Source organism: Thermobia domestica, chromosome 10, assembly GCF_964235325.1.
Source record: "Thermobia domestica chromosome 10, izTheDome1.hap1.1, whole genome shotgun sequence".
Taxonomy (NCBI): Eukaryota; Metazoa; Arthropoda; class Insecta; order Zygentoma; family Lepismatidae; genus Thermobia; species Thermobia domestica.
Genome location: NC_137463.1, coordinates 196,564,450 through 196,850,168, shown reverse-complemented (window position 1 = coordinate 196,850,168; position 285,719 = coordinate 196,564,450). Strand labels below are relative to the sequence as shown.

Sequence of the window (285,719 nt, the reverse complement as noted above, 5' to 3'; positions counted from 1 at the left end):
AAATAAAGTTGGTACAAAAGTCAAACCAATTCATGCTTATAAAATTAATATCGAAATTGTATATTTTATATGAGATAATTGTTGATTTGGGTTTGTACCGACTTGTATTTTTTCAAAGATTCCAGTTCGTTCCAATTCAGGAGAAACTCTCTTAATTCGTTCCTTTCAATAGCAGCTAGTAAGCTTGTGATACTGCTTTTAACATCCATATTCCTCAATTGAGGACCTTGCCGGACAAAGGGCACATAGAGTAAAAGTGTACTTTCGGGAATGAGCTCTCAAAGTTAAGAGTTGTAATTTATATTTAGTTATAATTAAAGAAACACCTGTGATGAATATTTTTTGGTGGGACATTTCATTCTTTATATGTTAGTGATATTACTATGGTGATTACTGAAAAGTACTTTTAGTAAAAAATAAAAGTTGTAAGACATGTTATGTGCCCTTTTTCCAGCAACCAGTTATCATGTTTGGAAACAAAACACAAGTTTTAAAAGAACAAACTTTATTACAAAATTACATACCTAAATCATAGAAAGGATGTTTTGTTAGGTCTAGTTAGGCCTCAGCGTTCTCTTCAAGCAAACTTTCCAGCCAGTTTTGGTCCTCAGCGGTCAAGTACTTCATCAGACTTCTAACATCAACCATTTTAGCTTGTGACACTTGAGGAAATAGCACTGTTGTTGGTTGAACTTGTGCTAATGTTGCTTTATTAACATTTTTCATGAACTTGAAAGGCGAGTAGGTAGGGATGAAATTGGGAGAACACAATACAGTTCCATCACATTTGTATTTGATCATTACATATTTCATGATAGTGAACTTCAGATGTTTTGAAGTCTTTTGAATGTTTAAAAAAAAAGGTTCAAGGCTCTCGTCCCAACTTTTGATCAGATTTCGATCCATTATTACAGTAAAGGGGCTGGGTTTCTGCCGAGCTTGAACCATAGCTTGAAGCCATGGTTTTGCAGTTCCAATGACCTCTTTCTTTTTTATATGAGACCGAACGAGCCCAAAGTTCCGATCACACTGTGTGAAAGAATGTCCCCTAACTGGAAACAACTGAATTAGTTCAACATTAAACACTTTGCTGAACCAAGAGCAAAACTTAATCATTGTAGCATTGCGGTTCTGTCCTCCCGCAGAGTCTGATAACAAAACAATAGTTTTTACTTGTGATGTTTCTACATATTTTTTAAGGCAATCATACAAAAATGAAGCCACACTGTTCGAGTTCTTACATGCTTGTGATTCCATGAAACAGTAAAAGTAAGACTCGTCATCATTAAAAACATGTACATTGAATGCATATAGCCATAAAAGCCTTTTATAGAATTGGCTGTTAACATTCAGCCTTGGCACCGCGTAGTTTTGTGCATAATCAAATTCACATACCAAAAAAGATGGATCATTTTTTGCTTTTTCAATGTACTCATTTCTTAAAGCTTGTCTTCTCTTATACTTCCTCTGATGAACCTGATACGGTACTTTGATTGGGTCATTAGGATTTCTTGCCAGTTTTTCTTTGCACTCTGTGCAATAATCACATACATCACTTTTAGGTGCTCTTATACCAAATTCATTACTAAACTTAGACTTAAAACACTTAAAATAGTGGGGGTAGCCCATTTTCAAGTTTTCATTAGTTTCAGCCCTATAAAACTCTTGAAACATAGTGTACAACGTTTTAATGTTGAGCTCTGGGTTGTCAAAGTATTTGAGAGAGGTTTTATTACCACTATAATGGCTTAGGCTGTGTGGAATTGATTCAAGGTGCGTCTTCATCAAATGCAAAACGTTCGGTTTCAATTTGTGGGGCCGGTTGGTGTGATGACCTCTCCGTTCTGTAAAGTCTTGTGAATTCAACATTTTTTGTTGGATTACCCTTATTCTTTTAGGACTAACTTGTAGTAGTTTCCTTAAGAAACCCTGACAAACTGATACATTCAAACCACCAACGTTTAGGCTATAGGTCCATGTATTGATTCGGGCCTTTTTGGGATGAATGGCGTGAGTTTTAAGTTCTGTTTTTGTTATACAATTAGAAATAAATGAGTCTTGGAGCTCTTTACCTTGATTATAAAAGAACGAAAATAATTCTTCCTGATGTTCTTTAGTAAAACGAATACAACACTTCTCACTACAACAATCAGGAACATAACCAAACTGTTTGCCACTTACAGTCTTCCCACATCTGTTTACATACATTTCACCTTTAAGTCGATTCACTTTAGCATTTTCACGTTTAAGATTTATATTGTTACTGTATGATTTACGTTTACGTTTAGCTTTTGACTGCTCCATTGCTTTAAATATCTGTTATTTAATAATAAACTTCCTTTATAAATGTAACCTCAAAACAACAGGCAAAATACGTAAACACCACTGTTGTCTGCTGCCGACTATTTCTTTGTTCTTTCCAGCTGCACAGATTCAAAAAAAGTTTTGCCACAGACTAACGAATAGAGATTTTTGTTTGAAACTTTCTGGGCACAATCACAACAACATGGCGGATCGTTTAAAACGATTGCCGGAAAAAGGGCACATAGACCTATGTTCCCTTTGTCCGGCAAGGCCCACAATTCTTATTTACTAGTAATGGATTTATTAGTAAGTTAAATAATTTATGGTTTATGGTAATATGTTGCCTCTTCTAAAGCTTCTCAAAAATGTCAGTTCCATTGTATCCTCCTGAGATCGGAACGTGTTAAGTCTTACCGCCTGGGACAAGATCAGATAACATCAGAGATGCTGCTCGGGAAAGGGGTGTGGAGCTGACTCGAGCTTTAAGAAACACTTGCTTGACAGGTATGAAGAAACAGAGAAACGATGTCACCCTGAGATCGGATTGAACCAAAATAGTGTTAGTGGGTGCAAGGAGAAGAGTTTACGTGTTTCAGGAAACAAGGACACTGCCAGCATAGTGGAAGAGGTGCCATTTGCCTCTTCATCACGCGTAACGAAGCTTAAAAAAACACGAAAATTGTTCGTGAAAGGTAAACCTAGTAGGTCACCTGATGAAGCTCTCTCCCTGATGATAGATTTACACCTGATCTCTAAGTAGTATAAGAAGTTACGAAATAATGCAAAGGCGTAGAAACGTAACCTGTAGCCACCATATTGTGTCAAACTAAAGAGAACTGCTATCCAGCTAACATTACTGCTTCAGACATATCCCCAGTAGTACTTCTACAAGATCGACTTGATCATACAGTTAAACGGTTATTTAAAATTCAAGAAGAGATTTTGATCAATTTGCCCACATCAACCTATTAACAAAGTGGGATTGTGATGGTAGTTTCCATTAAAGCTGCTATGAACAAAAATTCGTGGTGGGTGAATTAGCGAGCGATGAATCTTTGGTTAGCATTTCTCTTGTGCCACTCAAGAAACTCAAAATTGATGTTGAACATGAGCTGTACTTAACAATGGTGGACGAGAAGGTTTGCAGAATCTTGTCTTCCCATTCATCTCACAGATGTTAGATACGGGGTAACTTCGAAAGAAATGAATAATATTAGTAAAGTGACTCATAAAGAATATGAGCCTTCTACTTTGAAATTTGCGATATCAGTATTGCTTGCGTGGATTCGATGTTCTGAAGCAAGGAAGTGGAAAATCCAATGATGGAATTTAGCTAATAGATTTTACAGGGAGGCTTCCCTACCGTCCAATATAATAGGCATAGATATTGATCTCATATAACATGTATGGATATCATTAAAAACAATGGCTATACCATTAATGTTAAGAAGTGTTTGACCTGTAAGCTACAGAAACACGCAACTTATATATCAAACAGTATGAGTGGTTTTATATTCCAGCAACTTTACACAAGTTGTTGATTCATGGAGATCAAATAAATAAACGCTGCATTTGACCAATCATTCACGTATCTGAGGAAGCACAAGAAGCAAGAAGCAAAGACAATAGTCGCTATAGAGAAATGTTCACACAAAAAACTTCAAGACAGGATACAATGAGAGATCTTTTCCACAGACTTTTAATTTCTTCAGATCCTTATGTTGCTTAAATTAAGGACAAGACAATCCAAAGTAATTCATCGAGATGTTTTACAACGGTTGTCCGACCCTCATGTAGCTGTTACGGATGCATGTGACAGTGACTGCAAGGACTGAGGCACCACTTCTACAGTCTGACTATAACTAAAAAAAGAAATATATATATATATATATATATATATATATATATATATATATATATATATATATATATATATATATATACTATCAGACCCATTGTATCTACAGAATTTTTGCCACGAACAATATTTCAACAGTTATTAACCCATTGTACCTCTATTATGATTTTATTCATATTATCACAGGCTCTCTTTGTAGAATTTCAATTTAAAATTACTGATAACACTCTATAATTAATATACAGTATATAATGATTATACTTACTTTTATTACTATTATTAAGCTTTACGTATTGTATCAATCAAAATGTCTCCTGAAATACGAGCTTTCGTGGAAATTGGACTATTCGTTGTCGAGATATGCTTTTTAGCCACTTATATTCGTGAAATTACACACTGTGTGGCGTTGAAAGACGAAGAGTAATGTGCTAAAACCAAACTACTCTTAACAATAAAAATCGGAGGAACAGTTAGAAAGGAGATATCTTGCCGTGCCGTGAGGGGGCGAGCGGGCCAACGATCCCGGGCGCCAAAGTAACGGGGACAATATGCGGAAGGAAAAAGAAAAGATACATATAAAATGGATGGAAAAATAATAAAAAGTGCTCAAAATCAAAGTAAAGCAGGGTTTAATTTTGGAAATTTTCTTACGCTTCGCGCTAACTATGGTGGCGCTTCGCGGTCAGTCTGTCGACATCACTCATATCTACGGGGATGCAGTCAAATACTCTCGCACCTGGCGCTGATTTTCTACGGCACGGCACTGAAGGAGATAAAACACAACCTGTTACTTTTTCCCTTTGAATATAATTAGCCATTTACTAAGCCTCTCTACACTCATCCGAGCTTTGCCCGTCCGAGTGTCGTCGGACGAGTTGGCAGCACATAGCAAGCGAATGGCCCCTACACATCTATGCCGGCGTTCGTCCATCGAGACAGACACACGAAACTCTCTGCTACAACCATCCTAAACTCGTCTAGGCGTTTCTCTGAATGAAACTCAAACAGAACAATATAGACAATGGAAGTACTTACCTATTCAGGCTTTGCCCGTCCGACTGTTGAAGTGTTGCAAATTGTACCCGGTATAAACAGTTTACAAATTTGAAAACTAAACAGAAAGATATAGAAAATATTACTACGTTTGTATAAAATGTATTAATGGTTAAATCCGTTATATACCATCAAATATTGTATCAAATGTTTCAGAAAAAAAATAAAATGAAATTTCTGAGTTTTACGTCCCACGGTTATGCCGGTTAGGCTAAAGGAGACGGTGATAATGAGAGATGAATGGAATGGTGGAATCAATAAAGTGGGAGGAAACGGGAGAACCCCGAGAAAACCCACGCACACGGTGTTTGTCCACCACAAAGTTTACTTGGCGGGAGCAGGGTTTGAACCCAGGACCCCAAGCACTAGAGGTGAACGCTCTACCACTGAGCCACCGCGGCCCCAATGTTTCAGAAAAGTGGAACTAGAACTTGTATAACACCAAGTTCCACAATTTGATGGAAAACTTTGACCATGCAAAATAGGCTTAAGAAATGTGATTAAAAAGTTGGATTAGTACATCAATTTCAGGATTATCGTGAAGTTTTACTAGTGTCTACTATTAATCCAATGTTCTCGGGATTGCTGACAGAGCGAATGTTGCTGTGCTGAGCTTTCGTTACCATACAGCAGTAACATCTTCAGAACTATGGATTGGAGTGTGCGGGTCGTACAATTTGTATTGTAGTCTTAAGGAATTGCTGTATTTCTATTGGTTGTTGTTATTGGCCAATAGCGTGCTATGATGTTGCGGATAGAAACTATTCTCTGATTGGCTGATGGTTCTTTTCGTACTGAGAAGCTGGAGCCAGATATCATTGAGATGGGTAACCTTTGTCTCTGTTGATGAAGGGCTTGTGTGTACAAATGAAAAGAGTTACATGCATTTTCCTTTCCCAGAACTGTGCTTTTCTTTAGAACTTCAATATGACGACGGAAAAGTTCTCACAGATACAGATAGCATCTTAAATAGATAAAAAGATTTCTTTGACAATTTACTTAACACGCAGCCAAAATCTAATGTGCGTGGAGAAAGGGAGATACACACCGCAGAATCTTATTTTCCAGAACGAAACCGAATAGAAGTAGAAACCGCTATATAAAAAATAAAGAAACACAAATCTCCGTCTGTATACGAAGTTCCGGCTGAATTAATTTTAGCTGGAGGCGAAAAATTGTGGAACAAGATACACAAACTCATTCTCCTCATCTGGAACAAGGAAGAATTGCCACAAGAGTGGAAAGAATCAATCATTGTTCCAATTCACAACAAAGGCGACAAAACTGACTGTAATAATTATCGAGGCATTTCTCTTCTGTCAACATCCTATAAAATCCTTTAAAACGTTCTATTAGCAAGATTGATCCCATATACAGATGAAATTATTGGAGATTATCAGTGCGGATTTAGACGAAATCAATCAACCATCGACCAAATATTTACCATTCGCCAAATACTCGAAAAGAATAGGAATACAATACCCTGGTATATCAGTTATTTATTGATTTTAGAAAGGCTTACGACTCGGTTAGGAGAGAAAAATTGTTCAACGTCCTTGCAGAATTTGGAATACCGAAAAAGCTAATTAGATTAATTAAAATATGTTTAAATGATTCCCAACGCACAATCCGGATAGGAAAATTTTTGTCCACGAGTTTTCACGTCGAGAATGGCCTGAAACAAGGAGATGTATTGTCGCCACTACTATTCAACTTTGTACTGGAATACGCTATAAGAAAAATCAAAGATAGCAACCAGGGCCTACAGTTGAACGGTGTTCACCAGGTTATGGCGTATGCTGATAATGTAAACTTAATAGGGGACGATAGGAGAACAATAGAAATAAATTCAGAGGTCCTATTAAACGCTAGCAGTGACTTGGGTTTAGAAGTAAATGCAGGGAAAACTAAAGGTGAGGGGATTAGTTTAGCGTCCCGTTCAGCAGCGAGGCTATATGAGACGTGGACCTACTGATTAACGTGGAATCCGAACCACATGAGCTCCCACAAGGAATCGAATCCGGGTGTCCCACGCCAAAGGCGCGCACGCTAACCGCTAAGCCACGAGGGAGCTCAGGGAAAACTAAATACATGGAAGTGCGTCGGGATCGTAATACGACAAATTATGGATGCGTTAAAATATTAAATAATACTTTTGATAAAGTTTATACTTTCAAATATCTAGGATCAATATTAACAGACGAAAATCATATTCACGAAGAAATTAAATGCCGACTAAAAGAAGGGAAATCATGTTATTATTCAGTTCAAAATCTCTTGTCGTCGCGAATTCTGTCGAGGAATTTGAAGCTTAAAATTTATATAAAACGATAATGCCTGTTGTTCTGTATGGTTGCGAAACATGGTCGCTTACTCTGAGGGAAGAACATAATGAGGAACTACATAATTTATACGGTTTTCCAAACATTGTTAGGGTCATCAAGTCTAGGAGGCTCAGGTGGGCAGGTCATGTAACTAGGATGAAAGAAAGGAGAAACGCTTTTCAAATCTTGACTGGAAGACCAACCGGAAAGCGATCATTAGGAAGACCTAGACGCAGATGGGAGGACAGTATTAAGATGGATTTTGCAGAAATAGGAATACAAACTAAAAACTGGATCCAGTTAGCTAAGGATAGAAGTCAGTGGAGAGGTTTTGTGAACGCGGCATTGAACCTCCGGGTTCCATAGGCCATAAAGAGAGTTTATGGCCGTATGATTGTATTGTATACAGTGAACGGCTTACGCAGATTTTTCAGGTTGTTTCTGTCTGGTGTGTCGCTGGTGTTCTTTCATTCTGTCTTCAATATTCATTCCCGTTTCACCTATGTAAGTGGCGTTACATTCACATGTAATGTTATAGATGCCCAGTGTCTTTAATCCCAGTGGATCTTTTGCGGTTGGTAATAAATTCTTGATCTTCGGTGGGGGGCAGGGTACCGTCTTGATGTTGAGTTTGTTCAGTAGTGTTGCTAGTTGATTGGAGGTTTTTCCAATGTATGGAATAACTGCAATAATTTCCTTGTCTGCCGTATTATCCTCTTTTGTGGTGCAATTTCTGTTGCTGTTTTTCTCATGGTTGTCTTGATCTGTTTCAACGAATATCCGTTGAATTTAAATACCGTTTCCAGGTGAGATAGTTCTATGCTGATATTATCTGCATCTGATATTTGGTATGCTATATGTATTAGAGTATTTAACACCCTCATGTTCTGTGAGTGATGTTGAAAACTGGTACCATCGAGTTAGAAATCAGTGTGCGTGGGTTTCCTGTAGATTGAGTGGCCTATCTGGTTTCTTCTATACGAGTACGTCCAGGAACCGGAGTCTTCCTTCTGTTTCTGTTTCCATTGTGAACTGAATGTTGTGATGTATAGAATTCATATGTTGCGAGAAATTCGTCGAGTTTCTGTCTGCCATGGGAACATATAACGAATGTGTCGTCTACATATCAGTAAAATACCTTAGGTTTATATGTTTCCGCTTCTAGTGCTTGGTGTTCAAAATGCTCCATATAGAAGTTTGCTATTACTAGAGAGAGAGGAGAACTTTGTTCATAGAAATTGCAGTGGTAACTGAAATAGGTAGACGTTAGAGTGTGTCTGAAGAGATGTACTATATACTTGTTGAAGTGCGATTCCGGGAGTTTAATATAATCTTCTAGTGGTACCCTTGTAAAAGAGAAACCACATCAAAGCTTCACAAGAGGTTTTCTTTTCGATGGTCTACAGAAAAATTAGAAGAGCTCCAACCAAGGCCATTAATTTAGCCTCAATTTAGAGCCTACTTACTTTCATTTTATCGGTTTTGAAAGTCTGCATTGAAGGGTGAACTTTTCTAACAGGTGGACGAAAAAAATGAAATGAAATCTTTAAGTTTTACGTCCCACGCATATGACGGTTAGGCTAAAGGAGACGGTGATGATGAGAGATGAGTGAAATGGTGGAATGAAGAAAGTGGGAGGAAACGGGAGAACCCCGAGAAAACCCACTAGCACGGTGTTTGTCCACCACAAAGTCATACGGCGCGAGCTGGGATCGAACCAGGGACCCCAAGCACCGGAGGTGAACGTTCTACCACTGAGCCAACGCACCCCCAAAATAGGTGGAGTAATGAAGCGGAATTTAAGGAGAGTGTTAAATAGTCAGAGCCCCGATATTTTGCAAAAGGTCTGCAGAAATTGGTGCAACGGTCAGACAAATATCTGAATCTTAATGGGAATTATATAGGAAGGTGAGGAAGGACCCACACCTACACTTGTATATATAGTTTACAAATGTATATTAAATATTTTGTAGCTAAGAGAAACTTATATTTGAACAACCTACGTAGTAAGTGCACCCGCCAACTGCACGAGAGTGAAATTCCAATTGAAGTATGCATCCCACGTTAATAGTAAGTACTCTTCTTCATAACCTTGGTATTGTATAAGGACGTAAAACACAAAGACGAATTTAAAATAAGCATCAGAACTTAAGCATTGTTCTACATAAGCCACCGAGAACCCAGCCATTGAGTTTTGAAACTTGTTACAAAAATCCTTTTCAATAATGTTACTTTTATCGCTAATTCTGCAGTTCTCAAAGAATAGCCGAGTTTCCAAGTGATTACACAATAAATTTCAGTCTAACCAATTTAAAACAAAAAGAAAGAAAATGAACATGAAATGAAATGTATGGCCACTGAATCTATGCGAACACCTAATTCTATCTTCTTCAACTTGATGTAAGAAAATGAAATCGTAATCTTAATTTAACATTTAACCATTATGTCCTTTAAATTAAAGGAGACAGATAATTAATGGAAGTTAATGATTATGAAAGAGAAATTATAATGTCAGAGAAACTGGAAGGAATTAACCATATTCAATTGTTGCTGAAATGTACAATTATAATACTGGAGTAGTCCCTAGCGCTCTCACATTTGGAATGACTGCTCTCGGATTCGATTTCCGGTTAAGACACTTGGTCGAAAAGGTGTAACGGCTTTTTCAGGTTGGCCACCCTGAGTGAGTTTTTGCTCAGTTTTCCTTATTTGCGCCAGGCAATTAATACAAGAATTGTATCTAGTATACAGGTTCAATGTCTCATCCTTCCTTTCTTCCTAACGCGGATAGAGTGCACGCCAAAGGATATACATCATACATCACCGGCTTAAGGTCATAAATATCGGTAATATTAGAAATATGTATAAATAAAGAAATAAAATTATAATACAACTCCTACATTAGTGCAACTCTAATGATAAAGCTGTTTAGCTATAAAACCTACACAGTTAAAATTCTACAGTTTTACTAGTGTTTAACGTGAAACATGAGAAAGATGTTGAAAGATGACAAATGTATCAATCAATAAGTCTTAATGAACTGAACAAAATTATATGTTTGAGTGTAAAACCTCATGCGTAGATTTCGAGAAAATTGAGGAAAGCAATTAATCTGTAAAATTAAAAATTGATGCTGTAGGAGAACAATGCCATTTATTAAGATAAAACTGACATTTAAATATGGTCTCATGAGGCTCTTCATTATAATATAGACTACAGGATATTTTCCGTGTCTGAACATATATTTCTTAATTTTATTGTTGCATAGTGAATAGAGGAAAGACCCAAAAGCATCGCAAGCTATCACTGTCCTGATGAAAACATTAACCTTAAGGAGCTTTGGTATATACAGTATATAATGTAAACGGCATATATATGATTCGCTAGATCACAACTTAGCAAAATGGCAGCGTTCAAGATAAACTGTCACGCGTAGGTTTTGATAAAATCGTAGGAAAAAATATGTAAATATAGAGTTCCTTCCCAATCTGACCAAGTTGGTTGTTTTTATTCCGGTGGAGTAGATGATTTATTTATCTGTGTAGGAAGGACAAAGCCTAGCTGCACACCTATCCAGCTTTCCCCCATCCGAGTGGAACACATCTACTCGAGCGAAACTCATCTGGGCATTCGCCCAAGTTCGAAAGAAACTTGTCCGAGAATTTACTCGAATGATTTTCGAGCGGAACATTATGGGCAAATAGACGGGGGATCCCACTGATTTCCTCCTGCGGAAAGTATATCCCCTGGAGAAGAAAAGGTTCAACCCTGACTGAGTTTACTGTTTCCCCTCTAGAATTTTTTTTCGAATAATTATGAAGATAGAACCAAGAAACAACTTTTATTTTGTATATCCAAACTAACAAGGGAACATCTTATATTGATAGTAGCGTAGCGAAATCAAATGTGCAATTGATAGAGGAGTGAAGATAAGTGAGAAATCCAAAGTTTTACGGGCCAACACGCAGAAACACAGGAGATATAGAGGAAACAAGGATCTACTATAGAATCATGTGAAGATAGCAATGCAAAAGATACACTGACACAGAAAGAACTTCAAAATGATTAAAGTAATGAAAATTGTATTTACAGAACAGTAGAGTAAACAAACATTGTACCCATACGCATGCTCACTAACATCATATGTAATGCAGTGTTGCCAACTAAGCACAAAATGAACTTTTGTTCCGAAATTCATGTAGGAATTCATATACGCCTATCTTCAAATGTTGGCAACACGGAACATCATGACATCACAGGTATGGATCTAATCATAATTAGATTTTCTACATGCTATAATTTGTTCCTTGCTGTGCTCAGTTGGAAACACTGCATTACATATGATGTTATTGAGCATATCTGTGGGTACAATGTTTGCTTACTATACTATTGTGTAAATACCATTTTGATTACTTTAATCGTTTTGAACATCTTTCTTCGTCAGTGTATCTTTTGCATTGCTATCTTCATATGATTCTAGATCCTTCTTTCCTCTGTATCTCCTGTGTTTTTGGGTGTCGGCCCGTAAAACTTTGGATTTCTCACTTTTCTTCACTCCTATATCAATTGCATATTGTTTGATTGAGCAATACTACTATCAATATAAGATGTTCCCTTGTAAGTGTAAGGTATGGGCCACCGCACTAAATTTTCTCCCTCCAATTCATTGAACTAAATCATCTTATGCAGCAGTTATTGATGAAACATCTTCTTTTAAAAATAGAAGCGAAGTGTTAAGGCGTTTCTAGAAAACTTTACCGAAAGAAAACTCACCCCCAAAAGTAAATTATCCGTTCTAGATTTTTCAATAACAAATTAGGTCTACTTAAGTCATATGTTACAGTAATTAATGAAATATTTTTTTATAAAACATGTCTAAATCCCATGGGTCATATTTTAAAAAACTCATTCCCAAGAGTAAATTACCTCTTGTAGCTTTTCTCATTGAAAGTGATTTGAGCAACATTGCAGAAATAATATGTAGTATGAACAAAAATTGTTCCAGTCTTTTTTAAAATGTCGTCTGGAAAAAAAACTCGTCCCCAAGAATAATCTACTCCTCGTAGATCCTTCGGGACCGTTGAGTTATGCCAAATTACCAGGTTATTGTGAACAAATGAACAAATTCGCCTGAGCCATTTGAAAGATAATTGTACGAAAAGAAAATAGCCCTAAGAACACACTACCCTTCAGAAATGTTTTCAAACAAAGGAATTATGATATATTGTAAGGTTACAATGAAATATGGATTTATGAAATATGAACTAAATAATCTGACGAGGACACCGAGTCAAGTTTGACTCGAAATTTGGACGAATTCATGCGTTTTTGTGTACAATTTAACCCGTTAGAGGGGAAAACCCTCGATCTCAACCATTCCGGAGATATAGAGGAATAAGGGAAATGCTGGTGCTCGATAGTTTGCGAATTTTTAAATACATAACGTTAGTACAAGTAAAAGAGTCTTTTAAAAATGAATAATTCCTTCAACCAGGAAAGTGTAGTAATACGTCGCCTTAGACACTGTACTAATGTGTCGTCTTCGGGTTACAAAACCGAAGAGTCCATAAAAAAATTCTAGGGGAAGAATGTTTTGGACTGGGAAGGTGAAAATACCGAAGTTCCATTGTTGTCTGAAATAGGCGTCTCAGGTATCTATGTTCAGGTTTCTTGGTACGCTGAATCAAATAAAAGTATCATTACTCAAATACAATGAAAAATGTAAAAAAATGGTGGCCGTCCGAACTTTCCAAACATATATATTTTCCAATTGTTAACCGATAGGAACTGTATGTGATATACAGTGTATAAGGCGTACCGGTTTTCGTTTCTTAAGCTGAAGATACTATTTTTCCTTGTTGATCCATACGTTGCGTTCTACGAACTAATGACATGATGTGTTAGCATGTAATATCATACAATTTTGTTCTTCGCTTCAATGACGTTTGTTATTCCTTAAACTCCTTTATCCAGCCCCGGATAAAAGTTACGCCACTCACCTCAACATTCAACACCATTTTTATTCCACCCTGGTGCTTATTTCTTAACGTTTCAATGTAATTTCCAAACATATTCACTCGCAACATAACCGAAAATACGCTAAATATTGGAGCACCAACCTACCCCTTATTCCTTTAAATCTCCGGAACGGTTGATATCGAGGGTTTTTCCCCCCTAATACGTTTAATTGTACACGAAAACACTTCGTTTGCCCATAAACTCGTCCACAATTTCGTGTCACACTTGAATCGATTTCCTCGTGAGTCTTTTCTGAGAAAATAGTTTGATTAAAAGTCGTCTTAAGAATAACCACCTTATGGAAAACCACTTTATGTATTCGAAGAACTGCTTAATTATACTTCCTTGCTTTTTTGGCCATAAAAAATTATTCTACAGCATTAAATGTATTTGCAGCAGGTTATAGCGTAATATTATTTGTTTTATAGCCGATGTCTGTTTGTTAATCAGGCAATAGATGATCATTTGAGCGAATTAAACAACCTGCATCACAGAATAAAAATAGCTGGCATGACACTAGATATTGCAAATGTTCATTTTATGAGTCTGAGCTTAGATTTTTTAGTTCCAGTAGATACTGGAAAGACCTGGAAGCAGCGCCAGGTATCAGTGCCCTTCATGAGCCCACTAACGTTAAGAGCTTAACGATTACACTGGACACTGGACATATTTACACTGGACAACAAATTTTAACTTTTTTTATTCTTCGGAAATGAAAAGTACATTTTCTTATGTAAATAAGGATGTTAAATACGAAAATGATAATTAAAAGACTAAGTTCGTTCGAGTTTAAATACAATTGATAGAAATACGTGTTATGTAGTGTTAACACTTTTAGATTCTCGCATTTTCTATGTTGACTGTCACTTAAGTAGCTATTGCTTCAGTGTTGTTTATCCGAGTATCGTGGCTCATATGACATTCCCTTTCGAATAAATCAAGCTTTCAAATGATACCATGATAATATGTGTATAATGTATAAGAGAAGGAAAATTTGATGTAAAATTGGGAATTTTCCGTTCAAAGAAATCCCTTTTTTTAAATGTAGCGCTCCCTGGTTTGGCTCCGGCTACAGATACCCAAATATAATATACCTTGAAAACTACTGTGGTTTATATGTAATGCGTGTGCTAAGTTTCATTGTAATATCTACAATAGTTATGAGGGAAAAATATTTCTCATTCCTGCTTGACAATACCAAATTACACATAGGGAAAACTGAAGCATAAAATAAAAAAAAACTCAAACCGTACTATTCATCTGAATCTACTGATCTATTACGTCATTCTCTTCAGAATAAAACAGACTTTCAAATGGTATTATAATAACCCGTGTGTAATGTACGAGAAAAGGGAAATTTGGGGTAAAATTAGGAATTTTTCGTCCAAAAAATCCTTGTTTAAACTGTAACGCCCCCTGGTGGGACCCCGGCTACAGGTGCCCAAATATAACTTGAAAACTACTATCGTTTATATGTAATAGATGTCCTAAGTTTCATTGTAATATCTACAATAATCATGAGGGAAAATTTTTCTCATTCCTGCTTGACAATATCAAATTTCATATGCAAAAACGGGAGATACAAAATAAAAATACAGTGACTTTCGTATGTAAAGAGCTGAAAATGTATTTTGTTACAACGTTAGACCCTCTAAACATGGCACAAAAAACATTTCAAGCAAGTATATAGGTTCTATATTATGATAATTGATTATTTGTGTGCGTGGCACAGCGTTTGTCCCAAACAATGTAAAAGCTTTAGTAAGAAATTAAAACTATATAAAATAGAAGTGATGAAACATAACTTGCATGGATATTATAAACGGTGCCTCTTTGACTGTCGCTTGTATTGTGGTTTTAGAACATCACTAGCGCTTGTCCAACAATAATCAGCAAACACAGACTTGCTCCAGTGGTCGTGATATCGTTTCTCCATCATAGATATAACTTGATGAAAAGATCCCCATGTTCATCGCTAACAGCTCCGCAATTTTCTGGGAAAAGATCTATGTGGGAGTGAAACATGTGCAGTTTTAGTGCCATATTACACCCCATTGCTTGTTGGGAAGATATTAGGTGCTCTACTGATTCCTTATAGCTCTGAGAACGCTCGTTTCCCAAAACATTCGTCACCACGCTTCGGAAAGATTGCTATGCAATTTTTTCCTTATCTCCTAACTGCACCAAATTCAGAATTATTGAAGAGTTGTCTAATTTGAGGGCCAATAAATATTCCCTCCCTGATTTATGTTTCAGTAATTTGTAGAAATTTAGGCAGACTATATTTGAAGGTTTGGGTCATAGTTTTAACGAACTGCTTGATTAAACTCAATTTAACATGTAAAGGAGAAAATAAAACTCTGCTGGAATGTATCAAAGGAACATGAACGTTCTTTGCCCTAGCTCCAAAGACTTACGGAGTGGTCAGTTCTTCTTATATGTAGTAGAAAGCCTTATTACGGGTATGCCATTCGCAATATTTCGTGTAACTAAGCTGCAGACCAACAAGGATGGCTAGAATTTTGAACTCGCCACAAATATTCTAATTATATTCGTTATAATTTATGGCTTCCAGCAATTTTTCCATATTAGCGTACCTCCCCTTCCAGTAGATTGCAAAACCGATTGGAATTGATGGCAACACATTTCCGTTGTTCACTAGCACACTTTCAGACTTAGTTTAGATATGCCTATGAAGAGCTGCCATTCATTGAGATTATGTTCCATGTTAAGTTACTCATAAGATCAGTTACATTTTTACAACACACTATGTCACTTTTTATTGAAAAATACTCTTCCAGGGGCTTATGACGTGTCCTATACACGGGTACTTCAACATCCTCAGAAAGAGCTCCCCACTGCTTGAGGCTGGTAGTCAACAGTTCTGCGCTACTTTTTGACAACCCCAGAACCCTTTCAAGATCATTTAATTCATGTTGAGTGATCATATACGGAATGCATTATGATATGTTGGTTGTGAAGTCAGGATCGGTGAACGACGAGGAATCTGCAACAGGATTTGACATACTTGGGTCGACTTTGTCCGTCTCTTGCTTTTCGTCGGATGAAATAATGGAGTAAGATACGGGAAATTGTGGAACCTTTAGTTCTTCAGAATATGGCACACGAAGAATAGCTGAAGAAATATTAGGATAAATAATAGTCCACTTTTTCTATTTCGATGGACCTTTAATTGGAGTAACCAAGCAAGAATAACAGTTTGAAGTATGATTTGGCAGATCTCTTCATATCATTGGAACTGCAAACGGCATGCTTGGCTTTCTTCCATATAATCAATCCCGCACTTTGAAGAACAAGTACTACAACAGATATATAGTGCTCATTTCTTGTTCATACCTCCCACTTACAACCAAAGTAGAAATGATAGGCTTTCTTTCTGATATATGCGAAATTCCGTTTTTAGTTGGCAAATGTTACTTCGCCGGAACCGTAGAAAAATTTCCTCAGTGTTAACACATTTACGCGTCCGAGATGGCAAATTGTAACTATAAAAGAACCCACAACTATAACACAACAAGTTTTCTCTGGCAAATTTCTTCAATACAAACTAGACCGAGATGAGAGCAAGCAATAAAGCTAATCATCAAACAATGGAAGTTTATTGAAATAAAAAGACTGCTCCTGTTGTCACGAAAATTAATTTGCGCGCGGAGCGCGGACCACATCTGGTGATAACGTATTCCTTTGAAACCCGAACCAATCTTCACAAATTAATTTCATACTCGTTATCAGCACCCTAAAATTAGTAAGAATTTGTTACTTTTATCTCCGAAGCATTTTCACTGTTGACCAGTGTTATTTAGGCAAGGTCCGATGGCACAGTCCTTTTTATAGAGGGATTTGCAGTTACTGCTAATCTCTTGTATGATTTGCTCGAAGCAAAGAAAAATGGCAATGGACTAATTAGTATCCACGTAGAAGCTTTCCCTCAGTTTAAAGATGCCGTCGTTATCAGATTTTAAGAAACGTTTGTATTTACAAAGTGATGTAAATTTAAAGGCAATCGTTGCAGCGTTGTAGCAATACGAAAAAGAAGAAAAGAGAGTGATTACTTATTTCAGCAGACTTTTAACTTGTTGTGAATCGCGTTATACTATTTCTGAATTGGGATGCCTTAGTATCATATACGCAGTAAGAAAGAAGGAATCTTACCTAGATGGGCACATATTCAATATTCGTTGTTATCACAAGAGATTGCTGTATTCACAGAAAACCAAAACATGAAACAATCGCTTAATGCATTTGTTCCTGCAATTACAAAAATTTCATTTTCAGGTAGAATTCATACCTAAAAGGCCTAACGATAATCTATATGTCCTCACGCGTGTGTTGCCAACTCCTGAGATGAAAATGATTCGTTCATGTGTACTATAGGTATTAAAAGAAGACGTCATCAATGTGTCAGCGAAACAGTTAATTGAAATGCAGCATGAGGATATAGCAGTAACAATATTGAATGTTTGAATGATGATAGATTCAGTGAAACAAAGACGAGTGAAATAAAGGATGATTTATGAGAAGAACTCTTTTTTTCAACTAAATAACTGATTTTTTCCATTATTTTCCTTAATAACTCTGAATTATATATTTTTCAACCACTTCCGGTTTGAATATAGGGCTAAGGGAGGAGATTAAACTTATGTTTGCGGCGCTGAATCGGTTGCAGAAAACCGTATCTTGATAGAATTTAGCGTTCTTGCTCTACGGGAATAAGTATTGAAACTGAAATAGTAAATTTGAACCACTTCTAGTTTTAGAAAAAGTATTGCGGATTGTCACTATATATTGTGTTGAAAAGCTGAATCATTTACGGAAAAACAACTTCTCGTTATCTGTCACTGTTTCCTCCCAGAAGCAATACTTAATTTGAACCACTTTCGGTTTTGGTAGAGTGTTTTGGATAATCATGATATATATTGTCTTGAGACGCTCAATCGTTTGCAGAAAACTGCTCCTTGCTATATACAGGGTGCGGCACGTAAAACCGGCCCGTCATAATATTCTGGTATATTGTGTTTTTGGCAACACTTAAATAATCTACCTTCCTACCAAGAGATGGCGTGTCGAGGTCGGGTCGACTTACGTGACCTGCAGCAGTCACGTGCAGGCGCAGCCAGTGAAACTTGTCGAAACCAGTTGAGTAAAAGGCCTCGTTGTGTTAAACCGGGTGAGTGTCTGTGTGTGATAATGCCGTATTCGATACCCGAGCGTGTTACCATTGTTGAAGGGTTCATTCTCACTGGATCTTTTGTGAAAACAAAGAATTTGTTTCGGGAGAAATTTCCAGGACGTTCTGTGCCAGCAAAAAGCACCATTCAGGAATTGATTGAAAAATGGCGGCGTACAGGATCGGTTCAAAATGCTCCCAGGAACAGACGACCATCTGTCTGCACACCTGAATTAAAGATGCAGGTGGAGAAGATAATGACAAGAAGTCATCGAAAGTCAACCAGGAGATTGAGTCAACAGGTTCATGCGAGTGAGAGAAGTTGCAGACGTGTTTTAAGGGGACTGAAGTTAAAACCGTACCGGATAAGTGTTGTGCAAGAACTGAAGGAGCCTGACCTGCAGTAGAGGGTGCATTTCTGCTCATGGCTGTTGAGCAATGTTGCCCAGTGGTTTCTTGGATCCACTAATGCTCATCATGAGTGATGAGCAGGCCCGTGCTGGCCCACCGGGACACCGGGACGTGTCCCGGTGCGCCCTCCGAAATATCACAGTATAAATAAATTTACAAGTTTTTAGTAATAAATTCTTAGTTATATTGGTAAAGAACCCATGAAAGGTGCAGTGCGCCCTTTACACTAGGCGCCCTTCCGAGACCACATCAAAGATGAACGATTTTATTTACTCTTCTGGTATTGCACAGTTCTGTACAATAAATACACACAGTTACTATTGGCGAAGAACCCGTGAAAGGCACAGTGCGCCCTTTACATAAGGTGCCCTACGAAACATCACATTATAGATAAGTGGTTTTAGTTATCCTGTATACTAGCTTTGTTTAATAAATTCAAATACTGACTGGTAGTACAGAACCTGTGAAGAATACAAGGCGCCCTTTAGATAAGATCCCCTGCGAAATATAACATTTTTTTTTTATTTCATTCTTCTGTATTTCAGTTTTGTACTATAAATTCATACAGTTGCTATTGGCAGAGAACAGGTAAACAGTATAATCACTTACAAAAATATTATAAAGTTATATAACTATAAAACGCAACAACGTGATACATCAAGAATAGTTCGGATAGTCAAACGTACGATGCATTTATGTAATACTACACTGACACTAGTCTCTAATTTACGATTTTTACAGCATCGAAGCTTTCACAGTCTTAATATGCATCCATATATCGAGCATATTCATTGTTTCTGTGTGTTTTAAACCAGTGTTCGGATAATCAGCACGTGTTGTATTTCTGAAATCTAGCTGTATTAATTTCCGCAAAATGTGGTCTTCCTGTCACCACAGCACGGCGCGTCCTCAGGTTGTGGATCGAGGAGAAGGCCTCTGGGATATAGAGGTTAGCTGCGAATATACTGAGAATATACAGACAAGGGGTGATAAACCAGCTTGAGAATTTGGTGTGAGGCCAACAACCTCATCCTATATTTTAAAAAAATGCTCAGATAAGTTCGCAGAATCCTCGGATCAGAACTGATTGATAACTTGGCACGAACTTCGCAAAGTAAAATCGACATGAGATTTGGAACATGAAATATAAGAAGTCTCTATAGGGTAGGCGCATTAAAATTTGTAAAAAATGAGTTTAGAAATAGAGGTTGGACCTATTGGGATATCAGGAAGTTGCATGAGAAGGAAATGAAGGAGTCAAGTCGGTAAATTTTACGTTCTTTTACGGGGAACAAATTAAAAATTACCAACTAGAAACAGGGCTTTCCGTTCACAAACGAATACGTAATATCAGCAATTACATAGGTTGAATTTGTAAATGATAGATTTTCTTTTACTTCTCTTAAGGGCCGGTTGTGTAATATTATTGTTTTAAATGCACATGCCCCAACAGAAAATAAGGATGGCGATTAAAAAAATACAGTTTTTATGAAAGAATAGAACGGGTATTTGGTCATCTGCAATACCATATGAAAATTCTGTTAGGCGGTTTCAATGCGAAGGTAGGACCAGAGGGTATTTTCAAACCGATTATAGGGAATAAATGTTTGCATAAGGAAGGTTATGACAACGGCGTTACACTCGTGAACTGAGCAATATCCAGAAACCTTATCGTGAAGATTACAAAATTCCAACATCGCGACATTCATAAATATACTTGGACTTCATCAGATGGAAAAACACATATTCAAACTGATCATGTTTTAGTAGACAGAAAAGAACAGTCTAGCACACTGATGTTCGGTCGTTCAGAAAAGTTGATTGAAATAATAAGAGAGAGACTATCGTTGAATAAAGGAAATATTCAATATCTGAAAACTGAGCGTTTTTTTTTTCTTTATTTTATTTATTTTTTTTAAAATAGAGGAGAGGCATGTGAGAGGGGAGCCAGATTGAAGTGTCGAATAGATTCTCGGGTTTTGAAGGTTCGGAGTGCACTAGTGTTCAAAATACTTGGTTGAAAATAGAGATAACATTAAAATTTCAGCAGTAGAAATATTGGAGCACGCAGAAATACGTAGGAACAAACCATGGTTCAACCAGGAATGTACTAAAGTAGCAGAGAAGAGAAAACAGAAGAAACTGCGTTGGCTACAAAATCCGAACGAAATAACTACATAAAATTTCATTGTCATCTGGCAGAAAACTTCTAAAACTTTTAGAACAAAGAAACGCGACTTTTGAAAGTTAAAATTAATTAACTTGAAGATAATAGTGAAAAAAAAATATTCGGGACATGTATAAATGCATCAACGAACTTAAGAAAGGCTATCAACTTCGTGCTTATATATTAAAGAAACCTAAAGGAACAGTTCTCACTGATACAGATAGCATCTTAAATAGATGGAAAGATTTCTTTGACGATTTGCTTAACACATAGCCAAAAACTAATGCGCGTGGAGAAAGTAAAATGCATGCAGCATAACCGTATATTCCAGAACCTAACCAGACAGAAATAGAAATCGCAATTTAAAAAGTTAAACACACATCTCCAGATGTAGACGAAATTCTGGTTGACTTAATTTTAGCTGGAGGGGAAAATTGTAGAGCAAGGTACACAAACTCATTTTCATTATCTGGAACAAGGAGGAATTACCAAAAGCGTTAAGGGAATCAATTATTGTTCCAGTTCAGAAGATAAGCAACAAAACAGATTTAATAATTATCGAGGTATTTCTCTTCTGTCAACATCCAATAAATCCTCTTAAACATTGTATTAGCAAGTTTGACTCCATACGCAGATGAAATTATTGGAGATTATCAGAACGGATTTAGGTAAAATGGATCAACTATTGACCAGATATTTACCATTCGACTAATACTTGAAAAGAAATGAGAGAATACAACATCCTGGCATATCAATTATTGACTTTAGACTCTTGTAGGAGGGAAACATTGCACAACATGCTTACAGAATTTGCAATACCGAAAAAGGTAGATTAATTAAGATATGTTTAAATGAATCCCAAACTAAGGTTCGAGTAGAGAAATTCTTGTTCTCGAGCTTTCACGTTGACAATGACCTGAAAGAAGGAGATGCGTTGTCGTCATTATTATTTACTTTGTTCTGGAGAACACGATAAGGAAAATCAAAGACAGCAATCAGGTCCTAGTGCTGAATTGTATTTGCCAGGTTATGGCGTATGCTGATGATGTAAATTTAATAAGTAATGATAGAATAATAGAAAGGAAAGCAAAAATCTTAATTAACGCTTGCAGGGATATAGGCTTAAAAGGAACGGGAATGGGGAAAGGTGGAAACTTCATAAGGAGGAACTGCATAATTTTATACCGTTTACCAAACATTGTTAGGGTCATCAAGTCTAGGAGGCTCAAATGATCAGTTTATGTAGGCAGAATGAAAGAAATTAGAAACGCTTTCGAAGTTGTAACTGGAAATCCAAATAGGAGAATGACCGTTAGGAAGAACAAGGCGCAGATGGGAGGACAATATTAAAATGGTTCTCGCAGAGATTAAAATATAAAGTAGAAACTGGGTTCAGTTTTCTAAGGACAGAAATCAAAGGAGAGCTTTTGTAAGCGCGGCAATGAGCCTTCTGCGTCCATAGGCGTGCTATATTAAGTTGTTGATACATTTAGCTTCCTTTTACTTGACAGGAATGTTATTACAGGAACTAAAAAGTTTTTCTGTAGTAAAGAGGATTTCGATTGGAGGTTAAAATGGCACCCATACTTTCTTTCAAAGTCTCTCTCTTTCTTTCTCTCTTCTCTCTCTCTCTCTCTCTCTCTCTCTCTATATATATATATATATATATATATATATATATATATATATATATATATATATATATATATATATATATATATATATATTCCCGTTTGTATGGGCGCCCTTTTAGTAAACGTGTCCACCGCCCTCATTAGTATCCCAGCACGGCCCTGGTGATGAGGCGTGGTTCCACCTGTCTGGGTACGTAAATTCCCAAAACAACCGGTATTGGTCGACAGAAAATCCACACGCAATCCACCAGGTACCCTTGCATGATGAGAAGATTGGTGTTTGGTGTGTCATTTCCGCCACACGCGTTATTGGGCCCATATTCTTTGAGACGACAGTGAACAGTGACGTGTATATGGGAATCCTGGAGGAGTTTTATACACACTTGACCGAAGAGGAGCGTCAGTCATGTTACTTTCAGCAGGACGGTGCAACATGCCACACATCAGCTGCATCATTGTCCCTTGTGCATGAGATGTTTACACCAGAGAGGACAATCAGCAAAGGCGTGTGGCCTCCTCGGTCACCAGACTTGTCCACGTGTGACTTTTACTTATGGGGACTGTTAAAGGGAAGAGTATACGAAACAAATCCACACACAATTGAAGAACTCAAGACCAGGATCCAGGATGTCACCAACAGCATTACAACACAAGAACTGACAAGGGTATATATGAATCTCTTCAATCGTGCTCACATGTGTGTTGAAGTGGGCGGAGGACACTTTCAGCACCTGTTGTGAAGGCTGCTGTGAAGGTGAGTAGTCATATTCAATACATTACATTTCATTTATGTGTTGTAGTTAATCATATTCAATACATTACATTTCATTTTATGTGTTCACTTTACGGGCCGGATTTACGTGCCGCACCCTGTATTATCGCTTTATTTCTATGGCAATAAATGTTGAACTCGGAAAAGATTAATTTTAATCTCTTCCGGTTTGATAGAGCTTAAACAGAAGAGATAAAAACCTATTCTTGGAACACTAAAACGATAGCAGAAAACAGCATCTTTACAGCATTTACCGTATTTGCTCCAAGTAAATCAGTATTGAAACCGGAAGTTATGGTAAATATGAACCACTTTCGGTTTTAGTAGAGTATTGTGGATAGTCATGATATGTAGTGTCGAGACCCTGAATCGTTTCCAAAAGCCACTTGTTGCTATCTGTTGAAGTTTTAGTTCTATGGTGATTAATACTGTAACCAGATATGGCTAATTTTAAACACTTCGACTTTGAATAGAAGGTTAACAAAGTAGATAGAACCTACCCTTGGAACTCTGAATCGATTACAGAAAGCTGTATCTTAATAACATATGTGGTTTTACCTCTACAAAAATCAGCATTGAAACAAGAATTAATAGTAAGTTTAAACCATTAGATTGTACATATATATTGTCTTGAGACGTTGAATTGTTTGCTTAAAAAACGCTTTTTGTTATATGTTACCGTTTTTCGTTCCATTGTGATAAACGTTGAAACCAGAAAAGTCTACTTTCAAGAACTTTCGTTTAAAATAGAGGGTTAATGGAGCAGATGAGCCGTTTATGGGAACCTTGAATCGATCAAAAAATCTTATCTTGATAGCACTTATCGTTCTTGCTCTTCAGAAGTCGCTACTGACACCGAAAGTCACAGTGAATTTGAATCATTTCCGGTCTCGTTAGAGTGTTGTGCATAGTCATGATATGTTGTCTTGTGATGGTGAATCGTTTGTGAAAAACCGCTTCTCGTTATCTGTTCTCATTTTCGTTCTATGACAGTAAACGTTGAAACCGGAAATACCAATGGCCATTACCAAAAAATGCAGCATCCATACCTCGGAACCTTTGTCCTACCTCATTAATATGTCCTTTCAGACAGACACATTTCCTGAGAAGTTAAAATACGCCAAAGTCAAACCGTTATATAAAAAAGGGGCCAAAACAAAAATCGTAAATTACAGATCTATTTCCTTGTTGTCCTCCTCTTCAAAAATCATAGAGAAAGCTATTCTCAATCAAATTATACCATTCTTATCTAAGCACAACGTAATTTCACCTACACAGTTTGGTTTTCAAAAACACAAATCAACTGAAATTGCTATATATAATTACATCAATGAGGTCACGGAAGCTCTGGACAAAAGCAAAAAATGCTTGGGAATGTTTCTAGATTTATCTAAAGCGTTTGACTCTGTCCCTCATAACATTCTTATCCATAAACTTAACAGTTACGGTTTAAGAAGAGTTGTTAAATCGTGGATTAAATCTTATTTGGAAAATCGTGCTCAAGCTGTTGAACTATCATTTATGTCCGATACAGCTGAATCAGCAACTCAGAAAACTAAATTTAAAACCATTTCTACCGGTGTTCCTCAGGGATCGATATTACGACCCATATTATTTCTACTATATGTAAATGATATGCCAAATGACGTAACATTAGCAGATACAACTATGTACGCTGATGACACGAGTGTAACTATAACAGGTACAAGTCATGATATTATCTGTGATAAAATTGACAAGACAACCCGTAGTTTAGAAAACAACTGGTTTGCCCAAAACAAACTAAAATTAAACACAGACAAATCTATAGCACTAAATTTTCATCACATTCAATTTAAGCATTGCCTAGAAATTGATATAATCTTAAATAATCAAAAAATAAAGTATTCAAACTCAACTAAATTTCTGGGACTTTGGCTAAACCATAATCCTTCTCGGGAAGCAGGTTTGTAAATGAATTTGATTATTGGTAGTATTTAAAATGTCTATTTTTTGTGTTTCTTTTATATAGTAGACGTAGCGTAGTATTTTAATTACTTCGTATGTATATGTTAGAACTATGTATGTTTATGTATTTTTATATCCTGACAAGTCTTATTCATACGCACGAATTCTTGCAATATGTATGATCATAAAGACGAAATAAAATGAATATGAATATGAACAACTTCTGGTTTTGGTAGAATGTGTGGATAGTCATGATATATTTATTATCTTGAGACACTGAATCGTTTGCGAAAGAAAAAGGAACATTTCTTATTATATGTTACCGTTTGGGTCTATGGCGATAAACGTTGAAACGGAAAATGACTTATTTGAACCATTTCCGGTTGCAAAAGAGAGTTAACGGAGGAGATGAAACATACCCTGAAGACGCTTAGTCGTTACAAAAAAAAAACACATCTCAATATCTCTTATCGTTTCTGCTCTAATATCTGTCGACAAACGGACGAACAACGCCGTTGTGTAAGACTTCCGATACTTATCAATTTGAAAGTCTGAAACTCATTTAGAATAAGCATCAAAACTTATCACTACTCTACGTGTCTACGTATTGGACGATAAACTTTAGTGGAATGAATCTGAAAAAAATGGGAAGTATGTACACTGAGTCATTATGAGCCATCTGAAATAAATTTAGAAGACCATTTTTAATTCATGTAAGAATAAAATTAAGTAAAATAGTATATTTATTTTAAGATTCCACCAATATGCTCTTTAGATTAAAAGAGACGGAAGATTAATGCAGGTTTATAATAATGAAATTGGGTTGAGAATGTAGAAGGTAATGGGAGAAATTAAATACACTTGATCATCACTTATCTTTACAAATACTAATGAAATAATGTGTGTTCATGTTTGTGTGGGTGTCTGTCTATCTATCTTCAGCTTTTCACAAAGAAAGCAGTAGCTTAGAGCTACCAAATTTTGTGCACAGTAAGATCTTCACCAGGTTTTCTCTCCTACGAAGTCCGTTTTTCGGATTTCAACTCGGGAGGTGGGAACTACAGAAGATGGAAATTAACATATAAAAGACAATGATAAATATCCGGAACCCCAATATTTGTGCCAAATTCATAGTTTTTGGAGTCGCTGAGATTATAGTGACACTCAATGTCAAGTTTATCTCCCCATGGTCATAGACGGGATAGCGCGAATAACATACTCGAATTGACTGATATTAGTGTCGAATACATACCCTGTAAATAATCGTTGTGTTATTTCAACGGCATGTCTATGCGTTAACACAATTCTGTTAAAATCGTTAAAATCGCGGTGACAAACAGGTGGTTAGAACAACTCACTCTCCATTTGGAGTTGTGTGTCAAATGCCGGTAGTTGAAATGACACACAGCCTGTGTGTCAAATTAACACAAGTGTAGAATCTTCGTTGTCGATTGCTGCGTGATTGTCAAAAATGCTGGCCATCTAATTATAAAGGCTTATGTACTGAAGCTACAGTCAAACACAGTAAAAATAGATACTTAAACAAATCCAGGTATACGCAAAATTTCAACGTGCAAACCGCGCGATATGTTCTCAATTGTTTTACATAATGTTTCTGAAGAAATATGTCACCAGCGAGAAACAATACCGTATTACTATGTCACTTCTACACTGCACTAGATCTCACTGGCCAACACTTGAAATTACGTTTCAAAAATGGCGGAAAACCAGTAGAAACACGATTAAGAGGCAATCATACTATAAGAATATAGGTAAGAGTTTCCTATCACTCTTGAACAAGTTGTTGGAGAAGGTTGTGTTTCGAACCATCAAGAAATACTTCACAGCAAGTGTCGGGGAGGACGACAAAAAGGTTTATGAAGATTTTCTAAACGAAGTGTTCTGTAGTTACTATTCTTATTTCAAAAGTAGAATCTTTGCTAATCGTAAGCATGCACACCACAAGCTTTTCCAACACAGAAAAATAGTTACATCAATACCGCACATGGAGTTTTTTCAACACCGAAATAGGTATCGTAGTAACACAGAAGTGGAGTCGAACTAACACCAAAAACGGTGTTAATCTGGTAGTCTGACCTTGAATTTTAACACAGTGAGTGTTGAATTAACACCAAAACGGTGTTACTTTACGGCTTTGACCTTGAATTATGACAGATTGTGTGTCGAAATAATAAGAAAATGATGTTGAGATAACACAGGGACTGTGTTATGTTAATACTTGACATGGTGTAATATTAACACAAAATAATTAACAAACTACACACTGTGTTAATTTCTTCGTGTTGGTGCAACACCACCACAAGTAAAACTCAACACTTTTTCCCACACTACCGACCCTGACATGGTGTCGAATCAACACCGAAAATACTAACACAGATCTAACAACGGTTGTGTTAAAAACGGTTAAAAAAGTATTCATACAGTTACAAAATGATTGCGCTTGATTCAATACTTGGTCGAGTACCCTTTGTCCCTAATTATAGCTAGAAGTCGCTTCGGCATCGAGTACACCAAATGTTGAATATCTTCGAATGTTATAGAAGTCTATTTCTCTTCAAGTGCAGATTGCAAAGAACGTTTCTGCGCTTGCGTTGTTTCTTTTCGAGTAAGTACCATAAAATCTCAACTGGATTCAGGTGAGGCGATTGAAGAGGAGTGCTCAGTTGCTTTGGCACATTGTATAATAACCAGTGCCTTGTATAGTGTGCCAGATGTTTGGGATCATTATCCTGTTGAAATATAAAGTGGTCTTGTACTTGAAAATTTGACCAGTACTAGGACGTAGATTTTTCTTCAAGATGTCAGTGTATACAGGGTCAGTCAAAATAAGTGTTACAAGCCAAAATCTCGCGAACTGTACATCATATAAGAAAAATATTAAGAGACAATGTACAATACAGAGGGGCCTAAGAAATGAGTCAAACATTAGGTTTCCCCCGCCCCCATTTTGGGTGAAGGGGGGTGAACGTGAAATTTTCAAATGGGAACATAGGTCGACTGATACCTCGTTCGAAAGAGCTTGAAAAATTGAACAATTTTGTAGGAAACATTTTTTTTATATGGGGCACCGTTATCAAGATAGACCCCAAAATTGGTCCTGTATCAGATAAAATTTCCACTACTTATAAATCGGAAACGTATGAGTAGGAAACGATTAAACAAAAAATGAAAAACGAAAACATCATAGGCAATGTGGAATGATGTTGTCGTGGTGTCTCCAGGGCCCTAATCATGGGGCCCCGGGACCAATTTCAAAATTTCAAATGGGAATATAGGTTGAGTGATACCTTGTTTGATAGATCGTGGAAAGCCAAGCAGCTTCGTACAACATTTGTTTTCATTTTGGGCAAGCCTGTTTCAAAATGGCCGCCAAAAATGGTTCCACATTCAGATAGAAAGTGTAGTGTTCAAATTGAGTATTGCATGCCAATATCAAGCGAACTACGCATCAAATAAGAAAAGTGTTAAGAGTCAATGTACAATACAGAAAGCCTGAAATTTGTGTTAAAGAAGTTCCCTCGCCCCGCTTTTGTATGGAGGGATGTACATGGAATTTTCAAATCGCAACATAGGGCGAGTGATACCTCTTTGATAGATCGTGAAATACCAAACAGCTTACTACAAAAGTTGTTTTGATTTCAGGCAAGTCTGTCACAACAGCATTACCACAACCTAATATCCTGTAAAGTAGTAGAATAACGATTAATAATTCTACGGGTATGTGCGATGTTAAAAATTGTAATTTCTATCACTGTAAAGCAAATAATTTCAACACTTACCATGTTACAAATGATGCTCGATATGTCCTCCATCCTGCTTCACACACCTCCGTAAGCGGCGGCATAGGGATGTTCGTACATCATGTAGCATCTCTGGAGTGATAGATGCACACACACCTTGGATACGCGCCTTCATATCATCAGTAGTTGTTGGTACGTTGGACATTACCCGATCCTTAACATAACTCCAGAGGAAAAAAATCAAGTGGGGTTAGGTCAGGAGATCGTGGAGGCCAGTGAATAGGACCTCGACGCCCAATCCATTTATTCGCCATACGGTGGTCCAATAAAGCTCTGATCTGGCGTGCGTTGTGTGCTGGAGCACCATCATGTTGATACCACATTCTTATACGTTCAGCGAAAGGAATATTCTCTAACAACTCCGGGTATAGTACATCAGTGATAAATGCGGCATAGGTATCACCAGTAAGACGTCCATCAAAAAAATATGGTCCAATGATATGGTTACCAAGGATGCCACACCATACATTAGGAGACCACCGATGCTGATGAGCAACTTGTCTCTGCCATAGTGGATTTTCCCAGCCCAATAATGCATATTATGTCGGTTTACGTGTCCTGTGTTTGTAAATGTAGCTTCATCGCTAAACAAGATGGTGGATATGAAGTTGCGCTGTCTGTTTTCCATACCTTCCAACCATAGACAAAATTGCAATCTGGCATGAAAATCATTGCCAGATAGTTCCTGATGTAAGATGATATGATACGGATGAAACATGTACTCGTGCAAAATACGCACTACTCATCTTTGGCTAACTCCACTGGCCTGAGAGAGGTGTCTTATGGTAACATGTGGGTCTACATGCACTGCTGCCAATATTCCTGTTGCACGTTCTTTCATTGGTTGCAGAGCGGCAACGACCCATACCTCGTCCCCGGACAAGACTACCATGTTGCCGCAAACGTCTCTCCAATCGCAGAAATGCCATGTGAGATGTTTGATGGCGTTGGGGACAGCGCATTGCATACATTCGTGCCGCGTTACGATAGTTTCTTCTACATTAGCCCAACACCAGCAACATATCTACACAATGATCAAACACCGCCATTGCTCTATTCAAACGCTATCCAAACTAATAATATTAATGCGATAGTGTTCGTTTCCTCGTACGGAAAACTTATCACTAAAGTTGATAACCCGTTCTTTCTACGCTTTTGAACCGTTCAACACACAACTACAGCCCCTGCCTACAATATCCACACTGCCACTTCCCTTTAAGTCACTAACACTCTCACTAACAGCTAGGCAATGTAACATCAATGATGATTTGAAGTTGAACACTACTACTCAATAAGAAAAAAATAATACCATACTATTCACACTGCATGAACAAACAACACACAGGTACATTCAAATGTTCTCAGTAGAACAATGAAAATCACATTCCCCGTCCCCTGTGTGAATGCAATACACAACGTGATCGTTGTACTATGTTCCGAAAGCCATCGGTTCCATTCCCCAGGCAATTATGTTGACGGTCTTTCCTTACTCTAACTGGGCACATGTTGAGATATTGCCTACAAGTAGGGCCTAATAGGTACCTTCCTATCCCTTTCTCATAGGATTGTAGTCAATGAGAAACGACGTCTCTTTGTATTAGTACGTATTAGTACTATTCATTGTCTTATTATTTTCATTCATATTATTATTATTATTATTATTATTATTATTATTATTATTATTATTATTATTATTATTATTATTATTATTATTATTATTATTATTATTACTAGTTTTATTATTATTTTTCGTAGTAGTGTCCTTATTATTATTATTATTATTATTATTATTATTATTATTATTATTATTATTATTATTATTATTATTATTATTATTATTATTATTATTATTATTATTATTATTATTACGTTAACCCTTATAGGTCGATTTTGCCCCCGAATATTTTACTTGTTATTCACTTACAGTATGATGATGGAACCTCGTGTTCGACATATTTTTAGGCCTGTCCGTATTGTACATTGACTCTTAACACTTTTTATTTGATGCAATAATTCGCGGGATATTGGCTTGTAACACTCAGTTTGAACACTGCACTTTCTATCTCAATGTGGAACCATTTTCGGCGGCCATTTTGCAACAGGCTTTCCCGAAATCAAAACATTTTTTTTACTAAGCTGTTTGGGTTCCCATAATCTATCCAACAAGATATCACTCGACCTATATTCAGATTTGAAATTTTAAAATTGGTCCCGGGGCCCCATGATGGGGCCCTGGGGCACCACGACAACACCATTCCACGTTGCCTATGGCGTTTACCTTTTTCATTTTTTGTTTCATGTTTTTCTACTTAACCATTTCCGATTTATAAGTACTGGAAATTTTATCTGCTACAGGACCAATTTTGGGATCTATCTTGAAAACGGTGCCCCATATAAAAAATTGTTTCCTACAAAAATTGTTCAATTTTTCAAGCTCTTTCGAACGAGGTATCACTCGACCTATGTTCCCATTTGAAAATTTCACGTTCAACCCCCTCCCTCCAAAATGGAGGCGGGGGAAACCTAATGTTTGACTCATTTCTTAGGCCCCTCTGTATTGTACATTGTCTCTTAATATTTTTCTTATATGATGTATAGTTCGCGAGATTTTGGCTTGTAACACTTATTTTGACTCACCCTGTATATGCTGGTCCTTAATACCGTTGCCCGAAGCACGTATGCACCCTCAAACTAGCGCTACCCTGTATATGCTGGTCCTTAATACCGTTGCCCGAAGCACGTATGCACCCTCAAACTAGCGCTCCTTAATCTCAATGCTTGACGGTTTGCTGCAGATTTTTCGGGTCAATCTTTGTATTTCACTTCCGCCGCTCTATTTTTCTAGCGTCGGAAACAAACACATTAAATTTACTAACATCTGAGAATATTACCTTTTTTTATTGAATGCTACATCTTTGTTCATGTAACCTTTTTCAAACCAGAGTCTCTTCTCCTATTCATTTCGGAAACAAAAAAATCTTTCGAGCATCATGCCCATTATAACCTTGTTTATTGCACTCACGACGCACAGTGCTTTCCGAAAGAAACATACCTGATTTGGCTGCTTCTGCCACCATCTGCGGAGCATTGATTTCTAGGTTCGTCTTAATTTCATGTTCATTATTGTTTATTTTGCCATGTTTTCGCATTCACGGAACATTTGCTTTGTAAATAATAAAGAACTTAATGGAGAATGCAGTGCCGTTTGTTCCAATACTCTATCTCCAACGAAGTCGGAGCTACAGGCATTTAATCATACCTTGCAGCCAATGTAGGAGTACTTATGGCTTTTACTGTAGTTGATTTGAAACACTTGTACAGTGCCGGCAAAAAAATCTTTACATTGTGTGGCAAAAAAAAATCGTTACATGTAAAATCCACGTAACGGGGTCAAGCGCTGTTCCCGCCATAAAAATGTGAGAGGAGCCTGATGATGACGTCAATCATTAGTGCGCCACTTGCAATGTTCCCTCCCCCAGCAGAAGCTCAGTGTGCCTCGTGCCTCGTGTACGGCGAGATAGTTCTTTCTTTGCTCTGTGCAGCTAAATTTTTGTTTTAGTTCTTAAAAGTTAGTAGTTTTATTTCTTTGTTCTGATTACACACAATGGATCGTAAAAAACTGACAATGGCAGAGAAATCCCGGGCCTTAACTCTTCTGGGGAAAGGTGATTCGGTAATTGCTGTATCCAGAGATCTTGGAGTGTCAAGAGAGACTATTTATCAGCTAAAGCGTTCAGCGGCGTCATTGGCTCCTGGAACTGAACCACGTAGGAAGTCCGGCTCCGGTGCACCTAGGAAGACTTCACCACGGACTGATAAACTTCTGAAGCGTGAAGAAATGTCAAATCATTCCATAACCGCTGTAGAATTGAAAAACAAGTACCCTGAGCTTCTCCAGAATGTCGCAACTAGGACAGTTCGTCACCGTTTGCAAAAGGATCTGGGCTTGTCAAGTCGTCGTGCTACGAAGAAACCCCTGCTCAGAGCAGTAATGAAGAGAAAAAAGCTCGACTTCTGTAAAAAATATCAAGATTGGACATCTGAAGAGTGGAAGAAAGTGATGTTTAGTGATGAGACCACTTTTAGGTTGATTCGGGATGAATCCAAGATGGTGCACCGTTCGAGTGCTGCTTCACGATATGACCCAAAATTTACACTTAAGACCGTTAAATACCCTGATAATGTGATGGTGTGGGGTGCATTCAGTGGTAACAAGGGCAGGGGTGGTTTGTACTTTCTTCCCGAAAATGAAACCATGAAAGCAAGCAATTATATTAACGTTTTGGAAGAACATTTACTTCCTTTTTGGGACATTCATGATTGTGATTATTTTATGCATGATGGGGCCCCGGCACATATGTCCAAGGCCGTGCAAAAGTTTCTCAGTGACCATAATATTACTCTGTTAGAGTAGCCAGGTAATTCTCCTGACCTTAATCCAATCGAAAACGCCTGGAACGTCATGGAAAACATGGTTCAAGAGACACGACCGACCAACACCAAGGATCTAAAGGAAATGATCAAAACACTATTTGTATCCATGGACTCTACATACTTCGCCAGCCTGCCTGAATCAATGCATAAACGATTGCAGATAGTGATAAAATGTAAAGGCGATATAACAAAATACTAATTGTAATGTATTAGCCACAATAAAATACTCCAATATTATGAATTTGTAATGATTTCTTATTTGTTTCACAATGTAAAGATTTTTGCCGGCACTGTATATTATGCTGTGCTGCTTGTTCATCTCATACCGCATCAATCAGCAAACTCAAATGGTCCAGAATTTAACATGTTTTTTTTTTTTCCTTATTAATCAATCTACATGATGACCTACATTAACTTTTTGTTACGCTAATGATGTTATTTCGTCTGATTCTCTTCACTTCTCCGTAAATTTTGCATTTCAGGGCTGTTACGTGTGACAATTTCAGGGCAGTTAATCCAAAATGACAATAATTATATTATGAAAATAATTTTTAATAGGCCCCAAAAAGAAGCTTCCCCAAAAAACTTATCTTGGCTACGGATCTTATCTGAGGGGTAGTCAGGGGAGTAAACGATTAAATCAGTCGCGGATCCAGGGGGCGATCGGGCCAATCCCCCCCAGAAGAGGAAACTTTCTTATTTTATATATAAATAAAACCCATCCAAGAGTTTGAAACTCTTAAAAGTAGCTCTAAGTAGCAGTATTACAAGACACCGCCCCCTTAGAAGTTCGTCCTAGATCCGCTCAAGGATTAAATTGGGGGCGCCCACCACCTTGTTCCTCTCTAGTGTCATCGTTACTAATAGCCTATGCAGTAAAACCTTTAAAGTAACTTGATAGATTGATATTTGCCATAAACATGTTAAATACATTTAAAAATGTAAGTATTAAAATTACACTAACAATATAATTGTAGTTCTCTTAGACCTAAGTAAGAATAGGAATAAATGCTTTAAATAGTTCGATATTTTCTTGTTTTTATCTGCCAACAATGTAATAAACAATTCTATAGAAACCGTTGAATAGAAACTGTAAGCTAGAACTGAATTTTGTTTGGGGAGGGTATCCGTGTTGGGTATTCGTAAACTTTCTTCATAGTTTTTAAAGTTTATTTATCAACCAGATTTTCAATTCTACAGGAAAAATGGTAAGATACTAATTTTCTAATTTTATATTTGTCTAGATTTAGTTGTATACTCAAACTCATACTTGTATGAATAGCATATCATTTTAGGCCTAACAAAAAATATTGTGTTTACTGGCAATAAAAGTTATTACGCTTTTACATCAACGGTTTCAATTTTATAATTATGCGGAAAGTTATAAGTATTTTAACTTAGGAAACCAATTTATTATATTGCTCTTATTTTGGTTCGTATTTCCGGTTGGGGTGAAGCGTTGTGATATTACTGTTTTTCACAATATTATAGATCTCGGTGAGAGAAACACAATGGTATAAAATTTTTCTCGATCCAACTTAAGCAACTTCAGATAATCTCTACTCAAGTGTCAGTAAAATCACCATAAAATTGTGATTATTTTAAGTTCCGAAAATCAGATCGAATTTCTTGTTATAATTGTGTTTCACTGATCAAGATCTATAATAAATATGAGGGTAACATGAGAACGTCGTGATCTGCGTTTCTTCTGTGTTCTTTTACCACTTCTACATGAAATACCATAAATTTTCTACGTAGTACAATAGTAAGAAGTATCCATGTGCACAAGACATGCGACATGCGTTAAATCCCCCCCCCCTTACACACACATAGTCATAGATAAAGTACAAGGGCACTACACATGCAGATATGAAGTACAGGTAGGCCTACGTTCTGTTTTATTTTCGTATCAGTCGATAAGTAAATCAAAGTCGCTTTGTTACCCCCTTGGTAAGTTCGTAGATACTCAATGAATAATCCCTGAAAGTATGAGCGTCCAGCTCCTTCGGGAATTGACGCGGCTTTATGTATACTATATCCAATATGAGAAACATTTTTGATGTCACAGTGCTTCGCAGGTGAAAGTATAAGTGAAGGCAAAAGCGCACTTTGAGCAAAACATTCATAGGAACCGATAACTAATCTAATCTAACATAACTTATTGAGTACAAATAACAAATACGATCTGATTCTCATCTCCAATGCCACGTCCTATTAAAAATATAAATGATCTGCTCAAAATGCACTCGTACCGAAGTGAAAGTACTCAAAAATTGCAAGTACCTCCAGTTCCGCAAGACGATTGGATATTTTTAATTTTGTGTAAGTTGTGTGTCATTGTGTTCCTCTCATCGAGAAACTATATGTACTTTTTTCATGTTTACAATTCATGTTTGTCATGTTTACATGTCTCAACTAGTCAGAGAGCATTACAAGTGCTATAGGAACTTGCAGCGGCGTATTTAGGGGGTGGCTATCGGGCTCAAAATTTGTTATACACACCACTAAAATTTGTTGGCACCCAAAAACAAAAATATAAGTGCTTATTCACGTGTTGCGCATAGGTCCGCCTTAATCCTAAATATGCCACTGGGAACTCATATTCGCCTACACGTATGCCTATTTTCGCTGACTCACCTGCTTCCTTCGGACGCAACCCCTTTCTACAACGCGGGACCACCAGCTCCACCTTGTCATGACTTGTTAGATAGCTTTCTTGCAATTTTGTGACCACTTAGCACAGGTTGTTGTTTCGAAAAGTGATTTTATCACATATGTTTGGACGTTGTATGTATACTCTAATCATATTTTTTCATCAATTACTTATAATGGCGTCCTTGAACTTCATCTATCCTGAGTCAAATGTTGTCAAGTCGCCCAGTACAAATATTTTGGGGAGCAATAAGAAGGAAATCAGTGAAAAAAATTGATTTTTCAGCAGTTATTTTGAGTAGATGTGATAAAACTTGACCTGCATGGTGAAAAATATTTTTGATATAAAGCTTCTCAAATGAAAGTCGAAGTGAAAGTTCCAAAGAACTGCGATTATCTGCAGTTTCGAAAGTCTAATCGCAAAATTTTGTATACTATCGTGTTCCTCTCATCGAGATCTTTAATAATCGTGAAATATATTTATAATACCACAACGCTTCACCCCAACTCAACTTTCTTATCTAATATTTGGTTATCTTCGGTTTTACTGAACAGAAAACATTAAATACCAGTATTTCGTAGAAGTAATTCTAATAGATGTGGTTATTTATATTCTTGATTCTTTGCTATCATAATGAACAAATTACCTACATAATACATATTACAAATTACAGTATGTATAAAAGTATTGTTGACTGAATGGCAAGTGATATTCAAATCACTAAGAAAAATATAAATAGGCCTACTAGTTAAATTGCTTTAAAATGATTTATTTTACTTACAATTATTTTAAGGTATAGTTTTGAATATGGTTGTTCATTGTCATGTGAAAATGAAATTATTTTTTTCATTTTTATGATTCTGTAAGGTAGCTCTCTTGAGAGTGGAGGGAACAAGGTAGCTCAGTGGTGGAGCACTTACCTCCGGATGGAATCCTTACTCGCGTGAGTTCGTGCTAAACACCATGATGCCCGTGAATTTTGTCGGGAGTTCTCCCGTTCCCTCCCACATTATTATTCCACTAATCATAACATAATCATTCACTTCCATTTATCATCCGTCTGAGTGATAGGAAGGAAGAGCTCTCTGATCATGTGCGTTACTCGTGACACTGTATAAATCAGACAACTTTGCATTTTTGCTAGTCCCGGATTTGTTCGTAATGTGAACAATAGATCCTTTCGCTGGTTCATAACGACAAGAAGCAAATGTAACCGATAAAACTAAAATTGCCGTATTTACTTATTGCTGATATAACTAAAAGCAACTACGAACAGATTTCAATCACAGAATGATTATAAATTAAGTATTATCATTCTTATACAGATACTTAGCAATTTAATGAAAACACGTGAGATGAGAACAATCAGGCGGCAATAGCAGGCTGTTGATTGTTGTGTGTTAGGGCTAACTCCGTATTACGAGAAGGGAATTAGAATAGCAGTTTGCAGTACACTGAGCAAATTGTGATAGTGTAAAATGAGCAACCTCTCTGATTTCCGAGGAGCAAAAAATGTTGTCATCTGATTATCTGGTGCAAGCGTACGAAAGTGACAAGTGTGTTGCGAGAGACAATGTCTAAAGCCTGTTTATTTCAATTGTGCTATGCTGGTGCTGCTGCTGTTGTGTGTTTTCTTGTACGTCCCTCGAAAAAGGATGGACAAGTTGCTTTGTCCGTGGTCCTTCTATAGTGGGATGCGGACAGAGTTCTCACATTGAAATATTCCGGATTATTTCATAGGCTTCGCTGTGCACTGTCTTGTTAGTCATTCTAAGTAACTTGCGAGCTTCACTCGCCAAGATCGACTGAATGACAAATTGGCAGCTCAGCCGAGGTCATTCAGTTCTTTCCTGATAGCAAAGGGAAGGTTTCCTTCGTAACAGAGCAGCAGGGGTGGGACCGAAATATGTTTCACACATTTTCCGAGGCACACTTGAAATTGGAAGACATTAAGGTGATTGTGAGTTATAAAGTTCAGAATGAAAGCACTTCGACAGAGATTAACAGTCATCCAAAGAACCTTCAGTAACATATCTGCTGAGCATTAAAGCTAATTCTCATTTAGAAAAACGCTGTAGCACGACGTCAATGGTGCGGTGAACATGAAACATGAACCGCAGATGACTGGAAACTTTTGATCGGATGAGGCATCGCTCACCTCATTTCAATTCAAGGGTCGTATTTATGTGTGGCAGACACCCAAACAAGAACATAGTCCGCACTGTCTTGGTTTTCCGTGGATCCTGTGCTGTTGCTTATCGGTCACATCACTGCCCGTAATCCTGTCGACATTTTAGGGGACCACGTCCATCCTATGCTGTGGCAGCCTGGTTTGGGAAACATCGGGATAAAGTTACGTGCTTAACCATAACCCACCAAACCCTCAAATCTCAACATGATTTAAAATCTGTTGTCCATTGTGGAGAAACAGTTCCGGCGCAGATTTTTGGTTCCATGCTTTCTCACGGAATTGTGTGATGTACTGCATGCGAAATGGTGTAATATTCAACTTTCCATCGTCACAATTTCTATAACTCAATTTTACGTTGCATCTGAGCTGTACTCAGGACGAAATCTGATCCGACGCCATATAAATTTGTTAAATTGCACTTTTATTAGGTGTTAGCATTATATCGGCAACTATCTGTATTTCGAGCTTAGAGTGAATTACTGAATACTAATGTCAGTAGACATGGTTTCTATTTTTAAAATATCGCATAAATCTACCACTTTCTGTATGAAAAAAGGGATCTTGTAACTTATCAAGTTTGAGTGCCCAAGGTTACGGGAAAAAGTTCAGTAAATTAGAACTACAAAATTAAGTATAATTATAAAGGCAACCAAGAAAGTTTTGTCGCTTTTCACCCACCACTTCGAACATCGATATGTCACCCAAGACGTACCTGGAAGATCAAAAATAGTACCCATCATCATCGACAACCTTTTGCCAATGTTCTGGAAGGCCATGGAATCAATCGCAATAGAACTTGGTGCCTCGTGAAACGAAGAAGGTGCCAAGTGCATTTTGCACCTCTACTAGAGATTTCAACTGGCATCCTCTAAGGTGACTGTTCAACAAATAGAACAGGTGATAATCGGACGGTGCAATGTTCAGGTAGTATGGCCAATCCAATAGTGTTTCTCATCCAGGGAGTAGAATGGTGAACTGAATCATCCAAGCCACGTGGAGCAGTTAAATTGCCCTGTAACCGGAGGACCCCTTTGCGATTCAGAAGCTCCAGATTGCGATGGCTCCAGAATTTTGAGTTTTTTTTTTTTTTTTTTTTTTTTTTTTTTTTGAACACGACTCAAGTGCTAACAGTACACAGTTGCACTGATGCTCTGACCAGCTGGTAACAGTTCCCGATGACGAGAGCAGTCCACCAAACACACAGAAGAACCTTCGTCTGGTGCAGGCTTAGGCTGTTTTGGAACCGATGCATGAGATGCTAACCCATGATGATGGTGCTGTGGAGCTTCGTAAAGGACCCGCTTCTCATCACATGTCAACATCTTGTCCGGAAATGGCCCCTCCCTACACGAGACAGCAAAGAAACTCAGGCATCTGCTCGCGTTGCCTTCTGGTCCGGAGTCAAATCATGTGGGACCCATCCACCCAACTTGTAGTGCTTCCAAAGTTAATGGATGTGCTGATGAATGATTTCTCCACTCACACTGAATTGTAGTCCGAGTTCCTCACACGTCTGGCCACTGTTCGCCTCAATTGCTGCCTGAAAATCTTCATTTTGTTCATGTCTTTTTCTTCCGGCACGTGGTGCGTCTTCGATTGTTTCATCACCGTCCTTAAACTTGTTAACCAGTGCTGCAACTGTCCGCGTAGTCACGGCACCCTTACCAAATTCCTGGCATATCTTCCGCCTCACTGCAGCGGCATTTGACCTCAGTTTGACTTCGTACTGCATACACGCCCATATGATACTCTGTGGATGTCCCTTGTTCTCTCTGTCCTTACTCAAGTATACGTTGTAACTAAAGTGGCACAACCAGGTAGTATGCTGAATATACCCACACCAACAATTGACCTTTGCCTTATCTCCATTCGCATTAAACTCACGGTGTGAGGGCCAATTGAACACAGATCTCGACAAAAAGAGACAGAACTTTCTTGGTTACCTTTATATAATGACTTATTAAACACGAAACAAATGTTTAAGTAAAGTGAAAACATGAATTGGAGTGAAGAGGAAACTTATATATATATATAGTTGGCCTGAGTTGATTTTGAGTTTGTCCCTTTCAGCAGCGAGGGTATATGAGACGGATCTACTGATTAACGTAGAATCTGAACCACATGAGCTCCCGCTGGGTATCGAAGCAGGGTGCCCCACGCCAATGACTCCTACTTTAACCGTTTAGCCACGAAGGAGTTATGTATACAGTTAAATCGAAGCTGGGATACAAGAGAAACTATTTGTATCCGAAATTTAACTATCGTTATTTGTTTCTTGATTGAAAATCCAGAAGCTTGAATATATCTCAGAAGTTTCTATTGAGCTAAGAATGGACAATAGCTACTGTATTGATTAAGAATATGTAATTTAGTACAAGATCTTAAAAAGTGGTGCCATTAAAATCATTTAACAAACGGTTCTATGATTAGTATAGTAATAATATAATAGTAGTATAGTAATATAGGCTTAGTATTAATATTGTTATTATATCATTCAATACTAAATGAAATATCAGTTATTCTCACAGGGCGGATAAGTTTAGTGCAATATATCGTGTTTGAAAATGAAAGAAATGAGTAGGGATGTGCACGAAACGAGACGAGACAGAATATTCCTGACAAAATTCGAGTCAAGACACAGCTCTTCCAATAGAGAAATATATATTTTTCTAGTCGAGATATCACTTTTACAGTACATTTTCGAAACAAGACAGCCTCAAATCATGTCTCGTGGTCATCCCTAGAAATGAGTGAAATAAATAAATGAGGAACAGCAACGAATTCAGCGTTGCCACTGTCAATTTGAAATAAATAAATAACGACTGGACCAGCAGACATGCTTCCTCTTCCTTGAACTTGGACTTAAATATCATCAGGACTGTCACCAATCAGCTTAGCGATTCTAAAAACTACGGATTCGACAGTAATATCGATCATTTTTGACATGTTATTTTTCATCCCTCATAACGATGGGCACTAAACCTAGATTTGAACGTAGTCGGCAGTGTCGCTGTTTATCTGAGCAACACCGACAATTTTGGATTTGACATTAATATCCATCGGAAGCTCCGTCGTGGCTGTATAGTAAGTTTACGCTTCTTCAGCCCAGGAGACCTGGTTCGATTTCCAACAGAAGCTCATGTGGTTTGGATCTCCCGTTAAGTAGTATATCCACGTGTCTCGCTGCTGAAAGGGGAAGTAAACTGCAATGAATTACCATCCTTAGATTTTAACATACACCCACACACACACCAAATTCGACCTCAACCGCAAGAATCGAATAAATTGTTTCGTAGAAGATCCACGACTCATAGTTGAAACCAAATTGATCAGCGTTAAACACGACTAAGTGTAATATGTTTATACATCATCAGTTGTCTCATTCTCAATGTGAACGCAGTTGTCTGATTTGTATTGTGTCTTTGTCGTCGGAGGTGAGCTTTGATACATAGGGTGTTACGTATTATGCGACTTATTATTCTGTATTCATTTTTGATCCTTTCTGCTCAACGCTCGGAGATACTGAAGTTGTGTGTGATTTTGTGTGCAGGTATAGTGTGTTATGTGCTGCACAGTTTTCAGTGTTACGTTTCTCTGAAAATTGAAATAATATCAAGTTTTGAGCGAGAAGGTGTTTAAACTTTGCTAACGTTAAACTGATGTCTTCCCGATCGAATGGGATGTTCGTTCAAAATCTTATAACGATTTTTCTTTTTATTGGAATTATCAAACTAACCCCATTCTTACCCACAACTCTGTCTGATCTCGGGTTAGTCGAATTGATAGCATACGTGACAACAGGGGCGGATGCAGAACGGAGCGATCGGAGCAATCGCCTCCCCTCTGAAGAGGAAACTTTCTTATTATATATATATATATATATATATATATATATATATATATATATATATATATATATATATATATATATATATATATAACAGGGTGTCTATCGGTCACGAATGTCACGAAATCAGAAAATGGTCATGAAAGTCACGAAATTTAGCTTTTGGGTCACGACTTTTTTAAACTGTACAGATGTAAGTACAGATTGGAAATTGGTTCTATAAAACGTCAAAATTCACCACCAAAAATGTCTATGGTCGGCTTTAGACGATACCAAATCGCAAGCAAAGTACGTTTCTATCGCATGGATGAAAATTCGGCCTAATTCGCACGCAAATTCACTCTTGAAAATGTTAGGAAATTTTATGATTTGGTAAAGGAAAGGTCACGAAAAAGTCACGAAATTTCATTTTGGAATTTTAGTAGACACCCTCTATAAATAAAACCCATCCCAAAGTTTGGAGCCCTTAAAAGTAACAGTATAACCCCCCCCCCAAAAAAAAAAGTCTCTCCTAGATCCGCCCCTGCTTCATAATATGTATTCTCTGGTTGTACTTCCAAATTTGATTACTAAAGTCTTTCGGTGTTGATCCATCATCATGAAGGACCGCAGTTGCTCAGTGGTAGAGAGTTCACCTCTGGTGTATGAGATCCCTGATTCGATTCCAGCTCGCGCCAAGTAGGCCTTGTGATGAACAACTAACATTGCGTTTGTTTTGTTGCGTTCTGTAGTTTCCTTTCGCATTCTCATTCTACAATTTCGTTCATTATCACCATTGTCTCCATTAGTCTGCCAAGCATAAATGTGGGATATAAAACTTTAAAAGTTTATGTCATTTTCATCATCATAACGCAATTGGAGAACTACGTGAATTAAGAAGTAGTGAACCAAGATCCAGAAAGTCAGAAATAATGACACCTGATAGCTAATGCGCTGATTGTGCATCACCCAGTTGAATGTGCTACATTTGGCTATCCATAACCTTTCATATATTGTAGTGGTAGTGAGTTTAGTACTTCTCTCTACCTATTAACTAATTTCATCAGTATTTTGTCAGTTTGATTGAAGGAAACTGAAATAAATTTTGCGTGTTTGTTATCTATCTGTCCTGCAATTCGCTTTATCTCTGGGTAATGAAATAAAGTACTTAATATGATGTTTCAAGAGTACATGAAAGTTTGCCCGGTCCTGAGGCGAACATTTCAGCCAATCAGTGCATGTGTTGCCGGTATATGCTTATCTACGTTGCTTTGAGAAACTTGCTACGACAAGTTTATTAGCCCCATGATAATGTATCTGGTTACGCCATTGCTATATACGTATTAAATTAACACTTTAAAAATATTTTTTGTATTCTTTAAGTTCTATTTTCATATGAAAAATTAAGTTAGGCAGTCATCTACATGGTTTAGCATTTGATCCCACGTTAAATACTTTTACGTAGCCTATTCAACGCACTACTGCTTAAAGTATTGTACACGACTGATTCCATTAAATTTCATTCGGTTCAGAATATCCAGTTTCATGATAGGATCAGGAGGATTAGGTTTCCTTAAAAATCAAATACGAAAGAAATCACAAGCAAAACCAACACTTCTGGCAACTCTGTCTATGACTGGCATCACGCGTAAACAAGAAAATTGGTATGCAGCTTTGTCATATGCACAGATAAATCAAACGAGTGATACAGCCTGTCTCAAAATTTATTAAACTAATTATTAAAATCACACCGGTAGGGAACTACACAAAATTAGGAAGTAGACGGAGATGAAACACAGACGGTTATACCGCAAGTAGCTGGTTGGTTGATTGACTACAGTTACTGTTCATTCAGCAGTGATTTCACATGTGACGTGGACCTACAGTTTATCGTGGAATCGGGAAACCATGAACTATCGTTGGGAATCGAACATATGAATCCTGTTCCAACGCTAATCACAAGTAATCCAAAGTATTTCTAAACAAAGTATAGGTTAGTATAAGCTGAAGATATGTGTCAAGTACTAGCCAGTGTTTCCAAATTTTCCATTCAACACAACCGGATGTTTCTAAAACAATCATCCGATTTCATAAGGTTATATCGCCTACATGAATGAGGATAGAACCTCATTTAGATTTAGATTTAGATAGATTTAGGTTTTTGCCACCTGTAGAATAGGGTCTATTTGGAACCTCAAGTGGGGATTTCCCCCTCCCGATAAATGTTGACACTATGGTACGGTACTTCACTATGACACTATGGTGGCATTTAAACCTTCAAAAGCATATTAGAAAACCTAAAGGTTTAGGAGGAGATGGATTTTTTTTAAATGATAAATACTTAAATCTTATAGTAAGGTGATTTTATATAGGCGATTTAAGGACATAAAGCAGATGGCAAAACAATCACCTGGTTTATTTTTCCCATATAAACAACATAGAGATCAAATAGTCTATAAAGTATCTGCCTTTTTGTTTAATAATATTTTGATATTCAATAAAAGAAATACACTAACATTTTGTTATCTTTGCATCTCCAAATGTTATTAGTTTACTAATACTTTTCAGTTTTAAGAGGATAAATAAGCTTACGAAGGTTTTAGTTTACGAAATTTGCCGCTCTAAAAAAATTGTCGCCACTTTAAAATCTTCCGTACTAGGCTGCAGCCTACTCAGCCTACTTAGAAATCTGTCTGAATACACAAAGTTAAAATTTGTTTTCATTTTGAGTGTTGAGTTTAGCCATTATTAGCTGTATTTCCAGCGTTGTTTAGCTACTTTCTGAAGTCATCTGATGCCAACACTGCATATACAGTATATGCGGGAGTATTTAGCATACTCATTGTCGCTTGTGCAGTGTGTATATACAGATGGAGACACATCTGTAGAGTATTGGTATGAAAATGAAGTATCCTAAAGTTATGTTCTATAGTAGAAGAAATGTGCATGGATAAAGATTAAGATGCCCTGTGACAGACCCATCTTATTACAGAGGTTCAAAAATAGAAACGTTACACTATTTCAAATGATCATTTAACACATTTCAACCTGAAGAAACGTTCGTTTCTAGAGCGAATTAACGTCACAGACAAAACCTAAGAATGATTATATGAACCAGAATTGAAACGAAAATGTAATGAATAGAGCGACCCTCGTCTTTCCGGCCTAAATGACTACGCAAGAGTCAGTAAACAAAATATAGTAACGTGTTCTGGCACCTGATTTTAATCAATACCCAAGGGTAGAGGGAAAAATCTGGGAACACATTCATAGAGTACAAACTCTTTATTTTAAAACTTATGTTTATGTCTTCAGTTGAGGGCAAGATACCAAAGTAGCATGTGCTCATATCTCACTTTCAGATGCTATTCTACTGTACGTACGATGTAAAGCGTAAATCTCCATCCTAAGTTCCTCCAGACCAGACAGTGAATGTCTCGTTCTACCGTTGTTTCTTAAAACATCACCTTCGTCCTGTTTTCTGATGAAAATAGTAGCAGTTCTAAGCATATCATCCCATTGTGTTGCATGTAAATACCTGCAATCACATTGCTGCGTTTGAGGTTGACTTATTCCAAAGGATAAATGCCAGGTCTTTGAACATCCCCAACACCTCGCAGATATGAATGCCAGTAACTTTGATCCCTGGCCTCAACTTGTATAAACGACATTCCACAGTAAAATGTCTGTATTCAGTGGCTGTATTTTCATTACTTACCCAAGTACATGTATACACACTGGTGTGCAAAATCTAAAGACGAGATACTGTAGGTAAAGTAACAAAATATTGCGTAGTATGTTGAAGTGAATAAAAGTTTAGTAGCACTTTGGTAGAGGTCCCCTACACGTTCACAAGGAGCAAGACGTTAGATAGCATATCAGAATGACGGTAAATAGGTCCCAATCTGGCAAGAAGTGGGAACGTGTAATGAACTTAGAAACATTGTCGAACATGATTGCTTTGGTAGTCCAGGTGTTCTTTTGTAGGTAGGCACAAAGCTGCATGTACAAATCAACTTCCAAATTCTTGAACTCATTACACTTACCAGTCAACTTTATTGTGACACCGTATTCTTTTTCCATGTCCATATTTTTCAAAGGTATATATCTTCCCGACCTCATCTTTGTGGGTGATAGTGTGCAACCGCATCGAAAAGGACATGTGACAGAGATCTTGGAACAAGATAATATTCAGCAAATGGACTAAGCTGCCTGTTTCCTCAAGTTGGATGCCGTGAAGCACGTGTAGGATTTGGGAAAACGTCTTGCAGCACATTTAAAGGCACCAAGAACCACCTAGTTGCGGTCAAGAGAGCTGGTCCAGGAATGGAACTCTATAGTCAATAAGTCGTTACAAACCTTGTGGGCAGCATAGGAGGACGTTGCACGGCATTTATCACTGTCCGTGATGATTACAGACCTTTCTAAGGACCATTTCACATGTTCTGCAATAAATCACAATGTCTTCAGTGCAAATTCTTATCTCTTAAAAAAATGCCATTTTTTATTCCTTTAACTACGAGTTTCTTCCTATGGTTTTCTTTATCACCACTTTCTATTAGGCTATGCCTCAAGTTTCACCATCTACTTGTATGCCATTTGGGAGCAAGACGTGTACAAAACTTTTCATCGTTAAGTGTCTAATAGAATGCCATTAGCATCTTAATGATTCTTTTATATAAATTTGCTTTTACTTCAAATGTAAATTATTGGTTACTGTATATGTAGACTAACATTTGAGATGCCTAATATCAAAAGCCTCCAAATCCTTTTTTTTTTTTTTTTTTTACCGAAATTGAGTTATATATCGCTTGTTATATGTTTGATCTTAAGGAATTCCATGGGAACAGCATTTTGTTTAAAAGCTTAATATTTCATGCTAAAAAACTAGTTCAAATATGGGACTTTGCACGTGTCTATATGCAGCTTCACTGCACGTTGTACGAGATTACTCGAAACTAAGTGAAATGGACGTGGAGGATTTTGATACTAGGCGCCTTATTTATAAGTCAACGCATTATTTTTTACTTCGTAAATACAGGTTTTTATCAACATTTTCTGTAGGCATGTAGTTAGAATTCAATTGACTTAAACGATATATTCAAGATTCATAATGCAATATATACTATTGATATTTAGGAAACAACTGAAATTAACTCAGAAACAATTAAGAGCCCAGTTAGCTATGTAAGGAAAACAGCTGAGAGCCAATATAGGCAGTCTACGTGACTCGGCTATCATCTACCGACTTTTGTAGATTTCTGTACTCAGCAGATTACACTGCTCTACAATGATTTTGCTGTTTGGAAACTATTAAGGTTTTCTGAATGTTTTTGACCTGTGAAATCCAAAAATGTAGTTAGTTTTGCTGTATCACGTACAGTTTTCTTAAAATAGAGTGTTGGGGGAGAGGAAAATAACCTTATAAATGTATATTTCGGTAGAAGTACTGATTACAGTTACAAATATAAAAATATACTTTCGATGCCATGGCCTTCTATTTATCTTTGAATTTGTAATAAAAGACGTGTAGTTACTTATTCTGCTAACATTGAAACAATATGTACTGTATCTGGTAGCACTGAATGACATCACAACGCGTTACACGTTGGGAACGCAATAACAGTGCTGTGTAAGCTGTGATTACGAGAACTATAATGCAGAGGAATGGAGGCTATTCATTGATTCCAACAAAAAAGTTTGAACGGTCTGCTTCTTCACAACAGCAACCAACAACCCTCTGTATACCCATTATTCATTCTGTACATTTAAAGGAGATGTACAAAAATATGGAAATGTTTTTTTTTTTTTTTTAATAAAATAGGAGGATCATCATTGGTTATTGTGCTGCGATCTGAAGGTGATATGTATGCCTCTTGGACAGCAGTAAAGATACACCAAATATCCATGCCACATTTTGCGAATGGAACAGAAGAGAACGCAATAAACACTGGGCTCAAATTGATTGTCAGCGAAAGCCTCAATATAGGAAGTAAAAAGTTGAAAAACATCTGCGTCGTAGACCAATCACAAGTCATATTACCACATTTGCATATTAAACTGGGCCTAATGAAACAATTTGTCAAAGCTCTGAATAAAGATGGTCAATGCTTCCTGTATCTAGTGACAAAATTCCCACAACTTTCAAGTGCTAAGTTAAAAGATTCATTGGTCCTCAGATCAGAAAGTTGTTTAAGAACTCAGACTTTGAACATTGTATGACAAGTTGAAAAGTAAGCATGGAATGCATTCGGGAACGTGTGTCATAATTATCTCGGGAACAACAGAGACGAAAATTACAAGTACATTGTGTCTAATATGCTCCAGAAGTTTAAAAGCTAGGGTACAAATGAGTCTTAAGATTTATTTTTTGTATTCGCATTTAGACAGCTTTCCTTCTAACTTTGGTGATTAAAGTGAAAACATTATGAAAAATTTCACCAGGACATCAAAGCAATTGAATTTCATTATCAGGGACGTTGGAGAACAACAATGTTGGCGGATTACTGTTGGAACGTTGGTACGTGAAGATTCACAAAATAGATTCACAAAGGAAGCCTAGTTTTAGGAGCTTCCAATTGAAAAAACATACAAAAAAATTAGGTAAATTGTTTATAAATGACCTTCAGCGACGTAAATACGCTAGGTGCCGCCTGGAGCAAAAACGCGCCTTAGCGGCCCCCAGACCAACCAAACCAAAACGCTCCCCCAAATATTTGCCTAATTTTGGCCCTTCCAATCCGGCGCCCGGGGCACAAGCCCCGTTTTCCCCCCTAGTTACGCCACTGATGACCTTAATTATTTAGAATATCGATGTTCAGATTATTTCTGACGCAAAATAATGTTCCTTTGTTAGAAATATATAGTCATAATGTTACTGTATATTAGCAGCGTTGATGTGTAAATAGGACAATTTACGCAATCATGTTTTCCGATTTGTGAAGAAACCTGACGTGATGGGGGAAAACTAATTTCATTTTCGTAATTATCAACCTCAAATTATATAAAATCAGGTGTCAAATCAAAAACAGCTTTCAAAAAGTTTCATTTTGTAGAGCAGTGTTATCTATATAATAAAAAGTATCAAGTTATTGCTTAAAGTTTGGCATTGTTCTAACCTCTATTACCTATTAATTCGACAATGACATTATTTCTTCACAGGCTGGTCAAGAATTTCCACCTCTAAACTTGGATAATCTTCATAATCCCCCGTAAGTATTTTTACTATATTTTTCTTTTTGATTGCAAAGTAAGTTTAAGTTAATTATTGTAACTATTGACTTCAATAAACTATGAAATTTCTTTACTCTCAGGGAGAAAGTTAGAGAAGAAATGGTGAGTTATCACTTTTATTTTGGCGGAAACATGTGAGGTTGATTACGTGTTGTTTGCCACAACTCGATTTTGGTGTTGTTTACTACTGTATTGTTATTGCGGAATTATCTTACCTCGTAATCGTAAAAATTAATGAAATATTTCAGTTTAACGTTAAACGATTATGTTCTCTTAGGCTAAGAGAGACGATGATTACGGCAAGTGAATGATGACGGAAGAATTGGTGGAATGAGAATCTAGAGTAAGAGGAAACGGGAGTACTTCAATAAAACCCATGGACAAGATGTTGTCCACCACAAACTTACTTATATTTAATAATCGTAAATATTGACACAAAATCGACGGAAGACCGGGGTCCCATTCCCCGCCGGGGAGCCATATCACGATATAGTGATAATAAATTAGGGTAAAAAGGTGTTAAAAATGTATTATTAATTGTTATTTTGGTAGTATAGTAATGAATATTTATAATTATATTAATTGTTATTTAACCTATTGTAGGAGATTAGGGTTTAAAGATTAATTTATGAGCAAACAATAATTGTATGGTAATTAATTTAGGTTATTTTATTTTATTGTATTGAGTATGACTAAAAGCAGGGAATTCGTGTTACTATTCGGTTCAAAATCTCTTGTCGTCGCGAATTCTGTCGAGGAATTTGAAGCTTAAAATATATAAAACGATAATGATGCCTGTTGTTCTGTATGGTTGCGAAACATGGTCGCTTACTCTGAGGGAAGAACATAGACTGAAAGTATTTGAGAACAGGATCCTGAGAAGAATATTCGGACCCAAGAGGAACGAGAATGGGGAATGGCGGAAGCTTCATAACGAGGAACTACATAGTTTATACGGTTTACCCAACATTGTTAGGGTCGTCAAGTCTAGGAGGCTTAGGTGGGCAGGTCATGCAGCTAGAATGGAAGAAAGTAGAAACGCTTTTAAAGTCTGGACTGGTAGACCCATAGGAAAACGACCATTAGGAAGACCTAGGCGCAGATGGGAGGATAATATTAAGATGGATCTCGCAGAGATAGGAATACAAAGTAGAAACTGGATCCAATTAGCTAAGAATAGAAGTCAGTGGAGAGCTTTTGTGAACGCGGCACTGAACCTCCGGGTTCCATAGGCCATAGAGTTAGTTAGTTAGTTAGTTAGTATTGAGTATGAATAACATAAAGTAGATGAGCACCTTATAGGGCTATTTTAATTTAGACATAATTATTAATAAGTACCGGTATGTGGGTCATTTACAGCAAGAATATACTACGTGAGATTTATGTATAACACAATGCCATTACAGGCATTATGCTTGTAAATAGACATTTTAATGATTTATGAGAATAGCTTCTCTTTCAAGCAATTTACAAAATTAAATGAAATAATTATTATAATTGCAACAATTGCAATAATTATAATAATGGTAATAATGTAAAATAGTTTCGGGTTTATTATAACAAGCGGATATGAGGATTTAAATGATGTGTACTGCCCTACCATAATTATGCACAAGAGTATAAAAAAAAACATGTAATATACAATTTACTGTTCTGATCCATCAATGTTAGCAACGACAACAATTTCCTTGCGTTACTACGGAGATGAATTACAATTGCACCACCTGCTCGATCAGTGTTGCCAACAAGTTGATATAGAAAGTCGCTAAATGAGAGATGAAATAACTCCAATTTTGAGTGAAAAGTCGCTAAAAATATTATTCCTGGAATTTCGTCTTTTTCTCTATTTTTCAATATATATATATATATATATATATATATATATATATATATATATATATATATATATATATATATATAAACAACTCAAGCCATAATGCCACCTATGCCAAAAAAATGTAGACGTAAAAACGTAAATGAAAGAAACACATGTCATTAACAATAATATCACTGATTTTTTTTAACTTTATGATCAATTTCACAATAAAATCGAAAATGAGCTTAGAAAACAAACAAAAGTAAAAGTCTACAAGAAAATCTTACGTCCACTTCATTTTTACTCACGCTTCTACAGATAATCAGATTATCAGCAATGTATAATTTGTGCCTCTAAACAGAAGTTCTGCAAAATAAAAGGCATTAAAAGTTGGAGTTGGTACCCGTTAGAGGCAAAAAGATAACAATAATCGAAGCGAGAATATGAAGATAAGGTAAACGCGCCGGATTTCGACAGGTTAAGGACCTTTTTCAAAATCAATTGCCTATTGTGGCCATAATATTGGTCGGTGTTGGCCCATTTTTTTCCTTGAAATGTACAGTCTCTACTAATACTAAAAGTCACTTCAAGGCTCAAATGCTAATGTTAATTTTTTTTATGAAACTGGAACTCGCCAGTGGAACCCGAATTCGACACACTTCACCTGGTTTCGACAGTTGCGGTATCTGAATTCGACACCTTCAATTATATCCATGTAAAACATTAAGTCGGCATTATTATTAGTAGTAATCTCTTCTCAGCTTCAAATAGTGTTTTATTATTATGCAGAAATTATCAGACGGACAAAAGAACACAACTTAAATTTTCTGAACTGAGTAGTTACTTCGATGATCCTCAATTCGACATGCAGGAACCTGATTTCGACATTCCATATCGAACTGAGGTTACAACTATCGGAGAATTATACAACAAATAGCTTTATGAAAGACTTTGAACATACTTGTACGTTTAGATATTTAGTTAAAATTATATTTGCACTATTAGCATGAATTCGACAACCTTGTCGAAATCCGGTTCACGTTACAAATAAAGGCTTGTGTTTTCGACAACCCCCCGTTCATGTTACATCACAACCTTTGTCCTCACAGAAGAAAGCAAAACGCACTAATTGAAACTCCTTTACAACATTAAAGTACCACTATTTGGTTGAAGCAAACCTAACTTTAATAAAAGTCTTACGAAAATAACCTGCCGTCTTATGATTTTCTTAAGATTATGTGTTTTTTCTCGAAGAGTGTATCACACACACAACAATGTCTTTCTTTTCTGCATGCGTATGACTCATCTACTGTAAGCGCACTTTTGACACGAGAAAAGACACTCCCATAATGTTGTCACTTCTATTCACGATCGCAGGGATGACATCTTACGCTTATTTCACAATATTTAAGCACAGGTATGTCGAATTCGGGTGCCTGTCGAATTCAGGCGCGTTTACCTTAAATGCTATGTACTTTTCCAGCTTGTCAACACTTGCACTGATTCAAGTAAGAAAAAGGAAAATAAAGATAGTATATATCTGAACTGAATCGAGCTAATAATACTTGATTACAGGACAATTTGTTCGCAGCAAAGAAGTCGCCCAATTCTCCTTCAAAAATCACCAAAAAAAAGTCGCTAATCGGAATTTTGGAAATCGAATCCCCTAGATTTAGCGACTTTCCACCCAAATTGGCAACACTGTGCTCGATAGTCTCCGACTTAACAATACGAGGTGAGATTTCCGCCAACCGAGTACGACCGAGTCTCAATTACTGAAACTTTAAATACTAAACACCCTGGGTTAGAAACCAGAAGTTTTTATACACGCCTCATTTTTTTATGTCCTTTAAAATCAGTACATTTTAAACTATAAAATAATAGTTTTTGTAACGTAAGCGGAAAATCACTTGCTTTTATATTTTCCACAAAACAAAATGTTTTTGTTATAGAATTGCTTGTTTTTTGGTATCCTTCTTTGAGTATGTTACTCTACCAATAATAACTTATTTGTATTACTTAATTTTTAAAGGTAACATTATCATACAGTAAAATAATATTAAAATTTCATTTTCAAATTTAAAAAAATTTTAATCAAGTCCTTTACGTTCTCGTAATAATAGCATCAAATCCATTATACAGCGTGTCTACAAAAACACTCCGTGTTTTCGGTTGATTATAAAATGAAAACGTTTTGCAATATCTTTGTAAATAAGATGTCAAGAAATGCATTAATGTAAAACATTTTTTGTTTCTTCCCTAAACTATCAAATAATCACTCCTTGTTCTGCTAGAGAGCAGTAAATTCAATATTTCGCTCACCCAAAGAGTATTGTGTCTGCGTTCAGGCGCAAATTTCATCTGAAAGCACTTTCGGAGAAATCAATTTTGAAGAGGTAAAACGATTTCATAGAAGAAGGGTGCATCTGTGACAAGCGAAAAGGGCATTCCGGCCGATCGCCAATGCCGCAGCAAATTGTTGATCGCGTGGCAGAAACATTTGTGTGGGAGCTCCTAGAAATCTGTGCGTAGAGCTACTGTAAATTTCAGCGTTATAGACAACTGTGTTTAAAGTCTTCTTTTGCTAAAATGGCTGTCAACTATTCTATATATTATAACTTGTTTTAATCGTTGAAGCATTTGCTACAAATTAGCGTATATTTAAGAGCTTTACGTGCAACTAGGAAGAAATTATGAGTAGAAATATACTCAAACTTTAATTTTTAGCCATTTTCATAAACTAACCAGTTTCACATTAGGCTATATATTTCAGAAACAACAGGTCTCTTAAAAACAAAATTCACACAGTTCAATATATGATTGTTACTGATTGCAATCAATGTTTCTCCCAGACATGTCTTTTGGGGGGCACTGCCCCCGGAGCTCTGAGAGTGTTCCCCGGAGGAGACCCAAAAAATACGTCTATATATAATAATAAATAGAATAGTACCAGCAGTGCCCCCAGAATAGTAAGAGTGCCCCCCCCCTTGCACATTTTTTCTGAAAGAACGGCTGATTGCAATGAACAAGTTTAGTCATCTTTATTCCTTTCATCTTCATGCAAATACCGATATTGTAATACCATGCGATTTCCGAATCTTACAAAGCTACAGGCATATTAAAGTGGTCTAGATAAAATATGTTACATCTATAAAACAGAAGTTAGTTTAATGTTGTAATATCGCAAGTAATAAGTTATACATTTAGTCAGAAAGTTCTGAATTCTTTCACGAAAAAAAAAAATTCCACCGCCAGCTGATTCTTTTTTGTGATGTTACAGAATTCGCCTACGCAGAAGGCTAACGCGTCAGAAGTATGGGAGAGGAACTCTCTCAGAGTTCCCTGTCGCAACGTTGCAGTCTCTCTCAGGCCTGTAGCCAGCTTAAAAATGTAGGTGGGGCCCGGCTGAAGTTAGGAGGGGCCCGATTCAACATTATTATTGTTCATCACCATATTATAGTTCATTTGCCAGTCCACCGTGCAAAGTTTAGGGGGGGCAGCTAAAATTTAGGAGGGGCCCGGCCCCCCGTAGACCCCCCTAGATACGGGCCTGGTCCCTGTGTTGCCGGACATTCTAACTCTTGAGAGAAGAAGCTGAAGGGGATTTAACAGGATAAATATATATAGACCTTATATATATATATATATATATATATATATATATATATATATATATATATATATATATATAGGTCTATATATATATATATATATATATATATATATATATATATATATATATATATATATATAAGTTCTACTTTAAAAATACTGTGCATAATTCTATAAACATGCTTTTCTTTCAAGAGAATTATACACATTTAATCAAGCATACATTTTAAATAATTGTTTTAAATGCTTACTGTTTATTGTCAAATTTGGAGAACGAAAATTGTGAAGTGTTGTCTCGTTTCTTCAAATCAAAAATGATCTTATATTTATTATAAACTGTTTTTCATCACTTCGAAAATGATGCATTTTTATTTTTTATATTACGACCTAACCAAGAACACACACAAAGTTAAATAACAAAACACATGTAAAAAGCAATAACACGAGAACAAGCTAGCCACAATTTATGTTTCCCGCGCGGCGCGCAACGCTGTCATACAGTTGCCATGACACAACGTCGCAACAGCTGAGTGATAACTGATCGTAAAAAAAATATGGCTATTTTCATATTGTAATTTCGGAAATAATGCCTGTATCTTAAGTAAAACTGTATCCGTTGTTGATATTGGCATTCAAAGTAGCGTACTTCAGTGCTTTCCGTTCTTCGCTAATTGAGTTACGGATGGAGATAGGAACATGTAACAAAATAATTTATTGTGAATTAACTATAAAATTAATTTTAAAAATACTATTGCACTTTTGGTTAGTATACTTTGGTTCATATTCAGTAAAAATTTCATTCTTATATTGGAAGAAAATAACTGTTATTTCTCTTTAAACTCCAAGCAAATCAAGTGCTGAAGGCAAAATAACTTGTTAAAGCAAACACTTCACTAAGTAAAATTATGCGTATCTCATGACTCTACCTCAGATGGGCTCGAACATACAGGGTGGCCCAAAAGTAGGTATACAACTCTTCATTGATCAAGTATAACATTCTAGTTTATGGGTTTATTGGCTTCTACTATTCCGGGCTTAAGTTATAAGTAAAAAGACGTTAAGAGCAAGTAATAAAGAAACTAGGTCTACACGTTTGATAACAATAAGAAATGATATAAAATACAGTGAGCTGATAAATTCGGAACTGTATACCTATTTTTGGGCCACCCTATATAGTTGCTGGGCCCAGGGGTCTATAACGCTGAAGTGGAGAACTAAGAAATACAAATCCCACGGTTTAGCAAGGTGATACGCTTACACTTGCACTTTCACTGCAATTGGTGAAGAAGTTGAAACCTGACGACCATCCTAAACGACTGCAGTTCGCAAATGATTATAACCTAATGTCCAAGATCATTTTCAATGATGAAGCAAGGTTTTGCATGTGTGGAAAGGTCAACAGACATAATGTGCGAATATGGGAATCGAAAAATCCCCACACCGCAATGGAGGTGGAATGTGATCCACCTAAGTGTAATGTTCTATGTATCATATCAGAACGGAGAGTTTATGGACTATTTCTTGAAGGTCTAACTGTGTCTGGTGGAAGTCATCTGGATATGTTATGGAATTGGTTGATGCAACAACTTGCGGAGGTAGGTGAGTATCTTTTTCAACAAGATGGAGCACCACCGCACTAGTATCGCAATGTCCGTAAGTTTCTCAATGAGCTTCAGCCAAGCAGATGGATTGGTGGTACTGGACACAATGACTAAGTGTTTGTCAGGTGATTTTCTAGATCATCAGATCTTGTTATATGTGATTTCTTCCTGTGGAAGCATGTCAGAGACATAGTATACGTACCTCCACTACCTCCAACTATGGAAATTCTGAAGGAACGAACCACAGAAGCTATGAACAGAATTACGCCGGATACGCTTCGAAAAGTATGTGGGTATGGAGTAAGGTTGATTATTAAATAGATGTGTGCTACGTAACACGTGGGGCCCACATCCAGTGCCTGTAGTAAACATATACCACATGAAACTTTATGTATTGATATACCATTACACAAAAAACTGAAACTCAAAATTCCAAAATGTTTTCATTTTATAACCAACTAACATTGATTACCCGCTTCGCTGAATTAAAATGAAAATTTAAATGCACAATCCCGTATCTCATGTGTTTGGTACCTGTCAAATGTACTGTTTTTATTTTTAGTGGCATTGATTTAGACGGCATCGGAAAGATCACTGTTCATCTCAGAGACACCAAAAACTATGGATTAGACACTAATATTGATCATTTCGATCATTTTTATGTATCTTCCCCTTTCCCAAGTTGTGGGGCTGAATTTGGTTTTAAACTACATCCGAAATGTCACGGTTCATCTCAGGGACCCTAAAAACTATGAATTAGACACTAATATCGACCATTTTCAATCATTTTTATATATCTCCCCTCCTCCTCTTCCATGTTGAGGGCCACGGCATCGGAATTATCACCAGTCATCTCAGCTACCCCGGAAACTATGGATTCGACACAAACATCGGTTATTTTTGATCAGTTTTATGAATTTCCCTTTCCCCTCCCCTCCCACTATGCGGAGATAAATTTGGAGGTAAACGGGGTCGGAAGTGTCACTATGCATCTCAGTAACCTCGAAAACTATAGATTCCACGTTTATATCGGTCGTTTTAGATCATTTATAAGTGTTTCTTCCCTCCTTCTTCCAATAATTTGCACCGTGAAAGTGATATGACAAAACTATCTCAGGTCTGAACCTCATCTATGATGAAAATTTCATCGAGATTGGTCGGGTGGTTGAAGAGTGATTAACTCAAAATTGTTTAATTGCTGCTAAATGTACTCGTTTTCATCTGTGTTTGTCTTCTCCAGTCCCAGTCTGCTCCAGACATATGTTGCAACTGCAGCATTTTTTGGTTGTTAGGGTTCTTTCCTCACACCAAATATCAAACCGCTTTCTCCGGGATATAGATATCGTAACTGAAATGATTAAACACGTCATCAGGTTTCAGTTTTCTGCAGCTAATGTCACTATTATTGCACAGGAGAACGTTCATTTATTGCACATAAACAAATTTCGAGGTGGGTACAGGTGGATATCTTTATTGTTGTCCCTTAAAATGCAATATCACATACCATTTGGTACAAACAGCAACTTCCGATGTTGTATGTATGCTACTTGTTGTAAACGCATTTAATTTTTCAGTCAATTTGTATTTCAATCATAGTACATCCCTGCAGCAGCAAATGCAGTACTTCTCGATTTCTAATAGTCCAGCAAACGTTCAGCGCGATGGGTTAACTTTGACTCTCTAAATCTGACCACCATTAGTAATACTTGCTGCTGTATCACAACCCGTCTTTTATACGCCCAAACCCATTTCCCTGCAGAACGTCATATTTTTCTACTGTTGTTCCTGTCATCCGTGATTTCTTTGTGACTCATTACGGGTACAATGGGTGCAATTCCAAGCAACTTGATTTTGGACTTTTGAACAGCTAGATTGTGCATTTCGTCCACTGTGCGCCGGCAGCTAAAAAGAAGTGTCCCAACATCAGGATCAGAAATGGAACATACTGCACGTAAGCAGCATCCACTTTCAACATCACAACACTAATGGGGGGGGGGGACTTGCGCTGGATGAGCCCTCCTGGCTACATCACTGCCTTGGAAGAACATTTGGCTGGTGAATTCTCATTGTAAACAATGAAAAGTAGAATTTTTATATTAGAAATTGGGAGTAGTTCATTTCGTTTCATTCTGCGAACATAATTTGTCCAAGAGAAGCTTCTCTTTACTTAGGCGTTCGTTTGTCTGAATACTCTTCCGAGGTACCTGGACTGTTATTAACCAAATGTAACATGGTGACTACTCGACTTAGGCGTTCGTTTGTCTGAATACTCCTCCGAGATGCCTGAACTGTTATTAACCAAATGTAACATGGTGACTACTCGACTTAGGCGTTCGTTTGTCTGAATACTCCTCCGAGATGCCTGAACTGTTATTAACCAAATGTAACATGGTGACTACTCGACTTTGGCGTTCGTTTGTCTGAATACTCTGGACTGTTCTTTTCAAAATGTAACATGGTGACTTCAGAGCTCTCGCTGAGTGTCGTAAGGGGTCGTATGTCCCAATCAGACATTATCATTGAGGAATAATCACTGTGAAACGGAATGCCCATAGACTTAATATTGGAAAAGCATTTAGTGGGCTATTTCTCATTGTAAACAATGGAAAATAGAATTTTCAGCATTAGAAATAGACCGAAGTCGTTTTCGTTTTCCTCTAGAAACACAATGTTTCAAAGCCTTTACACTTTTCACTGATTGACAAATTCAACTATTTGCATGTTCGTTGTGTTCGTTCACGAAAACAATTGATGCCCTAAAAAAATTATGAATAACCACAAAGGCCGACCACTTCGCCCCAAATTTGCAATTATTGCATGCCTAGTCTGCATATTTCTTTTGTATATAAAACTGGTTCCTTAGTCGCATAGCTTAACGAAAAAATAGAACAGGGATTAATAGTAAAAATTTCATTAAAAGAAAAACCGCAATTATGTCAATTAATAAAGCTGTCGTGAAATTATAGATGTTTTGTTTTCATTTTTTGGGAAGTTAATGTTCTTTTCCTGCAGTGAGATTATATGAGACATCTCTCGTCCCGAATGCGAGAACAATTACTACTTACCAACAAGAAATCCAAAATAGAGGTGCATGGCAATCTTTAACTGTTGCGTGAGGTATGTGTCGATCTTTACTTTACTTTAATAAATTCACCATGAAGTACAGTGGCAAACAAGAAAATCGAATTGTGGCAAACAACACCATGGTAAACTACACGCCAGCGTAGAAGTAGCCAGACTTCCGTTATCTTGTTGATCAACTGATTGTAAACTCAAGAAACATTAAAATTAAAGAATAAATCTTTACTGATAGTGTGGAGCAAAACAAACAAAGGCTATGGTAAAAACTATTTAAATTTTGTAAAATTCTGGCGACAATGTGAAATAACGTATATAGACCAACGTAGTGTTCTAGTCTATCAGTTTTTTGTTTGTTCGTCTGCAAGGTAGAGCGTATAAACTATTCACAAAGATACCGGAGGCTTTACCGGCTATTTTCACTCTTCGGCACCGTGTGTCCACAGAAGACAGACAACACTTAGAACATTTCCATATTCACTGAAATTGCAACATTAATATCTGTTACGGGATGTTTCAACATGTAGGTAACTTGCACTGGTTAGATTAGGTTAGGTCACTGGTTTCCAATCGGTGTGCCGCGATATTTTAAATTTCAAATTTATTAAACATTTTATGATAAGTTAAAATCAATTTTGACAGGCTACAGAGTGGTCCAAAAGTGTGGAAACATCCCGATAAGTGGTAAATGTTGCAAAATGCAAGCAAAGTAAAAAATGTAGGCTGAGAATAGGGATAGAAGAAAATGTTCGAGAATACATCACAATGACGTCCACCGTCTTGAAGTTTACGCAATTATCTTAAATGGAAACCACAGCATGTGATAATGCTATTTTAATGCCAATCACTCGTGCAAATTCATTGGCACTATTATTGTTGCTCTAACGCTAACCATTACGAAGTTATGACTTTCTTTTGTTGCGTTCCTGTTGCAACTGCACTGCATGACACGATTCGTGAACTATTTACTTGTAATAGGGATTTCGGGATGAACGCAAGCCGTATCACAAGGTAAAAGTATTCCAATGCTGCATTAATAAGGTAAAAGTTGATTTTGTTGTTTCTGTCGCTTTAATAACTATCTGTATTCATATATGAAACTGATTTATGTTTGTGAACTATTTCATAGTTAAATTACCAAGTGATTTTTCTCTTCTCTTGTATATACAGAACAGTTCAAATGCTCGCCAGGAGAGTGATAGACCTCGACTCGACACTTCGAGACAAGCGAATCCATCTGCGTTTGATTAAGACCAAGTACAGGAACCAACTGCGTAGTCTGCTGCGCTTGTGCAAAAGAAGACAAGTATGTATTGAGTAAATTTTATTCCAATTTATGAAATAATTTTGTTATAAAATTGTTTCCTACATATACAGAGTGTCTCAAGAGTACCCTGACATAGGGTTACTCTGTTATTATAACAGTTACAACAAAATGCAAGAGTGGAAACAATCTCCAAATATGTTTTCTATTTAAAGTGAAGGATTTTTTTTTTAAATCGGACGAGCCGTTTGAGCTGTACACTCTTTATGTGCCCAGTGTTAAATGAAAATGCAACGTTGCAATTTACTTGGACCCACAAGATAAGGGAATGAAGTTACTGTTTAAAATGGGGGTTGATCATCGACCAGCGTAAAAGACAAAGGCTCGTCCAATTAAAAAAAATCCTTCACTTTAGATTGAAAACAACATATTTGGAGACGGTTTCCCCCTTACAATTTGTTGTAACTCTGATAATATCAGAGTTACCCTATTTCAGGGGACTTTTGAGACACCCTGTATATAAATATGCCTATGTATGTTTTATATCTGCATTATATTACCTATACTTACTAGCAAGCAAAGTATGTAATAAATGAAAGGATTTAGATACAGCTACCCACGTTAATTCGGGCTCCACTAAGCTGGACTTCACTTAAATTCTGAAATTTCATGACACACCAGTTGGGAACTATTGCCTTAATAGAAGATATAACAAAAATCTGCGTTTCTAATCTTCTTATTTAACTTACATATGTAAATTTATGTGAACAATTATATCTAACCAGAGTATTTTACAGTTTACTTTATTTTAATTTTTTTTAAATAAAAAACGAAAAACTTGCAAATTAAAAAGGTAAAAGTAAAGGCCTAATAATCAATTTTGGTGAATGTGAAATTTATCAATTTCGAAAACTGTGATAATAAACTACATTATTCACTTTAGTTGCGTTGGATCTTCTTCGATGAGTGCCTTCAGATTACGTTTTCGTGTCATCCTAAAGAGGGAATTATAGAGTTGACTCAGGGCCAGACTGAAGCAAATTGGACTGATTACTTAGAATCGAACACCGTGGTAGAGTGTAATGTACTCGGTTGTTGAACACATACAAAAATATATTGCAATGTGTGCTTTTCCTGACAATCCCAATGACTATGGTATCTGGACAAAAGATTTTTTTCAAGTTGAAACTAGTCAAATCTTAGCTGAAAACATCAATTTAACAAAAACGCATGAACACTTCTGCAATTTTGTCGATCGAATTTCAAAGTAGCAGGAGTTTGAACTTAGACAAAATTCTTAAATACTTGGCGAAGAAAAAAATAAGAAATTAAAAATATTAAAAATAAATAATAACGATTCATTTATAGTGTGTAAATATTAAGTGATTTTTAGAAGTTCAAACAGTATAATTAGTTTCCTACATTACACTTAAATTGTCATTTTTCTGAAGATTTTTTTCAATAAATCATTTCACAGTCACTACAAAAATGTGACTATGTACTTTCTTGAGGTGATACACTTTCATTGTTTTCCGTTCTACTATAAGAAATAAAGAAATAAAGCCTATAATATACATATATATGTAATCTTATAGACCTTGGAGCAAGTCGGCTGGAAATATAAGGGACCGCAAATTAGTTCCCAATCGGGAATCACGCCTCCTAAGACGCAACTGTATGTGATGCCCGAACGGCTCAGCATTTACTCTTACGAAGGGTGAAATGATATTTAAATGAACAGCTTGTGCAGTTCTTGTTAAGTAACAATGACACTAAATGAACTTGGAAATTGAGTTTTTGTTGTTCAAACGTAAAGAAAGGAATACAGAAAAAGGTTTTGAAATAAATAGTTTAGATTTAGAATTGAGAAGAAAGAGACGAGGACAAATCTTCTGGAGATATTGTAAACGCCAAAAATATTCATGTTGAGTTTTAAATATGCATTCATCTTGTATTAATTATTCGAAGCAGGAACTGTTACTTCGCCTCTCCTTGAGACTATTGTATTGTCTCAAAACCTTATATTACGAGGGTGGATTTAAAAGTTCGTGGCCTAGCCTCCAAAATTGGAAAATATTTGGATAAGCTTATGTTTTATTTCCCCACGTAATCCCCTAGATCGAGATACATTTACGCCACCTCTCCGGTAAAGCGTCTATACCACTTTTAAAAAATGACTCCTCGAGCCCTGCAAAATATTCCAGTACGGCATTTTTTACCTCTGCGTCCGAAGAAAATCGCTGACCCCCCTCAAAAAAAGACTTTCGGGTTTCTAAACAAGTGAAAGTCCGAGGGGGCCAAATCAAGTTAATAGTGCGGGTGCGGCAACAGTTCGAACCAATAGGAATGAATTTCTCCCATGGATACAATGGACGTGTGAACGTGCACATTGTCCTAGTAAAACAACACTTTTCTTCGCTGCATTCCTGTCCTTTTAATTCTGATTTCCTCACGCAAATGTCTCAGAAGTATGCAGTAGTATTCAGAATTGACAAATTTTCACTTTTCCAAGAAATCAATCAGGACAATGCCTCTAGCATCCCCCAAAAATGATACCATAACCGACATTGTTTGCCGACAAAACTTGTTTGGGTTTCTTTGGGACAGGAGATCCAAGTCCTTTCCATTGCTTCAACTGTTGTTTTGATTTCAGTGTGTGATGGTGTATTCATGTCTCGTCCATAGTAACAAATCTGCTAATAAACTCGAAAGGTGAGGCAATTGCGTTTGAAAGTAACTTGAGTCCCCATCTAGATCCAATCCTATATCAACATCTATTCTGATTCTTTGGCCATCTCGAAGTTTACATTTTAATTCTTACACCTCAGGAAACCTTAATTTCTTTACGATAATATTTTGAGCTAGCTCATAGGAAATACCCATAGTCTCAGCTGGTTTTGATTCTACAGACATTCAAAATCATGTGAAATTTTGTTGACATTTTCTGGAGTGGTCGACGTTGAAGGACTACTACTGCAGGGATCATCTTCAATGCTGTTTCTGCGACGCTTAAATTCAGTCACCCACATGCTTGTTTACCTTGAAATACGAAAAGCGAAGTCTCCTAGTGTCTCTGCTATGTCCATATGAATATCCTGTGGGGTTAATCCGTTTTTTATTTAGGTACTTAGTAACAGCTCAATGCTCGATTTTCTCCATGTCACAAATTTCCGTCACATTTGCCGACTTAGCACCTTATAAACTCCTCACCTAAAACAATGGAGAAATGGAATTTTTGACAGTGACCACCAACGGATATAGCTATAAAATATTGCTTCCTTCCTAGTCAGGCCAGGAACTTTCTAATGACTATTGCTGAATTACACACTTCTAAACGTGTCTATTCTAGGCTCCCAAGCATCCCGGTTTATTCGAGACAGTACCCAAGAATCGTCTAAAACTTCAAATGTCTCGGTTTTCCTCCAAAACATAAGTTAATTGAATTTGTGCGATGTCTAAAAAATCTTACTTTTACGTATTGCTATTGATATGAATAATATACTCTCTGTCACGTAATTTTGCTTAGCGTTGGCCTATTATATAATTAATTATGTTATTACAGCATAAAGCACTTGTATATGCTGTAAATTTTTAGAAAATGTCCTGGGTTTTCTAGTCTAAAAATTTCGAACCTCTAGTCTAGTTTCTCACATGTATATTTTTTCAGGAATCATTTTTTGCCAGAGAACCATTGTAAATCCATCCCTCTCATACATAGTTGTGAATTCTTTTCAACAAACACACGAGAATGCTTCTGTATCCTTGAAAATCATTTATATAAACCTAAAGCGATTCTTAAAACAATACCTTCCCACCTGTCTATTTTTATTAGACAAAGGGATGAACATTTCACTAGAAGAGATGACAGGACAAATCAGCGATATGTTTTGATAAAGTGTGTGAATTACATGAGATTCTTTCAGTACCATCAAACCCCAAGTCTTGAATTCAGGATCCAAGTAGATAGTCACTGGTCCTTGAATAGACGAATGTATAAGTATCACTATAGTAAAAGTACGTTGGCTAATCAATAAAGACAAGTGAATACAACTGCAAGACACAGAAAACGAAACATATCTTTGTAGTGGAAGAATGACGAATAGATAGAGCAAGTTTGAAGGCCATACAAGAATGTGATCTTGGCAGCTATTCCAGGACACATAGTTTCAGTTTCGCATAAGGCTACATGGAAGTGACAGATGAAGAACGGAACAGTAATTCTGTTGAGTATCTTGCGAAGATCAACGTTCCATGTGTACCCTATGCTCCATATAGCCCTGATTTAGTCCTTTGTGATTTCTTTCACGTTCCAATTTTGAAAAAAACACCTCCGAGGACGGCGTTTCGCATCTTCAGGGATAGTGGTGGAAGCTGCGGAGGCGATTTTGAAAGAGCTGTCCAAAAATGGCTTCTAGCATGTTTTTGATGACTGGCAAAAACGTTGGGACAAGTGCATTGCATGTAATGGGAACTATTTTGAAAAAGACTATCAACGTTTGGAGGATTAGTACAGGTAATTATGTTTTATTCAATTATGATTATTCTTTATTAATCAGCCCTCGTATTGTAGCTACAGTATGTTCACTGAGCTACTTGTCATAGATCTATCAAAAATATATTATTATACTTTTTCATTTCACATAGTACTTCCCTTCCGCAAGTAACAAAGCATTAAGTTTATGTCAACCTACTCGGATATGTTTAGTGTGACACAATTTACCTTTGATATGAATCATTGAAATTGATCTTATCAGAATACGGAAGCAATGTTTCTGCTATCTTCTCCAATGTGTGAAAGATGTCTAAATAGCAATCGTAAAAATTAAACAAAAAATGTTCTTTCTAGAAGATACAAATTTTTAATTATTTCATACCATTATCTATTTGTTATTAAATTTGCAATTATATGATTATCAGTAATTTGAATATCTTTGTTCATGAATATTAGGTAGAGCTGAACAACTTGAAGAATAACCCTCCACTTCCTCATGGCAACCAGGCTCCACAAGTTCTAATCTGTCCCAACTGCAACAACGAGTTTGAGGAAGCGCCGATTCTTCACAACTGAAGTAAGTAAGTCGTCTTATACAGTGAGCTCTTGTGCTATAACTACATGGTGCCCTGTACTCCTAGGTTTGAGTATCACAAAGAACAATGTTAGTGCATTATTTTATTTAGTACATACGAGGTATGTTCAAAGAAGGAAAACTTTTTAAATAGCGAGTCAACGGTAGAAGGTGGTCTTCTCCGCCTACTGTGCTTATATAGCGGAATATATCGCCTTTTATTGGGTTACGAGCTATGGCATTACTTGTCCGAGTAACAACAATATAAGTAACGACGTACATACGCAACTCGTTGGATTAGTGAAAAAGCAACAATGACGGAGTTGGGAGAACAACGTATTTGTGAGACATTTTGCTTAAAACTGACAGAAACACACCAAATGCTTAAACAAGCATTGAAGGATGACTGCGTAATCCGAATGCAGCGCTATGATTTATTGGTTTAAACGTTTAAGCGTCTTACGAAGGGCAGAAGTTCGGTGGCCGAAAGTCCAAGGACAAGACAACCTTCCTCTTAAGAGATGACAAACTTGTTGAGCTTGGGCGCGCTGTAATTAGTGAAAATTGTCGCTTAACTACGTACTTGTGAAGACGTAAAGGTAAGAGGATAACTTTCCATGTAGTCACAAATGAAAAAAAAAAAAACTTGCAAATTAACTGGCAAAACATTGCTCTTCCCTTGTCTTCCACCCACCCTATTCTCCGGACTTGGCCCTGGCTGTGCTTCTTCTACAGTATTTCCCAAACGTGAAGGCACTTTGGAATGGCGTCACACTCAGTATACAGAGAAAATTCAGGAAAATGCGACGACAGTAGTACACGCCACCGAAAAGAGTAATACAATGGCAACGACGTATTAACAATAGAGGGGAATATTTTGATGGAGATAGTGGTTACAAGTTTGTGTGATGAGCAATATAGTAAGCGCAAGAAATGTTCGGAGTTTTTCTTGAACACACCTCATGTTTTAGTTGAGTACTTTTATATATGAACCATATGTATCCGTGAACTATATGTGCTTCATCGTGGTTTACACATCTCCATTGTTCTCATTGGCATGCTGGGGAATATCTGAGGAGTTATCATTCGAAAAGCTTCCTCCACACTTGCGATTAATTCTTTCTCTCTCCTGTACAGACGATGAAAGACATATGATTTGATTGTTCCCCACAATGAGTTGTCTGGTATGTAGAGCCCGGACTTTGTGGGGCTATTTGAATGGGAATTGACTGTTGGAGAACCACTCCCAAAATATCAGCCTGCAAATTGTTCATTAAGAAAATCACTCACCGGGAAAGAAATGGGCTGGAGCTCTACTCTATTCACACACGATTCTTGTTCCCTTCTCTTGCAACTGAGTTATTAACCACGTGCATAGCATATGTAAATAAGAATGCCCATTTTCATATTCGTCAAACCAAATGGTGCGAAAGTATCGCCACATTGTCTCAACTCATATCATAATATGAGGCTGGTTTTGTTACCTTATATATAATGAGGATTCTCTGTAGACCAGAAGACCCTATTTTTCCTATGATCTGCGATATATTCCACATTTATCTGAAAATAACACTAAATTCGCGAGACTCATTTGGAAGTTGTGTCAAGAAATTACAAGAGGCAGCAACACGCCGTCCATCTCATTGTCAGGTAATTAATCTACAAATATTGGTCAAAATCAGGGGCGTCATTGAGGGGGCAAGAGCACCACCGACATAAGACTTTTACGTTTTGTACTAGTATATTAGTAGACAATCCATTAAAGTATATGTACTCCTCAAACTCTTGGAGGGGGCAATTGACCCCTCCTGCCCCCTAAATGACGCCCCTGGTTCAAATGCTTTCACTGGAGTTTTTTTTTTTTTTAAATCATACTCGTATACGGAAAAAAGTATATTACCACATAAAAACACCAAACTTTTTGAAAATAACTGGATAGAAGTTTGTCTTTAAAAAACTAGAGCTTTTCTATTTCAACTGTGCCCCTTCTGGTGCTACCGTCGATGTGTGTTTTCACGTACCTTCCTCGAAAGAGGAGGAACAAGTTAGCTGTGGCCAAGATCTTTCAATTGTTGGATGCGAAAGCGTTGCCACAATTAATTATTTCACGGACTCCGCTGTGCTCTGTCTTGTTAGCCATTTTAAATAGCTTACGATCCTCACTCGTCAAGACCAAACGACTGAATGACAAATTGGCAACTCAGCTGAGGTCATTCACATCTTTTCCCTAAGCAAAGGAAGAGTTCCTCCGTCAGAAATTGGCAGGGGTGAGGCCCAAGTATGTTTCGCATATTTTCCGAGGGCACCCCTGAGATAGGCTGTAACTAACTAACTCTATGGCCTATGGAACCCGGAAGTTCAATGCCGCGTTCACAAAAGCTCTCCACTGACTTCTATCCTTAGCCAATTGGGTCCAGTTTCTACTTTGCATTCCGGATAGAATTTCGTGTGGTTTCATTAAGTTTAAATTTATGGCACAAAAGCGTGATGAAGATACCGAATTCTGACAACAAAATATGCTGCTATTCGTCAATAATTTTAATATTCTCTTTTAATTAAAGAAAGTACTTATTAGGATTTTAGAAGATCGGAATTTACGAATAATTCACTCAAATATCAAAAAAGTAAGTATAGTAATTTCAATTTTCATATTTTATAAATTTTGAAAAATTTTTAATTAGTATAGGCTTGGGAAATCTAAGAGCAAAATAGGAATCTCTGCCTTTCAATATAGGATTTTATAAGGTTCCAGGTTGGCATCATTGCAACTACTAGTAATGAAGCACTCGGTTGTCTTAAAAAGTTGGTCACGTGTTACATAAAACGCATTGATAACAGCAGTACTGATAAAACGTTTTGTAATAATTGTTATATTAGGTTGAAATGAAATAAAGAAAAAAAATTAATTAGCAAATTAAAGGAACCCGACTCCGGTGAAATAGTTCGTTCGTTACCTTTCTTTCCGAACTAGAAACTAATAACAAAATCGTTTTCAGTTATTAATATTAAATTAGATATTAAATACCCATAGGTCAGAGATCTTACTCTGGTTATTAGTAGCTACATCCCAAATCGTATATATATCTCAATGCCTTCGATATACGGGAAAGTTAATATCTAATATAATATTAATAACTGAAACTTGTTTCTTAGTTTCGAGTTCGGGAAAAAGGGTATGGATTTTGTACCGTAGTCAGGGATTCATGTTTCTACTTTTCACTATGGTAGTATGCATTATGAAATGACTAGCAAAAAAAAAAAAATTAATCATTGCTTATATATATAGGGTGTTTCAAAACAACACCGACAACGTTTGGGAGGTGATTCCTGACACCAAAATAAGACAAAAAGTATAGACCATTCTGGGTGCACAAATGCTTCCTTTCGAAGTTATAGTTTGAAACACCCTATATATATATATATATATATATATATATATATATATATATATGTGTGTGTGTGTGTGTGTGTGTGTGTGTGTGTGTGTATGTGTGTATTATAAAATTGAAAATGACTATGTTTGTGACTCAATTTCTCGAACCGACAGACCGATCTCGATCAAATATTCAACATAGATCCGGTTCTGGCCTGGGAGTGTTTTTACTTTGACGGTACAACTTAGGGGAGGGGGAGGAGGGGGACAGAAAAATAAATAAAACTTTAATACCTCTTGAACCACCAAACCGATCTTGGTCAAATTTTCATGTAGATGAGGTTCGGGACTGGGATGATTTTTATCATTTCACTTTGACGGAGCAACGTAGGGAAGGGGATGGAGCAGGAGATATACAAAAGTCAATAAATATAAAACTAAAAGTGACTATGTTTGTCAGTTAATTACTTTTGAACCACCATATCGATCTCGATCAAATTTTCAACCTAGATTAAGTTCTAACATAAGATGATTTATGTCATATCACTTTGACGATGTAACTTAAAGGAGGGGAAAGACATTTACAAATGAACGAAAATGACCGATATTAGTGTCGAATCTATAGTTTTCGGGGTCGCTGAGATGAACAATGACACTTCCGATGCCGTGGCCCGCAACATGGGAAGGAGAGGGGATATGTAAATATCATCGAAAAGACCAATATCAAGGAGTGCTTTAGTAATACTAAAAAGTGACTGACTAACGAAACATATTACTATTTTTCCTTAATTTAACTCAGCGAAGCGGGTAATTGATGCTAGGATATATATATATATATATATATATATATATATATATATATATATATATATATATATATATACCGGTACATGGTGGTAAGAAACTATTTGAAAAAACTTCGTGAGCTGATTCCTGACATCGAAACAAGGGAAAACAAAAGTCCTCTGAAACTTTGGTCAGTGAGGGATAGTTTCGGCGATATAAGGTGCCAAAAGTGTGGGGAAAATTATAATTGAAAAATAATGCAACATAGAGAGTGCGGTTTAAAACATGACACTCGAAGTCATACATGCTCGATTGGAAAATGTATGCTTCAAACCTCCGCACGATGTGTGTGAGGGATTCTCCAAAGGAGAGATTACTTGCCATGTTATAGGAGATCCCTATGTTCCTTTGGGGATTCCCTCACACACATCTTACGGAATCCTCGTTATGAGATCTTTTATTTGATACTCATATTGTAGAAAAAAGAAAAATAGCCTAACCATTATTTTCTGCTGATTATGTTATCTGAGCTCCCAGCATGATTCCACACTCATGAATACATACCCACATATGGACGAATCAAACCTTCTTTTTGGCTTCGCCGTTGTCGGGTAACAACACAGCTGAGATCGTAAAGGCTGTAGCCAACCTTGATTTATGTCAGAAATTTCAGATACTGGAAGAAAGCAATGAAAGTCATAATTGTGGGGTCTTGACTGACTTAATGCAAGAACAATTAAAAATATGCTTCCTTGAGAGGACGATAATGAACGAAATTGTGGAATGAAGAAAATGAGCGGAAGAACCCCGAGAAAACCCACCACGCAGTATTTTTCCAGCACAAAACTCATTTGGGTCGGGCTGAGATCGAACCAGGAACCCCACAAATCAGAAGTAAACCCTCTACCACTGAGCCACTGCAGTGCAGACTATTGCAAAATGTTCTTCAAGGTATTACATTCTGAATGCAGAGTTCCTTCGTGGCTAAGTGGTTAATGTACACGCCTTTGGCATGGGAGATCCGGGTTCGATTCCCGGTGGCAGCTCATGTGGTTAGGATACCACGTTAATCAGTAGGTCCATGTCTCATATAGCCTTGCTGCTGAAAGGGACTTTAAACTCAAAACTAACTCAACTCAATTCTCAATGCTACTTAAATTCTACGCTCATTATAGTTCTCAATAGTCATATATGGTAGTATCTTTTCTTCCGTTAAATTTGCTTACTACAAGGTTGCCAGATGTTCTTTGTCCTTTGAATTACATATTTTTTTTTAATTTTTTATGAAATTTGTACAGGTCGTTCATTTGTTCTATACTTGCTTACCAATTCTAACATTAATAAAACTGATTAGGTAATTAAATGTACAGTTAAAGAATTTAACTTCATATATTTGTAGATGCTAAAATAAGGTATACTCTGCATGCAAGTTTGGAAATTCCTTTGTTTCTACATTTTCACTTGGCAACACGTGTCCTGTAATTACAGAAGTTGAACATGGTAACCCGTGTGTACACCTTCACGTAAGAAACCACAATAAATGTATAACCATGCTAGCATAGTTCTTATTTCTGAAACTATTCAGAAATAATTTTTAAATCATTCAACATCTTTGACTTTATAATTTTTATTTCTCCTTTCAGCACACTACCAAATTTACCAAGCGTAGCTTGAAACCAAATATCTTGAAATGTTGCACCTGATGTTATAAAGTGTATTTGAAGTGTTGGCAAAAAAGCTTTTGTCTGTAAATACTTAAACAGGGATGTAATGAAAATTGGAATATGTAACTTCACAATTTCCGAAGATACAGAAACAGACTGATAAATTATATTACATAAGTTATTTAGGAATTTACCAGTGTTCAGTATGTGTGGACATGAATAAATCATTTTACATAAACTTATAGTGTTTTCATTCTTGAGCAGTTAAGTGATACGACTACCGTTGATTTATAACAGCAACATAACCAAAATGATCCATTTTCTTGTTTGTGATCTCAAGCCTAAGTTTCTTATCAAAATTACACAGTATTGCGAAGCATACTTTCTTTTTCTTAATCTATGATAATTTATGAAATCTTTACAATGTAGAAAAGGATGATTTTCTGTTTCTCAAATACATGCAATGAAAGAAATATGACTTGAAAATGCACGCGTGAGAGGACAATTTAGAAAACCCTCGTAATAATTAGGGAATTGCTAATTATTCAAGAAGGATGGAGGTTGTTAGCTCTTTTCCTGATGCATATTTTACCTCAGAAGAGCTAGAAAAGTAATAATGCAGTTATAGTAATGCTGAGCACATAGACAGGAATCTGGTTGTTTCTCATCTCTATTAGGAAACAATCTTTGTAAGCCCATAGCAACTAATATGAAAAATAGTGTTAAAAAAAGAGTATTGACTTTAACAAAAGACATAAGGTCGGAACTCTTTATATTTACTCATCTTGTAGACAACGAGTTAGTGTTTTGATTGTTTATATCATATACTGTAAGACGGGGTTACTTTGCACATCATGGGTAACTTTGCACAAAATATGAAAAGAGTTACACAGTCCTCTGTCGGTAAAACTATGAACTTAAAGAGAAAGTTTAAACTGCCACCGTAAGATAGAATATCTAACTGTGTTGTGGCTATAATGTTGGCGGACACCATTACTAATTACTAGAGCTCGGAAGCTGAAGACCTAAACATTGCCTAAAAAGGACCTATAGAAAGACATAAAAATATCCAAAAAAGGACCTAAAAACTTAAAAAAGGACCTAAAAATAAGACCCGATGTAATGAGAAGTACATTTTTGATTAAAATAATGCTCAAGAAATACAAGCCTCTGGTAGTGTACAATATACGGTTGAAAGAAACTTTATCAATGAAATGCTTTGCTTATGTGGTATACAGGCCAGGACATCACATAGACCCGTAACACTCTGAAATTATAATTGATCTGTTTATCAATTGACAGGTAACAAAAAAATTTGAAGTCCAAACTAAAATAAGAAAACTTTCCCCCTTCACCCCTCCTCCCTGCTGAAGGACATCGTTACGCCTCCTTATCTGACTTGTGATTGTTGCAGATCTGGTCTTATCAGTCCAGTCGTTGAAGAATGTCTTATCTTTTGAATTTTCTTTACTAAAGAAAAGATGTTCAAGAAGTGGTGGTGATTCGAGTTAATAGCCAGTAAATTTATTGTCGAAAAATGAAGTGCAAAAAAGGACGTTAAAACCTAAAAAAAAAAAAAAAAAAAAAAAACTTTTTAAAAAGACCAATAAACAAAAAAACAAACGTCGAAAAAGGCAAAAAGAACAAATAAAATCCACCATTTTCTGGCATACAATGACCCAAAATGAACATATGTTAAGCCTTGTCTTCGGGCACTCGTATAAAAGAGGATTGTTCCTCAACTTCCGAGCCCTACTAATTACCCAAAAAGTTTGTTCTTGTAGAGGTATGGAAAGCAATCACTATAAAGGCACACAAAATTTGAAAGATATCACCTACAAGAATTTCCGTCGAAGTTAAGTCAGTTTCGTAGAATACTAGTGTGTATAGTGGGACTTCGAACCAATAGTGGAAATTGAAGTGTGAAACATTTTAAGATCATAAAAGAATATAAAATTCGGAGAAGGCAGTTTCAGCTTCTAATCGGGGTTACTTTGCACCGGTCCAAAGTAACTCCTTTGATAGGTAATTACTACTGCTGGTACCTCCTGTCTTCTAATTTTAGGTAAATTACCTATTAAGGTAGATGCTAGAATGGATTTCTTGTTGGAAAATAAATTACGAACATTGGCGGTTCCAGCAAATGGTTTAAGAGAGGCTTCACTCAGAAAAGCTTTTAAAAAAAAAAGAAGAAGAAGAAGAAGAAGAAGAAAGAAATCACTAGACTTTGGGAGGCTTGAAGCTTATACGCATAGGAATGACTAACATTAGATTTAAAAAAAGAAATAATGAAATTTGGGTCTGCTTCAACCTGAAAGCCCCAAACCACTTAAATTCCACTGATTACGTTTGGGATGATATTCTTGGACATAAAGACCAATCAAGGCAAATCAGTTCACGGGGATGATTTTTTTTTTTTTTTTTTTTTTTTGCTGAACCTGAGTTGACATTTTGGTGGGGCATTTGCTAAACTATCAGAATGTGGTTCCTGTGCCGGTACCAGAAAATACATAATTTTCTGTACATATATCGGTTATTCATATTAAGTACCGATACCGGTACCATCATTCTAATATCAATATTTGTAGACTGTATCAGGCACGTAGCCAGGATTTCGTGAATGGGGAGGTCCGTGACATGAAATACTGTGGTCATCACAACAGAGGCTCGATCATTCTAAACTATTTTACTGGAACATATATTGGTTCGTTCAGCCAGGATTTCGCAACGGGGGAGGAAGCGTGACATGAAATTCTGAATGCCCAGGAGCTCGATCAATCTAAACTACTTTACTATCAACATTGGTTTGTTAGAACAATAAAATGAGGATATGCTGGTAAGTATTTCAATAAACTATGAGAAATCTCGAGTAAAATAATAATTTAAAAAAACGTGCTGAAAAAGATTTTACAATATTTACATCCTTCCCATGTTCATTCAAATATAACAATTTTCCTTTCACTATGACCCCAACTACTATAAGAAGTACATATTCACTATTATAAAAAGTACACACTCAATAATGTCTTGTAAAATATTTTACAATATCTGCGTTCCTTTCTCTGTTGAATCAAATGTTAACAGAACTTTATTTCCATATAAATTTTTGTTTTTATTATTCCGTCAACTACTATCTCTTCCAATGACAGGTTAAAGGAGCAGTAGAAAATTGTTTTTGAAATAACATGTTTCATACTGCAAGGATGCGATGACGAAAATATATGTTAGAAAAATGTCCACGTTGTTACACAACGATACTATACTTTCGGAAGCTTCAAATCTCCCTTGAAATCCCCCTGACTAGTAGCAGAATTTCTGAGAATTCCGTAATTCTTCTAGAAATTCTGAGAATTCCGTAACTTTTTCTAGAAATTTCAAATTCCCTGACTCTTTCAGGATATCTCGCTCACCTCGCCACCATGTATTTCAAGTAATACAAATCTCCTCATAAGAAAAAGTAACCCAAAGCTTCCTGATTTTTTAAAATTTTTTAACGCGATCCTTCTTTTTCTCATTTCATTTTTTTTCTCCTTCCTTATTTTTTCTCATTTCTGGTCTCGAAGGGGGGGTCCGGACCTCCCCTTGGCTACGTGACTGCTTGCAGTTTTGTGTAAAAAGTGAAATATATAAATATTGAAGGAAAAACATTGCACAGAAACATTAGGCTATATTCGTATGCTGAACATACTTTTTTGTAGGTTGTGCTAAGTATCTCCACTTATGGAGTAACTTTGAACCAAGGTTTATATTTTAATAACTATAGTTCTACTGAATGTTTACTAATGCACTTACAGAATGTTTAGGGGCCGGTGTGGCTCAGTGGTAGAGCATTCACCTCTGGTGCGCGGGGTTCTTGGTTCGATCCCCGCTTAAACCAAGTGAACTTTGTGGTGGACAATCACAATGTGCGTGGATTTTCTCGAGGTCCTCCCACTTTCTTCATTCCACCATTTCATTTCTCATCATCACCGTCTCCTTTAGCCTAATTGGCATAACTGTGGGACGCAAAACTCAAATATTTCATTTCATTTTTTTACAGAATATTTTCCTTGTATATCTAGGTATTATATGTCTAAAATAGGTTATAAATCATTACATTTGTAAGTTATATCCGATTTTCTTTTAAATTCTTTAAATTTGGTGGAAAGATAATCCCGTCTTCCAGTATACGTTGTGTGTGCGTGTATCGGATGTCTAAAACTTGCGTATGTGTTCAGCGAGGGGTGGTGCCAGATGTAGAAAGAAGACGAAAAGATAATACTACTAATATTACCTTTAACTTTCGGGGTTTTGTATTGGCTTTAGGTAGCGATGAAGATATGACGATATGGCAACACCGTATGGCCAGTGGCATATTTACGATTTTGTTTCGGGAGGGTTTTTGCTAACTTTCGGGGGGCTTTGCCTGGAAATGTGAAAATTCTGCAAGATATTTCATTTACTTTACTATACTAAGTAAAGTATAGTAAAGGCCGGGCTTGGGTGGGCCGGCTCTGTTATTTATCTAGGCCGGGCCGGGCTTGGGCGGGCCGACACTGATTTCTATTCAGGTCGGGCCGGGCTGGGGCCGATTAATTGCAATAATTATTGGCTTTCATTAAACGATAATTAGAATAAAGGCAAACGTTGAAGAAGTGTGCCCTTGAAAAATGTTACGAAATGAAACTTTTAAAATTTATCGGGCCCGGGTCGGGCCGGGCCTAGGCACATTCGGGTTGGATTGGGCTCGGGCCGAAAAATTCGGCCCGTGCAGGTCTCTAGTATGTACACTGAGGTGCCATATATTTGTCTGAACGTGCCAACATTGGAATTTGAATCAGACTCACGCGCTCTTAATTAGTTGTTTGATTTTGACTTTAATGTTTCGTTCAGCATCAAGGGTTTACGAGACTTAGACCTACACTTTAACATGGGATCCGAACCATATGAGTTCTCATCAGAAACTGAACCCAGGTCTTCCACACCACTCTAGCCATTTAGCCACAGGAAGTTGACACGTGCATTGAACGTTCGCCTTCTAGCCGCCTTCTAGACACGCAAAGGATTCACATATCATGAATATCTATTTGCTTATTTCTTTGTCAGAAAATCTACAACCGTATGACGTATGTCCACTTGTAGCACAAATTTAACACGTCCACACAATTATATGGTACGTCCGTGTTCTTATTTCTATTTCATAACAGTATTCCCACTTTGATTCATTGTTTCCATTTCACATTTAGCTTGTATTGTTTTGCACTGTTAAATAATGTGTTAAAAAGCTGGAATAAATTACGGGATTTAAATAAGAGTTTCCTGATTGTATTCAATCACGTTATTACTACCCCACACAATAAAACAATGACTTCTCCCTGTTAAGAGATTTTTTTTTTTTTTCGAATATGCCATCGGTTGCCACATCGTCATATACCGCGTGTATCAAAAGTCCGGAGGCATAGATCAACTCTGTTATAAGTAAGGATACGAAAAGAACAAAGTTCTTGTAAATAGGCAGTTTTCAATCTTAAGTAGTGGAATTTTTCCAATCCCACTTGGACTCCACAGAGGTAAAGCGCCCAATGTTAAATAAGAACTAACGTTTCCAGTTTTGCAGGCTGTTCGAATGGAACGTAATAGCACGCAAAAATAGCACGATGAATGTGCACATTGTTGTGTGAGGGAACCTACACCTCAAACTCGCTTCCCAATTCTTTATTGTTGGTATCGTACAAGGGTCCAAGAGAACAGTCTGCTGAACTGGCAATGTTGTTTTTCATTTAACATAGCACGCCTTACCAGTGTGGAGCCCAAACAGCTGGGACAATTGGAACGATTCCATCACTAGATAAAAAACCATCTATATTTCCAACAACTTGACTCCCGTTCCATTTTTTCGTATCTTTACTTATAACAAGGTTGGCTATAACTCAGGATTTTTAATACATAACGGGATCTACCACCGAAACGAAGCCCCAAAGTTTATAGTAATATTATGTTTTCGTATTTTTCTTACATCTTGCTTCACTCTTGCTCTCAGCACAGGCGAGATTTAGACTCCCGAGGTATTTTATGCAGCAGTAATGGGTTCGTATTTGTGTGCATCTTTTAGACATTCCATTGAGATGAAATGAGAGTAACAAGATAAAAGATTAATTTTAATTATTTAAATTATTTCAATGTTGTTTATATTGGGCGTTTGGAACACAAAGCAGTTACAGTTGTGAGAGAAAGAGATTAAGTTGGTACGGTACTTTTAAATACATGGAAAAGTTAATATTGTTTTATTACATTGCAAGCGTTGTTAACAAAGGAATTCCAGATAGAGATATTAAACATGAAATACGTCGAAAACGACACAAGCAACTTGATTCCCTTGTGCACTGAACGCGCCATGTTTATATATATATATATATATATATATATATATATATATATATATATATATATATATATATATATATATATATATTTCATATGCTATTATAAATATTCTTCATTTGCTGTAAGTATCAGAAAAGTTAAACAACCACGCAACAGACGAACTCCTGTTGGGAGAACAGGGAAATCGTTTGAGGGTGTTGGTCCCCGTGGCTAAAACCCACATTAAATTATAGAAAATGTATGAAACATTTTCTGTATATAATTGATTATATTTTCGGTAGAAATTTGTACAGGATTAGGTAAGAGATTACTTTAGGATCGCTAAATAGCTAACTTAACGTCAACCTCTTTAGAGATTGAAAACGCATCTTTCGCTATGCATATATTATATAACCGTATGTAGACCTATGTAGGTTATGATTTCACACTCAATTCTTCTTAAAGCAAGTATGTAGTAACGACCCCCGAACTAATACAAAGTAACTCAAGCGTTATGAAAAGCAACATGTTTACTTATACATTTGTATCGTTATCTGGTTTGTCACAGGCTGTTCAACTCTTGAAGATTGTTTATTGATATTAACACATGTTGCATGTATAACTCAAGTGCACTAATATTCCTACAATAATAATTCTCATATTCTGAATAAAAATTACCTTTTTTGCCAGAACGGTTCTGCAAAAGAAATAAATTGTAAACGCATACATTGACAAGGTCGTACATGGTATTTCGCAATTGTTTCAGAACTTGTACTCACATTTTTCCACCCTTCTGTATAGCGAAAATGTTTGTAATGCCTATCCATCCTTAAGATAAACAAGCATTACAAATATTCTTAAGTGATTCCTTTCTCAAGATTACTTCAAGCAGAACAAAAATATAAGTACAACTACGTACAAGAGATTTCAGTAATAGTCTGCATAGGCTAAAGGAGATGGTGATAGAATTAATAAAGTTGGAACAAACGGGACAGTGCCGACAAAATCCACCACAAACGTCACTTCGCCTGAGAGGCCCCGTTAATGATAACGCGTTTGAATCTAATGAAAGGTACGGTAAGTATGATACACAGGATCATAATCAACCATCAATAATGAGGATAGAGCAATTCCCGTATCTTTACCTATTATGGAAGTTACATTATTGTTAATAGATGTCAGCACTATTCGTCTTGAAAGAATGAGAGATAATTTGATGTAAATATTACATATAAAACATACAGTCTCCCACAGCTTAATGACACTCTTTCCAGTTTATCAAATGCATTATTCATATCTTATTACTTGAACTTTCTTTTTAGATACACAATAATAAGTGGAAGTACTCAGAAAATAATTTAATATTTTCCTAAAAATATTTCGCCCAGTTTTCTTTTTTTAGACATACTGAACCAAGGAGCCTAACCTCTCTTGTGTCTGTTAATGTGCTAGCTAGGACCAAGTGTTGAATACGCATTTGTGAGCACAGCACACATACAACACTTAGAGGGTTGACGGAAGTACTCACTTTCGGAGGGCAAACTTGCTTTTTGAATCTCATTCATCATCTTTTCATTACTTTTCACATTCATTTGGGCTTCGGCCCTAGGACACTTCATTGCGATGGCGGACTCTGGCAATACTAATGGACAATCGGTTCTCGGTCGACATACAGGACTACCAGCTTTTCTTTCTACAAATTCAAACACTTCGCGTGTTCAATCTACATCCACTGGAATTACCAGTCGCACTCGACACTTTTCCTGGGGGAGTCAATCAGTCGCAAGCACGTCTAAAGAGAGACATCCATCCAGTGAGTCAGTCCAGTCTGCAAAGAGATTTCGCGGGGGATCACAATCTTCAAACGTCCAACCTATGGACACTGGATCGCCACAGTCAGAATCGTTATCCGAACCTCTCAATATGACTCCAGATCCCGTTTACAATTTTCTGCTAACTGACTTTGACGCGAAGTACACACATCCAAAGATGATCTTTCTTCAGATCATTAAATACGTTCCACGTGCGAATGTAGAACAAATAGTCCAAACTAGAAATGGATACATCATAAAATCAAAAGATCCAAATTTTGGAACCTATTTACGCAACAAGGCATCTTATGAAATCTTCGGGAAAAACGCAAAATTAACAAAAAAGTCTGATTCTAGGACTAAACAACCACCACCACCCAAGAAATTGCCAATGTTGTCTGTTGTTATCCGTGGTGTTCTACCAGAGTTTACGGACGACGAAGTACGCGAAGAGCTTCTTCAAGAGGGCATTAACATTGAAAAATGCATACGCATTAAAAACAATAATGGGCCAACATATATGATTCGTGTTTTGTCCCAAAACCAGCAGGCCATCGATCATCTTTTGGCACACGGTGCACCTATTTATAAGAAAATTCATAGGGTAGAGCCTTCAAAAACTCCTGGGCCAGTGCCTCTTCGGTGCGAGAGATGTCAGACCTACAACTCTCATTTCACAAACAGCTGTCCAAATCAACCGCGATGCGGATATTGTGGAAACCAACATGAAACCAGGTTGTGCCAAAATCAACAACAACCTCCAAAATGTTCCACATGTGGTGAAATGCACCCCACATACAGCTATCGCTGCAAGGCAAAGCCCCCGGCAGAACCCACTCGTCCGGAGTTTACTGCACCCATTCGAAGTTCTGATAAAACTACACCTCCAGCTCAATCTATTCTGCATCCACTTAGTATCGAAGATTTTCTACGTTACTTCACTATAGTGCTTCAGAACGTGCTGCCATTTCAACGCGATCATATACTTCGTACCATAACTAACACTGCAAAATCTTTCTTTAACATCAATATGCATGGTACATATTCAAGACAGTATGCTCACTTTCAAATTGCGCCTCTTGAAACCGTCGTTTAAAGCCATGTCTCTTCTGATTCTAATTATGAATTTGTTGTTTATTAATATTCGATCTTTCCAGCAACACAAACTTCTGTTAGAACATCTTTTACTGGAAGAACAAATTGATATTTTTGCTCTGAATGAAACTGCACTCAAACCTAATGTCACAGCTCGCATCAAGGGTTATCACCTTCACCGACATGATTATATGAGACCAGCCGCCAGAGCTCAAGGTGGAGTTGCAGTAGGTTTTTCACCAAAATTACCATTCCGACAATATCATCCACAGGCTTTTGGCAATCATCCAGAACATCTTCTGTTGTCCGTTTACTATCCATCCATTGTTATCAACGTTGCTACAATCTATATCCGGCCGAGACACCAAATACCATTTGATTTTTTCAATTACATTGCCCAGAATTTTCGGAATATTGTCATTATGGCTGATATCAATATTCACAGTCGCAACGACCGAGAAAAACAGCAATTTATCGTCTACGTAACGCAACAACTACATTTACATATCCATGACTTACCTAGTCATACCAGACCAAGCAGTCAAACAACGCCAGATGTTGTAATTACGTCACTTAATCTGGTCGGCGACTGTAATATCCAGGTACTTGACACCATAGGCAGTGACCACTGCCCAGTAAAACTAACGATCAATAAAGGCCGTTACTGCAACAACACTCCGGTGTTCCGTACCGTCAAACGTTACGATAAAGCAGATTGGAATACGTATAGGACAACCATTGAAAAAGATATTACTGATCTTACAGCACCAACTACTGAATCTGAATTGTATAACACTATCTCACGACTCACAGATACCTTAACCTCTAATGCTGAAGCATCTATTCCTACGGACAAAATCTGTCCCTCTAAACCAAAGTTACCGCCTCACTATCTGGCCATTGTAAAACGTGCACGGCAGCACATTCGTGAATACTATCGTACTGGAAACGAGGCACATCTTCATTGCTATAGACAATGGCAACGAGCAGTGAAAAACTATCTCATTGCATATAAACGGAGACATTGGATTAGTGCTTGCAATAAGTTGAGAGACGAAGCACATCCTACCCGCTACTGGAAGAAATTCCATCAATTAACGGGAAAGAATACTGTTACATCATATCCGCTCCATCTCAATAGTGTTCCACTACTTTCAGACACAGACAAAGCAAATGCTTTTGCAGATCAACTACAAGCAGTATTCACTCCAACTGAGTCTCCATGCCAGAGCGAACGTGTTGATATTTCCAGTGTACCTGCTCTACAACCCTCTGTAACACATCAAATCGACTTAAATCATCCTCTTACCAGACCAATTACTACTCCCGAATTACATTGCGCTCTCCGAGGAAAACGAAACACAGCTCCAGGAATAGATGGCATCTCTTATAGGATGCTAAAAGAATCCCCGCCTCTCTTTATTTCTTTATTAATTTCTATTTATAATTTCATTCTCAGCACTGGATATTATCCGTTACATTGGAAAGTCTCAAAAGTCTGCATGTTTCATAAACCGCACAAGTCCGTTCATGATGTTAGTTCTTACAGGCCCATTCAGTTAACTTCTGTCTTCAGTAAGCTATTTGAAAAGATTCTTGTCAACAGACTACATATTCATCTTAAAGAATACGATCTGTTACCAATACATCAAGCAGGTTTTAGGCCTGCCTTTTCTATTAGCGATCAACTGCTACGTCTCACGACTGTTCTCACCAATCAATACAACAAAGCCTTTCCATCATGTTTAGTCCTTATGGACCTAGAAAAAGCTTTTGATAAAGTATGGCACTATGGCTTGCTGCGGAAACTACAATCACTCCGTTTACCAACTTGCTACATTCGTCTCATTTACTCTTTTTTAAGTAATCGAATAGCGTATGTTTCAATAGGAAATGTCCTATCTAGACCTATTTTTCCGCACTCAGGCGTACCTCAGGGATCTGCACTTAGTCCATTATTATATATCTTATATGCCTCAGATATGCCTCGACCACCGCCTAATGTCTATGTTTTCCAATATGCTGACGACACAGCATTTTTATCGCTTGGGAAAACTATATATCAGATCAGTAGAAGCCTACAACTAACACTCGATAATTTTCTCATCTGGTGCAGGAAATGGAAATTAACTGTCAATTCAGAGAAAACACAAGCTCTTGTATTTCTTCCACCTAAGCGTAGAACTAAAGTACGCCGAAATCCTGCTAATCTTACTATATCAGTTGACGGGCATTTTCTTCGACCAAGCGCCTCTGCTACGTATCTGGGTGTGGTATTCGATACCAAACTCACCTGGAAACCTCACTTTCAAAAACTGGCGCAAAAAGCATCTACTAGATTAAATCTTCTACGCCGCCTTACGGGCACAACTTGGGGACTAAGTGCGGATGTCTTACTAAAGACATACAAAGTTTTTCTCCGACCTCTTCTCACTTTTGGTCACATTGCCTGGTGTCACGCTTCACCTAAACTCTACGAGAAGTTAGCAGTTATGGAACGCCATGTTATTCGCCTGGCATATAGAATTCGCTTGCCATATCCAAATTACATGACCTACGAACACATCGACTTTCCACCCATTTTCGACCATCTTGCTACACTCCGGACAAGATACATTCAGTCACGCATTACAAATGCTCATCCACTCTATCTGGACACTTTAAGACTTGATGCTCTTACGGATGCTCCGTATCGATACCAGCACTCACCGCTCAACATACTCACCACACTATATGTTAAGACAAATTTGGACGCCGCAGAGAGAGCAATATTTGATATTTACGTCATCAGAGATCATATACCTCATATTTTTCCATTTTAGCACATGTTTCTCACTCATCACTAACATTGGGCTATCATCACGTCTTACATCAGTCTCGAGTCGCCCCGAGACAGAAGATCTAACGCTCATGTGTCTCAACTAATGTTCCCCAATGTGTTTGTGACGTCAATTGCACTTCATATCATTATCATTATCATACCTGCTTATATATATTTATCATATACCTAGTTACATTTATCCTTTAACTATATTTGTATATTTGCACCATTAGTATGATATCTTGCACTACATTATATTGTTTTGTTTTTCAAGACTAATTTTACGTCGTTTTTTTCTTTTCTCAATCTATTGTTTTTTTTGCATTGCACTTAGACCATCTATTGTACCTGTTCTAGCACCATCAACATGTATGGAAACCTATGCCAAAGAGAGGGCGTAACCCTCTAATGGCTGGGGTTAGTTTGTTTGATATGAAACAAAGTATACTGAAATAAACAAAATAGATGATTAAAGAAATCTCCCAAACCTAATCCCTTACCTAAAAAAAAAAAAAAAAAAAAATTTAGGTACAAGATTGTTGATAGAATAAACAGTAATTCTTATTTTTGCAAGGTGAAGGCTGTATTATAGCTAAGCCTTTAGATATTAAGGGTAACTAAAGCTCGGCCTTATATTCTAAACTAGGAATGCAATGGATATACCCGATTGCAATGAAATGAGCTGAGCGAGCTTAAACTACGTAATCAGGAAGCGTTTTTCGGTGATTATTCCTCGATGGTACATCGGATTTTTGATTTCGACCTATGTTGTCACTCAGCACGACATACTCTATCAGCGTGCTAAGTTTGGTTGAGATCGGCCAAACGGTCTAGGAGGAAGCGTTTTTCGGTGATTATTCCTCGATGGTACATCAGATGTTTTATTTCGACCTATGTTGTCACTCAGCACGACATACTCTATCAGCGTGCTAAGTTTGGTTGAGATCGGCCAAACGGTCTAGGAGGAAGCGTTTTTCGGTGATTATTCCTTGATGGTACATCAGATTTTTTATTTCGACCTATGTTGTCACTCAGCACGACATACTCTATCAGCGTGCTAAGTTTGGTTGAGATCGGCCAAACGGTCTAGGAGGAAGCGTTTTTCGGTGATTATTCCTCGATGGTACATCAGATGTTTTATTTCGACCTATGTTGTCACTCAGCACGACATACTCTATCAGCGTGCTAAGTTTGGTTGAGATCGGCCAAACGGTCTAGGAGGAAGCGTTTTTCGGTGATTATTCCTCGATGGTACATCGGATTTTTTATTTCGACCTATGTTGTCACTCAGAACGACATACTCTATCAGCGTGCTAAGTTTGGTTGAGATCGGCCAAACGGTCTAGAAGGAGTTCGCGGACAACCAAACAGCTAACCCCAGTATAAGAGCTTCGCTTCGCTCAGCTCAATAACTTGGTAAGAGTGTAGAATACCTGCTCTATCTGTGTGTGTGTGTTTTTTTTTTTTTTTTTAGCTCATTCGCTTCTGTAGAAAACTATTATTCTTTTTTCTTTGAAATGAAAAAAGATTCTGATGCTTTGATTTTATAGTATTATAGTGGCCTACACTGTGCATAACTTTAATACTTTAGGATTGTGCAACTGGGACTTACAATATTGTAAAGTTAGTACACCGTACGTATGCACGTTCTTTACTTCTCTCGATAACTCTTGAACGGAAGTGAATTTTTTAATTCTTTTCTTTGAAAATAAATAGAAAGAGCAACTATCTTGGCCAAGTTTAATGGAATCAATCCACCACCATCTTAGCTGGTAAAGGCAACTAACGTTTGTCTCCTAGTGGACACGATAACTTTTGAATGAAAGCGATTTTTTTTTCTTTTGCAATAGATAGCTAGAACAAGTATCTCGACCAAGTTCATTAACGAAGTGAATCCGTTAACACCTTTACAGATAACGATGACTTACGTCCGTCCGTTATTCCACACGAAAAATTTTGAACGAGAATGAATAGTTGAATTACGATTCTTCTAAAGGTAGTAGAAGTTACACATCTGGTCGTTAGATGACAGCAAACGTCCTCCAGCGGTGGACATCTACTAGACGAAATCGAAACTCCCAGTGCGTGATTCATTTTACTGTCTACCAGACATTATTTAAATTAAATTTGATATATAATTATTTAAATTACATATAACAGAATTTAATTCTAACCAAGCAAGGAGTAGAATATATAATTAGATTTCAAGAAGAATTTAGCTAAAAAAAGAAAAAAAACACGATAGAAGTATATTCTCATTTCAAAGAGAAGCGAATAATATTTCTCCACACAATTCAATGGGCTAATAATAAACAAAGATGGCATGCGTACTGATCACAATAAATAATTCGGATTATACATAAGGTAAGTTTCAGCAAGTGGAACACCATCAGAAACGTACGATTATCCCCTTCCTTCAGACTAATTTTGTTAAAACTTAATTTTTAAAAAAAAGTATATTAACAGATTTGAAAGAAGAACGTTAAACAATTAGACAAACATTAGTTCACACAATCATTGTTTTAACACTGACAACAGCAGAAACATTCAATAATCCAGGTCCAAAAATTAACTTGAGACCACCATGAAAATATATTCCTACAAGCGAAAAAGAATCTTTAAAATGTTATTCAAACGTCTAATACGTAAGCAAGGGCGCCGATCCTGGGGGGGCCGGGGCCAGAGATGGAGTGGGTCAGTGGGTCGGTGAGTCAAGTGGGTCAAGTTTTCTAAGTGGGTCGTGAATCAACAGCATGTGACCCACTGCGACCCACCGACTCAATATGATCTACCGACCCCCTCTGCTCACTGCATTGTAGACAGTATCTTCTGAACAGTGGTAAGTTTGTCTTCGTTGTACTTTCAAGACCTTATTTCCCTTCCTTTTCCATTTGTTTCTGTCTACTTATACCTGAGGTGAGTATATCTAACCAAGTAAAAAAAAATAATAATAATAAAATAAAATAAAAATAAAAAAAAGAACTTCAGGAACTTTTGGATATTGATATTTTTAATTGTAACAATAGCAATAGGACTTATACAACTACTTGGCTTTCGAGACCTGTGAATTTTTAGAGGAGCTAACTACTGGAAAAAATACATTTTTGAATCACTGTAATATATAAATTATTATATAAAAAATTGAATGTAACTATGTGTGCCTGATCATCACGGTCAAATTGCAAAGTCAAATGAAATTACTTTCGGTATATGTTAGGCCTCAATCCAAATTGGGATGTTATATTGCTTTCATTATAATGCATACTATCTTAAGGAGGTAGTGAGGATCCGAATTTTTGCGAAAAAAATTAGTAACTCGCACGCCGTTAAACTTACGGAGCTGAAATTCAGTGTATTAACTCTTTATTGAAAATAAACAGAATGTGTCCTAGCATTTTTTTTTAATTCTCCTTTATGGGGGAGGCACTTTCTATATATGGGCATTTTTTAGTGAATTGGTTTGTAAAAATGATCGAAAACGATCAATGTTATTTAGAAAAAAATCAGAAACAAAAAATACAGTGCTTGGCTTCATATATCCATTACTTTCTACTACAATAATTGCTGAAGCTCATGTTTATTCTATGAAGCGCTTACAGCACAGGGCAATCAACCCATAAAGTTGTGAGAAAAATAGGTATAAAATTTGTACTGTAAGCTTAATTACATGGAAATTTTAAGTTTGGATTGTACGCATAATTATATGGAAAATTTTACACTTTTTCCCCCCTTACGTTGGTCTCCTTACCTTGATTTGGAACTTTCAAATTTCATCCTTTTTTCCACTGAAAAGTATCGATAATTCAACAAGGAAATAATTATACTATGATAATTTAATTGAAATTCATCGTAATTTGGAACATGGCAAACATCAGTGTTTTAATTGAAGGGAAAGAAGAGAGAAATTCCCATTCACCACTGAACACTTTCCAGGAACCTCGTTCCCTTTCGCTTTCTAGGCGGGGAAGGGAATTTGGTAATGGCATCAAACCATCATGTGTAATTACAAAGATTAAATTTATAAACAAATAAGAAATCCAGGGGTGTCGCCAGCAGGTTTGTGTAGGGGGGGGCGTCGTTTTTGAGGGGGGCAGCTACAATGTACAAAGCCAAAAAAATGTGTTGCTGCTAGTGTTTTTGAGGCCTGAAAGAAAGGAAAATTTTGGTTTCCTTCTGAAAAACTAAAAAAACTATTTTAGCTTCTTTTTCTTTGTCTTCTTCTTCTTCTTCTTCTTCTTCTTCTTATTATTATTATTATTATTATTATTATTATTATTATTATTATTATTATTATTATTATTATTATTATCCATAAATTATATTCCAGATAGTTTTTATTATGCTTAATCAAGAACTACTGCCCGGGACCAAACGCTATACTTTTGTGCATAACTATAAAGGTAACCAAGAAAGTTTTGTCCCTTTTCGTGGTGGTCTGTGTTCAATTGGACCTCACACCGTGAGTTGAATGCGAGTGGAGATAAGGCGAACGTCAGTTGTTGGTGTGGGTATATCCAACATACTACCTGGTTGTGGCATTTCAGACACACCGTGAACTTGCGTAAAGACAGAGGGAACATGGGACATCCACAGAGCGTCATAAGAGCATGTATGCTGAACGAGTTCAAATGGAGGTCAAACGCCGCTGTAGCGGGACAAAAGAAATGCCAGGCCTTTGGTGAGGGTGTCGTAACGACGCGGACATTGCAGCGATGGTTTAATAAGTTTAAGGACGATGACGAAACACCCGAAAACACCACGTGCCAGAAGACCAACACATGTACAAAGAGGAACTGGGACTACAATTCAGTGTGTGGAGAAACCATTCGGCAGCACATCCATCAACTTGTGAAGCACTACAAGTTGGGTCGATGGGTCTCTCATATTTTGACTCCGGGCCAGAAGGCAACGCGGCAGTCGCCTGTGTTTATTTACTGTTTCGGAGCCATTTCTGGACAGGGAGTTGACATGTGATAAAAAGTGTGTCCTATACGAAGCTTCACGGCGCTGTCATCATTGGTTAGCATCCCATGAACCGTTTTCAAAACAGCAGAAACCAGCACTGTACCAGAAGAAGGTCCTTCTGTGTGTTTGGTGCATCGTGCATCGGGAACTGCTACCAGCTGGTCAGAGTATCAATGCAACTGTGTAGTGTCAGCAGTTGAGCTGTGCTCAAGAAAAAACTCAAAACTCTGGAGCCATCACTTCTGAATTGCAAATGGGTTCTTGTTTACGGGACAACGCTAAGTCCCACGTGGTTAGGATGAATGAGGACACCATTTTTCGCCTTGGATGGGAAACAATATTGCAACCACTATATTCGCCGGGTATTGCACCGTCCGATTATCACCTGTTCCATTCTTTAGACAATCACCTTAGAGGACGCCAGTTCAAATCCCTAGTAAAAGTCCAAAATGCACCTGATACTTTCTTCGTTTCACGGCCCTCCAAGTTCTCCTGTGATGGATTCCATGGCCTTCCAGATCGTTTTCAGAAGGTCGTCGATGCTGATGGGGACTATTTTTGATCTTCCAGGTTAGGTGACATATCGATATTCGAAGGTGGTGGGTGGAAAAGCAACAAAACTTTTCTTGGTTACCTTTATATTTAAATTTAAGATCTTGTGTACAGCACCTATCTACACAAGATTGATTTTCTTTGAAATTTCACTTAATTTCTTTAAATATTTATTTATTATTCGTGACTAAAAAAACATAATTATTTTATTACACTGAGTAGAAATAAAAGAGAGAGCGAATGAAATCCAAATTCAATAAAAGCATTGTTTCTCACCAAATTTTCCATCCTCTATGTCTTTTAAAACACTTGTTAAAGCATATAAAAATAAACTGTACTTACAAATCAGTTTAGTACCTTTGTTTTATGGCTGTATTTGTAGTACCTTGTTAAAACGTTTGTCTTCAAACTGTCAAATATAAATCGCAGTAAATTGTGTAATCTGCTGTCACAAAAAAGTATCCTATTTTTCGATCGGTATAAGGAAGAGATACTATTCTATTTTTCGATCGGTATAAGGAAGAGATGCTATACTATTTTTCGATAGGTATGGAAAAACAATATTTCTCCATACGATTTTACAATAAATTATTAATTGTTAATAAACTTTGTTACTTTTAAATGAATGAAGCGAGATAATTTTACTATGATGTTTTAAAAGCTGGTCATTTGGGGGGCCAGGAAACCATTTGGGGGGGTCTGGCCCCGATGCCCCCCCCTTGGCTACACCCCTGAAGAAATCATCAATTTATCAGGCTTTAATTGATAATTTATTCACAAGATTCCCTATCGAAGGCGTGGTAGATGAAGTTTCTGTTCTCCATGAGTCGACATTGCTAACTGGCATGGTCGATATGGAAAAGATGTTGTATGGTGATAGAGAGGTGATACTTCTTGCTGAGTACTTCAAAACTAACCAAGAAAAATCGTTATCAGACTTAAGTCTAACAAGCAGATTGTCGATGAGTTGTTGCAGAAATCGGGTAGAAGTATTATAAATTTCCACGACAGAGTGCAAACGGGGATTTCCCCTTATGAATTTACAGATGACTGATATTAGAAATAGACCAAGTGCTCAAACATTGTCTAACTTATTGTTCATCAATGTTAATGGCCCACCGCTAGACAAGCTCAAAGTAGACGAGCTAGTTATTTCTTGGCTGAAGGATGGACAGAATTCCGCTACGGATGATTTACCACGAAAAAGTTATCAACAGGAAATAAACGCGATTTCAAGTTTGTTTTAAGGTGGAAAATTACGAGTTATGGAAAATGTATACTTGTATTACTAATGACTTATTTGAAGGGTAAGGGGGAAAAACAAGGAATGTCCATGTGTGTGCTTTATCGGGTACTTTGTCCTATCTGTTGGTGACTCTTGGTACTATTTGACTGTATATGTAAGCATCTGTAGATGTAAAAGTACCTTGTATAAAGGGGCAAAAGTTTTGACTAATCCTATTCTCTTTTACCCGGCTTTCTATATGAAAACGCCGTTTTCTCGAAAATACAGTTTTGTGACATTCCTTCTTTTTTTTCCTTATCCTTCATTTGTGTTATTCAACTTTGTACCTAATTTTTAATAAGTCTCTTCTTTGCTTTAGGTAAACTACTTTAAATAAATATGCATAATAATTGCAATTATGCATATTTGTAACTTAAATTTAACGTGGTGTTTTTAGTGATTACACAAATTACAATTATGAGCATACTTTATGGAGATGCTCTCACATAGGGTACCCGAGCACCTTTATACACTATGAAAAACTGATTTTTCAAGTCATTTGTGAGAAAAATACTGTGAACTGAGAAACCATAAATTTTTCCATATTGTACAGGGGTATTTTCCTGCGAAAGAAGTTTCTTTTGGAATGCGTTCAGAAATTAACACTTGCAAGAATACTCTCTTAGTACAAGTATATTTTAGGCACACACTAATTTCCCACCACCTCGGAGTGTTTCAATTTCCTCACTGACAAACACTTTACCATATTATACCGTAAAGGTCAGAACCACCGTTATTGTAACAGAATGGTGCTTGAGCGATTGACTAGAAATTCAAACTCCGATTAGTGACAATTTCACAGTCTTGTTTTATTACAAGTGTAAACTCTTTAGTCAGTACAGAAGAGGCCGTGGATCGTGTTCAGATTTGATGACGATGGATTTTGGTGAGTCAGAGTAGGTCACAATGGATGACAGTGGTTCATGGTGGGTGGTGGTCAGTGGGTGGTGGGTCACGGTGGGTCAGTGGGTCGTGGGTCAAGATTTCATTGACCCACGCCAACTCTGGCCGGGGCCCCCCCAAAGCTCATGTGAAACCCCATGTATTTTTATGAGTATGTATTTTTATATGTATTTTTCATTGCTATATGTATTGTTATAATAGACCTATATATTTTTATGAATTCTCCGTATTGACAATACAATCTTCCTTTATTGCTTATTTATCTGAACATCCCTTGTTTCCTAGACACACTCCGCGGGAGAAATCACACTCTAGCCTTTTCTTGGGAGACACCATAGGGTATTCCACATGATGGCTAATATTATTAATAACAATATACCTTCAGAGCTATTTTAACAAAAACTTGGTTACTGATATAAAAATTAAACAAAGTATTCCATTTTGAGCTCACTTCAGTGCATTCTTTGCTAGAAGTATTGTATTCTAATTGGTAAAATAATATAGTAATACTGAGCAAATAAATCTTACCATATAAAATCCAATGTGGAGCATACATAAATTTCAAGTATATATTATTTATTCTATCATCCTATATTTTTCGAAAGATTGGTAGATACAAAGTATTTCTAAGAATAAAATGTACAAAACTAAAACTACAAAGATATATTTTTTTTTTCGAAAATTCTGAAAAATTTTGCCATCCATACGATCAACAGAAATATTTGTTCTTTAAAGATAGATACATACATCGGTTCTTAATCAGCTTAAAAATAAGGGATATCAAAGAATATTGATAAAATAATATTTATCTGCGACAAAACATGTTGAATTGCATTGCTTTATAATAGGAAATGTCTCTTCAAATAAAGATACTAATAAAGCAACTATACTGTGCTAAAATAACAAAGATATACATTTGTTAGCTATACAAGGGAAGAGGTAAAGAGTACATAGTTGATGACCAATTCATCAAATCAGCTTCATGCCAATCCAAAGGATCTTGGTCACAACGTTCCTTCCAGTAATCTCTTCGAACAGAAGATATCTTCCCGCACCATACCTATAAAGAAATTAATATGACTGAATTACACTACTGCTAAAAATCAATTGTATGCAGTGATATATCATATGCGATATTGTTAAGTGCCACAACTGCGTGTATGCACTAAACTAAACAAATTTTTAATTAGTGCCACTTTCTCAGAACTTTTTATAGATTTGTTAGAAATTCTTAGAGGAGCGGCGTAATATTTGAGAAGGAAAGGTGAAACACTTGGTAGAGCAAAATAAATTAACAAAATAAAAGTAGATAATAATTGAAGTTCTTGTTAGTAAAAAGTTTAGGGTAAAAAAAGAAAAGATTTGTGTGAAGGAACCTGAGTGCATTATCGCAGTTTAAAATTCGACAATGATATACACCAAATTAGAGAGACAGTCAGCCAGTACGAGAAGTACTAAGAGAAGGCAAGAAGCTTTTACAATCTCTGGTTGACATCTCCCTAGCATCTGTGCTAATTTGTGTCTGTATTTGTCCTGCTGAATTGATGTTACAGACAGAAAACTAGGCGGCGGTAGCATGCTGGACAAAATCCAGCTACGATTAACTACAGGATAACTCAACAGGAAATTGTTTTTCAACGGCTACAGACCGAAGCGTGGTGGCAAATCCTGAGCAGCTAGTGCTTGAAGATAGGCATTTGACTATGAGTTTTTAGCTAGGGCGGTGAACATTGGTAAGGGATTCCTTCGCATCGTATTACATAACATTCTGCATATGTATGAGTAAAGAGGCAGCAAGGGAATACCCCAATTGTTGACACCTTTTCAAACCCAAAAACATGCACAATGTGCACAAATCATTTTGGACTTGTACTACAAAGGGAAGGATGCTTTTTATAATAAATTAGTGGCTATAGATGAACGTTGAGTGAACCTACTTGTTCTGAAACCAAGGAAACGAGTAATACGGAAATGTACTTTGTTCCCCTCCCCACAAAGCCTAAGCTGCAGCATTTTCATCGATTAAAATGATATTGTCTGTATTTTGGGACCATGAAGTGCGATCTTCGCTGATCAATTAAAAGGTGCTATAATCACAAGAACATAATACAGGAACCTAATATAGAAGTTACGGAATGCTATCAAAGCAGAGATGGAGTTTGCGCAAGTAATGTGTGTTCTTGCTGGCGAACAATGCACTAGCACACCGAGCAGCAGAAACACTCACTTTTGTGCGACAATGTGCCTACGAACCTCTGCCCCATCCGACCTGACTCAATCCGATTATTGTCTGTTTCCAAACGTAAGAGATATTGGCGGCGGAAACCTCGTTTGCCTCCAACTCCACAGACTTTTATGCAGATAGTATTAACGGACTGACCTATAGATGTGAGAAACATAAAGCAATATGAAGTGATTGTACAGAGAATAACGTGTCCGCTTACTAATTGCAGATCCTTAGCTAATCTCAATCATGGTTAAGGTAAGACCTTTCTGCCTTCCCCTTGTACATCAATTTGGCCTGGAGGATAAGTAATACCAAATGCGAAATAGGTGGTTACTCATTACGTGGGTTTGTCCTTACGGCGGTGGGATCATAAATAGTTTGTTTTTTGATCATGACTACACTTCTTAGTTTTGAATTTTAAATCAACTGGCATAATAGGAGAATGGGCTCCCTTTCGTGGCGCACAGTCATTAATTTCCTGGTTTAGGAAGGTCCTTTTTCAATCCTAATCGTGGCTTAAATAAATGCATCTTTAAGAATATATGTAATTTGTTTCTTTCCACAAGTACAAGTATGCAATCTACAATAGCTGATTATTGGAGTAAAAGAACAGGTAACATTTATAAAATGTTTTGATTTTATGTGTTCCCAAAACAATCAACCATTGTTATTGATTGCTGACTCGGTGATCCATGACCTAGTGATCGGAGTTTAGGAAGTAAGGGAATAGGTCATTCGGATTTTAGTTTTTTTATGAGTAAGTAAGCTTTTCTATAAGATGTATGTTTGTACGCACGTGTAAGAGTCCAAAGTTTAACCCACAAATCCCCAGTGAATCACAGGTGTCACATTGATTTCCTGTTGACCTTATAAAGTTAGTTTCGAACGTTTTACACAAATACCCATTGTACTTTATAAGCCACACATAAACCTTTGTAGCAAGCTTTGCTTCGTTCCTTTTCTTCATGTTTTAGCAATTTTATTCAACTTTTCTTGTCAGTAGCTGCATGTGGCTCATAGAGTTCTCGAGCGCCTTTCAGCTTCCGGATATATTTTATTTATTCCTATGATAAGTAAGTATTTAACTCCCTAATAATTTATTTTTCATGTATCTAAAAGGATCAATAATTACTCTGGTAAGATAGTAATTGTTCAGGTACTAAATTAAAGTTGTAAACTACGTCTGTTCCTGGCTGAGTCACAGGTGTCCCATTAGGTTTCCAATTCATTCAAAAACACTTTTTTTTTTTTTTTTTTTGACATTTCTGTTATCTAAGACCCTCATTTAGTGAACCATGAAAGTTTTATTCAAAAATTCTTACTTGAACAATGTTTGGGTTTTTGTGGGTTAAATGCCACTCATTTGGTTTCAAAATCTAAGGTTAATACGTAGATGCTTGCAACAGAAGATTTCAAAAGTCTTACCCGCTAGAAATAAATGTACGTACTATTTTTTTTTAATCAATTATAAGCATAATATATATCACACCCGATTGATGAAGCTTTTGAACAAAAGTGACATGATGGTACAGTTGGACAAGGTTAATGCGCATGTGAAATATTGTGATGTGCAGATGAAACACAAAGGAATATGTAGATACAAAATAAAACATCTAAATCATCTTTACAATCTATCCTTTTATCCATGGAAGTGAGAGGAAATATGGCTTCTTGCATATGGTTAATATTATTTATTCTTCTCTCGAGATTACAGTTTTTCAAAATTGGTAGCCATGTTTTGTTCAATCTGTTCTCATCTAACTTTTGAGTTCTCATCATCATGTTCTCATCATCATCAACTAACAACTTGAACTTCTTACGATTACTTCTAAAACAAAATCAAGTGTCTTATTTTCAAATTCTGAATTAAGTTTTCAATAACTTAACGTTCTATAATTACGTTTAGAATGATTTAAATATAGTACTCTTACCAAGTTTTCATTACAGTTACTTTATTTTATAACATCATTGTAAATATTCGTCTTAGTCATGCAAATATGTAGTCCTTGGTACGTACAGGTTATTTCATACGGAAGACGTTATCGCAATCATAAATTCATTTTTGAACCATAGTAAATTCTCTTTGTTATTTCTTGGTGAAGCTAAGGTTATCTTTAAATTCACCACATTAAAAAAAAATCAATCTACTTATTGTCATGATTACAAGAAAATATAACAAAAATTTTCCTCTGTTCTTTCTGTTTCTACATGCCTTTTTATTTATTTCTTCTCCTTTTCTGTAACACATATGAATTAAATTATTCATTGAATATCTTTTAGCCTTATAAGTGTTTATTTTTCTCATATTATTAATTTTATGTGCGCAGTGATACTGTGGTTCGTAACAATTCGAATTCAAATACTTACTTTCCTGTTATGGTGTATCCATGCTTTCTCAAGAGCGTTATCTTGAGCTAAACTTAGCTTATACGCCTTTTCAAGAATTTTATCTGATTTCGATAGACGGCGTTTAATGCGGTTATAATAACTAATCAAATGAAGCAACCTTAAATAAAAGAAGAAGAAAATTGTAAAGTGTTTCCTTGCGATGATTATGTGGTAAAAGTATTATTATCAACAACTTTTTAAATTTAATGCGTCTTTAATATATATACGTCGATAATCCGAACTAATTGAGACCATAGGTAGTTCGGATTTTCAAATTGTTAGGATTTTCGAAAATGACCAAGAAAATGTCATTTAGGCTTAAATATACTGACCGGTATGCTCTTTTATCGATGCATTGGTTATACAGTACATACAGTAATTGCAATACCGTACGTAAGGCTACTTACATTTAGTGTTTTTTCGAAGAACCTGCTTATATACTAAATTACACTGTTCTTGTAACTCACACTTAAAACCTAACTTGTATAGGCCGAAGGGAAAATAAAATTAAAAATATGTATGACAAACAATTACATACGAATGAGCTTTTGTAAAAACACCATCTTCACGCAAGTTTGTTTATCGCTAGCGCTAGGACAAATGTAAAAAGCTTCCAGGGACCGCGTTCGGATTTTTGACGTTCGGATTATCGACATCCTACTATATATATAATAGTATGTAATAGTATGTATTACAATTTCTACAATGTTGTATGAAAAAAAAAACTGTAAAGCAAGATATTAACATAAGATTTCTTGTGTTCATCAGAGTTTGTACTTTCACTTAAATATAGATCTTGAGTTAGCAATATAGATATTTAGTAAACAAAAATATATTTAAAATTTCCGCCACATTCCCTAAAAACTGTTTGTTTACATATAGTCAAAGTTCACAAAATACATAAACACTACCAAACCGACCTTATTGGGAACAATTATTCTACCAGATGCCTTTAGAGAACTTGGGCTTACATCAGCATATTTTGTCATTGTATTTTGTGGACGATGGTGAAGATATCTATAGTTTAAATGAAGTAGTTTACAAGATACTTGGCGTGATTTTCCACTATGTTTGTTGGATCCTGGAATCATCAACGCCTGCAGAGTGAAAAAGATTTCAGTACCAACTTATGTAAAACTTCAGGTTTTACGAAAAACCACAAAGGGATGAACTGGGGGAATAGAAGTGACAATTATCGTAGCTTCATCAGTGTTGCCAATTTGATAGATTACAAGAAGTCGAGGATTTAATTCCATATGTTCCTTGAAGGGAATCGCCAAGTACAGATTCAGTTCCACATATTCCACGTCGTTAATAGCCCATTATATAAGAAATCGAAGTTCGATTCTTGGTATTGACCAATGGTAAGTGGCCACGACCGACACAAAAGGTGCTGATGGAAGGAAAAATAAAGAGACGTGGCATATCCAGAGATTTGTCTGGATGAACCAAATTGTGAGACCAACCACACTGAATTTTGCTCGTTAACAGCATATATTGTAGGAATGAAATATTATTATTCCATCTTCATTTAAGAAATTGTAACAATGAAAAAAATACTTGCACTGTGGTATATATATATATATATATATATATATATATATATATATATATATATATATATATATATATATATATATGCCTATATGTGTCAAATTATCGACATCCTACTGTGTCACTTAAAATATTCATTATTTCAAATTGGGAGCATTGGCTAGACGAATGATACTTTGTAATAAATTTGTTGCACAAAAAATGGTTTTCAAATTAACACTATAGGCCTATTTTACCTGTATAAACATGAATCAGTATCACTAAAACAATCCCAAGAATACCCTATTTTTATTTACACTCTGTGACAGAAATTATCGCATATCGCGAATGAGCGATAAAAGTTACTTCACAAATCCTCGGTAATTCGACAAATTCTGAAGAACTCCGCAGTTGTACATTTTTCACTGTTTTATGTTACTAAGGGATTATTATATTGTCACTATCCCATTCTAAGCCCCAATTTTATCGGACAAAAACTTCATAACTTTTTTTTTTTTTTTTTTTTTTTTGGCATCATAATGGTAGAAAAGGGTAAATTGTAAAAGATGCAATGGAAAGCTATACTCCTAGGTATGGCACTTCACTTCCCCTTCACGGCTTCATTGCTTCCAGTCCAGCTGCTTCTTGACCATCGACTCACTCTACCTTCTTGCATCAAGTACGGAATGGGAGGCGGAAGAAGGGAGGAGAACAAGGTATCGTTCTTCGCTTTCCCCAAAAAGAGGGAAAAGATAACACTATGAGAGATTCAACATTTATCACTGTGCATCACGATATAATTACTATTCAATTATTTTCACTAATTAACAAATAATATTTCATTGCTACTTAAGTTAAATGAATTAAAGACCTCGTTTTCTTTCTTTCCTTCCTTATACGCAACAAATATATGTATGCTCAGTTGGAACACCTATATATATGCTTAAGGGAGATGTCCGTGTTTGGGGTCAGAATTTTCGTTTTTGAAAAGTATCATTTTCAGATTGTACAGTCTTTGAAGTTTCATTGCCGGAAGTTTCATGTTCGTACGACATCAGGTTCCCTTCAAGAACTGCAAATTATTGTCTACTTCCGTTGTATTTTCAGGCTTTAATATATCTATTTTCAGTTTTCATTTTTTTTTTTTTTATCATCCCATTCTTCTGTAGTGATGTAGTAAATATATTTTTGCTTTGTCGTTCTGAAAAGAATACACACTTCATTTTGCTTACTGTTCTTTCTGCGTTCACAGTTCTTTGTTTTCCTTATTAGTCTGTGTTAGTAAACTTAGCCAATAGGAGGTAAATATAGAGTGAATTTCAAAAAAATTGATAGCTTATAGGTATATTATGGGAAAGCAATCAGGAAAAACGTTGGTAACCTTTAGAAGATTGAGAATGCAGTGTGGGCGACTTACTTTCATAAATATTCAACTGACGAGAAACCAACGCATATGCTTTGTCCCAAAAGAGTTTTCCTGTAGTAGGTATAACAGATCTCAAACAACTGAAGAACATTACGAACATAAGCACTCGTTGCCTGCTGCAGCGACGGATGCTATCAAACCTATCTACAGAGCTCTTGCTTATCCCCCTTTTCGGAAAAATATTTGCATAGGAAAACATACAACCCCAATGAAAGTTGCAATGCACTGATATGGCAACGATGTAAAAAAAAAAAAAAAATACATTTGCGAGTTCTAAAATCGTACAAATTGCAATGTATGATGCTGTTTTGTGTTTTTGTAGTGTACGTGAATCAAGAAAAGGTGTTCTGGAAAAGATGGGAACTTGAAGTGGTGAATACAGCTCGAAACTAATGCCAGATATGGACAGAAAACGTATAACAAAATCTGAGTTGGGAGTTCTGAAGCTTATTAAGGAATCAAGAGTGATGAAAAGAACGTGTAGGAAGAGTGAAGAAATCACAGTCGAAGACGAAGAATATGGTTATGACCCTTTCTGAATGTTGTGATGCATCTTACTGCTGAAAATCCACTGTAAATTTTAAACTTTTAATTTCTCAAAATTGCATTTTTGGACATACATGTACCATTTTCTCACAAACTACGAACGATAAAGTAATCAAATTTTGCACAAATCTTACTTGTATGTACCTCTATTTACTGAACTAGAATTATAACATAGTTCCTTTATGTGTCTCAATTACTCTTTGGTGAAGATTAAAAAGTCACATCATTAAAATTCTTCGAATTAAAAAAAAATAATTATTGGCTTTGTGTGTAACCTAGAAAAATAATCCTAGTTTAGTAGCATTACCAGCTAGTGTAGAGTGTATGGTATAAAAATTAAACGAATCCCTTCAGCAGTTTCCCAGAAAAAGGTACAAACACTTTTAGAGCTGTGCTAAAAAATTAAGCCTATGTCATATGCGTAAAAGGCAAAATAAAGGGACAAAAATTAACATAGAGATGTCGAACTTCTATATACATCTACCGACCAAAACTTAAACTTCTGCAAGCAATAGCAAAGCGTGGGTTGACAAATTTCTCGTAAGCAGTCAAAACACGGACATCCCCTCTTAATTCTCCCACGTAAATATATATATATATATATATATATATATATATATATATATATATATATATATATATATATATATATATATATATATATATATATATATATATATATATATATATATATACTCTTTTGAAACTCTGTCCCGGGTTCGATCCCAGCCTCCGCCAAGTGAACTTTGTGGTGGACAAACACCGTGCTCGTGGGTTTTCTCGGGGTTCTCCCGTTTCCTCCCACTTTCTTCATTCCACCATTTCACTCATCTCTCATCATCACCGTCTCCTTTAGCCTAACCGGCATAACCGTGGGACGTAAAACTAAAAGATTTCATTTCATTTTTTTCTTTTGAAACTCTTAGCTGAACTTTCAAGATTTCCGTCTGACAAAAATTCAGTTCTAAGAATTTTCGCTGTATATACGAAGGTTAAATAAAATGTTTTAAAGCTAAATAATAATTATAATATATATATTGTAGACTTTCTATAAGTCAGAAAAGGAATGAAACAAAAACAAAGCCCAAAAGCTCATTTAAACTATGTTTGGTCAGAACTAGTGAGGTGGCTTTGTAATCCATCTATCTTAAAAGGAAAATACGTAGTTTAGAGGAACTTTAACTACTTCGTCTTTTATTTTACTTTTTATTTATTTTATTTTATTTTATTTTATTTTATTTTATTTTAATATTTTGACTGCATGCAAACAAACCGTTTTTGTTGATATTGATACTGATATAGGATTTACTCCCAAGTTTTGAGAAATGTCTGAATCAATTAGAAATGTACGGGTAACTTTGTGTCTATGTGTGTGCATTTTTGGTGAAATTTTCTAAATCGTTCTTATATGCTCTAATTATAAGAATTTAAATGCTTTACTATAAATTTTAAATCGCTCTAATTTCTTTTAGTCATCTGCACATTCTTGGTTTATGTATTTACGTTACTCAATAGCACAAAACTCAACAAACTCTGCCCTCCTTCCTGATGGCCCTGTGACTACGTATCTATATTCTAAAATAAAACTTACAGACTAAAAAAGAACAAGAAAACAACAGAAATAAGAAATTCAACATAGAGGGGAAATTTCCTCCACGAGTTGACATCTTTGCGTCAAGTACAGATGATCACATTTCAGGAAATTCCCGACACCTCAAAGCGCGAGACCTTGATTGCTACTCGTGTCTCCTGTGAAGATTCGTGCTATAAGTGATTCAGTGTAGTTGAATAATTGGAATAGTCTTGTAAAATTTACTTGTACTGGTTAGTTCTTGAAAAAGACTGGTGGACAATCTACAACAGATAATTAGATTTCTCTTTCTATCTTTCATATATATCAGTGGCGGTTTCTCTTAATGTTTGCATGTTTGTACAAACCTCCTTCCAATATTTTCATTTTTTATTTGTGCTAAATCACTTTTCATTCTATTGGCAACATCATCTTTTCTTAAACAAGTGCGTTTGAAACGGGGCTGGCTAGTTGCTTTCTGCTTGAGAGTTTGCCAAACTCCCCAGCTTTAACAGCTTCCGGGTCATTGCGGGGGTTGCGCAGTAAGAGGGGGGTTATCACGCCATGCACTGCCTCATAAGGATCCATATGCTTGCACATCTTTTGCAAACAAATCTACCAAAGAAAATCAGCCTTTCCAAAACATAACGCTTTGGAACTGGAACTTCACCGCCGTCCCTCCCCCTGCAGTATTGGTTCTCGCCTGAAGGGGAATAGTCTGTTCCTTTGTGACAATGTTGCGTACCGTCGCTACAGAGGAAAAAAAACCTTACGCCTTGCCTAAATGCGAGATTGCCAAGTGGCCATAACTATTGGTTCTGTCAACCAAGTATGGTCAAGGCAGTTATGAAGACAGTAAAGGCGATCCCGTGAAGAGTGAAGACAAATTGAGGATGTCGATATTTAATACACTCATATCTGAATAAGTAGAAATCTGGCAGCATAGATACAATGTTTTCCTTTTCATGTGTGCATGGGTGAATGAGACAATTGCAGAACAGTTTTTAGAGAAAAGGCGTTAATTGGGGAAGGGGTGAGATTTTAAAGCGGGTAGTGGACTTAGTAGTGTTGTATGTTTGTGTGTGTGTGTGCCGGTCTTTGTTGTTTATGGGAATATTGTTCCTGTAATTGCATAATTACGTGTCTGTCCCTGATATACGTGAACTAGCAATGCAGTAGCAATGAATTCTGTAACGTCTCTGTTGAATTACCCGTTTTCGAAAAGAACTTCAGAAGCAAACCTACTTGTGAAAGACATCGGAAGACCAATTCCGACTCTCAATATAACGCAAGTAATTAGAAGTCAGAAACGAACATTTACAAAGAAGTTTAATCTCAACTTGTGCGAACAGCATAAGTGGTTATGTGAATTTGAAATTAAAAATGCTTTGTTTTGTTTTCCTTGTTTGTTGTTCGGGGCGGAGGAATGTGCATGGAGTAAAAAAAGGTGCGGATATCCAGCATCTGCACTACAAAAAAAAAAAAAAAAAAAAAAAATCGTCGAGTCATATAAGACACGTTCTGATCTCACTGTGTTGGAAACGTGAATATTGCTGCTCAACTAAATGCTGGTTATAGGCGGTCCATTGAGAATCACAATCAAAAAGAGAAAATGAAATGAAATGAAATCTTTAAGTTTTACGTCCCACGGTTATGCCGGTTAGGCTAAAGAAGACGTTGGTGATGAGAGATGAGTGAAATGATGGAATGAAGAAATTGGGAGGAAACGGGAGAACCCCGAGAAAACCCACGATCACGGTGTTTGTAAACCACAAAGTCCACACGGCGCGAGCTGGGATCGAACCAGGGACCCCAAGCACCGGAGGTGAAAGCTCTACCACTAAGCTACCGCACCCCCAATCAAAAAGTGACGCAAAACAGGTATGTGCTCAATATAATCATCAATTGCATTTGGTTTCGTGGCACCTTAGAATTGGCTTTAAGAGGACATGATGAAAAACAGACTCTTCTTCAAATCGAAGCGTTTTTCATAGATTAATTAATTTCAGTGCAGAACTTGACAGCGCTCTCAAGAGTCATTTAGAAAGCGCAATAATTTTCAAGAGTACGTCAAAAATCATACAAAATGAGCTTCCGTATGTAGTAAGTCCAGAGGGGGCACACTTCCACATATAATCCTATAGGTAGTTCAGGTCTTGGCTTTAGCTTAGAAGGACTGGAACGATCAGGATCCATAGCTCTTTGGCCTACAAAGAAAACCGATAAAAAGCATATTTACATATGTAAGTGGTGACAGAGCCCATACCCCTCAAAAATTGTTCGACTGAGAGAAAATTTACAAAATTTAATCTTCGTGACGCCTTGAAATTAAATATATATATATATATATATATATATATATATATATATATATATATATATATATATATATATATATATATATATATATATATATATAAATAATTTCCTTTTTCCTATTTGGCGGTAGTAGAAGGGACATAATTTTCTATAAAATTCTATAGTATGTAGACTATCTTGGGTCTAACCTAGGATTGGAACGAAACCTGCAGAATCCATAGCTCTTCAGCCTACGATTAAAAGCCGAAAAAAACAAATTTTTATTTTTATTTATATATATAAGAGGAGACAGGAACCGAAAACTGTCCGACTTGGATAAAACTTGAAAAGTTTAATTTCTCTGACGTCCTGAGAAGATATATATATATATATATATATATATATATATATATACATGTATTTCCCCATAAAATCCTATGGTTTTGGTCTTGGGTCTAGCCTAGAAGAACTGGGACGATTGGAAAGAAACTTGCAGGATCCATAGCTCCGCAACCTACGATTAAAAACCAAAAAGCGCGTTTTCTATTTACAAATATAAAGAGTGACAGGGGACATACCCCTTACAAATTATCAGAAGAGATAAAACTGCAAAAATTTAATCTCCTTGACGTCTTAAGAACAAAAGTAGTTAGTGATAAGTGGAAGAAAATATGCTGGCACAAAACCTTCAGTATTTATATGTATGAAAACAGCATATACTTCTTTATTATGCAGGAATAAAGAATACAACTCCTACGAAAAATTAATACATTGGGTAAATATTGCCTTATTAGCAGAAATCGGTAAAATTTTAGTTTGTACCGATGTAATTTTCCTCTTGTGAAACTCTGGAACCACCACTAATATTAGACAAGCAAGAATAGGACATGGCTTATTAGTGTCAATTAAGAAACTTAACAACAACCGATTTTAATTTATTCGTTATCTTATATCTTTAACGCCATTCCAAATTTTTATCTGCATTCTTTCACAAGCAGACAAAAAGTTTACCAAAAAGAATTTTTACAATTTAAATGTATAGAAGAAAAAATTTACCAACAAGAAATTCGAAATTAAATTCAGAATATCTTCAATTTTGTAATTTTAAATCTTAAGTTCTGTGTGTCAATTCTTAGCCAAACAATATATTGATATGCAAATACAACTAACGCCAGCAAAAGTCTAACAGTCTTTCCACTCTTCGTATAAAAAGTAAATTTCTGCATTTGAAATTTTCAACTAATTTATACTTTTATTACAATGAAACTATTGAAGTAACAATAAATAGATTAGTAGTCAACTTACCTAGGCTTTCCAATCTTCGAGCTACGTACGCATATCCTTAGTTTTTTAATAAAAGTTTTCGCTTGTCCCATACATTCATTATATTCTTCAAAATTTCCAATGTCAATCTTCGAAACTGCATTCAGCAAATGACATTCAAGAACCCTCAATAACACCAAAACTTCAGAGTAACTGCATTCAGATTTAATGGAGAAAACATTAATACAGTTCTGCCACTGTTTGGCTTCATCTAGTAAATTACGTCGGGTACACCACAGCCACATATCCACCATCAAACGCTGCATGACTGTTGTTTCCATCACCAATGTTTTTGAGTCTTTCAAATCGTTTGCAAATTTTTGGCATATTCCGTATTTTTCAACTGCAAAACCAGTTTCAAGAAGCATGTCAAGACATATAATATAATAATAAGTTTTGGCTGTTTTGTTTAAAGAGCGTTCTGCCAAAATTCTTAGCGCGTGAAGTAAATCTACAGCTTCAGACATTCGACAACGCATCACGAGACTCTGAATCAACAATGTAAGAATACTTATTTTTAATTCCACATTACTTAATCTAGAACTTAGGTGCAAACTTACAAAGCCAGTATCACAGGATATTGCTCCTTCGCCGCGTAAGAACTGAACAGTGAATATCACAAAATAGAGAACTGCAATATTCGCAAATAGCTCTTGATTCATATCGTCAGGAAGAATAGATGTACACAGTCTTACTACTTCTTTCTCAATAGCCTTACATCTACTTACTTCTCTGTTATGGTGATACACTTTCATGATACTGGAATATGAAATAACTAAAGGAATTATATTTTCTTCCGACTTAGTAGCATAGTTTAAGCTAAGAGTACCTGCTACTTCTGCAAATAACCAATTATCGAAATACTGAAATACCTCACAAAGATAAGATAAACATAATGCAATATCCGAGCAATAGATCCTATTAGTTACAGACGATCTCTTACAGAATCTTGTGGTTAGTTTTCTAAAGCACTTCTCTTTAATGCGTTCTTTAATAACGAAGCATCTTGCTGAAGTATGAGACTTTGGGAACTCTATGCCAAAAGAATGTAAAGAATTTTGTAGGCTTATGAGTGCTTCCTCCATATGACTTAACCGAGATAAGGCTAAGCCAATAAAACTTTGTACTTTCGCCTTGAAAAAGAGAGCAGCCTCAAGTGTATCAGAGTTATACGACAACATGTTTCCTCCTTGTAACTTCCTTACTCTTTCCTGAAAGTATAAGAGCAAATGTAATGGATAAAGATATTTGAAATATTTTTTTAAGACTGCATAGTGCAGTTGTGTAGTATAAATGAATAAATACGTTTCAGAAGAAAACTGTCAAAAAAAATTTTAACTTCTACGTTGTCTATGTACAAAGAAATACTACAGTCCGCTCAAAAGTTTCTGAATGAACCAGGATTGAGTGACCCTGCAGGCTTATTGTTCTGGTACGAGAACTTTTCCACTGTTGTTCAAGTGAACTTTTGTTGTACTATAAAACATAAAATTTGGCGACAATTGGATCGGGATCTGAGAGATACTGTAGATGATATATCTAATTATAAATCTTAAAATAAACACACACACACACACACACACACACACACACAAAAGAAAAAAGAGAGAGACAGAGAGAGAATTTGTAATTGATATTGCATAGTATAAATAAAAATGTAGAAGACAAGATGATTAGTTTTGTTTGAAAACAGGGTTCCTACAGGAACTGATAAAAAAAATCTCTAACTGTTCCCTGGCTCTATATAAGAAGTCCATGACTACATGAAATTCTTGTGAAATCGGCCTTCTCTTCCCCTCCCCCTCTTGATGATCTCTCTTCACCAGTTTGACAATTTCTCCTCAGCACTTTTCGTTCGTTTTGCTCTGTGCTATTATTTTTATATATATTGTCACTATTTTTTTCGTTTTATTAAAGCCTTTCACGTAAAACATCATCACGGAGGGTGATTTTCACGTATTTATATTCTCCTGTCTCTTGTATCTGGTTATATGTGTTCCTTTGAGCTCCAATAGTTTCAATAGCTATTTTCCATTAACAGTATTTTACCGGAAACCCTCCTTCGACCGTTGCATTTCATGTGAGAATGAGGCCAGTTTTTACTATTTTCCATTAAATGTTTGTATTCTTTTGTGCCAGTAAGAAACTTGTAGTAAGTGACATCCAGTTCTAATTCATCACAACTCTGGAAAACTTCTTAAAGTTCTTCTATGTTTAGACTAAAGAAAGAATTTTTTTCTGTATGAAGTTAGTCTAGATAGAGGGAAAATGTTTTTTGATCTACATGGGGAGAATGCTGAATTACCCTGAAGATCTAAAAAGACAAACCTTTAACTCGTTTGTACATTGAAATGCTTCTCTGTTGGAGTTTGGCAAGCATAGAAATTAGGATGCTGTTACACTCATGTAAAAATTTCAGTTTCTGTTGTTTTCTGGCCTTTGTTTCTGACCTGATTTGTCCGAGAAAGCGTCTGGCAGCAAATACAATATCGACATTTTTGCTTATAATAAGACTTTCTGCCTTTGTGATCTTAACAGCCCTGTATCTGTACATTTCAGCAGTTCTGGTTTCACACATCAAATCGTAAGATCTTGTAAAAGCTTCTCTAGAGCTTAAAGGCGAACGAAACCATTGGTCTTGAAGTCTGAAACTTATGCAGAATGAGCTGGAACTCATTGGTAGTTGTAGAAATTTAATTACATAGTCCCAAATTTTCAATGGCCTCTTGAAAATAACAATTGACCTTTTTCAACCAGCGGACACCGCAGAACTTCACAGGAAATTTTGTGCAACCTGTTATCTCAGTAAACTTTCCTTGACGAGCTAGAAGGTCACTGAATAGGTAGTGCAAGTAATGTAGTAGGTAACATATATTCCAATCCATCAACACCAGTTTTTATCGCATCATGGGTAACACGCAAGTCGCATGTACCGACGTATACCAAGCTTTTTCTTGAGTTGCGGTAACTGTTCTGATGCGATTCTGGGGAGGAGAAAGGAAATTTAAATTAATGTATGGACCATCCATGGACAAAATGTGAGCCCTTGAAAGATTGAATATAATAAACCAATGATCCATAGTGGCGTTATGTGCAAAGTATTTCGAAGTTACCTTGAAGATTAAGCTATTTTTAAGTGTTCTCCAACAAAACAAAAACATATGATGAAACTTCAAGTTTTCCCCTGACCATCTATAATTTCGTTGGCTTTCTCTAGTTCTTCCTGACTTTCCAGTTTAAAGGAACTAAGTAAAACATATAGATAAACGGAGTCGATGTAATGACTGAAATTGAAAAAGAAAATAAGTTTCTTTTTTAAAAAGTATTTTGTAGTTCTTTATATCTCGTTGATGTGTTAACGTTTTCAAAAGCCGAAAATACAATATTTTGAAAAGTGTTTAGATGGTTTCGTATTCCTATATTTTACTCGTTGAATTAGCAACAATGAGCGCAAAATATGAGCTTCTATTGAACGACAGTTGAGCAAAGAATGTTGTATATAGGTTGTCGTAAACACTTTTTTTTTTTTTTTTTTTTCAATGTATGGTATTTTGGGTTTTTAAACGTTAACCTATCAACACCATATAAAGAACAACAAACAGAACTCTTTTCGAGTTTCTGTCACTATATCGTTGTGTGCATATGCTCCTGAGTCTTACCTGGTCTCAGGGCACAGCGGACATTAAACGTTCTTGTCTAGATGAGGTTTCCGTACCTGCAACCTAGAACGTATCTTCATTTTTATGTTATTAGGGAGAGCATTTTGGGTGAATGAAAGGTACACAGTTTTCGAGGAGGAAATGTGCGAGTAGAAAGGAAACATTCATTCACAGCAAAGGCAATGTGTGAGGCTTTAATGCGAGTGCCTTTGTTTCTTAAAACGAATCTAATTTGAAATTTAATTCCCGATAAAATTTTGGGTTAGTGTTGGATTGGAAACAACACAGCCTAAAAGGAAACATTCAGATATGAGAGCAGAATGGAGAATATATGTATAGAAACTGCAACTGACTCGGATTTGTCAATAAATGAGTACTACTTACGGCTTTGGTTCCATCCATTCCAGTTCGTTGTAGTCTGTATTAACACTCACACTAACACTTCACTAATACACAGTTCCTGAAGGTTGTTAAGTGACACTTGTCTTAGTCCGAAAAATGAGGTGGGAAGGTCTTTAGTCCATTAAGCATCTAAATTGCTTGGAGATTAGCTCTGGGCGGCGACCAATTAGGTATCTTGACTCCAGCATCGTTGACTGCTAGGCAACCATCTCTTCCTTCTTTTCTGTATGGGCGAAATTTTCGGTGATTTTCCCTCTTTTGGGAGGACCACGAGGGTGTCTCCTAAGGTTCTAAAATACCCTAAAAGTCTATGACAGTCCTTTTCTCATTTTAGGTATTTTCTTCTTCAGATTCGTATATGCTTGAATAACAAAATAAGACAAATCGGAGTATCTCGCACACGGAGATGTTGCGAGTTTGAAATACCGAGGTAAAAAGCTTAGTGTTACAAGTTATTGCTTCTATTTGTAACTTCGCTTGGCGTTGTTCGAAGGATCTGGCGTCCCTATCTCAGCAAATCAATTGCTTGTGATGAGAACGTTCTCTTCAATGCGTTTCCATCTTATGTCTGCAGTTTCATTGTATGTTTTTTTTTTTTTTTTTTTTTTCTATTTTCTGCTCTATCTGCATGTTTGCTTCCGGCTAATGTTGAACGATTGCAAACTAAGTGCATGAGACACCAAAAGAAATCGTTTCTATGCAATGTAAAATTAAATTTAGAATAATCGCGTTTCTTGATTATTTCCTTTTTACTCTTTTCTGATTTATTTTGTTTTCCTTTTAGAAATTACAAATTAGATCTGTTTTACGATATTAAGTATGTACGTCTATATCTTTCAAACAAAACTAATATCGTATTTAACCTCCCACATGTTCATTTATACTATGCAATATCTATATCAAATCGTCTTTTTGCGTGTCTACTTTAGGAATTTTAATTAGACGTATCATGAGATGATGATGATGATTACGGTTTGTTGTATGTAAGAGTGTTAATATTTACGTTTGTCAGTATGGGTACTTATTGCATACTACACATATATAATATAGCTTCTTTGAGGGTAAAATAACACAACTATTTTTAATCTCCTCTGGTGTTACCTCAATAAAGATTTTTTAAGCTTAGATAGGCGTTGAAGCAACGGACACTGAATTAATATTATAATGTAACAGACACTAAAGCAATACGGTTTGCTGTATGTATGAATTTATATGTATATATACACACACCCATGTAGGTATGACTCCTTTACGGAGACTCTTTGGAGAGAATTAAAGAATAAAGAGCAAGTTGTAGTAAAAAGTTAAAACTTAGTACATATATATACCTAGGCATATATTACATAGGTTTTAACCCTATACAGTTGATTTTAAGCTGGAGATATGAAACATCTTTTAATCATTGTCAAATTTTAAAAGGGAGACAAAGTTGCCTTAGCTCATTCAAATTTAGTATATGTGTATACCTTAGTGAAATACGACAAGAGGTTAGTATGTTAGGGAAGGTGACATTTTTTCGATATTTTAAGCCGTTTAGGAAATATTGGCCATTTTTTGTGAAATTTTCGAGGTCCAAGTTGTAGTGGTGATTGTTTATATTTTGTAGTACGTTTTCACCTTAATGGGTTTCTTTTGAACTTATTTTAGCTCTATCCCTCACCGTTTTAGAGTTACGGACATTTTTTAATAATTGCCAAATTTCAAAATTGTGTACCTTGTGTACCTTAATCAATCAATTGTGTACCTTAGTGAAATACGACAAAAGGTTAGTATATTAGGGAAAGTGACATTTTTGCGATTATTTTTGCAAGATTTTAAGCCGTTTAGGAAATATTGGTCATTTTTATTTTAATTTTCGGACTCCAAATTGTAGTTGGGGGTTGAAACTTATTACTGGGTTAATCTAGGGGGGGCTTGAACTAGGAAATATTGGCCATTTTTTGTGAAATTTTCGGGGTCAAAGTTGTAGTTGTGATTGTTATATACTTTGTAGTACGTTTTTATCCTAATGGGTTTGTTATGAACTTATTTTAGCTCTATCCCTAATCGTTTTGGAGCAACGGACAATTTTTTAATAATTGCCAAATTTCAAAAGGGGGTCAGAGTGGTTCTATGAGCTGGAAACTTGGTACATATATGATTTTAGTGAAAGAAGACAAGGACTTAGGTTGTTAGGGAAGCGGAGGATTTTTTTTCGGTTAATTTTGCGATTTTTAAAGCCATTTCGGAGATATGGGCAAGTTTTTGCTTCATAACTACAATTTCGTGGGTCCTAGATGCCATAGAAAGTTAAGACTTAGTACATATATATTTTGTGGATGGTCTTGACTCTACATTTAGTTAAACAGAAATTGAAATTTAATAAGAGTTAATGGCAATTCTAGATTACATGTCATTAATCATACTATGTAATGTCTTGCTAGTATCACAATGGAGAGCTTAACCTTCGCACTATCTAAGTATATTTTGTAACGCGGACTACCAAGGGAGGTCATTTTGTACCCATCTGTTAAGATTAAATATATCTCATAAAAACTCTCACAAAAATCTACAGGGCCCGAATTGGACAGTAAACGGGATACGATTAACAGCTATTTATTATATTGCGACCTAGGTGTGACACTTCTAAATGTCAGTCACATCTCCTACCAAGGTTGGGGGGGAGGGTACTTTGTGCCCAGCAAATTAAAATAACACATTTATAAGACACACTAACGTTCAATTTGCAGCACCGTAATATATATGTTTCAGCTAAATATGTTGAGCAATAACATAATTTTTTTTTTTTTTTTTGTCACAATTTTAAAGAAAGGATTAGAAGAGTAATTACAAGAAACATACTGTGGTGGACACAAAGTACCCCCGTTGGTAGTGCAAGAGTTAATGAGGGTATATTGTCAGTATAAGTTTCACCTGATGCACCAGTATAAGTACTTCAAGGTTCTCGTATAACATCAATTTTTAGGTTTACTTATTAATAGGTTTTTCTCCATTTAAATTATGCATCAGCTTTTATATTCGTTTATATAAATTTATTCACCATAGTGACATCTATCACTTAGTGTATGTCTTATTTTTGCACTTCTTTTTATCTTCAAACCCTATAATATTGTAGAATTTTTAGAACTATAAAGGTGATTTCGTGTCATACAGCATTTCTTGAATATTTCAGGAAAAGTTTTAATAATTTCATGGATGAATAGAAAGTTTAACCCAATGTTTCATTTATTGTAATGTTTAAGCGTAACTAACGTTTTGCACCTGTTAAAGCTATTTTTGTGATGTGAAAAATTCGAAATAGTTTTCATTAGAAAAATGAAAATAAAATGCACAAAAGAGCAGAATCAGAGTTAAATATGTATCTAAGTAATTTAGATGAAAACTGGATTCAAGTCATAGAGACTGCAAGAAAATTAAGATATAGAGGATGTTTCTGAATAGAAAAGAAACACGAATTTTAGGAATGATCCAAAAAATGCATCAAAAGATTGCGATCTTGGCCAATAATTAGTTTCTGGATCAGGGGCCACAAAATTTTTGAACGGCCCCTAAATCGAGTTTTTGTATTTTCTACTGAAAAACCACATCATACTGAGTTAAGTGATAGTTTGCGTTTGGCTACACTGAATGTAATTCTCCAAATATAAGGCTCAAAGAAAATTTTTGATTGAAATATATTGGATCTTTTGATCCAAACAGTATTTTAAAACCAATGACAGTTGAACATAATTAATAAAATCTTTTGTAAATATTATGGTTCACTTAGTTGAATTCTTTCATTATTATTATTATTATTATTATTATTATTATTATTATTATTATTATTATTATTATTATTATTATTATTATTTGAGTTTCCTGTCATTGATGTATTAAAAAGCATCATTATTTAATTTATTTATTATTAGTTTTCGACTTATTCTTAAACATTACATTATTGCTGAAGTTTGTAGCTGGAGAACGGAATATATACCTAGGGTAGTAATAACAAAATGTGTCTTTGTTGAAAATCATACAAGTATTTCATTATGTTTCGTTATTTATGGTCCTCTTTGTACTTTATAAAAAATCGATTTGCAAGAAAGTCAACATTCTCTTTGCTGTGTAGTTAATAAAAATGCATAAATGAGAACTCAAAACATATCAACAAAATAAAATAAAAAGTTATTAAAATCTTGCTGGTCATTCTCTTAACCCGGAAACGGTCGACATGTGAGCGCAGAGCTCACCCTTGTTTATGTTTTTGTTTAATAGCCGCCCTCGTGATGTTACAGACCACAGGCGCCGTCTAACTGTCTCTTGATGTGTCTAGTATGTGGAAGTGAAGTGTCACCTTTTCATTCTCTTTATCTGGAGTAGGGGTTGGCGTCATTTATGTGACTATGTGTAACTTGTGAGCGCCACGCTTACCTGTTAACCGAGTGATATTTTCGAGATCATGAGCAACAACAAGCAGCAGATTTAGCTGTAACTTGAAAAAAAAAATGTATGATGTGCTATCCGTGAAGTGCCAATCTGTGGGAAATGCCTGTCAGCATTTGCTGGAAGTGTAATAAGTGACATCAAGACAGTGATGAGGCATGGAGCAGAACAATGTCTTATTAGAAATACCTATGTATCGAGACATAAGCAAAGTGTTTATACTAAAATATTTATATCTTTCCTTTCATTAGAAATTTCAATCTTAAAATATGAATAGTATGAACATATGAAGAGCATATGCTGAAAACCCGCTCTGATTATGTAAATATTTTTTAAAAACGTGTATCTTGTGTGATAATGGTAATAAAAATGTAATTTTTAAGCAATAATAATGATCAACTAATGTGTTGTACACAGAAATGAACAGATACAGAAATGATTTGATAAAAGAAACTTTGACAATAAAAGTAGATATAACTTAAATCAGAAATGGTTTTATGAACGTATTTTAATTTTATTTGAGATAATAATTTTAATAATAATAATAATAATAATAATAATAATAATAAATCACAAAATGTCAATATATAGAAATATGTTCAAAATAAATTCCACATAGAGTCATAAACAACTATAAAAACTATTATATTGTAAGCGAGCGCCGACCTCATCAGTCGACCGCTCGCGTCACAAATTAACACTCGACCGTTCCCGGGTTAAACATAAAATGAGTGTGTTCTCATATTAAGTTAATACTCTCGTTCTGCATCTTACCATTACAATATCCATGGCTTGATTTAGCACATGAAGAGCATGTGTATTCTTTCCATCACTTAAAAAAACTCCTCCAGCCTCCAGGAGAAAATGCATTAGATCATCAGTGAATCCTAAAAGTAACATATATCATATATGTTATAATCATATATTATACATATATCATATATATATATATATGAGGCATTGGATGGCAAAGCGGCATAACTCATTTTTTTCTCAAAAATGAGAGTAAGTCATTTCCGTGAACTTGAAATCGTAACTTGTTGGATGGCAAAGTTGCGTATCTCAGAGTTGAAAGACCAGGCCATAGACTAAAAGATGGCAACACAAAGAAGCGATTTTGTCCGCTTTTTCTGTATTGTTTCTAATAAAAGTCTGAACATCGCACAATGTCTCAAAACTGAGTTAAGCCACTTCGCTATCCAACGCCTCATATGTTATATTATCATATTAACTTCTTAACATTATCCCGTCATTCATATAATTTTAAATGTTATATTTAGAAAATACATTTCTATTTACGAAAGATTTAAATGAACTATCATTCTACTTCCAGATTCCTGTAATTTCTGAATTTTCTTTAAATTTCCAAGCTTTCGACTCTCCTCTGGAGTCTTGGTTACGGAGATTAAAAACAGAAAGAAAAAGAATAGAAACATCAAGGAATAAAAGTGGAACGGATTTATCAAGGGAAGAGCAGTGTTGTACGGCAACACGTTGTAAAGTGCGTCAGTAATCTCCAGATGTAGATGATGCAGACTAAAATATGGAAGAGTCAATTTGTGCGCCTTTCTTTCCTTGTTGGAAAATTGCCAGCTCATGTTGGTGTCTCTGTTGTTATGCCAATGCTGTGCGAATTTTGTTATTATTGATTCCCTTTTATCACTTAACCATCCCTTGTCTAAAATCAATTTTAATTTTCTTAAATGAATAAATACATTTTCAAATACAAGTCTCTCTACTTCATTTTTGTTTCTTAATAAAATTTTCGAATCCTCTGCCTTGTGTATGTACTTCTTTTAGATATTTCAATAAACCGGTCACCGAACTTTCCGCTTTTGAGTTTCTAATGTGCACCTTAACCAGGACTTTTACATATCTTTTCATTTTGCATATATAACTTTCATAAATACCCGAATTTTCATTGGGATCAGTGTAATAACTTTTAATTGGATAATGTTCTTTTCCACTTTTGTAGGGTTTTAAGGCTGTACGAAAAACCGTATTGTGTATAGATTCTATTTAATGCAGTTGTCAATCTGGAAAAAATAGGCAATCCAACCGATTTTTTAAAAAATCTTTTATGGTTTCAGGTTTATCGGAATTTAAATTCCTTTTAGCCGATTATACCAATTATTTAATAATGAAGCTGGCTACCCATTCAAACTACCCAGCTTCATCAGGTATTCAATGTCTATCTGTAAATCTTTTTTTAAGGAATTAAGAGGAAAAGAAATTCTTCCGAATGTTAGCTTTAGTACCGCTGAATGTTATATTATAATGACTGTACTGTGTACCGGCTGTGGGCTTGTGGTGGACACTGGTGATGAATTTATTGTTATGCTTTTTTATATTGCGGTCTAAGTACGTAAGACTGCCGTCCTTCTTTTTCTCTACGGTGAATCTCAAATTGTTGTGAATATTATTCAATTCATTTTATTAAAAGAATTGAACAATATTCACAACAATTTGAGATTCACCATAGAGAAAGAGAAGGACGGCAGTCTTATTGTGAATCAATGCAGTTGTAATGCAGTTGTGAATCATCTTTGCCGCCAAGTGAACTTTGTGGTGGACAAACACCGTGTGCGTGGGTTTCCTCGGGGTTCTCCCGTTTCCTCCCACTTTCTTTATTCCACCATTTCATTCATTACTCATCATCACCGTCTCCTTTAGCCTAACCGGCATAACCGTGGGACGTGAAACTCAAAGATTTCATTTCATTTTCATTTTCATTACAAGAAAAGTACATTGACAGCATGTCTATAATATCGAACTGTCCTGAATTTTCTTTAAACTTCCAAGCTTCCCTGAAGTCTCGGTCATGGAGATTACTGAAAACAAATAAATAAAATGGTATAAATCAGCTTAAAGGAAATTCAAGTTCCGATAAACCTGAAACCAACATAAAAGATAAAAAATGAATTGGATTGTATATTTTTCCCAGATTGACAACTGCATTAAATAGAACCTATATATAGTACGGTTTTGGTACAGCCTTAAAACACCAGAAAACTTTGGTAAAGAATATTACACAGTTTAAGACTTATTACACTGATCCCAATGAAGAATCGGAAATTTACGAAATAAAATGCAGTTGCCAAGAAAGATATATAGGCAAAACGAAAAGAAATCTAAAAGTGCGACTAAAGGAGCATATTAGAGATTCAAAAGCAAAAATTGTCTGTAAATTAACTAGTTCTAATAAGAAATTCTAAACGTTAAATATGTGAAAGTGAATGCAACAATAGTTTGAACGATATGAAAATTCTTATGCATCCTATGTGCGAGCACCGTAACACAGAATCAAAACAATCATGTAGAAAAACGTTAACCTATACGCCATTGTGTACCATGTTTTGATACACACCATTAACTACGTAGTTCACAAGTACAAGTAATAAGATTAAGAATTTATTTGAGGGTAGTTTAGCTAACAAGGTAAGTACATGAATTGTCAGCAAGAACATACGTACATTATCGCAGGAAGCAGTTGAGGAACTGACAAATCTGAAAGAAAGCATCTAACTTTAGATTAACTTTACCCTGAAAGGATGCGTCGAACAAAATCCGGCAACATATCTAACATTACATAAAGGTGCATGTAAAATCATGTATAACCGGTAAAAGTCAAACAATCAGGGGTGTCACCGTACCTAGATTACTTCAAGAAACTCTTGAAAGAAGGGGCAAAAGTGTGATGTTATTATTCAGTTAAGTGTAGGACGTGACGAAAAATCTGCACCAAAGTGCTGGTGCAGTGCAGTACTCTTATTTTGTTATACAAATAGATTGAGTATTGATCAAGATATGAGCCTGCATTTGTAAATGGATTTAATTGTCAACATGAACAAAAATATGTGATAAAAAACAGGTACTTTCTAATTTCTCAGTTGATACATAACAACTTAAATTTGTTTCTTTGTACTATTTTGATGCTACTGAGTATCAGTGAACAACTGATCGTTGTACAAATAAGTCAAATTAGTGAATAATGATCTAATACAAATGAATAAAATTAATCAGCGAATGGGCATTCACACATTAACTACAAATTTCAGATAAACAGAGAACGAGGGACATGTTGCCAAAGTGTCCGTTAAAATACTAATCTTGAAACATGATTATTATAAAAAAAAATAAATGAATAAAGTAATGTCGATGTTCTTACGAGAAAATGAATTCAGCGACGAAAATAATAAACGAGCAATTGGCCTATAAGAAACGTCATTGTCAGCCACTTCTATGGAAGAAAGCGATGCGACCCAATCATAATATGTGCCTTCGCTAGTAAAGAGTCTATAGTAAATTACTTAAGTTCTAAAAAGTAAATTAGTTAAGTTTTAAAAAAATATGTGAATAAAATTCCTCAAACATTAGCAGTAATGTTAAATGCTATTCAAAACGTTAATACCTTGTGATAAATCTATCGGTGGAGAAAAATATGCGTACTGCGATGCAGCAGTAAAGAATATACTACAGAAATATCTTTGAGCTCATTATGACAATTGGTACTGTCGGATTTTACCACAGTATCATGAATCATCAGAAGAATAAAATATTACAAAGGAAAACTTTCCGAAGGTGAGCCGTTCAGTAAAGACTTATCAAAAAGACTCACCTGGACGGAGTAGTAATGTTTGAAATGCAAACATGAAGATATGTAGAGAAAATTAGGAAACTTAGCTAGATAGAGAGAGTTTAGAGTTGAAGCTTTGTACAGTTGAAGCTTTGTACTGTCGAAACAATAACAGTTATTTGAGACACTACGTGGTGAATGGTATCAAGTGTAACAGAATATCATGGATGATTTATTGCATATTATTCCACGTATCTTTGAACTTTATCTGCTATCAAACCCAAAACAATTATTTAAAGCACTATGTGACAAATGGTATCATGTGTGACAGGATATCATTGATGATTTATTGGATATTAGGCCACGTAGGATTGAACTTTATGTGCTGTCATACCAATAACAATTATTTCAGGCACTAAGTGACGAATGGTGTCAATCACGTTAGATTGAACTTATGTGCTGTCAAACCATAACAGTTATTTAAGATACTATGTGACGAATGGTATCAACTATAACAGGACACCATCGATGATTTATTGGGTAACATTCCACGTAAGGTTGAAGCTTTATGTGCTGTGAAATCAATAATAGTTTGAGTCTTTCTGTGACGAATGACGTCAAGTGTAATAGGATATCATCAATTATTTAATGAATACTATGCCATGTAGGGTTGAACTTTAAGTTTTGTCAAACCAATGATAGTTATTTGAGACACTCTGAGACGAATAGTATCTAGTGTTAGGATATCATCATAGATTTGCTGGATACTATGCCACACAGGGTTGAGATTTGATATGCTGCCAATCCAGACTCCACCAAACAATAAGTCTGCATCTCGAATGGTTTCTTCTGTGCACTGACACGAAGCGATGATCATAGATTTATCGATAGTCGGATATATATAGTTTCTTATCAGAGTATTGTAATTTACAACATAAGAGTGAGATGTAAAATAGCTTTACTAGTATTGTTTAATTTTTAAAAGCATAAAAGCATTTTAAAAGCTACACAACTTTAGGTTACTCACACTTCATGCAGTAACAAAATGCAATATATACTAAAAACTTTAATTATAGATGTAAATATAGCAAATTTTTACCAATATAGACTCAGCGTAATAACAAACTCTATGTTCGAATTACTGGGAAGATTTTCCGGGTGTTAGAGGGTAAATTTTCTTCTTGAAATGTTATCACAAAATTAACGGAATTTGTTCCTTTAGCTCTGACGTTGCAGGGGAAAATGCAAACCCTAAGGGAAACAGGGGTGATTTTACCAGGGATGAAAAGCAGTTCCACATAGCTTTCTTAGTCGTACAAAACTGACTCTCCATGATCGTTATCTCTAATGTTTTCTGGGAAGTTTACCAAACAGACGTTTATTGTGGTAAAAATTTATAATTTCAGCTTCCAGCTCTTCTGTGTGATGATCTCCCAGGTCATTGATTTTTGACAAACATTGTGTGAGGAAAGGATTTCGTGTCTTCTGTACTTATCGCAGATTTATTTTCAAATTGCAGGAAGTATTTTCTTTTCTGAATATTTAAAACTCAATATAATTCCGACCATTATGAAGAGGTCACTAAAATATTACGGAAAGAAGAAGACTGCTCTTGTCCATATCTGAGAGTGTGTGCGTAAATGGGAGGGTTCTGTTCCTTAATAATACATATATTATTGTCGAGACAAAAAAAAAAAAACTGTAGGTATTATGGAGGTGTTCGTGAAGGGTGGATTCACTGTAGCTAGTTTACGCAAGTTATACCGTATAAAGGTGCTAGACGGAATGTATTTAAGAAGCAACAAAATTAAAAAATAAAATAAAATAACCTTACCAATCTTCGTTGGAACTGTTTTCCAGATTAAATTGAATTGTAAAATCTTTAAAATTTGATATTCTTTTCGACACTATAATTGAAATGTATGTATATAGGTTTATATAAGAATGTAACTTAAAATAATATAACAAATATCGGGAGGTGACTCCTGACACCGAGATAAGCAAAAAAAGAAAAAAAGAAAAAAAAGAAGAAGAAAGATCCTATGAACATATAGAATATTGGGCATATTGGGAGAGATTACGAGGGCCGAAAGTATGAGAACAGTAAGTTCGAAGTGGTAAATATCGACGTGCAGAGAGACACAAACGTACGTTCTTTGGGCACATCACAGGAGACGTTTAAACTGTTCGTCATGGACAGGAATGCATGCATAACAATACCGGATCATGGATTGGCGAACCCGTTCGAAGATATCTGGGTCATGGCGAACAGATATACAGGAGTTATGAATACACTGTTCTAAGTCGTTGACATCGTTGTTGGATTAGCATACATCACAATTTTCATATATCCCCACACATAAAAATCCAGTGGATTCAGGTCCGGAGACCGGGCAGGCCAATGCACTGGAGCACCGATCCCGAGCCAACGTCTTGGGAAGTTGTTGTTCAACCACCAGCAGACATTCACACTGAAGTGTGAGGGAGCCTCATGCATGTACCACATTCTGCACCGAATTGGTTAGGGGAACATTTTCCAGTAATTCGGGCAGTGTATCTTTCAAGAAGGTCAAATACTGTGCTCCATTCAGTCTTCCGGGTAGCATGTATGGGCCGATCAGTTGATTATGGACAATATCACACCATAAATTGTGTCCGAATTGATGTTGATCATGCGTGACAACCATACCATGGGAATGTGCATCTGCCTATGTGTGTGTGTTATGCATGTTGATGATATCATCCCTTTCAAAAGTGGCTTCGTCAGTGAAGAGTATTGATGCCTGAAACAGCATGATAATAGTGGTCTGTTGAATGAATCATTGGCAGAATGCTTCATGTAGTTGGAAATCCAATTCTGTCAGTCCTTATATCCTTTGCAGGTGATATGAGTACAAGGCATTTTTATGTAACGCATCCCACATAGTCATGTGACTAACATCCATTTTACGCCTTAATTTCTTCGATTTATTCCTTTTTCATTGTCCACAGCTTCTACCATACGTTTGTCCATAATAGGTGTTCGTACAATGCGCCGATAAATTGCTTCAAACATCTTGTATGACGGTTGGCGTCTGTTAGGAAAAGCCTTTAGAGTCATGCTGCTTTACGTGCATTGCAATCTACACGACCGTACATGAGTAGAATGTCGGCCTGTTCGCGGTTTGAATAACGCACCATGTTTTAGTGGAGTACTGCCATTTGTTCTTTCAGCACCTGCAGCACATAGAACACAAGAGCCACCTGTATATGTAACAGACCAACTACGTATTGAAAACTAGCACCAGCTCTAGACTTTCTAGACCACAATTTTTAGGTTTAATGCTTTTCGATATCTACCACTTCGAACTTAATCTTCCCGCGTTTTCGGTCGTCGTTGACTCTGACAATATACTCTATATGCTGTATATTCATAGAACCTTTTTGCTTATCTCGGGTCAAGAATCACCTCCCGACATTTGTTACATTAAGTTACGCCCGATATATATATATATATATATATATATATATATATATATTGTTGAGTAATAATATATAATTAATCTTTTCCGCTGTTAATTGAAAAGAAGATTCATCTTCACTTGAATCAGTCATTTGAAAAGATCTCGAGTCAGAAAATAGCTAGTTTGCATTGAGTGCATCTTTTGGTGTTACCAAATTGCTCTAAACAAGTTGTTAATCTCGTACAATGACAAGAAAACTCTACTTTTTCAAACAAAGGTCGATCATTTCATGTCTAGCAGGCCGTCGAAAAATTAAATAGTTTTTTTTTTTTTTTTAATTTCTTTCACAACTTTTTACAACTTTACTTTTCTGACTTGCTTGTAAGAATTTCAGTCCTCTTGAAAGGAACTGCTAAAACCACACCTTTTCAACATGAAAACAATGTTCTTTGGCTTCGATGCAAATTGTTCCATTCCAATTAGCTACATAATAGAACTCTATCAGAAACTAAAAGAAGATACAGTCATGTTAACACTAATATAGAATCATATGTGTATAACATTCATCTTTAATTTATAAGAATATAGGGCTTCTAACCAAACAGGGACGTAAATAGGGGATGGGTCGTGAGGGTTCGAAACCCTCCCGAAATCCTGACTTTTCTGTAAATTTAGTATAATTCTAGGCGTGATTTTAGAAATTGTAATATAATTTATACTCATATTGAACTTGGATCCCTCAAAGAAAACTTTCGAATCTCCTGAAATAAATTTCTGCGTACGTACGTGCCTGTAAGTAACAATTTTACGCAAATTCAATAACGTGTTCTGTACATGACATAATATATAAACTATTCAATTTGCATAATTTAATTTATAATAAGATCTATACAAATACAGGATGAGACAAAATTATTTGAGCAATTCCAGATCTTTAGTATTAAATCTGTAAGGAATATTTTAACAAAATGCTTATTCATACAGCAACTAGAAATATTTTATTTTAACGTTTTACACAGGTGTGGAAGATAAGAAATCGTTCACTACACAAACACTAACCACAAAACTAGTTCTTCACAAATGCTACGTATCTAATCATCTATCGATTTTGGTTACCGCGCAACAGAAGTTTGACTTTAAGTTGCCTAGATCACTGAGTAAAAGAAATCTGTATTTTGTCTTTAATAAATTAGTTACAGGGTGATATCTGAGGAACCCAGTTGCCATGTCGACCTGGTAATGGTCAGAAGGCACATAGCCTATCACAAACTATATTGTGGCCGATAGTGAAAATACATGAATAACAAATTTGAACAAATACATTGTTAGGCTTATAAAATGTATTTTATTTCACTTGCTACATTAATTTTCAGAAGTTGTTAAAAATCATTTTGGGGATTTAGGATTTAGGTTTCTAGGCTTTCGTCATCTATGGTCATGTCAGCCCGTCACGTATGAAGGATTACGTTACTCGGTGAGCACACTATCCGGGAAAAGAAAGAATTGGGAAGAAAGGAAGTGGCCTGAGACCTATATGTTAGCCCTGGATTACAAACCATTTGTAAATTTTACGAAGCAACATATCCAAAATTGTTGAATTCGCTGAACCGCGAATGCGCGGACCGCCTCCTTCCCAATACCTTCCTAGCTCTTACAGCAGAGGCTAGTTTTGGTTTTACAGCCGTGTCAGTCAGTTTTATCATGCATATTTTGAAGGTCTAGTCGTAATTTTTACGAAAGGTTTGTAACCACGTTAGTATTTTTTTTTTTTTTTTTTTTTTTTTTACAAATTTTGACAAATCTACTTTCTTGTTTTAACATTTTTAACATTAACATTAAACAGTGGAAAGAGTTGTGTCATATTATTGTAACTGACGTTGATGGTGAAACTATGGGTGAGAGTGAGGAAGACCGTGAAAATAATCAAATAAGAATGTTGTTGGATATCTTCTGATGAAGGCTCTAGTAATACTGCTAATGAAGCGCATCCACATCACTAACCCTATGGCACACCCGCCACAAGAAATAAGAAAAAAACTTACTTTTACTGATCATCAAGGAAAAGGAGAATGACAACACATTTGTGTAAGCATTTGAGGAAGGCGATTTGTGCTGAAACTAGAGCTGTGTGTTGAATGCTGAGTGACGAGGAAAAATGAAAAAGTTTGGAATGACAACTTTCAAGTTTGCACCTAATTACTTTTTTCGAAGTTGATATGATATAAAGTGCTACGATTTTTAGTTGCCTTGATCCTTTTACTTTAGTTATATATTATTGTAATATCTATAAGACAATTTTCCCACATAAATATAACTATATTTTCATGACGTCATATTTGCAATTCAAGTATACAGCTAGCAAGTTATATACATAACTTTTTACATGTACTTGTTCAATAAAGTATTCCAAAGGCATCCAATATTATTGTCCATATAATTCTATAAACAAGCCCATTTTTAGATTTAAAAAATAATAATATATACAGAAATAATAAAAAGACTAAAATTGAGTCGTAAATTTTACGAATGGTTTGTAACCCGTAGGCAAAAAATAAGGTTTGTAATCCAGGATTAGGTACCATCCCGGCATTTGCCTCGTGTGAATGAGGAAAACACAGAAAAACCTCATTCAAGATGGCTGGCCTGTAAAAGCTTTTTATAATTTTTCGACCGAGTGTTCCCACCAGGAATCGAAGCCGGGACCGCTTGCAGCGAAAGCGAGAGCGTGAGTGACTACGCTACACGGGGCCATTAAATTCCTTTTGATTCGTGGTAATGTCCCAAAGATAAAATACTTATCTTTGATAAAACCTTGACTAATTTTATAAATCCCTCTGAAATTTTGTTCTTTTGTAGCTTTTAGACAAAAATTCTTGTTTCTTTATCTAGATAACCTCAAAAGGAAAATTTCATAAGAGGAACTGAAAAAGGCGAAGAAAGCAAATGAAGAATATTAAATTATCTTATCACTTATAATATTTCCTCTAAGGACATCTGAAAATTCGTCATATTGCTGCAGGTATAGATTCCAGTTTCTTCCTAGCTTACTAAATTAATTACTTAACTTCCTTAAATTACATACGAGGGGCAGTCTAAAATTTCCCGGAATTTCGCTGTAACAATTTATTACAATATAGGTACCATATTCACTAAATCGCATTCAAAACAGGCTCCCTTGGAACATATACACTTGTTCCACTCCTCCTGCCATTGCAGGAACCATCGCTCAAAGTCCTGTTTTGGTGTGTTCCGAAGTTCAGCCATCTCGTTGGTTTGGATGTTTTCTTTGCTGGCAAAACGGTTATCTTTGAGACCCTTTGGGATCTTGGGGATTATTATAACTAGTGTTATTATTGCATCGTAATGTCGTCCTCTAATACAACGTGCTGTATTTTTGCCAAAAAAACTATGTTCGCGGCACTGAAATAGAGATTATTATTATTATTATTATTATTATTATTATTATTATTATTATTATTATTATTATTATTATTATTATTATTATTAATAATAATAGTAATATTTTGTAAACTCACGATGATATTTTATTTGATAAATTCAAGATATTTTCATTTGGTTATATGAAAATATTTTTGTTCTTTAAAACCTCTATTTTGGATAATTATCGTTATTTTATGACAACTTTTAAATTTTTGAATTAGAATTTTTAACAGGAATATTTAAGAATATCAACCTATCATTGAATCGTGTTATTTTGAAACAATACACGTCAGAAAAACCAAGGTTTGAGAAAAATGAGAAAAACTTTACCATACATTATAGTTTATCCAAAAACGTCTATTTATTTGTAATACACCAAGTGTAGGAAACAGCTTGGCAGGTGTTGATATCTCACAAAATGTGTATCTACGCGTAGCAAATACATTATTGTTGTTAATTTCGTGTCTGACAAACCTTGACATGTGTCGCTTTAAAAAAAAAATTTAAAAAAACTAAATAAATAAATAAAAATAAAATAAAATAATTAAAAAAAAACTATTCAATTGTTCATTTTTATTTTTGCAGTGTATTTTTCATTATATACGGCTATTTTTACAAATAATGATTAGTTAATTAAAAGGAAATATACTAGAAAAATATACAATAATGAAAGTGATACTGTACATTTTATCTAAAATTCAAAATGGGTATATACGCAAAAATAAATAAACAAATAAATTAAAAAATTAAAAAATTCTAGATAATACTAGTATTTGAAAATAATTATACAGGACTTTTAACTAAACCAGCCTCAGAATTCATTTCATGGCTAAGAATCCCCATTACATAAATCATTTTGAACACTTCCACTGCCAAAGACTTTATAGATAAAAAAATTTTAAGCATATATCTTCAGATATAAAGCATATACAAACCTGCCGCTTGAGAATGTTCAACAAGCTGAACATATAGGGTACTCTTAATATCAAGACATTCGCATTTCTTGAAGTTACACTGGAAGAAAGGAATATCAGGTAAACGAATATTGTACTTTTTGAATAAATACATTTTAGACAGTAATTTCTTGAATTTATAAGAGCGTGTATCACTTTGTGTTTGACGACGCACACTCAATCCACTACCAGATGGCACAACTTGATTTGGTTTAACGTCATCTTGACTCAAGAGAAGTGATGAAGTGGCGGAAGTGGATGGAGATATGCTGCTCTTTTCATTACTAGCATCAGACAGTTGACCTCCATTATATCTTGATGGTTGCTACAAGACATAGGAACAAGGAAAAATTCTTCAGATCCAACTAGATATAAATTATGAATAGCGTCATATAATGTTCTCACGGTGTATCTCAAGTCAAGTGATGTACTTAGGTTGTTTCAGTGTGCAATTCCATTTTCTTCAGTAACTTCTTAAAACTGCTTAACTGAACATATTCTTAGATTTTTCCTGTCTATAGAATTATCCTAAAAGAATCAGTGAAACATTAAGCCTCAAGAACTATAAACTTTTTTTTTATTTTCTCGGAAATGTGTGTTGTACTGCTAATAAATATTATTACTAATTTTAGTTTCTAGATCTTTAAGTGATTGAAAAAAATAATAGTTTATCGTCTTTCACATCTCAGTCGAACTTCTTAGAAAAAGTATGATGTAGGGCTACTGATTAAATATTAACACTGACAAGTAAGTTTACAAAAACTCAGTATTCATCGGTAAATCGTACTTTTTCTAACAAGAAACTTGACTGAAGTGTAAGAAGTGATCAACTAGTTTCTGATATTTCGTTACTTCTTTTTAATCCACAGAAATCTACTAGTAATAATCTTTACTGACAAATCAACACACAAGTTTCCGAAATGGATTTCTTTTTTATCAAAAGATATAATATATTTCAATCAAAAAAAAATCTTCTACGCCTTATATCTGGAGAACTACAAATGCTGTAGGGAAACCCAAACTATCAGCTATCTCAGTATGATGTGCTTATTTCGTAGAAAATACGAAACTCGATTTAAGGGCAATTCAAAAATTTTGTGGCCTCTGATCCAAAAAGATCCAATATATTTAATTCAATCAAAACTTTTCTTGTACGCCTTATATCTCGAGAACTACATATAGTGTAACCAAACCCAAACTATCACTTAACTCAGTATGATGTGCTTATTCCGTAAAAAATACGAAGCTCGGTTTAAGGGCCATTCAAAAATTTTGTGGCTCCTGATCCAAAAACTAATTATTGGCCAAGATCACAATCTTTTGATGTAATTTTTTGGATCATTCCTAAAATTCTTGTTTAAGTTTCAGAGGATTAATGTTTCCCTAATTCTTCTTCTAAAATATTTTCATAGGAAGGAAAAACCATAGCAATGTGTCAGGCTAGCAGTTTAGCAGCAGCTAGCAAGTTCAGCAGTTTTAAGAAGTCACTGATGAAACTGACAGAGCACATTGAGAAAATATAAGTAAATCACATAACTTGAGTTATAAAATAAGCATATTATATTTAAATTATGAATACCATAGTATTTATCAGTAAATAACGACGTAACTTATGAAGAGATTAGCCACAAGTAAAATTCATATTTTCGTAAATAGAAGCTTTGCTTTGTTATAATTAAATATAAACTAATTATTTGCTGTTGTATGTATACACGATTGTACAGTTATACTGCATTACATAGTGTCTGGTGAAGCCAAAGAGTTAGTTGACGAAACTGTAACACGTGTTGAAGTTTAATGAAAATACATGCTCAGCAAATAATTAATTTATATTTAATCATATTTTCAGTTTTATGGTATTGCTAAATGTGTGCAGGCATCAACTTACATGAGCCAGTGTAACTTAATCCCACTCAATAGCTTCCATATATATTAAAATGAACACTTCATGATAAATTTTAAATGTTCTGGGGCAACCACAAAAGAAGTTATGAGCTGATGCTGTAAGCAGGAAATGTCAACAAAGAAATGACAATGTCTTACCATATCGCCACCGAAAAAGCAGAAAGGTGCTAAGCGCCGTTCTCCTTGATTTCCAACTAAGTGCACATCCTGACTTCCCATTTTATGTTTAATGTTGGCAGAAAGGAGACAAGTGGCAGGAGACAATATGAAAGGTCTGCAGTGAAAACTGAATTCTATAGAAGAATGAAAGAATCGGAATTAATTAGTATTTCATTTTTATATGTATTAATTAGTATTTTTCTTGCTCTCCTGAGAAATTTGCAGTTTGGCACTTAGCACCTTTCTGCTTCCTGGGGACGATATATATAATCCCCATCAAATGTGGTATTACTTTATGGATTTGAAAATAGTATTTGGGTATAATTGTAGAACTTGAGTATAGAATGCTTCCAAGAAAGTGAAATTCTAAACAAGGAAAAATTCTATTTTGAGAAAAATAGAACAGATGAAGTGGGTTTCCAATTATGAGATTTAAAATTTTAAAATCTACAGATACAATTTCGATCCTCACTCTCACAGCTGCTATCATTTAACTGTAGTTTATGGATGAGTCTTTACTACTTATGGAAATGGAATTGGAAATGGAAATGGAAATGGAATATGGAAAAGGAACTGTAAAATTAAAATTATTTATTGTAAACCCTATCAAGCGAATTACGAACACAAAACACCATGGTCATTTACAGTAGCCTTCGAACTGACAACATGGCCTGAAGCCCGAAGTCCTGGTTGAGAGAATTTACGAAGGTACTATGATCTCCAGATAATGTTTACATTCATATAGTTATCAACATCATGGAAGTAACCTGTATTGCAACACGTAGTCTATGTAAATTATTAACACTGATCATTCATGCAGTACGATTGTCTTAGTTACGAGTAAAGCTGTGTTCAGGGCCGTATTTATGCATGAACCACATGAGCCATGGTCTGGAGAGGCAAGTTTTGGGAAGCGACAAATTTGTAAGACCAGTTTTTCTTTCTTTTCTTTCTTTTTTTCTTTTCGTGCACCAATTCTGGAGATTTTGGAAATTTATTATGCACGCCCATATGGACATAGAACAAAATTTTTACATTTGTTATACACCGTGTTTTTCACTTTCACCGTGATTTTTCTATTCACACTCTCAGATTTTCTACATCGGATTTTATTGTTATCAAGGAGGAGGCATATTTAATGGCTCGGGGTACCAAAAATGTTAAATGTGACTATAGTTGCATTGAGTGATATTATGTAGTACGCGAGGCGATTCACGTTTGCAATAGGCCAGACTCTGTGGTTCAAAATGGTAGAGCTCTCCGATTTTTAAAAAGGGCAAATTTTGGGTACACTGATAGTTTGTGCAAGTGTACCCAAGACTGCCAGTGTGATTGGTGTATCAAGAACAATGTCACCCAATATGATGCTGTCACATAAAGAATAGTGAACAGAAACCAATATTAAGTAGGAGAGGGAGCACAGACCACTGAAGAGAATTGTAAGCTGTAGAATTCATGCAGCACAACTAACCACTAACAACTGAATCTGCATTTGGAACGACCTCTTACTACAAGCACAGTTCAACGTAAGCTATATAATTACAGCATCTGCAGTTGGATTATGATTTTGAAATCTCTTACTATCACCTCCAACACACTAACACGAAAAATATAATGATAAAAACATTAAAACCATGTATCGTCGATGACTTGAAGACAAATTCCTGCCAATAATTACGTGAAGATTGTAGGTAGTCAGTTGCTACATCCTATAACTATATGTTATTCCATAACAACACCACGAAAAAAGGATATAAATATATTACAACAAAACCCTAAACGATCTCCTAGAATGGTTTGAGGAAAACAGGCTCATGTTAAATGAATCAAAACAAAATATTTACTTATTCAGTTATAATTCATTAACATGCCTAATTGCTTTCAAGGAAGAAACATAAGCCAATCACTCAATTACACATTAACCCGCACCACACTTTAATCTTTGGACTGTCCCGAATGTGTTCTTGTACGACATGAGGATTTTCTCATCCCCAGATCCGGACATTATGGGAGTTAACTGATTCAGAGACATGAAACGTAGCCTCATCGGAAAAACACACAAGCTTCAATAAATCATTGTCCTCATCTAAACGGTTCAGCATATCTTTAGCAAATTGTTCACGTTTTGGGCGATCATCTGGTTGTAATGCCTGAACAATTTGGACCTTGTACGCATACAATTGAAAACGTTTGCGAACCACTTTATGCACTGTACTCTCTGGCGCTTGAAACTCCCGCGAAGTTTGTCTAATCTATTTCTGTGGTGACCTCGTGAATACGGTTTGAACTACCTGCACAGTATCCTCTGAAACAGATGGTCTATAGCTGCTTGTGAGCTTCTGAAAAGACCCCGTCGCTAAAAAAAAAAAGTTTCCATCCATGTTCTGATTAACTTGACATCAGGTACTTTCTTTCCATAATGGGACCTAAACTTTCGCTGCACAGTAATCAATGATTTGGTTTCTGCAAGCCACACAACATTGAGTTTTCTCCTGAGGGGAAGTCATTTTTACGATATAGCTCACACAGCGCTTCTTGTGGCGAAAGTGTTCAATGAGATACATCTGTGCAGAAACTTCAAGGGTTCCCAAGTAGATTTGTAATAAAAACCAACGTTGAAATCATAAATATAATTGTTATATAATCCTGAAATCAGGGTAAACATTTATGGACACGGTGTATATGTAATTAAAACATTGTATTACACAGGTGTGGAATTTCACATAATATATGGAATTATGTTATGGAATAATATTATAAGATAACGCGAATTATGCAAACTACAAAAGAGAATTATCAGAACTATTACACGAAATGATCAAAGAATTCATTGCAAACCATTATTTAGAAAGTTAAATGTACTTACTCATTACATATCACTTTACATATTAAGACTCTGTAATATACGTAAAACAAAACCAAGAAATATGCTACAAAAACATAAATTTATCTAACCACAAGACAATAATGAAAGAAAATATACATGCTCCTTCATGTAGACTGGAAACATATAGGAACGTTTCTTTTGTGGACATCCATTAAATTGTTTAATCATTTACCACAAAGCACTAAAATAAACAAAGAACTGTAAGTTCAAGACAACAGTAAGAAAAGTCTATGAAGAGCTCTTAATGAAGAATACAAAAATAATTCTAAGACAGATCTAGACAGAAGACGCAATTATTACTTAATATCATTCATATAAATTGTGCATTTATATACCGTTATCAATTTACTATATATAAACATAATATGTACTAAAGGTTAATAATTTCTAACATGTCCTATATTTTGTACTGCAATCAGTACTTTAACGTTTATTATTGTAATCAGTTAACTACATGTAAACATAATATACAGGGAGTAACAAAACGGTACGACAAAATTTCAGGAGTAGATTCCTTATGAGTAGACAAGGATAAAAATTCATATGACCATTATGTCAGGAAATTCATCGTTACAAAGTTAAGGCTATTGAGCCTCCTGACGGTGTGAAATAGTCACATTCTGGATGCCCCTCAATGTAACACAATTTAAACCGCAATAGCTCAGGTCCTAGTTAAGCTAGGAAGATCATTTTGGTATTAATGTCTTTCTAAAGGATGAATCTTTCCACTGATATGCACTTATACGCAGAACCAAGGACAAGTTATCTAACGCATCGGAAATTTGGGTTTTCAGGAAGTCTCGATGGGTATTTCTCATAAGCCTCTGCGGGAGTATGTGTAGGCTTAGTAAAGTGTCACCGACAATACCGCACCATATATTGAGAGCAAACTGTTGTTGATTTCTCCTGGGACTGATCGCATGAGGATTATCGTCCGCTTAAATATAGAGGCCTACATTATGGTAAGTGAAGATGCCTTCTTGTGTGAACTGAGCCTCATCTGTAAACACTATTGCGGATGGGAAAATGAGATTAACGGCATACTGCTGGAGGTATCATTGGCAAAGCGTACTTGTGACAGATAGTCGGCTGCTGACAAAGACTGCACTCGCTGCAGGTGATATGGATACAGGTTCGCTGAGCGACATACACGCCATATCTGCATTGGTTTACACGTAGTTCATCCTTCAAGGAAGACATTGATACCACAATTATCTTTCGAACTTAATTAGGAACTGAGCTATTGAGGTATAAATTGAGTCACATTGAGAGGCGTCCAGAATGTGACTATTTCACACCGTCAATCGGCTCAATGGCCATAACTCTGTAATGATGCAGTTCCTAACATAAGGTAATACGAACTTTTTTACTTGTCTACCCATAAGAAATCCACCCCTGAAATTTCGCCATACCTTTCTGTTACACCTTGTATACTAATACCAAGGTGCAATTTACACATGTATTTGATAACATAACACAATAAATACAATACACTACAATACAAGGAAGTAATGTGATCTGATGAGTCATTTTTTCTGCTTATTTTCAAAAGTAAGCCGAAATTATGTAGGATGGATTCCCAAAAGATGTTCTCCCTACTTCCTAATATTAAACATGGTGTCAGGCCTATGTTGATATAGACCGCAGTTTCATGGAGTTGCGTTGATCTTAATATAACTCTTAAAAAGACACATTATTGTCAGTGATTAAGTGAAGATTTTAGATGATCAGACACTATATCTCGTAGACACATGTTATTCCATTACAATGACATGATCTTTCAAAATAGCAACTTACTAATGTATACAGCCCAATCTATTTAAACATAGTTTGACATTCTCTGGCCCGCTCAACCCTTGACTTGAGCATTTATTGAAAAGCTATGATCAATTTTTGAGCAGCAACGCAGATTTGCACATTCACCATTGTAGATGCATTTTTCACTCCATGGAGAATGATTCAGTATTTCTGTTAAAAAGACTCACGAGTTATATGCCTAAATTCTGCGAGAAACATAATCTGTACAACAGTCGAAAGTGTTCCAATGCCGTATTAATACGGAAAGTTGCATGTTATTAAGACGTTCTCATTATTTTGAGAACAATCCTTATATAAGAAGTAATTAAATAAACCCATTCGGCACCCCTGATAATAATAATAATAATAATAATAATAATAATAATAATAATAATAATAATAATAATAATAATAATAATAATAATAATAATAATAATATGAATGTGTGTATGTAAAAAGTCATGTCCCAGTAGAACAAGTTAGAACAACTTGCTTGTTACACCGCTGATATGATCTCAACCTTAATCAACACTGCACACAAAAAGTGCAAGATGATATGAGATGCGAAATAGTTTTCTAGTAAAGAACTCCGACCCAGTGACAGTAACAAGTGAAACAGTCGAAATTGTTTCAAAAATTAAAACATGAGTTTAAATCCTTATTATAAAACTAGTAACACCACTATCCTACATATTAGGAGGTAAAATTAAAATAATTTCTTTAGCGTGCCTCTTTAAAAATATCAGAAGCGATTTTTATTCTGCGTTTTGTGTACCAATTATACTTTCTGAATTTTTTTCGGTTTGTTAAAACATTTATCTTTTTTGACCAGAGTAATACAAATATTTCTTAAAACTGTGACAACTTTTTTTTAAAGAAATAAATGTATTATTCTGGTCAGAAAGGTTTTTTTTTTTTTTTCGTGATTACACTTGCAAATTGCTGAGAATAAGAAATGAAGAATCAGTTGCAAAACACTTATCTTCAATGCATAGGTTACTTGACTATATGAGTTATAGTAGAGTTAGATTGATTTCTACATCTATGTTTTCCTCCTTATTTGCTTCTGAAAAACTTTTGATGCCATTTGATAATATTCTATTCCACTCTACATGTACTGGAGTACTTATATCATATATACTATAAACACTACACTCAATTAAAAAAAAAAAAAAAAACAAACAAACAAACAAACAAACAAGAAATCCATGAAAAAGTTACAAAAAGCTAGTTCGGTCAAAAATGATGGTTTCTCCCCCCCCCCCCCCCCAGATGTTTGGTTTACATCATATCATTTCTATAATTGTTACTTTTACTTACAACAATTGGTATGTAACTTATTATATGGTTATCTTTGTTGCCTCCACATACGAAACACTTTGACTCAGCAGACTGCAGGATATTGATAATACATCTGTGGAAAACACTCTTTTGGTTTTCTGGAAGAAGGCCATATATAGTGTTCTTGAAGGTAATGGAACGAAATTGCAACATTTTGCAGTACGCATATCTCGGCAATGTAATGTCTGGAAACAAACCAAAATAAGTTTCAAAATATTAATTTTCTTTTCTAAAATAAGAGTAATATTTTGAAGACAACAAGACAGTCAACTTGAATATATTAAAAATATATATCAAATAGATTTCGAGGAATTACTTTCACAGATGGATTAAAATGCAGAAAGAAAATGTAAAAATACGCATTGCAATTATCACAGTAGCGTCAATGAGAATTATTTTTCCTTGCAGAGAAGCAGTTTTGACTAGGGACTAGGGACATTTTCTTATTAATGTAATTGGTTCTATTCTTTTATGTGCAAAGGGGGCGCGGTGGCTCAGTGGTAGAGCGTTCACCTCTGGTGCTTGGGGTCCTGGGTTCGATCCCAGCCTCCGCCAAGTGAACTTTGTGGTGGACAAACACCGTGCTCGTGGGTTTTCTCGGGGTTCTCCCGTTTCCTCCCACTTTCTTCATTCCACCATTTCACTCATCTCTCATTATCACCGTCTCCTTTAGCCTAACCGGCATAACCGTGGGACGTAAAACTTAAAGATTTCATTTCATTTCTTTTATGTGCAACTTTTCGCTTTTTGTTTTATTTATTACTATTTTATAGTATTATAGTATTCATATATTGACATTCCTTGATTCGATTATTTTCGCACAATGGAGTAGTGTAGTTTAGTCTAGATTTCTTATTAGTCTTCAATTTCCTTCTCTTATTCATTAATCCAGAATTTTCTTGGTTATCCATTCCTTCCCTGCTATTATTTTCTCTTTGTGATCAATCGAAGTCTCCCATGCGCGCAGTGGCTGGTTTCTCTCACTACTTTCAACTTTCACCAACTGCTCTGTTTCTACCTGCTCCAGGTTTTGTTACTCTGTTATCCAGGTGGCGACCCGTAATTGGCTAACACTTCCTTTACGAAAGAGGAAACGAAATGAATTTTTTCAGTTTTATATCCCATTGCTATGCCATGTGACCTAAGGGAGACTGTGATAGTAAGAATAATTGAAATGAGGGAATGAAGAAAGTGGGAGAGTCTCAATAAAACCCAAACATACGGTATTTTTCCACCACAAGACCCATTTAGCGCGAGCTAATATTGAACCATGGAGCCCACGCACCAGAAGTAATTGGAGCCACTTTTTATATATGACCATTCCTGGTCAATTTCTTACTCCGTTGGCGATTGTGTCATCTTCTCTACTATTGTTAGGTAGTCGAAAATTAGTGCAAAAATATTTATAGTGCAAAGATATTTACTTTTAATTAACTTTCCAAATTTTACTTGTGTACTCCAATGAATGTCTAAGCAATTTCCAAACTACATCAACATTTTACTCCATTACATTAACCTACTCCGTTACAACTCAGAGATACTACACTTCTACAACTTTACAATGCACTCAGCCACTTTTGTCCCATATCCACTTTACGAACAACTTCAGCCACTTCTAACTGAAGCTAAATTCAGAACGATAAACAAAAACTAAATCTCTTGAAAGACTTACGCAGGCACTCCAAAAGTTTGGTAGAAAAAAATCCACTATCAAAATTAAACAACACACGTACTTTTATGTGTTTAACTGCCACTTGTTGTGCTAGGGTAAGTTGTTACGGAATTTTAATCTGAAAATTACTGAAAAATTTTATCAGATAAAGGAAAAAATATAAACTCAAAGTTATTGAACACGTAGACAGCATATTTAGAAACATTTATCCTCACATTGGAAAGTATATCAAAGACAATTCAGTTTAATAATCGTTGAAGTGGGATTTCAAAATGAAACTAAGATGTAAGGTAAGGATCTGAATGCGACAGATATTCAGGCAGTCTTCCACATTATTCTTACAATATTAGCAGTGAATTTCGAAACCTGAAGCTAAGTTTTCACATCAAATGTATAAAACACGTAAGAGATCATTCGGACTCTTAGTAATTTACGAAAGTAATATAGCGAGCAAATGCTTAAAATATTTTGTTGCCCGAACATGGGTTTTGCTATAACACAGTATTTTTTCACTCGCTTAAATTTCTGCTGGCAAAAATTATAGTTTTATTATTAAGGTGTTCCCTTCCCCTTTGCTACAGTAATATTCTTGAACTCTTTTCCACTAGGTCGAAATGTATATACAGGCACGTCTAGCATGATTTCCAAACCAAAAATAAAGTGACTGGATGGATATAATATATATATATGTTGAAGTATAAAATAACTAGTAGTTAAAACCTGTCACAAAGAATAGACGTTCTTTTCTATTGAAAGTGATATTCAAGAAATTATTGCCATAACGTATGCCCCTCTTGAATATCTTTTAAAATTCTGTTTTCCCCTCTGGAAGCTAAAGAATCCATAGGACGAAAGAATTTACGTGATTTTCAAACTCCTTGTTGTTTGTAAAAAAAAAAAAAAAAAAAAAAAAAAAAACCCTAAGTTTTACGTCCCACGGTTATGCCGGTTATGAGAGATGAGTGAAATGGTGGAATGAAGAAAGTGAGAGTAAACGGGAGAACCCCGAGAAAACCCACGAGCACGGTGTTTGTCCACCAGAAAGTCCACACGGCGCGCGCTGGGATCGAACCAGGGACCCCAAGGGCCGGAGGTGAACGCTCTACCGCTGAGCCACGCGCCCCTTTCCTTGTTGTTTGTGTAGTAAAATTAATTGGCTACACAAATCTTCCAAAACTTTCCGTTTTTAGGTGGGACATTCTAGTTCTTGCAGGTTGAATTTTTGTTTTCAATCTGAAGAACGAAAACCAGAACAAACAGGTGTCCCGAAAGCCTTTTTCGGGACAGTTAATTCTTTCACTGAAAACCGGGACGTCTGGCAACCCTATTCCATGAACCTACACTGTACTTAAACATTTATCTATCTAGTAACGTTTTTGAAGGGAAATATTTCATCAGTTTTGTCCACATATTGGAAGTGTAGAATATGGTGTGATAGTATTTTGCTAGAGTAATGGAATCCTGAATGGTGAAAATCTATTCATGATGTCATTATTTTATCAGCGTAGTGGAATACCATCACTGAAGAAGGAGCCAGAGAAGCCCTGAGACAGTTTGTGTTAAAACTAACACAATGATGTTTAGATAAGATGCTTGTGTTGAATATTTATTTATTTATTTATTTCCTTTCTTTTATTGTATTGTTGCAGCACAGAAAATATTGTGCTGTATCACAAAAGTCAAATTAAAGAGAAATAATAAATCTTTAAACTTTAGATTTGTTCTTCAGATTTTTCCCGTAATATTTTCAAAATTTTTTGCAATACAAGATCTATTATTATTAAAATGAAATGAAATCTTTGAGTTTTACGTCCCACGGTTATGCCGATTAGGCTAAAGGAGACGGTGATAATGAGAGATGAGTGAAATGGTGGGATGAAGAAAGTGGGAGGAAACGGGAGAACCCCGAGAAAACCCACGAGCGCAGTGTTTGTCCACCACAAAGTTCACTTGGCGGGGGCTGGGATCGAACCCGGGACCCCAAGCACCAGAGGTGAACGCTCTACCACTGAGCCACCGCGCCCCCCTATTATTATTAAATAGTGGAAGATATGTGTAATTTAATAAATTTTGATTTCTTTCTAGGATTCTAGCAATATTGTTGTAAGTCTTATTATCATCATTTTGTGTGGTTATTGTTGTCGTGTGGCTTATTGTTTCATATTTTCATTCAAGGCTGGTAACATCATCACGAAATCATTTTGAACATTTCTTAAGCGTTAAAAATTACAATAGGAAGTGGACCGCATTTTGTTATGAAATCAAGATAAGGCCCAACGTGTGTTGAGAATGATAGCCTAGGAAGACAGATTGTATTCAATAGGGCTACCAATAATAGGTATCTCAAGATTGTTGGATTTTCGGAGTTTCGATATCAAATAGTAATTATAATTTTTAGTGTTGTGGACTTCGAAAGGAAACGAATTGTCACGGAATAAGTCCTCGAGTACTCCTATGTACAAATTACAACATAAATACTTTAATATAGCTGTATAATAGATGCTTTTTGAGCGTGTAATTTCGGATTTTCTTTAAGAATGCAATCTAAAACACAAAAACTCGATTCTTTAAATCTGACATGGTGCTTAATTGATTCTCTTCGTTTCTTTTACTGTTTTCCCGTAATTTCATTAAACTCTTTGATGACAATTAATACAAGTTTATCTTCTATTGGCGATTGATTGATTTGGAACATCTTTTTAGGCGCCGAGACATTAACATACAGCTTAATGCGGAATCTCCAACAGAAATTGAATTCATATCTCCCGGGCTAAAGGCGCGTATGCTAACAATATAGCCACTAGGAAGGTTAACAATTCATCATGTTCTACTCGTACTATGTTGATCAAAATAACAAAGTAAGAACTATGTCCATACTGAGCGGAACTGAATTGCCTGATTTTATTTCACATGAATAGTATGTTTACCACAATGTAAAACCCTATCATAGTGTTTCCAGTATATAAATAATTTAACTGTTCTACATAAATTATTCAAACCATTTCTTAAAATTTATCAGTTCTTAAAAAGATCACTTAATAACTTTGAAATTCAAAAATGAACCTTGTTATTTTACAAGTTTTTCTTTTACCTTCATGAGATACATCTTCACAGAAACATTCATATACATGTAAATCTTTAGGAAGAAACTCAAATCGATCTTTAGTTATTCCATATCCCCATATATATCCTCTGGCTCCGCATTCCCACATCTTCATTTCAAAAAGCTTCTGGATAGCTGTACAGTAAATAGAACCAACAGTTAAAGAAAATAAAGACAAAATATAGTGAAATCTGTTTATGTTGGCCACCATTGGTAATTAACTCAGAGAGATGGCCAACTCTTAGAAAATAAGGAAAAACTGTTATGGATTTAATATGCGCATTTCCAATGCAGTTATTAATTATGTCCGTTAGGGGGTTAGGGTTAACGTCTCGTTTCTAACAGAATTCTTTCTTTTTGTAGAAGTCGTCTGGTGTCCAGAAGAAAAATATAAACTTGATCCAAATGTTTTTTATTTATTTATTTATTTTTAAAAAAAGTTTTCCGTTTTTGCCTTTTAGTTACGTAGTGCACTAGTAATTTCTTCTATGACTTCTACAGTTTTTTGAAGGAAAGAGCAAAGTTTTCTCAGGTTATAGTCATCATAAAATATGACACAATCAATGCTCCTAATCCTGGTTTTTGTTAAGTGTAAAAAATTAACGTAAAAATTAATATTGAAATAAGATTAAATAAATTATATCTTGTAATTTTGAGACGCTAGTAGCTTCTTCCTCATTGCTATGATTAACGTTAACAATAACTAACTGGTTCATATTAGCTTTTCTATGTAGATAACTTGAACTAGAAATACAAATCACTTAACAAAGCAACGTTTATTTTAAAATAATAATAACTGGATAACAGTTTCAACAAATGAACATATTGACTTCATCAGACACTATGAAACCAATCGCCAACTAACTGAAAATATTGGCTTCATCAGACACTCTGACAGAGTCAATATGTTTCGTTAGTTGGCGAAACTGTCACACAGTTATTATTTTAAAATAAACGATGCTTTGTTCAGTGATTTGCTTTTCTAGTTCAAGCTAACAATGAAAGTACTGCACACAGTCTACTCAAGTCTGTTCCAGTCACATATTAAATAAGGTGTGGAAAAATATTTTGGGGAAACAATACAGCTAGTAAACATACATTTGTATTACGAACAAGAACACTTAGACTTACTGGAAGTGCAAAGCGAAGGAAATCATGTAAAGGAATATTTTAAAAGAAGAACCTGAATATTCTACCATTTCCGTGTATATATATATATATATAGGTAGATAGATAGATAGATAGATAGATAGATAGATAGATAGATAGATATACCGGTAGATATATTTCACATTTTCATCTTTGCCGAAGAAAATTTGAGTTGTATTTCAGAGTTAAACGAAAACAAACACTCATATAATACCTGAAACAGGAAAGATTTCCACATGCTTTCTCCTAATAGTTACTTATATTAGCAAGATCCGAGATATACGGCAATTAAAATATATAATAAATTACCCATCCAAAATTAAAGCAACAGAAAGTGCCAAAAAGTTTAGAAAACTGGTCAAAGAATTTCTGCTTTTCCATTGTTTTCTTTTTTATTCGCCAACTGAATACTTCAATTAAAAAAACGTATCTGGTGTGAAGATTATTAATTTGTGTAGTATATGACAGCACTGTTAATCATTTGACCTTCTAACAATGCTGTAAGTGCACTATGTAGAGATTAAGACAGTTTGTAACTTTATGACGTATCGGAACCTTACGTATAGTACGTGTTCTTGTACGTAATGTATGAAAAATAATGAAATCAATAATAATAATAATAATAATAATAATAATAATAATAATAATAATAATAATAATAATAATAATAATAATAATAATAATAATAATGATGATGATGATGATAATAATAATAATAATAATAATAATAATAATAATAATAATAATAATAATAATAATAATAATAATAATAATAATAATAATAATAGCAGGCATTAGTAGTAGTAAAGCTAGGTGGACTGCCAAATTATGTCTCTTTGTAAAGTATTCGGTATTTTTTCTAAATCTTGTCACCTTGGACCAGTGGTTCTCAACCTTTTTTGATTGACGACACATTTTGCTATTCAGTTACGACATCGCGACACACCTGTTTCATTTATTAAAATTATATCAGTTTCACGTCAGTAGAATACGCAGGCGTTCATCAAGCAGTCTTTTCCCATGATACCTTGTTCAAACGGGTTAAAATTCTGAAACCTTCCTTGTGGTGTACGCTACTAATAATAGTATAAAATTATAAATTTGTAAAAAGCACTGACTCTGTATAGTAGTGAGCATTGTTACTGCTTTTGGAAGCGCCGAGTGTTACAATTTGTCTCAAAATTGATTCTGACTAATTAATTCATTAAATTCTAAATTTTCGCGACACACTTTACAGGACTGTGCGACACATCAGTTTGTCGCAATACAACGGTTGTGAACCACTGCCTTAGACTACGTTTTAGTTTGTATTTAATAAATAATATATAGTAAATATTATTCCTAGAATATATAAAAAATGCATGATATAAATACCTATCTTAGTTTACCGCTCTCACACTATGGTTTATAAGTAATTTCATGCTAATTACCTACAAAATCCTAGAGTACATTCTTATTTATTTTCTCCCTTCCACCTATGATGATAGGTGTATAAGATCGTCGGTTCAAGAAAATACTCAAAACTTTCGTGCTGTCTTGACCCTTTTAAATACTGGAACACCAAAATTATCCAAAAGTTGCGTTCACAAATATCAACATTCACGCTACTAATGAATTTTGTTCAATAAGAAATGGATGAAACAAATAGTTGTCCGGTTATTTATACTTTCGTTTCTATACTAAGTAACGAATTAGATTCTAACTAGTTATAAGTTTTCTACAAGTTTCCAAGAAAGAAAGCATTTCGAATACTTAATAAAATACAAGGTATCCATTTGTATAGATAAAAATGAATGTAACGATGTTTAACGACTAACTTATCTTAGACCGCTACACCGATTTTGGTAAGTTTTGGTACATGAGTGAACCCTGGCCCAACTTTAGATTTTATCACATTTTCACTAAAAGAGGATGGAAAGATGAGAGTGTGACATATAAAAATAATCGAAAACAACCGATATTATTGCTCAATCCATAATTTTTGGGATCTCTTAGACCAATAGTAACATTTCTCATGCATCGGCAAGGGGGATGTGAGTGTGAGAGTGAGTGGCATGTAAAATAAACGAAAACGACCGATATTAGTGCCCTATTAGTAGCTTTCGGAGTATCTGACTTGTGAGATAAATAGTGGCATTCTTAACGTCCACGAGTCGTTTAAGTTCAAGTTCGGCTCCCATCGGCATGGAGGTACAAAGTGGGGTGATGAGTGGTGTATTTTTCTTTCTTTTCACGTCCAGTGATTATGCTGTAACGCTAAGGGAAACGGTGACAATGCAACGAACGAAATGGTAGAATAAGAGTAGTATGAAGAAACGAGAGAATCTCGAGAAAGCCTACACGCACAGTGTTTGCCAACACAAAGCCCATTTGGCAAGAACTGAGATCGAACCAGGAAATCCACGCATCAGGAATAAGCACTCTGACCCACCACGGTACATCATAATCTCTTAAAATCTCAAGAGTAAAATTCGGTGACGACGCATGGGAACGATGCCTCTGCATATTGGAACGAATGTACAGGAACTATTTTTTCAGTATTTAGGGGATCAAACTTGTACATCCCTTGAAACTTTGAATTTGAAGATTATAACAAAATCAGAAGATCTTCTTTACTACTATCCCTACTTTTACTAAAGTAAAATAAGGAAAGCTAAGGGTACTCATTAGAAGAAACCATATTTTTAGAGACGTGGTAGGAAGTCTAGTAGAGAGAGAAAATATTTTCGATTGATAAACGATATTAACGTAACGGTAAAGTGAAAGACTAGAGACAACATAGTGCATAGAATCTTCTCAAATAAGGCACGAAATCTGCCAATCACAGCAAAGTGTATATGATAATAATAAATATTTACTAAAGAATATTATGATACAATGTTATGAAATAGTAATACCTTTTGCAGTTTCCCTCGGCTGTTCATCCTCCATGATAGCACATAGCATTTTACGAGTAAAAGTTTCTCCAAGTACAGCCCCACATTTTAATACAATTTGTTCATATGGATTCAAAAGATCTAAAGCAGTCATTAGCATATCTGTAAAATTAATAAACATACAATGAACGTTATTGCTAAAACTAAACGAAGTCATTTATTACAACTGTCTACATAGTTTTATAATAATAATAAAAAAAACTATACTGTAGAAATGTTATCTAAAGACGTCTAAAAATTTAAATAAAGTATAGCTCTTACAGGGGACAGAATTAAATGAAATGAAGTGAAATCTTTCAGTTTCATGTCCCACGGTGATGCCATGTCCACACCTTTCCTCGTCTTTAGTGCTCCTCCTGAACTTCATCAACTCTACTATCCACTATTTCACTGTGCTATATAAAGGACAGGCATTGGCCATTGCCTGTGTAAATTCACCAAAAATTTCCTCTGCTCCCATATTCTTTGAGAAGAGATATTTGAAGTTTTATAATGGTAGAAGCACAATCGATTTCCTTTTTATTTCTACCAGACCTACTTCTCTAAAGCTAGAATTTACAAAATATAATAAGTGTAACTCCAGTACTTTATAAAAAATAAGTATTTCTATAAAAATCTTACATTTATGGTTTAGAATAAAATTAATAACGCAGTATATTTGAGTTTTCAAATGTACATGTTTCATTGTACTACTACTACTACTACTAACTGTTATTATTATTATTATTATTATTATTATTATTATTATTATTATTATTATTATTATTATTATTATTATTATTATTATTATTATTATTATTATAGCGACTATGTAAGACGTAAAGGTGGATTTCAAACTAGATCCATTCCTAAATATATCGATACATTTGAAAGAGCAGATTTTTATTTGATAGTATATTATAACGTAGTTTCTCCCTGGTTTAAACGACAGAGTTAGTATAAGAACTCTCTATTATAACAACTAATTGAACGTATAGAACACATATCAAGATAAAACACAATACTGAACTGGATGTGTTTTGTAACGATAATCATCGTTTTCTTTTATTTTAATTTCACATCTATATTTCTGGCGAGATAGTCGATCACCTTTCTTTCGGATGGTTTTTGAGTTTAAATTGTGAAGATCTTTGGCACTCACATAGTAATGTATAGAACTTCTGTGACGATAAGTAAATTGTAAAAATCTATACATTCCAGCTAAAATTTAATCTCAAAACTCAACCTGATAAAAGGCGATCAAGTGTCCTGAGTGAGAAGTATATACAAGAGAAATTAAAATAAGAGAAAATATTATCATAATCACAGAACATATCCAAATTAATATTGTGTTTAACTCTCCATTATACTAGAGCTCTTTGTTAATTGATAAGATAGAACGCATCTTGAAAACTCTTAAATTTTCCTGTATGTTAATTCAATACAAATGTCTTTTTTCGCTGCTTTAATAAAAATGGGTAACCTGCAACACTCTTGACCGTAGAGTTTTCTCTGTCTTTTAAATTTAAAATTCAAAGTCATAACTTTATGCTCCCGAACACATTTTATGCGTTTGAGGATAGTCAATTTTCTTTACTTGATGACTTTGTCTCAATAAAGAAGGTTTGAAATTAGAAACCATAACTTCGTCAGCATGAACTACTTGCTGTATTATTAGCTAATAGTTTTTAGACTTGATGTTAGAATCTTAATTTATGCTGTAGATCTATATTTTGCATAGCATTAGTGTCGGATTTAAAAGCAGATAAAATTTATACAGAAATGGTAATTTCAGTTAAAATCTTTAAAAAAAAAATCCTTAGAAATTGTGATTTCGGTTAAAATTCAAACAAACAAAATTCCCTCAAAGCTGTGATTTTAGTCAAAATAATAAAAAAATCTCAGAATTTGTGATATCACTAAGATCACACTCTTTGCAACCTGTTTTAAGCAATGATTCAATTTTGATTAGCACAGTTTAATGTGTGAGTTAAATCATGTGTTATTTCTCTCTTTATCGAAAGTTGCCAACCGTGTATATTATTCTATGATTCTGATTTAGCGAGTTCTGATGTAGTTCTATTTTTTTTCTAAACTGACAATTTCTCTCCTTGAGCAATGATGCTTGCTTCGCCCTTGCAAGTAAACTATATTCAATCGATAAAATCTTTTTGAAAGCATACACAAGTACCTAATTCGCGGAAACTCAACATTGTTTTCTTAACTAGATATGAATCTTGATTAAACCACTTATCAACAAGTGCTTGCTGTGTCTAAGTAATAATTTAATTTTCACATAATTCATAGAAATATAGTCAAAAATGTCCAATTAATTCAATGATTTTCTAAATGACAACAAAAGCAGCAGGTAGCAAAATTTCCTGCCTTATCCTTATGCACGACTTCAAACAGTATTATCATACTCCGTCTTCACAATCACAAAAATGATACCCCCCAATCATGGAAGATTAACGTAATTGCTCGTATACAAAACTTACTACTTAGCTATATAAGTGTAAAGGATATTTCGGACACATTACTCAGTGCAAATGGACAAAGTAGTATACATAAGTAGAATATGCTAATGAACGTTTTTTTTTTTTTTTTTTTTTAAGGGAATCAGACCTAGACGTCGTTATGTGTGATGCAAATATATGTTGCAAAAGTAGCAATATTATTATCCGACATGAACACAAAAGACAACGTTCGAATAGTGTACCGGTAGAGTAGTTGTATGGGTGTATCTTAGCTACCATACAACCAGAGTATCAGGAGTTTACCAAGGTATGAGAGGCACTGGATAATGAGAAGAGAACAAGTTGTCTTCTGGGGAAGCTCTGTACCATTGAGAAAAAAATGCAGGTATAGGCCGCATCTCAGGAGGTTGCAAGTCTACGGAATTCGATCTCCGCGACCCTTCCAGCTGAGTTTCTCCACCCACTCCCGGCTGTGAAGATTTTTTTCAGGGTGGCCAGTCTTATATTTACAAACACACGACTAACTCTATTTCTTGAAATGGAAGGGTCTTGGAGAAAACGAAGCAAAGGAAGGGCAGATAGTGTTAGGTGTGTGCATTGTCCATTCTCAACATGGCACTTGACACAATCTGTTTCACATTTATCACATGGCTACTGGTTCACATTTGTAAAGAATACTCTCATTTCACGATAATTTAGAACTCGTTTTAAGTCCTCCCAGTGAACTTTTTTAAGTGTGTATCCATTCGTGCTTCAAGATAAAGGATTATCTTCTCACTTATTGACAATTCATCCATAGAAAGTATCCTGCAATATAGAAAAAACTAAGAATACTAACTGCAACTTTTTCGTTTCATTTGACCGAGATCCCGCCTCTATGTTGGATACCAAATGCCCAAACTCTTCCTGTTTTCCTTTTTCATATCAGACAAATACTGGGACCGACACTTAGAAAAGCTTGAACCACTTTCTTCCTCATTTTATGTCATAAAATGTAAGCAGGTATTTAGACTTGAGATAAAAGTATACGTGCAAGATGCCAACAAAGGAAACAATGTGAAGTTTAGTCTAGTGGCATTTTGATGTCCAACAATCGCAAGTTTTCTCACCTTTCTACATATGAACTTATACATAAGAATATTAATTAAGTAGATAAATGCAAAACATTTTCTAAGACACCCCCCTTCAAAAAAAAAAGTATGTCTTGATCCCGGTCGTGTGGTAAGAAAGTTCTTTAGAGAACTCTTTTTATTGCACTTATTAGACATAGCTGTCCGTCAGATCGTTGCACGGGTTTTGCTCTATCGTAAGTTCCTCTTAGTTATTTTATACTTATCCAAGGGGGTCTAGGAGGGCCGAACCCCTAAAATGTTCACGGTAGGCTTGCAAATGAACTATAATATGTAGATGAACTATAATATGTAGATGAACTATAGTATGGTTGGATCGAGCCTCCGTAATTTCTACCGCCCACCCCCTACATTTTTGGTCTGGCTACCGGACTGGCCTTTCCCTTTAGTTATGATTTAGTCTAGAGTTGAAGAAGTCTTTGGTTTTATGTGAGTCGCAAACTGAAACAACATAACCTAAAAATATGAACTCGAAAAAGTTTTCTAATTACTTTTCGTTAATCATCAACAAAGCACCACTCCATAATCGAAAAAAGTAGTGTATATTATATTTAAGATAAAGAGGCATATATTTAAGATATGATGGCTGAAATTAAAAAAATATTTTTTTTTAATTGCTGGGGTGGGGTGGTTATAATGTATGTAATTGCTTGCATTGTATTCCATTTTTAATCCTTCTTTGTTCATCCTTTAAAAAGTGAGCATTTTTAAAAAGTACTCTTAATTTGTAATTTATTTCTTATATCCGAATGTTAGTAAATATATAGTTTGTACGTTAAAGGGCTTATATTTAGAGTATGAACAGAAATATAATTTGATTGTTACCTTTCTGTTTCTGCTCGAGTTTTTTAATTACTGTTTTTCACTAATCTTTCAGAATGTCTCATTCCGTTTATTACTAAATTCTACTGCTTGTTTGTATGCCTGATAAGTATTTCTATTAATATGTATATAATTTTAATCAGTGTGAAATTTGTTCAGATTCCGAGTCAAATCTGATCAAGTGCCCCTAAATTTGCCCTTATTAGCCAATTGGAAATGGAAATGATCAACTGAAATGGATAATATTGGATCAAATCGCTCACGTTGGTAAATTGTTGGATAGTTGTTTCATAACCGTAATTATAAGTATCTCGATACGATATTAAAAAAGAAAGGAAGTTATATTTTGAGTAACCATTGACAATTAGTTTGACATTTTAACAAAACTAAAACTATTTTTTAAAAAAATGTTTGGAAAAACTTCCTTTAAAAACTGTAGGCAGCTGTTACACCGACAAGATAAACATTTGTTGACAATTTCCTGTTTTGACCAATCAAAAGCAAACATTTGCATTCATGTTTCAACTACATACTATATGTATCCCAGTAACTACCCTTCAGTTTTGTATAAAGTATCCCGATTTGCATTTCCATCATTAATGTTCGTAAGTGCTGTAAGAAAGTTTTGGGAACTGTAAGAATAACAGCTAATTCCTTTAGGTAATAAACCATGATGATATTCTTCTTCAGGAAGAAAACTACGAAATTAACAAACGGGTAATCACCAAGAAGGACAGTAATCACAGATCCGGTCAAATTTTTAAGTTTAAAATTACTTTAAAGTAAAATATGAGATAATAATAATAATAAAGTTGTTCGAGTCGATAATGAATGCTAGCTGCAAGAAGTATAAATTCAATGGTGATGCGAGGTAAATTGATTTATAATTTTATTTTCTGACTATGGAAGTATCGAGAATGAAAAAAGTGTCAAATAATTTCTATTTATTTTTTCAAACAATCTCTCCAGACTCTCCCTGTACTCTAATAAATTAAACTAGCGAAATGAGTAGCATATTTACTCTCAAATACAATATATTCATTGATGTTTGTCAAACGCTTTTTTTTCTCCTTCATTTTAAAGACTAACAGGAAGATGGAATTTCTCTGCTCTTTAACTGCTGGCTAGCCATGTGTCAGGTGTCACTGAAGCTTGATTTACAGCATCTCCTCCCTCCAAATGATCAGAAGGGAACATTTCTTTGGATTTCTACACAAACATGGCATTCACCATATACCTGGCAACTCTGAAAAAAGTTTGCTTTTGGAGAATAATAAACTATCGTAGAACTTTTCAGAGGGCAACAACTATACCCTCTGCTCCCCGCTTCCTCACCCCGCACTTGTATTCTCCTCTGAAGGGGACAGTAGAAGCTAGTGAAGGAAAAGGTGCATTTTTACCACAAAAGACAAAAACTAAATTCCAGCAGTCGGTCATGAAACAAAGTGCAACTGTGACCAGTGCAAAGAAGAAAGAAGACAGTAACAAGTGTTACTAATGTCAGTCTATTAAACATTTAAAATTCCAATGTGTTAAGTGGAAGGCTGACAAGGAAAAGAAGAGAATGTCATGAAGAGAAACTAGTCCAAACACTCAGAAGAAAGAAGATACTTTATCTGCGCTTGCAGTAACAAAAGAAGTAAAAGATGTTACGCAATGAATCTGCGTGCAATGAATCATATGACCCCAAATAAACAGTATTTTGAAACATACACAAACTTCCCAATCCCAGTGCAAGTGTCTATTTGCAAATAAACAAACAGTGAAAATATATCGCGCCGGCAAAATAAATGTTGAATTATATGTTCAAGGTAAATGGAAATCAGGCTATCTTGAAAGTGTCCTGAAATAGGAAGTTACCTGAAATAGGAAAACATCTGTTTTCTGTGAAAACTGCTGTAGAACACGATGTGAGTGTTTCAATAGAAGTGCTAAAACTTACATTGAAGAAGAAACACGAAATTATTGCAATAGGTAAGTCAAAAAATAATACATACATGATGAACATGCGAGTAGTAGTATCCAACGAACCTGCTGTACTAAATATTTCAACGTCACCAGAGGCACTGCAAGTGTGGCATGAAAGGTTGAAACACCAAGACAAAAGGCATGTAAAGAAACTTTTAACTAAAATGAACATGAAAGTAAACGACAATGAAAAAGGGACTTTATCATTTTGTGATGGGTGCCTTTTGGGAAAAGCAAACAGAAAACCGTTTAAGGTTAGGTCAGACAGATCTAAAGAAGTAGGTAGTTTAATACATGCTGAAGTGAATGGGTCTATGTCAGTGGAAATGCAAGAAAGTACAAATAATATGTATGTTTTACAGATATTTTCCATTCATATTTTTCATTAAAGATACAAATGAAGTATTAAAGTGTCTACACATATTTCTCAATTAAATAAACAGCAAGGGCACATTGTGAAAATATTCATATGTAATGGTTGTAAAGAATTTGACTGTGAAGAAGTGCACCAAGTACTGAATATAAAAGGAATTACACATGCTATTTCAGCACCATTAGGTCCAGAACAAAATGGCTTAACAGAAGCGAAAAATCGTACTGTTGTCGAAATGGCAAGATCGATGACAAGTGCAAGTGGTTTACTAAAATCAATATGGACAAATGAGTGCAAAACTATTGTATACATACAGAATCACACAGAAAAATCAAAAGAATAATGCAAAACACTAATTGAGCTGTGGATAGAAAAATCGGTAAAAGTGCTAAACCATTTCAAAATGTTAGGAACTGAACTGAATGTTATGTTCACATTTCAAGGCAATTTCGTATACATTTCGACAAAAGTGTTTACGGGAAGCTTGTGAGCTTTTTGAGCTAAAGGGATGAATACGAAGTATATGTACAGCGGGGGACACTTCTAAATGGTACAGCCATATGGAGATTTACGGCTAAGGTGTACCATTTAGAAGTGTCCCCCGCTGTACAACCAATTCATAAAGTTATAAATTCAGATTATGTGTATTTCAAACCAGAAAGTGTGTGTTCAAAACTACAATTTTGGAGGAAGTCCAGACTTAAATTCTGGAGAAAGCTTAAGGCCAGGTTCCAGAGGAAGGTGCACAAGATGAAAAAAGTGATCATTTTTCGGACGAAGAACAGATCAACACTTCAGAAGAAAGGGCGGTACGGGAAGTCACCTCGGGAAATAAAGAAATCAAGATGGATAACGTCAGAAGAATACGTCATTGAAACTGCGTGTTACGTATCAGCAAATAAAAGAGAATGGAAGTAATCCGCGGAGCTGCAGGGAAGCAATTACCTCAGTCAATAAATGCCAAGCAGTGGAAGAAGAAAATGGTACACGGGAATTAGTAGATCTTCAAAAAAAATCCCAAGGTTATTCAAAATAGATGGGTGTTTCGAACAAACTTGAATGCAAATGGCACTGCACAACGCTACAAGCCAAGATTAGTAGCAAAAGGCTATTTGCAAAAGGTAAGAATAGACTGAAGTGAAACATTAACTCCAATAGCACACTATGATACAGCAAGATAGTGTAGCTGTAGCAGCGAAAGGAAACCTATTGGTGAAGCAATTTGACGTTAAGACAGCATTTCTAAATCGCAAGCTTAAGGAAGAAATATACACTTATCAACCGGAAGAATTCGATGATGGCGGTCAAAGAATGTGCAAGTTGAAAAGAAGCTCATACGGACTGAAACAGTGGAATCAGTAAATTTCATGAAATGTCAAGGTTTCAAAACAAGTAAAGCAAACCTTTGTTTGTTTGTAAGACAGAAAAAATAAAGAAATTACTAGTGGGAATCTTTGTTGAAGATGGTCTCGTAATAAGCAAGTGACAAAAAAAAAAAAGAAAAGAAAGAAAGAAAGAAAAGAAAGAAAGAAAAGAAAAGAAAGGAAGAAAGAAAAATAAAGCAATTCTTACAGCAACTTCAGTGTAAGTTTACCATAACAAGTGGGAAAGTTAGTAAGTTTCTAGGAATGCAAATAGAGCGACGGAAAGAAGGAATTTTTGTATGTCAGCGTGTTTATACAGAAAATAATCTGAAGTGATCCAGAATGGAAGATGCAAACCCAGTGGTTAATCCTAATGGCAAAACTAATTTCGGATCAGATGAGTTACTAGATATAAAGTACCTTATCGTGAAGCAGGAGGAAGCTTACTATATTTAGATCAAGTAACACGATCTGATATTGCATATGCAGTGTTTCAAACAGTAAAAGCTATATAGAATCCAACAGAGGAAGATGGATAAAAGTGAAGAGGATCTTCACGTATTTGAAAGGGACTCCAAACTTAGTTTTGCTGAACACCCGTGAAGAGAACACAACACTCAAGACCTATAGTGATGTAGATTTTGCAGGTAATCTGAAAACAAAAAGATCAACAAGGGGAGTGGTTGTAACGTATGGATGGAGTACAGTTGATTGGTCCAGTAATCTGCAGAAATTAGTGGCACTTTCAACTTCAGAAGCAGAGTTCGTTGCAGCTACTGAAAGCACGAAAGAACTAATGTGGTTAAATTGTGTTCTAGTAGAAATTAGTTCTAAATGTGGTGAGAAACCAGTGTTGTTAGTTGATAATGTCAATGCTATCAAGAAACCCAAAATTTCACAAGCGCTCAAAGCACATCGAAGTCCATCATTATTTTGTACGTGAATGCTATTTGGAGAGGGAGATAAGTATAAATCATATTCTTAGATAAGAACAAATAGCAGATATATTCACAAAGCCTCTTGAGCGAGTGAAATTTCAGTACTTTCGCAAAAGTTTGGGTATAACAGATTGAAAGAAAATGTAAGCATACAGTGTGCTTAGGAGGAAGTGTCAGGTCACTGTATACACAGCCACACACACACACAAATAAATAAATAAATAAATAAATAAATGTTTTGTGCACCGGATTCCAGGGTATGGATTCGATGTATTTTGTTGCGCCGAATCCAAATTTCGAAACCCCAGGACGATGGATCGTATCATTTTTTTTTTTTTAATGGGTGAAAAACTAGCGATTTTGGATAGAAAATATGCACATAAAATAGCCATACGAAAAAACAAAAGGTCTGTGCAGCGGACCTGACGGTATGGATTCGATATATTTTTTACACCGAATCCAAATTTCGAAAACCCAGGACGATGGATCGTATCATTTTTTTTTAATGGGTGAAAAACTAGCGATTTTGGATAGAAAATATGCACATAAAATAGCCATACGAAAAAACAAAAGGTCTGTGCAGCGGACCTGACGGTATGGATTCGATATATTTTTTACACCGAATCCAAATTTCGAAAACCCAGGACGATCGACCCTGTCAATTTTTGTATGGGTGAATAACTTTAGCGATTTTGGATATGGAGGATACACATAAGATAACCATAGAGAAAAAAAAAAGTTCTGTGCATCGGACCCCAGGATATAGATTTGATATATTTTGTTATGCCGAATCCAAATTTCGAAACCCCAGAACGATTGAGCGTGTCAGTTTTGTTTTATGGGCGAAAAACGTGTGTCCTCCCCTACTCAAAATCGCTCAAGCTCTTCTCCCATTAAACAAAATTGACACGATCAGTCGTCCTGGGGTTTCGAAATTTCTGTGTAACAAAATATATCGACTCCCTGGAGTTGGTGCACAGATTTTGTGTGTGTGTGGGGGGGGGGGGGGGGGAGAGAAGTACCTGTGTTATTAATAGTATTGGCTGTTAATGAAGAAAGTGAACTGTCTGTAGTCTTTAGTAATCTGTGTCAGTCGCAGTCCTGATATCGGAATTTGCGACGAGATTGTCACGAATATTATATTTGCCGTTAAAGTGTAATATTTGCCATTAAACATAGTAAATAAATATAGAGATACCATATATAGTATTTCACTAGGCTCAACATATATGAATGTACAACTAAGTTTTCAGTGTATATCTTGGATAATACCACTTACATATTTACTTAACGTGCGTTATCAACAATTCATTTTAAGCAAATAGCCATATAGTTCGGATCTTCTATAAAAATAACGATATCTTCTACGGATACGACAATTGAAGCAATATTCTTTTTCTAAACAAATCATAGACTAGCAATTACGAGCTTAACTAAACTCAAACTTCAAAGCTTAAGTCTTGAATACACACTGATGTGCAAAACTTGAAGACGAGACATATAAAGTAATATAACATATACTGCTTAGTCGGTGGAAGTGAATGAAGACCTGGCGGCATAATACCAGAGGTCTTCCACGTGTGCACAGTTAACAAGACAGTTGCATAGCCGAATAGGTCTGCTTTCCCAACAGAAAACAATAGAATGCAAGAGATGAGACAGTATTAGTAAGAGGGCTGTTACAATGCAGTGAGATGTTACTAAGAACAACATGACCCGAAGACAACATTTGAATGACTTTACACGGGAAGAATCGTCGGAAAATTGAAAGAAGAGCGAACTGTGGCCCAGGAGTTTAGTATTGTCTACAGCAGTGTTTCATGTGTATGACGAGCATTCCGAAATAGGCAATACTGTGCGAAAAAGAGGTGATAGTCGACTGCGTTCAAGTACAGCAAAAGACAACCATTACGTTGTGGAACAGGCAAGAAGAGAGTAATGTCAAACAACTAATGCAACTATAAACACATTTGAAAGAACTGCAAGTCGTCCAATCTTACTCTCCCCAGTGGTCTGTCAACTGCAGGGAGTGGTCTCTTGCCCGACAGCAATATAATTCCATTATTGTACTCTGTTGACACCCACAAATTGTAGTAGTGCCAAGAACATTAGGAATAGATCGAAGAGACGTAGAGTCGAGTCCTCTTCTCGGTTGAGAGCAGATTTAGTCTGAATAGTAATTCTGGAAGTACACTCATCTGGTGATAGGTGGGAACATGCAATGAACGCAAGAACATTATCGAACATGATTATTTTGGTGGTCTGGTGTTCTTGCGTAGGGAGGCATAATATTGCATGGGTACACTGACCTCCAAATTTTTGACTTATTGGTCAATGTGATAGTGTACTCCTTCTCCACATGTGTCTTTTCAGAGATGAAATTAATTATAACTTCTCCTTTATGGATGATAATGCGCGACCGTATAAAACAGCGCGGGTGGTGGAGCTCTTGGAACATGAGGATATTCGGCGAATGGATTTGCCTCCCTGTTCACCCGATTTAAATTCCATCGAGCATGTTCAGGATACTATGGAGGAAAGTCTTCGACCAAGGACCATGCAGCAGATGTCAACAGCGCTGGTGGAATAATAGAACTCTATATCACCAGAACTTATTACGAACTTTGTGAGCAGTAAAAGCACGTTACAGAGTATGCATCGTTGTCTCTGGTAATCACACACCCATTTAAAGACTATTTTCACTCCTTCTGTAATGTCAGAGAGGGTATCATGAGACGCAGTACTTTCAGTAAGTTATTGCCTCTATATAAATTGCCATTTGTTCTCCTAATCATGTGTTTCTTTCTCTTGCTTTCTGTATCATACTGTAGCATTAATTTCCATGTATGGTTCAGGTTTCACCAATTAATACTACTGAAATAACAGAGCATGCGAAACTTACTTTCGGCCTTAGGAGAAACAAAAAAGATGGAAGAAAGGATAAAACAGCACAAGAATGATATAAGATTAAAAAGGGACAATAATGCATCAGAAAGAGATAAACCACAGGATAGGGTAGGAAAAAGCAGAGGTCATAGAAGCAGAGAACAGAACATTGGTGAGAAAATGGGTAGAAGCCAGGGAAATTATGAAGGCAGGAGACAAGGTGATGAATTGGAATATAGGATTTGCGTAAAATAAAGAGTGGGAGAATATTCTCCTTAAAGAAAAAGAAATGAAGAGGAAGAAGAAAGAAAAAAAAAACAAATTAATAAGGGAAAGTAACAAAGATAATTAGAGGACAGAATGTATTCAGCAAAAAGTAAACTTTTAATTGGACGCGTGTGCGGCTAAAAAATGAAAGTGAAAAACAAAAGTCTTACTTTTTAATGAAGGAGCGAAGCCTAATTAAAAGTTGATCTGTTGAGAGTATTTAAGAGATGACCAACTCCCAAGCAGCCAGAAGAAGTAGAAGTCTAATGAAAACACAGTTATTGTGTTAAGTGACTTTTTTTTTTTTTTTTTTTTTTTTTACATATTATCACATAGGCTTGTCCAGTGTGTTATTGTGTTTTAATAAATAATTTCAAAATGTAAAAGCAATCGCACAAAATGTAAATTGTAATGCTAAATACTAATTCAGAAACATATATCAATATATATAAGGTAAATAAAGTGTTTAATTTGAGAATTATTTACATTAAATATGAGTTGGTTTAATTTAATTTACCATTAATCCCATGGGGAACTATAATGTCCTTCAGTTCAAAATTTGGAGCAAATGAACAAACAGGAACTTCAGTTTCCAGTGCTGATGAGATGGAAATGCTAGAATGCTGTTCTAATATCTGAAAAGCAAAATTTATATATATATATATATATATATATATATATATATATATATATAGGGCGCAAAATGTGAATTTCCAGACTTATAAAATGTTGAAAACAAAGGAAAGTAAACTTTAAAGCTCTATAGCTCAAGAACTATGGGACCAACCTTAATCGGGCCAAGAAAATACACAGTAACTAGTGTATGCTCTATTTAAATATCCATACTTTAGCATCCTCACATGAACTCACAATGAATTCTGCAGAGGGAGTTGAGGAACAAAGAGACACTTTTAAATACTAATTAAGCATAAATGACAACTTGTTGGAAGATAACACTTAAAACTAACTTTATATTATTATCAAGCGTTATGCAACTACACTCAACAGATTTTCTCTTCCAAGAAAAGTTATTATGGAACAATAAATTTAGCCTAACTCTATTCTAAAAGTAGTCTTTGTTGGCTTTCTTAGACCCACATTTACTAACTTGTTCCTGTTAAGAAATAAATAATCAACCAGTTGAGAATGCTCCAAGAGCATTGCCAGAACGAACTTAAAAAGAATGGAGAGATTGAGCGGGAAGGATATCTGTGATTGTTCTTACATGTAAAAGTAGATCTTTTTATCCGCACCTTCTTCTGTTTTTCGCAAAAATTTGCAAAATATCATTCTCTATGACTTACAGTTCCAAAGATATGACTCCTTAAATCTCCCGAAATTCGAAATTTTTTGGCCAATATGTGGGGAACGTTGGCCAGTTAGCCAGTAGCCAGTTGACCAGTGGCCATCGGTTCTATTTGGTACCAAAATATTCACCATCCTCTTAGGTATTGATCAACACCAATATCATCTCCTATAACTTATGGTTCCCGAGATATGGCTCCTTAAATATCTGGAAGTCGGCAACTTTTTGGCCAATATCACGAGAACGGTAAGAAATAGAGAGATGATATTGGTGTTAATCAATACCTAAGAGAACGGAGAACATTTTGGTACCGATATTAATTGGTGGCCACTAGTCAAACTACTGGCCACTGGTTAATATTTGCTACCAAAATATTTACCATTCTATTAGGTAATGATCAACACCAATATCATCTCTCTATGATTTACGGTTCCCAAGATATGGCTCCTTAAATCACTGGAAATCGGCCATTTTTTGGTCAATATCTCGGGAACGGTAAGAGTGACGCGAAAAATTTAATCACTTTCTTAGATAGTTTTTGATGCCCTATCGAATGCAGGGTTCAAAATTGAAAAAAAATTGCAAATAACAGACACACAGACATAGAGAATTCAGTAACGAACTTTTTAAGTTCGTTCAAATTACATCACATTAAACAGTTCGACTATAATTTCTGTTCGAAAATACGAATGATTGTACTTGTTGAACATCAGTGAGTGATTATAGCCTAACTGTTTATTAGAAAATATGCATATAGGAAAAGGAAGTTTGGTGTTTGATCTTCCTATATGGTTGACGTAATTACATTCGGTGCGGGAGACCCGGGTTCGATTCCCGGTTGAGCTCGTGTATATCGAATCCATGTTAAAACTGTAGGTCCACGTTTCATATATCCCCGGTGTTAAATGGAACCTCAAACTTGAATTCTATCAATCAATGATCATTGATTGGGCAGAAAATTGAAATCCATTGAGTCTTCCATTTGTCGCCAGTGGTCATCACCGTGCTCTATCACCGCCGTGGTCGCAATATCAATTTTGGAATTCTGCCTTCTTATACATTCCTTCTCAACTTTCCAATATCAAGGAATGTGTTTCCAAGAGTCATACCAGATAATCAAACATTTGAAGGATGCTATTAAGGCAGTTTTCTTAACAATCAGCAAGGTACAATACAATGTGCCCTATGAGTTTGGGTAAAACACCATACACTACTTACTGCCTCATTATTTTGTGCCACACCGATAATGTTTTTAATACAGACTTTTGGATGTGTTATAGTGAATGACAATGATTAACATGATCCGGCGCATGCGTCTGATACAGTATTATTCTATAGTATTTCAATTGTTCATACGCCTTTCCGTAGTAAGTGACAAGACATCTGGACCATCCTGTACAACTATACTACCCATAACTTGTTTAATTTTGTAATATATTGAATAAATAATAATCAGAGTTGCCAAATTTTACGAAGTGGAAAAAAGAACATTTGACAAACATATTTGTTTCCAAAAATCAAAAGTATCAATATCCTTTCGTCTTTTAAATTACGCGTACGTTTCCTTTACTGCTTCAGACAGCTTTTAACATATTTTAAACAACATAAGTCAATTACCGCTATACACATTTACTGATGCTATTGCTCAGCAAATTATGGTTGTCTCTTTCCGGTACAATATTAGTAGACGAGCGCTTTCCAATTTGCGTTCCACTATTACATATTTCCTTTATGATCGACAAATACAAATAAATGCTAAAAACGAGATACAACCACTTATTTCAACTTTCCATTTTTCACGAATCGTTAAAACCCGAATAATTTCATAGTGGGAGACAATCTATCTAGGTATTTAGTTTACTCTGAAAAAAGAAAACATGTCTGCTTGATAACCCTGATGATTACTGGTTTTTCTTCTTTGTCGAAAAACATAGTATTTATGTTGCTTTGCATTTAGTTAAAAGAAAACTCATTTGGTGTCACTAATGTTGTATTGCTAAGTTGGGAATATTTGGTAATATAATGTTACTATAGTCAGTAAATAATGTAAAATTACCGTGATAATGTAAGTAAGTAGAGCAATTTAACACATGGGATTCGGTTTTGCCCCACAACCTTTTAAAGTCTCATCATGTACAAATGCAACATATAAGATCACTCCAATTGTGGTCCAAAGACCAATACAATGTGCCCTATGAGTTTGGGTAAATAGATGCTCCAAGGCCCAGGTAGCCAAGGAAAGGACACTACAGAGCTTCAGGTAGCCTAAGTGACAATGATTTAGGATTTCCCAGTGCTCCAGGCAAGCAAAGAGAGGGGTTGCTCCAAGCAAGCTATATGGGCAGGAGGCCTCAGAGCTCCAGGCAAGCTAAGAACGAGATCGAAGTTAGATCTCTCAGAGATCCAGGAAAGTTAAGAGAGGGAGATGAGCAGCCGAAACTGATATCGATTGAAATCCTTATACAGGGTGTCTATTGAAATGAAATTCCAAAATGAAATTTCATGACTTTTTCGTGACCTTTTCTTTACCAAATCATAAAATTCCCTTACGTTTTCAAGAGCGAATTTGCGTGCGAATATGGTCGAATTTTCATCCATGCAATAGAAACGTACTTTGCTTGCGATTTGGTAGCGTCTAAAGCCGACCATTGACATTTTTGGTGGTGAATTTTGACGTTTTATACAACAAAACTTTCCAATCTGTACTTACATTTGTACAGTTTAAAAAAATCGTGACCCAAAAGCTAAATTTCGTGACTTTTTCGTGACTTTCATGACCGTTTTCTGATTTTGTGACTTTTTCGTGACTTTCGTGACCGATAGACACCCTGTAATAGAATGTTTTATACCTTCTTCTGAACAGCGGTGGGGCTTCTGTCACATGATTTGATGATGGTGACGGTGCTTATTTGCTTGCTCGTAGTAGTTGTAATAAGAGAGTACGTGGTTTCATTTACAAATATAGACCACGTGTAGGATATTACGATAACTTCCCCTAGAAAACTACAGTTTGGCGTACATTTTGGAAGCTTCATTGTATTGCCCACCAAATATAAGTTCTGTAAAATACCTAGGTAATTTTCAGAGTAATAACGAATGAAACCTTTAAGCCTGAATTTCTCATTTTGCAAATATTGTTTAGTTAAACCCTATTGCCCGGTCCACAATTACTGTCTGAAATAATTACATTATCTCCTTAAGAAAGAGAAAGAGAAAAGAAAGAAAAAGAAAAGCAAGAAAAAGAAAAGCAAGAAAAAGAAAAGCAGAAGCATATAAATGCATGTTTATAATTACCTGTCTGAAATATAATTACATTATCTCGTTAAACTTTTCAGATTATTGCTTTTTCTACTTTTCTTTTTGGTAATTATTTCTTTATCATACCTGTGTTAAAAAAGCTAAAGTATATAGGTTTAGTTGTTACACAATACTTTGAAAAAAAAATCTGTTATTAATTATATCTGAGATATAAGCAATATTATTTCTCAACTTTGAGGTCATTTTTCTCGTGACTTCATGGACGGATACCTTTAACAATACTTCCACTTGATTTATCGCCCTCAAATTAGCATAAAAAGCACAATGAGAAATTTATTCACGTTTACACTTTTACCATTGGCATGAATAGTAATTCTTTATCCAAACCAACTTTCATTGTTGACATATACTATGTTGAGAGACCTAACTAATTGGAATATGAGGAAAATATTTGTTACCTTAAATTCTTTGTTGATGAAAGAATCCTTGAGATCGAGAGAAAGTGATCTGAAATCCTCCAGCACGTCTTCGTCACTTTGTAAAAGAACTGATTTTATGACTGAAGGTCTGTCCACTTCCTCATATGAAGGTGTTTGTCGATGGAGCAACATTTGATCAGGGAACATAAGTGACGATCTATGGAGATCTCGCTGTTTCATAGAAGTTATCTGTATGCCACCACTTTGAAGTAAATGTAAAAGTAGACTTTCACACCAACCTGGATGACCTTGGCTTTTCTCAATCAATAAGCTACAGGACAACAAGCAAAATCTAAATTAATTGTAGAAACACGTACAAACATAAACTAATAATAAAAGGTAAAGGTCTCAGTCTGTGCGTCATAAATTTTAATAATAAAATCATGCTTATAGATGTCGCTATCAGTGGCGGATCTAGCCGGAGACGGGGGTCCTAGGCCCCCAGTTTTTTAAGTGACAAAAATAATTTAATATATTTAATATTTTTATATTTAATATATTTAATATTTAATATTTTTATATATTTTTGAAAGTTATTGTAAACTCTTGATATACTTTTCATAGTCTGAGTTCTGGTTGGACCTCCCAATTTTTACTTTCTAGATCCGCCTCTGGTCACTATCTGCGCTGTCAAGTGAAAGCAATTCGCTAATTTTAAACTATTGTAATGGTTTATTTTAATTTTAAACTATTATAATGGTTTACTTACAATTTAAAAACTGAACTTGCTCATTTAAATTATTATAATGGTTTACTTACAATTTGAAAACTCAATTTGCTAATTTTAATCTATTATAATTTTTTACTTACAATTTAAAAACTCAATTTGCTAATTTAAAACTATTATAATGGTTTAATTACAATTTAATTACAATTAATTTTGCGAATTTAATTAATTCAAAGTTATTAATCATTTCAAATAATAATAGTAATTATTATTATTATTATTTATTTACAGGAGCAGTAACCATATTTAGATTTGAGCACTAATATTTGTGTAGTCGTAAGTTTAGCTACCTAATTATCAACTGAATGTAATGATCCAGATATAGTTTAGTTACTACAACCACTCTCAGTTTATTCGTAGATGCAGAACAAAAATAATATTTAATATATTCTTCGAGTTTGTACCTATTTTGATGTGTCGTTCTTTGATAATTAACCTGCCCAGAGGCTCCGTCGGAACAATTATATTCTTAAATAAATCATTAAATCATATCGAACTATTAATTGAATAAATCATAGCCTGATGTCGTGGCCTAAACTTAACTCTCGAATCTCATTTTGTGTCGTTTTATAGAATGCCCTATATTTTATGATTTGGTTTCTTCTTTGCGTGGTAACGGCAAATAAAAATATAATTTGATAGTTCCAATGGTGAAGGCTAATATGGAGATAACCCAATACTAACCAAAACTAAACAGAATTTGTTAAGGATAATTTATTTGTAAGCGTAACTTATTTTCCATTGTCTCTTCATCTTAAGAATATTTAATTAAGAGTCTAATTCTCTCTTGATATTCTTCTGTAAAAGTCTCAATTTTCCAGGAATGAACGTATTAATCCTTCTGAGACCATTCGTAGTAATGCTACTCTTGGGATAGTGACATCTTCTGAAGTGTTTAATCCTCCTGCACTTGAATATCACCATCATCACAACTATTCTGCTATCACTGATAAGTCACTTGTTGTAAGTTATAAAGCTTAGATACACAATGATCTCTAAGATATGGTCACTAATATTTTTGTTTTCACGTAATATCGTCCAGCAATGACAGTATCTTCCTAACAATTCTTCTTTTACGTTTTACTATGCCTTCTGTCCTATTTCTCAGAATACAAGTGAATTTGAGTAATATTCTAACCAGTTTTTTCTCGTTTTTGACTATCTCCGCTATCAGCAATAAAACATGTCTCTCGCGTTAAAACATGCAAGACCCAAAGCCTATCAATGGTTTCGAAGCCCTTTCATCACTCTTCCTCGGCGCTTCTAAACAAAACTCCAAGCTACATAAACAGTGAAATATATGAAGTTCTTTGCTTGCCCATGCTGTAGAAATAAAAACCATTACTTTTATTTTGCACGAGTGGTTTCCAAACTGAAGGGCGTGAAAAACAAACGGGGGGAGGGGCGCAAACTATGGCAGAAGTAAAATGTAAAATTATAAATAAAACACAACTTGTAATAAGCATTTACACATTAGCTTTAGCAAACTTCAAAACGCTACGTGTTTGATATTTTGTCTTCTCTATTCCTACTCAAAATTTCTACTTTGTTGAAAATTAAATAAATATGCAAATTCAATCTTTTTACAAAACTGTCAAAAATAAGTCAAAATGCTATTCTACATGAGCATCAACCGGGAATCGAATCCGTGGTTCCCATGGCAAAAGCGAGCAAGTTAACCTCTTAGCCACGAGGGAGCACCATTTCATTACATAAATAAATGGAAAAAATGAAAACATTTATATTTGAAAGGTGATGTGACAAGCATTATGAACAATTCTGTGAAAAATTACACAATCATTTATACTAAAATAAACTGCAATGGAGTCTAAGGTATTGAAATTTAGTAAAAATATTCTTCCTTATACGCTGAAACACACGTTTCTTGAATATGTATTTCACCTTGAAATGTACATCTTGAATTCAATTCTAGTCAGAATCTGAAATGTTTTAAGAACTTTAAGCCGTGAGAAACACACTTATGTTTAACGTCCAATGTCTATAATAATGTTTACAAACTGATCAAAATAGCTATAAATTGAGGGAGCGATTCAGTGAACCACCACCTCTTTCCCGAGTAAACATTAGACTGTGCTGTGTTGTGGTTTAGCGTCCGTTTCAAGACCGAGGTTGTATAAAACCTTGACATATTTTAAACGTGGAATTCAAACCACATGTTTTCCCGCCGGAAATCGAATATGGATCTCCTACCTGAGTAAACGTTAGAAGCAAGAGAGGAAGAAGTTGACATAGTTTAATATAAATATTCTAATATACTACATTATATAGCTGCAATTATATTTATAAATTTCTTGCATTCACACATGAATGCTCTATGTCAGTAATATGCAGATTCTTTATCTACAAAAAACGTTTGCCTAGAAAGAATATGTACCAATGTTAAAAGTAAACATTACCACGCAGAATTAATTAGCCTTAGCACATTAGCCTTTTCTGCTTGTTTCTGTTATTGTCGTGTTGACGGTGTTCTTTCCATAGAATGTAATCTCGTATCATATAGTACGCCAGTTTTTACTTTATTTTTTATTTTTATTTTTATTTTTATTTTTATTTTTATTTACTTACTTATATTTTATGTTTGTTTCCTATATTCCACCTGAACGCACATTCCCTTCTAGCGCAAGGAAGGAAAATAGATTTCCCTTCTAAGGATAACCGAGGGACGTAAGCAATAGCGGATCTAGAAGGTAAACACTGGGGGGAAGGGGGCAGCCAGACCCCAGGCTATGATAGGTATATCATAAGTTTACTATACACTTTCAAAAACATAGAAATAATAGCTTAAATTATTTTTGTCACTGAAAAACTTGGGGACCTAGGCCCCCCGGATCCGGGCTAGAACAGCCACTATACGTAAGGATCTAGGTTCAACTTTTTGGACTTAGTCTCTGGAAGGCAGTCTCAATTTCTGTGACCAGAAGTGTACCATAATTATTAAAGAAAATTATACATATTTAATATTCAGTATATAATATCATTCACATCATGCCGTCAATATGGGCTATGTGAAACTATATCTATCATACATTCTAAAGCAATACTATTTTTGAGACAAGTTTTCCGTTCTTTCCGCCAGATGGAAGAAAGCGTTTTTATATTGATTAAATAATCTGCTTTTGTGATATTTTTATTTGAAGATTTCTCATTTACAACTAACTCAAGTGCTGTCACTCTTCAAGGAAATTAAGTCAAAGCTAATAAATACTATTTAAAAAGGAATAACACAAACCTTTCTTGTTCATATACCTAAATATTTTTGGTATAGGATTTATAAAACTAAACAGTAGAACATAAATACCAACCAAAGACAAGGAAAACGATAAAGACGAAAAAATCCATATATTATGAAGTTTTTTTTTTTTTTTTTTTGACCTACCAAGGTGCTCGGTATAAGGACACAGGATTGTCCAATCCCAGCAGGAGTCTCTGGTAACGTACTGGTTAACGCATTGGTAAGGAATACCGTTGGTCCCAGATTCGAGTCTCGCTCCAGTCAGTCACTTTTTCACTCTTTGCGTTTGATTTTTTTTTTTTTTTTTTTAAGTTTAACATCCCACGTCTATATCCATTAGGTTAAAGGAGACAAATGATTAATTAAAGTGAATGATTATGAAATTAAATTTTTGTGCTCTCTCACTGGGAATCCAACCTGGGACCATATACACCAAAGCTACACGTTTTAGCCACATGTATTATTATATTTACGGAATCTATGATTAATATTTTAAAGCCGAAATCTCGAAAACTTATTTTCTTAAAAGTATGATTATTATTTTACATTCATACTGTTTACCATATTTTGATTTATTGTAGTGTTGAAAAGTGTTATTGAAAAGTTCATAGCTGTCCTACCCATAACAAAATCTAGCTCCGTTCTTAATAAAAGAAGAAAACAGCTGGAAAAAGTCATTATCATGCAAAAAAAAAAAAAAAAAAAAAGGAATAAGAGAACTTATATTGATTAAATTGGCCTTGACTTAATGAAATTAAATAAAAAAAGAAAAAGAAAAGAAAAGAAAGATAGAAAGAAAAGATAAGCGGAACTTTTGTGAACATAAAAAATTTTCGATCATCGGACGTAGCTTGAGGAATTAACATTGGGGAATCCTTTAACATTAAAAATATGCATGATTTTGAAATTATATCATTTTCAGACAATTTAAAATCATGCTAAGGAATTCTAACTATCAGTCTACTTACAGGTTTCTGTAATTCTGAATATTACTTATACTTCCAAACTTTCAACCCATCTCTGGACCTGGTCACGGAAGATAAAAGCAGGAAAAATAAAAATAAAAACATCAGGGATTAAAATGGAACGGACTTACTAATAAAGGTGCGGTACTGGAACGCATTCAAGTTAAACGATCAAACATCAAATGGTGGTGACGCAAGTTCCAATATGGCGGAGTCGATTTGTGCGATCTCTTGTTCTTCAGTGAAAGGCTACCAGCCCATGTTGGTGTATCTATTGTTATGCCAATACTGTGCGACTTTGGTAATTACTGCTTTCTATTTATCACTTAATCATCCCTTGTCTAAAATTAATTTTGACTTTCTTAAATGAATAAGTAAATTTTCAATATGAGTCTCTCTACTTCAGTTTTGTTTCCCAATAAAATTTTTGAACTTCTATCTTGTGTTGAGTTTCTCTTAGATGTTTCGATAGAACTGATACCAGACTTTCCGCATTTGAATTCTTAATATGCTCCTTGGCACAAAAGTTTTAGATTTCCTTTGGTTTCACCTATATAACTCTCATGGTAACCGCATTTTATTTCATAAATACCCGATTTTTCATTGCGATCCGTATAATGATTCTTGAATTTGATAATGTTCTTTTCTAAGGTTTTGGATGGTTTCAAAGCTGTTAGGAAACTATATTGTTTACAGGTCTTATTTAACGCCGTTTGTCAATCTGGGAAAAGTAGCCAATCCCACCCATATTATCTCATTTGTGTCGATTTCAGGCCTATCGAAACGAAAATTCCTTTTAACCTGATTATACCAATTCATTAATAATGGGACTAGATACCCGCTCATACCACCTAGCTTCAATAAGTGGTCAATCTCTATCTATAAATCTGTTCGGAGAAAGGTAAATCAAATGGCACGAAAGAAAAAAGTACCAAGTATTTCCTATGGTACTTGCAGAATGAGCAAATTTATAATGACTGTATGCATTGTGTACCTAGTCCCGTTATTAATGAATTGGTATAAACGCGTTAGAAAAAAATTACGTTTTGAAGGATCTGAAACTGCAACGAAAGACATAAAATGGTAGTGATTTCTTTTTTTTTTTATTTTTTATTTTTCTTTAACAGAATTGACAATTGCATTGAATAAGCTTTATATGGAATACGGTTTCCGTACAGCTTAAAAGTTTTCCCATAACATTAGAAAAGAACATTACCCAATTTAAGAGCCATTATACGGATCCCAATAAAAAAAAATTGGGTGTTTATGAAATAAAATGCAGATACCATGAAAGTTATATAGGCAAAACCAAAAGAAATCTAAAACTTTGTGAGAAGGAGCATATCAGGAATTCAAAAGCGGAAAAGCATAAATCGGTTTTATCGAAACTTCTAAAAGAAATTCAACACAAGGAAGAAAATTCAAAAAAATTATTGGGAAACAGAAATGAAGTTGAGAGACTCATATTTGAAAATTTATTTATTCATTTAAGAAAAACAAAATAGATTTTAGACAAGGAATGGTTAAGTAATAAATGGTAAGCAGTAATTACGAAATTCCCACAGCGTTGGTATAACAACTGATGATGTACCCCCACGCTTTTCTCGTCTGGGTACATGTTCTTTTGTTAAACCCTGTATATTAATTTTCTTGTATTAACTCATCAGATTATAAGGAATATATTATAAAGAGTATATATATTTGAGATGGATTTCAGTATATAGTTGAATTTTAAGAACAGTATCAAATATAGTTATCATTTAAAGGAAATGTGAAAGGTTAAGCATAATTTGTTAGATAAAATAACATTGGCATTCATTTGGAAAATTAGTATAGTTAAGTGTCAAAGGCGAAGCTATGGCGTAAACCATCTGGTAATCAGTGAACAATGTCTAAGTGTCAAAGGTGATGCAACATTGGAACATCAGGTGATGGACGAATGATGCAAATATCAGCAAATATGGGTTTTTGGTAGTTTTTTTTTTTTCTTTTTTCTTTTTTAAATATAATCAGAATATGTTTAACTATGATGAAATTCTGAATTCGTGTTATACAGGTGTCAATGTGACTGTCGACCGGATCGAGCTGAAAGGCTGCAATTACGCAGCAGAATGGTGCGTATAAAAACCCCCTCTTATCAGATAAGTGGAGAGTTTTACTTCAGTTATTCTGCTGAACGCTCCCCGTGTGAAAGTTGCTGAGGCGCGCGTGCACTAACTTTTCGCCACCACCTCGTTTCGGTGACAGAAGTAATTCTGTATTTCGTTGTTGTATTGGACTTAATCAAATTTTAAATAAACGTTCAAGTATCAATTCTTTCTTTTTGGAGAATTAGCGCCATACCATTAGGTACGATTCTAAGAACTTACGTCTTCTCTTTGGTGTTCCCCTTCGCCTGTAATTCGTAATTTGGTCACGCTTACCTTCGGGGCACAACAGGAATAATTTTGGTGGCCGCGTTTTGGATGGAATCGAGTGCGGACTTTCTCATCACGTCCTTAAGTGCAGTGTTAATACAAACCATACATAACGTATTTGCAATCCTTCAGTGTAGTGCTTTTCGAATCTAAAACAGTGCAGTGACGCCCTTCACACGGTAAAATCAGCAATCAGCATTTACAGAAAATCAAGCACAAATCCAATTCAAACTCTATGCGCCTTTTCCTGGAACCTGCCTGTGAGGAGGAGGAATTCATACATATCGAAAACGACGAAGCGACACCAGATCACCCGGACATCCTTTGGTTGGAAGATCCTGGAGCAGGATTTGGTCATATAATTTATTGGGAGGACGAGGAAGTTGTGGACTACCTGTTAACCGAGTACGCCACGAAGGGTCGATTAAGAGCCAGAACGTTTGCATTGTGGGCATTTGGCTATACCTAAATCCCGCAACAATTCGTCGGCAAAACACGTTTCCTTTACTGAAGCGCAATTTGGACTTCACTCACCCAGTACCAAGGCTGCTCTTGCGGATCCAGCCGATCATTGGCCGCAGGAAATATTGGATATTGCCTCAAGACTCAGAGGATATCGCTACGACGAGAACGCCTATTTCCTATTGTGATTGGTGGTTAATTGTCTTCGTGAGGGACTTCCAGTCATCACCCAGTTAGCTGCCAGAAAAGACTCGTTACCCAGGGATTTCACTTGGACTGGTACGCAAGAATCTACTGTACTGTAAGTGTGAAACTTTTAATTATTCCAAGTAATTTTTCAAACTTTAAATTTTGCACAAGAAACAAAAAAAATTTTTTTTGAAACAAACGAAGTGAAAATAAGTAGTTGTGCTTGTTCTATCTGTAAAAGTTGTCTTTGTATTTAAGTTTTGGATACATTTTTAGTTAGAAGTTTTAAATTTTCATAATGTCTACATCAGATGATGAAAGTGTGCATGATTATTGTAGCGTAGGTGAAGCCATGAAACTCATATCAGAGCCATTTTCGGGAGATAAGAAAAAACTTAGAGAATTTATAAGTAATGTCGATACTGCTTTCGAATTAGTAGACCCACAACAACATAGTAAGCTTTTAAAGTTCGTTAAAGCTAAGTTAACAGGTGACGCTAAGGCAAAATTATTGGTCCGTTCAACAACCGAAACCTGGGCTCAAGTAAAAATTATCCTGGAGGAAAATTATGCCACCAGGAGGACATTAGATTACCATGCCTGCGCACTCTTTAGTGCCAGACAGGGGAAATCAGAATCTACAGCAGCATGGGGATCCAGAGTCGATACCCTGCAGTCAGAACTTAAGGAAGCTGCATATCGCGTCTGCGCGGATGAAGAGCTCTGTGGAGCCATGTCACTTATTGAACACCTTTCGAAGGCTAGTTTTATTAAAAGTTTGGCTAACGAAAGGATACAAACAATTGTCCGTAGTAAAGGAAATGAAAAACTGACTTTAGGGTAGCCGGTTGAAATTGCTTTAGAGGAAGAGAGCAATTTACTCTCTCAAAAGGAAAAATCTTCGAAGCAGGCTCCACCTCAAACCGTGGATATTGTATGTAGTAATTGCAAACGTAAAGGTCACAAAGCCGTAAATTGTTATTTACGCAAGGGTAAGGAGAAGAAAGTAGCTTCCGTTAACGTAGTTCAACCCACTAAGCCCAGAAAACAGAGAAATAGGCAAGGATGCAACCCCTTGCCGAACGATACTGCATTGTTTCCTATGAGAGGCAGATGCCCATATTTTGCGCGCGTACACACGTATTCTCGCTTTAATGCGAATGAATTTGAAAATGTTTCCTGTACTACTGGTTCTCAAAGAGGCTGTCAGCAGGACCGGCCAACGAACTTGTGCGGATACTTGCAGTATCGCGGAGACTTAGGTCACACAAGTTCGGGCGCGGTGAGAAACCTGGGAAACTCTCAGTAGGAGGATTGAGTAGGCAGCCCGCTCAACCCCTTCGCTTCACGGGTTGCATACATGATTGTACACATGAACTTACGGGAATCGATAATTTTGTTAATGTGCCCATAAATGAACAATCATGAGTTCTGAGTCAAGTTCGCCTTTTAACAGACACAGGGTCACAACTTAGTGTTATTTTGTTATCAACACTTAATTCTTTTCTAAGAGCTCAAATTAACAAAAACGAAAAACAACAAATAAGAGGCATTGGAGATACTCTCTATGGTACAGAAGGAACGCTTATGTTAACATTAAATTTACCAAATAAGACTTTAAGGCATAAATTTCACGTTGTAAATGACAAGATTACGTTGCCATCCGATTGTCAAGGCATACTAGGATTAGACTTCTTTTCAAAAAATAACTGTGACATTTCATTTTGTAAGGATGCAGGTAAACAGGTTTTGAGAATCTGCATCCCTGCACGTTGCGAACAGCTTGTAAAATTGCCGACAACGTGTAGTGGAATATGTTTGGTGCCTAAACAACATCTTTCACCGAATGTAATATTAGGAGAAGCCATTACAGAGGTCCGAAATAATGAGTTTATAGGTTGCATTTTAAATACGAATGAAGAACCAATTATTATAGATGTTGCACCCATACAGTTAGAGCCTATTAACAATATTAATCAAGTATTGGCCATTCAGACCAACTTAAAATCATCAAGGGATGAACCACTGAGCGAACGTCTCCAGAAATTACATGAGTTATTGCGTCTAGATCACCTAAATTCCGAAGAAAGGGACAGCGTGGTTAAAATATGTAATGACTATCATGACGTTTTTCTCCCCCCAGGAGATAAATTAACTCATACCACTGCAACAGAACATAGTATAGAGCTACTCCCACAACACATCCACACATTCAAAAGAATTATCGAATACCTGAGATCCACAAAGAAGAAATTAAAAAACAAATCCAACAAATGTTAGATGATGGCATAATTCGACCAAGTCGTAGTCCTTGGAATTTTCCATTATTAGTGGTACAAAAAAAAAAAAAAAAAAAAAAAACCTCGATGCTAGTGGCAAACCACGCGTACGTCTATGCTTGGATCTCAGAATCACCTTCTTCAATCGGTATTAGTTTTAGGCGTAATAACTGGTCAACTCCATGTAACTTGTTTTATTCATAAATAATTGTTGAAAATCCAACCACGTGAGGAATAGGCAATATCAAATTTAATTTGTATCACATATTTCCTTTGATTCGTGATTATGAACCAAGAAATTTGTCGTGTGTGAGGCTTTTGTTTTGATTCTCAGAATATTAATATACTAACACTCATCTTTTATGTGCCGCTGAGAGTCCTAATCGGATGATTGTATTCCTGGTATGATAATTTTTGTAATTTGCTTGCCTTCGACGACAAGATACTAAATGAAGAGCTTCTATTATTACATGTTATTTAACTCAGTCTTCCCCCTCCCTCTAAACAAAAGCCAATAGCTTTTAAACTTATTTTAGTTATGAAAATCAGGTCTGTATTTACGCACAGACCACAAAGTGGTATGACCTGACTGTGAAATTGGATTTTGAAGATGCGATTAGTATTAAAATTATGTAGGCACATGAGAGGATGATTCAAATTAACAAAAAAATTGATTAGTTACCAATAAATCTTCCCGCGGAGAAACTAAATATTCTGCAGACGTATCAGAACAACAAGCTAGTTCCGTTTTCAGTGCTAAGGTAACAAGCATAAAAATGAATGAGAGAAATATGATATAAAAAAAAAAAGAAATACATACCATCAAATAAACATAACGTGAGACATGGGTACTAAAACCCACGAGCAAAGAACAGTGAGAAAAAAAAAAAAAAAAAAAAAAGCTGAGTTGAACGAAGTGCGGTGTCTATGTTACGTCACTATTGCTAGATCTAAAATATACATCAAAGTTAGGTAATCAGATTTTATCAATATTGCCAAAATCTAAATTTAAAGCCAGTTTGTATTTATGAAAAAAGAATTATTCTTTTATCTCCCATTGTTTTTAGTTTTTGCTGAACCTATCACATTAACCTGCTTTATATTGTGTCTGTTACTTTAGATGAAGTAACAACTGTTCTTGTGACTTTTTTTGATTGTATAATGTGTCCTTTAATTTACCTGTTAATACTAGGTTTGGTTTGACCTACATATGAAGAGCCACATTCACATTTAGCATGATAAATACCTGACCTTTATTTATTATAAATAAAAACACATTTAGCATGGGATTGCCACTTCATCTAAAATAACATACAATATAAAGCAGGTCAATGGGATAGCTTCAGAAAAAAAAATCAAAACAAAACAAAAGATTAAAGAATCATTCTTTATTCATAAATATAAACCACCTTTAAATTAAAATTTTGGCAACATTGATAAAATCTGATTACCTACTTTTGATGTATATTTAAGATCTGGCAATAGTGACGTAACATAGACACCTCACTTCCTTCAACTCAGCTCCTTTTCTTCCCTAACTGTGCTCTGCTCGTGATTTTTAGTACTTATCTCTCACATTATTTGGTGGTATGTACTTCTTTTCCCATACCATATTTCTCTCATCCAATTTTTTCCTTGTTACTTCACCAGTGAAGACGGAACTAGCTTATTGTTCGACACGTTTGGAGAATATTTAGTTCTTCCACACGAGGATTTATTACTAAGTAACAAAATTTTTGTTAATGTGATTTGTACGTTTGCTAGTACTAAAGGAAGAAGAATACAATTTTTCTAGTGGAATTGCAGCTATTGCTGAACTGTTTATCTGTACTTGGAAACATGTTGACAAACTATATTGCATTTCTGTAGACTAGTGTTGAATTGTTGTAATGATTTTTGTTTATATTCTAGAGACACATCATAACATTTTGTCTTTTATCCGTTTTCATATTGTTTTTGTTGACACACAACTAAGTACGAACACATGACGGAAGCAGAGATGCAAAATTTTCTTCGACTACACACGTTAATTCACAACTTAGTAGAACCGAAACAAAAACAACCAAAGGCGCTGTTATTTACACATCTATTATACAATTCAAAATATTTTATTTCTCTCCATTTAAAATATTTCCGAAGACATAGAATATACTCATTACTTAAGTTTCCTTGGGCACATAATAGGTGAATGTTAGATGATCTTAAAAAAATGTCCCAGATAGTACATTTGTTAAAGTTGTAATAATAAAACATTTGGCATAAAGACATAAACTTTGGTCCTGGGGCTTTCTGTTTCAGAGAAAATGAATCTATCATTCATTCGCACAAGTTTGTCACACGCACACACACACAAACACACACACACACACACAAAAAAAAAAAAACGGAGAGAGAATAGGCACGAAATATTAACATTTAATATATGTACATGCAAAAGAAAAAAAATCTGCAAACACTGTACAAATATAGAAGTTCAGTAAACAAAAATAATATTCTTACTCTTCCAGTTCAGGAGGTATTCCTTTGACGTCTAAAATTTGGCAAGCAAGTGGAGCTAATACGCTTGCATCCAGACCAAGCACTGGATATCGTTTGACACGTTTGTCATCACTTACAAACTCTGTTATAAGTTTAAACTGTCTGCTTTCAGGAATTGTTTTGTTGTATTCAAGACCCATCACAAACAGAAGAAATTCTTCGTATTTTAAGTATGTTATAATTTCCCAGGATTGAACATCTATGAAGTGAGCATCATCGATGACAATAATAATAACACCACCATTTGATACCTGAAAACAGATTCGTTTTTTATATAAACATAAAACATTAAAGTTCTTAATAATGTGAGCATTCTTTTATCGCATATTAAAGGGTAAAAACGACTCACGACAATGAACTAATGCTAAGAAATATTACAATTCTTCAACACTCAATATTTTAGCTAACAAACTGTTGGCGTCCTACAGAGTAAAAAGGATATTAGTATAAATGTAAATCCGGAGGAGTAAGTCAAAAATTATGCGCAATGTAGCAATAAGTTCCCTTATATTGTTCATACTGATTTCTGTCCTTGTTTATTTTATTGTTATGCTGTTGTGGTAATGTTATGAAAGTTTGACCCTAATTCCTCCATTTGTCGTCCTTTTGTTGCAGATAGATCATGGCCGCTCCATTAGAAGTTTGCACCAAAGAGGAACATCGACCAGCGATCCAGATTTTTGTGGTCGGAAGCTGTATCAGGGACCGCAATTCATCAAAGACTTTCTACGCAATACGGGAAAAGTGTCTTTTGTATGAACTTACAGGTACGAGGAATGTCCTCAAGTAAGTGTAACATGCGTCATATGTACAAAAAATTTACATGAGTAAAATAAAGTAATATTACCTTGTCATGATATTTACGTACTCCTCAATCGTATAACAAGAATTTTCTAATAGAAATAATTTTAACTTTTGTCTGAACCTTTTCATATTTTCTTCATACTTTATATCAATTGGCAACATGTTGTACAACTTAACACCACCATAACTTACACTTTTTTGATACATTGCTGACCGGTGATTACACAAATGAAAATCATTCTTATTTCGCGTCTTACCGCAAAGGAGTAGCTATACTGCTATTGCTTTTACTATTAAAAATAACTACTTCCAAACTAAGGTACTCTTTATTTATGGACACTGGTACATGCACACAAACTTCAAAAGTACTTTACTAATTTTTATCCCCATGCTGCTAAATAATATTCTTCACAGTACTTCTAACAAGCCCACTGGCATACTCAAACTTCGTTCTTGCTCTCACGAACTCGTGACTCATGCCAAAGCCGGCCATCCTCATGCCCATCACAGACTATTGACAGTAGTCTCACACTCTTCACAGACTATTTGCTATACCACATTCTCCACAGATTATTCGCTATTTAATTCTTCCACATTCTTCACAGATTATTCATTATTACACTCTTCCACATTCTTCAGATATTATTGAGTATTACAGGAGTGTCTACGAATGGTTGGAAAAATTCAAAAGTAATCGCACAAGTGTTACGCATGAGGAAGGAGCCGCACCAGCATCTACGGTCACAGATGATGACAACATTAAGTGTGTACGTGACATGGTTCTGTTAGATACAAGAGTGACTATTTATGAAGTGGCACATCGTCTAGAAATTAGTCATGGCTCTGCGTACGATTCAGCTCGGACCAAGAAGTGAAGGACACGGTGCATGCCTGGACCGCTGCTCAGCCGGAAACCTTCCTTTCTGAGGGCATCAGGAGGCTTGTGCAACGATGGATCAAGTGCGTTGAAAGGCAAGGGGACTAGAGAAATGATGTTAAGGTACCTTTCTTATTTGTATTGAAAAAAAAAAGTTATAACTACGTTGCGGATAATTTTTTACTTACCCTCGTAAAACCATAATATATGGGGATGAAATAGTAAACCCATATTTCACTTCATGTCTATACTTTAAGGCAACATTTCTCAAATTGTGGTCTGCAGACCACAGGTGGCTCTCGAGGTAAAGCCATCTTTTCCTCTAGTAGAACATTAGTCAAGAAGAAACAGATAATATAAAATTCAAACCAATTGCGTATTACATACTATAATTGAGATTCTCAAACAAATGCATATTACATAAAAAAATATAACACAAAATTAAAAGAAGATAAATATTATAAAAAATTTCATAGCTTATAAATACATATTATAAAATATTCTTGATAACCTTCAATTACTAAAAGAATTAGAGTATGTTTTTTTTTTCTATTAATTAAGGGTATTTTAATTAATACTATTTTAAATACATGGTGTTTTCAAAACAACACCGACAACGTTTGGGACCCACCGTAGTCGGGTCAAGACTTCACTTAGAAACTAATATGTGCACTATTCAAAAATACATGTTTCAGGATCCTGTAGTACTCACGCGACAATTTTATAGAAGGAGTTTGGCTACGGTCATATTATATGAAGTACTCACCAACTACCTCTATAAAAATTGTTGCGGTAATACTGCAGGATTCTGGAACATAAATATTTGCATAGGGCACATACTGGTTCCTAAGTGAAGTCTTGACCCGACTACAATAGGTCCCACAGTATTGGAGCTATGAACCTTTAAAGTTCATTTTTTTCATGTTTTCGGCAGCCTATAACTCCGAAATGACTGATTTCTGCACCCAGGTTGGTCTATACTTTTTGTGTTGTCTTGGTGTCAGGAATCATCTCCCAAACGTTGTCGGTGGTGTTTGGAAAGACTCTGTATAGGTCACTAATACTCTCCCCTTCGGTGCGAGCAGTTTCGGGTTTGATTCCCGGTAGGAGCACTCGATAAATACCAAAACTTTTTTAAACTGATAAAATTTGTTTTGGAAGGTGACAAGAGCACGATGAACCGTAAACAATTTGGCTACGAGTCACCCAACTTGAAAAAAAAAGTTTGAGTAAGGCTGCATAAAACACTAACCGTTTTAGTATTCAACCATAACAGTATTCAAAAGAACTAACCATTTCAAAGTTTACATAGGAAGTTGTTGGAAAAGGAAATTTGATATTACGAGATAGTTAACCCTGTATGAGCCTGTACGTAGTCCATCGGAGCAGTAAGTCTTAAAACATATGGCAGAGATCAAGTTGAAATGAAAGAAGATAAAAAGCAAAAGGAAAAAACTCAAAATCGTACATTGTATCATCTTACTAGTACCATTGTCAAAAAGCAGGAACCTATTTATTATGATTATATTAGCGTGTCCCTCCTAACTTGTAAATAGAAAAATATCGACACCGAGTATTCAGTGGTACACTCCTATCAATTCTGTGCACCACTTCTGAGTTCCAATCCAAACAAACTATTGTCTTTAACTTCTTTAACTAATTACTTCCTTACATCTAATCGCTGTTAGTTGATTAAATCCGCTTGTGTGCTTGACAATGATTCCATCAGAACTGAAATATAGTATAGTATGATGACTAAAACACGAGTAGAGGTTGGGGATACAAGGTAAGATTTTAGATTTTAAACTACGTATCGAAGGACACAGTTTAGTAACTATAGAAAACAAGAAAAGTTTGTTTGATATATATGGTAACGATTGCTTTTTGTTTCCTCTTGAAATTTATTTGATAATTTGAATGATAATTTAAGATATTATGGTTTCTATTTAGTTTCACATTAGGTATATTTTCAAGTAGTGTTCTAATCAGGGACGTAGTGTCCATTAAGGCTATAAGGCTTAGCCTATCCATTTATTTATACATCAGCCTCAAATGTTGCTTTTGGATATTGATACAATTAATTTTATTAAAATGGATTTATTTTATAATACGCTGTTTAAACACCAAGCGAGTTGAAGCGAAGCTTCTGCAAAAACGCATTGAAGGCTATCGGCGGCTAGCCTTCCGCTTCTCTCGTGGAATTAGGAGAATGGGGCGGTGACAATTACTTTTCCGCCACCCTCAGCAGACGAAAACTTCTTGAGCTATACACAAATTCATGACACAACGAAAGTGGACGAATGTTGACGAAAGGCTAGCCTTTTGGGTGTTTGGCGAAACAAAAGCGACAGGATGCGGTCTTGGAAGGAAGTATAGAACAGAGACTATGAAAAATTTAGAAGCTCATTCAGTAACGAGTTTTGACCAAGAAAAAAAAGAGAGAGCGAGAGAGACAGAAAGAATAAAAATGTTATGTTATTATGAATAGTATTAATTCATCAGGGAACTTATTGCGTACTGGTTTGCGTTATCACAGCGTAAAATTTACATAATTGACATTTCGATAATTGACATAGCAGTTATGTTGTATTTTTTTGCGTTGCGTTGCTATCCGCAAGTTTTTCGAAGATCGATACTGAAGGAGACCTCAGATGATTTATAGTTTCTTTTTTTCATACTTTCAATCTAAAAATAGCTTTTTCTGTAAAAATCATCAATTGACTGTGAGCTGTTTTCCATTAGTATGCTAATATGTGTTGTTGTGGGTGAAGTGTAAATTTGTCTATGATTTGGAGAAGTTACACTTAAGATCGTCCTATAGCTATCCGTTTTTATTTGTTTCTTTGAAATAGTAATACAGTGTATATGTGATATGCGTGTATTGCATATGTAAGGAAACCCATGTGTAAGGGAAATATGAAGCAGAACCACTCTTATACTTTTTCTTGCATTGTATGGAAAATATATAGCATTATTCTATCAAGTATTACAGCATAGTCAGAACACTAAGACGTGATCGTTTAAATAAGGGCGGGATAGTTCTTTTTGGAGGGGTAACTTAAATTCACTTTACAATCATATATACATACAACAAAAATTGCAAGTTTCAGGGGATTGGGCCCCTCCTAGCCACCCTCTAGCTACGAATTTAATTTCAGCCTACCCATTTCAAAACTTCACGCTACGTTACTGGTTCTAATATAAATTTGACCTTATGACTTGCATTATCAATTCATGTAATTCATGTTAGTTTTAAGAGTATAGAAATGACTGAAATATCAGTAAGCTAATAATCTCTTGTAATTGATAAGGCAGTTCACACAAGTTTCCTAATTTCTACCTGATAAAGAAGTTTTAGATGTTTAATAAGTTGAATAATAATAAATCTACATTTATGAAGCCAAATTAATTTCTCATTATTATTTAGTAACATTCCTTTATTTCATTATTTGTTCAAATGCATAATTAATTATGATTACAGAACATACCGTTACAATTACTAAATCTCGATCGTAAATCTAGGTCAAAATTCTATTTATTTCACTTCAATAATAACAATATATATTTTTATATAACGTTTTTTTTTTACTTGAGCACCTATCTATAACTAAAATAAAACATTTTCTGCACTACATTACTCAAATAAAATATAATTATTAATATTTCAATCCTGTATGTACAAGGTGTTTCAAAGTTCTACCAGATTGGAAAGTATCACAAATTTCAAGCGGAGTGTATCTTGCAAAACGTTCCTTACACTTCAATTTCTGACGACGACCTACAGTTGTTGAACACAAAACCTCCAGTTGTCTTCCATTGACTTATTAGCTCTATTAGAAACATATCTGGAATCGCGAAATTGAATATCTGTGGTCTTCAATTTTAATATTATGTATAATACTCGAAGTTTCATTTTAAGTTGATACACGTTTGAAAGTCTTTCACCATATACTTTTGTTTTAACCTTCTGCCCCTACCGTTGCAAATCAAAAGTCTCAGGGCTCAAATCTGGACACCTTGAGGACAAAGAAATGTCAACTTTCATCTTTCAGAAAGTTAGACAAAAGACTATTGACACGATTGTGTCTATCTGGGAAATTAATAACATTTTCAGTTTGTTTAAATTTTAGACCATCTTAAACCTCCTTTCACATAAAGCTTTCTTTCTATGATCCTTTTAGAAAGGTTTTGCGTATTGCAACATAAAATTAAATTCATAAAACATTATAAGGGTATAGGGTTCGATCCTTGTCAGTCCCTGTTCGGGAAGACAGGTAAGGGTTACAACGACTTATCAAAAAGATAGTCGTAAACCTGGTTCGTTTGCTGAGATAAAAATCCGAAGTGGTAGTATTTCTTTGGCATGAAAATATTAACTTCGATATTTAAATACCATTAATCTCACCTTTTTAATAAAAATGACAACGTCTATAAACGGTGCTAAACTGGTTTATTATTTGATATAACTTATAGTATCCTTTTCTTAAAACAGTTAAGTACACAAACTCACTGACTAGGTAACCATAAAACATGTCCATATCAACAACTATCCCATAATAATCACTTACATATATTAAAAACATTCTTCTTTTGTTAATATGAAATGAACATTCTACTAAGTATAGTGCATATGTATGAGTACTTTCTGCCCAGGGTACAGGTAAATATTACTCAAACCAAAGTATTTTGTTATATAAAAATGTCGCTCGACAAAGGGACTGAATATAAAAGTCATGAGTTGGCTTGGCTTTTATCTTCAAGAACCACTGGTCCGTTTACATTAGTGTTCTTACATAGCATATGTCCATCATATTTTGATCGCACCTTGTATATCTATTCATTACATTTCACATATACATTAATATAAATCTTTCATTTCATCAATATTTATCTTTAATTACATTAATTATATTTATTTCATTATTATCCACTATATTATTAATATATTTTCTTATTAAAAATATCGTCGCTTATTTAATTAGTCGTCGAAGGGTGCGATTTCAAAAAATGTAAAGGACAAACGTGGGTTACAAATAATATTAATCTTTACGGGCGCATTAAATAACAAATAAGTCAGATGTTGCATTTAAAGGTATACATCGTAGCACTAAGATGTTATATTAAAGAAGAATCTCATTCAGGTTAGTCGTTGAATAATTAGTTTTATAGAATAGATCTTCTTCTTAACATAATCTTTGACAATTAAGTTTTCAACACAAATCAATCTAATATAAATAATCTTTGCTTTTAATTAATTATAAATCGAATTATGATTCTTCACATTAACAAGAAAGAATAAAAATCATTTGAAAATTATCATTGATTAATGAGAATTAAAGAGAATTAAATTGAATAAAAATAAAATAAATGTTCATGAAAATCTAGAGCTGATATGAGTCTAACCAAATTTCATTAACAATAATCAGGTTACATTCGTACTTGCATACGATTCTAATAAAGTACACTGTACTGCGCAATCATGATTAGGTTCTACATTATGTTGTACATGTCTTTCATAGTGATTCTGATTTTGATATGAAGTCCCATCTCTTGATCTCCAATTACGTCTATCCACGTAGTTCGCTGTATTTCTAGAATTTCGCTCAGTACTTCGATTGTTTTTATATCTACTACTGTTGGGTGATCTGACATCATAATTACCATGATTAGTGAGGTTAGGCGGATTCCCTACATAACCTTGTCTATTTTGCTCATTTTGATTGCTAGAGTATACTCGGCTTAGGTTAGGTTTCATATTATTCACACTTCGAATATTTAAATTCCGAACAGGCACCAAATGATCTGAATTATTCTTATTTTTACCTATTCCTGATTGTGGATTCATGGCATGGTATTGAGTTTCGTAGCATTGGACAAGCATCAATAAATGGCTGAAACTCATACACTGTGCGGAAAATAAGATCTGTTGCAATTTAAATGGAAGCAAATTTCGAATCGATGCTATTATTCTCGATTCCGATTGTAATGGATTAACAACCTTTAATTCGTTGTAGACATTTACAACAAACTCTACAACAGATTTATGCAATCGGGGATTGAAGTGTTGATTTCTAAGGGTGGCATCTCTATTTGCCAGCAAAAAGTCATTTTCATTACACTTACCACTGAATTTGCTCATAGCTCGAATTTCACTCATCTTAACACTTAATTTTACCTTCTTTTTCTCATTCCTTGTTCTTGTTGAGTGATAATTCCTATCCATGATATGCTGTGTCGTCACACCATCTATGTTTCGCTCATCAGTACTCTTCGGACAACTTTCTTCATATTGCTTGTTAGCTTCGTCAAACCTCAGTTCTATCTTCTGTTCCATGGTCTTGTTAGATTCGTTGAACTTCTGTTCCATGGTCTGGTTAGATTCGTTGAACATCTGTTCCATGGTCTTGTTAAATTCGTTGAACTTCTGTTCTATGGTCTGCTTTATCTCGGTAGTCATCTGCATTATTTGTCGCTGTAAAGCTAACAAGATTCGATCCTCCCATGTCAAACCTGGTGTTACACTAGTTTCACCTTTGTCACTAGTATTTGATTCCTGCTGCATTGTTTCGTTGTCCATTTTTCTTATGATTACTTTACCACTTTGCAATATGGTTAAGTTCGTATTCATTAAATGTAGTATAAAAGTAAATTCAACCTTACTCTTCTTCGGGAATTGAATTTACAAAGTCCCGGGTGAGGTAAACCAAAATTTTTACAACGACTTATCAAAAAGATAGTCGTAAACCTGGTTCGTTTGCTGAGATAAAAATCCGAAGTGGTAGTATTTCTTTGGCATGAAAATATTAACTTCGATATTTAAATACCATTAATCTCACCTTTTTAATAAAAATGACAACGTCTATAAACGGTGCTAAACTGGTTTATTATTTGATATAACTTATAGTATCCTTTTCTTAAAACTGTTAAGTACACAAACTCACTGACTAGGTAACCATAAAACATGTCCATATCAACAACTATCCCATAATAATCACTTACATATATTAAAAACATTCTTCTTTTGTTAATATGAAATGAACATTCTACTAAGTATAGTGCATATGTATGAGTACTTTCTGCCCAGGGTACAGGTAAATATTACTCAAACCAAAGTATTTTGTTATAGGGTGTCTGGGTTCGTTCCCTGTTGGTTACTGTTTGTGTAAACAGATTTAATGTTATCGGGTTTGATCCCTGAACGTCCTAGAACTGATTCATGAAAGAAAACAGACTCTTGGACTGGATGATACCAACCCACATGTACACTCATGTCCAAAATTCTTGTCGCATATCTATAAATATGTTGTTGTAGGAATATAATTTGATAACGAATTTGCTCAGTATTTCTTACAATGTTAGTATGTATACAATTGGCAAAGACATGTATGTGGCAAATTTCATGTCAAAAGAGCAGTAAATACGAACAATAAAACGAAAATAAACTTTCTTGTCCATTTAGCAACATTTTGTTTTACTCATTCTAATTTTCGTATTTATATTTCATTTCCTATAAAATTTACCACAAATATATATTTCCCGATTATACACAAAGTATTAGTATTAATAGTACTCTGCAAAATCATTATCAAATTATATTTTTACAAGAAGACAGTTATAGACATGCGACAATAATTTTGGACATGAGTGTAAGTATATTAACCAACAAAGAACAAAAATGGTAAAAGTCGGGATTCGAACCATGGACTATTGGCATTAAGTTTATACCGTGTTCGTGATAATTCCCTGTATTCACCTTAGCTGAACCAGCTGATCGTAAAAGTGGTTATCCAGTTTTACGGTCAGAAGTTCGGGGAACGTTGGTTGCGATATATATTCCTACTCCATTCATTCCGTAAAGGATAATACCAACCTGTAGCACTGCTGAAACTGTAAACATAATAAAATATACATATGTACAATATTTATCCTCTAACACCGAATATTATTATGTAATATGCACACTATCACATTTTCATTATAACTACTTGAGGAAGTAATTAAAGATCATTGAATATATATTTAGGATATATATTTCAAACTATGAGCCACCAGAACACTCACATAATTATAACACAAATAAATTTTTGTGGATAACCTGATCTGGCCCCTTTTCGTATATCCGCGACGGAAGAACGATATTCCCGCACGCGTAATTGCGATTACGAAAGTGACCGGTAGGCGTAAACACTGATCACTGAAAATGAGAAATTTATCCAGTTTGTTGAATCCTTTCACTCCTCCTGCATGCTGGTTCCATCGTCCATCCTAATTAATGTAGATCATTGTATTTCGTCCGTAGGTACACTTTATAGACAATTGGAACTTTGCACTACTTTAACGTCAAAAATTCTTTCTAGGCTATAATTCTTATTGAAGAATTAGTGACAAAGCGAGTTTCAGGGCTTGCGTTGAGAATTTTCATGTCACTATGATCACGAAATAAATAATAAAAGAAAACTGAAGTGGGAAACAATGTGATGCGATGCGTTCGCTTTAGTAGCCAGAATCCCACTCATCGCGCCCTGTGTGAGTACTTCTCTTTTCTCGCACAATGGACACATATGGATACATTATTAGAATGAAGTATCCTACAAAGCACTTAGTTTTTAGGTCGTTGTTTCACTAATAAGAATTCATTGATTAATTATTACATTATTAAAAACACATTAACCACATTTAAACACATAGCAATATGAATAATCAATATTTATCACAAAATATGCAAATTATAGCATATAGTCCGATGTTGCGCCTTTGCTTCGCAATTCGGCTTATGTAGGAGGGGGAAGGGAGCTAAGCTGAGCCGAATTCTTCTTCCAAATTAGGCCATACGAAGAGAGAAGTGAGGGAACAACCATACACACACACACACACAGAAAAACTTGTGAGCGAGAAACTTCGCAGCTTTTTGATTTCCAAGAATTTTGTCTTGCTGCGTGCTGATTCTAAGAAATCCTGTTGCATATACGAGGGTTGTTGAAAAGGAGTATAACGATTACGTCATAACATCAGAGCACACTACGCTTTCTCCTAAATAGTATAACCGTTGAATGTTAAACTTAAAACAATTAATTTTCATTTCCTGAACTGTTTTTCACGAGACGCTTATGCTAAAAATGGCTTTCAAAATTATCACATCCACTTTTCAAATTGCTTCATGTTCATGTGATTTTCTATTTGGAATCCATTACTCCCTCCAACCCAACAGACTTTAGAATCCATTACTCCCTCCAGACTAACATCCTCTTTCATGATTACTTTCACTTCTCATTATTTATATTTGTCTTCTCACCTCTTTTATTCAGAATGATGCTGGTAGTTTATTGAGAAAAAATACTTTAGTTTTAATTAACCAATACCTTAAGATGTTAGCAAGTAGTTAGAGTAATAAGTTAAGTTTGTTGTGAACGTTTTTCCTTTATCCAACAACGTTTTTGCAAAGTACCTATAACTTATTTTTAAGAATGTGTTTGTAGAATTTGTGAGTTATTTGTGCTACCGCTATTTCCCTGTGTACAGAACAATTGTTCCAAGATAATAAACGTAAGAAAAAATAAAATGTTCAACACTGGAAAAGTTAAAACTCAACGATAGAATAACTTCATGACATAGAACACTTTATATGACTTTTGCCCAATGCTAATTCAAATATAAACGCTTGAGTCACACAACATAGAGTCCTATATCATGCACAAGATTGCCGGACTCTTTTCTACGAATCAAGGAACAGGAAACACTATATATATATATTTCTTTGTTTCATATTTGGCTTCCAGAAGGACATTTGTTTCCTGGTGGAAGGTCAAAATCTTAGAACAAAATTAATTACCGCTGAGCAAAGTAATCTATATAAAATGACACAGTGTAATAGGTATTATATGTATAGTATCATGATCTAACCTTCATAATAATGCATATACAGGGTGTTTCAAAACAACACCAATAACGTTTGAGAGGTGAGACAAAACGTATAGACCACCTGGATGCAGAAATCCGTCATTTCGGAGTTATAGGCTGCCGAAAACATGAAAAAATGAACTTTAAAGGTCCATTGCTCCAATACTATGGGACTTACTGTAGACGGGTAAAGACTTCACTTAGGAATTAGTACGTGCCCTATCCAAATATTCATGTTTCAGACTCCTGTGGTACTTCGGCAACAATTTTTATAGAGGTAGTTGGTGAGTACTTCAAATTATATGACCGTAGCTGAACTCCCTCTATAAAAATTGTTGCGGAAGGACTGCAGTATTCTGAAACATGGATGTTTGAATAGGCACGTACTAGTTCCTAAGTGGAATTTACCCAACTATGGTAGGTCCCATGGTACTGGAACTATGGAACTTTAAAGTTCATTTTGTCATGTTTTCGACAGCCTATAACGGATTTCTCCACCCAAGTTGGTCTATACTTTTTGTCTTATTTTGGTGTCAGGAATCTCCTCCGAAACGTTATCGGTGTTGTTTTGAAACACTCTGTATAATGTTCAGTATTATAACCTTCATGGTAATACACGTTCAGCGTTCATACATTTGTAATCTCTACTGTTTACTATAATGTTCAACTACTTTTTCTTTATAAACTTGAGACCGAGCTAGCTTTACCACGTTTAGCACCTACAGTTTAAATTTGAAAGAGAAGAAAAAATACCGCATTATCTTACCAACAGAAGAAGATCCTTTAAAACTTCTACCAAAGTCAACTTTCTCTCTTCCTCCGTTTGCTGCAAACATTCCTGACTCAGAGGAAATTTCACATGAAGTACATCATTAATATAACACAACGCTTTTGTAAATACAGATGTAGGATTAAGTTTAAGTAACAAATCTTCCTTTCGTGTTCTTGACATTAAGCAATCAATATTTAGAAGTTTTTCTAAAATTGCTGTCAACGTAGAATAAGGAACAACGACGTCTTTGCTTTTTCGAGTGATACTTGCCACTTTTTTACCAAGCTTTTTGGTTTGAGATGTTATTTCTTGTAAAAGCCTGGATTTCCCGATACGAGCTTCTCCTTCGAAGACTATTGCTGTTTTTAAACTTGAATTCATGCTTTTAGAATGATGATTTCTGTTATTCTTTCTCATATGTCTCTCCAAAGCATTTAGTATTTTGGCAAACAGTTTAAGTTCTTTTTCACGATCCAGAAGACAAAATGATGGAAGTTGTTGTTTCGGAGGGCTATCAAAGACAAACAATTCTTATTAATACACTGAAATTTAGAACGATTGCAGAGGAAGAAAGAAGAAACGAAGATTGATAAAATAGAAAAAGTATTCACATTATAATGCTAGTAAGTTAGCATTAAAACGCACTTATTTATAATAACATCAAAAAATACATACAAATCTTCACAATTCCAACGTGAAGTGCTGAAGTTATCCTTTGTACCGAACACAAGAGAACAAATATGAACTAAGATCGGATTATATGAATAATCAAACTTTGAGGTATGTGAAATATTGTAGAAAAATAACACCAAGACACACAACACATGTAACAATATTTTCTCTCTTTTATATCAAAAGAGTTATTACCTTTCAGTGCCTAGGCAAGTTGAAAATCATTACGAAATTTTGTTTGATGACTTCTACCAACTTTTTCAGGTAGAATCTAGCTCAGATTTATAAAAGCTGCTGATAACTTCGTTCTTATCCTGAAAATTGAAAAAGAACTTCTCTGTAGACGTAGTGGGTTTTCTAGTGGTATCCGCGTGTAACTTGATGGGAAAAAATTGTGGATGGTATCATTTTGTTCCTTATAAGGTAGGGAATGAGAAAAGTGATGGTGGACATGTCAGACCCGCGACTGGGAGGGTAGGGGGAAATGATTTCCCATCTTTCGTTTAACCCCTTATAACTTCGCCCCTAATCATTCGGTTTTAATTTCCTTTTTTTCAAAAGAAAGGTCTAAGTACGTTCTACACATTATGTTATTAGCATCTTTTACGTAAATGTAGCCGTTTTGGTTAAAATTTCAAAGAGAAAAGGGGGGTTTTCCTAAGAAAAAAAAATATTTCATTTGACAAAATAATCATTTTTGTATTATTTATTTATGCCAAATAGCTAAATTTATAAAAAGGAGCATGAAATACGAATAAATTTTTATTTTCAAAATCGTTGCTATATAAAAAGTAAGGAAAGAACAGTATACAAAATCTAATATTTCACTCAAGAGAAGCAATTAATATTTATCATCACACCTGTTCCCACAATTTACTATATTATGTGATCTATATTAATATTAATTCTGTAGATGTTCATAAGTATTTTAGAAATATGTTTTAATTATCATGTAGGGGCCGATCCAGTGGGGCGATTGCCCCCTCCGTTCCCACAAGAGGAAACTTTCTTATTTTATATATAAATAAAGCAAATCCCAGAGTTTGGAGCTCTTAAAAGTAACTCTAAGTAGCAGTATTACAACCCACCGCCCCCCAGAAGTCCGTCCTGGATCCGCCCCTTTTATCATGGAATAAGTACTCCAGTCACGTGTTTCTTATTATAGTCATTTACTGAGAAATAAAGGATACTCTTCTTTTGGTGTGAATTCACACGTTAGTCACCGGGACACTTTCAGAATACAAAGTTGTAAGAAGGACACTACTTACTTCTATCTTCTTAACATAAATTCTTCTTAATATTTTAATATACACTACACTACACTATGAGACCACATTCAGAACGCACTAAGAAAAAACAAGAAATGGTTTAAAGGGGGACAAAGGAAACACACAAACACTTCCTGATTTCCGTTCCTACACGTCACAGGGATTTTATGCTGTTCAACCGATCGGTAGCAGGTCCAAAGACGAACGGACTGATTCATAAAAGAATATAATAAGAAGTCACATAACAAAGGAAATCCCAATCGAGTTATGACAGTGCAACGTTTCTTCTTGTTTCACGAGAGATTATTTCCTTCACATTATCCTAGTAACAGATTCCATATCTACGTAGTCCACTTCGAGGTAGCCATCTAATAACCGTGATTCAAGTTAATCGCTGAGAGAAGCTCGTTAGGTCCACAAGGAATATCACACATTATTGGCTCGTATTGCCCTTTCCCATTAACAGTCCAACCCCAGTCAGTCACTGTACGTAGTTCAGGATTCGTAATATGTCCTTTACGCCATATTAGGGCTTGAAACTGTGCTCTTTTTATTGTCGGACGCAGAGTATGTTGTGTCGGAGGCATGCATGATCCATCGACTTGTTTTTTAGTGAAAAATCACCACTGCAACTCTTTCATTTATGTTATCTTTGGGATTCTTATGTATACAGAGCGCATAAATACTTTCAGAACTCAGCCCCTCATTAAAAGTATTTTTCCCAGTGATGACAAAACATCAAGAACTGTCTCATCATCATCCATAAATGTGTTAAAGAAACTTGTTTTCGTTTTACCATAAAAGGATCTGGTAACATCAGTCCCTGAGAGAGAATGCAATCTAATCAAAGCATGAGTTCGTTTGTGACCTAACGCTTGATATATCATACGAACAGACATCTCACGTGCTTTAGCTCCTGAGACAACAAACCAGGTATCCTGTGGAAGTTGAGGGTGGGAATTCATGGCTAGCACTAGGACACCAATATCAGGAGAAAATATCCTTAGAGTTGCGCATATAATAAGATTTTTGTATCATCCTCTTCTTGTGTTGTTACTAGAGCTTCAAGATAAATCTGGCTAGTTTAACTCAAATTGAAGAAAAAATATATTCTGTCGCAGTTATTGATGGAATGGCAGAGGTCCCCAAACTGAAAGCAGGAAAGGAGACGAGAACAATTTCTGATTTGACAAATCAGTTCTACATCTTTTTTTTAAAAATATGGTGTTCTTTCTTAGATTCATGTTGTCTTTGACACATACGTAGATATTTCCCTTAAATATGCAATAAGAGATTGAAGACAACAAGGTAGTGTTCGTATCATGTACAAGATAGAATCCAACATAATCATTAAAAAAAAAAAAAAAAAAAAAAAAAGATATTCCTTTCAAAAAACTTCTTCCTCATGATAAAAACAAGGATAGACTAACGGAGGTTTTCAGTACTTCTCTAGTGAAAACCAGATTGAATAATGGGAAAAATATTGTAGTATCCTATTGGAATCAGGCTCTTGCTACTAACCGATGTGTTGAATCTCTAGTGAGAACACAAGAAAAGGCTGATACAAAAATCATCTTACATGCAATCTTCGCAAGTTTAAACGGAGCACAACTCTAAAGATATTTTCTCCCGATACTGATGTCCTAGTGCTAGCGACGAATTTCTACCTCAACTTCCACAGCATATCTGGTTTGTTGTCTCAGGAGCTAAAACAGGTGAAATTTCTATTCGCATGATATATCAAGCGTTATGTCACAAACGAGCTCATGTTTTGAATAGCTTGCATTCTCTCACACGGACTAATATCACCAGATCATTTCATGGTAAAACGAAAACAAGTTTATATAATATATTTACGAACGCTGATGAGACAGTTCTTGATGTTTTGTCATCACTGGGAAAAATACTTTTAATGAAGAACTGTTCCGAGTTCTGAAAGCATTTATGCGCTCTGTATACATAAGAATCCCGAAGATAACATCCCTGAAAGAGTTGCGGTGGTGGTTTTTCACTAAAAAGCAAGTCGATAGATCATGCATGCCTCCGACACAAAATACTCTGCGTCCGGCCATAAAAAGAGCACAGTTTCAAGCCCTAATATGGCGTAAAGGACATATTGAGAATCATGAACTACGTACAGTGACTGACTGGGATTGGACTGTTAACTGGAAAGGGCAATACGAGCCAATAATGTGTGATATTTCTTGTGGGCCTAACGAGCTTCTCTCAGCGATCAACTTGAATGGCGGTTATTAGATGGGTACCTAAAAGCGGACTACGTAGATATGGAATCTGTTACTAGGATAATGCGAAGGAAATAATCTCTCGTGAAACAAGAAGGAACGTTGCACTGTCATAACTCGATTAAGGGATTTCCTTTGTTATCTGACTTCTTATTATATTCTTTTATGAACCAGTCCGTTCGTCTTTGGAATGAAAATATAATGAAAAACACGTGACTGGAGTACTTATTCCATGATAACAGGGGCGGATCCAGGACGGACTTCTGGGGGGGCGGTGGGTTGTAATACTGCTACTTAGAGTTACTTTTAAGAGCTCCAAACTCTGGGATTTGCTTTATTTATATATAAAATAAGAAAGATTCCTCTTGTGGGAGGGGAAGGGCGATCGCGCCCTGGATCCGCTCCTGCATGATAATTAAAACATATTTCTAAAATACTTATGAACATCTACAGAATTAATGTTAATATAGATCACATAATATAATAAATTGTGGGAACAGGTGTGATGATAAATATTAATTGCTCCTCTTGAGTGAAATATTAGATTTTGTATACTGTTCTTTCCTTACGTTTTATATAACAACGGTTTTGAAAATAAAAATTTATTCGTATTTTATGCTCCTTTTTATAGATTTAGCTATTTAGCTAATAAATATTACAAAAATGATTATTTGTCAAATGAAATATTTTTTCTTAGGAAAAATACTTTTTTTTAAATTTTAACCAAAACGGCTACATTTATGTAAAAGGTGCTAATAACATAGTGTGTAGAACGTACTTAGACCTATCTTTTGAAAAAAAGAACATTAAAATCTAATGATTAAGAGCGAAGTTATGAGTTAAGCGAAAGATGACTCGTCATTTCCCTCCTCACCCCTCCCAGTCGCGGGTCTGACATGTCCACCATCACTTTTCTCATTCCCCTACCTTATAAGGAACAAAATGATACCATCCACAAACTCTACCATTAAATTGCACACGGGATGAAAAAGTGACCACTAAAAAACTGACTAACGCTAAAAGTAAGTAATTTGTAAACCTATAGAGATGATATTCGGGTTGCTGCTATCTTTAATTTTCTAACTATCAATATTACCGTAACTAGAAACTTTATAATGGAATAATAATGGTGAAAATTTATTTTCCACTCTTACAGAGATTTTGATGCTATAGTGCTACATATGTGAATCCTTTATTTATTGTAATTTTTTAAGTAATCTCATTGTTTATTTAGGTTACACTTATCCAGATTTAATTACAGATCCTTTCTACTGGGATATTAGAATTCAAATAGTAGCTTTTCATTAACTATTAAGTTTTGTTATTATTTTTATTTGTGTTATGATATTCTGATATTCTTCTAGCTGATTGAACAGTCCTGAGATTGCTAAGTTATTATCTTTGCAATCATTTCTATGTGATACTACTGCTCCTAAATCTCCGTAGAAGTTGGAGAACAGAATCCAATCTTCACTATCCAAGTATAAAGTTTCTAGTTACAGCAACATTCAAAGTTAGAAAATTAAAGATAACAACTACATCATGTTGGTGTTTAGTGTTTAAGTTGTTCAGCTTCTCATTCTTAGCATTTGAACAGGTTTAAAATTACTTCTCTGTGTAGTCTAGAGAGAAGTTGCTTTTTCCAGGATGCCTGAAGAAAATACAGATGAATCAGCAGTTCAAGTAATTGTGAAAAAAGAAATTGACGTGAACAATCTGAAAAGTTATTTAACAAAATGTGGTACTAACTTGCTACCACACTGGAAAGTAATAACTGTTCAGATATTTAATATACTTACAAATATCTTCTACATATCCTGAAAGAGCAACTTACAAAGACACCATTATGACTGTAGTCAGAATGAAATTTTCATTCATTGCAAATGTTGGTTAAAATTTCATTTTAAAGAATATCTAGCACAAATTAATAGGAAGGTTATGGATGGTATAAAACTTGCCGTTGAAGCAGCATAATTTATCTTGAAAAATAAAAATTTCATATATATATATATATATATATATATATATATATATATATATATATATATATATATATATATATATATATAATTTTAAAAGATAGGTTACTTTAAAATAATTATTATAATATAACATCAATCCTTATTGTGATAAGTAAAACATCACGTAATTTTATGCTAACAACATGAGGTTCGTATGGCGTGATTTCAATCAATTTCAACCTTAATTTTTGATTTGGTAATTATCTGACGCTATCGAATAAATGATTTAAGATTATTGCAACATTATTTACAAAAGAAAAATAAACGCAAGAATTCAAATACAAGAAAGGGTGAAATCTTATCCAAACTTTAATTAATAAACGTTTAAAATTCCGGCTCAGAACATAATACCCGAATCACAGTAACATTTATTATTCAGAATTACCTTCCTTATTCTTAACAGAAAGTCGCAAACGATCAGATCACGGGGGCCGTGGTTTCTCAGTGGTAGAGCGTTCACCTTTGGTGCATGGGGTCTTTGGTTGGATCCCAGCTCGCGCCAAGTGAACTTTGTGGTGGACAAACACCGTGTGCGTGAGTTTTCTCGGGTTCTCCGTTTCCTTCCACTGTCTTCATTCCACCATTTCATTATTTCTCAACATCACCATCTCCTTTAACCTAGCAGGCATAACTGTGGGACGTATAGCTGGAAGATTCACTTTTTACGATCAGGTCACGGTATCACGCACCATTTGAAAAGAGAATTGCTTTATAGTTTCAATAAGGAATCGTTTTAGAAATTCCATATTAGGATAACGTTTAGCACAGACTATCCTCTCTAACTCATGCCACGGTCAATAACCTAGCGGATTAAGGTCTGAACTTTTAGCCGGTACATCTCCACAGCTGATGATCTCAGGGATATGTTCTCGTGTTGTTTCGGCCTTATGACTTAGGAATAGAATCCTATTACAAATTCTAATGTCTGTTTTGAAAGATAGTATCGTGAAAAGGTGTCCATAAAAATAAGAACCTGTAACCCAATCATAGCTTACCCTCCTCCTCATTATGACTAAAGCTTCATGATGTTTTTCTTTTTGTAAATCCTGGGAAGAATTTTAGGAGCTTCTTTAGAGTTTCGTGCATAAATTCTATTATTTTAGGAATTGTAAGATTCCTTTCATCTTATGAACAGGGTGTAACGATGGCAGTTTCACAGAGTACCGTGTCAACAATGCTTTAGATTTTTCCTTGCTTGTCTTAAAGTTGAGTTAAAAGCTTTCGGCTTCGCGATGATAGACACGTATCTTTCAAGATCATTGTGAATAAGACTGATGTTATTTATTGTGGGGATATGTTTATTTCTCAGGTCACGATATTTTCGTTTCGGACAGAATTCTGGCCTTCATGCTTTTATGGCCTGCAGAATTCAACAGTCTGTGATCTGTATATCTTGTCTTACTGTTGAATGCGTTATTCTAATCGAATCTTGCAATAGTTCCATAAAGAATTTTTTGTTAATTCTAAGCTTTTTCAGAAGTTTAAATAATGCTAATGCTTCATGCCCAGCTTTATACAAACCGATGCTGTTTTCTTTCAATTCTCTTTTCATTTTATTGGCGTTATTGAATTGTTGTTACCTTCAAATTCAAGTTGACTATTAGTACTCAAAAACGAAACAGCATGCATTACAACACATACAACCACTTAGAGGAACTATGTAGATAACATGAAAATAATCAAGGCTGAAGGTTACAAGATAAATAATAATAATTAAGGCGTAATTAACTAATACATTCGAAAACATATTCCTATGTGCTTGGTGAAAGAAGTTCAAAATTGCCAAACACCTATTAATAATAAGACATTATTTATTACATTCTCCTATTTCAATGATTCTATTCTTAAGTCAAAGTATAAACAACATTACAAACCTATTTAAATGAATATTAATTTCCTTACTCAGTGTTCAAAGAAATAAATAAATTAATAGAGACAAATATATCAAATAGCACAGTTACTTGCAGATTTAAATATGTCCTTGTACAGTCAGAAACAATATTGCAGGTATAAGAAATGATAACTCCAATCTATACTTAATATTGTTTCTGATTGTACAATTTATACAGTCTATTCTTCAATTTCGTTATAGATATATTTGGGTGTGTAATCAATAGAATATCACATTCTGTAAATAGCAATTCCCATTTTTCAAAAAGGGTTGCTTCTGAAATTTTGAAAGTAATAATAATTCATTTATTTATTAGGCAGCAAACAACATACACAGCCACAGGCAGCAGATGCAAGCACACATGCAACCAAATCCATACAACAATGTCACAGGATATATCTATCATCAGGCAAATTACGCTTGCAACACACAAGCTGCACATGCAGTTGAGATCATAAAAATCAACGTAATATAAACACAGAAATGATACATACTGGGATAAAATAACGTATCATGAATAAAAACACATGAGTTTCTTTTCACAGTGTGAAACTACGATAGACTTCCAATCTATGGCAACGCAATATTCAAACTTGAAGTAATACTGCAGGTTGCAATAAATTAATAAGATCAAAGGTAGAACGTGTTTCTTGGATGCTGAATCTACATCAAAAAGTCAATATTCGTTTTCCTTATTCTGTTTGATCTATGGCGATAAAACTTGAAATCGGAAATTGTTAATTTGAACCACTTCCGGATTCAGTAGAGGGTTAAGGAAGGAGAAAAAACATACTCTCCGGAAGCTGAGTCAATTGCAAAAACTGAATCTCAATGTCTCTGGCCGTTTTTGATCTATAAAAATCAGTATTGAAACCAGAAGTAGTAGTAAGTTACAATCACTTCCGGTTTTGATAGAGTGTTGCAGGTTCTGATGGAATGTACTCTTAAAACCCTAAATCGATTGCAGTAAACAGCTTTAGCTACCTATTACGATTTTTTATTTTATTGCGATAAACGTTGAAAGCGGAAATGACTAATTTGAACCACTTCCGGTTTGAGTAGAGAGTTACAGGAGAAGATGGAACCTATCTTTGGGATGCTGAATCGATTGCAAGAAACCGACTAATATTTTAAAAATTAAGGCAAAGCCATTTTAACATTATTATTTTTTTCTGGCCTTCGATGTGATTACTTGTAAATGTTTTTGTTGTCTAATAATAATTTGTCTAATATTATTCCCAGATCTTTAATGTAAGTTCCAAATTCAATTTTCTAGTTACCTTCTTATATAATTACAAAACAAAAGGTCAGTTTTTTTTTCATAAAAGTTATATCTTGAATTTTGGCAATATTTAAAGGTACGATATTATTCTCTGACAATTTAGCTAATATATCAATGGTTTTTGAAACATGATTTGATCTGGAACTGTATTTATTTCATTTAGGATTTTAATATCATCAGCATACATAAAATATTTACACATTAACTTATCAGGTAAATCATGTATATAAAGTAAAAACAGCTAGAAACCCAGGTTATAACCCTGAGGTATTTTAAATGTTATGTTATAAATAGAGGAGTAATTATACCTAACTCTAAATATCCTGTTATTTAAATATGAATATAGCTATTTTATTAAATTTGACAATTTATTGACAATTTATCAAATATTTTCGCAAAATAAAAGTAAACAATATTGGTTTGACTACCAGATTGAATAATAGGAAATGGACCTTGCATAACAATTCATAAAAATTGTCCAATTAGTAATACTACTTTACCATCTATAAACCCATGTTGATTAGTATCCAACTGATTACAGACAGTGCTGTACAAGTAGTTGCACATTTTTTTTTTTTTTTTCAAAAATTTTAGAAGTAACTTTCATTATAGAAATAGGCCTATAATCGTTTATCTTATCACCATTGGGTGTTATGGCTACTACCTTCCACGTTTCAGGATAATTATTCACACTTGAACTCTAATTAAATTCATGGCAGGGCCGCTATCGCCAAACCGCTGGTGACAGCAGTAAATGCGAAGAGGCGTATCCAGTTGTGCAAGGACCACAAGGCGTGGACTCATGAGCAGTGGAAACACGTAATGTGATCCGATGAATCAATCTTCGCCTTGTTTCCAACAACCGGTCGTGTTTACGTATGAAGAACACCGTCGCAGGCCTATGATACAGACTGTTTGCTCCCAACTGTAAAGCGTGGGGGTGGTTCTCTTACAGTATGGGCAGTAATATCGTGGTTTTCTGCAGATCCCATCAGAGCTGTGCATAGAATGATGAATGCTAAGGCGTATGAGGCCATTTTGGGGGACCAGGTTCTACCCATGGCCCAAATGTTGTTCCCTGATGGTGATGGCATCTACCAAGATAATTTGGCACCCTGTCATGCTGCAAAAACGGTGAAATTATGGTTTGAGGAGCATGACCAGGAGCTACCATACCTCCCCTGGGTCCCACAATCACCAGATCTGACCATCATTGAGCCATTGTGGTCTGAGTTAGAAAGGCGTGTTCGGTCTCATTACCCTCCACCAGCATCCCTTAAGGAACTGGAGCATGTTTTGGAGTAACAATGGTACAAAATTCCACACACCACGATTCAGGAGCTATATACGTCCACCCCACGTCGGATCCAAGCTGTTTTGGACGCAAAAGGAGGCCCCACACCTTACTACGTATGATTTTCACACTTTTGCAAACGTTTTAGATTTTTTGGTCCAACCCCTGTGTGTATATATACAAGTCTCCAAATATCATTAAAGGATTCAACCTGCTGGAAATGTGGTTTAGGTAATTTTCAGAGATCATTGGTGAGAAGGTTGGGTGAAAATAAACACAAGATATTAAGATTTTTCACAGAATTGCATTTTAGTTCAATCCAGACACCCACCCCATCATTTATAAGTTCAAGATCAGATCTGCAGTCCACCGTAAATTTTCTCTTTTTACTGCCATCAGTGATCCACACTTCTCTGACACGACTCTCTAGCAGTAACGTAGCGTGAAGTTTTGAAATAGGTAGGCTGAAATTAGATTCGTAGCTAGAGGGTGGCCAGGAGGGGCCTAGTCCCCTGAAACTTGCAATTGTTTGTTGTATGTATATATGAATGTAAAGTGAATTCAAGTTGCCCCCCCCCCCCAAAAAATATATATATATATATATATCCCGCTCTTATTTAAACGATCACCTCTTAGTGTTCTGACTACGGACCTGGCTGTAATGTTTGACAGAAAAATGCTAATTCATGCAATAGATTTTTCATACAATGCAAGAAAAAGTATAAGAGTAGTTTTGCTTCATATTTCCCTTACATATAAGGTTTCCTTACATATGCGATACTCGCACATCACACATACACTGTATTACTATTTCAAAGAAACAAACGGATATAAGACTATCTTAATTTAAAATTCCCCAAATCATAGACACAAACTTAAGAACTTCACCCACAACAACAGCTATCAGTATACTAATGGAAAACAGTAGTGCTGCAGCTCACAATCAATTGATGTTTTTTTTTTTCTTTTTTTCTTTACAGAAAAAGCTAGTTTTAGAGGAACTTTTTACAGAAAAAGCTAGTACGAAATAAGGCACTATACCTCATCTGAGACCTCATTCATATCGCTCTTCGCATAACTTGCGGGTCGCATGCAACGCAAAAAAAAAAAAAAAAAAATATATATATATATATGCAACAAGTAATTATAACTGCTATGTCAATTATCGCCAACTAAAATGCAAATTTTACGCTGCGATAACGGAAATCGGTACGCAATAAGATCCCTAATGTATTAGTACTATTCATAGTAACATTTTAATCTCTCTCTTTTTTCTCTCTCTTTCTCAGAACTTGTTACTGAATGCGAGCTCCTAAATTTTTCATAGTCTCTCTGTTTTATACTTTCATACAAGACCGTGTCCTGTCGCTTTTGTTTCCATAAACACCCGAAAGGCTAGCCTTTCGTCAACATTCGTCCATGTTCGTTGCATCGTGTTGAATTTGTGTATTGCTAATGGTTTTCGTCTGCTGAGGGTGACGGGAAAGCGATTGTCACCGCCCCATTCTCAAGAGTACATGAGAAAGACAGAAAGCTAGTGGCTCATAGCCTACAATGCGTTCTTGCAGAAACTCTCGCGTGATGTTTAAACAGCGCATCATAAAACAAATCCATTTTAATAAAATTAATTGTATCAATGTCCAAAAGCAACATTTCAGGTTGATGTATAAATAAATGGATAGGCTAAGCCTTATAGCCTTAATGGACACTACGTCCCTGCTCTCTAGTATAATAAGTCGGCTCTAAAATGGATAACGTTATCTGAGAAATAATCTAAGTCTTCATGAATATCGGACAACCAGATTTCTGTTACTGCAATTATATCATATTCGCAGTCAGAAAGAAAAGAAAAATCACTACTCTTGGTTCTTAGTTCATGAACATTTTGATACCAAATTTTAAGATTGAGACTTGTCATACCTAATATTAGAATTATGAGTGTTAATAACTTCGCCATGCTTTTGCAATTTACCATAGAAAGGTCCAATAAGAATACCTGTAGACCACACTTTAGGATCGTTAATTCGGGTAAAATCTGATTGATTCACCTCTACGTGAAACGAAGTTTAAGAATTATATTTAGATTTTAGTCTGGTAAAGACTACTTAGCTGCATTGAGTTCCTTAACAATCATAATTTATTCAACTTCTTCACAAGTAACAACACGTTGAATCTTGTTACAAACAGTGCTTTTTTCTTGATTTAGACAGCAAATTTGAATTACCTGATCCACAGCCAACAGTTAGTTTCCTTGGTTCTCTACGAGAACCTGAGTTTGGCAAATTATCAACTTTCCGAACTTGAAATGGTTTGTTATTTTTGGATATTACATGGGATCAAAATGAAGGTGTTAACTTAAAGAGCAAACGTTCATTCTTTTCAGTTTCACTATTAACTGTTAAATTTGGGATATGACCTTGGTCAGTGATGTTAGGAATTGTTATAACATCTGGTTCCGAGTTCTCGTTTGAAGTTGAAATTTTACGGAGATGCAGTTGTTCATTGATTAAAACCACCACAGATCTCTTAACAAAGAATTTTCTTTCTTTAAATTTACAATTTCCTTTTTAAATTTAAGAAGTTCTTGCAAAAGTTCATTTTTGATTTTGTTCACACTATATTCAAATAATTTCCATGCAATTTCAATGTTCATAGAAAAACCCTTACAACAAGATAATTCGTCATCTTGTCTCTGTCCTGAGGTACCTAATTGCTTTCTGCTGACTGAATTATCACAAACAGATTTTTTTTTTCAACACAGGCGCTACATTTAAACTTAGTTATTTGAAAGTGTTCTTTTTTATTTTTTGTTGTTCGAAACAAGCAGAATGACATTTTCTTTGACGTACGGTACATTTAATAGTGTTTTGCTTTCCATAGACACATTGATTACTTTGCGGAAAATTATTAGCTAAAGATACCAATTAATATGTACATAATAACACAAATTTAAAAAATATCATAAGCACAAAAAAATCATAAAAGTAGACTCCAAATGGCCAAAAAGAAATCTAATCAGACAAAAATTAAAAAAAAAAGTAGTAATCAGCTTGATCTGCCAGAGGAACTAAAATTATTGAAGACATCATGATCCTATATTATTGTGAAGCTTGAGAACAAGGAATACGGAAGAGCCACTGATAGTCACCAAGTTCCCTAATGCGAGATACTAGCACATCTCAACTTACTGCTCACGGTGTTTCCAGCCCCGCCCTGTGAAAGGAGGGACAGGTGCTTGATAGTGAATGTCCATGAGAAAGGAAAAAACCTTAAGACGAAATGAGCAGCCACGAGGTATTTTATGTAGTTTGTAAATTTTTAAAATAATAATAATAATAATAATAATAATAATAATAATAATAATAATAATAATAATAATAATAATAATAATAATAATAATAATAATAATAATAATAATAATAATAATAATAATAATGATTCAAAATTAAATCCTGAGTAATGAAATTTAGATATCGTTTGGAAACATACATAGGATATCTACAATTTACACGATGAAAATTTAAAAAAAAAATGGTTAGTAATATTGAGCATTTACCAGTTATCTTATATACGAGAAGCTGCTTAAAAAAAGTTTGTAGCGCAGCTCAAAAGGAGTGCACGTGGAATGATGAAATATTACAGTTATTCTACATTTTCACAACGAAGTTCAATACACTTCCTTGCAGTGCTCCAATTTTTGCAGATCATCAAAAAAACAAACAAACAAAAAAAAAAAAATCTGAAAACTTTTCCGCGCACCACTGTTTACTAATCACCTTATGAGCACTAATCACCTTTCTGTCAGGCTCGAAATTGATTCCTTTCAAGTGTTGTTTGAGTTTGGGGAATAAGTAATAGCCTGACGGAGCTAGAGCCAGGAAATAAGGAAGATTATCTAGACATTGAAACCCTAGATCATGAAATAACAATTGTGTTTGCAGTGGCCAATGGAAGGAGCATTGTTCTAAAGAAACAGACTTCCTGTCCTCAAATTTCAGTGACATTGCACTTTCAATTTGCCTTTCAGTCTTGTGAGGTGCAGAGTAGTACTCTGCATTAAATTCTGACTCTTTTACAGATAGTTTATGAGTATGACTCCACCTTATCTTAAAAGAATGTTGCAAACACTTTCCCAGCCGATTTCTGTCTCTTGAACTTCTTGGGGCGAAGGAATCTGAGTGCCGCCAATCCATTGACTGTTGTTTCGTTTCAGGATCGTAGTGATACAACCATGTTTCGTCCATGGTTACTATTTGTGATAGAAATTGGTTGGCATTGCGCTTAACATGGGAAATGATTTCCCTTGATATCCTTACTCTTTCACATTTTTGGTCTGCTGACAGATTTTTGCGAGCCCATTTTGCCACGAGCTTGGGCATGCCCAAGACATTATGAAGTATGCTACTGATGCGTTCCCGAGAAATGCCCATAACCACTGCCACACATTTGCTGAGATTTTCAAGAGTAATATCAAGAATTCCATTCATGATTTCGGGGACAGTCACTGTTTCTGATCTTTCTGCACTTGGAGCATCATCTGTTGAGAAATCGCCACGTTTGAAATGTGCTAGTCATCTACTTGTTCATTGCTGCATATGGTGGAGGTGAGTCCCGTAGTGTTTCACTAGTTCCTCATACATTTCCTGCGGTGGTTTTCCTTGGTGGGGAACAAAAATTTGGTGATAGCTCTGATCTCGATATTTGTGAAATTCGCTGATTGGGCACACACGATCATTTCAAGGGCATGTAAAACACAATAAGGATTTCGTTATTAATATGAAAATTTCTACTTGTACATACAGAGATATATTCTTTAAAATATTCTTCAAAACTGTACGATTTCATCATTCTACCTGCACTCCTTCTGAGTTGGGCTACAAAATTTTCATTGAAATTTTCTCGTATCATTGAAATTTGAACACCGTTTCTCGTAAGTTTTACCACTTTTGTCAATCCAAGAGAGAAAAATCTTTATATCCTACTTCTCTTTAAAATTTATTTTACATCTTTCACAAGGTTGGCCGGTGATTTGCATTCTAAATATTAAAGGTAAACATTTTACAAAGGTTGGTTAATTTGAGTTTAGGGTCTCTTTTGAGCACGGAAGATTCGTGAACCTACAGTTTAAGGCGGAATCCTAACCACCGTACTATGTTCAAATTTTGAGGTTCTCCCATCAGGTACGCGAACCAGAGACCGCGTGCGGTAAAGGCACACGTGCCAGCTATTAGACCAGCGGAGAGGGCAAGGAACAGAGAATATAGATAACATTGTTTTGTTGTATAAATTGATATGTGTTTTAAGATATATTTTGGGACTTTTCCAGTAATTATCTCTTCGCCACCTCTGCATATCTTCTTTCATGTACACTCCAGTACTTGCCTTACTTTTCCTAAATACTCATATACTGGACGCTGTTTGACAAAGCCTTTCAATTCCTTGTATTCTTGTAGAACAAATTTCTCATATGGAAATTGAGAATTAATACATGTGTGATGATCACATGTTACTTTGCCTTCATAAGCCATCATTAAACGAGCAGCTTTGTTTACTGATTCGCCGATGACTGTATACTCTCTTCGGTGAATATGGCCTATTACTCCACAATACGCAGGACCTGAAAACAAAACAGTACGCAATGAATATAAATATATATATACATTGAATAAGATCTTACGTGGTCTTATTTGTGCATGATTTCAAGAATAATAAATAAATAGAGAAGTTTATTTACATCAATATTTCTGTAAATATGTGGTACATGCGGTCTTCCGTAATGTCATACTAGAATAATCGCTTTCAGTGCGCATGATTAGTTGTTGAAACTTCAAAGACTAATCCCTCAAATGTAAACCTAAGTAGTGATTTGAATCAGACCTTAGCAGCAGGCCCTGAGTTCAATGATACATAAGGTAATCAATATGGAGTACTATAAAGTAAACTACTGTTTTGTTCGTTTGCTTTCTGAAAGCATACGTGATACTCGAGTGTAGTTTATGAAAAGAATAAGCATCTTGGGTGCTCATGGCTCGAGGTTTGATATCCGTTGGGAGAATATCATGTTATTTTATTGACTCATCATCAAGAAGCAATTTTGAAGTTACACTAAAAAATTATGAATCTGGTTAAGAAAGCTAAAAATAGTAGTAATGGAACCCGAACCAAAAACTGTCTAGTGCTCTCCAAGGGCTATCAAGTCAAGGATTTTTTCTTTAAGTACAAACGACAATGCATTAATTTACAAGCAAAATGTAAATCATAGTAAATCAATATACCATATACTATCATTATGAAACACTTAATTTTGATGTATGTTTATTCACTTTCTTTGATTTTCCCTGACTTTTCTCCGAGTTTAATATAAATTTTCTCTGGCTTTTTTCCAGTTTTCTCCTTCCCTTATACCCGATCTTAAATCGGCTTTATGTTCTACTTCTGATTTTTTTTTTTTTAATATTTCAATTTAACGTTTAGTTACAAAATAAGGAATACATAAATCTTCCTTCTATTTAAATTTTTATTGTCTTAATACCACCTATTTTGTGGACTATAACAGTATGCAATATACTGATTACACGGAATCACGATTGAATGTTTAGTTAAACTAGCAACTCGACTAACAAAATTACTTATAAAATTAGTAACACCTAAAATTTTGATGCTACTTCTGTTTAATTTCTCTCTTATTTTCTCCATTTTTTCAGTCCTTGCACTACTTAAATGTCTAATTCGTTTCTTTATGACACTTATATAACGTACAGAAATTTACTTACGCTTCATTATCTTTCGCAATTATTGTACTTTGTTTTCAATGTCTGATTGCGTGACGTCTTCTCTCAGTTTATCTAAAAATATCTCTTAGAGCGACAGCCTTACACTAGTCTAGCGACAGTGCCACTTTTTTCTTTTTTCACCGATTTGTCATCACCAACCTCCAGGACCTACAGCCCAAGTGAAAAATCCCCACACCCACCAGGGATTGAATACGGATCTCTAGATTAGCAGACGGATATTCTATTGGCTGAGGTTCAGGTAGCCCATTTCAATCTTCCAAGTAATTTAGAAATATTATTATTTTTTTAAATATGCATTCTCTACCTACAAGCAGCCTGTTGTACCCTATGTTCAGTTACTTTATTCGTAAGATATATATATATATATATATATATATATATATATATATATATATATATACACTTAAGAAATTTCCCTGACTATAAGCTTCCTCGACTTTCCCTGAATTTCTAGGGAGCCCTGCTTTAACTAAGGGACTTGTGAACAGGTTGTCATTAGAACGTTATCAATATTTTCATTAGTAGAATTACAAGATGAATTACAGTATATTTATCATCAGGTTGTAATTTCAGGAGATTGAACAATGGAGTAAAAAATTGAACATGATGTTTCAAATTTAAAGATTTTTTTTTTTAATAATTTTATTTATAGTCTAAACCTTTCCATAAAATGCAGTAAATTTATCATTTTCAGATGAGAGTAGCTAGGTTTCGAATTTAGAAAACGTAATTTAGAATATATTTTGGAGATGAAAATTTGGATTTTATCATGTTTAAATTAGCCTCAACGCTTTTCCTAAGCCAGAGACCAGAGTGTTGTATATGATTCAAATCATTTTCATTACTCTTACTCACCACGGGACGAAGTACCTCACTATTATTATAAGATCCCTGCAGTGCATGTATGTGTATTTATCACTAGACTTGAATTCCAATATCAGTACTAATGACTGATGAGCCCAATCGAGATATGCAGAAATAAGAGGTTATGTTATGAAATAAAAATTTCTCTACAAACGCTTTTGTTTAATTAAACGGTGGGTCTAATGTCTAATGAAATAAGATCGATTTTCCTACAAACAATTAAGAAAAATTCAGTAGAGCATAAGGGTACCGGGATTCAGGCCCGTGCTTCGGTTCCAATCACAACTCCAGAACACACAATTTTGTGTTTAGAACGTGACTAGTACTGAGTGATTCAATCAGTTATACAAAGTACTTCAAAGGTAAATCCGAATTGGATATTTAAGTTTTTTTTTTTTTTTTTTTTTCTTCAATAGCCCCATTCATACAGCTATTCAGGCTTGGGAAATTCTGGGTTCGTTTCTTGACGATGTTTCCTTAAACCAAATCACAAATTTACAAATTCATTGATAGCATTGGGTGTAAAAGACCATGGCCACCGTTCGTGTGTTTACTTGCCCAGCAAAATGATTCAAAAACAATGCTATCAATACTCCAATAGGACATCAAACTGGACACACATAAATCACATCTTACCTTAGGTGCCCATAGTGTCCCATAATAAGATCTTACACTAACATGCATATTTAACTAACATTTTACACACATATACAACTAAAATATTTAGTGAAAAAACTAATAGTACAATGGAAATATGTTAAACAAATGAAAAATTATTTTACATTTTGCTGCAAGATCTTTTCCAACAATCTTTTGTTATTATTATTATTGAATTTAATACATTATAAATTTTCTATCGAATGAAAATCGTAGAAGAATTGATATTAATTTCATATATTATTATTTATGAGTATCCAGATAGTTATGGGGCTGCAGTGGCTCAGTGGTAGAGCGCGAACTTCTGGTGTATGGAATCCTTGGTTCGATTCTAGCTCGCGCCATGTGAGCTTTGTGGTGGACAAACACCGTGTCCGTGTGTTTTCTCAGGGTTCTCCCGTTTCCTTCCACTTTCTTTATTCCACCATTTCATTCATTTCTCATTATTACCTTCTCCTTTAGCCTAGCCGGCGTAATCGTGAGACGTAAAAGTTAAAGATTTCATTTAATTTTTCCAGATAATTATGAACTTACATTTGCTACCTCTTTCAGTTATAGATAGTCTTATATTGAACCTGCGAGCGCGACGTGTATACGACAAATTTCGAGACACAGACAAAACACGTTAAGATCCCTCGAAGCAACTAGCATCACATATTATGGAATCATACTTAGCTCTGTATTCTTATGGAGGAATATGAAGGATCGTTTCTCATGATGCATCACTAATCATGAATATCATAGTCAATTCCGTCATTCGTATATAAAAAAATAGTGTGGTCACTCGTTAATGCTTTCACCTTCCTCAGTTCGTCTCATAGCATTGACTGCTCTTTCTCCACGTAAGGTGCATTTCCAAGTTCATGTGTTATTGTGTGTGATCATCTGAGCATGAGTGAAAGAGAAAATCACTTTTAGTTTACACCAAAAAATGTAAAATACTCGTAGCATTATAATTTTTGTTTCCATGCGATTATATGCACATATTATATTTCACTAGTTATTGGACAACTTCATAATTTTATTTTTCACCAATGCACTGTATTTGCATAAGAAATCCGTACTTTTCTTCGGAAAAATTGACTGAACTTTCGGAACAATTCCAACGAGTTCCTTAAGCTTTAAATCAAGATGCGATGCGAATTTTTTATATGAAGTAACTGCGAAAAATAACTTCGAACACAAAATTACATATAGCGATTCTACAGTACAGTTATAACAATAGTACGTACTTTCACATCTTTAGAGGTGTTCGCAACAAAATATCCAACAAAGCTACTTGTCTTGCCGTAGACACTTGTTTCAATCCTGCTAACTCTTAATGGAAAGAAGATATAAGTGTTAGTATTCAGGCTGCACTTTCATCTACTTCAAAAGAGTATCAAAATAAACGAATGCCTCGGTTGCATTCCCCTTTCGGGTTGAATTGAAGTCACGTCGATATCTTCTTCATTCATCTACTGAGTTATTTATGAATGAGATGAATGAATTTACTGTCACTCAAATTTTGAAATCCCAGGTCCTCTGGATTGCAGATTAACCATTTGGTCATGCCCTCTGCATTGCACTCGGAACAGCCAAGAATTTTCACGTTGGTGTTCTGCATGTCTTTAATTGAGTGCTCTTTCTTATGGTTAGTTTCAGTTTGTTTGTCAATTTCACTTCGTTAATAGTTTTATTATTATTGTTATTGTTATTATTTATTTATTTAGGCCTATTTATTTATTTATTTATTTACTGACATCGATCCGAATATTTGGCAATTCGGATAATTGAAGTTATACGCATTTAGATCCAAAAACTAAAAGACTAATTTGGCGAAATCTTTGTTAATGCTTCCATTCAAATCTCAGAGATTGTTACAGGCTTCCTATCGCCATGCTTAGACTTCATGTAACTGATGGATAGAGCAAAAAGTAAAGTAAAGTTTATGAAAAATCAAATAATAACTATATTTTCTTCTTTTAACTCTTTCGATTGCCTAATAGTTTTCATGAAATGAGATGAACAAACTGTTTCGAGTGCCGAACTCTCATCAATGAACATTTTATAGCGGTAGATAAGGAGTCATATACTTTTTTGTTTAAAATCATTATATCTTACTAAGAGCGAAGAAAGATTACTTTAGCTACTTTATGCTATTATTTTAGCCTACATATATGCTGTCCCTACTTGACCCCAAAAATTCAATTTGGAGCACCTGGGCAACATGACGTATTATTATTATTATTATTATTATTATTATTATTATTATTATTATTATTATTATTATTATTATTATTATTATTATTATTATTATTATTATTATTATTAAGTATTCTGCCTTTCGGCAGGTCCTGGGACCAATGAGGATTTTTTTTTTCAATTTTAGATTTTGGCCTGGAAATGTTTCTTCCACTTTTGTCGATCTTCAGCTTCCTCTTTTAACTTCCATTATTTTCTCCTATCTTTCAAATCATCGATCAGCTGTGTTCTTCTTCTTCCTATTCATCGCTTCCCTTCTATCTTTCCTTCTATGGCGGTGTGAAGAAGACAATTTCTTCGCAAGATGTGTCCAATCCAATTGGCCTTTCTACGAAGGATGGTGGCTAGAAGTGTCCTCTTTTCTTCTATCCCTTTTAAAACATCTTCGTTTGTTGCTCTCTTTGTCCATTTTATATTTTCCATCTTCCTCCAACACCACATTTCGAAGCTCTCCAAATATTTCCTCTCTCACTTCCGTAATGTCCAAGTCTCTGAACCATACAGTCCAATGCTCTATATATAGCACTTGACCAACTTCTTTTTAAGTCCAATATTGAGCCTGCTAGTTAAGAGTGATCTTTTCTTGTTGAATGATTCTTTAGCTATGGCAATTCTTGACCTGATCTCTTTGGTGCAGTAAGCGTCTCTCGTCAAAATATTTCCCAGATACTTGAAATTATCGACCTCTTCAAGTTCTCTTTGTTCTACTCTGATCCGTAAGGACGTCTTATCACGGGATATTCTCATGACTTTCGACTTTTCGATGTTAATTTCCATTCCATACAGTTTTCCAGTGTCAATTATTTTGTCAATCATCTCCTGTAGTCCTCCTTCGGTTTTAGCTATTATAACCCTATCATCTGCATACCTGATCTTGTTAATGATCTGCCCTCCAATCTTGAAATCTCCAATTCCCATTAATGCTTCCTTCATTAAACATTCACTGTAAATGTTGAATAATTGGGGCGACATACTACATCCTTGTCTGACTGCTCTTCCAATCTCCACACTATTGGTTTCTCCTTCATTCAAGCGCAGCTTCACTCATTGTCCTGTGTACAGGTTTTGAATGAGTCGTCGATCTCTCCAGTTGACTCCGATTTCTTTAAGTATTTTCAGAAGTTTCTTCCAATTGACTCGGTCGAAAGCTCGGTCGATGAAGCACAAACACAACTCTTCCTTCACATTAAGAACTCGTTCCGATATAATTTTCATCAATCCAATAGCATCTCCGGTGCCTTTTCCTTTCCGGAATCCAAATTGATCTTCTACTAACCTCTCATCTATCTTACTTGCCAGCCGCCTGTTCAGTATGCGTGCAATGATCTTTCCAGTATGGCAAATCAGGCTAATGGTTCTGTGATCGCTGCACTTCTTTGCTTGGTTTTTCTTGGGCAATGCAATCATTGTAACATCAAGAAAATCCTTTGGCCATTCTCCACTTAGGTAGATCTTGTTAATAAGTGAAGTCAGTACTTTCACTGCGTTGTCTCCTAATCCCTTGAGCAAATCTACTGGTATGTCGTCTTCTCCAGTGCCCTTTCTCCTACGCATTTCTTTGATTGCTTATACTACTTCACTTTTCAATATACTGGGTCCTTTTTCATCATCATCCACCTCTTCATCTTCTTCGATTGCAATATCTTTGGGGGTGGTTCTTCTGATCATAGAGATCTTTTATGTATTCCTCCCAAATTCTAAGGATGCTTTGATGGTCAGTGGTTACATTACCTTCTTGATCTTCGATGCCGAACGTTCGTATATTTTTGTTAGCTTTACCTCCTAATTCTTGTGCTTTCTGGTACATCAGATCATATCTGCCGCGCCATTGAAGTTCCATTATTTCTTCACATATCTGTTCCATGTACTTTTCTTTGGCTTTGCCTGTCTCTCTTCTTAATTCATTATTCAGCCTTCTGTATTCGTTGATGTCCGTGTTTTTCGCCTTTCTGCGTTCTTCCATCTTCTTAAGCATTGCTTCAGTTATCCATGGTTTTCTCGGTGCTCTTTCAATCCTGCTAATGTTATTGTGGAGTGTGTCAAGTAGAATCTGTTTAACTTTTCCCCAACTATTCTCTATATTGTCAACCACATCGCCCATTGCACAAAATTTTTCTTCAATTTTTTCTTTCACATCATCGTCGATATTTCTTAGTCACTCCAAGTTCCATTTTCGATTTCTCTTCCCATTTTTCTTGATCAACTTTAACCAGGTTTGCACTTCCGCCACCAGGAGATTGTGATCCGATTCAATGTCCGCTCCTGGCAGTGTCTTCACATCTCGTACACTATTCCTGAAACGTTGCTTCACAAAAATGTAATGGATTTAGTAGCTTTTCGTATCTCCTGGACTTTTCCACGTGTACAGCTTGGTTTTTCTTTTCTGAAACCACGTGTTCATCACCACAAGATCATGTTGCCTACAGAAATCGATAAGCATTTGACCTCGTTCGTTTCTTCTAGCTAGTCTAAACGGTCCCACTACCTTATTCTCAGCTCCTTCTCCTACTACGCTGTTGAAGTCTCCCATTACTACGGCGTTGACTTTACCTCTTCCTTCCTGATGCAATATGTCACTAATCTGATCATACATTACTTCTACTTTATTATCATCATGACCGGTTGTTGGCATATACACTTGTATTATCACAATATCCACTGGTTTTGCATGTAGTTTTTCAAACATCAAGCGGTCACTTCGGTATTCCGATTTGGTTACACTTCTTGCTACTTCGTTCTTCATCCTATCGCGACACCATTATCGCCCTTATCTCAACCCGAATAGTATATTCTGTAATTTCTCGATATTATCTCATCTTTCCCTGGCCATCTCACTTCACTCAGGCCCACTATGTCCACTTTACATTTGTTCATATCCACTTTTAAATTTTCAAGTTTTCCCTCACGTCGTAAAGTCCGTACGTTCCAGGTTCCTTTGCTGAAATTAAAGTTATTATTATTTTCTCCTCTGATGATTCTTCCCGGAGCAGTCCCCACCCGGAGATCCGAACGGGGGACTATTTTACCTCCGGAATTTTTTACCTCAGAAAGAACCTCATATTTATTTATTCTCCTCCTTCGTCCCTTCTGGGAAAAAGATTCCCATTTCCTTTCCACATCTCCATGCCGTTGACCATCTAGTGATTCATCCGCCTTTTAGGACAGTTTCCTCTCCTAAGGACAAGAAGGTGCCCTGACCTCCACCCGCTCATCCTCCCTCCGAGAAAGCCGTTGGCACTTGGTAGAAGCTGACTCCTTATCCCGGGAGTCGATCGGTCTCCACCTATGTTAACCGCCAAAGACGTTGTCCGCTTTCTTCCGCGAGGAGGTGTAGCTTGGGATTTCCCTTCGTTTAGGATGAGACCCCTTCGGGTCTCTCTCAAACCTCTACAGTACTTTTAGAAAGCAACATAACGTAAGACTTTTTAAAATTCTAACTCCGTTGCTGAATTCCTCCGCAATTATAGACAATATATGTAATTCTAACTAACTAACTCTATGGCCTATGGAACCCGGAAGTTCAATGCCGCGTTCACAAAAGCTGGCTTTTATCCTTAGCCAATTGAATCCAGTTTCTACTTTGTATTTCTATTTCTGCGACACCCATCTTAATATTGTCCTCTCATCTGCACCTAGGTCGTTTCCCGATTGGTCTTCCAGTTAAAACTTTCAAAGTGTTCCTACTTTCTTTCATCCTGGCTACATGACCTGCCCACCTGAGCCTTCTAGACTTGATGACCCTAACAATGTTTGGTAGATCGTATAAATTATGTAGTTCCTTGTTATGAAGTTTCCGTGATTCCCCATTCCCGTTTCTCTTGGGTCCGAATATTCGTCTCAGGATCTCGTTCTCAAATACTTCCAGTCTACGTTCTTTCCTCAGAGTAAGCCTCCATGTTTCGCAACCACACAGAACAATAGGCATGATTATCATTTTATATATTTTAAGCTTCAAATTCCTCGACAGGATTCGTGACAAGAGATTTTGAATTGAATAATAACACGAATTCCTTGCTTTTAATCGACATTTAGTTTCTTCGTGAATATGGTTTTGGTCTGTTAATATTGATCCTAGATCCTGCTTTGAAAGTATCCACTTTGTCAAAAGTATTATTTGATATTTTAACGCATCCATAATTTGCCGTATTACGATCCCGACGAACTTCCATATATTTAATTTTCTCTGTATTTACTTATAAACTAATGTCCCTGCAAACGTTTAATAAGACCTCTGCATTTCTTTCTATTGTTTTCTTTTCAGTCCCTATTAAATTTACATCATCAGCATATATGTAATTCACTTTTTGCAAAATCTGTTGAACCATTAAGGAAAACATGACGTGCTTTAAAAATGATGATGAGCTAATGTAAGACATATAAAGTTCGGAAAATTCAATTATCATTTATGCTTATACCTAAGACTTGACTTTGCGCACTTATATCTTAGTAATATGCTACTGAACTATTGAAATTGACAGTTAGAAATTGTCGGATTTATTAGGATTGCCAGATCTCATGTTTTTTTCGTAAGTCTTACTTGTTTTTTTTTTTAAGGCGGAGGGCGTTTTACGTTATAAATTTTATTTCTCTCGTAAAACGATTTCTTATGCTTTTTAATAAATCAGAAAAATGATAATTTTGAACATTTTTGAATATTATTATGAGTTAGCGTGAAACAATATACAAGAATTGATTTCTTACACACTGTCAACAGCGTAATCCAACAATTTAACTTATTATTCAGATAGAAGATCCAATAGGTTGTGGTGTTATCTCCTATCTAACCGGTGCCCTAACCTATGTTTATGAATAATTTAGTTTTAGCATCTTATTCCTTGTCTTTCAACGCCTTCTCGATCATATTTTCGATTGATCACGATATACTGCTGTCTCGATAATAAAATATCGAGTTGGATGAATACGAAAGATATTACGAACGTGTTTTATTTTTATTTATGAATTGTAAATAACACTTCACAGTTTTAGTAAGCCTTTTTCATATAATTACTCATTTTCGTTTTTGGTTTCCTCTAAAAAATTTTGAAAATCATCCTTTCTCCTCTAAGGAATTTGCAAACCCTAATATCCATAAGCAATTATCGCTAGTACTCAATTACATATTGTATTGTTTTTTGAGTGTTCATTTGAACAAGTTAAAAGTTTTTACATTTTATTTATCGAGTTTTTAATTTATTTTTTAAAAGATAATATTTGTAATAAAAAATGATCATACCAGTATATCGTTTATAAAGGAGATTGGAAAATTACATCATGTGTATACACATAAATTATGGAGAAAATTACAGAATACGTCATCAGTAAAGTACTTCATACATATTTTTTTAATTGTTAAGCAAATTATATAACTCTTTTTTAATGAAGTTCTTTTCTAAATCTCACAATAATGTATTATGAGATTGAAACTTGAAATATATGATTTTATAATCGAGTTTATTTCACTTTTTGCAGCATCTCTCTGTCCACTTTTGTAAAGAGGTCTTTTATCCAGGCCTGTAAATTCTGACTGAACCGCAAAAATATATATATATATGTATAAAGTTTCGGAGAGCTCAGATGCTAGAAAATGCTTTTATTCTCTGTTTTTCACTTTCTTATGGCTTTTGCTTGCTCTAAAATAAGCTGAAACATAAGCAAACAAAATATTGCAATCGGACGTTGCTTACAAAATTTTACAGATGTTTACTTTTTTTAAAATAGTATTTAATCTCTAATAATACGACAGTAAATAAAGAACAGCTACAATCGTTTGTAATAACGCAGTATTAAGAATAAATAATATAAGAAACGGCACCAACCTGTTGTGACACCAATAGAAACTTCCGTAACACCAGCCAATTTTTTGATGTGTCGACGAATATGTAAAGCACAGTCCAATGCATTTTGACTTTCTTCTTCACTTTTGTAGCCTCTGAGACCGAAGATGACGAGGAATGCCAAGTCCTTGTCAAATAATGACAATTTATTCACACAGCCTTTGACTCTGTAGGTTATTCTATGAGAGAAGTGAAGAATAATCAGATTTGAAATGGTTGTTTATACCAAGGAAAGAAATGTTGTTCTAAGTGGATGTCACTATTGCATGGAAGATCTGTCAGTTAAAGAGAAGGTAGCTTTGAATTCAATCTTAATTCTCATAATAATAGATGCTTTTCCAAAAATTGAATGGAGGTTCTTTTGCTGAATGTGATCATGGATTATCCTAATGTCTCGCAGCACTTCGACTTAAACCTATCATGCGACTAAACGAATCTCTATGCATTAGCAGTCTTACAAATATATTAATTTGTATTTTCTACTCCTTTAAAATGTAAGAATTAAATAATTACTTCTTATTAAATAATTAAATAAGTAATGTAAATAATTACTTCTTTGTACTTTGCGAATGGCAAAATTAGACACAACAAATAAGAAAGCACAATTTTATTTCTCCAATAACTTTCTACTCGTATTAAATTTTTGTTAATATTAAATCACATTTAAATGTAAGAAAATGTTGTTTGAGTGACATTCTCAGCTTAAGCTAGTTTAAATAACGATTCTAAAGGATTGTATTTATCTTAATCTTATTAGTTTCCATGTAATCAAGTAACTAACCTACATATACGACAATACGCTGCATCCACAAGAGTGCATAAATCCTCAATATTAGTTACATGAATTAATATGTTAATAAATACTGTAACCACTTGTCGCATTTCAGTTAAATAATCCAGTGATAAGTCATGTTTTACCTGGAAAAAAATATCAGAAAACAATAGCATTTACCTATCTAAAAATACACTATTATAGTAGTATTTATTTATTTAATCTATCAATCTAAAATTATAGTAGTAGGAGATTATCTAAAATAGTACTTAGATGTATTGTCACGGACGATATTCAACTTAATTAACGAACTAACTAACTAATTCTATGGCATATGGAACCCGGAGGTTGAATGCCGCGTTCACAAAAGCTTTCTGACTTCTATTATTAGCCAACTGGACCCAGTTTCTACTATATATTCCTATTTCTGCGAGATCCATCTTAATAGTGTCCTCCCATCTACGCTTAGGTCTTCCTAATGGTCGTTTTCCGATTGGATTTCCAAATAAAACTTTAAAATGTTCCTACTTTCTTCCATTACAGCTACATGACCTGCTTACCTAAACCTCTAGATTTGATGACTCTAACAATGTTTGGTGAATGATACAAATTATGTAGTTCCTCGTTATGAAGTTTCCGCCATTCTCCATTCCCGTTCCCCTTGGGTCCAAATATTCGTGTTAGGATTTTGTTCTCAAACACTGTCAGTCTGCGTTCTTCCCTCAAAGATTAAACTTTTGTCCATGATTGTATTTTTAGTTCATTACTCTTCAAATAACTTTCAAAAAACAGTACAAGAAAACGTTGGATATTTCAAAACTCAATGGTGAATAATTAATAAATTCTTTATATGCAAAATCTGCTATGTAATTCTGTCTTTAAACTTGTTTCCATGTATTAAAGTCAGCTACCTTTCACAAGTCACTGTATAAGTTCATGCATTGACAAATAAGATGGAAAAATAAATTCATAGGTACACATACTTACAATTTTACCACGAGTACAGAAAGTCTATAACCTCAGCTCGAGTTAAAAAAAAAAAAAAAAAAAAAAAAAAAAAACCTCCGTTTTCCAAAGTAAGGAGTAATTGGAACAAACTTACAGAGAGAAAACATCATACTAGAGCTGGGACCATACTGGTATTCAACAATCATCTATATTCTACATCGTAAGTCTAAAATATATATTGGTTCCATATTTGTCAATGTCTAGTCATAAATAAATGCTTGGGAAGTTTCAACAAACACAAATAAACGTCCAATTACACGCATTAAAAACATTCCCCCAAACCACTATTCTTTCATTTCATCATAAACAAAATATTCATAAATATTTGTATAAAAATTATCAGTCTAAATTTTTTTTTAAAAAAAGAAGTTAGTTGTTGCTGTAACTACTTTACTTCTTGTATACGACCTGTTCTTTGTTAATTAAAAATAATACATAGCATAACCGAAATATTTAGTTATTTACTTTTCATATCATTTGATTATCTTCTTCTATAATGTTTCAAAGCCTGGGATCTTCGTCCGGGCTGATTGTTTCTAAGAAAGAAAACTAGAACTGCTTCTTGTGATCACGTACTTCTGAGATAAAATACCCGTAAGGGTTCTATGTTTTGTCCTGTAATTTAGGAGCTAATTTAATGAGCAAAATTACAAATATGTAAACAAGAAAATATGGTTTTCAGTCTTCAAGGAAATCCTCCATCTTAGAAACAATCAGTCCAGACAGAGTCCTCAAGCCTATTAGAGGTTGAAATATTAGATAAGAGAATAATCAAACACACTAAAAAGGCGAATAGTTTCCTTTACCATATTCTCATATTATATTACGAGTGCGTAAAATCAAACTGAAAATTCTAATATTTTTATATTACTTATCTCTATTTTTAAAGAAATCTATCATATATTAGCTTAGTACTAGATTGTTCCTTTCTAGCGTGAAAATCCCTTGGTTGAAGTCCAAGCTACGAGAACTTTTGGAAGACACTTTTTTCGTGAGATTTACTCCACTACTTTTTTCACCATTCATTTGTATTTATTAACCTCTCTTTTGGCCCTCAAGATTTCATTTAATTTTTTTAATTGAAGCCTCTAACGAGCAATCAATAGTAGAATAAAATTTTTAAAGTTTTGAATATTATTCAGACATCCAGTAGGTACTGAATAATTCTATTTCTAAAATGCTACAACCATTTTAACAGATTGCTTGAGAGACAAATATAAGGTTAATTTGTTCATAAATAAATAACCGGAAAAGTTGTATATAACCTCTAAAATATGACCGTGTGTGTTATAATGTTTGTTATTTAGTTGTGACATTCTAGAGTTATTCACAACTAAGACTGGCATGCTGAGGAACAGTTACACCTATAGACTTGCTTCAAGCTGTTGCAGCGGAGAATCGGCAGATTTATGTTCAGTGAAAGCATGAGACTGATAGAAATTCATCACCGCATGAGAGTTCAATACTGTGACAAACGTATGAGGCGAACACAAGTTTCTCAGTGGACTGATAAATTCAAACCAGGCATAGCCAGTGTTGAAGATTTTCCAGGTCCAGGTCGCTCTTTCACTGAAATCACGAAAAAAATCAGTTAACATTGCTTCGGAACCTGAAAGGGCAAATTGTTGACCATTACATACCCAGAGATAATATGTAAATATTACTGCATCTTTTTGTTCGAGAAACTGAAATTGTCTATTCTAGAGAGACGAATTTGCTTCACGAAAAGGCAAGACCAGACACTGGTAAAACGTTGTCGGGAATCTACGGTTTAACTATTTACCTCACTCTCCATATTCGTCCGATCCTACATCTTTGGCCTACCTAAAGATGCACTAAGTAGATTGAGGTTCCAAAATGAGGAGGAAATTTAGTCAGCAGTGCGTGAGTAGTGACCAACACGTTCAAAAGATCTTTTTCCTTGTGAAATCAGTGCCCTTATCCATCATTGGCGTAGGTACACAGATAGGCAGGGCTGTGCTTTCGTATATTGTACAATAGTAATAAAGTTATATTGCTGTTTGTAATAAGTACTCTGTAAAAATGTTTTCGGTTATTTATTGAATGACTCTAGTACTAAACACGCATTTCTCTCTAACATCTCTCGTAGTAATTTAAGCATATATGTATAGATTATTAAATTACTTCAATATTTTTGCATAATACATTGTAAAATTTATTAATATCAACATACAATTAGATATAGTCACTCATCAAAATTTTCTTTAAGGGATAATTACTTGAATGTGTTGCAAATTTGTAGTAAAATATTAAACTTTGTACAAGGGAAATTTTTCCTCAGTTGAGATAACTAGATACTGATTCAAATTCTGATATAGCTTACCTGTTCTACCACCGAAGGAAAAATAAAGGGAGCTAAAAGATGTCCTCGACAAGTTCTTGCAAATTCTGCTACCCCAGGCCGAACTATAATAAAAGAGTACTTCTTTCAGAATTTTCACTTAATATTATGCCATGTCGTTTAATAGTCCAATAAATTGCTAACTACGGAGTAAGAAATCCAGAAGTTAATCTCAGAAACGAAAGTTTGCTACTGCATCCTTTCCTTGCCAAGCTAATCCAATATAAATCGTCAGTACTCATAATCTTAAGATTCTATTCGACAAATAGCTCCTTCTCCCATCGTTCCCGACTATTATACTATACCAAAACTATTGAAATTTGTGGATATTTAAATTTGCATTTTGTAAGTTCATGTAAACAATATAAGACTGGCTGAATACCAAACACTAATTGTGTAATTTATGTGGATTAAGTCAGTGTTTTCAAAATCTAGTTTGAATTTACTGAGACGAGTCCAAAGCTTATTTTATTCTAACCCTCAGACAAGGAAATATGAAAATCATGTAGATTGCATTACGACGTTTCATATAAAAACACCTTCTAGATTCAGTCATTTATTCAGTCAGTTTTTTTTTCTTTCTTCCTTTTCACAGTGGAAAATTTGTGTTCTTTGAATGGGAGTATGGTATAACCAGAGAGGTTCTACTGTTCTAACGCCATTCTGAGCGCCGAAAATTTTTGATGCGAAAATTGTGAAAAATTTTGCTGAAAAATAACACTGAAAAACACTCGTTCAGTTTGTCATTTAAAAAGGAATAATCGCCTCGTCGAGAAAAACTACAGTAAAGTGAATTTTGTTACTATAGATCTTCAGCGCCACAATTCCTAAATTTTACGTGTTTTTATCTCTTTGTAAAATTTTTACCCAAAAATTCTATTTCCTTCCTCTCCGCTTTATGAAAGAACAATCCCTAATATCATTTAAGGAATATAGCGAAACATTAGAATTTATTGTTTTTTTCTTTTTCTTTTCTTGTTTCTTTCCTTACTTATTTCTTTTCTCTCTTTTTTGAGTGGGTGCTGAGCACCTTTACAAAATTCCTGCGTAGTGTTGTGAAGGCCTGGAAAAATCGGAAATTTTGGGTAAAAAAATACAGTTTGTTACGTGTTTTTCCCGAGCTTGGAAAAAACGTAAAATTTGGGAAAAATTGAAATTTTAGAATATTTTACTACATTATGCTTTTAAAATGAAAGCTATTTTATATTTATTAGTTTAGAGTTAAGATAATTGAGTACTTATGTTTCTTGTATTAGAATAGGGAAAATTTGTGAAAACAAACATATGTGCAACACTCCTTTAAAGTTAGCAGCATGATAGAATGTAGTTATGGCTACAAAAGATACTAAAATATAATCCTAGTTAGATTAATTAATATAGACGCATTTAAATTACTTTAAACAATCTTATGAAGTTCCCGCTTTATGGCAGGGAAATGTTAAAATAACGGGGCCAGAATCATTTTAGTTAATATTTTAAAATGAAATATATATTTTATGGAAATACGTATCTTCCTTGTGTTGTGTAAAATTCCCGGAAATTTTGAACCCTTAGAAAAAATCTTCTATTCGGAAATATTGGAAATATTAGTACTTTTACATGTCACCCTCCCCCTTTTAAAGTACTAATGGGGCTGAATTTGGATTTAAACAGCATCGGATGTATCACTGTTCATCTCAATGACCCCGAAAACTATGGATTCGACACTAATAACGGCCATTTTTGATATTGTTATATCTACTTCTCCTCCCTTCCCTAAGTTGCGGCGCTGAATTTGGATTTAAACGGCATCTGGAGTGTTACTGTTCACCTCAGCGACCCCAAAAACTATGGATTCGACACTAATATCGGTCATTTTCTATCATTTTTATATATTTCTCCCTCTCCAAGTTGCGGGCCTGAATTTGGATTTAAACGGCATCAAAAGTGTCACTGTTCATGTCAGCGGCCCCGAAAGTTATGGATTCGACACTAATATTGGTCTTTATATATAGCCGCCTTCCCTCAAGCTGCAGTGCTGAATTTGGATTTAAGCGGCGTCGAAAATGTCACTGTTCATCTCAGCAACCCCGAAAACTATGAATTCGACACTAACATTAGTCATTTTTTAAATATATTTCTCTCTTCCTACTTCCAAATTGCACCTTGAACCTTCAAAGTGAAATGATGAAAACCACCCAAGGCCCAAACCTATGTTGAAAATTTTATCGAGATCGGTCTGATGGTTCAAGAGTTGTTATGTTACAAATATAGTTTCATTTTTATGTATGTATATATAATTTGTCGCACTAGAAAACAGGTATTTGTTTCCATACAAGATTTTGTACATAAAGTTTATATAAAAGTCTATATTAGAATATTAAATTATAGTAATTATATGTTTTAGTGCATGAGTGTTAGTAAAATTTACCTACTGCTCTCTCTTTTAAGAAATAATTTGGTTAAAATTAGCAAAATTTCACCAGACCAAAGAGCACATTAAGAACTCAGTTTCATTCAAGAGCCCTATTTGTTGCAACAGAAACGCTTCATGATGGTAGATGTGTACACAACTGTAACAATTCTGTAGTTATTGCACAATCACAAATAAACGGCATAAAGGAAATGAGTGCAGATTATTAATTTTCAAGAATAATTACACCAGTTTTATTTTTGAATGCTTCTTTTTTAAATATTCGCAATATTGTAATTTCTCAACTTACACTTTGCACGTGTTCGAAAAAAAAATGTTCCATTATTAGTAAAATTAACCTAATACAACGTTTGTTTGTTATTTTCCCAATTTTTCCGGAAAGAAACCGGGAAAAAAACGTTTTTTACCAACAGGTTCAAAATTTCCGGAAATTTTACAACACTATTCCTGAGAGATACTGAAGCACCAGAGCACTCCCAAGAGTTGGATTCCCTGACCGTTACTCATAAGGATTTTAATTTATGCATCTCTTCTATGCTATTATTTTTGATTACAATGGTTCCATCTGTACACGGCCTCAATTCGTGACTATTTACTTGATCTTATTCGCTGATGAAATAGTAATTGGACGAAAACTGACGCCAAATTTTAACATATACTGAGACACTTGTGTGTTGTGAAAATAGCTTTCAAACAGATAAGATGGGACTTTGGTAAGTTTATTGCATATTGATTAATAAAGTTGAGGATTCGTTATTATTTGTATTCTTTGTAGATTGAAATTACGTGTTCATAGAAATATATATATATATATTTCTATGTGTGAGTTTATTAGTGTTGTCACCTGCTTGCAAATCAATGTAAAACATTTGCCAATAAATGTGCTTTGAAGATGATAGCACACCTCCACACTTTGCACACACTATCAATGAAAATCTCAACTAACGTTCCATAGCATATGGATAAGCTGAGTAGGACTAATTTTGTGCCCTATATGCCCGCCGCCTTTACCTCTAGTTTATTTGCTTTTCATGGAGCCACATTAAGAGTCTTATATATCCTACTGAGCTCAAGGAAGATGTGTAATGGATGTGTGGATGTGGATGTAATACTTTCTTCTTGCATGTGTAATGATTGCAGCAGAAGCTATTCAACACTCACCTTGAATATTTGAACGTGTCTACCGGAATATGTGTCACAGATACAAAAAGTGCATCGATGTTGGTAATTGCCACATCGAACCATGTGTTTATGTAGAATCTCACGCAATGTAGCAAGTCACTAACATTTACAAACGTGTTTCCTTAGCAGTAGCTATGCTTTTTCTTTCCGCAGACGCACGTAATTTTCACATTTACCTTGGTGTAGACGACAAACAGTAGGTTTTAGGACATAGATTTCTATTCTAAATATATTATAATCAGTACTCACTACAAGTTCTAGAAGTTTTCCTGTAGTAAAACGAATTACCTCTTATCCTGTACATTCCGAAGGATTCAGAGACTACTTTACTTTTATTAACTTCTTAGTATTTATTTTATTAAGACATCTCTTACTTTCTTCTTGATACTTTGAAGTGGTCACTAATTTTATTGTAATAATTTGTTATACTTGATTAGTATAACATCATAGACCAAAACAACCACACAAACGTGTTCTAATTGTTATTTTTCCCACAAATTTCAAAGATAAAATATATAGGGTGTTTTAAAACAACACCGACAACGTTTGGAAGGTGATTCCTGACACCAAGATAAGACAAAACGTATAGACCAACTTGGGTGCACAAATGCTTGCTTTCGGAGTTATAGACTGCCGAAAAAATGAAAAAATGAATTTTAAAGATTCTTAGCTCCAAAACTATGGGACCTACCGTAGTCGGGTCAAGACTTCACTTAGAAACTAGTATGTGCTCTAACCAAATATCCATGTTTCAGAATTGTGCAGTATTTCCGCAACAACTTTTATACAGGTAGTTGAGTACTTCAAATTACACGACCATAACCAAACTCCCTTTATAAAAATTGTTGCGTGAGTACTTTAGGATTCTGAAACATGTATTTTTGGAAACGCACATATTAGTTCCTAAATGAAGTCTTGATCTAACTACATTAGATGCTATAGTTTTGGAGCTATATACATTTAAACTTCATATTTTCAGGGTTTCGCCAGCCTCCGAAAGGAAGCATTTGTGTACCCAGGTTGGTCTATAGTTTTTGTCCTATCTTGGTATCAGGAATCACCTCCCAAAAGTTGTCGGTGTTGTTTTGAAACACCCTGTATAAAATAGATTGTGGTGTATGTTTAGATAGTCAGATATAAGCTGGAAGAATAATATTATGCTTCTTAAAGTTTCATCATCATTTCGATTATAATTGAAACATAATAAACAATATTTGACAAATATTTTATGACTAATATCGCAATATTTTTCTCGAAATACAGTGAATAGTTTTAAATATGTATGTAAATTTACTCCATGTCAAGGAAGAGCGAGTGAGTTTGAAGGAATGGTCTTAGCATAGGCTAAGGATATTCATTTACTATTAACTGAAAAATGACCAAAATATAGTTGCCATAAGAATAATTTTACAAATTTCTTTGGCAACTTTGCTCAATTTATGAAGAGGAAACTAAATAGTAACGAGAATCTTTTGCTTTCAATCCATGAATTGCTAATTCGTTACTTTTCCTAATTTAATTTGAAATAAATTACATGAAATACATCTTAAGAGTTCATAATTAATTGCTTGCTCTATTCCAATTCTCCGAAAAAAAAAAAAAAAAAAGAGACAGAAAATAAACAATTCAATATCAATATATCAAACTTCTGCCGATTTGCTCGTCTGGCCGTTATGAGATTACGACTACTTATGAAGAACGTCTCCATTATGAAATAAGGAGAATTTTGAAATATTCACTATGAGTTGTATATAGTATTAGAGTATAACAAGCAAACAAGCAAATTTTGATTTTTCATATTTCATTTTATTTTGTGTTATTTAGTACTCTTTTAATTTTGTGTTTTCATTGATTATTATTTTATTTGTTGCATTATTAGTTGGGTAATGGAAAAATGAGCGATAATTTCTTAATAAATACATAACTAAAACAAAAATATTGTTCTGTGTTCCATACGTGTTCAGTACAATAAAACTCAAGAATTTTGACATGTTTTATGTTACTGGAATCGTTCTTAAAAGTCCACGTGTACGATTACAACACAATGGGAAGTGTTATTATGTGCAAGTCTCATTACCTGCATCGAAGTACAATAATACTGAAATTATCACTATCTCAAAGCACAAACCTTTCCTAGATGAGGAAAACTCGATTATACACCTATTAACCCTTCAGTGCCGACCTAACTAAGCTATAGTGACCTCCCCTTCTGCACATGCTTCTGACCTACCTACATGGTGGAGACAACCCCTTCTTCACATGTTTACAGCCTACCTACGTGGTAGTGGCACCTCCTTCACATGCTTTCGACATTACTACGTTATATTGACTTTTGTAGTGCAATTTTTGCAATAGCATGACTTTTAAATTATATAACATATTCTTGTTTCCTGTCTTAAGGAGGATGCTTTGGGAATTTGACTTAAAAGTACAAAATTTAAATACCCCTTCTGTTCGTAGGGCAAAGCAGCAATTTAAACCCCCACGTTACTGAAAGGTTGAAAGCACCCCACAATCAAAACAGGACTTTTAATCTTGTAAACAAATATGAACAAAATTCAGTAATCTTTTGCCTGATGTAGATTTTTCTTACATTAATAAATAATTCCTACAATTAATTTATTTCAACTGGAGTATATGGCCACAGTATCAACTCGTTGCGTAAGATTATATAAGCCTCTTAAATAATCCTGAAGATAATCAATCGATAAATTTGCCCGAAATATCGAATACTTGAAGAATCTGGTCGCCATACGAATACCTTAAGGTAACTTTCTAATTTTAATTCGTCAGTAATTTCGATATGAACATTAGTTTTGTTCTAAACAGATAGAATCTATAAGAAATTATTATCCAATAATCGTTCGGTTCCAGAGCATGACAAACAGAACATGTTATTTTCAAAGAAATGAATAATAAATAATAGGCATTTCTTTTGTAAAAATGAAATGTAAATACACAAAAATTTCCCTGTCGAAACGAATTTTTTGACTTATAATATAGGCTGAACTCTGGTAATATATGCTGAATTCTGACAGACTGCATTTCAACGATTTGTTTACATATTTACATGATGAACAGGGTGATACGAGGCAATTAGACGTTTTATTTTACAGACTTACACAAGATTAATGGAAACCGTTACTTAATGCAGTTGGTCAAAACTCAACTATTTTTTTTTTTTTTTTTAAAGTTTGACTTGTAACATACCAAATCTATAAGTTGTGTATGCTATTGTGAGAATATAGAGTATATGTATTCATATATTTTAACTGATATTTCAAGTAATTTAGCACATATTTACTTACTTGACAATAAGGACTTCGTTATTATCAGAGGCAGCCCTGAATCTTTGCGCTGTGACTGACTAGGTTCACCTTCTCCAGGCCTCAACAACGTAATTATCTTCATGAAATTTCGAACGTTAAACTGGTTAAGTGCTAAAATGAAAACATACAGTGACCATTAGGAAACATTTAAACTACTATAAATATGTTCCCCAATAAGTGTACAAATACAGACAGCGACACTAATAACATGTACTCCGGACAATGACCGGGCCTTGAATTCATGCAGTTGGCGAATGAACACACATCATTCAAAAATCAACTCTTACAGTACAGGAGTTCACAACCACTATCAAGCCTTCAAGATACCTGAATAACAGGACCATGCCACACCAGCAAATTGCTAGTCGTTTAACAGGAAATTGTAATGAAAGTTTTGTACATAATGCAGTAAGTTCACCGAACTACACAGATCCGGTATTCCACAGAAGAAGAAACACTTAATTTACATAGAATTATTAACCGTTGGGACACGAAAAATCTTAATCCTGTTTGAGAGGGTGAATGGAATCTTCTAAAATTAAACGTCTTCTGTGTGCTCTTAAAACAAAGAAGTAATATTTCTTTTCTGTTTTAATGAGAACACATGATGATTATTTAATTCATCGATATGTCATAATTGTAATTATTTCAGCAACTGAATAAACTTTCCAAAAACTTCATATTCCAAGAAGATGGGATTCCACATCATTAGCATCCTGAAGAGTGTTGCTACTTGAACGAGATACCTCAAAATTAATTTGATGATGGTTTGATGATTTGGAACTTCTCAGATAGCCGCTAAGCTCTGAATTATTATTATTACGATTATTATTATTATTATTATTAATTATTATTATTATTATTATTATTATTATTATTATTATTATTATTATTATTAATATTATTATTATTATTATTATTACCAGTAGTGGTAGTAATATTTGTGATAAATGTCAAATATTCTAAAAACGTTTGATTATATTACTTTAAGTAGTGACTGTCTAGTTAGTATTGCTCCAGTTGTATAAGGTTAAATAGCTTAAATCCGCTGTTTGCTCATAGATGGAGTTCGTCTGAAGCTACCATGGGTACGTCATCCAATTGTTTCTGAGTTGGACATCTGGCAAGATGACTCAGTGCACATCGTCAGCAAATGCAAACAACAACACACAGTGTTCCGTTGGTAATCATGTCAATTTTTGTGCTCGACGAAGAGCATATGTAGGAAGCTCTGCTTTTCTGCTTCCATTTGAGGAAATCGGCTGCCGAATCGCATCGAATGCTTGTGGAGGCCTGTGGTGACAGTGCTGTATCGGAAACAACGTGCCGAGATTGGTTTCGTCGGTTCAAAGACGGCAATTTTAGCCTGAGTTATAAGAAGCGTGAAAATCGGCCACGGAAGTTTGAGGCCCATAATTACAGACCATTTTGAACGAGGACAATATCCAATTGCAAAAAATGCTTGCCGAGCAATTGGGTTACCCAAGTAGCCATTTCCATGCGTCTACATGCCATGAAGTTCAAAAGATCGGAAAATGAGTGCCGCGTGAATTGATAGATCGGCAGCTAAAGGGACGCCAAAACACATACGAAATCTGGCTCGCCAGACTGCAAACAGAAAGTTGTTCCTGCATCGGATTGTGACGGGCGATGAAAAGTGGATATATTTCGGGAATCCTAAACGCAAGAAATTGTAGATGGATCCCGGCCAACATCTTCCTCGAGACCAATTCGCTTCGAACGGAAGACGATGCTGTGTATTTGATGGGATCAGCACGGTATCGCCTACTTTGAGCTGTTGAAACCTGGTGAAACTGTCAATGCCCACCGCTGCCATCAACAACTGATTAAATTGCATTGCGCTCTGTGTAAAAAAAGTGCGGAGTATCAACAAAAACATGAGAAGCTGATTTTCCTCCACGATAACGCCTCATTGCACAAGTCAACAGTGGTCCAAAACTACTTGGAGACACCAACTGGGAGGTGCTATCCATCCCGTTTATTCACCAGACCTAACCCCTTCCGACTACCGTCTGTTTGCGTCGATGGGCCACGTCCATGCTGAGCAAAACTTCAATTCGTATACAGACGTCCGCAAATGGCTTGATGAGTGGTTTGCCTCGAAAGAGGACTTTTTTTTTTTTTGGCATGGTATCCACAAATTGCCCGAGAGGTGGGCAAAATGTGCAGCTAGTGAGGACAAGTACTTTGAATACATTTCCTTTTGCTTTCTGTGAACAAAACATGTGTTTCTCTGACTACAAAATAGCGGATTTAAGCTTAATGTAAATTTGGAAAGGAGGTTTCACTTTGATTTGTTTTCTTAGATGATCGAATAGAATATTTGGATGAGTAGTTACATCTGGGGCTCTTTATTTTGTCAACTCATTCAAAAGATAACAAGTTGATTTCAAAATTTGATTTCAAGAATATTTTTTACGTGGATAAAAATATTAATTTTATTTTTCTAAACCTAGAAGCAGTTTCTTTCGTTAATATTTACTTTAATAATACTAATATAAGTACAAAGGTTGGACAAAAAATCTAAAACGTTTGCAAAAGTGTGAAAATCATACCTAGTATGGTGTGAGGCCTCCTTTTGCGTCCAAAACAGCTTGGATCCTACGTGGAATGGACGTATATAGCTCCTGAATCATGGTGTGTGGAATTTTGTACCATTGTTACTCCAAAACATGCTCCAGTTCCTTAAGGATGCTGGTGGAGGGTAGAGACCGAACACGCCTTTCTAACTCAGACCACAATGGCTCAATGATGGTGAGATCTGGTGATTGTGGGACCCAGGCGAGGTGTGATAGCTCCTGGTCATGCTCCTCAAACCATGATTTCACCGTTTTTGTAGCGTGACAGGGTGCTAAATCATCTTGGTAGATGCCATCACCATCAGGGAACAAGATTTGGGTCATGGGTTGAACCTGGTCCCCCAAAATGGCCTCATATGCCTTAGCATTCATCATTCCATGCAGGGCTATGATGGAATCTGCAGAAAACCACGATATCACTGTCCATACTGCAACAGAACCACCGCCATGCTTTACAGTTGGGAGCAGACAGTCTGTATCATAGGCCTGTGATGGTGTTCTCCATACGTAAACACGACCAGTTGTTGGAAACAAGGTGAAGGTCGATTCATCAGTCCACGCCTTGTGGTCCTTGCACCACTGGATACTCCTCTTCGCATTTACTGCTGTAACCAGCGGTTTGGCGATAGCGGCCCTGCCATGAATTTTCATTTTATGAAGTTCCCGTCGAACTGTTTTCGATGAAGCCGGGTTCTGTAGGCCGGAATTGAGTTCAGATGTAATTTTCATTGCAGTGGTTTTCTTTTTAGCTGCTACAATCCGTTTTAATGCCCTCCGGTCCCTATCTGACAAGATTGTCTTTCAACTATTGTTGTACTTTGCAGACAAATCGTTTGCCCATGAATTGCATACCGGTATGTCCTCGTGACATTGGACACAGTGCCTTTCGATACCCCCACAATGTTTGCCACTATCGCCATTGAAGCTCCAACCAGACTTGCACCAACGATCATGCTTCTTTGGAAGTCTGTCAGGTCGCCCATTTTACTTCACCACTTTCACATCACGACACTCACAGGTGAACTGGTTACTGCTGATGGAAGAGGAAGGTCCACATAACACATTGAAAACAAAAAACGATTGGCAACCGCGATACGTGTTGTACAGTGGAGGGCCAAACTTGCTTGTCCTGTATGAAGTGTTTTTAGATTTTTTGTCGACCCCTTGTACTTGAGTATGTAGAAACTTGCTGCTAAATTTTTAAATCGTCAAGAAAAAAAAGTTAATGTCAGTTTGACAACAGAGAACAAAGAGCATTTATAACTAATTAAAAAAAGACTTGCTCAAAAGTTAGTTTCATGAGTAAATCCAAATTTTATTATACGGTTCTCTTCTTGCAACTATGATACACATGATTAACTCACAATCTATTTTCAAAGCAAGAAACCTTTACATGGAATGAAAGCATATAACTTTATCCGAACACAAGAAAAAATAATTTCTCTACAATATTCTAATATTTGAGTTTATAACAACAATAAAAATTAATTTTGAATTATAAATAAAACGTTACGTTTAGAAATAGACCACTAATAAGAAACCCACCTTCTGCTGATCTTTCATGCGACATTTCTATTGGTTCAGTTGTGATTGATTTCAGTGATTCAGATGAAATATTTTTACTTCTTCCCACCAACTGAAAAACAAACAAACAAATAAACAAACAAATAAATAAATAAATAAATAAATAGGTAACACAAACCTTCAGTCTCAGGGAATTTATATCTTTCGTGTGAATTAGAAATAAGTTTTCAGAAGTCGGGAAATGTTAAGAAATGAGTTTGAAACAAACCTTAATTAAAGATAAAAATGTCCTAGTTCTCTTGTTTGTTTAGGCTTTAGAAACTTATTAAATTCACATATATCAATCTTAATTTGAATTTCCATTTGAAGCTTCAACCCTTCTTATCCCAGCTCAAGTATTTGAGCTATATTCCTCAGCCTTCGTCTCTTGGAGCTAAGGTAAGGTTTTCGAAGAAAAGTGATTTTCTTAAAATTATACTATTAAAGGATCCATTTCTCACTGAATCATTTAATTGGTAGGCACAAATACAATTATACAAAATGTTGTTTGTACATGTAAATATTGTAATCACTTGTACGTATTTTTCTTTTTTATTATTGATATTCATAATAATCACTAACAAAATGTATGGAATGTGTTATACAAGACCCAAAATTGTACTGAACTTGATATATTCCTAGAAGAAATTATGGAATTTTCAGTAATTCTGATATTTTAGCGAGTCCCAGAAGCAGTTCAGTTCATACTAATCAATAACTTCCACACATGCTTTATGCATTAACATCCATGGAATTTTTAAAGTTATATTAATTTTATGTACCAATTTGTCGTCTGTTGTCAATGTCACCTGCTCAGTATAGAAGACCAAGTTGAGAGGAATTCACAGAAGAAGTTAGCATTCTTAAGTACCTTCAAAATAAAAAAATAAAAAATGGAGTAATAGCTAATTTATTAGTTTAATTTATCGTACATTAATATATTATTTTGGGATGACTTGTAGGAGTGTGATGCCTTCAATATATTTGATAGTTTTTTTTAAATATATACGCTACCTAGCGTTAATACACTAAATGAATATAAATTTAAAACTCCCACTGACGATGAAGTATGAAGCATATAAAGAACTTATTGCTTAACTTGAGTTGCTTTCTATCCTTGAAAATAGATTTTGGCTAGAAGTACGGGAAATATTGGAAACTCCGTAAGTTTTCATAGAAATATAAAAAGATCAGTACATTTTTATATCTTTCATAATTAAATAGATTTATGAATATATTTTGACCTAAAAAGTCTTTCCAATACTTTTTGACAACCATCTATCTTGGATAAATAGTTTTCAAGATATTCGCAGTGCTACCTAATTTCGACACAACACTTTGTGTTAGAGTGCTGTGTAGGCCTCTGCTGCTCACTTGTATCTAATAAAAAATTGATTTTGTCTAATCTGTATGGTTTGTTTCCTAGCAGAGTTATATCTATCTACTCACCCACCTATTCATCTACTATCTATCTCCCTCTCTCTTAGATATATATACAGAATATATATATATATATATATATATATATATATATATATATATATATATATATATATATAAAGAGAGAGCAAGAGAGACTATTGGAAAATTAGAATAACAGCACTGATTGTAATTCATTTTCCTGCTGGTTGTACCTAACCACAAAAATCTCTTCAACATAACTTTTAATCATGATCAAAACACGCTCAAAGTATAACGAATTATGCTTCTTGGACGAGACAAAATTTAGGATATCAATGAGTAAAATTTGGATAAAGTTCCTAATAATATTTTTGAGTTACAGTATCTACCACCAAATAAAGGATTAATGAAATAATGGATTCTAGGAGATGTTCTTTCCATGTAAATGAAAAAACATTCTTTATTAGTGAAATCACATAGTTATTACATCCTATTAATGTTTTATTGAAAAATCAAAAAATTCTAACCTTAAAATGAAAACTGTCGTATATTTTCTCAAATTTGAAAGTGAGTTTGTCACACAGCTTATAGGCATTTGAAGTGAGTACAATATCACCTGATTTACAAATATTTTGAGCAGCCTTCACTGCCATAACTGTAGGTCCTAATAAGACGTAATTGGATACTTCTTCATTTCCCACAAGAACGAAAGTGATTTCACCGTAGGCGACAGAAATTTTCACTGACAAAGATTCGGAAAAATAGTATGTTAGTTAAATTTTATACTTACAAAACTAGTTGTTTGTTTGTAAGAAGAAACATTAGGTATTAATTTAAAGAGTTTAAAAAAAAATACAACATTGATGAAAGAAGTAGCAGTGTCACCACTTAAAGGAATTTGGTTTGTATAGCGTTCCCATTGATATTGAAACCGGAAGTGGGCTAGATTTATACTACTTCCGGTTTAAAGAGAGAAATTAGAGTTAAAATAGGATATTTTGTTGGGACGCTTAATTGATTACAGGAAACCGCATCTCGATACATAGTACGATTTTCATTCTATGATGATTAATGTTAAAGCTAGAAAAATGATGATAACTATTCTTAGGACACTAAATCGATTCCAAAAAGACACTTCTGTCTATCTTTTATCGTTTTTGCTCAATGTAGATTATTGAAACCGGAAGTAGTAGTGGATTTGTACCACTTTCGATTTCTGCAGAGATTTAAGATTGGTTATGAAGTGCATCCTTGGGACGCGTAATCGATTGCAGGAAACTGTTTCTCGCTATCCATAACCGTTTTTGCTCTATAGTGATCAACCTTAAAATCGGACATGATTAGTTCCCAGCACTTTCGGTTTGAATACCGGCTCCGAAAATAAATTCAACTGCTAACTTTTAATTCTTCACATTCTGATCTACTATGATAGTGATCCACCCAGTAGTTCTTGAGATTCTTTGTCTCCTGGACAGACAGAGGGACAGACACACGGATACAGTAAATTTACAGGATCCGGCAGAAAAACCTCCTCTATTTGGAGACGACGTTGTGTTTTATTTATGGTGACGATAAGGCGGCGGACGGGGTATCGATCAATAGTGGTATACGTGCCATTTTCAATAGTCGCAATGGCGTGACGCGGTGAGCGTTTGTTGTGCAGGAGTATATTCGTAATGGTGGTTCTGTGATTACTACTCAGCGGGCATTTCGCAATCATTTCAAACTTGGCCGGCATGATTCTGTTCCGGATTTTTTAAAAATAAGTTTGTGTATTAAACCTTAAACCTCGGACCGTAACAACTTCGGGAAATGTAGCATGTGTAAGAGCGTCCATTCAGCAATCTCCAAAAGCCGTAACAACACGATTTCTTTTCTCAGTACAGGAAGCAAGTATAACACAAAAGTTTTATAGCGACAGGATTTTGCTGTTTCCGGAACTATAGTAGAAAGTTATTGAATAAACTTGTGTACATGTGGTTTAAAAAATAATGTTAATTTCAAATAACAATAAATGTACTTTCAAGTTTGCTCTCCAAAGGCAAAATGATTTTTAGATAACCTGCTATATATAACTTCAATTCATTACTTCAGAGAAAACATGAGTTCGAGTCTGACAATCTGATTTATTTTTTTTTTTTAGAATGTTCTTCAATTTCACTCGGCTAATGCCGAAATGATACCTTTCATAAATAAGTAGTGGTCAATTTCTTTCCAAATGTTCTTATTTTTCATTTTCATTGTTAAAATTTTCAGTATAAACTAGATTTCCGAATATTGTAAACAAAAAATAAGCAATAAAATAACACTCAGGATTCTCTTATTAAAATATCTGTCTCTATTATGCATAATAATAATTTTCAGTTCGAAAAAGAACTATCAAAAGATGTAATTAATTAATGTGAAACATAAATTACTTATGAAAATGAACAGCCATTCAATTATATTAATGTAATTCGTAAATGTTTACTCCATAGCATATCGAGACTACTTTGGTTTAAAATAACTCTGACGAAAGCAAAACCCAACTGTTCAGAACTGGTACACCTTGTCTTAAAAAGGTTGAGCGCATTTTTTATTGCTGTTCCGAGGCAAAATTTTTCTAAGTCCAACTTCGGGTATCTTCCGAAAAACGTAAACCAGGTTCGAACCTCCAAGCCAACCTCTGCAATCAGGAAAAAGTTTGCAGATGTGTTTTTCTTCTTTTAAATACAATAAGATTTGTTACCAAGTGTGGAAAAAAAAGCAACATTGATTGAAATACTTAATGATACAATATCTCGAAACTTTGTATTAATGTCAGCACATACTTGTTTGTCATTTAGATCTCCGTACGTAATGGAACATTTAGATACGTAAACGAATCTTTCCATATGTAAAAGAATATTGAAAATTAAGACATAGAACGTAAGTCTCGTCTGAGTACTAAAATTAAAGTCAGAATAGAACAAAAACAGCGTTTGCAGTGGATATGAATGTCATAATTATCTAGAGAGCAGCTATACATCGCTAGAAGCATCTTCCGAAGAGTGCTTGTGTTAGCTCAACAGTAAGCCGTTGGATTTCAAATCGTAAGGTTGTGAGTTCGATTCCCATCTGAGTCAATGTTTTTTTTATGAAATTCTATTTTCCGCAATGTATGCAAAATTACATAAAATAATTACACTAAAATACATCAGTTGTATATATATATATAACATATAATCATTGCAGAACATAGTGATTATTATGTTTAAAATATAACATCTGATATAGGTATTCACAGCACGTTGGTACTCTATATGTGAACGTTAAATAAAAATTAAGAAAATAATATCATAGCAATAAATAGGTCATATAGTGTATTTATTTACAGCTATTTATCATACGGAGGTTACTTCTCAATTTTCTCATTACATCAAGTGATTTACGCTTTCTGAAAGGTAAAGAGACTATGCGTTAATAAACAGAAATTATTATACAAACTCGAATCTTGGTTACAGACACAAAACTCACGAACCCCAAAATCATGTAAACAGGAAATCTACGAACACGAAGTCATGTCCAAGAGACTTATTTATACTTAAGAAAGAAGGCAGAATAGGATTTCTTTCCAAAGGATTTCAGTTCAATAATCTGCAATGCTTTTGTATATGGATGTGGTCTCTTTCTCTCCGCCTCTTTTATATATATATATATATATATATATATATATATATATATATATATATATATTGGGAGTTGTAGAGGGATATATATATATAAAGTAAAATCGATCGATATTAGTGTCGAATCCATAGTTCTCGTTGTTGCAAATATTAATAATTACAACTCCGATAGCGTTAAAGTCCAAATTTAACTCGCATCGTAAATCTCCTTTGTGGTTAAGCGTATAGCGTACACGCTTTCGGCGTGGGAGACCCAGGTTCGGCCCCCAGCGAGAGCTCATGTAGTTCGGATTCTACGTTAATTAGTAGGTCTACATCTCATATAGCCTCACTGCTGAACAGGACGTTAAACTTAAAATCAACTCAATCGATTCAAACCCCATCGTCATGACGGGCGATAAAGGATGAAAAATAAAATGTCTCAACTGACTGAGGTTAGTGTCTAATCCATAGTTTGGGTTCGTCAAGCTATTACAATCGCAATGGTATTTAATGTCACGTTTTGGTATGACCGACTATGTCACCTGGATTTTGAATTTACAGGGGCAACATCAAAATCGTTGCTGACACAGCTCTAAATATTTTAATGTATGTAGAAGTGTATATTCCAGCGAAACTCCGGAGTGTCTGGATCAACTTTTACCTAACGTGGGAGACATATTACTTTTAATCTAAGAAAAAAGTATTGTAAAGTCAGATACTCCAAGGGACGGAAGTTGGGAGGAGTGACATGTACAAATAGTGTAAAACGACTGATCGTAGAGTGTTATCCATTGTTTCCTGGGTCGTTGACATGAATAGTGAGGCACTCAATGGCGTTACATCCTAATTTTTCCATATCTTCACAGGATGAGGGGCTCGGAGATATGACCAATAAAATGTAAAAACTTACTTAAATATTTGTCGAATTGATAGTTTTCTGGGGTCGCGAAATCGCTTCTAATAACTTTGAAATGAAGTTTGTACCCACTTCAAGATGAGCTTTTTAATCGTATCTATTTCTCATCTTAAGAAGAAAGTACCATCTCAACTAGTATATGTATCAAGCCAGCCTTCGCAATTGAGAAAAAAAATGTAGATGTATGTTTCGTCTTTTAAATGATATACTACATGTTAAAATCAGAGATTGAGTTGGTCGGTGGGTCAAATGGGTCAAGATTTGTGATTGGGTCAGTGGATCGTGGGTCAACAAGACATGATCCACTGTGAAACACCACTCACCGTGACTCACACTGGCCCATTGACCCACCGACCCATTCTGCTCATTGCCTTGTAGACAGCATTTTCTGAACACTGGTAAGTTTGTCTGCGCTTTACTTCCAAGACTTCCATTTTGTTCTTTTTTCATTTGGTTCTAATGAAAAATGAATTCAGGATCTTTTGAAAATGAAATGAAATCTTTCAGTTTTACGTCCCACGTTTATGTCGGTTAGGCTAAAGGAGATGGTAATGATGAGAAGTGAATGAAATGGTGGAACGATGAAAGTGGGAGGAAACGGAAGAACTCCGAGAAAACCCACGAGCACGGTGTTTGTCCACCACAAAGTCCACACGGCTCGAGCTAGAATCGAACCGGGGACCACAAACACCGGAAGTGAACGCTGTACCACTGAGCCACTGTGGTGCCTTTTCTCTTCAGTACCATTTTAACCAGAGATGGTGTGGGTCAATGAAAATTTTATCGACGACTCACCATGACCCACTATCACCCACCACCCAAATGACCCATTGACCCACTCTGACCCACCACAAACTATGAACCACTCTGAACCATTGTGACCAACTCCGACCCACCAAAACCCATCATCAACTCTGACCCATGATCCACGTCCTCCTCTCCATTGACTAAAGAGGTTACACTTGTAATAAAACAAGATTATGGAATTGTCACTTATTGGAGTTTGAATTCCTACTGTCAATCGCTCAAGCACCGCTCTGTTAGAATAGCGGTGGATCTGACCTTTACGATATATAATGGTAAAGTGTTTGTCATCTTCCGAATTAAGATGAATTTAAATTTATTATATATAATTATTTCTTTGTTGGCTTACAGATCCATTTCAGTAGAAAATAGGATGAAATTTGAAAATCTCAAATCCAGATAAAGTAGACAAACGTGAAAAAAAAACTAGTTTTCCATATAATTAAGCATGCCGTACTAATTTAAAAATGTCCATGTACTTAAGCTTGGAATACAAATTTTATGGCCATTTTTCTCACAACTTATGGCTTGATTGCCTGATGCTCTGAACGCTCCATATATTAAACACCAGCGTCAGCAATTATTATAATAGAAAGCAGTGGGTATAAAATGCGAAAAACTGTAGTTTTCATTTCTCAATTAATATCAATCGTTTTCGATTATTTTTACAAATCAACCCACTATCAATTTCCAATATATAGAAAATCCACACACACCCTTCCGCTCATAAAAGAAAATTTTTAAAAAATGCCAGGGCACGTTCTGTTTATTTTTAATAAAGAGTTATATACAGAATTTTAGCTCTCTAAGTTAAACGGCTTGTGAGATACTCAATTTTTCGCAAAAATTCGGATCCCTACTCCCCCCTAAGAATATGGATTAGGGTGTATCGAAAAAACTTTTTTTTTTTTTGAAATCTTGTTACCCCTAGTTGCCATTTTTGGCCAAATGTGGTTAATAAAACACACAAAAAAATTCAAATCGATACCTCAATATTTTGAGGTGCTGACATCGATTTTTTTTAATGATCAAATCGTAGATTTTTTTAAGACACGAAATGAAATATTATAACTTTACACTATGTTCAACTTTCGTAGTAATAATTGTTCTTCAGACAGTCCGAATATACTGTAAAAAGATTTCAAGACTCTACTTCAATTTTTTTGAGTTGTCAGCATCCCTCTGAACTGTGGGAGGAAAGTCAATTATCTTGTGTATTAATGTATATTTGTAAAAGAATTTTGCAAAAATATTTAAACATGTTAATAATTTTTTTTGTCAAGTATCAGACACAATGGAGTCCAAAATCAATAAAATGAAAAGTATTCCAGTTTTCATACATTTGGAAAACGTATAATATTTTAAAAGTTGCAGAAAACTCGGTGAGATAAAACATTGTAATTCCTGCAACACTTAACTCATTTCCAAATAAATTTATTACATTGGAAATAACCCAGAACTCACCACGATGAAGGTGTCTGCAGTTCGAGTTTCGTCCTCCCTCCCACTCTTGGACTTATCTATAATTTTGTAGTTGCAGATTATATTACTGGTTCTCAAATGATGTCTAATATTTACGTTCAGTTACTCATTTTTAATTTGCATTCTGATTTCTTTGTGAACTGTGGTATCCGCTTCCGAGATTTTGAATTTGCCAAAATAAGTCCATGATGAGCGTCTACACCCCCCACAGAACTAGCCCCTTCTGTCACTAATTTTATCATGCGCTCTATTGATTGAGTGGCAAGGAAAAACTTGTTACTTATTCACTTGCAACTGTGGCAATTTTTATGTTATGTTGCAGCTCATCTTTGCTTAGGTGTTGCGTTAGTAGTGGCTCCCTCAAGACACACTCAGACCAGTTAATCATATCAATGTAGGTTTTCGCGTCTAATTTGACCTCAGGAACTTTGAATACTCTCATACTGATAGATAAGGATACTGTTCTTGTTTTCAAAATTCCTCTCCAACCGAGCTTTCTTATGTTCACATCTGTGTTCAATATCATTGCCCGAAGTAAATTCTCGGAATAACTAAACCATGCATTTCGTATTATCACTGGATCTATGATTGATTTAGTACTTGAATCCATGGATATAGAAAATAACATAAGTTTCCATAAATGTTTAGCTCCTCGTGTGCACGATGGTTCACTTTTAATATAGAACCATACAGAAGCATAAATATTCATTATGTAGGAAACCATAATCTTGAGCTCTTTTGACTGATTTTCCGTTCCGATGTAAAAACAAGCGCAAAATACCCACCTCGCCTGATGTAGATTTTCTTGGTCCTCGTTTAAAGTTTGTTCAACTTGTTTTAAATGTTTATTTCCACGTTTTTTTTTTTTTTTTTTTTTTGGTTCTTTTTATACCACTTCATAAGCCGTTTTGATTCACTTTTGTATAATCCTCCTATAAACTTTTCCCTTTCTGTTCTTTGATCAAGAAGAAATGACACTTCTAATTTTGGCATTCGTCTTTCTTTTTCACATTTACAGTGAATCAGTGGATCAGCACATTTACACCAAGCAATATTAAATAAGGTTTCTCTGGCAAGTTTGTGAAATTGTACTATTTTAGCGTTACATGTAGGGTTGGATTTTTTTCACTGATTTTAGGAGCTGACGAATTTTTTAGTGATATTGAAGAATTAAGGCAACGATTCGTGGTTGACTTAAATTAGCTTTTCACATGTAGATGACTTCTTCCAAACTTGAAATTTTTAGAAGCAATTATGTAAGTAATGTCATAGGCTGGCCGATCTTTTCTAGAACTGGAATTACTCTTTGTTTCCCTTTTTCTAACAGGAATTGTTTCAGCACACTTTCTATTGTAGGCAGTTGAACACAACTAAACTGATCTGGAGACCCAATAACATCGTGAATAATGTTTTTTGTGTCCTCTGACAGTAATCGACTCTTATTCTCCAATTCCATGTTGATACAAGCTGCTTGCGTACTCACAAACATATGTGGAAAAAAGCCACAGGCTTGTACACAATAAGATCAAGCAAAACAAGAGTATCATGCGTCAACGATACCAAACTAGCAAAAGCACAATACTTAAATGTGATATCACCTCAAACTGATTGTTATGTCTGAGCAAGGCAAGTCCATTTGTTTCGATAATTAAGTTGCAGGAAAGGCAGATGCCACACACAAATATTGTAAATTTATTGATTTTCCCCCCAAGTCAAAGAGATGGTGGCACCTCATAAACAGAGCTAACGATTTCAAATTTCTTTTTTCATTGTAGTTGAGCTATTTGGAAAACAATTATTACTAAGGGAAATACTGTATAAAGTAATAAATATTTCATTTGTTGTTTTAAAAATCTACGATTTCATAATTTTTTTTTTTCGAATTTCAAGCCAATGGCGGCACCTCAAAAAATTGAGGTATCAATTTGAAATTTTTCTGTTATATTAAACACATTTGGACAAAAATGGCCACTAAGGTTAACACGATTTCGAAAGGTACGTTTTTTCGATACACCCTAAGTATTATAATGAAAGTGATACGCGTATGATAACTTCCCAGTTGGGATTGGGGGCCTGATTATATACCAAACGTCGTTTCATTTGACTTTGCAATTTGACCGTGATGATCACGCAGACATAGTTACTTTAAATTTTTTAAATAATAATTCATATATTACAGGTAATTCAAAAATATTTTTTCCAGCACTTAGCTCTTCTAAAAGAACACAGGATCCATCTCAAAATCGAACTCCTATTACTATTGCCACTGTTACAATTGCAAATATCAAAATCCAAAAGTGTCTGAACTTTTTTCATTAGAAACAAATGAAAAAAGAAGAAAAATCGAGATCTTGAAATTAAAACGTAGACAAGCTCACTAGTGTTCAGAAGATGCTGTCTACATGCTGTGTAGGACATGGAGTAAACTGCTTTAAACATTAAAATGTGTAAGGTTGAGAGAAAGATTATGGTAATTTTAATAATTAAAGTTAGTTAATATGCAATAATCTAAATAAATTTTGAAATGTCGGTAAAGCATAAATAAATTATTATTTAATTAAAACAAAATGAAAACATTTAAATTTTGAAAGAAGGATACTCCGAATTTACGAGTGATAAATCTCATTATTCTAAACAAAATGAAGTGCTTTTCTCAGGGTCTTTCCTTGGTTTTAACTTCATTGAAGCAAATACCAATAATGTCACATATAACTATCATAGGCTGACAGACAGAAGCTATAATTCGCTGATTATCTGCTCCTCTGGCAATGCTGTAAAGAAAAGAACATAAAACAAATAATCCAACACATACCTGTGATGTCTCCCAAGGTGTAGGTAGAAGAGAAATTCCATACGTTTTCAGATGGCAAACTTATAATTAAAAAAAAAAATTCACAATCACCAATGAACACTGAATAATTGATAATGCGTATTCGAGTAGTATCAATTAGATTTGTTATAATTATCAGTTTGTGCACACGCGTTATTGTTCCTTCCAATTCAGCGCTGATCCCGTTCTTCCGTTTACGGGACTGTCTTGTTACTTCTTCACCGATGGTATCGCCTCTTCCGTTCCGGCAATACTTGCTGGAGCTCTTCTTATGTCCATGTGGATGATCCCAAAACACCTTAGTATGTCATCCCTACTATGTACAAGTCCTTCTCGTAGAAAATGACTAGGTGTACTTCGAGAAATTTGAATCGTGTCTCGATTTCACTGTATTTACAACTAACTGAACGATGTATAAGTATTTCAGTCGCATTGTCTGTAGATCATGTCTACCCACGATCTGATTAGATTTTAGCATAAAATTAACTTCATGCACACGAATCTAACACTGTTTATATACATCAAGATGACACGACGCATTATTTACAACGGAAGTCTTTCACGTAGCACAGTTCTGAAAGCTTAGGTCAATATGATGGACCTTCATTAGCTTCAAGGAAGTATGTTGATATGTATAATTTGTATAAAACTATGTAGCCAGTTTCGACATTTTTCAACTATCAGTTGTAACAAATAAAAAAAATAAATAAATAAAAAAAAACACTCGAGTAACTATTACGAGTTCAAAACACAGTTCGAAACACACTCGGGTAACTATTACGAGTACAATTCAAAACAAGTTCATCTCCAAACCGGAGAATTACTTTTACTATATATTGTGATATGCTATCTACTCTCTTGTAAAGAGAGTCAACTTTCACGAACGGAACTTTAAACGAAATTTCATCCGCACGGTCAATGAACTAACCACCAACTAACTCTCCTCCGCCCATTTCGTATATATAAAACTATCCATTTCTTTATTTCCCTGAGACTCGCTTCTAAGTACACTTCTTTCTTATGAAGGGGATGGTGCGGAAGGGTGAAAGCATCTTGGTGCCATCAAGTCTAGTGACTACACCTTGTCCTATTCTTTTGCTAATAAATAATTTACTTTTGATTAATGTTCTGTTTTAACATTGTAACCTAATATGGTAAACTTGTACCCTCAAACTGATGCCTATCATACTGAGTTTCCTTACTTCGATCTATGTTAAATTTTAATTTGAACATCCTAACTATTTACAGATATACCTTCTAGCAGACATGTTTACAGGGCGCATAGTGATCTGAGAGTCACTGACCTCTGGTGGCGGAACATCCAAACCACTCTCAAAACACTACTCAGCCTGTGTCCGTGCTAGTGGTGAAAATTTTCCAAATAACAACACAAATAATTAGATTTAGAACTGATACAACTTAAAATACATCTTCCTTATTGATTTGAAGCATATATATGTGATTGTCATTGCATGTCATATCAATATTTATACAAAAACACACTTTTACTGTTTTCTACTGCTTGAGAGGAATCACCTGGCTGCTACTGTTACATACCATGTTCCCCCCTTCACAACATCAACTGAGGATACAAATAAAACCAAAATAAGCTTTGTATTTATGTTTTGTAAATAAACTGAGACACGGAAAAGCAAGACTAAGGAATATTAGAATATTCTACTCATTCAAGAATGCATAATAACTTAAGAAGAAGATGACTGTTTTCTTTAGTTTATTTACAAGGGGTGAAGACCAGTGGAGGGATTGTCCTTCGCTCCAGCATTTTGAAAATACAAGGAAGTTGAAGTAAAAATTATAGGCTCGTTTTTACTTGAGATGTCTTAGACGCGCTCTCAGCAGATATCATTAAATCTGGCCAGAAACTTCGTGGTTCACACCTATTGTTACTGATATTTTTGCACGGAGGTATGAAAAATTTTATTGCTTTTACCACAAAGAAACTCTAGTCTGGTTGTCGTCAGTACAGAGTCAGATGACATCGTTGTCAACTTGAAAATTTATTCTTATTTTCATTTTCTTCGTTGTTTCTCAAGTAGAAATAAGAAAAAGCTTTCCTTTTCCACCAGATACCAATGTCTTTCGGGTGGCAATACTGCTGCACAAACATCTGCGCTCACTCGACTTGAGTGCAGCTTTTTTTTTTTTTTTTTTTTTTTTTAACTGGATTCTGCTTCTTCCGTGCTGTAGATATTTCCTCTGTATTTCATTTTTCGATGCAAGAATATTATTGAATCCAAACAAACGCAATATATTCACATACCTAATTACAATACTACATAATTTTGAACAGTCATCTCCTTATGTTAATAAAAAAAAAATAGGATATAAATTGAAAAATAAATCGAAAAACTTAATACACCACTAATCCCTTGATATGCAAAACATATAATATGATATACTAGTTTAAATATTGATATGCAAATAACCTAGCTATATGTGCCTTACACAATGCACTGAACAGAATGGGTCGGTGGGTCAGTATGAGTCACGGTGAGTGGTGGTTCACAGTAGGTTACGTCCTTTTAACCCACGATCCACTGACCCACTCACAAATCTTGACCTATTTCACCCACATACCAACCGACCCATTGATCCACTTCATCTTTGATTTTAACATGTCTTATTTCATTTAAAAGACGAAACATACATCCACACAATTTTTTCATCGATTGCGAAGGTTGACTTAATATAATAGTTGAAATGGTCATTTCTTCTTACGGTGAGAAATTGATATGATTAAAAGTCCATCTTGAACTGGGTACAAACTACCACCAAAGTTATTAGAAACGCTTTCTCAACCCCGAAAACTATTAATTCGACAAATATTTCAGTAACTTTTGAGATTTTATTTTTAGCTCTCCCAGGTTATGATCCTGTGAAGATGGGGATGAATTTGGATGTTAATTCCATTTGGAACGTCACTATCCATCTCAACGACCAAGAAAATTATGGATAAAACACTAAGATCAGCCATTTTACATTATTTTTACATGTCACTCCTCCCAACTTCCGTCCCTAGGAGTATCTGACTTCTACAATATTTTTTTCTTAGATTGAAAGTAATATGCCCCCAAAGTTTGGTAAAGGTTGTCCCAGACATTCTGGAGTTACGCTGTAATATTCATTTATACAGAAACATTAAAATATTTAGAGCTATGCGAGCAATGCCTTCGATGCTGCCCCTGTACATTCAAAATCCAGCTGACATGTTCGTTCAGAAGTGTTGCTATTTATCTCGGTGATAACGAAACTATGGACTCTACAGTAATATCGGTCGTTTTGAATCATTGTGTATGTTACTCCCTTCGACTCTCTTTATTAGATATGCTAGGGGATCTTACTCCTACTGGAAGTTGAAATTAAACTTAAAGGTCATCAGAACTGCTCCCAATGAACTTAAGGATCCCGAAAGATATGAATTCAACACTAACATTGGTCATTTTCAATTAGGATGCCACAATTTCACACATTCTTTCAGGGTGCTAATGGGGGCTTAACTTACATGGCATCTGGAGTGCCACTCTTTATCTAAGCGACCCCAAAATTATGGATTCGATACTAATGTCGGTCTCTCTCTCTTTATATATATATATATATATATATATATATATATATATATATAATTTTGATGTCAGCCCCGTCCATTCTCCCTAGGAGAGCAAACGGATACTGCCACCGCTAGGACTAAATTTGGTCTTAAATGGCATTAAAATTTCTACCAATTAATTTAGCGACCAGTGCTGCATTTAGAAGTTCGGCGTCCCTATGCACTCTCGCTTTCGGCGCCCCCAATAACTACATATTTCTCCGCCCCTTGATCTCTAACTTAAAAATAAAACTTAATTCGAATATGCTTAATTAGTGAATTTATTACAGTTAAATATCACTCACTAGATGCTACAGCTACAACTACGTAACAAAAAATAACAAGTGGGAAAAATGTTCTGAATTATTTTTAAATTTCTTACGCTATCATTAAACATATTAAAATAGTAAAAGAGGATTGTTCATAAAATAGTATATTTGCTCTTGATTTTTTAACTTTTTCATACGAAAAAAATTAAAATGTTACTTAATTTTTAAACTTTGCGCTCTTCAAATATGTTGCCCTCTAGGCACGGGCCTAGTTGGACTAATGGGAAATACGTCACTGTTAGCGGCGCTGAAAACTTACGATTCGACTCTAATATAGGTTGATTTCGATATTTTTATGTCGCTACGTAACCACCCTGGGTGTTAATGGGAGCTTAATTGGACTTCAATTGAAAGAAGAACTATTTACCTAAGCGACCACGACTCTATGGATTCGATACTAATATCGATCATTTTCTAGAATTTTTGATACGTATCCCGACAGTACTCTTTCCCAGACTGTAAGAAATATGATTAAATTTGCTCTACACATATCAGAATTATGTTAAAACACACATACATCCACTTTTATATATATAAATACAGATATCAATACAGAGTCAGCGAGCGAGCAAGAGAGAAAGAGCGACCCAAGGCATCACCATTTCCACATCGCAAAAGAATATATCAGGTATTGAATTGAAAATCTATGTAAAGATTTCCAGCTGTGGCATGCTTCATAAGGACAATTCCAGTCTGCTCACGTGACCTTTGGGTTTCATGAATTTTTTGCGAGCGTTCCGACTTTGGATTCTCTGTTTATACCCTATTTCTATGCCTCGGATAATTTTTCAAGAACATAAATGACATGTTGTAATATGAATGTTGAGAAGTAACCTCTATATGACAAATAGTTGCAAATAAATACACTACATAATTTATTTATTGCTATTAAACGATTTTCTTAATTTGTATTTAACATTCTTATATATAATACCGACGTACTGTGAACATCTATCTCGGATGTTATATTTTAACCTTAATAATTACTATGTTCTGCAATGATTATGTTATGTATATATATATATATATATACAAACGATGTATTTAATGTAATTATTTTACATAATTTTGCATACATTGCGGAAAGTATAACTTAAAAAACATTGACTCACATGGGAATCGAACTCACAACCTTACGATTTGAAACCCAACGGCTTACCGCTGAGCTAACACAAGCACTCTTCGGAAGATGCTTCTAGCGATATATAGCGGCTCTCTAGATAATTATGACATTCATATCCACAGCAAACGCTGTTTATGTTCTACTTTGACTTTTATTTTAATACTCAGGCGAGATTTATGTTTTATGTCTTAACTTTTAGCATTCTTTTACATATGGAAAAATTCGTTTACGTATCTAAATGTTCCATTACGTATGGAGAGCTAAATGACAAACAAGCATGTGTTGACATTAATACAAAGTTTCGAAATATTGTATCATTAAGTATTTCAATCAATGTTGCTCTTTTTATACAATTGGTAACAAGTCTTATTATATTTAAAAGATGAAAAACACATCTGCAACATTTTTCCGATTACAAAGGTTGGCTTCGAGGTTCGAACCTGGTTTACTTATTTCCGAAGATATCCGAAGTTTAACTTAGAAAAGTTTTGTCTCAAAACACCAATAAAGAATGCGCTCAACCTTTTTGAGACAAGGTGTACATATTTTATCAAATTAACGAGTAGGTTATTCACCAAATGTGCTGTTCTGCTTTTTTTTTTTATATATATATAATAATAATTTCGATGATCACATAGATAAAAATAAAGAAGAATAAAAGAATTCATCCTCCGATTCATTCCATCTGATGCATTCCAACGACTTTCCTGTTATAATGAGCCGATTGACTCGTTACAATTATATATTATATTATTACAATATTTGATGTTACTTTATTTTTTGTTCTTGTTGCACTGTTCTATTTTCTGTTATGTTTTACTATTTACGTAATTACTTATATTTCAATGTAATCATAGTTGCTTCAATTTAATCTGTTTCGAAATATGTGTTAGTAATAAGTAAGTGATATGGGATTATTTTTTGCCCCATAATTTGTACTTCTTCTCATATAACTTCTGATTGAAAACGGTAATGAATGTTAGTTAAAATAATAAACGAATATAAATAAATTGAAAACTAACCGTTATCTAATTGTGATTTAGTTGCATATTTAAAGCACAGGAATTTTCCACGAAAGTTATTTTGAAGTTTATAATTAAGAATCATCTGCAAAGTGATACGAAACATTAGTTTTGTGATGAAGTATGAATCAGAAATAATGCGACTGTGAAATTTTTCATTCTTCCAATCTTCCGAGGATTTAGATTGTTTGTGCATGCTGGTTCACTGACAATATTCCATATAAGAATTATTTAACCTAAATTAAGGTTAAATGTATTTAGTTATGTTTTTATAGTATAAAATACGAAATATATCGTACGTAACAACTAGTCAAAATACGAAAAATGTCATACGTAACGACTTAAACAGGGCATAATTGTATTTATTTATATTGAGAAAACTATATCTGTATTCACCTTCTGAGCTGGTAGATAGAATAACACTTGAGAGAATCTGAAAAACAGAGCTTCAAAACCATCATTTATGTTGTTTACGTAATTAAATGGTTGATGAAATACGAATTTAAATCAAATATATAATATGAGTATGCAGATTAATTGATAAAATGAAAAAGGAAATGATGTCGGTGAGAAATATATGAAATATATATATGTATAAATCTTGCAGCACCAGACGAAGTAACTTTGCGATACAGTTTTTTACTGCTCTGAATTTATATACTAATTGTACACTTGGCTTCTATAGTCTGCATTACACTCTCCATGTATTTGATGTCTGTTTCGATTACTAAACCAATGTGTTACCTATATTCTACCCAGGTGCCATATTAAATTAATTTGGATGTGCTTACTGTTGTATTAACATTATTGATCTCACCAACTGTCTATTGTTTATATAATAATGTCTGATAATATGAAGTAAACCGATGTGTACCAACTGACATGGCCCGAATTATTTAGAACAGTATTTACTTGATATTATTCAAATTTAGAGATACAAGGCACTAATTATTGGAGTAGCGAGCTATATAACCACGAGGGCTACATTTCGTCACAGCCCCTAACTTGATCAAAGACTGAAGTCCATTGTCAAACCTAACTAAAAGCGTACTTTTGATGAATCTTGATGAGACTACTTTTGAATTCCTTGAACCTCGGGAGGATATACATGAGAGATATGATGGTTTCAATGCACTTGCTGGTTTCGACCTATTTATTTATCTCTCCAGTATTAGAAATCTTCCAGCCTATAATGTTTTACTAATTATTGTAAACAGTTATTATAATATTTATGTCGTCTTCATGTGTTTTCAATACTGTAGTACTTTCTAAAATGTTTTGTATTCTTCAGAAGAAATATGTTAGCACATTTTAATCGAAATGTTCTTTTCACAGTGCATTAGTAGAAAGCAAATATGGCCACCTGCCTTTTAATTTAAGACGACTATATAGATTCAATAGATTCAGATGTACAGGATGTTGGTGTCCATCAGATGCACAAGAATGTAAATAAATTCTTTTAAATTTCTATTGTTTATCTAAGTCTAGTTGGAGAAACTTGTCGAAATTATTACCAAATAAGAAACAAAGATTGCATGTTAATTGTTTGGCTATACTTATGTTTGAGCTAATCAAAGTACTTTAAAATATACAGTTGTTGCTACCTTTCAGAGTAATGTTGACTTCAGTATCAAATGATCCATATTTTTTCTGAATACATAAACATGTTTTAGCAACACGTTTCAACATATCTTCAACTTCTTCCTCACCTTTCTTCCAAATTGCAAGAATACCATCACCTGAAAGTACATCGGAAAAAGAATATCGTATGAAATTCGATATGTCTGTTAGTGGATTCGTCAGTAATAACTCTATCAATTTAACTGACACAAGAACTTTGGTACCTTGGTAAAGGTAAATATTCTTTAAGTCTAAATTAATATATTATAAGCTTAGACAAAGAACATTATATCCAAGGAAGTCTGAAACATCCGATGAACCTAGCAGAATACTTTTTTTAGGGTAAAGTAATATACCCTTTATATTTTATAAGCTTATACACAAAAAACTGGATGCAAAGAAATTTTCAACATTCGATTTTAACTTAGTAGAGTACTTTTTAAATGTAAAGTAATATATTATAAGCTTATACACAAAAAACTGGATGCAAAGAAGTTTAAAACATCTGATTTTAACTTAGTAGAGTACTTTTAAATGTAAAGTAATATATTATAAGCTTATACGCAAAAAACTGGATGCAAAGAAGTTTAAAACATCCGTTTTTAACTTAGTGGAGTATTTTTTAAATGTAAAGTAATATATTATAAGCTTATACACAAAAAACTGGATGCAAAGAAGTTTAAAACATCTGATTTTAACTTAGTAGAGTACTTTTTAAATGTAAAGTAATATATTATAAGCTTATACACCAAAAACTGGATGCAAAGAAGTTTAAAACATCTGATTTTAACTTAGTAGAGTACTTTTAAATGTAAAGTAATATATTATAAGCTTATACGCAAAAAACTGGATGCAAAGAAGTTTAAAACATCCGATTTTAACTTAGTAGAGTACTTTTTAAATGTAAAGTAATATATTATAAGCTTATACACAGAAAACTGGATGCAAAGAAGTTTAAAACATCCGATTTTAACTTAGTAGAGTACTTTCTAAATGTAAAGTAATATATTGTAAGCTTAAACATGGATAACTGAATGTAAGAAAAATTTAAACGTCCGATAATCTAGTAGAATATTCTTTAAGTTTAAGGTAATATTTATGTTGTAAGCTTAGATATATAGAACATTGAATACTAGAGACAACGAAGACCACATTTTGACGTGTTTCGAAACTAATTGCAACACAAATTATTTTAACGCCAATGATGAACTTCAGTATAGAGAGCAGCGTTTCTAAATCTACCATCCAAATGTTCCGGCAAAAACCACCATCTTGAGTTTTTGAGCGGAATTTTCTGTAGCAAGAAGAAATTTTACAATAATTATGATTTCAGCTTCTGATTGTTCTGTGATAAGGTGTTATACCTCGTTTGAAAGCTTATGATTCATACATTTTGAATATACATAAAATATGCACTTGAGTTGCCAAATGTAGAAGAAAATGATGGCGAAAATAGAACATTCTAAAGATAGATTTTTTTTTCTTTTTAGCTTTGGCAACACTATCGTTATGGCTACAACAGCTTCAAATCAATTTATGGTCGTTATTTTTTCCAAACGTATACAAAAATTGCTAATGTACGGCAAGAAGTTAAACATAAAACATTTTGTTATTTTAATTTTTTTTTGTTTGTTTATTTATTTATTTTTCTCCTTCCTATTTAATGTGCAATTTGAATGTTGACAGTATTCAAATCCGTCCAAAATTCTTAAATTAATTACAACATAGTACCAAACCACATATACGAGAATGGTACAGAGAGTAACGTACCAAAAATTTTTCTCCAAATATCTGGGGAAAAACCGTATCTTGAATATTTAAGAAGGATCTTCTGACAAATGGAAAATTTTAAGGAGATTTTTGTTTGAAGCTTCTAATTGTAGTATCAGAACGTGTTGTATCTGAAAGCTTATGAACGTCATATCAGAACGTGTTTGAAAGCTTATGAACCATAAATTCAGGTGTGCATATAATACGCGTATCTCTTTTGCAAGGAAACGGCGACGGAAGTTTAATACTTCAAAAATCTGAATTGTTTCTTTGAGTAATTAGCTTTGACAATTGTAGTTATGACTACGACAGATCTAAAATGACTGAATACAGTTTATCATAGATTTTACTCACATATAACGAAAAATAGTTCTTATACTGAATACGTAGGGCTGAAATGATGCCCTACCAGGGATTTGTGTCATTATACAACAGTACAATCTTACGATTTGCAAAATATCAAATACAGTAAATAAATCAGAATTTACGTGTTTTTTCTAATGTTAAAAAAACACGTTCTGTTTTCTAGTGTTTTTTCTAATGTTAGTGGCTTCTGTAGATGATGAGCTTTCTTAAATGCATGAGCTATATTATAGAGAATCTGGTCTGTACATCTGAAAATCTACCAGTAATTTATTCTAGGGAAATATAATAAAGCATGTTTCTAGTTGCAAGACAAGCTGTTCACAATATAATATACTTGTCTCTGTGTAAGGCGTATGAGTTAGCATTGGTAAAGGTATATATTCATGAATCTGAAGAAATAGAACTTGAAGAGTATTTTCTGCATTATACTACATCAAGTAAACGTGTTATTGTATCACCTTCTCTTCACAGTATATTAAACTATAGAGAAACTGCATAACTTAAACTCTCATTATTTGGAAATGGTTTTCATTTTAAGAAGTTTCTTGCTACCTGAATGTATAGGTTATTGCAGTCTACATTTAAAAAGTAATGCAAGAATGGTCTCATATCATGTTATTGATGGACATAATTATTATTTAAAATTCACTTATATTCATTTGCAGCAAATAAATGAGTTGTAAGATAAATGTCTTGATGTAGACTCCGAGAGATTCTCAGATGATCTGGTAATTGAACTAGTTTTCATGAGAACCTAGAAGTATTATGATGCCGGTGTGCTTTCAAGCAAATTCCTTAATGCAAACTCTCATAGAGATATCGAATAATATAAGGGTATAATTACTCCTGATTTTGTCAAGAAATTGAGGCTAATAATGTTGGCCAAATGACTATTCTGAAGATAGGTGGAAGTTCATTAGATTTTTTTCAGATTTACAAGAAAAGTAATTGTTATTACAATGGATTAAAATATAGCTGTTTACAATGATAAAGACTCTTTCAGCATGGAACATAATCAATTGTTTCATAGACCTCAGAGACTAAAAATTGTTGCCAGAAAGGAGACATGAACTTGGAAAATGTCATGGAATATGAACTATGTTTGGTTGTTTTCGTAACTTTATGATGAGTATATTCTTCCAACAAACAAGGACTCCCTTGCTAGCACATTATGGAAAATATCTAAGCCATAAGCAAGCGAACCAAATGTTGTGACTAAGTGGTCTGTGACTTCTTCGTCAATTGTAATTGAGAGTCAACGATTCATTTCTGTAATTCTTTTTATTTGCTTATTTTGTACGTTGAAACACAATGGACATTGCTTTTCTGACTAAAAGTTTTAATTTAATGATTCCATAGTGTAGAACTAGTCTTCAATATACCATATACCAAAAATCTCAATAAAAATATTTTTAGTTACGACGATACAAAGCGTCCAATATTACAAAAATACGCTATTACGTCACAGAAACAGAAACGAGCGTTCTAGCGTGATATCGCATGTTGGGTCTCCTCTCTGAGTGGTATTTAAAGCTTGAAACATTCGATTAGTCTAGTAAAATACTTTTTAAGGATAAAGTAATATCTTAAAAGCTCAGACATAGAAAACTGAATGAAAGGAAGTTTGAAACATCCTATTATCCTAGTAAAATACTCTTTAAGGACAAAGTAATATACTGTAAGTTTAGACGTAGAAAACTGAATGCAAGGAAGTTTGAAACATCTGATTAACCTAGTTGAATATTCTTAAAGAATAAAGTAACATATTATAAGCAAACACCTTGATAGGCGGTTGCTATTAAGTTTGAAATATATAATTATCCTAGTACTAAAGCGTTTTTCACAGTCCTTTGCACCCTTCAAAAACAAACCGCGTAACTTGATGTTGTATCACTGTGCGCACAACTATTTGCTGATTGCTGAAGAGGAAATTGTTTCGTCTGTTTTCCGCAATATTTCTGCTGCAGCACGTGCATGTATTTTTGCCACTGCGATGTGGATTACTCGTCTCTCTCACACCATCGCTGTGATATGGGGCAAAATACCCAATACTATATGATCCGCCCTCTTTTAAGAGCAACTGAACATTGTTATTTTTCTCCAAATTGTAATTACAGATGAAACTACAATGAGTTGTGCGGAATTATCAACTGAATGATAAAGAGATGGCGCTGGTATGTAAAAGCAAGCATATTTATCATTATGGGAGATTATTTCTTTATCTATTACCTAAATCGTTATCTACACGTGTATATCCATGAAAACAGATGGTACTTTCCCCCCCTTAAGTTCAATTTCTTGATGTATTTTCTTGCATTGTATAGCATGCGAACATACCAATAGTAACTTCAGTACTACAAAGTAAATAAATAATATAGAATAGTATATATATATCTTATGCACTTACGGGTTTGCCTTGCTTATGTTTAACAGAATAACTCGGAGCAGCAGGTAACCTGCTGGCTTCCTTGGGCGATATCTTTAAATTGTGGCGTGCACTTCGGGTATTTTTCATTTGTTGTAACAGTTTTCTCTTACAATTTTGATTTTGGTTCAAGATTTCGATCCCATGTAGATAGACACTTTGAGTCGGAACGTAAATCTTCTTACTATGTCTTAACAATACATTAATTACCACAATATATTGCATTTGTTGTGTACTATTTGCTTATGGAAAAAGCAACTGTTATCATTCTGACTTTCACGAACCTTTGCACCCTTTGTAAACAATGCAGACTGCAGTGCAGAAATGTTGCCAACTAATTAGACAATATATATATATATGTAATTTTGTGCTAAGAAATGAATAAACAAACTGAAGAGAGAAACACTGTGATTAAAAATGAAATGGCATGGGTTTGTGATAGGAGAATAAGGAACCATTTTCTCTCGTTTGCAGTGGCGTACTCGGAAGTTCTGAAGAGAAAGAGTTGAAGTTCTTCTAATTTCAAGTATGTATGTGTGTATCTCAATATCGTAATTGTTTATTTCTGCATAATATCTTTGCTCAAGAATAGTTAAAAACCCGAAACTTCCCTGAGTACGCACTGCTCTCCTGAATCTTCGAACTATTATGTAAACGTAGACACGCACCAGGAAGAGGAAGGGCAGAACCACATGTTAAATTTCTTTTACCGGTGTAAATTGCAACTAAAACTTACAATCCCCACTTCTAACGTTTCCTTTAGCTGCGAATCTATTGAAAATATTAGGATTCAGAGCACTATTACATGATGACTTAGTTGCCCTACTAGCAGATCTATGATTGCATGGATGAATTAAAGTTTTTCGTACCCTTCAATAGCAAGGCTCTATGAGATATGGACCTACAGTCTAACGAGCGAACCGAACTACATGAACTGCCTCCGGAAGTCGAACGCGGGTCTCTCGCCCGATGACGCATACACGAATTATATAGCCACAAAGAAGTTAATTATCGGATCTAGAAACATGTCCAGTTGTACTCACCACTTCTATTCAAAATTGAGTTCTTGGGGGGGGCTCAAGGGTAGAGCGTTCACCTCTGGTGCATTGAGTCCCTAGTTCGATCCCAGCTCGCGCCAAGTAAACCTTGTGGTGAGCAAACACCGTGTACATGGGTTCCCTCGGGGTTCTTTCGTTTCCTCCCAGTTTCTTCATTTCACCATTTCAGTTAATTTTCGTAAAAAGATTTCATTTTATTTCAAAATTGAGCTCCTTGTACGTTTCCAGTACAAACGAGCGAGTGTTCGGAACAAGCAATTGTTTATTTTTCAAAAACTTGAAAACTACTGAGTTTACTTATTTACTGAATAGAGAACTTATTATTTTATTTCCTTTGTAATATGTAATAAAATACCTATAAAATGAATTTTGAATTCTCGTGATATCCTTTCATTTGATATCTAACAGAAAAGTAACGCCGTAAACAAATATCAATCATGAGAGTATGAAGACTCTATCGACATCTTATTCATCAAATTCCAAGAATATTTTTAGATTCTACATAGGAATAAAGACACATTATTTAACATGCATATAGTACCTCATCTTAATTTCGCTGCAGCCAGGAAAAAAAAAAAAACTCAAAAGTTAAGAACATTCTTATCCAATATTATAAAGTTCTTAAATGTTGAAGATTCCTTTGTAATTTGATCAATCCTGGCACCGAATATTCAGTTTTTGCATCTCTAAAATGGTCATTTAATCTGCGCATTTTAAAAAAGTCTATATAGGAATTATAATTAAAGAAAATAACCTCATATTACTGCGTAATGAATAAGTAAAACAGGTTTTATCGTCTTTGGCTTCTCTCTATCCTCCCTCTCTCTCTTTTTCTTTGTTCTTTTTTTTAATCGACTATTTCCTCATCTCTAATGAAAGGTCAAACAATGATCTGAAATACTATAAGGAACTTAATATCTTCAATAAGAACAGCGAGTACATTTGATTTCTATTTTTCTTTTTCTTAGCCCATTTTCATGAAATGACATAACTGTTTGACAACGATTCTTTGTGAAAAACTGAAAAATAACTATAAGTTAGCAACATAAATGGGTTTTTGTTTCTGTCATTGTACGTAGTTTCAGGTAAGATTTGTAGTGGAAGCCTGTCTTAGTATCAATATTTCTGGAGCATTAGTATTATTTGTTGGTATTTGACTGTTTAAAATTATATGAAAATAGAGTCATTTTTCTGCAAAAATAAGAATAAATGCGTAAAATAAAATTTCATTTTATTATTAATTCAAATTCTTTGGCCCTCAAAATTTAAGTCTAGCTTCTTTATCATGTAATTCATTCAGAATAAGGACTTCGTGTTAATTTGGAAATAACATTTTCCCCAGCTCTTCTTGTTGGTCTAGTGGTAGCGTGCGCGCTTTTGATGCACGGGTTCCGGGTTCGATTTCCGATCAGTAAGTACGCCAGAAATTTTTACGTGGGAGTTGTTCAAAATAAGGGGGAGGGTGCTGTCAGAATAGTGATATACATTTTTAAACAAACTCAAAGAAAACAGTACATTTTGTTATGCAACTATTAGCATGAGTAATTGGTTCAATGTTCCCCCTCCCTCGCAGTTTTCGTTCATGGAGCTCAATCTACTAAAAAAAAAAAAAAAAACACTTTGTAATAGATTAATTTCTGTACATTGTATCATTGAAATAAAATTTCATATTAACACGAATAGGAAACTAAGTTCAAAGATTTCATGTTAATACAAAGAGAAAACCAAGTTCAAATCCGTTATTTTCTCCTGCTAAATAACAGACCAATAAAAAAAAGTCTCACCTGATCTTGAGTTATGATATTCCCCATCTCCATACTTGAACAAGTTGTACTCTCCATTCAACAGAAATATTATTTCATCTTAATTAAAGACTGTTTCTTGAAGAAAATACAGAAATATTTGGGCACTTTTGGCAGTCTCATTATTTACACTAACTATAAATAACGTGAATTTTTTACCAAATCTTGCAACTTTTCAATTTGATTTTCTTGCATACACACTATTTTCCGCACTATATTGTCACACTTTTCCTTATAGAGGAGGAGGTAGGTGAATAACCGCTCAAGACGTTGCCAATTTCAGTCATCTGCATCTGTCCATCAATCTCTTTTCTCGGAAACGACCGCGGAGCCCAGAAGGTAGGTATGAGCGGGCCTGTTTTGTCAATTGTTTTGATCGGAACACCACCAGAAAAAATGGGGTCATGTGGTTCTCGAAGCCGTACATGAGAACGAGGTCGCTTCGTATTTTGAAGTGAAATAAATAAATAAGAATATTGCCTTCTTTCCTAAACACTAAACCTTTTTAACTTGATGTAATAAATAACCTATATGATACTGATTGATACAATTGGATTTAAAGGAGTACTCCTTTTCCATCCAGAGGTATGTGTAAAGAAATTTGGGGAGGTGTTAGAGGGGTGTAGATTACTCCCTGTTTCCTATGGGAAAGTCTTGAAATTGGAACGCATTACGGTTTTGGATTCCATCTGAAACTTTAGGTCCATGTCTCATATAAACTTAGTGTTAAAAAATACACTAAACTCCAATATAATCTAAGATTTTTTTGTACCTCTATGAATATGCATGTTAGCTTAAAAATGATTTTTTTTTAGTTTAATGCAAATGGTAAAGGAGACACAAAGGATTGTAATTCAGAAAAGGGTGGAATGAAGAAAGAGAGAGAAAACAGGAGAATCATGAGAAAACCTAAGCACACAGTGTTTATTTACCACAAAGTGCACATGGCAGGAGCCAGGATGGAGTTAGGGATGTCACGTATCAGAGGCGAGTGTTCTACAGCGGAGCCACCGCGACCCCATAAGCTAGATTATAATTATTGTAACAAAACAAAAAATTAACCACACAAAATAAAATAAAAATAATAAAAGATTAAGTGACAGAAATACATTCTGATGATCATAATATATGTATATATATATATATTTACATCAGCTAATGCTTGTGGCAACAAATACTATTCGAAGCTTTCTTGCACCCACTGGAAAACGTGAAGTATATTAATATTTATTTGCATATATTGTTATTGTAGACTGTTCCCATAATGCCCACCGACTTCGATTTTACAAAATTTGAGAAATAAATTTCACTTTTTATTTAGTGGTCAATTTGAAGGCATTTTGTTATACTACCATTAAGAAACCCATATACATCATATTACGAATCAATCATTATGGAACAATCTCATGTGTGACACGCAGCAGTGGTACCAATCTTTGAAAGTTTCATTTACAACTTTTTTTCTTTTTTCTTTTTTAACTGATTTTGTGAGTAATGGTGCATTCAGTATAAAGGTACAACAAGATATTCTCTCTCTCTCTTTCTCTCTCCCTGTGTGTGTGTGTGTGTGTGTGTGTGTGTGTGTGTGTGTGTGTGTGTGTGTGTGTTTGTTTGTTTCTAGTTCCGGCGTAAGCGTGTGGATACTACCAGGTATACTTTCGTGTGTACAAATGCTAGTGTGTGTGTGTGGCGCGGGTATATGAACTATTAATTGGGATCGCGTAGTGGAACTTATCAATATTAGTACGTACATACAAACGGCTGTTACTTCACACGATAACTTTGGACGAATGCGAATTTTTAAATTCTGCTTTTTGCAATAAATAAGTAGAGTGATTCCTCTCGAGGGAGTTCCCCTAAATGGTAGCCCCTACCATGTCCAATTGAATCACAAATTGCCGCAATCGTTTGTACATTGTTTGTACAGAAATGTACAGGCCAAACTTTCGTTTGTACACTATTAGGGGCGCCGCCAAAACGAAAACAAATTGGGGCTGTTTAACTGGTAGCCCCCCCACCAACATGTTCTATTCAATCACTAATTATCGCAATCGTTTGTACTTCGTTTGTGCAGAAATGTGCAGGCGAAATTTTCGTTTGTACACAATTAGGGGCGCCGCCAGAACAGAAAAAAATGGGGGCTGTCTAAGTGGTAGCCCCCCACCATGTCCAATTGAATCACAAATTGTCGCAATTGTTTGTACTTCGTTTGTACAGAAATGTGCACCTGAAATTTTCGTTTGTACATAATTAAGGGCGCCGCCAGAACAGAAAAAAATGGGAGCTGTCTAAGTGGTAGCCCCCACCATGTCCAATTCAATCACAAGTTGTCGCATTCGTTTGTGCATCGTTTGTACAGAAATGTGCAGGCGAAATGTTTGTTTGAACAAACTTAGGGGCGCCGCCAGAACGAAAACAAAATGGGGAACTGTCTGAGTGGTAGCTCCCCCACGATGTCCAATTGAATCACAAAGTATCGCAATCGTTTGTACATTGTTTGTACAGAAATGTGCAGGCCAAATTTTCGTTTGTACACTATTAGGGGCGGCGCCAGAACGAAAACAAAGTGGGACTGTCTCAATGGTAGCCCCCCACCAACATGTTCTATTCAATCACAAATTATAGCAATCGTTTGTACTTCGTTTGTACAGAAACGTGAAGCGAAATTTTTGTTTGTACACAATTAGGGGCGCCGCCAGAACAGAAAAAATTGGGAGCTGTCTAAGTGGTAGCCCCCCCCATCCCACCATGTCCAATTGAATCACAAATTGTCGCAATTGTTTGTACTTCATTTGTACAGAAATGTGCAGGAGAAATGTATGTTCGCACGCAATTAGGGGCGCCGCCAGAACAAAAAAATTGGGGGCTGTCTAAGTGGTAGTCCCCCACCATCTCCTATTCAATCACAAATTGTCGCAATCGTTTGTACTTCGTTTGTACAGAAATGTGCACCCGAAATTTTCGTTTGTACATAATTAAGGGCGCCAGAACAGAAAAAAAAATGGGGGCTGTCTAAATGGTAGCCCCCCACCATGTCCAATTCAATCACAAGTTGTCGCATTCGTTTGTGCATCGTTTGTACAGAAATGTGCAGGCGAAATGTTTGTTTGAACAAACTTAGGGGCGCCGCCAGGGCGAAAACAAAGTGAGGGACTGTCTAAGTGGTAGCCCACCCCATCATGTCCAATTGAATCACAAATTGTCACAATCGTTTGTACTTCATTTGTACAGAAATGTGCAGGCAAAATGTATGTTCGTACACAATTAGGGGCGCCGCTAGAACGAAAACAAAGTGGGGGACTCTCTAACTGGTAGCCCCCCACCAACATGTTCTATTCAATCACAAATTATCGCAATCGTTTCTACTTCGTGTGTACAGAAATGTGCAGGCAAAAGTTTCGTTTGTACACAATTAGGGGTGCCGCCAGAACAAAAGAAAGGGGGCTGTCTAAGTGGTAGCCCCCCCACCATGTCCAATTCAATCACAAATTATCGCAATCGTTTGTACTTCGTTTGTACAGAAACGGGCAGGCGAAATGTTTGTTTGTTCACAATTAGGGGCGCCGCCAGAACGAAAACAAAGTGGGGCTGTGTAAGTGGTAGCCCCCGACCATGTCCAATTCAATCACAAATTGTCGCAATCGTTTGTACGTCGTTTTTACAGAAATGTTCAGGCAAAATTTTCGTTTGTACACAATTAGGGGCGCCGCCAGAACGAAAACAAACTGGGGGCTCTCTAAGTGGTAGCCTCCCACCAACATGTCCAATTGAATCACAAATTTTCGTAATCGTTTGTACATCGTTTGTACAGAAATATGCATGCGTAATTTTTGTTTGTACACAATTAATGGCATCCATCCTAACGATGATGGAATTAAATGTTTTTTTTTTTGTTTTTTTTTATATTTATATTTATACTTACAATCATTATTGCTGAGTTAGTTTATCACTCCTCGGCTCTTATTATTAAACTTATTCATTATTTCTTACGTGAACTGAATCCTTATGAGAAAAATTTATTTTTTTCTTTCTATCTTGCGCAGAAACCGTTATTCTCATCTCGTACAGGAAATTGATAAGTGGAAGATATAACAAATTCACAAAGTAGACTGTTAAAGGGAAAATTATAACACAGTATTTTGTTTTATTTGATCATCTTCATTAAATTCATTTTGCAGAAACTATAGAATGCATGGTGAAGTATTTTGGTGCATTCAGCATTCTGATTTACGAGTAGAGTTGCTAACTGGCCGGTATTTGCTGTGATTTTGATTAAGGCCGTGACCGGTACAAACTTCTTATTAGACCCCTTCTGACCGGTATTTTGGAATCTGCAATCCAGAATATAACATTGAACATCGAAATTTTTCAACAGTGCCTTTACAAACCCAAATTTTCGTTGTATTATACATTATCGATATTTTTTTAATGTATGGCAGTTTTTTTTATTTATTTAATACAACAAATTTGATAACACTTATATTTTATTGTAAAAGAATTTTATTCATTTATTGAGAGTAGAAAATGACTTTTTAAAGCAATTTCCTTTGTTTGAAGTGAAGAGTAAATTTCATTTTATGAATCAACTATTGTTACATAAAGATTAATATCCAGTATTATTCATCTGTTTCGATAATTTTAAACAAGTGGCAATTGCTGGTAAATACAATAACGATCAATACAGTCTTCAGTTTCTCATTTGTACAGGGAATTTTGAGGGTGTGCCGGTAATTTTGTTTTCCTGAGTTGGCAACCTATTTACGAGGTTTAGTTTCAACTCTGCTACGTAGTGGCTCCGTACTGACACTCCGCATGCAAATAAGTATGTAAGGCTACCATACGCCCCGGTTTCTTAAAATTTGTCCCGGTGTGCAGAAATTTTCCTTCTTGTCCTGTTTTTTTCTTTATTATTATTATTAATTACATATCAAAATTTCTGAAAATATAATAAAATCGACTTATTCCTTTTGCTTTTAATTCCGACAATACTATAGGAACAATTTCATTCTAATCTTTATTATTATTGCAATCGCTGCTTCCCCGGATATAACATGCAATGTTTAAATCCTCCTAAGTAGCACTCTTATCACTAAAAGTAAGAATGTATACCCCGAGGTGGCAACAAATTCTTGTGACGTTGCAGACCAGCCCCGAAAACACATTTTTTTTTCTGCTTCAGAAAAACAATTATGCAAATTGCTTTCTTTTAGTTCGCATTTTAGGTTAACAAAAATAAATCAGCCTATTGAAATTTTGAAACAACTTCATAAATCTGGTTATTTTTCTTTATAGACATGTAGAGCATACAAAGGTGGTATGCGTAATAATATTGAAAATATAATTTTTGCCTAAATATTGTATGTTCACTGTTTGCGTTTATATTGTATAACAGCTTCTAGCTTCTATAATAATGTTTAGCACTGTTGATTAAGTATGGACAGTGGCGTATTTACGATTTTGTTTCGGGAGGGGCTTTGCTAACTTCCGGGGGTGCTTTGCCTGAAAATATGAAAATTCTGCAAGATATTTCATATACTTTACTATAGTAAGTAAGATTTCGGTGGGGGGCTTGAGCCCGGAAGCCCTCCCCCTAAATACGCCACTGAGTATGGACTATATTAATACATTATTTTAAGTTGTATAACTAGTGCGATACTGTAGTAAAATTCGAAAGATAAAATTAATACAAAATGCAATATTTACTACTAATTTGTAAGACGTCCCGTTTTTTCTGTTTTCAAAAAGTATGGTAGCCTTAAAGTATGCTAAACCATACAAAATAAATTGTACTGTAAATAGTACCCCTCTGATAGTGCTCTCAAACGGGTCGGGTTACGGGTCGGGTTGTCGGGTCGGGTCAGTCGGGTTAGCTCGTGTCGGGTCACTCGGGTCGGGTCGTCACATTCTTCACTTATTTTCTATACGGAATACTATAAAGAGCTTTGTTGTAGAATTCAATTCGAAGTTGGTGTATGAATGATAAATGTGACTAATTGAAGGCATGAAAATGACAACCAGATAAAGACCAAAATGCTAATTTTACAAGAGACGTAGAAAACAAAACCAGATAAAAATATTAACTGAGTGAGAGTGATAACAAGGTAAAGACCAAAGAATACTTACGTATATCCAGTATAATTGCTACAACATGGTTGGAATTAAGTGTAACTCTTAACTGTACAAGATACTTATAGTTAATAATAAAAAAATCTTTATTTTTTATTATTACAGAACATTATTACAGAAATACAAAAATGCAAATGGAGATATCTGTTTTTCACACTCACTAAAAATGTCTGCTACTTGTTCATATCTGTATCAGTATCACTCGTGTTATTTTCAATTTCTACACAGTGAAGATTGACATACCATCCTTTATAAATGTCTGGAGGTATTTGGAACACAATTTACGCACATCTTGCAACTTCTTTGCGCTAATTGGAAGGGAGTTGTAGTAAGCTCGAGGTGCATTGCTCAGATTTACTTCACTAATATCTGCAATCTTCTTGACTCCGATAAAACAATCATATTCTATTTCCGGAGGGTGTCCGTGGGATACGCAAATGTTTTTGTCTTCATACTGGAAAACCTTGTAAGTAGAGATTTTGAACGCCTTGTCCGCATTCCTTATTCCTAACGAACCAAGGTGCCAAGAAATTATAAAAGTCCTTGACCATGTTTTGCTGAACTTTTATGACGCAAAACTTTATGGATGCTCTCTAAACAAGTGAATACCATTCCTCCAGTAGTTATATACTCTTTTTGGCGTCTGAGTTTTTCAATCTGTGCAAACTGTCTGTCACATGGGAGAAATGAGTGTCCTCGTTCTGGATTGTGATGAACAATATTTTCAAATTTCTTAGTAGTAGCAAGTAAGGATAAATACTGGACAAGAGTTACGTTTTTGTTTTGTCCTCCACAGTTGTCTGTAAAAATGTATAGAGTTTTTACACTAGGGTCCACGAAATTTTCGATGTAATGGTAGGAAAGACACACTTTCATTTGCTCCCTTTTTTGTGACTGTTTCGTCATACATGTACATTTTTGATGTTCCTGTCTTGGCAGAATAAATGCACTGGTTATAAATCCATATTTATCTATTGTAGAATATTTCTCCAATAGGTAGAACAGGGAGAGGGAAGTTCTGCTGATAGTCTAAACATAAAATATCGACTGATGGATCTTCCTGGGCTTGCTTGCTTTTTTCTTTCAAATCATCATAGAATTTTCGTGCTTTTAACAAATGCACCTCTCTTTCACACTGCAAGTTCATTTTATCCTCATCGATTGCTCTATCTATTTTGACTTTTAATTCGTCGCAAGTAGGACACACATCACTGCGAGGTTTACCAAAAGCTAAATTGAATGTGCTGTTAAAACCATTATTATAATATTCGTACGAAATTTCTGGCTTACATTTGATCCCTTGAGAAATATTATGGAAAACCTCTGGTTCATGTTTCTCCAATTAAAGTTCATGCGTTTTTTTTTTTTTTTTTTTTTTTTTTTTTTTTAACAGTAAGGTCCGGTTGTAAATATTCTCTCTAAGAATCTCTTCGAGAATAGTGTGATTTCCTGGTAGGAAAAGATTTGATGTATTCTATTACTTGACGCGCAACATTCTCTGGCTTTTTACTAACCCTAGAACCAGTGTTTCTTCCAGACATGATTTTAGGGGGGCACTGCCTCCCCGGAGCTCTGAGAGTGCCCCCCGGAGGAGACCAAAATAATACGTCTATAATATAATAATAAATAGAATAGTACCAGCAATGACCCCCCCGGAATACGAAATGTGCCCCCCCCGGAACATTGTTTCTGAAGGAAACACTGCCTGAAACCCTCAGATTTCCCTCTCATATCCATCGGAGGCGTGCTACCGACCTTTTTGTATAAGGCAAGCCTTTCAACCAAGCCAGAACATATTTATTCAGAAACTGAGAACGAAAACCAGATACATCCGGTCTTTGTCTGGTTGTCATTGTCAACAAAAAAACGGGTAAGTTTAAAAGCCCTCTGGTGGGGGAATGGGTAAGCATACAACTCTTGTTTTCACACTCACTGATAGACCACTGAACATAGATTTCGAATATATGGAAATCTCATTTTTTAGAAATTGGTCTTTATCTGGTTGTCATTTTCATGCCTTCAATTGAAGGTGAAATAGTAATAAAATTTTAATTTTACCCTATATTAACTAATTGGTATTGTAATTAATATTACTACTGACTTTTTTCCTTTCTGCGTTTCTATGTCAAGTTAAATGTCACATTAAGTGAAATTGAAAGGACATATCTAGTTAACGTCCCACGTTATGCACCAACGCTAAGAGAGACAGTGATGATGAGAAATAATTGAAGTGGTTGAATGAAGAAAGTGGGAGGAAATGGGAGAACACCGAGAAAACCCATGCACATGGGGTTTGTTCACCAGAAAACTTACTTGGTACGAGCTGGAATCAATACCCATGGACCTTCGGGTCAAACATCTGCCTTTGGGCAGGACACATTATTATTATTATTATTATTATTATTATTATTATTATTATTATTATTATTATTATTATTATTATTATTATTATTATAACTTTAAGAGTGCCCAAGAAAGTTCCGCCGCCTTTTCACCAACACCTTCGAACATTGGTATGTAACCTAAGACGTACCTGGAATATCAAAAATCGTCTCCATCAGCCTCGACGACCTTCTGAAAACGTTCTGGAAGGCCATGGATTCCATCGCAGTCGAACTTGGTGGGAAGTGAAGTGAAGAAGGTATCAAGTGCATATTGAACCTCTACTAGCGATTTGAATTGGCGTTCTCTAATGTGATTGCCCAAGGAATGGAACAGGTGATAATCGGACGGTACAATGTCCGTGGAGTATGGCGGATCCAATAGTGTTTTCCATCCAAGGCGTAGAATGATGTACTGGGTCATTTTAGCCACGTGGGGCTTAGCGTTGCCTTGTAACAAGAGGACCCCTTTGCGATTCAGAACTGCTGGATCCAGACAGTACACAGTGACAGTACACAGTTGCATTGATGATCTGACCAGCTGGTAGCAGTTCCCGATGGACGATGCCTCGAGCAGTCCACAAAATGCACAGGAGAACCTTATTCTGGCGTAGTGCTGGCTTGGGCTGTTTTTGAACCGGTTCATGGGATGCTAACCAACAATGACGGCGCCGTGGAGCTTCGTACAGGACCCACTTCCCATCACATGTCAACACCCTGTCCAGAAATTGCTCCTTCCTCAGACGAGACACCAAAGAAACACAGGTGTCTGCTTGCGTTGCTTTCTGGCTCCAAGTCAAATCATGTAGGACCTATAAACCCAACTTGCAGTGCTTCCCAAGTTGATGGTGGTTGTGCCGAATGGTTTCTCCACTTACACTGAAATGTAGTACCAGTTCCTCACATGTCTGTCTTCGCCTCAATTGCTGCCTGAAGATCTTTATTTTGAACATCTGTTTGTCTTCCGGCACGTGGTGCGTCTTCGAGTGTTTCGTCACCGTCCTTAAACCGTCATACCACTGCACTCTCCGCGTAGTCACGACACCCTCATTAAAGGTCTGTCATATCTTCCGCCCCGCGGAGCAGCAATTTGAACTCGTACAGCAAACAAGCCCTTATGACGCTCTGTGAAGGCCCCATGTTCACTCAGTTCTTACGCACGTTCACGGTGTATCTGAACAGCCACAACCAAGTAGTATGTTGGATATACTTACTAGTGTTGCTCACGAGACCTGGTTTGGGGCATTCTCGTTTCGAAAATGTGTCGTGAAGGTAGTCTTGTCTGGAAAAGTGCATATGTTTCTATTGAAAGAGCTCTGTCTCATCTCGTACCCTTTCGTGAAAATTCTGTCTCGTCTCGTATCGTCCAACAACTGACCTTCAACTTATATCCATTCGCATTCAACTCACGGTGTGAAGGCAAATTGAACACAGACCTCCACAAAGAGACAGAACTTTCTTGGTCACCTTCAAATATTATTATTATTATTATTATTATTATTATTATTATTATTATTATTATTATTATTATTATTATTATTATTGCTGGGGTAGTGATTTGACTTTCTCCGCAATAATTGCTAATTTTATATAACGTTGCAAATATCTTCTAGATAAATTAATCAAGAAAAAATAAAAGGTAATTCCCTACAGAATGATATTTCAGTGCAATTAGTTCCTTATGATTCTATCAGACAGCAACGTTGTTTTTAAATAGAAAAATCGGAATGTTAACGTGATGAAATTGTTGTTTGTTACACAGCAAAAAATATTAAAAGAAGTTCTATATACATTCCTTACTAGAAAATAATGTTGTCTTCAGAACTTTTATTCTTTTAGCCTTCAGAACTTGTCTTCAGAACTCAGTCAAATTTTATTTTGACTTTCGAACTTGATTGCCTAAATTTTAACCTTGGAAATTTGGATGTGGAGTAAAATAAAGAAGGTTAGCAGGGTAGAGAGGAAAACGAATTAGGAAATGCTGAAAAAATGCAAGAGACGAGAGCAATATTAGACGATATAAGGAAGCGAAAAATGGACGGATCACAAGTTTTGATCTTGCTAAGGGATTGCATTCTGAGGGATGTAGTAAAGGGGGTGATATCAGGAGATCGAGAGTGTGTAAGAAGGTTGGAATTGATAGATTGTAATAAGGAGGGTGGTACTTTATGTTGGGTTGCGAGGCAGATATTAGCGGGAAATCGCAAAAATGGAAGCTTCTTACCTAGTTCACGGAAACTGGCCTGTTTATTAATGGGAGAACACTGAGGAGGAGGAGGAGGATAATTATACTACAAGTAAAAAAAGCCGAAACAATGGTTTATGCATAAGAATTGGTCAGCATTTTTTTTCTGGTGGCAGTTTTGTAAAGTTCTAGCTCTCTCAAACTGGTTAGATTGTAAGGTCAAGTCACTCGGGTCGGTTGTCGGGTTAAGTCACCTCGGGTTGGTTCACTCGGGTCACTTTGGGTCGGGCCAATCGGGTCAGCTCGGGTCGGGTTGTCGGGTCGGGTCAGTCAATTTGGGTCACGGGTGGGGTCGGGTCGGTCTTCAACACATAATTTCCACGAAAATTACAATATACCACGGTTTATACCTCATTGGACTTCCAATAAAACATTTTCAATGATGTGTACACCATGTCACCATTTTTGTATGAGGGAATGTATAGAGGGATTTTGTGGGAATTTGATAGAGTGTAGATTCCTGTGTGTGTGTGTGTGTGTGTGTGTGTGTCTGTGTGTGTGTGTGTGTGTGTATGTATGTGTGTGATACCTTACAGGATACAAGATGTCGAGGAAGTGTGTAAATAAACCGGACAATTTCTGTTATGTATGTGGGGAGCTGATATTTAAATCACAACGTCGATGTTTTACTCCACTTGTGAGGAAGTGTTATCAGTTATATTTTGGTTGCTGTGTAGGAGACCAGGATAAGAACTGGGTTCCTCACTACATTTGTTATACTTGCGTGAAACGTCTGACTGGGTGGGCAAATGGTGGACGAAACATGAACTTCGCAGTACCGATGATCTGGAGGGAACCAAAAGATCCCTTCAGACTGCTACTTTTGTATGACACAGATAAAAGAAATAAGCAGTAAATCTAACCACACAGTACAGTACCCTAATTTGCATCAGCAATTAGGCCAGTTCCACACAGTGCAGAATTACCTGTACCGGTACCTCCTCCTCATCTTACGGAAAATGAGGATTACGTACTTGAGGCAACTATTGAAGTTCCAAATGAAGATGATGATCCTACTTATGTAGGAAGCACATCTACATTGGATTCCCATCTGAAAACTCCGGGTGAACTAAATGACCTCATACGGGATTTAAAACTCTCCAATACACAGACAGAACTTCTTGATTCTAAACTTAAGGCTGGAATCTGCTCCATCGTGACACTAAAGTGTGTATTTTTCGAAACCTTCATACAGAGTTCTAAACTACTATTCTCAAGAAAATGATTTAGTGTATTGTAATAATGTCTGTGCTGTGATGGATAGGCTTGGACATGCACATATAAGTACAGAGTGGAGATTGCTTATTGACTCTTTGAAAACTAGTTTTAAGGCTGTCCTTTTGCACAATAGCAACAAATTTCCTTCAGTGCCTTTGGCTTATGCAACTAATATGAAGGAAACCTATGAAAACATCGAAATAGTGTTAGAAAAAATTCAGTATGAGAAATACAAGTGGACCGTTTGCTGTGATTTACAAGTCATTTCTTTGTTAATGGGTTTGCAGCTTGGTTATACGAAATATTGTTGTTTCCTCTGCGAATGGGACAGCAGGAACAAAGCGGAACATTACATCAAGAAGGAATGGCCAACGCATGTATTAACTCCTGGACAGAAGAATGCTGTTTATTCCTCACTGGTGAGCCCTGATTAGATAATTCTACCTCCTCTTCACATAAAGTTGGGGCTCTTCAAAAACTTTGTTAGGGCAATGGACAAAAGTAATGCAGGATCTTGTTACCTCAAGGAAAAAAATCCTCCGGTTAGTGACGCTAGGGATTTTTGTAGACCCCCAAATAAGATGTTTGATTCGTGACCAAAAAGTTGAGGATCTCTTAACTCTGGTTGAGAAAGCAGCTTGGTGTCCATTTAAATGTTTAACAGAGAATTTTTTAGGAAACAAGAAAGCCCCAAATTACCGTGAAATTGTGAGTGATTTCCGGCAATCATTCAATGAAATGGGTTGCAACATGTCCCTTAAAGTTCACTTTCTAGACTCCCACCTGCATTTCTTTCCTGAAAAGCTTGGTGCTGTTAGTGATGAGTATGGGGAACATTTTCATCAGGACATTTCCTCCATGGAGAAGAGGTACCAGTGACAGTGTAGTTCAAAAATGCTAGCTGATTACTGTTGGACACTTAAAAGAGATGTTCCAGAAACCAAACACAGAAGAAAGTCGACAACTAAAACACATTAGTTGAGGTAAGTAAGTGTCCATTTATTAAGAAGATACCACTCACTTATTTTGTATTATTTATTAAGTAGATATAAAATGGTGACACGGTGTATACATCATTGAAAATATGTTTTATTTTAAATCCAATAAGATATAAACCATGCTTATATTGTAATTTTCGTGGAAGTTATATGTGATTTTATCTGCACTAATGAATATTGTAAAATGAACAGTACACATAGCATATTTTTTATATAAATATGTTTATTTCTCTAGATAGAATAATGCTATTCTTATGAAACTTAGAGGGCTTACTAAGTATAAATCAGGCTAACATACAACATAATTTGTGCGTTTATATACCTAAGGTACCCAAGCTACAAGTATGAAAATGGTTTTAAAAAAAGAAAAAAAGAAAAAGAAAAGAAATTTGTGGGGAAATTTTCCGAAAAAACCTCTGTCACGGGAAAACTGAGGGTGATGGAGAAAAATTGATTGCAGATTCGAATTCTACGTGAAAAGTTCTATTAGAATCAGGCATTTTCTTCCGTGTGCCAGAGAAAAAGAATTTTTTTTGCAACTAGTGCAATAGGAACCATTTTCAAACTCATCAACCGTTATTCAAACCGGTTAATGTTGATCGCAGATATTAAAAATACTCACATCCGTATATTATTTAATACAAACGAAAATTTTACCTGCACATTTCTGCACAAACTATGTATAAACGATCGCGACAATTTGTGGTTCAATCGAACATGGTGGGGCTAGCACTTAGACAACTCCCCCTTTTTTTCGTTCTGTCCACGCATCTGATAGCTTAGAAAAAAAATTTCGCCTGCGCATTACTGCTCAAACGATGTGCAAACAATTGAGATAATTTTCTTTTGAATCGGACGTAGGGAGGTGCTACCAATTAGGTAGCCTATACTTTGTTATCGTTTTAGCGCGCCCGCAATTGTGTACAAACGAAAATTTCGCCTGCAAATGTCTGTACAAAACCGTAACAAACAAGTGCGACAGTTTGTGGTTGAATTCGACATGGTGGGAGGCCTATCAGTTAGAGAGCCCATAGTTTGTTATCGTTTTGGGGGGGGGGACATTTATGTGCGAACGAAAATTTCAGCTGCACATTTATGTACAAAGGCGTACAAACAAGTGCGACAGTTTGTGGTTGAATTGAACATGGTGGGACGGCTAACATTTAGACAGCCCCCCACTTTGTTTTCGTTCTGTCGGCGACCCTAATTGTGTACAAACGAAAATCTCGCCTGCACATTTCTTTATAACTATATTCAAACGATTGCGACAATTTGTGATTCAATTGCACATGGTGGGAGGGCTACCATTTAGACAGCCCCCCACTGTTTTCGTTCTGAGGTCGCCCCTAATTGTGTACAAACGAAACTTTCGCCTGCATATTTCTGTACAAACGATGTACAAACGATTGCGACAATTTGTGATTGAATTGAACATGGTGATTGGGCTATCACTTAGAAAGCCCCCCACTTTGTTTTCGTTCTGGCGGCGCCCCTAATTATGTACAAACGAAAATTTTGCATGCACATTTCTGTACAAACGATGTAGAAACGATTGCGACAATTTGTGATTGAATTGGACATGGTGGGGGGCTATCACTTAAACAGCCCCCCACTTTGTTTTCGTTCTGGCGGCGCCCTTAGTTATGTACAAACAATAATTTAGCCTGCACATTTCTGTACAAACGATATAGAAACGATTGTGACAATTTGTGATTGAATTGGAAATGGGGGGGCGGCTACCATTGAGACAGCCCTCACATTGTTTTCGTTCTGGCGGCGCCCTTAATAGTGTACAAACGAAAATTTGACCTGCACATTTCTGTACAAACAATGTACAAACGATTGCGATACTTTGTGATTCAATTGGACATCGTGGGGGGAGCTACCACTCAGACAGCTCCCCCCTTTGTTTTCATTCTGGCGGCGCCCCTAAGTTTGTTCAAACAAACATTTCGCCTGCACATTTCTGTACAAACGATGCACAAACGAATGCGACAACTTGTGATTGAATTGGACATGGTGGGGGGATACCACTTAGACAGCCCCCAATTTTTCTGTTCTGGCGGCGCCCTTAATTATGTACAAACGAAAATTTCGCGTGCACATTTCTGTACAAAGGAAGTACAAACGATTGCGACAATTTGTGATTGAATAGGACATGGTCGGGGGCTACCACTTAGACAGCCCCCAATTTTTTTCGTTCTGGCGGCGCCCCTAATTCCGTGCGAACATACATTTCGCCTGCACATTTCTGTACAAACGAAGTACAAACAATTGCGACAATTTGTGATTCAACTGGACATGGTGGGAGGGGCTACCACTTAGGCATCCCCGACTTTGTTTCCGTTCTGGCGGCGCCCCTAATTGTGTACAAACGAAAATTTAGCCTTCACATTTCTGTAGAAACGATGTAGGAACGATTGCGACAATTTGTCATTGAATTGGACATGGTGGGGGTATCACTTAGACAGCCCCACTTTGTTTTCGTTCTGACGGCGCCCCTAATTGTGTACAAACGAAAATTTCGCCTTCACATTTCTGTAGAAACGATGTACAAATGATTGCGACAATTTGTGCTTGAATAGGACATGTTGATGGGGGGGCTACTATTTAGACAGCCCCCACTTTGTTTTCGTTCTGACGGCGCCCCTAATTGTGTACAAAAGAAAATTTCGCCTGCACATTTGTGTACAAACGATTGAGACCATTTCTGATTGAGTCTGATAAGGGGGGGGGGCTGTCTAAATGGACGTCTCCTTTTCACCTCTACTGTAATTAAATTCTTCCTCGAGAAAATCTGTAATCAACACTGTCAGTAGCTACGTCCTCGACTAATATACCTTAACATGTACAGCTTTATTTTCGTATATTTTTCAACAGTTAACCAATTTAAAACTATCGCAAACAAGAATATGTAGTCAACTTCTTAAATACTTCGCTCGCCGAAACACGTTCAGCGCGTGCAACAAGCAAAAACAACGTTTGGCGTCTCACAAATGGAAAAGGGGGAAAAAAAGAGAAGGAAAAGCAGCACGGCAGTGCCTTATCGCAGTCAGAGCTGACAACATAGTTTCGGTCGTCACTAACGCGAATAGACCTACTAGCGGTGTACAAGAGTTATACAGTTACAATATACGTTGTGCCACAGTAGCGCTACAGGCGGAATGTGCACGAACTACAAATGAATATGTTCCCTTACAAGCATCAGTCACTGTTGCACCCTCTTTACATTCTACACATCCTTTTTTCTCCCACTTTTTGACCTTGACAAGCAGAAGTACCAGGCTTTCCGAGTTCACAACCATAAACTGTTTGTGTATAGAGTACGTTTTCAGTTCTTCGAATGACTGTGCGCGCGAAGAACAAGGGTGATGATCGGACTACCGTATTCGGAAGTCAGAAACACCCGGTTGCAATAATAAATGTAAAATACAAATATAGAGCCTTGACAATGCCGTGAGGATGAATATATATATATATATATATATATATATATATATATATATATATATATATATATATATATATATATATATATATATATATATATAAACATGTATTTATTCTTACCAGAGAAATTCATTACATCACCACCATGTTGTAGAATTTCTTCTACGATTGATCCTAAGTAAGTGTTTAGAATTTCAGACAGTTGATAAGTTCCACTCTTTCCTATCATATTGTATTTCTCAGTTAATGCTGTGAAACCTGAAAAACGAATATTGAAGAAATTTCTCAGTGAGTTATGGAGATAACAAATCCAATTTTCATTTCAGTTAATTTGAGATTTAAGTTTGAGATAACCTTTTTTAAAAAAAAATAATAATAATAAGATTGAGATAACTTTTTTTTAAAAAAAAAAATAATAAGATCAGTTAATAAATTAAAATTATGTAATGGCATTAAAATTGAGAAATAATCTCAAAGTGCCCGTTTTATTAATATTCCACCTTCAGGAAGGTTAAACGTTATTCGCGACGATAGCTGAAATCGAGATTCATGACTTTTTGTGCCCGTATATTCCTTTTGATTTTCAGTTATTGTATTATTGCAATTTTCTTTACAATATGGAACTTCATAACGCTATCAGAACAACACATTTTAGGGAGTATGTATGTTAGTGTGCTAAACCTCAACCCCAAAGAGACATATTGGGGGTATTATCCCAACTTCTTTTGTAGAAATAGTATACCATTGATTTAATAACACGTTTCTCAGACAGCAGACTGGAAGATGAAATTCTGCAGAACGGGATTTACAATGATTAGGAGTCTGAGGTGCATGCTGTGATAATTAGAAATCTGGATAATCACCAGTGGATGAACACTGCAACGGTCCACCCTCAACTTATTTTACCTTGTGTGGTTAGGCGATTAGAAAGGTTTAAGAGTGAGTTCGTAATGTAAGGATTACAGTATTTTCAGGTTATTTGGATAGATCCGTTCATAAGTACTCTGACTGAACACAGCGACACCAACTTTGTTTACACTTTTACAAGCATTCCTAGAAATTCTCCTTCTTGAAGACCTGAAAAAGTTTATACATGTTTAATTTCTCTACCGAGTCAAATTTCTTTTCTTTACTGGCACTTAAAATTTTAGAAATGGTTAGAAGACGACAAGGGTCAAATTCGAGAGTAGACTACCACACCGCGGGGTTATTGTAAAAGTCAGTACGTTTTTAAATTAGTACATACCAGAAATGTCCAGTAAGAAAAGAACACCTTCAAATTCATATTTCTTCTTCGCCTTTGTGGAAATAGAGTTAAGGACTTCATCAGGAAGCAATGTAGCGAATATCATAGCATGCGTATATTCCACAGTGCTTGGTAAATCTCCTTCTTTGATTCGAATAAATCTTCTCGGCTGCTCACAAGTAAGAGACGTGGTCGAAATATGATATGGTGAGTCGCCATTTCCATTCACATCACTGATTGATGATGCATCTAAATAAGAGTTGACTGAATTTCTTATATACTCACTAGATTCATCCATATTGGATCATTCTTTTCTTTTACGTGGAAACCTAAATAAACAAAGAAGTAACGTTTTATCATAATGCATAATGAAACATAAGTAAAGTGCTTTCAAATTCGAAAAAACAATAATTAAAATAAAATAAAATAGTAAAGGAAGAATTATCAAATACTAAAGAAAGAAAAACTATTTTTCCTACTCCGCTATATTGGAAGATTATATTTTCCATAAATTACAAATCTCCTGTGGTTGTATGATTAGGGTACGCGCTTCGCAGCGTTGAAGACCTGATTTCGATTCGCACTGGGAGCACATATACTTCGAATACCATGTTAAGTTGTAGGTCCACGTTTCATATAGCCTCACTACTGAGTAAGACGCTAAATTCCAAACTTTCTCTAATCAACTAACTTTCTCAAATTAATGATTTTTTTTTACGCACTACATTTTTTCGTTGCTTTAACATAAGAATTTGCCTTGTTTATATCGTACAAGAGCAACAAACATTTTATTTCATCATATCGAAGACTATCAGAATACATTAATAATTACATTTCAGACAATGTTCTGACTATTGTAATGAAACTTATCAATAAACTCAAAGGAGTATTCTGTGGAGCAGCAAAAAGATTTATTTACTAATGCAAGAATTGAAATGTTTATGCAATATATAATTAATACCCATACATTTTATCTTCACTAAAATCTATCCTTATCTACGTCTTTAAAATGCTGAAAGCCGTCAGCAAATGTTTGATGTTTTGAGTTTTCCAAAACACTAGCGGAATGGATGTAGAGTTAACTAAAAACGGGGATGGAAGACCGAAAACTAATTCAATTGCTTTACTTCTACCTTCTTAAAAACTTCTCAAAATTTTTAACATATGAGTTTAAACGTTGTTTGATAAGGAATTATATTCTTAAGAACATGATTAAAAATTTAGTTGGTGAGGAAAGGGGGAGGAAAGACTAGAATTTATAGATGACATTGAAACTAACAATTATTACGTCAAAATGGAGAATCTAGCTGCGGATTATAGCGCATAGAAGCGTTTCAATTATGAGGCAAGTGACTTGTCATCAATGGCAGATAACCTATGATGATGATGATGATGATGATAATGATGTTTTTGCAATATTCTTATGGGGGGAAAAGTTTAGGTAAAATTTGGTAAAATTAATATATGTTGTATTTTTGGAGGTTTTGATCAAAAGATTCAATCGGCAAAAATTTTTTAAATTTGTAGTTCTTCTGCTACGGCCTCGCAAATGCATAATTTACACGATTTTCAGCTCAACCCCGTTATTACTATAGGAAAATACTTTATATTCAATTTACTAAAAGCGAAAAGCATAGCAGAAGATCTGTCAATTTATCAATTTAGTGTTCACTGAGACTGCATCAGGTTCTCGAAACCTACAATAGATGTTTAGTGAATGCGATCTAAATCGACTTTCCATAAGAATACTGTGGAGTCTTTTTCTTCTTTTTTTCAAAGAGAAAATTGAATTCTCACATTTTGGCAACGTTGTAATGTGAAGGTTTTTTTTTTTTATACCAATAGTGTAAATATGGCTTTCAGGTTGAAATTTTATTTATAGCACTGTACAAATAACTATGACTTCAATTAAATAGCTATATTGAATCTGTACAATATTACTTGCTGCTAGCCATTAAGAAAATTTTAGTCATAACATAACTATGATTTAAAAAAAAATGTTCACTGAATTCATTAACATTTCAATGATATGCTTGGGCAAGTTGAAACGAAGAAGATACAATACGCGGATCAATAAAGGATAACAATGATTTTTAACCTTTAAAACTATTTCAATTCTCTTTTAAGTATTAAGACTTCACCTTTGCTCTAATTTTCATCTTCAGAGAGAGAGAGAGAGAGAGAGAGAGAGATAGACCAGATAAAATTGGCGGGGTACTCACGGATTTAAAGCGGATAACTGGCGATATAAATACTATTTCTTTGGAGACCCGTATGCAGCAACCGCCGGCAGTTCGCCATTTCGTCGTTTGAGGTCTGCCAGCTATCCGCCACAGTCTAGGGGCTGGTTCGTATGCTGATGTTTCTCGGTCGCGTCACTGCCTATGATTATGGTCACTGCCTATTCTAGGGTCCAGATGTTCCCGGGCACACAGCTGGACCTGTTGCGGCGTAGTTTAAGAAACATAGGCATGAAATTGAACACCTCTGATGGCCCGCCTAATCCCTGTATCTGAAAATAATTTTACTTCTTTGGTCCGTTTTGGAGACACGAATCCGGTGTAGATTTCTGTCTCCACATCTCTTGTCGAACTGAGCGATACACTGCACCAATGGCGAAATATTCCACTTATTACCATGCACAATCTCTATGACTCCATTCCACAGCGCATCGAAGGGTTCTGAGGGCGATAGGTTGTCCAACGCAATAATTAATCTGTAATTTGTTCTTCTTTCAAGTATTTCCATTAAATTGATAAATGGGGCCTCAGTGATTCAGTAGTAGAGCGTCCACCTCTGGTGCATGGGGTCCTGGGTTCAAACCCTGCTCCCGCCAAGTGAACTTTGTGGTGGACAAACACCGTGTGCGTGACCTCGGGGTTCTCCCGTTTCCTCCCACTTTCTTCATTCAACTATTTCATTCATTTCTCATAATCACCATCTCTTTTAGCCTAACCAGCATAAGCGTGGGACGTAAAATTCAAAAATTTCATTTCATTTTTAAATTGATAAATATCTGCACATATTAGACCTATATGAACCTGTTTTCAATGTTCTACGACTATTTATTTTTTATTATTTTAAATACCTTACCTGAAACTATATCTATTTAATTTCTATCGTTCATTCTCAACCGTTAATCACAAACATTTCTTAATTTTATGCTTTCTTTGTTCTTCACTAGATATGTATTGTATTATTGCGCAAAATTATTACCTTCCAACTGTTAATCAGGGCGCAAAATTTTAAAGTCAGACGCACTCGCCAATCCAAAAATGATGGTCGTCCGTATCTGTCACGTACAAATTATAAGAGGTCCCCCACCCCACGGCCTTTGGTTTTACAAAGAGAGAAATTACATCAGGGCATATAATTTCAAAAACAGACAATTAGATTCAAGATAATCAATTTTGAATTGGACAATTCATATACATGTTAAAAAAAAATATCTTGCTGTATGACTTCACGTTTGTGTAACGCCTTCTCTCTGCACTGAAGTACCAGTTGTCGAGTGCAGTTTTCGGATCAAAATACATAAGTGAAGGGCCATTGATGGAAATTGTCAGCAAATCATCCAGTGTGTCAATCTTCAGTGAATTCCTGTAGGCAGTCTTAACTCTGTTCAGATAGTTGAAGTCTCTCTCACATGAAGCAGTACTCACAGGTAAACCTGCATAAAATGTGACAATTGGAAGCAAATTTGGGAATCTCGTAATGAAGTTTTTACTGCAAATCTTTTTTTTAGTGACTGATTCAATTTCAATGAAGAAAACAAAAGTTTATATTCTGCCCACTCTGCTAAGACAAGGTCTACTTCGATTAAGGGTGGGACAGGAGAGGCGAATTACAACGTTGTGAAGACTTACCTTTCCATGTCCGTTGTGAAGACTTTACATTCCGTGTTTTCTCTCACTCACTGGCAATTATTTTCGTGCGAAACAAACTACGCAACCCTGTGAGTTTAGGCAGAAATCTTTTTCACTGAACACTGGTTGCCAGCTCTAAATTTCTAGTCCCCAATGATAACCTGGCGACCGGAAATTTTGCACCCTGTTTAAATGTTGCAAACTACGCACTATTCAGAAATCACCAAAACAATGAATTCTTACTTTCTCATGTTTCCTACCATATCACTATAAACAACACCCTACTACAGTATCATGTAAATAAACTTTTAGAGGAGGGGTTTGGGCGCTCAGCTCCCTATAAAATGCAAGTCCCTGGGACATCGAAATTACAAATCGCATATGAAAATACCTCTTTCCTATATTAGGTTGCCACATGAGGGGATACTTATATTCATGAAAAATGACCTTTCTCTTAACAGGAAGTGCTACCTTACTTCCTTAGAATGTGTTTCTTAAGGGAAGAGTTATGTTAACTGATGCAGAATGACATCTCAGTATGACTACAGCATGTGCACATTATGGTATAAAAACTGCGGTGCATATAAATCGAATTAACTTGAAAACGTAAAACAATGTGTTCTAGAAAGGCACTAAAAAACACAAATGCTATTTAACCAACATAGGGCATGATCGCAGTTGGGGATCCGAGTGCTAGCGCGAGGTGCGTTTATAGAGAGCAGGCGCATTAGCGATGATGGGTATACGTATAAACGAAGATAGTTGAAAATTACTTAATATGACATAAAACACATGCTTTACGTGAGGCACAGCATTGCATCATTTCTCTGACAACTTTGTACATATCTGAACATAGCAGTTCACTTCATCATGTCTTTCTTATACAATACTACACGGTAAAGATCATATTTCCATTTCGTATTTCTAGCTTATTCTGCATGTGGGAAAAAAGATCCCGATATACTTTGATTATTTGTACAATCCTAATGTAAAATTGAGTAACACATTTCTTCCATGGATTTTATAAATTTATGTCCACATAAAATGGTATAGCACCCAAAATTTTGCTCCATTTCCGTCACGTTTGGTTTAGTTGAAACTTCTTTCTTATTAGTATCCGCTCTATATTTCTGTATTTCTCTCCACTACTTCAGTATGTTAGTTAATAAGACAGTAAGTTTGAGACACTGACATTTTATACTCTATTGAATGTTTACCTAATATCGCATCAATAGATTAGATGGCATCAATAGATAGAGGCCATAGTCAAGAACCAAACTTTGTTTCGCTCCTTAATTAATCACCCTACACTGATGACTTTAATAACCTTTTTGTTATTCTCATGCTGACATTTTGTCTGATTCTGTTAATTTATCCGTAAATTTCGGGTCCGCCATCTGCGGCAGTTAATTTTCCTGCAATGCGAAAACCCTACATATAGTAAAATTTGTTGTACTGTTTCTCACGCACACCATTATTTATTAGGTTCTAACTACAGAAACTCCTCTAGTTCCCTAACAACTTTTGTCCATATTTTTTACCACTGCACCACTGGTTTAATCATAACATTAAAATCCAAAATAATCAAGACTGTTAAATTCGACGCCCATCCATCTCGCAAACCAGTTTCTGAAGTACAAGAACATTCTATTTTGCCCCTTAATACACTAATCTAAAGCAGTCGGTTGCATGGTGAACGGTCTAAGGCTTTTGGGCTGTCGAATGCAAAACTTTGTTGTTCATGGATTCGAATCCTACTTAGGGAAGTATATGCATTGACCTTTTACAATTTCATTATTATTTATTTCTCATTGTTTCCTTTAGCCTAAACCGTAGACGAAAATCTATAACATAATAAGCCTAAGACCTATATCTTGAAAATTAGTAATCTTGCATGTTAATATTCTTCGAACAAATTTCAACATATCTTATTGTTTTCATGTTCGTACACGCAAAATTGTTATATTAATACCATACAGCAATGAATACCTCTGATAATACTAAATATACAACACTACATCTCAATTATAGTTGCCAAACAATTCTTCATATCAAAAGGAAGGGCTAAGTTTAGTTGCCTCTCCGTTTTATATATATATATATATAAAGAAAAGAAAAGAAAATTTACAGGAGAAATGAGGTAAGAAATGATAATTTGGAGTTCGTATGTGATGTTTAGGTGTGTAAGTTCGGCAGTAAAGTTATGCTTAATACGAGAAAAGATATGTAGAGGTGGGTACTATTTGCAAGACGCGGAAAGTTTCCATGATTCAGCAGCATGGTAGTCGGATGGGATGTCGAATCGGTGCGTTGAATGTGATATTTCCGCATTGAGTTTTACAAAATTATATAAGAATAGTGAAGAGAATCGATTAAATTTTTATGAAAACCACATTGAAGCTTCTCTGTGAACCGGTTCCAGTCACTATCCTAGTCTAACTAAACTTTTAGTGGGTAACCCAATCAAACTTAACCTAAACTAACCTAGCCTAACCTAACAATTTTTAATGAACATATTCATTTTAATCAGACATCTACAGTACATTTCATTAATGCAGCACTTCACGATACGTAGTTCTAGGAAAATATAATTACTGGTACCATAAATATACTTTAAAAAAATGAAGTCTGGAACCTGACAGTAACCAGCCTTAATACCTATAAGGGTTATAAAACAAGATATAGGTATACCTTCTATTTCATTATTTGTTATTAATGAAAAACAGAATAAGCAAACGACAATGTATAACAGGAATGAAATATTTAAAATACCTATAAACACAGGAATGAAATATGTAAAACGCATATAAACACAGGAAATAAGCCATAACTTTTCTTCTTCTGGCAAATTTTACGTTCTATCACTGGCGTTGCTTCAATTATTTTCATTAGTCTGATTTTCTTTCTTTACCTCAACCGAAGTGGTTTTATAATGGTGCAGACCTTCTGCCTGTTTTCTCATTTGCATTAATCTATAAAGTTGCTATTTTATCCAATGATGATTTTATCTGTCTTTTTATCATTGAGTTATTCTTTTTTTAATTTAATCACTGTCTTCTTTCTTCTGGATTGAATGGATAAATACTGTATTAACTACGGTCGCTGAATTAGGGCTTTTTCTACCATATCACTGAAAATTGTTTTGCTCAGAGATTGAATATTTATTTGGTTACACAGTTTGCAGTTTATGTTGCAAGATAAAAATACCTGTCAAAGCCAAAATCGGCCACGGACAAAGCCAAAATCGCCTGTACACACTTCTATTAGTGACATTTATTTATACATCTGCGTTGGACAGATTAAGAATATGAGTGTATAAGAATAATGGTTACAATATAATATTTTCTTTTAAAAAGAAAAATAAAACTTGCGTAACTTCTTGATATCGTCTATTTCATCGGTAATTTTACATTTATATACTTATTATTTGTAAGTTCATTTACTATATATTATAGCGGTGCAAATAAGGAATCTGGGATCCATTATATAGTGACTATAATTTAGTGTTTTTTAATTTTAAAAAAAACAATCGTCTCGTAATAATTTCGTAACTCTTTTTCTATTAACACTTCCCTCCTTTACTAGATAGGTATGCTTGTAAAGGATAAATTGCAACTCATCAGCCAGGGAGACAGAGAGAAAGGAAGAAACCACATAAAGTTCTAGGTTATAGAATAGTTATTACCATTGAGAGTCAATATGGTACACAATAGAACAAAGATTTGTTAAGTTCAGGACAAGGAATGGTTTGGTCAGGTTATTGAGCTTTTGTCATCATTTGGTGGCCATACTTAGGTTTACTTGTGACTCAACGGACGATCGGCCTGCCCAGAAACTTTCGTGGTACTTAAGTATAAGTAATTTAGCTAATGTTCTATCCTTGCAACTGTTATTTAGTTGCTAGTGAATATTCAGTTGCCTAATTGGTTTAATTAGTTGCCAACGACGCAAACATCTTCCATTAGATTTGTTCGGTACAATAGCCGCAGTGAAGCTATTATAATGACGATAGCGAATGTACACCTTGTCTCAAAAAGGTTGAGCGCATTCTTTATTGCTGTTTCGAGACAAAAATTTTCTAAGTCCAACTTCGGGTATCTTCGGGAAAATGTAAACCAGGTTCGAACCTCAAAGCCAACCTTTGCAATCGGGAAAAATCTTGTAGATGTGTTTTTCTTCGTTTAAATATAATAAGACTTGTTACCAATTATATATAAAAAAGCAACATTGATTGAAATACTTAATGATACAATATTTCGAAACTGTATTAATGCCAGCTCATGCTTGTTTGTCATTTTGCTCTCCATACTTAATGGAATATTTAGATACGTAAACGAATCTTTCCATATGTAAAAGAATGGTGAAAGTTAAGACATAGAACATTATTCTCTCCTGAGTACTAAAATAAAAGTCAAAGTAGAACAAAAACAGCGTTTGCAGTGGATATGAATGTAATTATTATCTTAAATACCGCTATATATCGCTAGAAGTACTATTCGAGGAGCGCTTGTGTTAGCTCAATGGTACGCCGTTGGATTTCAAATCGTAAGGTCGAGGGTTCAATTCCCATCTGAGTCAATGTTTTTTATGAAATTCTATTTTCCGCAATGCATGAAAAATTATATAAAATAATTACATTAAAATACGTCAATTGTGTATATATAACATACAATCATTGCAGAACAAAGTGATTATTATGTTTAAAATATAACAGGTGTTCACAGTACGTTGGTATTCTATGATATATGTGAATGTTAAATACAAATTAAGAAAATAATATCATTGCAATGAATAAATTATGTAGTGTATTTATTTGGAGCTATTTGTCATCGGAAGTTACTTCTGAATTTTCTCATTACAGCAAGTGATTTACGCTTTCTGAAAGGTAAAGAGACTATTCGGGTATAAACATAAATTATTATACAAACTCCAATCTTCGTTACAGACACAAAACTCCCGATCCCCAAAACTATGTAAACAGGAAATTTACGAACACGAAGTCATGTCTAAGAGACTTATTTATACTCGACAAAGAAGGCAGAATAGGATTTCTTTCCAAAGGATTTCAGTTCAATAATCTGCAAGGCTTTTGTATATGTATGTGGTCCCTTTCTCTCCGCCAATATATATAAAGTAAAAGCGATCGATATTAGTGTCGAATCCATAGTTCTCGTTGTTGCAGAAATTAATAATTACAACTCCGAAAGCGTTAAAGTCCAAATTTAACTCTCATCGTAAAGCTCCTTTGTGGTTAAGCGTATAGCGTACACGCTTTCGGTGTGGGAGACCCAGATTCGGCCCCCAGCGAGAGCTCATGTAGTTCGCGTTAATTAGTAGGTCTACGTCTCATATAGCCTCACTGCTGACGGGACGTTAAACTCAAAATCAATTCAAATGATTCAAAACCCATTATTATGGCGGGCGATAAAGGATGAAAAATAAAATGTCTCAAGTGACTGAGATTAGTGTCAAATCCATAGTTTGAGTTCGTGACACTGTTACAAACACAATGTCATTTAATGCCACGTTTTGGTATGAGCGACTATGCCTCCTGGATTTTGAATTTACAGGAAGAACATCAAGAGCATTGCTCACACAGCTCTAAATGTTTTGATGTATGTATACGTGTATATTCCAGCGAAACTCCGGAATGTCTGGAGAAACTTTTACCTAACATGGGAGACATATTACTTTTAATCTAAGAATAAAATATTGTGGAATTCAGATACCTCAAGGGATTGAAGTTGGGAAAAGTGGCATGTAAAAATAGTGTAAAATGACTGATTGTAGAGTGTTATCCATTGTTTTCTCGGTCGTTGAGATGAGTAGTGAGGCACTCAATGGCGTTATATCCAAATTCATCCCCATCTTTACAGGATGAGGGGCTTGGAGATATGATTAATAAAATGTAAAAACTTACTTAAATATTTGTCAAAGTAATAGTTTTCTGGGGTCGCGAAAGCGTTTCTAATAACTTTGGAATGTAGTTTGTAACCACTTCAAGATGGGCTCTTTAATCATATCAATTTCTCACCTTAAGAAGAAATTACCATCTCAACTAGTATATGTATCAAGCTAGCCTTCGCAATCGAGAAAAAAATGTGTAGATGTATGTTTCGTCTTTTAAATGATATACTAAATGTAAAATCAGAGATTGAGTTGGTCGGTGGGTCAAATGGGTCAAGAGTTATGAGTGGGTCAGTGGATCGTAGGTCAGCAAGGCGTGACCCACTGCGAAACACCATCACTGTGACTCACACTGGCCCATTGACCCACCAACCCATTCTGCTCAGTGCCTTCTAGATAGCATTTTCTGAACACTGGCAACTTTGTCTACGTTTTACTTTCAAGACCTCCATTTTTCTTCTTCTTTTCATTTGGTTGTAATGAAGAAAGAAGTTCAGGATCTTTTGGATTTTGATATTTCCAGTTGTAACAATGGCAATAGGACTTACTGCTTGGGTTTTGAGATGCAGGCTATGAGTTTTTAGAGGAGCTAACTACTGGAAAAAATTGGTTTATTACAAATATAACCTCTTAAGTCAGTAGAGAGGATGGCGTGGATAATGGATCAAACTTAATGACGATGTATTTTAGTGGGTCGGAATTGGTCACAATGGTTCAGAGTTGTTTATAGTTGGTGGTGGGTCAGAGTGGGTCATGGTGGGTGAATGGGTCACGTTGGGTATTGAGTCATTGTGGGTCACGATGTGTAGTGGGTCAGTATTTTATGGATCAAGGTTTCATTGACCCACACCATCTCTTGCCAACATTGCACTAAAGAGGAGAGTTTCCAAAGGTGCGTGTCGGCGATTTTCTCAAATTTTGCACATAGATAGTACCCCACCAGAAAGCAATAAATCTCGAAACGGTTCACAGTACCATCTCACAGAACTCGAGATAGAGGGATTTGTTTGATTGGCTAAATTAAGACCTCAATAATTTATCCTTCTACAAGCGAGATTTTCTTCATCGTTTCCATGGCGAAGTCAGAAGAATATGCGGCAAGTAAACTTAAGGTTGAAGGTTCGCGCCCACCTTGGGATACTTGCTTTTTTCCCCTAGTCTTTTTTACACTCACCTGAATATAAACAAATCAAGCATATGGGCGATTTAACATATTTTGGGGGATAAATTTTGTGGTTCGTTGGAGTTTCGTTGAGTCTCTGCCGCTGGTGGTATAATTTTCAAAACCGAAGTGGGGCCACCACGGATCGTAGCTGCGGGATCACCAACTTTTGGCGAAATGTCGCCAGTTGCGCATCGGTGGTCCACTGACGCTTACGACATGGGGGGCTTGTATCTGAAAACTAAGAGAATAAAGAAGCATGGTATCCATGAAGCCCGTTGACAGTAATAAAAGTCTGAAACGATGAAACAGATGTCAACACCGGAAAACATGTATTTTATAATTTCAAAGGTACCCCGTGTCGAGGAAAAAGATTTGCCCCAAGGTTCCCCGGTGGTCTCAGGAGGGGTGCAACTCAAAATTTGAAAATGGTAAGGGGAATCAAGTAGTATGTCATTTAAAAGTATTACTAAAATTTTTAAAAAATGGTAAGAGTCCCGAGTCTTTATGCTAACTTGTGCAAAATAGCGAGCGTTCAAGATGGTAATAAATCCTTCATTGAAAACTCCTTGACCACCTCTACAAATGTGAAACTGTGAAACTACCCAGAAGAGGTAAACACTTGTCTTACCATTGCAAAAGTATAATGCACCAAGGTAAAACAAGAAGCGACCCATTGTGGGTTTATTACATCACTAATATTAAATTCTACGTTCCACGATTGTGTCTTTAAGCTAAAAGACAGGGTGATTGCGAATTATGAAATTAATGGTAGAATACAGAATTCCACAGCCAACTATGAACCACTCTGAACCATTGTGACCAACTCCGACCCACCAACGTAATCAACTCTGACCCATGATAAACGTCCTTCACTCCATTAACTAAAGAGGTTACACTTGAAATAAAACAAGACTGTGAAATTTTCACTTATCGGAGTTTGAATTCCTACCGTCAATCGCTCAAGCACCGCTCTGTTACAATACGGGTGGATCTGACCTTTACGATATACAATGGTAAAGTGTTTCTCATCTTCCAAATTAAGATGAATTTAAATTTATCATATATAATTATTTCTTTCTTGGCTTACATATACATTTCAGTAGAAAACAAGATGAAATTTGAAAGTATCAAATCAAGATAAAGTAGACCAACGTAAGAAGAAAAGAAGGAAAAACTAGTTTTCCATATAATTAAGCATGCCGTACTAATTTAAAATGCTCATGAAATTAAGCTGTCTATTTTTCCCACAACTTTATGGTTTGATTGCCTTATGCTCTGAACGATCCATATATTAAACACCAGCTTCAGCAATTATTATATTAGAAAGCAGTGGGTATAAAATGCAAAGGACTGTAGTTTTCATTCCTCAATTAGTTTCTCAACTAATATCAATCGTTTTCGATAATTTTTACAAATCAACCCACTACCAATTTCCAATATATAGAAAATCCCCCCGCTCATAAAACACATTTTTAAAAATGCCAGGACATGTTCTGTTTATTTTTAGTAAAGAGTTATATACTGAATTTAAGCTCTCTAAGTTGAACGGCTTGTAAGATACTCAGTTTTTCGCAAAAATTCGGACACCTACTCCCCACTAAGGATATGTGTTATAATGAAAGTGATATGCGTATGATAACTTCCCAGTTGGGATTGGGGCCTGATTATATACCAAATGTCATTTCATTTGACTTTGCAATTTGACCGTGATAATCACGCAGACATAGTTACTTTCAGTTTTTTATACTAGGTATAATAATTCATATATTACAGGTGATTCAAAATTTTTTTCCAGCACTTAGCTTCTCTAAAAGCTCACAAGCTGTATCTCAAAATTGAACTCCTATTGCTATTGCCACTCTTACAATTGCAAATATCAAAATCTAAAAATGCCTGAGCTTTTTTCATTAGAAATTGAGATTCAGAAGAAGAAAAATGGAGATATTGAAAGTAAAACGTAGACAAGCTCACCAGTGTTCAGAAGATGCTGTCTACAATGCGCAGAACAGAATGGGACGGTGGGTAGTTGGGGGTCGTTTCGTCCAAAGATATTTCGTCCAAAGGATTTTCGTCCAGAGACATTTAGCCCAAACACATTTGGTCCAGGGACATTTGGTCCAAAGGGCAATTTCTCCAAAGAACATTTTGTCCAAAAGACAATTGGTCCAAAGGACATTTCGTCCAAAAGACATTTGGTCCAAAGGACATTTCGTCCAAAACACAATTGGTTTAAAGAACATTTCGTCCAAAGGACATTTCGTCCAAAAGCCAATTGGTCCAAAGGACATTTCGTCCAAAAGCCAATTGGTCCAAAGAACATTTCGTCCAAAGGATTTTGGAAAGGGTCAAGGGTTTGCTTCTATTAGAAGAGTAAAAGTGATACATATAACATTATGACTCACAAGTAATACCTCCCAAGTGTAACACTCCTATTTTGAAAAAAATAGGCAGGTAGATACTACACACAAAATAAACCAATACGTTTTTTTCTGCGGAAAAGTGGTTTTAGGGGGGCAAAAGCCCCTACTCAAAATTTTGAAAGTTGACGCCCGAAAGGCAAGAAGAGGTGGACCGAAGTGAACGAAATTGTGCACAGATATTGCAGACGTAAAATGAGGGAATACGTGTTTCGTATTTTCCTGGAAAAAATGGTTACGTGGGGCACAGACCCCTCCAAACCTTTGATCACGAAATATCAAAAGTACTAATAACAGTATGTCAGATGTGTGTAAAGAACATGAAGAATTGCAACGAAACTTTGAGTAGGGACAATACGCAAAAAATAAATAAATACGTTTTTTTTATTTTCTGCGAAAAACGGTTTTAGGGGGCAAAAGCCCCCATCCAAAAGTTTGAAACTTGAAGCCCGAAAGGTCACAAGAAATGAACCAAAGTGAATGAAATTGTGCAGAGATATTGTTGATATAAAATGAGGGAATACTGGTTTCGTATTTTCCTGAAAAAAAGAAAAAGGTTTGGGTGGGACACAGACCCCTACAAAACTTTGATCGTGAAACATCAAAAGTGCGAATAACAGTATGTCAGAAGTGCTTAAAGGACATGAAGAATTGGAACGACATATTGTGTAGGGACAATACGCAAAAAATAAACGAATGCGAGTTTATTTTCTGAGGAAAAACGGTTTTAAGGGACAAAATCCCCCACCAAAAATTTTGAAATTTGAGGCCT

At 35.2% G+C, this 285,719-nt stretch overlaps 3 protein-coding genes across 10 annotated transcripts; 1 reads left to right on the top strand and 2 right to left on the bottom strand.

Annotated features, from left to right (window-relative positions):
• Window positions 1–34,987: 34,987 nt before the first annotated feature.
• On the top strand, window positions 34,988–72,332 carry LOC145662147 (uncharacterized). Of its 3 annotated transcripts, none has more exons than XM_081727481.1 (5): window positions 34,988–35,139; window positions 49,763–49,812; window positions 61,112–61,247; window positions 66,154–66,274; window positions 72,074–72,332. In XM_081727481.1, the coding sequence occupies exons 1-4, from the start codon at window positions 35,137–35,139 to the stop codon at window positions 66,271–66,273; spliced, it is 309 nt and encodes a 102-aa protein (XP_081583607.1). In that variant the 5' UTR covers window positions 34,988–35,136; the 3' UTR covers window position 66,274; window positions 72,074–72,332. The 3 variants fall into 3 exon arrangements, with proteins under 3 accessions (XP_081583607.1, XP_081583608.1, XP_081583609.1); XM_081727482.1 differs by having other exon boundaries at window positions 66,154–66,278; XM_081727483.1 differs by lacking the exon at window positions 66,154–66,274.
• A 20,110-nt stretch (window positions 72,333–92,442) lies between these two features.
• On the bottom strand, window positions 92,443–185,958 carry LOC145662923 (adenylate cyclase type 10-like). Of its 6 annotated transcripts, none has more exons than XM_081728930.1 (12): window positions 185,446–185,958; window positions 173,063–173,352; window positions 160,251–160,542; window positions 155,746–155,863; window positions 142,986–143,126; window positions 138,928–139,074; window positions 134,144–134,349; window positions 126,058–126,400; window positions 114,437–114,549; window positions 105,162–106,390; window positions 96,463–96,601; window positions 92,443–92,928 (listed from the first exon to the last, which is right to left on the bottom strand). In XM_081728930.1, the coding sequence occupies exons 1-12, from the start codon at window positions 185,866–185,868 to the stop codon at window positions 92,788–92,790; spliced, it is 3,582 nt and encodes a 1,193-aa protein (XP_081585056.1). In that variant the 5' UTR covers window positions 185,869–185,958; the 3' UTR covers window positions 92,443–92,787. The 6 variants fall into 6 exon arrangements, with proteins under 6 accessions (XP_081585056.1, XP_081585060.1, XP_081585062.1 ...); XM_081728934.1 differs by having other exon boundaries at window positions 126,058–126,136; XM_081728936.1 differs by lacking the exon at window positions 185,446–185,958 and adding an exon at window positions 174,280–174,403.
• Window positions 185,959–201,482: 15,524 nt separating this feature from the next.
• LOC145661724 (adenylate cyclase type 10-like) lies at window positions 201,483–278,268 on the bottom strand. Its single transcript, XM_081727059.1, has 11 exons — window positions 278,150–278,268; window positions 271,593–271,921; window positions 270,467–270,604; window positions 246,492–246,626; window positions 229,673–229,887; window positions 227,727–227,817; window positions 223,561–223,692; window positions 216,640–216,722; window positions 213,297–213,433; window positions 212,498–212,694; window positions 201,483–201,739 (listed from the first exon to the last, which is right to left on the bottom strand). The coding sequence occupies exons 2-11, from the start codon at window positions 271,888–271,890 to the stop codon at window positions 201,483–201,485; spliced, it is 1,683 nt and encodes a 560-aa protein (XP_081583185.1). The 5' UTR covers window positions 271,891–271,921; window positions 278,150–278,268.
• Between the last annotated feature and the right edge of the window lie 7,451 nt (window positions 278,269–285,719).

Excerpts from the sequence above, each read along its gene's own strand:
- LOC145661724 (XM_081727059.1), bottom strand. The coding sequence starts at position 271,890 with ATGGATGAATCTAGTGAGTATATAAGAAATTCAGTCAACTCTTATTTA. Across the intron at positions 216,723-223,560 it reads AACGAAGTCCTTATTGTCAA|TTCGGCCTGGGGTAGCAGAA; the intron begins GTAAGTAAATAT and ends CTTTTATTATAG. Across the intron at positions 213,434-216,639 it reads TTCCTTCGGTGGTAGAACAG|GTAAAACATGACTTATCACT; the intron begins GTAAGCTATATC and ends ATTTTTTTCCAG.
- LOC145662923 (XM_081728930.1), bottom strand. The coding sequence starts at position 185,868 with ATGAGAAAGAATAACAGAAATCATCATTCTAAAAGCATGAATTCAAGT. Across the intron at positions 173,353-185,445 it reads TAAAGGATCTTCTTCTGTTG|GTATCAAATGGTGGTGTTAT; the intron begins GTAAGATAATGC and ends ATCTGTTTTCAG. Across the intron at positions 96,602-105,161 it reads TCGAAGATTGGAAAGCCTAG|GTTGCTTCATTTGATTAGTT; the intron begins GTAAGTTGACTA and ends CTTTTATTTAAG.
- LOC145662147 (XM_081727481.1), top strand. Across the intron at positions 49,813-61,111 it reads GATAATCTTCATAATCCCCC|AACAGTTCAAATGCTCGCCA; the intron begins GTAAGTATTTTT and ends TTGTATATACAG. Across the intron at positions 61,248-66,153 it reads GCTTGTGCAAAAGAAGACAA|GTAGAGCTGAACAACTTGAA; the intron begins GTATGTATTGAG and ends CATGAATATTAG.